This window comes from Desmodus rotundus, chromosome 4 (genome assembly GCF_022682495.2).
Source record: "Desmodus rotundus isolate HL8 chromosome 4, HLdesRot8A.1, whole genome shotgun sequence".
Classification (NCBI taxonomy): Eukaryota; Metazoa; Chordata; class Mammalia; order Chiroptera; family Phyllostomidae; genus Desmodus; species Desmodus rotundus.
This window is the reverse complement of record NC_071390.1, coordinates 426,901-702,513: the sequence shown is the minus strand read 5'-3', so window position 1 is coordinate 702,513 and position 275,613 is coordinate 426,901. Positions and strand designations below refer to the sequence as shown.

General features: G+C 60.2%; 3 protein-coding genes across 11 annotated transcripts; 1 reads left to right on the top strand and 2 right to left on the bottom strand.

Annotated features, from left to right (window-relative positions):
* The first annotated feature begins 41,084 nt into the window (after positions 1-41,084).
* On the top strand, positions 41,085-190,656 carry INPP5A (inositol polyphosphate-5-phosphatase A). 3 transcript variants are annotated; one of them, XM_053922288.2, is made up of 16 exons: positions 41,085-41,418; positions 84,352-84,393; positions 99,749-99,849; positions 102,694-102,781; positions 134,328-134,391; positions 144,676-144,779; positions 149,839-149,891; positions 151,494-151,613; positions 161,882-161,966; positions 171,896-171,991; positions 172,119-172,193; positions 177,240-177,313; positions 186,344-186,455; positions 188,267-188,335; positions 189,134-189,170; positions 189,309-190,656. In XM_053922288.2, the coding sequence occupies exons 1-16, from the start codon at positions 41,344-41,346 to the stop codon at positions 189,356-189,358; spliced, it is 1,245 nt and encodes a 414-aa protein (XP_053778263.1). In that variant the 5' UTR covers positions 41,085-41,343; the 3' UTR covers positions 189,359-190,656. The 3 variants fall into 3 exon arrangements, with proteins under 3 accessions (XP_053778263.1, XP_053778265.1, XP_053778264.1); XM_053922289.2 differs by having other exon boundaries at positions 41,086-41,418; positions 189,134-189,220; XM_053922290.2 differs by lacking the exon at positions 84,352-84,393.
* A 1,493-nt stretch (positions 190,657-192,149) lies between these two features.
* Positions 192,150-193,336, bottom strand: NKX6-2 (NK6 homeobox 2). Its single transcript, XM_053923236.2, has 3 exons — positions 192,902-193,336; positions 192,657-192,829; positions 192,150-192,438 (listed from the first exon to the last, which is right to left on the bottom strand). The coding sequence occupies exons 1-3, from the start codon at positions 193,305-193,307 to the stop codon at positions 192,184-192,186; spliced, it is 834 nt and encodes a 277-aa protein (XP_053779211.1). The 5' UTR covers positions 193,308-193,336; the 3' UTR covers positions 192,150-192,183.
* A 12,792-nt stretch (positions 193,337-206,128) lies between these two features.
* Positions 206,129-264,034, bottom strand: CFAP46 (cilia and flagella associated protein 46). 7 transcript variants are annotated; one of them, XM_053923195.1, is made up of 59 exons: positions 263,982-264,034; positions 263,600-263,724; positions 263,300-263,431; positions 262,844-262,908; positions 260,848-261,012; positions 260,398-260,521; positions 259,887-259,981; positions 259,261-259,371; positions 257,532-257,631; positions 255,616-255,714; positions 254,431-254,621; positions 251,998-252,226; positions 251,793-251,913; positions 250,269-250,392; positions 249,525-249,655; positions 248,642-248,769; positions 248,290-248,423; positions 247,136-247,348; positions 245,835-246,000; positions 244,974-245,123; positions 244,106-244,213; positions 243,650-243,816; positions 240,277-240,408; positions 239,825-239,987; positions 237,697-237,781; positions 236,453-236,591; positions 235,936-236,119; positions 234,359-234,518; positions 233,241-233,446; positions 232,351-232,533; positions 231,457-231,606; positions 229,762-229,910; positions 229,124-229,222; positions 228,346-228,478; positions 227,937-228,083; positions 226,218-226,418; positions 226,030-226,136; positions 225,187-225,363; positions 224,124-224,259; positions 219,581-219,769; positions 218,707-218,895; positions 217,889-218,029; positions 217,634-217,813; positions 217,333-217,503; positions 216,753-216,850; positions 216,328-216,404; positions 215,425-215,555; positions 214,986-215,122; positions 214,375-214,457; positions 213,043-213,204; positions 210,536-210,606; positions 210,382-210,442; positions 210,272-210,307; positions 209,917-210,019; positions 209,250-209,362; positions 208,109-208,190; positions 207,485-207,621; positions 207,316-207,396; positions 206,129-206,634 (listed from the first exon to the last, which is right to left on the bottom strand). In XM_053923195.1, the coding sequence occupies exons 1-59, from the start codon at positions 264,028-264,030 to the stop codon at positions 206,513-206,515; spliced, it is 7,842 nt and encodes a 2,613-aa protein (XP_053779170.1). In that variant the 5' UTR covers positions 264,031-264,034; the 3' UTR covers positions 206,129-206,512. The 7 variants fall into 7 exon arrangements, with proteins under 7 accessions (XP_053779170.1, XP_053779168.1, XP_053779169.1 ...); XM_053923193.1 differs by having other exon boundaries at positions 226,030-226,418; XM_053923194.1 differs by having other exon boundaries at positions 214,992-215,122; positions 226,030-226,418.
* Positions 264,035-275,613: the final 11,579 nt, after the last annotated feature.

The window sequence follows — 275,613 nt, the reverse complement described above, 5'->3', positions numbered from 1 at the left end:
CTGGTCTCCAAGGGGGTTGGGTGCAGCTCCCATGCAGCCCTCGCCCACCTGCAGCTGCCCAGCCAGTTCCGGAGCACTACGGCCGCCCCCACCCCCCAGCCTGCAACCTCTGGTCCGCCTCCGGCCCCCAGGGAGCTGCTAGCCTGCACTTTTCGATGGGGCCACAGTGTGTGGACCGGGCCTGGCCCTGCTGCTCAGCAGGGCATGCGCGATGTTGGTCCCCAACCTCCGCTCCTGTCGTGGCCCAGCCGCGTCCCATGGCACGGGCAGGGCACACTCGTTTCTCCACTCCTCTGCCTGGAGGCATGGCGGTGTCCCCTTTGGGCTGCTGCAAACAGTGCCGCTGTGAATGCCCAGTGCCATGGGCTGTGCTGACTCAGCCTCTCGCGAAGGTGCCACTGATGACTTGACGTGACCCCGGGCCCAGCTGGGGTCTGAAGAACAGGACACGGGCTTCTGGCCATGGGTCCTGCTGCTGCCCCTGGCCCCCCACCTCGAGGACTCCGGCATCCCCCCTTCCTGGAGCTGCTGACAGGGCTGTGGGTAGGGCTGGGACTGAGGAGGTCCCAGAGGTTCTCCCCATCACTCAGGTAGAAAGGCCTGAGCCAGGGCCGCTGTCCCCAAACCTGTAGTCCTCCCAGGAGCCCCTTTGGCAGTCTGGGGATATTTTTTATAATTAACAAACTTTTAAACATTAACAGACATTCTGTTTTGGAGCAGGAGAGTAGCCCCGCCCCCTGCACTGGTGTGGGACCTGTGCTTCCCACCTGAGCGGGCTCAGATACATTGGTACTCATTAGCACAGATACCCTGTTGCTCATTGGCATGGATACCTTGTTGCTCATTAGCATGGATACATTGTTACTCATTAGTTTGCTCCCATTCCTTGGGTGGTATGTTCAGTGGGTTTTGACAAATGTGAAGCGATGTCTCCATCACCTCAGTTTCACAGGCTTCATTGCCCTGGATCCCTGGACACCTGCTCACTGATGTCCTCAAAGAGCAGAGATATGGGGGACTTCGAAAGAACCCAGCTGTTTTGGAGGAGGTATCAAATATCGTGAGGCAGATGTGTACTGGGGTGTAGGTCAGAGCCTGCCTCCCGGTGCCTGTGGCTGGAGGCGGGGCGTGTGGCCGACGGGGAAGTCCCCAACAGCCCCCGTGAGGTACACCCCGCCAGCCATGGGAGGAAATGCCACGTTCCCCTGTGGGTCCCTTTCTCCCTGAAAGGGGTCACTGTTTCCTGTCCAGGTTCCCAGACCCCCAAGGAAGGGCCCCAGTTCTAGAAAACACGCTGGCGGCAGCAGCGTCAGGAGAGCCGACAGGAATGAAAAAGTATGTTTCCCAGGCGGAGGCTGCCCTCGCTGGAACCCCGCCCTCCCTTAGCCAGCTCCCTGACTTCACTCCTCCCGTTGAAGAAAACGGGTTAATTAGGAGTTGATTAGGCTTTGCTGGAGGGAGCGTGATTAATTAGCACCATCCGCACAGGAGCAGGAGGCCTGCATGTCAATGGCTGGTGGTATCCCTGAGAGGTGGGGGGGCTGCAGGGTGGCCACGGGCAGGTCCGGTGGGCGTGGGCCCAGGGCCCGCCCACATGTCCCTCATCACCAGCAGCACCCACGGCAACAGCTCACGATTCCTCATGTGCCCTGTTGGGGGGCACAGTGCCAGGCAAACTGCTGTGCCTGTGAGTGTGCGGAGCAGGCTTGGCTGCCTCAGGCCAGGGCCCTCGAGCTCAGCCTCCAGCTCCCCTCCCCCGCCGCTGCGCTCCTCCCATTTTCTGCCCCCCTGGTCCTGACCTCCTTCCCACGCCCTGAACCCCAGAGCTCACAGCAGGCACCATCTCCAGTCAGTCCCCCCCTCTGACCCCTGGAGTTCCAGGTTGTTCCCTAGTCCCCTCCAAGAGGGGCACACAGGGTATCCAGTCTCCCTGCCAGCCCATCACAGGGGGCTGGGGAGGCTCAGGGGGTCACACAGATTCTGGGCAGAAGCCCCAGCATTTGAACTCCGGGCTCCCAGTTCTGCAGCCCCGCACTCGCCCTGGGCTGCCTGCCTGGACCGCATGGTCCAGCGCAGGGTCTGGCTGCAGAGGCGGCTTGCGGAGGAATGTGCTGCAGGCATCAGTACAGTGCTGGTCTCCAGGCTTCCAGATGGGCAGTGATGAGAGCACACCGGCTCCAACCTGACCTCCGGGCCCCGCCGACCCCGGCGCCCCCGCTGGTCCTGGCGCCAGAAGTATGGAGCAGGGAGCCAGGGCTGGCCGCCTCCGGGCCCGGCCACCCCATGGAGCGCTCCGGGGTCCCGCACTGGCCTTCTCCTGTGCCGCCAGGGCCTGGGGACGGCGCCAGTGCCTCCCTCCGCACCTTCAGGGCGTGGCTGGGACTCTCGCCCCCAAGCCCTGCCTGGCTTCCACTAGCCCGTGACACCTGGATCCACTCCCAAGGGTGCTTGAAGGTGGGGGGCACTGACTGCCTGCGCAGGGTCTTAGACGCGATCCCTTGTCTGGCCCAAGCAGGGTTGAGCCTGGCAGGGGGCGTGAGGCCTCTGGTCTTGACCTTGCACTGGGCAGGCACGCAGGACTCCAGCCTGCCCCTCCACCCCGTGCCCCTGCCCCTGCTCTGAGTGCAGGACAGCAGGTGTGGCACAGGGGGTGCTGCGCAGGGGCACTGCTGCCGTGGGCCGCAGCTCATGGCTGGAGAACGCAGGGTGGGGCCTCCTCCCCCCACGTCGGGATCGGGGACAGCAGAGCCTGAGCTCAGGGGAACTCTGGTGTGGGTGGTCTGCGTCTGCCCCCGCGGTTCTCTCAGGGCTGGCCCCCAGCCCCGGCCCCCTTGGCCCACCAGGCATCGCCCCGCATCCAGCCATGCCCGCCTGCACCCAAGTCCCAGGCAGGCTCCGGGGGCTTGTCCAGCACATGCTGCAGGCCTCTGAGACTCGACAATGCCAGGATGGTGACAGCGTTTCCTAGGAAACCACAGCCAGCTGCCAGCAGCCTGTCTGTGTGGGGGTGGGGCCTGGGCTGGCAGGCAGGGGCACGGGGGATGGGGTGTGTCTCTGTGCCTGGGGCGGATGTGCCCACTGTGTGGTCCATGAAGGGTCCCCCTGCGGGTATGTGGCCTTCGTGCCTGCAGGTTCAGTACAGGCGGTCACCTCCCAGAGACCCTCTTGCAGTGTCTGTAGGCGGGGCTGGCTCAGCACGCCTGGCCCGGCCCTGGCAAAGGCCCAGAGCCTCTGGCCAAGTCCCGAAGGCAAGCGGCAGTGGGCCAGCCTGCCCTGGGCACTGGGCTGGGCCAGGCCTGGACCAGGGGGTGCGGCCACGGGGGGCTTGCAGCAGGAAGTGGGTACTGCCTCCGGTCCTCAGAGTGGTCCTTGAAGCCCACCACCCTCTGCTCCCTGCCATCCTCCCTATCCCTGCCCAGCTGCCCCCCACTGTCCAAACATCTCCTGGGCTCCTGTCCTGCAGACTTGGGGGACTGGAAATGCTCTGGGTCACTCTGCAGGACGGGGCCAGGTCACCCTGGAGCCCCCTTGGCCCCTCCTCCACCTCCCCTCCATCCATGTAAATGACTGGGTGGGTGGCAGGAAGCTGCCCCTCGCAGTACCCGCTGGGGACCCAGCAGGGTGGAGAGAAGAGTGACCTGCCCCGGGCAACTGAGGTGGTGGGACCAGCCTGCTCTGTGCCCTGTGGTGTGTGGGTGTGCAGGGTTCAGCTGGGAGACCCAGGAGCTTTGGGAGCCCCCACCTGGCGCTGCTTCTCCTGAGGCCACAGGCTCAGCAGGGACTGGGGTGCCTGGCTTCTGTGAGGCACCAAGGACTGACTCATCCTCAGCGCAGGCCAGCTGGGGCGCACCTGTGCCCTGCGGCCCTTTCCAGCCCTGGCACCATCCACAGAGGCTCGGTGACTCCCAGCAGAGGGTCTGGTGTCCCTTGTGAGGAGACCGTTACCCCTCGTGGGGGCTGTGCCGCCTAAGGGAGGGCACAGTCTCGGGTTGCCCGGGCACCTGGGAGGCAAGGAGTCTGCCCGCTCCCGTCAGCCCCTGTGGAGCCGTGCAGACAGTCGGCCCTCAAGAGGGGTTCACACCGGGTGCTGCCCGTAGACTTTCGTCTTTGCTTATTGGACTGTGTCTGCCCAAGAGGCAAGTAAAAGAATGAAAACCCGCAGAATTTACAGTTAGCATTTTAAGCAAGCATGTTTTCCCTCTAGGCCCATGGTGGATGGAGAGGGGCAAGCCAGATGGCACCCTGGCGCTGACGAGAAGGAACGAGGAAGGGGGTGGGCTTCACTCGTGGGGCCTCCACCTGGGGCAGAGAGGGGGCGGGGTCTGGGCCTGGTGGCCGCCTCGGTGTGGTCAGGGGAGGGGTGTCCCCCTTCTGCAGGTGGGGGTCAGAGAGGCTGTGCCGCTGGACAGGAGCTGGCTGAGCCCCATGGAAGTGAGGGGCGGAGGCATGGCACCCCCCAGGATGGGCTCCCCTGACCTGCGGCAGGGTGAAGTGCGGCAGCAGGGTTCAGAGGCCTCCCCGTACCGGTCCCAGGTGGAGTGTCTAGCTGAGCTGCTGTGACTGGTCCTGGGCAAGGTGGCCTCAAGGGGACAGACAGCGGGGTGCCTCCTGCCCCAGACAGCCAAGCTGCTCCCTGGGATTCACAGGGCTGGCGTGGATCCTCCTGTCTCATCCTCTCTCTCCTACCCCTTCCTGCTTCCCAGCCCCCCAGCCCCACCTGAATGGGCTCACAGGTGGGGGTGGGGACATGGCCCTGGCCCTGGTCAGCCTGGAAGCCCAGGTGACAGAGTGAAGGTGGGCACCAGGGCCAGGCAGGCGGGGTGGGGGTGGGCCCAGAGTCAGCTCTTTGGCTTCTCTGTGCTGCCCCCTCCCCAGGAAGGAGACACCTGGGTCAGATGCTAAGGAGGCCTCAGGTGCAAAGCATTCTGGAGACCAGGAGGCCTTGGCAGGGCCTCTAGCCGGCCAGCTGGGTTGGCCTCGCAGCTCCCTGCTGCCTCAGGCAGGAGAGAAGAGACAGACTCCAGAGCTGGGAGAGGGAGGACGGGGGAAGGGGGAGGGGGCCTGTGGCCTTGGGGAGGGCCCAGGCTGGGCGCCGAGAGCACCCCTGAGCTCTAGCCCTGAATGCTGGCCGGTCCTCATCCCCCAAGTCAGCAGGAAGGGAAGCACCCGTAGGGGATAGAGGGGCACCTGGGGAGGGGCAAATGGGTGGGGGTACCCCACGGCTCTGTGCTCTGCCCGAGGGGAGGGGTGGGAATCCTCTTCCTTCTGGGGACTTGGAGTGGTGAGCTGGGTCAGCAGGTGCTGGGTCTTGGGGTTTGCCAGCCAGCCTGGGGCCTGAGGTGCTGCAGCCCCAGCAGTGCTGTGGGAGAGAGGCCCTCAGAGGCCCAGAGCCAGCCCCCGACCCCCTGGGGTGGCAGGGGTATGGGAGGGGAGAGAGTGTGTGAGTGTGTGTGCACACACCTGCAGGCACGCGCACGCTGGGTCAGGTAGTGAGCGTGAGTGCCTGGTGTGAGCTCTGAGCCTGGGGCAGACGGCCCAGGGTCCCCCTGCCCCTCCCTTCTCCCTCATGCTCCCTCTCTGGTCCCTCCCCTCAGCCTTTCACCAAAAGTTGGCTCCTCTGGGCCTCTGGGCCTCTGGGCCTCTGGGCGCCAGGGTGGCGGTCCAGAGGGTCCTGCTCTGACACAGGCCTCAGGCAAGAGCCACGTTCCTGAGCCCTCAGCAAGGCCGAGCACAGGCCAGGAGGAACCTTCTCTTCTCCTTGGCGGCCCCACCTTCTTCCCCCTCCTCCCCCACCTGCACCCCTGGGCGAGGCCAGGCCGGGGATGTGGGGCGGCTGGAAAAGCCGGTTCCATGGGGCTCCTGCCCCTGGCCGGCCTGTGCTGACAGGTGCCTCTTAGGGTTCAGGAATGCGGAGATGAGAGGCTGCCCTTGGGGAAGGCCCAGGGTGCTGCGGGCTGGAGGGGCAGCTGGGAGCTTGGGGATGCGGGTACCCTGATAGCAGGCAAGACGTCCCCACCCTGACTCCTCCTCAGCGACAGCCAGGGGACTCTGGCTTCCTGGCAGGACTCCAGCTGCTGCAGGTCAGGGCCGTGCAGGGCAGGAGGCCAGAGCTGGGGACCCTGGGGAGGAGAGGAGCCAGGGAGCCTGGGATCCAGGGGCTGGCAGCCCACCTGTAGCAAACTGCCTGTCAAGTTCCTTAATTAAAATACAACATGAGTGACGGTTCTCTGCTCAGACACAGGGAGGGCCTGCTGACACCAGCCACACAGCCAGCCCAGCACGGGACAGGGCTGTTCACCGGACAGGGACAGTCCCAAAGTCAAGTGCCATGTGCTTGGCAGTGGGAGTTATTTGGCCACGGGAAGGAAGGAGACCCCCTGAGGAGCAGGATGAGACCCGAGTCTCCAGCGCAGTGCCTCAGGGCCTGCCCTCTGCCCTCCCAGCCCCACCCCAGGCAGCCCTGGGCCCCAGAATTCCTCTGGGGAGACTCCCGGCTTTGGTTCACGCTGCCTATTTTAAAGAGAAATGATACATTTTAATGAAATAAAGCTGCTCACTACAGAAAAAGTGAAAATACAAAGCGAAGTTTCCACTTGGGGAGAAATGGAGACAGTGGGGAGAGAGAGGGACAGGGTGGGCAGCTGTGGAACGTCCCGTCTGTCCTCCAGGAAGCCTGTCACCCACAGAGCACGGGCGGGGCCTCCGAGGGCAGCGGGTGGGCACCCTGAGTGGGGGCTGCCTGTGCTGTCCTAAGGCCCTGTCTCCATACAGGGCAGGTCAGCACTGAAAGGCCCCAAATCCCGTGAAGACCCAGGTGTGGGGTGAAATGGGTGCAGGTGAGGACAGGTGGGGTCAGCCAGGGTGCAGGGGAGGGTGCTGCGGCTGCACCACGGGACACAGCCCGGCTCGAGTAGCATGTGGGCCAGGAGGGCTGTCAGCCCCCCGTGGGAGCCCTCTTGAACCTGGGCTGCACTCAGCCCGAAAAATAGTCGGTCTTCCTAAACCAGAGCGTGGTGCTGGGCACTGCCAGAGAAACGCTCCTATGTGAGCTTCTCCAGGCCCCAGGCTGGCCTTTCCCAGGTGCCAGGGAGACACTGGGGCTGGGACTGGTGTGCTCGGGAGGCCAGGAGGAGAGGCCCACCCAAAGCAGGCACCCTTGCCACAGGCTGCCCCTCAGCTGGGCCACCCAGCCAACATCCCCCTTAGGGCCTGAAGGCTGTGTGAGGGCAAAAGAGGCCCAGCCCCTCCCCACACCCTGGCTGAGGTCTCTGGGGAAGGGCAGGGTTGTACCTTCCTCAGGCCCCTCCCTGAGCCTGGAGGACCCCCCACCACCCAGGGTTCTGGCCAGTCAAGCCTCCCCCTCTGGACCCTGGGCAGAGGGAAGGCCCAGTCCTCTGCTGGGCAGGAACAGTGGGGACCAGTCACTCTGATGCCACTGAGCTGGTCACCCCACGGCACCCTGGACCAGGAGTCCAGACCAGCTTCTCTTCCGCCCCCCAGCCCTTTCCCATGTACCCCTCCCCAGAGAGTGGCCGTGAAACAGATTGGCCGCCAGGTCCCAGGAGGCTGGGCTGAGCATGCCCAGCTGAGCCCTGCTTGTTGGCCGCTGTGCCTGGACCTGGGCCCACCCCTCATCTGGGCCCTCTCGCCTGCCTGCTGGCCCCACAAGGCCTGGGGAGCGGGGCTCACAGTGGCTTCAGAAGGAGCGTTGTCTTGGGAGACCACCAGTGCCCAGGGGAGGGCTGGACTCTTGTTTTGCTCAGAGCCCAGAAAGGGTGAGAGGGGCAGGGGCATGCGGAAGGGGTCAGGATGCTGAGCTGCTGAGGAGGGGGTGCGGGGAAGGCAGGCCTGGGAGAATAAGGCACTGGTCTTGCCCCAGGGTGTTCTGGGGCGCGGGGACCCAATGGAGTTGGTATCACAGTGGGAGGGGAGTGGTGAGTCAAGGCCATTGGCAGAAAACCACGGACCCCAAAGGCCAGCATTCGGAGGGGGCCTGAGGCCCCGTGCCCTCTGGAGAGCAACAGGTGTTCCTGGTAGTCTAGTCCCTGGAGGCAGTGACGCACAGCCGTCCAAGCCCGACTGCACGTGCGCAAGATGGGCCAGCGCACCCCGGGGCCCTGCGCAGTTGGCTCGCCAGGGAGGTGCGCGGGCGCCCTCTGCTGGCTGCACTGCAGAAGACAGTCACTGGCGAGCTCGCCACCAGCAGCCTCTCAGGCCCAGGTGCAAGCCTGCCCCCTGGAACACGTTGAGCCCGGTGGGTGCTGCCCTGACACCCATGTGGCACCCAGGCCTGTGCTGTCCCCAGGGGACCCACACTGACCTCAGGCCCACCTCTTTCACATTCCCCTGCAGGCATGGTACTGGCTCCCTGGTCCCCTCAGGGTTTGTCCTCACTGGGGGGCCTGACCCCCATCCTTGGGGAATTGGCTTAGGCCTGTCAGAGCCTCCGTTCTGGGGGCTGTGCCCAACCTAAGACCCTTCCCTTTCCAGCAGCCCCAGGACTGGGGCCCCCCGCAGAGCTTCCCAGAGCTCAGGTACCACCTGTGGGCTGGGGCTCAGGAGCCTGCGGGGTCCTGGGAAGGTGGGGCTGAGACGCCAGATCCCACTTGGCCACCTCTGAGCAGGCATCCCTGGGCCGAGCAACGATGGACGCTTCGTCCCTCAGTTTTCCCTTCTGAATGCAAGGACTGTATCCCCCCTCCTGGGGTGTGGGGGTCAGTCAGCTGCACGGAGGTCCTGCAAAGGCCGTGTCAGTCCCCCCTCTTACACTGTACCCCTTTGGGGACCATTAAGCGAGACCCGGTCACAAACCCTGCATTGGGAAGGGTGGTCCTTGGGCCAGCCCTGTACCAGTCCACAGGCCACTCCCCAAAATGGGCCGGCCCTGGAGATGGGGCCAGAGGACCCCAGACTGTGGCCACCTCAAGGCAGGGCACAGCTTGGGTCACCAGCCATCACCCTGGCTTCCAGACAGTGAGGACCCTGTCACAGCAAGGACAGGAGCGGAACCTGTCCCGGGGCGTCCCCGAGGCTGACGGCTGGGTCTGATTCACCATCAGACAGCAGGTCCTATTCAGCCCAGGGCTGGGAAGAAACCAGGGACAGGAGGGAGGAGCCAAGGTGAAGCGAGAATGGCATCATGGCCTCCTGCCTGGGTCCCTCTGTGCTGTCCCTATGACAACCTGTTTCCATAGTGACCATGATGTTCCTGGGGTGATGGCAATGTGATGGTCCAAGAGCAGGAGGATGCACATGGATGCTCCACACCAAGAGCCTGTGCTGGGGAAGCTGCCCAGGCTCTGGAACCTTCCAGCCCCTTTGTACCTGGCTGCTGGGCTCCTGACCTACTTTCCTGGGGGGCCAGTGGGTGGTAGAGACCAGCCCTGAGACCCATACCAGCCCAGTTCTTGGGGCCCTCGTTCTCTGGCCCCAGCCATGGACTGGCCGGGCTGGCTCAGCCTCCCTGACCCTGGTGGAAGAGTCGGGTGATTCAGCTTCCTCATTGCGTTCTGGCCTCAGAGCTCTGACATTGTGGCCTGTCCAGGGGCAGCCTGCCCGGGGACCCCCTCTCGTCTGCAGTTTTTTAGAGCTTTCTCCCCACACAGATGTTAGAGGCTCATGGTGAAAGGCAAGGAGCCTCTTCCCTGTAACAGAAGGGGAAACTGAGGCAGAGCAGCTTGTCCAAGGTGACACCTGAATCCTCCAGCCAGGGCTTGTCTCCCTGTGGAGCACGCTTCCCTGCTGCAGCCTGAGCCACCCCACCCCCAGCACACATGGCACCCCCAACACGGCCTTCCCAAAGCTGACAGCGGTGTGGGCCAGGGAGGCCCAAGGCGGGGAGCTGCCGCCCCCAGCCAGCTGTACAGCAGAGTGGGCATGCAGGACCTCAGGGAGGAGAGGTAAAGAGAGGGCCTGTATTTGCAGCCATACTGCATGTGGTGTCTGGGGAGCCATGGGGAACCCTGCACCCCCAGGCCACCTGTGCGTGCCCTCCTCCTGCCCGCCACTGGGGGCACCGCGGGGCCCAGGAGCAGTTCCGGGTAGAGCCCCACCCCAGCCTTGGCCAGCAGGAAATGCCCCTGGGCCACAGGTAGGCATTTTCAACCCCTCCTGAGGCCTGGCAGCTCACATCGGGGCCTCCGGGGGAGCCACACTCAGGTGTCAGCGTGCGTCCAAAATACCGGGTCTGCTGCTGCCCTGGCTGGGGGAGGGCGGGGTGGGTGGCAGCGGGAGGCCTCTCCGGCGCGTGGGGTGGGCCCATGTGTTATTAGGAGAGCTGAGAACTCCCTGACCCCACAGAGCACAGAGACAGACTCTGTCCACCCAAAAGTGACAGCCACCTGAACCTTAGCCCCAGGGACCCGCAGACACAGTGACTCAAAAGGGCCGTGTGGTGGCCTCAGTGCCTGTGGGTGGACAGGAATGTGGCCTCCACCCTGTTCACTTCCTGGGAATGGACAGGCTGGGGGGTGCACCCTGCTAGACTGCACCCCCTGTTCCCTGCCCTGTCCCCGTTGGTCACCTGGTGCAGCCCAGGGAAGAGGGGTCTGTCCCACCAAGCCTGCTGCAGTGCCCATATCCGCCAGCAGAGGGCGCCCTGCATGCGCAAGAAGACACCCTGCAAACCTCTCCAGGCAAACTATGAGCGCCACCCCCCCACCCCGCCTTCCTCCCATGCCCCTAAATGCCCCAGAACCCACAGTGCCACGCCCCGAGGGTGTTGCTGCTGAAGGCGTGGGAGTTTAAAGAAGAAAGCCAGTGTCCCACCCCAAGACAGCCTGCTGAGGCACTTCCTCTCGGGTGTCCTTGCCAACGGGCAGTTCGTCTGTCCTCAGGCTGTGCCTCCGGCTCACTGGGCCGGTCCCGAGCCCTCGGGGCACCCGGGCCATGCTGTCTGCAAGGCCACGTTGGCATCTTGGCCCGTGGCCCGTCCAGGGGCGCCGCCTTCGCCCTCATCCCCACCATCAGTGCCCCGCCCGGACTCTGGAAGCTGAGCGGCAGCCATGGGGGCCCAGTCCTCCTGACCTGGACCCTCAGCTCCGGGACAGGACAGCGTGACCACAGGGCCACAGCTCAGGGCCGGGGGGAGGGGGCGTCTGTTGCCATTATCTCGGGGAGCCTTGCAGGCTGACCATCTCAGTTTCTTGGGCCAGGACGGCAGGGCTCCCAGGACAGGGGCTGACTTGGCTGCACCGTGGGCCAGGCACCTGCCCAGTGGTCCTCACGCCGGGGCTGTGTTTACACCCAGACTTGCTATCCAGACAGTGCCAGGGGCTGACCACAGATGCAGCAGCCGTGGGCACAGCAACCGGGACTATGCTCCAGGGAGGAGGTGTCTAGGGTTTCCTGTGGCCACTGCAACAAATGACCACAGCTCAGTGACTCCAAAAATGCAGTTTGGCCTCGCGCAGTCCTGGAGGTCAGAGGTCTAGCGGGGTCTTCCCGGCTGACCCAGGAGTGCTCGGGCTGGCTCCTTCCGGAGGCTCAGGGGCGAGTCCTGCCTGTCTGGGCTCCCTGGGCTGCTGCCTCCCTTGGCCTGTGGCCCTTTCTCTTCCAGCCAGTGGGAGCCTCTCTCAGAACCTGCCTCTGTGGTCACACTGAGCTTCCTCGCCTACCCCCTCCCCTGTAAATGCCCTTGCGACGACCTTGGGCCCATCTGACCATCTAGGGCACCCTTGCCGCCTGGAAATCGGCCGACTTTCAACCTCACTGCCTCTGCAACCTTAGCTTACTTTGCCACATACCGTGATAGGCTTTTGGGTCCTGGAGTCTAGGACGTGGGCACCTTAGGGGCCTTATTTCACCACCATGAGGGGTCTCTGCCCTACTCACCAAATAAGTATTGGGTGTCAGCCACGCCCCAGGTGTCCTGCCAGAACTGAGACTCAGAGCGGCCCTGCTTCCCCCGTGTGGCCCTTCGGTCCCTGTGTGGCCCTAGGAAGGCCAACAGTACCTCCGGAGGGTTGGGAGCGTGGGGGCAGGGGCACCAGGCTTGGGCCAGACCTGCTTGCAGGTGGGAAACTCCTCAGGGTAGTTCCATGAGTTCCCAGCAGGGCCCGACTCAGCCTTCAGCGGCCTCCCTGCCTCCTTCCCTCCCCTGGCCAGCCAGGCCAGCCCAGGCCGCCCCTGCTGAGGTCTGGGTGTCCACAGGCCGGCTGTCTCCTAGGACCCTCCTTCTTAACCCTCCCCCCACAGTGGCAGGGCCTTCCCTGAGGAGTGATGCCTGCCCAGGAGGGACCAGGGACAGGGCACCACGGCGCCAAAGGTCCTGGCTCAGGGGCCCTGGCTCAGTGGGGGTTTGGATCCGGTTCAAAGGCTCAGCAGATGCATCGTGAGGGACAGAGCAGGAGGGCTGTGCGGGCAGGAAAACCATCACGGCTCAGGTTGCCCAGCCATGGCCGTCTGCTGAGCCACATCTGCCAGGGGACCCGTGTCAGGAGAGGATGGCCTGGGCCTGACGGGGCCTGGCTGGCCAGCAGAGGGGACAGAGCATGTGAAGTGACTCCAAGGCACCCCCACTGGAGGTGGGGGGAACGCCACACTGTCTCTCCGCGTGGTCGGGCCCTGGTCCCCAGGGTTGGCGGTGCCTTCTTGCCTTCCTTCCTGCCTGCACCTAGCCAGTGTTGGTGGCTGGGCCTGGCTGGGACAGGTCGGGACCCCCCACATCTGTGGAACATGGGGGCACACTGGGAGCGGGCTGTGGCCGGGGGAGAGGGCACAACCAGCCAGGCCCTGCCAGGACCCTTGTCCACCAAGTCTACCCTGGCCCTGCCCCCAGGCACCCCAGCTCAGCCGCACTTTCTCCTGCATCCCTGCCCCCTCCCCTCCCCACGGGCCCTCAGCTTTGCTCACTGCCCTGAGGGGACTGCGGTGCTGGTGGGGGAAGCAGTGTGGGAGGTCACTGGATCTTCAGACCTCGCAGGGCCACCATCTTTGTCCTGGGAGGGAGCCGGTATGTCCTCCCCTCTGCGACAGGGCCTGCAGCTGGGGGCGGCCTGCCCCATCCCCTGCTGGGCCCCCAGCTGCTGGCTGCTGCTACCTGCCCTGCTTGCCCTGGGCTGGGCCACCCTCGCTGGCGGTGGGAGGTGGGTAAACCAGGTCACTGTGGCTTCTCCTTGAGGGACACAAGGCAGCCGGCGAAACCGGGACAGGTGGCAGAGCTTCTCTGGGGGAGCTGGCTCATTAGCCATTCCTAAATTAGACGCAGGACCGGGACTTCACAGGGCCCTGGGCACCAGAGTCGTGCTCCAGTCAGCTCTGGAGCAGCTTCTCCTCCACTGGCTGCCCTGCGAAATGGGGGTGGGGCTTTGTGAGGCAGACTGAGGGGGGAGGCTGGCCTGAAGTCAGGAAAGGCGGGCTCTGTGGGGGGTGTGGGGAGGGAAGGCAGGGCGGGGCTTCAGGAGAGGCTGCCCTCTGGGCCTGGTCCCCTGGTCCCCCACCTTGTGAAATGCTCTCTAGGCCTGCACCCTCCCACAAGGCCTTGGGAGGGAAGGCTGTCTGCCAGGAGGGCCCCCACAGGAAGCAGCCTGAGAGCCCCTCTGAGTCCCCTCCTGGGACCTGGTTCCAGAACGCTGTTGAAGGGAGGCGCTCCGTCACTGAAAACCCGACGAGCCTGCCATTCCTGATGCCTCGACTGCCACCAGACGCTGGTCCACATGGGGGTCCCGGGCTCTCACCGTCTGCTGTCTTCTCCCCCTCCTCCCCTCCACTCTCTTCCCCACAGACCTTAGCAGCATCCAGAACCATCTGGGGGAGGGAGCCTGCCTACAGGGGGTGGGAGGGCAGTGGCAGAGGGGTGGGGAGCCATCACGCTACTCTGAGGCTCCCCTAGAGTGCCCCGCTGGAGTTGAGTGGGGGCAGCACCCCAGATAGGCGTGGGGGCCCCTCTCTCTCATGGCTCAGGGCTGCTCCAAGCATCCTCTTAAGGGCAGAGCTGCAGCTGGACCAGGCCAGGGCAGGCAGAGGGGCAGCTGGGATGAGCACATGGCCAGGAGACCGGTGGGCCCAGCAACCAGGTGGGGCCAGGCCAGGATGGGCATGGCACCCTGGAGCTGACGGGGGCACTCAGACCTCAGGGGCCTGGCCAGCCCTCACAAGATAGCAGCGTGGCCCAGGCAGACGCACCTCCTCAGGGACCACCTTCCCTGTACCCTGATAGAGACCACCCCACACCCCTTGATTTGTCTCTGGGTCTCTCTTCTCTGCTGGGCTCCATGCTCCCCGAGGGCAGGGTCCTCCTTGACCCCCAGGCTCTTCCCAGACACCAACAGGTGGTCAGGGAGCAGCTATGGAAGGAGGGAGGTGGCTGGTGGCCAGGGAGCAGGCCCGGGCCAGGCAGGAAATGCAGCTGTCGCCTGGAGAAGTGGGCAGGGGTGCTGAGCTGATGCAGAGGGTCACCAGCACCCCCACCCCCACCCCCCATCCCCAGGAGGCTGCATCTGGGCAGCTGAGCTCCTGGCAGCTGGCTCACACTGCATCTCAGGGCTTTGTACTGTGCCCATGTCATAGATGGGGACAGGGAGGCAGAGGGCTGAGCCACCCGCCCCAGTTGACAGCCCCAAGTGGCAGTGCTGGCCCAAACTGCACCGTTCATCAGGGTCTTGACCTGAGCCGCCTGCAGCTCCCAGGCCAGAGCCAAGCTCCCACGCCTGCTCCTGTCCAGGTCCCTCAGCCCCTGTGGCTTGGGCCGGCCAGCAGACTTCTCACTGGGCGCTGTCACCACGAATGCTCCTTGACACGTGCGCTCCCAGGCTGGGCGACGGGGAGCTGCCTGGAGGCTGCCCAGGCCGCCCACGCGCCTGGAAGTGCTGCTGTGTGCGCCGCCAGCTCCTCATGTTTTCCGGCTGTGGAGAAAACCGGCTTGTTCTGTCTGAGCCTGGGACCCAGCCCAGGTTTCGGGAGGGCCCCCCCCCGGCCCCTGCCACCACCAGGAGAACCTGAGCCTCCCACTGGGCCCAGGGAAGGCCCCTCCACCCCCGTGTGGCTGAGATCTTCCCGGCAGACAGCTCTCCACGAAGGCCCACCCTGGGCTGGGAAGGGAAACCAAGGCCAGCAGTGGGCCTCCTGCCTGGGCACTCAGGCTGGCCCCAGGCCCGCTGGCCTTGCTGCTGCAGACAAGTCCCGAAGTGTCTGTGTCCCTGTCTGGGAGCTGAGGGTTTGTCCCCAGAGCGGGAGAGACAGGACAGGGGTGTGGCCTGCAGTGGGGCCCGCCCGTGCCACCCAGGGCGCCAGGCCTCTTCCCCCTCTGAAAGCTGTGCCCACACTGGCCCCAGTGCCGGAAAGGCAGAGTGGGCCTGGCTCTGAGCAAGCCCGTCTGGTTTTCTCCTCTGGCGAGATTCCTGGAGCCGGCTGCCCAAACCCGAAGCTCCCAGAACACCCGGCAGGCCGAGCCAGTCCTACAGAGGCCCGGCTGGAGGAGGGCTCTGACTCAGGCCTGCGACTCTGCCGCTTGCTGGCCAGGAGCTGGGGGCTCGGGACTGACCTCTGGGCCTCCGTTCTTTCCTGTGAAACGGTGACAATAGCCAGGGAACACCACGCCGGGCCAGGGGCAGGGGCAGTGTGGGCATCATGTCCAGCTGCCGCAGGCCGAGCGGGGCCAGGGGCCACCCTGCTGGGCCGGACGTTGTGCTCCGTGCTGGGCTTCTGGCCAGCCAGCCCTGCCCTGCTTGGGCCTGCCATGCTTTCTGCTCCGTGTGCCCGGTTTGAAGCTCGCCAACCCCTGTCTGGGGCCTCGTCCCTCGTGGTCTCCGTGCAAGAACGTACCGACCCCCTGAAGCGCCCAGCACTGAAGATTAGGGTGCTCCCCAAGAGTGACTCGCAGTGACCCCCAAGGCAGATGCGTAAGTGGAGGTCAGGGCTCTGGTCTTTCCACAGTGCTGCTTGGGTGCCTGTTTTGAAATGATAAATATCAGATCCTTTCTGAAGAAGTCGCTGGTGCTGCCCTGCAGGTGCAGAAGAGTGTGCCGGCCGGGTGATGGGCAACCCCGAAAATCCGCCCTCCCGCCCCTGCTGCAGGCTGCGCAACCCGCCTCTGAATCTGCCAAGAAGGAAAGCCTGTGGCCATGAGCTCAAGTCCCCCTGCTCTCTGGGAGCCCGCGGGTGCTGAGGCCCAGCAGCCAGGGCTCAGCCCCACTCTAGGATCCGCCCCTGGCGGTGGAGATAGCCCCAAAAGGTCCCACCCTGTCCTGGCTGGAGATCCAGGAGGAAGAGGCCTCCCCAAACGCCCAACTTGGCCACATCCCTCCTTGTGACAGGGAGAGCTGAGGGGGCGAGTCCACTTGGAGCGGGTGCCCCAGGAAAGAGGGCCACCCTCTCTACCAGGAGGGAAGCCTGCAGGAGCACCACCTGAGTTCCTGAGGAAGCCATCAGCCTCGAGGGCAGGGCCGCCAGTCCCCCACGCTCTGGCTGGTCCTAGAGGTGGCAGGAGGCTTCACCGTGTGGCTGGCCAGCCCCCAGTCCTCCATACAACGTGGACAGCCAGCCCTGGGCAGTTCTTGGCCCTGTTGGGTCAGCCCTTTGTGGCAGTTGAGGACATCACGGGGCTCTGTGACACCCCGGACGTGGGCACACGGAAGGGCCTCCTCCATGGAGCCACCACCAGCCCATGTCTCATCCTGTCAGCCTCTGAGTGGGGCTCCTGAAGACAATGGCAGGGCATGCGGCCGGTGACACCTGGGGGCCAGCCCCACAGGGAGGCCTGGAAGAGCGGGCCAGACTGTCCCCACGGTGCCCAGCCATTTGCCTGATGAAGGAACAATCCAGAAGAAAGAGGGCTGATGGGAGGGGAGGAGAGGCAGTTGCCTCCTAGGTTTGGGAGGTGCTACAAAAGGTGGGCTTCCTGCACAGGGGTCTGCGCCTTTGCCCACCCCCCAACCCGGCCAGCTCCAGAGCACCCTGACCTCTGCTCCTCGCAGGCGGCCGGCCTAGGAGCCCCTCCCCACAGCCCAGCTTCCCTGAACACCCGCCGTCCTCACAGTGCCCCAGATTCTGCTTCTGGAAATACACTTGCAATTAAATCCGAAGGCCCAGAGTGCTGCCCGGGGGGAAGGCGGCCGCTGCAACCTCATTACCGCAGCTCCCAGCGGCAGCCACGCCACCCGGCCTGGTCCCAGCCCCCACCCCACATGGGGCAGCTGGGGGAAGTGGGGCTCCCTCCCAAGCAGTATCCTGGCTGGGAGGTGGGAGGAGGGGCATGGAGGGCGGGGTGGCCTGTAGGCCCCTCCGGTCTTCATAGGGGGTGACAGCCCCTCCTGGAGCACAGGTGACCTGGCAAGATGCCACCCTGTCCCAGTGGTCGTCCTGGGCAGCTTGCCCGAGTGTGCCCCAGCTCTGAGGGGCAGCTGGGCTGCGAGGCTGGGATTCGGGGCTGGAAAGAAGAGAGATTGCTCCTGGACGTGCCACGGCTTCTGGGGGGGGGGGGCGGGCAGGGGTGTCTGGCAGAGACTAAGGCCAAGGCCAAGGCCCAGACCCAGGAGTAGCTGCAGGGTCAGCGCCTCCCTGGCAGGAGGTGGGAGCTGGCCAGCCCTGCAGGGGGTCATGGGCACCTTCTGCCCCATGCAGACAGGTTAGGGCTCTGAGGTTCTTTGTGGCCCAGGCTGAGCTAGAAAAGGGGAAGGGAGGGGGGAAAGAAGGGGGTGGGGGAAGGCGGGCACCTGCAGAGCTGCACTCTGGGCAGCAGCTCCCTGCACAGGGGCAGGGCCCTGTGGGTCTGCCCCTCACACTGCCCCCACCCCCTGCCGCCAACCCCCGCCCTGGCGACAGCTGGGTGTGGCTGGGCAGGTGGGGCTGTCAGCTGACCACACCATGGCCTGGGAAGCTCTGGCTGAGCCGATCACTTGGCCGCCTGCCCTGGGCAACCAGACACTTCCGGCAGGCATGTGTGGCCCACAGTTCAGGAGGGGCCATGCCAGGTCCTGTCCTGGCCAGTGTCAGCCCCGCGTCCCCGCGTCCCGGCGCCCTACCCTGCACACAGCTACCAGGGCTGCAGCCTCGTGCTAAGCATCCTTCCTTCACTCAGTGTCCTCTGCACAGAAACTTGGTGGGCTCACTGATGTCTGCTTCCCCTCTTTAGTGACAGCTGCTCATCAGCCTGGCAGAGTGTCTGTGAGACAGATGGCACGTCCCCCAGAGGCTCAGAGCAGGGGGCACGGCGGCCACACCAGCCGTGTCCGGTCAGCCCGGCCCCAGGACTGCTGGTGGCTCTGCGCGTGCCGCCGCTGGGGGCAGACAGTGTCCCCACCACCCTGAGGCTCCTGCCCTGCACACAGGCAAGAGCAAGCAGGGCTGGTGGAAGCACGTGAGGCTGAGGGTGCGGGGGGTGGGGGGGAGTTGTTCCTGCAGACCCCAGAGGCCAGGGCAATGTGGGGCCAGCAGGTGGGGGGTGGGACCAGCAGGGGCTGCGGGTGGGGTGTGTGCTGTGGTTTAACTCTCAGCCCTACCCTGCTGCCAAGTCGGCCTCCAGGGGAAGCTGCCAGTTGGTTTAGGAAAATACCTTAAGGGTCCTTTCGGTTCTGAAAAGAACACCCCAGGGCAGCAAGAGTCAGAACGGCCCTGGGGGAGGCTCCCGGGGGGCCAGAGGGGTGGAAGGTCGAGCGGTGGATGCCCACTGAGGCCTGGGGTGGGGAAGGGTGGGGAGGAGGCCGGCAGCCTGGTCTGAGAGGAGCGACAGTCCCGCGCTCCTGGAACCTCTCTGACGACGGAGAGGTGGAGCACCTCACTCAGACAGTTCCTCGGTTTTACCGACGTTGTTTTGTCCCGTCTTTGACCATTTTCCTTCGGGACCTTTGTGTTTTTAGTAGTTTTGGATCTCTTTGTCTGCTGCAAATGTGTTTTCCTGTTTGTCACTTGGCTTTTAATTTGCTAAAGATATTTTTATGTATAAAGTGATCTCTTCTCCAAGTAATTAACCAATGGCCCCAAGGTGTTTATTACTTATTCATTAGGGAACAGAGTGGTCTGTCACCCGCAGTTGAACAACAGTGGGGGGGGGGGGCTGGACTTCAGGTGGGGGGGCTGAAAGGAAGCCCAGAGGACTGTGGGTCCCCAGGAGGCATGCAGCTGGGACCACCCTGGCCTGAAGGAGCCGAGAGTTCTGGGGATCCCTCAGTGAGCTATTGGTGGAGATTCCTGCCTGACACAGCAGGTCAGGAAGTCGGTCCCCAGGCCCTTTCCTCCTGTCCCCAACTCCACCAGTGCCCTCTTTAGGAGCCAACCTGAAGGCGGAGCTCGGAGCTGACTGAGGCTGCAGGGGGACACAGGGAGCCTGCTCCAGCTGACGGAGGCTGCAGGGGGACACAGGGAGCCTGCTCCGAGGAGATAGTGCGCTTAGAATTCCAGGGAGGCGACGGAGGACGGGGCTGCAGCAAATGTGGGAAGAAACAGTGGCCTCGGATTTTCCAGATCAAGAGATAGCGACCCGTGAATGCAGCAAGTGCCAGGCACCTCAAGCAGAAAAACCAAGCCGAGGGGAAAGTGAGGCAACGACTGACCCCCCGGAAAACACAAGGTGACGAGACAAAGGCAATCTCATTGCGCTTCATGGCCCAGAACCGAATGACAGGCGCCAGCCCAACAGCACCAGCGCCGACTCTGACGGGACGGAAAGCTGCGGTTCGGCCCAAAACCAAGGGGGGTGGGGGTGGGACGAGAAGGCCCCGGACCTGTGTAGCAGCAGAGGCAGCCGACGCGGCTCCGTCTTCCGTAATAGGAGTCCACAGGCCGCGTCCAAGGCTCAGAAACTGAGCAACAACAGGGGTGATTCAGGCGGAGGGTGCTGGGCGGCACCCGAAGACATTTCTGAAAAGATCTGAGAGCACTGGCCTCCGGGGAGCAGGAGTTTTCTAGAAGGAAGAGGAGTTAAGCGAGGGATTACAGCAGCACTTTGTTAGAGGGCTAACTGGTCAAGCGTTTTCCCTTTTCCAATTAAACGTGTGTTATTCCTTTGATTAAAATTAAGGGTAATGGACAGTACGTAGCATCACATGGCTTCTGTGGAGTCTACTGATAAATTACCATATTTCTCATTTAACTTCTTGATGTGATGAAATTATTGATGTGATTTAGATTTTGTAATTTTAACTCACTCTTGCCTTCCAGACCCATGTACGTGGTCGAGTGTTGTTAATTTAAGATAGTGACTACGTTTAGTTTGCAAAGAACTTACTTGGAATTCTCATATATGTTTTCATAATTGAGATTGTATTATAGTTTTTTTAAAGATTTTATTTATTTATTTTTAGAGAGCAGGAGAGAAACACTGATGTGAGAAATGTGGATGGGTTGCCTCTCGCATGCATCCCGACTGGGGACTGAGCCCGCAACCCAGGCCTGTGCCCTGACCGGGAATCGAACCCGCGGCCTTCCGGTCTGCAGGATGAGGCCTAACCCGCTGAGGCACACAGGTCAGGGCTGTATTATAATATTTTGTATTGCTATTTTCCCAAGTTTTGGAGAAGCTCTCCATATTTTAAAAAATCAATTATCAACTTATATGGCTTTGGAACTCCTTGTTCCTTAATAGTCCGAAATAACCCATGAAATTGTGCTGATCTGGTGCCGTTTCTGGGAACAATTCTTTGGCCACCCTTTCAGTTCTTTCCACAGTTACTCAGATATTAGCGTTTTCAACTTTCCTGTTGAGACAGTTCTGGAAAAGTACATTGTTCTAGAAAATCTCCTCTTTCTTGGAGACGCACAAATTTATCTTACTTGTGCTTTGCATTGTGCCACTGATAGCTCGTGCTGTTATGCTATTTTTAAGAATTGTTTTTGAGATTTAATTCTGTTTTGTAACAAACGCAGTTGTTTAGCCTATTTCCATGTGTAATTGATTCTGAAACTCACTACAAATATTGGGAACCGCCCCCCGCGTTGCCGGGCCTGTGTCACCTCCGGCTTCTGAATCCTTCCTCTGCTTCCTTTCCGCCTGACGTTTAGGCGGCTTCTCTCCTTTCCGAAATCTTACCTTCCCCACGAAGACCCCATGTCCGTCGCCTTGCTTCCTCTGCACGCTTAGTCTTGACTTTTAATAGAAGCATGAAGCGTTTTTCATCTTGCCTGGCTGCGATGTTCTCCACCGTGTGTGATGGAGGGTTTTTTCAGGACCCAAGTGGGTTTTCTTTTGTGTGTGCAGACGTGTGCATGCGTGTGCGTGTGCAGATGCATATGGGCTGTGTGCACACGTGTGTAGGGTGTGGGTGTGCTGGTGTGTATTCGTGCACATCTGTGAGTGTACAAGCCTGAGTGTGTTTCAGTTTGTCATCTTGGAGCAGCAAGCGGCCCCACATGCCTGGGGGAAGATTTAGGGTGCGTGGAAGCTTCTGGATTCCCCTCAGGCCGGTTTGCTCTCCCATGTGGCTGAAGGTGACTGGTGCACCCGGCCCCTGGCTGCCCCTGACGCCTGCCAGCCCTTTGCCTCCTGTGGGTGCGCCTGGCCCTTGTCCCCGTGAGGACTGGGGGCTGCTCTCTTCCTGCAGAGAGTGATGGACAGCCATGGCCTTGGGATGACCGGCCCTGATTGTCATGCAGCGTCTACTACAGGCTGAGGGACCGTCCCCAGCTGCACTGTGACCTGAGAACCTGAGGCCCAGACAGACATAGAGCGGGCGGAGCCCTTGGGGTACAACCTCGGGTGTGTCCGGTCCAGGCAGGGGTGCTGGGACACACCTCGGGTGTGTCCGGTCCAGGCAGGGGTGCTGGGACACGCCGGGGTCTGCTGGCCAGCAGTCTGGCCCTCTGGAGCAAGGGGTCTCTGCAATCTGTAGGTCCCCGGAGTGCCTGCCACGATCAATAAGCCATTTACAGCTGCAGGAGGGGCTTGCTGACGGCCGTGTGGCATTTCGGCGGAGAGGCATAATCAGCGGCAACCTTTGTGCCTGTCAGCCGCCGGGCGTGCCTGCGAGCTAGAAACCAGGCCTCCCACGACCTTTGGCATTCATCACAGCAGCTCAGGGGCCTGTCCACCGGGAAGGGCTTGGGGCTGCTGTTGCAGCCCGCCCCTGACCCAGCCCCGCGCAGAGCCACGAGAGCGGATGAGCGGTGGCTGTGCTGGGGGCCCCTCAGCACCAGGCCTCAGCCCCCGAGCCCCCAGCGCAGTGCCCATGCTCAGGCTGGCAGCTGGCTCCCGTGCCGCTCTGTCCCTTGTCCCCTCTCTCCATCTCGGCCTCTATGGCCTGGCACCCGGGGGGGGCCTCACACCCTCTGCCCTCATCTCCAACAGGCTCCCACCCAGTCCCACCACTGACCATCCTCATCATAACACAAGTGTCTGACCAGGTGTCCCCAGTGCCCTCGTGGCCTGTGAGCAGGACTCCCACAGGCAGTGGGGGGTCGGGGACAGGCCCTGAAGCAGGGTCCCATCAGGCTGGTGTGGCCTCTATGGTAGATTCGGAAGGGTTTAAAAACCAAAGCCCTGGGAAGCTGGGTGTGTCCAGGACAGAGGGCTGAGACCGGGGCTGACCATCAGGCATGCAAGCAGGAGGCTGCACCCGTCTGGGGCCCGTGTCCTGTAGGATAGGTGGCCAGAGGCGAGTGGCTCGGGGGTTAGGACACTGAGTGTGGTGGTCACTGAGCTGAGCACCGAGGTTAGGACCTGGTGTGGTCACTGAGCTGAGCACCGAGCCAGGACCAGCGCGGGCTCCAGTTCCTACGCCGCGGTCACTGCCAGGGAGATGGAAAATGGGTGGGCGGTCCTGGGGGTGGGAGAGGAGCCAACAGGGAGGGTGAACTAGGGTTTCGGGTGCTGAAGCTCTTCCAAAGCTGCCTGTGGAGAGGGTCACCCATATCTGTGCACAAGCCGCTGAATTTTGTGCACTTTAAATGGGTGAATTGTAGAGCATGTGTACAAGGTCTCCAGAAAGCTGCTTTTTACAAAAGAGGATGTCTCAACCCGAAGGGCGTCTTTCTTGAGGCCGGCAGCGGCGAGCGCAGGATCCAGTGGCAGGACCACATCTTCACCCTGCAGCCCGCCCCCTCCCCTTGCGCCCTCAAAGGCTGCCCCGGCCTGACCTTGCCTTCGAGCAAGGCCGCTCGGCACGTGGAGGCAGGCTGAGCTGCAGCCTTGCGGGCGGCGCTGGCCCTCCGGCCTCCCTCCCTGCGAGGTCCAGCCTCGCGCCTGCGCGCACGCCTGCGGACGCCCGGTGTGTCGACTGAACAGAGTCATGGAAACTTCCCACGATATTTAGGCCAAGATGAGTCAGCGACAAAGGGAGTCTTTTTTTAGATTTCTCCCTTGTCACTGACTTAAAAGGTCAATTATTAAGAATAACGTTTCCAGAAGCCTTTCCATCTGAGGGAGCTGGTGCCCAGGGTCGACGTGGGGGGTGGGGGCGGGGATCAGCCGGGTTATTCCTGTTCTGTTAGAAGCTAAAAAGGCGTCAATAATAACTCTGAGGCTTCCAATTTTTCTGCCAGGAATGTCACTGGCCCTGCACTCCTGAGTCATGGGGAAGTTTCCAGAAGGCCGCCTCACCAACAGCAGTGCTTTCTGGTACTCAGGGCTGCCTACCTGTCAGCTGGACTCCGGGGTGGAGGGTGTGAGGCTCCGGGACCCTGGCATCGTGCAGAGTGGGCTCCTGTAGCGTTGGCGTTTCCGCCAACTCTGGGAAGGGCCCTTGCCGTGATCTTGGAGACCAGCCCTGCACTGCTCGGCCCAGGCTCAGGTCTGCGCCTTCGGGACTAGGAAATTGTTCTTGGTGAATGTTCTCTGAATCTCGGATAGAGATCGAATGTTCCAATTTTTCCAGGACTTGGCCTCCCAACTGCCAGAGTGGCCCCTGCCTGGAGGCCATGAATCCAGGGGGTGGAACAGAGGGGTCCAGCTGGGAGGCTGCTGGGGGCTGAGAGCCCCTGCAGAGGGCAAGGTTCCACCTGGTCCACCATGCTTGCTCCCTCCTGAACCCTCTGGGCCCACAGATTGTGGGGCACCCCTGGGGAAGTGCGGGTCTGCAGGAGGCAGCCCCAGCTGGGAGCAAGTGTGGAGGCCTAAGCGGAAGGTGGGTGCTGGGGACACAGACTGGGCCTCCCCCAGAGACAACCATCGCATCCTGCCCAGGGGAAGCCGGCTGTCGGCCGTCCTGGCCACCACACAGCCATTGCTGCTCAGAAATGAGCTCCGGTCTTTCCAGGCACTTTTGGAAGGCAGACCACCCTCCCCCCGCATCCCCGGCCCCGAACCCAGGTCCCACAGTGTGGCCTCCTGTGCCAGCCATACAGCCGGGGCAGGAGCTGTCCCAGCAATCGGACACTGGAGTAGGCTTGGGCCTCCAACGAGGACACTCTGGCTGTGGCCCCTAGAGCCGCTGGCCCTGTCTGGGTGCAGAGAGGGCTGTGGTTCCACGTGCAGGGAGATGTGGGTGGTGGGGAACTGCTTTCCCTGGGTGGGACACACACTGCAGGGCAGGGTGTCCTGACAGCGAGCAGGTGACACATCTCCATCTGCGAGGACACGAAAGAGCACCCGGGGGCGGCCTGGGACAGCGGGCCTAGGAAACCCTCCAAAAGAGGGCGTTTACAGAACCACTGCCGCTGGTGCCTGTCCCCAGGGCTGGGCACAGGGGCCCTGCCATGAGGGGACAGGGAGCTGTGAGCCTGTGCCGCAGCACAGACCTCCCGGTGCTCCAGGGGTAGAGCAGCTGTCTCCCCCACCTGCCTGTCACACCTCTACCATGCCCACCTGCCCTGGCCATGCTCCCTTCCCCGCCCCCACGCACCTGCCCGAGGAAGTGCTGGCCTCCCCAGAGGTTGTGGCCCACCCATTGTGGATGGCGGCCACACACCTGGACACCCATGGACCCTTCAGGGTCAGGCTCATCCCCAGGTCAGCTCTCCTGGGACCCCGTGAAATGAGGGGCTGGACCTGCCCCTGGGTGACATGCTGGCTGGAGCTTCAGCCCAGGAACTCAGTCTGCACGTCACTCCCTGACGACCCTGGGTGAACCGAGCTGGTCGCGCTGAGAGTTGAAGTGATACAAGGAGGGACAGGGGGACCGGGGGCACTGGCTAGACGGGGGCCTCCCTCCTCATGGCAAGAGCCAGCCCTGGCCTCCTGGGGCCTCAGTGTCCTTGACTGTCCACAGGGTACAGGTGAGGCTCCCCAGGCAGGTGTCAGTGGAGGTCTCAGCCTGGCCACGGAGGCCGGTTCCTGGAGGAGAGTGAAAGGTCCTGAAGTCTAGGGCACACCCCAGCCCTCAGGGCGGCTCCCATGCCTAAGATCCCTGGGAAGCCGCAGACACAGGAGCTGCCAGAGGCCTGTGAGGACCCACTGAGGAGCCCCTTCCCGGCCATGGTAGGCACACCGCGGCTCCGCAAATTGGAGGCAGCCTTGCAGGTCCTGTGGCTGAGCCAGGCCGGGAGTATCGGGGTTTCTGGGCACCACTCAGCTCATCTGCGGCTCAGGCCCTGTCAGCATCAGACTCAAGAATGCTGAGCTCCTGGCCCAGCAGGAACAGATGGAACCCCGAGGGGGGCGGGGTGGGGGGTTCTCGGAACAGCACTGCTGCCTTGGAAAGTGTCCTCCGGCCGGGACGGCCACTGGGTTTCCAGTGGGCATAGCCTGGTGTCCTGCATGGGAAGCAGGGGAAGAGCTGGCAGGTGGCCACCCTCCGTCCCGGGCTGCAGGCCCTGCTGTGGCCAAGGGCACTTTCCAGCCACGCCTGCCAGCAGGCAGCTGGTGGACGCTCCTGCCCGTCCTGGCGGCGGAGCGGGAGCCCCGCTTCCCCAGGTGTTGTGGGTTCCATGTTTCTCTCCGCCTCCAAGTGTGCTTTTGTGGGAGGTTGAAGAGGAAGCCTGCCACAGAGGCAGCCAGCCAGTTATTTTAAATGGAAAGCTTTCTCCAAGTGATTTTGGAGTTAATGAAAAACAGCATAATGCTTTCCATGCCAGAGGATGGCTTTTGTGCATCACTTCATTTCCCCATTTCATTAAACACAGTCTTAAGAATAAAAGAAGATGCAGGATCAACGAGGTATAATTTACTGTTATTATCCATCTCAGGAAGCCATTCTTCCCTAAATATAACAGCATCCTAACACTTGAAGCCACAAAACAAGCAGGGATGCCCCAGGGGCCATGGACGCAGGTTTCCTGCCAAGCTGTCTGGCCAGCCTCGTCCTGGGAGGCGACCCTCTGTGCAGACCCAGGGCTGGGGCAAGCGCACGCCTGACAGGCATTTGGGAGGAGGGAGGGGACAGACTGAGGGGTCCTCCAGGCAGCTCCCCTCTCCTGCATCTGCTTCCCGTGTTTGCTGGGGCTGTGGCCGGCCCAGGGGACTGCGGGGAAGGGAGACTAGGGCTTGTGAGAACTGCCCTTTCCAGCAGTGTCCTGGGGTCTTGGACCTGCTCCCCAAGTCCACCCACACCCCCAGCTGCTGGTATGCACCTCAGTCTCTGCCCACTGCTGGGTCTCCTGGATTCTGGAGGACACCCAGTGCCCCTCCCCACTGCAGACACCAGCGTCCCCACAGGGCTTCCCTGCCTGCTGGGGGCCGGCCTGGTTGACTGTCTCCCTCCTGCCCTCTCAGCCCCAACCACACAGAGAGCTGGGGACATTCAGGCCACGGGGTGGAGGCCCATCCAAACTTCCCCCTGGGTGGGAAGGCCCCTGGCAGGGAGAGGGGACGTCGCTGAGGGTGTTTCCACTTGAGAAAACTCTGAAGCCACAGCAGTTTCCTCCCAAGGGCACATGCCTGAATACTTGTGTTCCTGCACTCCACATCACACGAGTGTGCACATCCATGTGTGCCCATATGCACATCCATGTGTGCCCATATACACATGTACGCACACATGTGTATACACAGCGCCCCACGAGCACACACGCCTGTGCACACCTCTCTTGCCGGTCCCTCTGCCCGCCCCCCTTCCTGGAGGAGTGAGGGGGGATCGGGGCCTCCACACAGCCCAGGCGGCCCAGGGCCGGGAGCTGGGACAGGGATCCACCCCCCGCCCCGCCCGCCCCTGTGACCTGCTCCAGAAACTCCTCTAGGAACTAATGGAAATGCTGGAGGCCTCACAGATGCCCTGGGTTGAGGGGCAGGACTAGTCTGGGTATTGCTGGGTGGCACCATTGGCTGCAGAGAGCCACTGGGGCCAGGGCTGCACTGGGGGCTGGGGGGGGGAGAAGGGAGGTGGCCCTCAGGGGGCCTGGAAGCCTGCAGGGAGGGGAAGACCTGGGCGGCCCCTCTGGACCTTGGCAACTCGGGAAGGTGAAGGTCAGGCCACATTCTTTGTGGACGCTGGAATTCTGACATCAGATTTTCCATGTTCCGCTTGGGGGCGGGGCCTGGCCAACTGGAGGGAGCAGCGGAGCTGGGCAGGCAGAGGGCCAGAGCCGGCCCTGTCCTGGGATGTCAGCGGCCAGAGGCCCAAGGCAGGCGAGCTCTTTCCCTGTCCCTGGGCCTGGGCTGCCGGAGGTCAGCCATCCATTGTGCAACTTTCTCATCCCGGCTCGGCCCTGAGAGAGTCACGTGGGGGCTGGTTACAGACTCTAAAAATAGCCAGCACTAGGGCCGGCATCCGAGTTATTATTAGCCTGGGACAGAGCCCTTCCTTCAGGCCCCGCCCCTCTCCGAGAGCCCCGGAGCAGTGGGGCTGCCGGGGGCAGCTGGCACCCCAACTCTCATCAGTTAAGCTGATCCTTCTCTCTTTGGGACCAGGGACTGAAATCCCTTTGCCTGGCTTCCTCTCCTGCTCCCCACGGGGTCTGGGGGCCTTGGGGCCTCCTACCAGAGAGCCCCAGAGAGCCAGCAGATGTGAGTGCGGAATGGAAACGTGGCCCCTTGTTGGCACACGACTGAGAATTTCAAGACAAGCCCGGAGCACTTCTGAGTGTGGTGTCCGGCCCACTGCCCAAGCCACACCCCGAGAAGCCAGCCCTGCACCCTGTCCCCGATGCTCATTTTTGTTACCCAGGGAGACCAAGCACATCCACAGGCCTATGGGGGCTGGAGCTACATCAAGGTGCCTGGGTTTGTTTCCAGGGGGAAACAGGGGCCAGGCTAGCAGCTCTCCAGGTGAATGCGAGCCAGTCTCATGATGTCAGGGACCTCAGGATGGTCACCTCTGCTCAGCGGAGAAGCTGGTGGCCCATAGGCAGCTTCTCGAGAGCCAGGCCCCAGTCAAAGCCAGTGCTCTGAGGCCCCAGGAAGGGACTGACTGGGGCCTGCTTGCTGGGCACGCCTCCACGGCAGTCACCTCCCGGGGGGCCTGGCCCTGACCCACCCACGTGGGTCTGCTCTGCTGTTAAAGCTTCATCCACGGGTTGGTGCCAGAACGTGTCTGCGTCAGAGCCGACTTCTGGGCTCAGAAGTGTGCCGGACACCCTGGCACGCCTGAAAAGAAACAATGAGGCCCAGGGCAGCTGGCTGGCAGAGCCCATCCAGCCCCCATGGTCAGCCGGCCCCTCAGGCGGCCCCAGGGAGACAGCGCTCCCCCAGGACTGTCCCCAGGCCAGGTGGAGGCTGCTGTGACTCACAGACTCAAGCAAGATGGCCCTTAAGTCGAAAGCCCCAGAGCTATCTAGGCCCTGGGTGCCCTGCACCCAGGAGGCAGTGTCTAGGAAGCATTGACATAGCACCCTCACGGCTGTGCCCATGGGCTCTGTCCCCAAGCCCAGGTGGCCGTCCCGGGTCCTGGCGACGCATGGCGGGGCTGCAGCTCCTCCCCAACCGCAGGGGCCTGTCGTTCCCCATTTTCAGACGAGGCGAAGGTCCACGTGCCCAACCCCTATCCCCCTGAGGGACCTTCCTGGTGCCACTGCCACTCTAAGAGAAGAGACCATGGCCACACCTGCCTCCCAGAACCTGTGGCCCAAGGAGGCTTCTTCTTGTGATGATGTAATTTGTGGGCTGGAAGGAGCTGCACCTGGCCCTCTCCGCTCTGCCTGGACGTCTTCACACCGGCTGTGAGCCCGAGCCCCCAGGTCACAGAGCTGTGCGCACGTGGACTGGCTGTCCACTTGGTCCCCTTGGCGAGCAGGTGTCGCTCTGCGGGGAAGGCCGGTGGTGTGCACTTGAGCTGACACGTGACACTGAAGACAGCAGTGACAGCCTACAACACCTGGACACGCAGGCCTGCAGACACGTTGTAGCAGATCGGAGTGGCTGGGGCACCAGTCGTCATTGTCAGGCACCAGCCCATCCAGGGGCTGGGAGCTGCGATGATGCAGTGAGCTGCTGATGTCACGTGCTGGTGGCAGCTGCTCTGTGTCCCTCCCCGGGCCAGGGCCTGGGTCCCTGGAGCAGATGACGTTTAGGCTCCTATGGGGGCTCTGGGCGGGACTCTGACTCCTCCACCGGCCAAGAATCAGGCCAAAAATGGGGGGCCCCGGCACCCAAGGCGAGAAGCTCCTGGCTGGGGAGCTAGTGGCCAGCTGGAGGTGGAGCTGTTGAGGGCCCCATGGTGCTGGCCCTGTGGGTGCTGCCTGCTGAGCGTCCCCTTTGGGAGCCCAGCCAGGAGGGATTGTTTGGGTCTGCTCCTGCCGGGGCTCTCGGGAAACCGGAGGTGGGCCCTTGGCCCTATGCACACCCTCCCCCGCTGATCAACACAAACTTAATGAGTCTCTATCTTCCTGTGGGGCTGTCATCAGGGGTGGCGTTCTGGGGCACCTTGTTCATTGTTCAGGCATACAACCCCGGGTGACCCTATGACTCTGGGCCCCAGGGCTCAGTGACCTGGGTGGGGGGCTGTTGAGAGCCGGGGTAGGCTCTGCCCTACAGTGGGGCAGTTTCACCTCGTCCCCACCACAGTTGTCTATTCAGGTCCAGCCAGACACCTCCGATTTGGTGGTGGAGGAGTGTCGGCGGTTGTCCGGCCCCAGCGAGGACTGGCCTTGGCCCTAGAGGCGGTTGTGGGGGCAGAGGAGGCACATGGGCAGACTCGGGAGGGTCGGGACAAGGCCATCCTCTCCTCTCTGAGTCCTGGCCCATAGTGGGGCCCTGCTGGACGTGCCTGCCTTGGCCTGTGCCCAGTGCCCCCCCGGGATGAATCGCTGACACTTGGCACTCACATGGCCGGCCAGAGGCCCGGGTGCCTGGCTCTGCCAGGGGAGGATTCCGGCTGCCTGGCCCGATGGCCAGCTTCTCTGTTCTGTCACTCCAAGAGATGGCGTGTTCCTGAAACCTTTCACTTTACAGCTGCTTTTACTTTTTTAAGCCAGTGCTTAAAATAGCCTGGAGCAGGGCCCTCTGGTGTGCTTGTCCCAGGCTGGGGCGGTTGGCTCTGCACCCTCACCCAGACGCTGGGAGGAGGCCCCCTGTGCCAGAGAGCGCGTCCTCCCGTGTAACGGGTGGCAGAGCTAATGGTCTGAAAGTCAAGTAAAGACTGGGCTGCTTCCCCAAAGTCCCTTTCTTTTCCACGTGCACGGGGAGGGTGCGGTGTGACGGAGCTGAGGCCTCCTGCACCGCGACCGTTTCTCTCCCCGCCGTTTCGCCACAGCGGCAGCATGAATGCAGCTGGGATGGCACCCAGCACACACTGGTGCCCCGCCAGGACCTGGCCGTCCTCAGAACGGTCCCGGGCGCCAGGCCACTGTGGCACGCCACTCTACTGAGGCTGAGAGGCACAGTGGTTTACCCAAAGTCACCCCGGAGCCGAGGGGAAAGGCCTGGGGCCCCCACACTCAGCCCATCCTGCCCAGACTGCCTCCCTGGTGGAAAGGCCCAGAAGCCACCCAGCCTCTTAGCGGGGGGACACATCTGCAGAACCCCAAAGGGGAGGGAAGCAGGTCTTCCCATCAGTCCAGAGAGCCAGGCCACCCCCAGCGTGCCCCCCCATGACCCCTCCACACCCCACTCATGGAGAGAAGGCTGTGGCCCCACTGTCTGGGACCCAGGACCCTGTGGAGGCAGCCTGGCCTTGGAACAAGTTTCTTGTCACATGCCCAGGGCTAGGTGCCGGCGGGGCTGCTGGAAGCTGAGTTCCACGGGCCAGGCCCCCACACCCCAAACCCTGGGCTCGCTCCTGGGCCGATCCCATGGCAGCAGCCCAGCCTGTTGGCTTCCTGGTGGGAGAATCTTCAGGAAAACAAAGGCACAGAAGCCAGTTCTTGGGGTTTAATCCTTCGTCTCATGAGGGCACCTTGCAGGCGGGGATATGCTCATTCCCCACTCGTCCCTCCCACCGCCCTGCCCCACTGCTCCAGCTGGAGGCTGAGCCAGGGCCCAGGGAGAGAAGGGCCGGGCCTCCCTTCCCTCCGCTCTGCCCTGGTCTATGTGATCCTGGCCCTCGCAGGCAGTCCCTGGACTCTGGTCCGGCCACTCCCTCCTGTCTCCTGGCAGGACTGGTGATAGTCCTCTGTCCCTGATGCCACCCCCTGCCCAGACAGGGAGGGGGACTCCTTGAAGGACCTGAGCTGACAGCCACTGTGCACCCCCCACCGGGTCGGCACCAGTGTGCTCACTGCCTGAGCTGGTTTCCTCCCTCGCCCCCGCTCCTCCCCATTCTCCCTCAGGTTTTATTTCTGGCCTCACGGATCTCTCGTGTCCTCCTTAGTGAACACTGGGCCCGGCTTCTAGCTGCGAGAGTCGCAGAGCTCCTGCTTGGACAGCTGCCGCCCTCTCCACCCCTCCCCCGCCACCCCTCATTTTGGTCACCACAAGAAACTTCAAGGTCCTGTTGTCACTCCAGTGAGGGGTCGAGGGCTTCGACCCCAGCCCCTGAGTTGCACAGGAGCCCAGGGAGCTGAGAGCCACCCATCAAGAGCAGGGGTCGAGGCTGGCCTTTGGGGCACCTGGCCCGACAGCCTCTCCTGCTGGGTGCCGACGTCGGGGGCTATGAGTGAGGGGCGAATGGCAGATCCGCAGTCAGGACCCTGGGCCGGGCTCCAGGCAGGGCCCAGCAACCTTGCCAGGTCCCGTGGGTCCCGGTCTATCTCTGTTTTAGAGACTCCAGCTTTCTTGGGCTCTGTTGGCCTGTCTGTCTCTCGGACTTCTGCTCTCCTATCTTTGCAGGTGGTCTTCTTTCCCTCTGCAGCCAGCTTGCCACCGGCCTCCTTCTCCCTGAGACGCACCTGGGGAGTAAAGGCCCCGGATCCTGCCCAGCCCTTTGGAAGGGTAAGCTCAGTCCTAGCGGAACCCTCAGAGCAGGGGAGAAGGGCCCCCGAGGAGAGGGACCCAGAAGAGTCTGAGCCCCATGTCTTGGGGGGAAGCACCAGTGAATCCTCCTCTCTCCTGAGTAGGCAGGTGCCCAGAGGCTCCAAGACCTTGGAGGGAGCCCTCGGGCAGGGACGGGGGCTGGGGGCATGAGGGTACAGTCCTGCCTGGCTCTGTCTGTCCTCAGAAACTAGCCGGGAAAGGGAGGTGGGCGCACTTGGCCGGGTCCCTGGGAGGGGCCCAGTGCACTATGATGGGTGAGGGCAGATGCGTCACACGGCCCTGTCCCCCTGTCTCCAGGGTCAGCAGGACTGCAGAGCCCTGTGCGCATGGTGTCGTCCAGGTGGGAGGACCCGGGCTCACTGTGCCCTGGGGAGCAGGGAGCAGCCACAGGAGCCCCCATCTGTGCCTGCGGCTTGGGTGGGGTGCTGGGCCTGAGAGTCCTGCCAGAGGGCACTGTGGTTGTGTGGGGCTGGCGCCACGGGCTTTGGCCACATTGTGTGAGTGTGCGGCGGTGGGGCGACTGCTTGTGCCCGAGGGGCCTGTCTCTGGGGAGACCCCATCCGCCCACAGCCAGCTCTTTGCTCCCCCTTCTGGCTAGCCCCTCTCGGGTGTCCTTGCCCAGCAAGTACTGGACGGGAGTGGGCCCGAGTTCGTGTCCCTGGAAACGCCAGGGACGCCGTCTGGTTTGTGGTCTGGGCTTCAGCTGGAAAAGGCAGAATCCACAGTCTCTAAGCTCTGAGTTTTGAGAGGATCTTTCAACGAACACAACTGTTCCATGAGTCGACCCTAGACCCATTTCAAGGTGGAAAGGTGAGGGTGCCAGCTGCTGAGTGAGCAATTGTGCTGTCTGTAATTCCACGGCCAAAAACGGGGCAGCTTATGCTGGCCAGCCTAGGTTAGCGTCGGTGGTAGGCAACCAAGTGACCCAAGCAAAGCAAAAAAAAGGGGGGGCATGAGAGCTGGCAGGTGGCTTTGTTCCTTAAATAATTGCTTGAAATGGTTTATTCCTGAAGCTATATCACTTAAAGAATTATGATAGGTCATGTGGTAAATACTTTACTTGACTCATACTTCAAAAGTAGTTTAATTAAATCTATTTGTGGTTTGAAAAAAGTCTGTCATTACTTTCCATTCTCAGGTGTATCTTAATTTAGCTTTTAATTAGCATTGAAACCGTCATTGGAGACCGGTTAACGTGACTGACCACCTGAAAAATCCGAAAGAGTGTGTCGAATGAGTCACTAGACAGAGAGAAGCAGGAGCAACGGTTCCCGAATGCTGAACGTGTGTGTCGATCGGTAGCATTTCTGTCTGCAGACCGTGCTGGTTTGCGGAATGTGGTCGCAGAGTTGCATTCCTAATGACAATGCGGAAAGCTGAAACACCCAGGAATAATTTAGGAAGGCTGTGTGACATTTTAAAAAAAAATTCAATTGCACTGATATTGCATTCATAAAAAGGCCTGTTTTTGATATTAACACATTTTAACTTTAAAATTAAAAGGATAATAAAAACTACCAAAGAAAAGAACGTATCATATAATATCAGAATACTCTGCATAAGGTGAACATATTTCTGTTTCACTGAAGAGACAAAAAGCCATGAATATGTATAAGAAGACAATGTACTATTTGGTTTTCTCTGATTTCCCTTCGTAGACCTCACTTCCCTGAGGCTGTGAGCCAAGGACGGGCGAGAGGGGCTGGCGTGCGTGAGGGATGCGGTGCTCCTGCCGGGCACAGTCGGAGCCACGCCGAGGCGCTCCTGTTTTCAGGAGTGAACCTGTTTCAGTAGGGTGTTCACCAGCTAGAAGTGAATATTTTAAACAGAAAGATACTTGAGAACACTTTGTAATAAAGGTGAGGCCTAGTGTCTCCATTTTCCCTAAAAGGATGACCGGCATGTGGGACAAAGCTGGCATCACCTGCGGCCACAAGTATGTGGGGCCTGAGTAGTAATTTTATAGTCACCCTCAAACAAGCACGCATCCCCCACCAGTTTGTCTTTCCGTCCTTTCTCCCTGCTCGCTTTCCTTCTTCCTTCCTTTCTTCTTCCTTCCTTCCTTTCTCCTTCCTTCCCTCCTTCCTTCCTTCTTTCCTTTCTTTCTTTCTCTCTCCTTTCCTTCTTTCTCTTTCATTTTTTCCTCTTCTTTCTTTTTCTTTCTCTCCTTCCTTCCTTTCTTCCTTTCGACTCAGAAAAGCTAGTTCCAAAGTATTGTCCCAGGGGCTGTGGCCCACGCACAGCACCCCTGGTGGGCACCGTGCTCCAGTAAACGGGATGAGATGAGTAGGGTGGGACGAGCCGGGGTCCTGCAGGGAGGGACTCCCCCACGGGCCTGAACTGCTCAGGCAGTGAGTCATCAGCTGGAATCCCTCTGGGTCTGCTAAGCCCTGCTGAGCCGGTGGGCTGACCAGTCCTCCCCCAGGTCAAATTGTTCTTCTTGTGGACGTGAATGACTGACGTGAGAGACCCTTGCTCCCTATCACCAGACTGAGTGCTGCTGCCGCTTTGTGACCTGGGCCACCAGCTCCCTGCGGCTCTCACACCCTCCCTGCTCCCTAGCACTTGTCAGCTGATGCTGACATCCCTACTTTTGGGGGAAGGCCTGGCATGCCTCCACTACTTGGGTCTGCGCAGCCACTACTGCCCCAGCCGGCCAGACGGTGCCTCTCCCACCCTATGACACAGTGCCTCCTGCTCCTCTCTGGTGACTTCCTGCCACCCTCCTCGCAGTTCCTGAGTGGAAAGTCTCAGGGAGCCATCTAACCTCAGGGCTTGCTTCCCCTCCCCCGAGCTGTGGCTGAAACTGAAAAAACAACCCTCAACTGTCAAAGCCAAGTCTGAAAGGCAGCTCAGTGCCACCGAGTCCTTCCCAGCCCTTGGAGCTACTGACCATCGGTGTCCAGTGACTGCAACTCAGCGCCATTTCCACCACTTTCCTTGAAACCGAGGAAGCCACGTGCTGGCAGCACGCCACTGGCGAGTACTGTGGCTGGTGGTCCGAGACCAACCCCTGAGAAACTGGTTCTAATAGAGAGAAACGCGTGACATAAGTTGTGAGATTTAACATGGAGCAGGGCCCTACTCAAATGCGTGTACACATTTAATAGAATGGTATCTTCTCATTGACCATGTCAACCCAATGAGATCATGTATTCTGGGTCCACTGGTTACTCACCATCCGCTCACGGCCACCAAGTCCCCATGTGGGCCATGCCGCTTTGTGTTCGGGACAAGCTGACCCGCAAAGCCACTGCACCCCGGCTCTGGAGCAAAGGAGTCATGCGTCACACGCTGCCGTGGACGAAGGGCCTAGATACTTGTGGGCTTTCGTTGTTTGTTTCTTTCAAAAGAAAGCGAGGATATGTTTGACGTCTTAAAGGTTCGAACAGTGGACAATGAAGATGAATCTTTACAGGGCTGATTCCACTAATACGGAGCTGCAAAACAGAAACTGCAGCTGAGTTGAGAATCCTCGAAAGACGTGGGCTGTTGATTGCCGACACAGCACCGCCGATCGCAGCAAACGCTGGCACAGCTTCAGGCTTGGGCATCAGGAGAAAAAGGCGGCACTCCTGTTCTCGTTCTCCCCTCAGACTGAGCTCTCATGGTGCTGGAGCTTTGACAACTGGAAAAGCACGTCGCCCACTTGGAGCCAGATTTTCCTCGTATGACTGTCCTGGCTTTGTTATCATTTGGGACTCAGTGACTCTAGGGCCTGCTTGTCCCTTTGGACACAAAGCATTTGTCCCTGAGCAGGGGTGCCGCCCAGGCGGGCCTCCTGGGGACAGCCCCCACTCCCCTGAATCCCAGGATGCACACCGGTTTCTGCCTGCCTGATTGTGTGTAAACAGGCTGCCAGTGGCCTGTTTCTGCCAAAGGAGGGGAGCTCGCTGCCTCGTCCCAAAGAGCAGGCCTCGCGCACTACCCCCAGTGTCTGATGGCAGCGGCACCCAGGAATCCCCAAATCACTCTGATTTCCTGCACCGTCCAGCGGGTGGCAGGACGGGGACGCTGACAGTGCCAGTGGCCAAGGGGTCCAGGTTGCAAGGCCCTGGCCTGACGGGGGCCTCAAACCTGTCGGGGACAGTTATGGGCTCTTGTAACTCCATGGAGCTGATTAAGGACAAGCCAATAGGAGGGGCTCTGAGGGCCCACGAGAGCAGACTGGGGAGCCTTGTGGGCCGAGCACCCACGTGAGGTCCCTCTCGGTTTCTTCAGCTCTAATTCCAGTCCACCTTGTTTTGTTGTCTTCACATATGTGTTACCTGTATTCCCACACACTTCAGTTTCTATGCTCTAGTAAATGGAAATGGTTTAATTTTTTGCCCAGTATTCATTTCTGACATATAGCTATACAATTAATTTTTGAACATGGACTTGAATTCCCTGACCCTGTTAAATTCACTTATTTAGTGGCATTTTTGGTAGCTTCCTTAGGATTTTCTCTGCAGATGATAAAGTTGCCTGCAACCAAAGGTAGTTTTACTTCTTCCTTTCCAATCTGTGTGCCTTTTATTTCCTTTTCTTCCTTTTTTTGCTCAGACAGACCTTCAGGTCAGCACTGACTAGAGGGGCGAAGAGGACACCCTGTCCTGTGCTAGCCTTGTGAGCAGGCATTTGATCTGTCAGCACCGAGTGTGGTACGAGCCAGAAAGTTTTTGTAGTGCACTTTATCAGATTTAGGAAGTTCCCTTTTAGTTTGTGGACAGTTTGGGGTTTTTTGGTCATAAAAAGGACGTTAAATTTTTGTCAAATGCCTTTTCTGCATCCACTGACCTAGCCATGCAAAGTTGGCAACAACCTGAACTTACAACACCAGGTGTCTTCCCTGGAGTGAATCAGAAGGCACCTGTCAGGTGACGTCTGCACAGGCATTGGAGCACGTAGGGAGAGTTTTCCGTTGTAGCAGATAGCACTTACAGCCCTGGCTGGTGGGGCTCAGTGGACTGAGTGCCGGCCTGCAAACTAAAGGGGCGCCAGTTTGATTCCCAGCCAGGGCACACGCCTGGGTTGTGGGATGGGTTCCCAGTAGGGGCATGTGAGAGGCAACCAATGGATGTTATCTCTCACAAGTGGATGTTTTTCTCCCTCTCTTTCTGCGTCCCTTCCCCTCTCTCTGAAAGTTAATAAAATGAAATCTTTTTTAAAAAAAAATTTTATTGTTATTCAATTACAGTTGTGTGCCTTTTCTCCCCATCCCTCCACCCCACCACATCCAAACCCCTCTCCCTCCCCTACCTCCACCCTCCCCCTTGATTTTGTCCATGTGTCCTTTATAGTAGTTCCTGTAATAAAATAAAATCTTTAAAAAAAAAGAAAACATTTGCACAATAATGCTGGGTTTACGAAAAGGAGTCAGAGCCACGGGCCAAGCCTGACAGATGCACCATCAAAACAGCAACAGCACGGTCTGTGTGGAGTGACCTTGGCAGTGACTGCGCCTCCTCGTCCTGCTCTGCGGACTGCTCTCTCATTCTCCAGTGCTCTCTGATGAGCGTGTGACTTCTACAAGGGCCCTTCCAGGAAGTTGGCCCAGTGCTACCCAATCGGAGTGACCCTCACGCATCTCTTGCAGGAAACTCAGCTTCCTGAGGACACTCACCTTCTACCGGGGTGCACAGCGTAGCACAGCATAGGGAGGGTGCTCCGCAGACACTGGCAGATGAGAAAAGACATTGATGAGAAAAGCTTCCAAAGAACTCAGAGGGAAAGAAACCTCCCTGTCCCAGATGAGTCTGAGGTCAGGTCATGAGCTGCCCATTAACTTCCCAATGGCAGCCTACCTCTGGCTAAAGCCACCGTGTCCAGCCTGTCACAGTGAGGACAGAGCCCTGTGTGTCCAGCCAGGCTTCCCGCAGCAGAAAAGTAACTCGAATGACTTACTTTTATACACAGTGGGATACGGTTGACCCACCGGATAGGAGTATTGAAAATTGATTGTTAAAGGATTGAAACACACTTTGCAAGTGCCATCTGTCTGTCCGTCCATCCATCCATCTACCTGCTGAAGTGTAACTTCTTAGCATGCTTGGGGATGAGGATTCCCAGCTGTAAATCTTTCAACTGTCTGATATCTGAATCCATACATAAATTGGTTACTGCCCTAAACTAAGCAATGATGTGATATTCCATGGCCAAAAAAGGCTTACAGCAGGTTGTTGTTTTAACAAAAGACTTGGGCTCGTCTCCCCGCTGGGAGCCCAGAGAGTGTCCGGCTAAGCAGGCTGGGGCGGAGCAGGCTGGCCCCTTCCGCGGAACCCACATCCCAGCTCTGACTGCCTTCGCCTCCCCTCCTCTGCCCTCTCACACTGATACTTGGGTCCAGATGCCAGGGTTGGGGGGTGGCCAGCAAGGCTTTGCAAAACTTATAATTGTTATTATTTTGGGAAAGGTAGCACACCAACATGGGACAACATTCCAAAGGTGAAGAAGGGCCTACAGGAAAAGCAAGCCACCTTCTCAGCCATGACTGTGTGGATGTGGCTTTTCACGTGGGTGATGTCAGTGGTCGAGACCTCTCTGAAGGTCGGGCCGCGCATGGCGATGCTCGCAGGTGCCTTTGAGTCACGTGGCGCAGGTTGACTGAGTGCTCCATCAGACCGTGGAGGCCCAGCTCTCAGGCTGCCTGGGCTTCCATAGTGCGATGGGGGAGGTGCGGTGGGCTCACAGGGTGCAGTGAGCAGGGAGGCCCAATGGAGGAGGGGAACTTGAGAGGCGTATGGCCCTGAGCTGGCCACGGGTCCCACAGGCAGCAAGAAGGTGCAGTGGAGGAGGAGGGCAGAGCTGGAACCTGATGCTGGGTTTGAGATGCCCTTCCCAGGGCAACGGCTGGCCGGGCGCATGGAAGCAGTCTCAGGTGTGGGTCTGGCAAAGTCAGCCAGCTGTGAGTTCCCACAGGGAAGGAGGGACTGGGACGACCCAGAAACTCAGGACTGGGGGCATGGCACCGGGAGGAGCCAGGACAGAAGGCTGGGGGCACTGGGCAGTGAGGGGAGGACCGAGGGCACAGGTGTTACGGTCTCCAGGGAAGGCCCCACTTCCTGCAGGGCGTCAGGTGTGTCAGTCGTATGGACTGTCAGGGGAGGCCGAGAGCGAGGACTGGCTGCTGACTCAACGGCCTGTGGCGGCTGTGAGGGCGGCCCTGGTGGGGAGTGGGCTAGAGGGCCTGGAGGCCGCACGCTGGGCGGAGACTGGCCAAGTTTCAGGAGACGGTCTGCTGCAAGGGGAGTGACAAGAGGGGATACGAATCAAGGGGTGCAAGGCAAAGGGGGACTTTCTAGGCCCTGAAACACCGTGGCCTGCGTGTGAGCTGATAACAGATCCAGGAGGTGGAGGCCAGATAGAGGCGTGGTGGCCGTCCCATGCCAGCGGGCCTGCCGACGCGGCAGGAAGAGGTCCGACTGCAGTCTTCCCTGGTGAAGGGCAGGGGCATCTGCCAGGTGGGGACAGCCTTTTGGTGACATGGAGAGGGGAAGGGGTGAAATGACAACGTAGGATAATGAGGGCACCTGTGTAGAGAAGCCTGGAGGCTCAGCACTGGTGAGGACGCCCCCCAAATCTGAGGGACACCAGTGGCCCGGGGCTAGGCATGCTCTCGTTTAATTTTGCTAATTTAGGCACAGCCTCCCAGGAAGCGAGTTTGTGCCTGTGCAGGCACCTGTGAGCAGGCGTGCAAGTTTCTGGCCAGGGAGTGCTAGGGTGTGAGGGAGAAAGCAGCCCGAGGGGAGGGGAGGGGAGGCGGCAACACTGCTACTTCAGAAACAGGTCCCAAGCCTCCCCGATGCCCCCACCGCTGGTTTCCACCCAGGGTGCCCTGGGCATGTGCCGACTTTGTAGAAAGTAAAACAGAAGATGCTGCATCAGCCCCGGTGGCCATAAGAGCCCAGACTGGTGGCCTAAACAACAGAATCATGTCTCTCAGTGTTCTGGAGGCCAGAAGTCCAAGGTCAAGCCTCCGCAGGGTTTGGTTCAGGTGAGAGCTCTCTCTTCTTCCCACAGAGCCAGCGGCGTCCCCAGCCCTGGTAGGTGGGTGGTGTCTGTCCATCTGTTTTCGTAGAACAGCACTCCTGTCTCCTGATGCCATGGGGCATGGCCATTTACTCGGGAGCCGAAAGCTGGCCTGGCTGGAGCCCTGTGCCAGGGGCTCCGTCTCTTCTCCGGGATGCTCTCCATCCCTAAATTGTGCCCACATAGCTCTGGGAGCCACCCTGTCCAGCTGGGTGGCCGCCCGCACGTGGCCGCGAGCCCTGGAATCATGTCCCGTGGAATCCCACACGGATTCAGCGTCTCAGTTTGGAAAGCGCACTTAGGATGTGTAGGATCGGTTACGTACGACTGATACTTGCACCTCACGGTTGAGTCAAGTGTGCCGCTAACGCTACTTGGGGCAGTTCTTTGTCACATTTGGTAAGTATAGTTGTCAGGACACTCAGCTTTACAAATGTGGGGCCCACTCGTTTCCAGGGGGCGGCGCCCCAGCACCAGGCCTCACCCACCTCGCCAGCTGGGCCTGATCTGGCCCCTCTGCCCTCCTAGCCCCACCTGGGTTAGCCGCACCCAGGCCCGGCCTTTACCGCCTCCCCCACCCCACCCCCGTCCCAGCCTGGCCTCTTCTTCCTTCCACTTCTGAGGGTCCGGACGGGATTCCGGGGGCGCCGCAGAGTGGGTCCCACCCTGCCCACGGTAACCACCTGGAGAGAGGGCTCGAGGCCCATCCGAGACACGGGGCCCCGCGCAGCCCCTTTAAGAGGCACTGTCCCAGCCGGGGGCCGTGACGTCACAGCAGTGCGGGGGGCGGAGTAGCGCGCAGCGACGGCGCGAGGGGGAGGGGGCCAGGATGGGGCGGGGCGGCCTCTGACTGACAGGAGCGTCAGCCGACGCAGCCAAAGCGAACTTAGGATCACCCCTTGTAGGCCCCGCCCCCCGGAGGTCTCCCCCAACAGCCCCGCCCCTCCACAGACCCCGCCCTCGGCGCACGCCCCGTCTCCGCCCCGGAGCGGGCCTCGCCTCAGAGCTCGGCCGCCGCGGCGCTGCGGGACTCTGGCGGCGGCGCTCCTAATGGCTGCGCGCGGGCCGCGCTGAGGCGCCGGCGGAGAGCGACGGGCGCGGGCCGCGGAGCAGCCAGAGCGAGCGAGCGCGCGGCCGGACCCCGGCCAGGCCCGGCCCGACCCGCCGAGCCCGCGATGCGCCCCGGGGCCGCCCTCCGGCGCAGCTGACGCGCGGCCCGCGGACACCGGCCGGCTGGCCAGGCCACGATGGCGGGGAAGGCGGCCGCTCCGGGCACCGCGGTGCTGCTGGTCACGGCTAACGTGGGCTCACTCTTCGACGACGTAAGTGTCGCGGCGGCGCCGGACCCGGCCCTGAGCCCGGGACCCCGGACCCTGAGCCCCGGCCCGGAACCTCGGGACCGCGGGACGCCAGGACCCGGATCTGAGCCCTGGGATCTAGACCCTGAACCCCGGCCCTGAGCCCCGAGCCCTGGGACCCTGGGACCCGGACACTGAATCCTGGGACGCCGGGTCCTGCACCCTGAGCCCAGAGTCCTGCTCCCGGAGTGCGGGCTTCAAAACGCGGCACCCAGTACCCTGCGAGCCTGAACCCCCGGCCCCGCAGCCCTGAGCTCTACCTGGACGCCGGGCCCCAGCCTGCACACTGCCCAGGCTGAGCCCCAGCCCCGGCCTGAACCCCAGTCGGCATCCTCGTCCGAGGACTCCCAACCCTGACCCGGAGCCCTCGCCCAGGAGCCCCAAACCTGACCCTGTGCCAGCCCTGGCCCCAGAACCTTGACCCCAGACCTCAGCTCTGCACTGGGGTCCCCAAAGCCCAGCCCCTGACTTCTGGCCTCTGACGGCTGCCCTGGCCCCGCTGTCCGTCCCTGCCAGCCGGCCTGGGCCTCTGTGACTCAGGGTCGCCCTGGCTCCCGTGGAGGGGCTCCCGTGGAAACCCCTGGATGGCCTGGCTGCTGCTTTAGGGAGAAGGCTGCTGAGAAGCTGGCCATGGCCACAAAGGGATGCTGCCCGCGTGGGGCCTTGGCCTCTTGGAGCCACCCTGGGGGCGCAGGGCCAGGCGCAGGCCGCCGGCCCCAGTTCCCGGCCCGTCCCCAGCCCCGCCGTGCTTGTGTCCCTCTGACGGTGCTGACACTGGGGCCCCAGGAGAGCAGCACGCAGCTCCGGGCTGCTTGTTGAGGGCAGAGGTGGCGGCACCCTGGGGCCCAGGCAGCCGTGGGGACGTGGAGCCCGGACGCCCAGCGCCTCGGGCTCGGGTGGGGGGCCGGGTGGGTAAGGCCCTTGCTCTTTGCCCGGCTGCGGGGCGAGGTGTCTCTGAGCGAAGCCCGCCCGTCCGGGTCTGGTTTAACTCGTGCCAGGGAGGCGCTGCTTCTGTGTTTGTCCTATTTTAACTTCAGGAGCCCGGCATCCGCTTCCCTGCTGGAGACCTGCCGCTTTCCCTCTGACTCTGCCCCCGACGGCCCCATCTCGCTCCCTGCCTGCGAGCTTCCTTCAGAAGTGCCCGGGATGGGTGTGCGTCTGTATATTTAGCATTCTATTCTCGGCTTTCCAGTAACAGGCCTGCGGAGCAGGGCTGCTCGCGTGATTCAGACCCTTCGCCGCCGCGGCCTCCGAGCCTCTGGAGCGTCCGGGCCCAGCGGGCAGAGGCTGTCGGGGAAAGCGTTGCGCTGGCTCTGACTGCCAGCCTCTCCGTTGTCCCCCAGCTGCACACACACCTTGTGGACCCTGAGGTGGTGACTTAACTCTCTTCTGTTTAGTGACTGCTTGTCTTTGGATTGTCATTTTTTCAAAGGCTGTGTGGAGCTTTGCATCAGGTTTGCCTCCGGAAGGGACATTTGTTTTGAAAGCCGGGCGCAGGTTAATTCCGCAGGACGTCGCTGGTGTGAGGGCTGGTACAGCGATGCCGTCCGCACCCGCCCGGTGCTTGCTGCGTGGCACAGGGCAGCAGGGTGGGCACGAAGCTGGCGCGTCCCAGTGGAGACTCGGTGTGGCGCGTGTGGGGCGGCAGCCTGGGCGTGGATGCGGTGGTGTCAGCAAAGGGGACTGTGGCATCTGGGCTCCTAGTTGGTGGAGGCGATCTGCTGACGCCCCTGTCCCTGCAGGACTTAGCTCCGTGCTGAGGCCTGGGAAGGGCCCGGTCTTCACGGGGTCGGCTCCTGGGAGACCCAGCTGCGGGCTGTGGCCGGGGCATGGGTGGCGGATCCAGGAGGAAGGGCCCTGCTGGGAAGGACCGTTTTCCTATGTGCACAAGGGATGGCTGGTGTTTCTGCCTTTGAGGGTTTGTCATCCTCCCTTGTCACCTCCTCCCTCCCGGAGGGACCTCCGTTCACACGCTGGGTGAGGACTTTAACTGGGGCTTGGCCCCCACGTCCCGCCCTCACCTTGCGAGCACTTCAGGCTCTGTTGTGTCCCCCAGAATGGCCAGGCCATGTGACTGCCCACAGAGGGCCCCTCTGGTGGCAACTCAGCCTGTGATGACAGTCGAGGGTGTCATAAATACCCACAATGCATTAGTTCTCCAACTTTTGCCTCTTACTGTCTTAAAAATCATGGAGGGCCCCAAAGAGTTGGTGCTGTGTGGGTTGCAGCTACCAGCGTTTAATGTCTCGGTGGGTGGACACAGAGAGGCCGAAGCCGAGAACGTTCCATCAGCTGGGAGAACGGTGCCGTCACCACTCCTCAGACACCCTGGGGAGAGCTTCCCTGTTCACTCAGCAGACACTGGGATGGAGAGGAGATTGGCGCGTCGGGTGGTTGTGAATGTAGCTGTGACCAGGGGACACTCGCCCGGTCTCCTGGGCCCCCACTGCGGGGACCTCTGTCCCAGATGTAGCCCTTCCCGAGCCTGCGTGGCCATCCCCCTGGCTGGGGTGTCCGGCACTTCTCCAGGTTGCCCTTGGGGGGCCCTGTGGCTGTTCGGTAGCCCCAGGGGAGCTCCCCTTGCCTGAGAGGGGTGGCCAGCGCTGCACACCTCGTTGTTCTACGTGACATGGCTGGGTTTTGACAAGTGAGGTTTCTAGCTCTAGGCTCTGTGAATTGCTGCTGGGAGTGAGCTGACGGGGGAAGCTCTCACAGGCCCAGGTTTCGGAGCTGGGCCACCCTTACATGGTAAGGCTGTTTCTCGGGAAGGAGACCTAGCCAGGCGGCAGGGCTCTGGGAGCACAGCTCGCTCTTGGGCGGCTGCCTGAAAGGCCCCGTCTGCTCCTTACTCAGAGCTCAGTGTCAGCCTTGGGCCGGTTTCCCTTTTTGCTCGGGCAGCCCCATGCAGCCCTCTACCCTGGGATTACAGCCCTGTTGTGCAACTGGGCTCTGCTGAGCCTCAAGCAATCCTGCAGGCTGCCTAGGGCCTTGCAGACTACAGGTGTCCGTCCATGAGCCGCGCCCCTGGGCCAAGCAGGGTGGGCGGCACCTGGGGCCCTTGTCCCTCTTTTCCCTGTCCCATCCATTTTGCCCTCCTTGACCTAGTTCCAGCCTCACCCTGAAAGCTCCCTAAACTCCACAGCCCCTCCTGCTGCTCTCTCTGCTCCCTGCAGGCAGCGTGGGCCCTGCTGGCTGCCCTCTGCCTCTGCTCCCAGCTCTGCCTGGCACTCCACCTCTCGGCCTGGTGGGACCACCGGGGCCTCGTGCCAGAGAGCCACCGGTGACTGAGTCCTCTGCTTCCTCAAGGACTTTGTCTGGTGATGGCTTCACTGGTCACGTAAGTGTCTACACCAGTGGTTTAGTGTGTCCCCAGAGTTGTGCAACTGTCACCAGCCACTTTTAGGACGTATTTGTACCTGAGAAAGAGACTCGGCATGCCTTGTCTGTCGCCCCCTGTGCTCCCTGCCTCCCCTGGCCCCTGCTCCGGGCAGTCACCGGTCTCCCGTCTGTCGCTGGGTGTTGGCCTGTTGTGCATGTGGCGCACAAATGGAGCCACTCAGGCTTTTTGCGTCTGGCTCCTGTCACCCGTCTGCTTTCAGCCTGGGCACATGTCAGAGCTGCCCTCCTGCTCGGGGCTGAGCACCATCCCCTCATGGACACACCGGCATCACTGTCCCCCCGCCTGAGAGGGGCACCTGGCCGGCCCCACCTGGGCCGCTAGGAGCAGTGCTGCTGTGAGCACATGCGCCAGTGTTTGCAGGGACTGTGTTTTCTGTCCCCGGGCACAGGCCGGGAGGGGCGTGCAGCGGTGCTGTGGCTTCTCCTTGGCCCTGTTGAGGAACCGCTGACTGTGCCTGGGGGGCCGCTCCGCTCCACAAACCCTAACCCTGGTTACCTCTTTCTCCCCAAAGACCCCCTCCGTGGCTCCCCGGACACCTGCGTTTGGCCTTCTTCCTCACTCCCACCTCCCAGCCTTGCCGCCTTCTCCAGCCACACTGACCTCCTGGGTAGCAGCCAGACTCAGGCCTCCTAGGGCCTCCGAGGTGCACATGTCTAGGAGGCAGGGAGGGGACCCGGACCCCAAGCCCAGCATGCAGTGCTGTTGCCTGGGAAAGCCCAGCACACAGGCTGGTGCCCAGTCTTCCAAGAGTTGGGGACGCAGCGGTTCCTGCTGTCCACACAGCCCCAAAGCAGGCTCTGGTGTGCCGGGCAGGGTGGGCGCTGGCCGGCTGGCCTCTGCACGGGCTCCCTCACTGCTCTCCTGGGCCCCTGGGCCCGTGGGGGTGGCCTGTGGCATTTCTGCCTCTGACTAGAGACCTGAGCATAGTCTCTCTGTGGGAGTTTGGTCTGTTTGCCCGAGTGTGGGATTCTGGGTTGTGGATGGGGCCCCACCCACTGCCATGGAGGTCCAAGTCCGCTACGGTTATGGTTACGGGGCAGCTTTCTCCGGGTCAGGAAACCGCGCCTACACCCTGCCCACCTCTCACCCTCCCCAGTGCCGTGCCTGCCTGTGCCATGACTCGGATCAGAGGCCACCACAGCGCCGGTCTGTGTGCGCTACATTTGCCCCAGCCTCCCACCCGGTATCCTGGCCCTCACAGGCTGTGCTTGGTCGCTGTCGGCCAGTCTCCGAGAGCCCACTCTGTGTCAGCTCTGGGGTTTCCTGTTTTTATCGGCTCTCTAGTTGCTGAGGGAGGGTTTAGCTCACTGGTGGGGGAGACACTTCTTTGATGTAAAGTATGTTGCTTGTATGTATCCAGTGAAGTGGGTACTGCAGGTCAGCCTGTCGGTTAGCCCTGGAGAACAGGGCCGTGTCCACTGCCTCTCAGCCTGGGTGACTCTGGCAAGCTGCATTCTGGCGGGACATCCCCATGGCGTGCGTGTCAGCACAGGGTCTGCGTACCCTCCCTGGAGCGGGGAGGGGGGCCGTGCTGCCCCTGGGGCCCATCTTCTGTGGGCAATGGCCAGGTTTTGGGGAGAGAGGCCTGTGCCAGAAGTACAGGAGTGGGACCAGGTCAGCCTCCAGCAGACTGCCCCTGTAGAGTCCACTGATGGAAAGGGGACATGACAGGGGGAGGGGCTGACGGCGGGGCAGCGGCAGTGCTCCTTAAGGCTGTGGAGTGATGATGGCTTTTTAAATGTTGACCACCTCAGCCTTTGCTTGGGTGGGTGGGCGGGGGTTTCCTGTTAGGAGGTAGGCTTGGTCCACGAATGGGGTCCAGTAGGTGGGAGGCCAGCACAAGGCCAGCGGCTGGTCGGAAAGGCAGTGGAGGGTCTCAGCAGAGTCTCTGTCTCCCGTTTGTTATCACTCCTCCAGACTCAGCCCAGCCCTCCCTGTGTCTGTGCGTGGGCCTTTTAGACCAGGGGAGTGATCTCAGGGAGAAGGACCGTGGGCCTGGGGAAGAGAGAAGGTGGTGTTTCCCTAGGCGAACGGAAAGGAGACTTTCGAGTGCTACCTTCTGCTGTTGCTCCCTGGAATTAGGGCATGTGAGACTCTCCTGCCCTGACCTGCTCCCCCCGGGTGGTGGCATGAGGAGCTGGGCTAGAGGCTAGAGGCTCAGTTTTCACCCACCAGGCCCCTGGGGGGGTCCCCGCAGTGCGCTTCCTTCTCTGGGGTGTCAGCCTCTACTCTGAGGGCCCACCCCAGCCTGACTCACAGGGTCCCCCACCCTGTTCAGCGAGCACAGAGGACTCGGGAGTCTTGGGCTTCTCCAGGGCTGCCTCCTTTCAGGGTAGCCTGTGAGATTTCAGGGTGTGTGAACCTGGTAAGGGTCCAGACTCCAGACACTTCAGCAGGGCAGGGGCTGAGCCACTGTGCTTCTAGAGTGGCCTGGAGCTGGTTGGTGGGAGAGGTCCAAGCACCCCACACACGTCCTGGGGGCGGGTACACAGCCGCAGCTCAGCCAGCTCATCTTGGATGGGGACCAGCACGAGGGCCCCTGGCTGCTGCAGGGGATGTACAGCTTGAGGTGCCACCCTGTGAGGGTCCACATCAGCCCGCAGTTAGAGGGCAGGGGTAGCCCGAGTTCCTCCCTCCCCTGCCCCCACTGTCTGCAGGGTCCCTGGTCAGTCCAGGGGAGGCCAGCTGCACATGCAGGTCTTGCCGAGGCCTCTGGGGAGTGCAGCTCAGTGGCAACTCCCGCAACCCCCCAGGCTTTTCCCTCACGGTCCTGCCTCTGCTTGGCCCCCGGCGATGCCTGCCTAGAGTGCGCCTGCACCCCTGTCTAAAATTCAAAATTCGCATTTGCAAGGGTTGTTTGGGGAGATGGACATGGCACTGGAGCAGAGTGCCCCTCGGAGGAGGGGACAGGTGGGGGTCCCAGGGCTCCGTGCATGGCAGGGTAGAGGGAGCAGGAGCTGTGGGCGGAGCAGTGCTGTCTGCGGGGGACCAAGCTGCGCAGCGGGGTGGTGTGCACACACACCTGGGATGACATGGAGCGGGCACGGGTTGTGGGTGGCGGTCAGGAGGAGATGACCCAGAGCAGGCTGGACTTGGGGTTGCCAACAGAACAGGGGTTCCTGGGCTGACAGGGGAGCACGTTGGTCCGCCCACGCTCGGGGAGACATTGCCTCTGGTTTTGATTTTTTCTTTAGTGAATAAGAGAAAGTTCTCATCTCCAGGAGCATAGCCTTGGGCCCAGTCTCTTACTGGTGGGTCACTGTGACCTTGGGCTTGTCTTCTTGTGCCATCCCGGTCATGACAAGGGGTTGGGAGTGCTGCAAGGGCTGGGGGCTGGAGGCTGCAGCGCCTGAGGAGAGTGCCCTTGTGGTTGGGGTGACTGTCCCAGAGTTTCTGCCCGTCTGCACTGCCCTGTCACCACAAAGCCCATGTTGAACCTGCCCCTCCTCCATCTGCACCCTGCCTTGTTACTTCCTTTCCACCAGGCCTTCCTGGCTCATCTTGCTCTGGCCCGAGAGCTTCGGAACTGGTGTTTGGGCCTGTGTCCTGGAGGTCTGGGGCGCCATTTCTCCTGGCGGAGTCTGGCCCCAGCTCACTGGCCTGTGCTCGGCCAGCCCTCCTTCCAGCCCCACCTCTTGGGGCTTCTGAATGACCAGCAATTATTTTAGGAAACAGGTCTCGGTGGAGGAAGGTCGTCCTGTAATGCCCTGTGTGAGGCCACACTCCAGTGCCTGGGCACATGCAGTGACACAGGAAGGTGGGGATGCAGGGACCACTCTGCCTTCTATCTGATGCGGCGGCGGGCACGTGGTGTGCCCCCTGCAGCCCGTGTGCCTATCAGGAAGGCAGGGACGACACCTGGCACGGTGGCTGCAGTGGGCACGGTAGGGAACGGAGGCCTGGGCAGATGTCTCTGGTGCCTGCCCCTGCAGGTCTCTGTCCTCTCCTCCCTGGCCAGGGCCTCCTTGTGGTGGCAGCCTTGTCACAACTTGTGTCCAGGGCTGAGCAGTGCTCGGGCTGCCTGGTCGGTCCACCAGCTGTCCCCTGAGCATGGCCGAGGGGACGGCCTTGTTGTGCCCACCCTGTACCTGAAGCAAAGCCAGGCCTGGACCAGACATGCTCCCATTGCTGGGCTCTGCACAGCTATTCTGTCCCGAGGACCCCTCTGCCTTCATCACCAGTGCTGTGCAGCACTCACCTGCCCCACCCTGAACTGGTTTGGGCTTGGTGCTTCTGCCCCTCAGCCTTCCCTGTTGATAGAGATCTCATCACATGACATTCCATTCAGGTGTGCTGGCCTCTGACCTGCGTCGCGGGGGCGGGTTTGGGGTTCCCTGTGGCTAGATGTGAGGGCAGAGTGGACACAGCCATTGGGAATCAAAAGAGCTATGAGGCTGCTGGGTTCTGGACCCTGCGTGTTCAGGCCCAGAGACACCCCTGTCAGAGCGTGGGTGGGACTGAGGGTGGTCAGTCCTCTGGGCAATCGGGAAAGGCATGGGTCCTTCTGGCGGTACTAGTCCTTAGGTGCGGGCAGAGGCAGGAGGGACTCCCTGGAAGGAGTCCTGGAAAGAGTGTGTGTCTGTAGCCCCCTCCCACTGCCCTCGGACAAGGTGGACACCGACACAGATTGGGGTGCAGAGGGCTTCTTGCAGGTGATTCTCTGCTCCCAGCCTTTGAGTGTGATGGCCCATTCTGAGGGCCGTCCCCACCCTCCCCCATTGCCCTGCAACCATCGGGTGATCCTGCTGCCTGTGGGGCTGTTGCTCTGTGGTCCACTCACCTGGCCACCAAAGACCCTCTCGAGTGGAGACTTTCTGTGGACGGGCAGCTGGGTTCCTGATTTTGTGGGGGAGGAGGGCTTCAGCCTTGCAGGGCCAGAGGGTCTGTCACCTTCCTGGTAGGCATGTGGCTGCTCTGGTCTGGGCTCATCATCCAGTGAGTGCAGTAACGTCGCAGGGTGATGGGGCAGGTGTCAGCTCTGATGCTCCCAGCTGCGTCACATTGGAGGAACAGGAGGAGACACTGCTGGGGCCCTCTGTCTCCATACAGGGGAGATGTTTCACCTCTTGTGACTGTGGAATGATGGGCATTCAGGTTTGGAGGCCGTGCCTTCTGGCCTCGCCTCCTGCTGTCCTTGTCAGACTTGCTGGCCCCCATGTGGTTGGCCTTTGGGGAGACCTTGGGGTGTGCAGCCCTCCCCTTTGAGCTTGGCCCTTGTTGGGTGAGGGAATGTGCCCAGGGCTCTGTGGCCCCCTGGAAGGGCCTGCATTGGGTCCTTTTAGGCCAGCAGCCTCGTTAGCCACACTGTCCATTAGTCCCGGAGTCCACAGAGCAGATGAAGGAGGTTGGGGTTCTGAGAACAAGCATGGGGGCAGCTGCCCCTACCCCAGCACGGACCTTGGCTCTGAGCACCCTACCTTGCCTGCTTAGCCTTTCGGGCAACCGTTGGTGGGTCCCTGCTGGCTCTGTAAGAGATGAGAGTGTAGAATCAGGTCAGGGAATTCTGGCCACGTGGGCGAGCCTGTGGGTGTGGACTGATAGCTGGGTTGAGTGGTCAGTGCTTTCAAAACCCTCCTGAAGCCTCCTCTGCAGTGCCCTTGGGAGCACAAGAGGCAGGCACGGAAGGGTCAGGGTGTGGACAGACCCCTCGTCCTAGTTTGCACAAAGATGCCCTTTGGGTGCACTCAGAGCTCTGTGCCAGTTCCGGGTCCCAGGCTTGCTTGGGGGCCTCATTGGGCCCCGGCTTTGCCCAGGCCAGCTGAGGTCTGCCCAGCACCCGAGTGCAGGGCCCTCTGTGCGCACTGCACTGTGTCTTGGGTGCTTTGGGACTCACTATCAGGCACTCATTCTGTTAAGAATGACATGTGTCCAACTCACAGTCAAATTTGTGGGGACATATGTTTTGCTTTGCTTTTCTCCTTCATCACTGTTACGGTTTTCAGATCTGTTGCAACTTCCTGTTTTCGCCGTGCCGCCGTCTACCCTCACCCTGCATCTAGGCAGCTATATGCAGTCCAGGTGGGGGGTGGAGCACGGGGGGTAGGGCTTTGTGCCCTGGCCAGGGAGGTCGTGGTTGTTGACTCTGCAGACGGAATCTGGGTGAGCAGTGGAGACTGCCCAACTGGGGAAGCAAAGGGGTACCCGGTGGCCGGTGGGCTGACTGGCCAAGACTGTCATCAGGACCGGGTAGGGTGTCACCTAACTTTCTAAGCCCTCCAGGGCTCTGTCATTACATACATGGCCCAGGGGACCCCTGACGTTTTTAGAGGGGAAATTCTTAGGGTGGAAGGTGCGGGGTTCATGCAGGCCTGCCAGGGGTACCCCCATCCCAGCCTTCAGGTCTCAGTGGCTCTGTTGTGCTGCCCAGATGCAGCCTTGGCTGAGTCTGCAGGCACATGGGCAGCCAGGGGTCCTGGAGAGCTGGTTTTGAGGGACTGTTGATAGCTGGTCCCAGCGGCCTTGGGCTTCCCATTAAGTCATATTTAGTGAGCACCTCCTGGGAACTGGGCTTCATCCAGAGGCTGGAGATGGAGCAGGTAGCACCCCAGCACCCCCAGGGGCGGTGCCACCACCAGCACACTGCCTCTGCAGGCATCCTCTGGCCAGGCAGAGCAGCTGAGTGCTGGGAGCTGCCCGTGGGCCCCTGGGCGGAGGCCCCTGAAGTCTCTTATGTGCTGCCTTCCCTGTTTCTGCCCCCCCCCCTCTATTTGCCACACCTCCCCCATCAGACCTAAGACAGAGGGGTCTCTAGGGTGAAGCCTGTAGAGTAGGTGAGGTCGCAGGGCATGAGGGGACAGAGAAGGGAGGGTCCTCAGGCTGAGGCCAGGAGAGGTGAGGACAGGACAGGGCCTGAGAGGGACATCCTGGGAGTCCGGGGAGGGGTGTTTCAAGAAGGGCTTGCTGGGGGTACAAGGAGTGGGGCCCTGGGCATACCCAGGAGCCAGCAGGCAGAGCCATGGCTCGACTTTGTATAGAGTCGACGTGCCTTGCACACTCTCGGGGTTCCCTCTCCTTGTCTTACAGGGATGGGGCACAGCCCACCCTCAGGGCAGGGGCCCTAGCCCCAGAGCCTGGCCCAGGCCTTGTGCCCTGGTCCCTGAGCTGTCCCCGGCTGCTGAGTGCAGCAGGAGATAGACATGAGGATGACTTAGGACACAAGACCTGCTCGGGGTGTGGAGACCACAGATGACTTCCTAGAGCAAGTGGCCAGGGCCAGGGGGAAGGCTCTGGAGCATGGAAGCTGACCTGGGAAAGTGAGAAAGGGGGGTGCATTGGGGCCACTTTGGGGCAGGAACAGAGGCAGGAAGTAGGGAGTGGGCCTGCTTGGGAAGCTGCAGGGCTGGCATGGGCAGTGAGTGGCGGAAGCTTCAGACTGAGAGGCTGTGTGTTCAAGCTCCTCTCTCTTTTGTGCACAGGGGACAGCAGCTAATGACGCACTTCTGCAGCCTTTGGGAAGCTGTGGTGAGGTGCAGGGTGCCCCTGCCCTGGCCCCGCTGTTGTCCTCCCCCAGGACGTGGGCCTGCAGTGTGGACAGTCAGCCCCTCCTGCGTGCCCACTTGGGCCAGCGGAGCTGTCTGTGCTCTGTTGGTGTGTTTTAAACTACTGACAAGTGAGTCAGTCAGAAGGGGAAGGAGGGGGCTCAGGGCTGCTGGAGGCTGAGGAGCTCAGAGCACTCAGGGAAGTGCAGCTGGAGAGGGTCGGTGTCCACAGAGGTACCCTGAGTATGTGGAACGGCCCCGAGGCGGAGTCCGCTGTGGACCGATGCCTCCCGGTGCACAAAGATGAGAAACAGGAAAGCACCCCACCCCCACCCCCACCCGGGGTACTTCCAGCTCTGTTTGTTTGGTCCGCGGCTGAGGCGGAGTGGGGAGAGAATGTGAGAGAGAGATGCCCATCCTTGCCTCCCTTAGGTGCCCCAACTGGGGATCGAACCCGCACCTTTTGGTGTACGAGACAACACTCCAACCAACTGAACCACCCGGCCCGGGCCAGCTCTATTGTTTTATGTAACAAAATGTCACTTGGGGAGGAAGTTAACAATTTATCCCAGTTTCCAGGAGAAAATTGGTGTCTCTGACCCTAACCTTGCTAATTTTGGTTTTCTATAATGAGGAACTCGTGTAGAGTGACTCCCGGAGGCCTGAAACGCCCCTTCCGCACTCTGCACGGCATTCAGGCTGCTTTCCATACAGACAGACCTTGTCTGGCTTCAGTGCTTGTTGCTGCCGCATCAGGAATCTGTCCTGTGGGGGAAGGGCCGAGTTTTATTTCGTGAGAGAGTAGACACTCACTTCCCTATGGAGTTTAACTTCATTCCAGCAGGCTGTTGCTTTTCATGGAGAAAGTGTGGATCCCAAGTCCCTGGTGTCCCATGGGGCTGCTGGCCTGGGTACATGGGCTGGGTCTGCTCCCTTCCGAATGGGAAGCAGCACCCTGTGCCCCAACATCTGTCACAGTGTCTGGTGTCCTGGAGTGCAGAGCATGGAGCAGAGGGACCCCCCAAGCTGGCCCTTCCTTGTCACAGATGGGCCACAAGTCCCCTGTACTGAAGTCACTACATACATAGGCCCCCTCAGCAGCATGCTTGTGGGTCAGGCACCCTGCTCCTGTCCTGTGCCTGGCATGTCTGAGCTCCCCGAGGTTTACCAGGCCTGTTAGCTGCTGTGAGTGGAAATGACGGAACGTCCTCACGCAACGCCGAGGGGTGGTGAGAGGGCCTCCTTTTTCTTGCTCTCACAGTGCTGAACAACAGCAAGCCCTGCACAGGCCTTCTTGGGTATGTGGGCGAATCCCTGGGTGCCGGCCCAGTGTGTGCAGACAGGCTTAGGTACATGTGTGTGTTTACATTCCACATGTAATGTGTGCGCTCCTCATATGAGGTCTGCCCAGAAAAAGTTCAGCCATTGTTAATATAACAAGAACAGTTTGGACAACGTCAATAGAACCTGGCAGCCACGGAGCGTGGGCTGGAACGCACATGTGTGCACAAGGACGACTTCACTGTACTGGTCAGTGGGGGGGGCAGACACCATTGAGTGAGCATGTGTCCTGTGTGGCCATCACATTCAAAACCACTGAGCGAGAAGAGCAACGAATCTGCGTCAGGTTTTGCATTAAGCTTGAACATTCCTCTGCGGAAACTATTCGGATGATGCAGAAGGCTGCAGCCGCGGGCAGCTGGTGACTGGCAGCTTCGTCATGACAACGTGCCTGCTCATGCATCACGCCTCATGAAGTTTTTTGTGAAACATCAAATCACCCAGGTGACTCAGCCCCCCATAGCCCAGATTTGGTGCCCTGTGACTTCTGGCTTTTCCCAAAACTAAAATCACCTTCAAGAGGAAAGAGATTTCAGACCATCAGTGAGATTCAGGAAAATACGACAGGGCAGCTGGTGGAGAACTGCGTGAGGTCCCAAGGTGCCTCCTCTGAAGGGGACTGAGGCGTCGTTGTCCTGTGTACAATGTTTCTTATATCTTGTGTCGTCTTCAATGGACATCTGTTTTTCATAGTGCGTGGCTGGACACCTTCTGGGCAGACCTTGTACAGTGTCCACACATGCACAGCACAGACATGTGTGTCCCCTCCTGCTGGTCTGTAGCTCGACGACCTTTGCTGTTGTCAGTCTGTGAAGCAGGCCCAGTCAGGTGGCTGTGACGGCATCTGTTACCACTGGATCTGCATTTCCCTGGTTACCAGCAGCGTCGTGTTTGAGACTTTTTTCCTTGGATAGGCTTTTTATTTTAGAAATGTGCCGCCCTCCAGGTCTCTTACCCAACTTGTTGGTGGAGTTCTTTTGATGAGGAGGTGACCGTAGGGTCTGTAGAACAGCTTCGCCTTTTGGTCACCGACACTGAGTATCAGGATCATCTACTTTCTCAGGGCTGCATTCACATGTGCAGACAGGTCTGTGAGCAGGACCTTGACGGGAATGCCTCTCCTGTGTCTCAGGCTGTGTGCACCCCATGGCTTTGTCATGGTTTTCCTTCCACGAGCCCTGATAACCCATGTGGAAGTCCCTGACCAGAGGTTTGGTCAGTCTTCCTGCCGAAAGCAGTCAGACATCCCGTGTGGTCCCCCTTGCGTGGTCTGCACGGTTTCTCTGCCATGCTGACCTCCTTAGCTGAGAGTGGGGCCCTTGGCCAGGGCCGTTGTCACGGCCAGCTGATGAAGTATGGCATCTGTCTCTGGCGAGGTGGCAGGTGAATGTGCCGGGGCCCGTGGCCCCCGCTGGAACAAGCCCTCCTCAGTGGAGAGCCTTTCCTGGCCACCCCACAGCACCGGCTGTGCAGCAAGGGTGCCTTAGTTGCTGTGACTGAGGGCTTGGTCTGTGACAGGTCACAAGGTTGTTGTTGTGGCTCAGATCACACCTCACTTACAAGGTGAGTGAGAGTGAGGGCGGCCGCCAGGTAGGTGTGTGCAGGGCCACAGCCTACAATGGGCCTTTGCCTCTGGGCCTCCGTTTTGAGTGCATTCTTGTACGTGGTAGGAGGTGGGGTGCTCCCTGATTTTTCTGCATGCAAGCGCCTCGTAGTCCCGGCACTGTTTGTTGAAAAGGCCCGTCTTTGCCCATTGAGTGGCTGTGGCGCCCTGCTGAAAGAGTACAGGGTGCTTCTGCACTCTCCATTCTGACCCCGGATCCGTATGTGCTGTGAAATCGGGAAGTGAGAGTCCTCCAACTCCATTGTCTTTTTCCAAGGTTGTTTGGCTGCTCTGGTCTCTTGCCCGTCCTCATGGAATCTAGGGTCTGCTTGTTGCTCTCCTCAGAAGGGGGGACCGCTGGGACCACATTGGTCTCCAGGTGGCTTTGGGAGGGCTGTCGGCTCAATATTATGTCTTCCCCTCCAGGAGCATTAGGTCCTTTTTAATCGCTTTCGATGACGTTTGTAGCTTTCAGTACAAGTCTTGGGCTGCTTCTGTTGAATTTATTCCTAACATTTTTTATTGCTGTAAGCCTATTCAGACCTCCCATTTCTTCTGAGCTAGTTTTGAAAGTCTGTGTTTCTGGGAGTTTGTCTTTCATCTAGGGTTTCCAGTTGGCCCCACTGTTGATGGGATTCTCTCAGAACCCTTCTTGTTTCTGAGGTTGGCAGTCATTCTCTCTCTTTTACTCCCAGTTATGGTGATGTGCCTCTTCTGTTTTTAGTTAGTCCAGCTAGGGGTTTGTCAGTTTTGGTAATCTCAAAGGACCGACTTCAGTCCCATTGGCTTTTCTCTGCTGTCCTGAGTCTTCATAGTGGCTGCGTCTGCAGTGTCATCCGACAGGAGGCTCTGCTGGCAGGCACGTTGCCGCTGCAACTGCCGGTGCGACAACTTTGCTCTCCGCCTTCTGCCTGGTTTTTCCTTGCTTTTTGGTTGGCACTGAGCTGTTCTCACTCATTTCCCAGGGGAGCCTGCATTTCTGTGGCAGGCTGATGTGGCCACCCTTCTCTGTCACTGAGGTGGGTACAGGGCATGGGGCGCTGATTTTGGGTCCCCTCCCCTGTACGATTAAGCTTCAGGCAGTCTGCACGGGGCACCGGCTGAGGTCCCCTCACTGCAGATTGGTCGGTCGACTTTGCTGCGGAAATAAATGCAAAGCTAGCAGGAGCCAGCTCCCAGCCAGACACTCCTCTGAGTGCTCCGCCGTCTCCGAGCACCTGCAGGGGCCTGGCCAGCAGCACCTGGAGCCCGTGGTGCCTGCCCCAGACTTAACAGGCGGCCGCAGCTGCCTCCTCCCTGACCTGTGACTGACCACAGAAGAGCCGCAAACACCTGGACTGGCCTCAGGAGTGGAGCTGAGAAGGAGGGCCCTGTAACAACACCCCAATGAGCCACCTCCTGAGGGCCGCCCCGGTAGTCTCCTTCACAGGGGTACCCGGTCGGCCTGGGACCACCCTACACAGCCGAGCTCAGTTCACCTGTCGGATTCCAGACACAGCCCTGCAGTGGGCCCTGGTCCTCAGGGCGTGTGGACACTTCCTGCCTTCAGGGCACTTTGCCTAAAGCCCTGTAGGACCAGAGGTGGCCATGAGCCCTGGTGCCCTTTCCCCGAGTGTCCGCAGTTGCCCCCTGCTGCCCGCGCTGGCCCTCCGCCTTCATGACTCACCAAGGAGGGAAAGTGCTTCTAGCAACGAGCAGGTTTTGCAAGTGCTTTTCTTAACCAGGGTGAGTAAGACATGGACTTGAACTTGGCAAAAATGGCATGTCTTGTAGCTAGCACTGACCTAATAGTGTCCCCCACGTTTTTCTTTCCCAGTAAGGCTATGGCAGTGCCTCCCTCCACTGCCTCTGCACAGGTGTCAGGAGCCTCTGAAGGTCAAGGTTGTGGCTCCCAGCATGAATTTCGGAGATGACCCAAGGTGGTCTCCCCACTGACCTGAAAGCTATAGTGACACGGCACCAGGCTGTGCCTGGAGCTCAGCCGGAGTGGTGGGCTTGTCCTCTGACCACTGCAGCCCTGGACCCTTCCCGGTGGTACGCTGGGTGCAGGCCCGCACCTGGAATAAGTTTGGGAGGAACCATATCTTGGCTGGTGTGGTGAGCCTGATGTCCGTGTCCAGGACTTGGGGTGCTCACTGGTGCCACAGGGGCTTTCTCTGCCTCTCAAAGACTGAGCTCTGCCCTGTGCACACGAGGTGTGCACCATGGTGCTGCCCTCCTCGGGGTGGGGGTGGGTGGCGCATGATCCCAGGGACAGCTGTGGGGGCTCCCTGCCCCCATGAGCTTTCGGTTGGGTGAGGAAGATAGTGGCAGGATTATTTTATAGCTGTATCCTAGCTCTTTGACTGCAGGGCCCTAGTGTAGCAGACAGAACAACTCTTGCTAGTTTAACCAGAGAAGGGAGTGTTAAAAACAGGTGGCTCCTAGCCACTCCTAGGAAGGGCCAAGAGTGAGGCTTGGGGGCCCAGGAAGGGGCGGCTGAGTCAGCTGGCCTCTGGGGTCCCTGCCGCTGCTGCTGCTGGGCAGAGGGCCCGCCTGGTGGCTGCTGACAACCACCACCCCTGCCCACCCCCTGCCCTGGCCGAGATGGGTGCCAGGCGGGGCTTCTTCCCGTCACTGGCTTCCAGGGTCAGGGCTGGAGCTCAGGGAACTCGCAGCAACAGAATGATGGTGACATGGCCCTGCTCTCGAGAGAAGCAGTGCTGGGAGCACCGAGACACCTGCCACCAGACCACCGCCAGGCCCCCTCAGCGGGCTGGCTGCACCTCCACCCCCGAGCTTTCCGTTGTAGGTCTTTGAAGCACCCATTTTAAATTCCAGTTACTAAACACAACAGTGATACTTTGGCCTGAAATATTCTTTGCCAACAGCTTATATTGGCAGTCTGAAAACAGACGTTTGAGGCCAAAACATAAGAAAGAGAATCAGAGCGTGAAACTCTCACGTCCATGGCTCCGTCTGGTTAGGTGTTCCCTGCCGCCCTCTGTCCTGGTGCTGGGCGCAGTCGGTGACTGCGGCCCACTGCCCCCTCGCCACCCGTGGTCTGGAGTCAGTTTGCAAAGGAACACAGCGTGTTCGTATGTCCTTGAGGTTTTTTAAAATGGCATTTGCTGGAATTTTTATAGCAGCCAAGGAGACTGATTGCGTGTGTGTGCATGTCTGTGTGCATGTAGGTTTATAGAGTTAACGTGTTTGTGTGTAAATAGGCATTGTGATACAAAGTGCCTACTTCCTGTCTATCGCTCTTTAGTGTAATAGATGTGTGGGTTTTTAAAGCACGTAAAGTCACAGTCTGTGGGTTGTGTTTCAGGTAATGAGGGACCAGAGTGCAGTGTGGATTTAGAAGAGGGGTGCGGTCTTAGGGGTGGAGAGGGACTGGTCTCCTCTGCCTGCAGCCCAGAAAGGACCAGGTGGGGCTGGTGCCTCGCAGGGATTGATGCTTCTGGGTCAGATGCGGTGTGGGGACTGGCGCTGAGAGTCAGGGTCTAGACTTTGTGCCCAGCCTTTGCCCCAAAGAGGGAAGGATGCAGGTCACTGGATCCTGGGTCGCAGTGCAGAGGTCTGCAGGCTTTGCCACTCAGTGTCTCGAGGAGTAGGGGGTACTCCAACAGCGGCCATGGCCACTCCTTGGGGCCCCACTCTTTTCCTCTATTTCTGGGCTCCTCCCAGAGGCTGCGACAGGGCGAGGCAGCCCCAGGTGGTGCCTTCTGTGCCCTCCTGCTTGCACGTCAGGAGACCTCTCCCAGATGGCCCACCGGACTCTTCCCAGCCCATGCAGAGCAAGGGGACCTGGGTGATTCTAACTGGCGTGGGTGCTGCGGAAGCCTCAGTCAGCCTGTTGGGGATCCTGTGCCCATCCTAGAATCAGATGTGGAGCACAGAGGAGGTGCATGAAGTAGCCAGCCTGGCCGGTCCACTCCCCACCCTGTAGGAAAAGGGCAGTGACACCCACTGGCAAGGAGGGTATGAGGGACAGTGTCCTGGAGGGAAAAGGGTGTTCCTGCGGCCAGTGCACTGTCTCCTCTGAGGCACGACGAGGCTGCCCCTGCTGCCCCTCACCACAGGCCATTCTTCCCACACCACGCCCAGCTGTGAGTGCACCCACCTGAGGGCCAGGCCTCGCGGGCTGGGGCCGTCACGTCCGCACATGTGCTCCACACCTGGGTAGCCCTCCCACATTTGCCAGAGGACCCTCCAACGGTGCAGGGCTGGCTTTGCCCGGGACTTTGAGGAGGGAAGCTTTGGCTTTTGAGCTGGATGTACAACGTGATATCAGGAAGTGGCAGCAATGGATGAACTTGCACTTGTGTGTGTGGCCAGCTCTCACGTCTGTGAACCGGCTCTGACATCCATGGTCAGCCGTGGACCAACTGGCACGTTCCTGGTGGCCAGATGCACAGAGTATTGGGGAGGCGCTGGGACTTGGAGCACCTCGGGACTGGGCAGGAGGGCAGGGGTGCCCTCGGGCCTCTGTGCCACCTTCTTGTCAGGACCACTGATGTCACAGGGGCAGGTGTCCAGTTTTTCTATCTGTAGGATCTTGAGAGTTTCTCCTGGCCCTCTTGTCTGGCCGTACTCCTTTTCCCCTCTCTTTTTTTTTAAGAGACCAAACTGCAGACTTGAACGCCTCGTGACTCAGTTTCTAAGTTCAGTTGGCAGAATGCACTGTTTCCTGTGGAAGCCCCACTCACTCAGCCAGTGGACAGTCCCCTCACCAGTCCACCCCCCATCCCCTCTGTCCCCGAGCATGACTTCAGAGTGGTGGCCAGTCTGCCTCTTCTTTCCCCATGTGACCCTCCCTACCCTGACCCCAGCTTCTGCCCCTCAGTCTCTTCTGAAGGGGGAACAGCCTCAGGCAGGCTCCTGGAGTGGGAGGCCAGACAGACCGAGCAGTAGCTGTGGCAGCTGTCCTGCAGGCTGTACCACCCCTTACCTGAAGCATCATAGCCAGTTCACCCCTGAGCTGTTGGTCCAGACAGCACCTGCTGCACCATGCCTGCGACTCCTGGGCACCAGCCAACTGTGACTCCTGCTCACCCCAAATCCAGTTCAGTACCACAGCACTTCAAAGCCTGTGTGGGGGCTGTGTCTGGGGGCTATCCTCACGGGGCTGTCATTGCAGGCTGGTGTCCATGCCTGGGACCCTGGGCCACCAGGGCTCGCAGGGCCTCAGTAGCCATCTGAGGGGTCAGATATGTCGCCTTCCCCTGGCGCTCACTGAGACGCAGCCTGTGGCCTCTGGCCCCTTGTGCTGCCTCTTCGTAGCTCTCCTCCTAGGGACAGTGCGTGGCCTGGTGTCTGCATCTCGTGTGGCCCGGTCTGTCCCGTGCAGAATGGGAGCTATGCGTATGCCTGCCTCACACTTCTCTGGCACCAGGAGGCTCACAGGCAAACCACAAGCCCAGGCCTTGGGAACACATTTTGGAATTCACCTGAGACGTCCAAAGGCCATAGGCGATGGCCGTGTCACCCCATCTTGTTCTCTGTCTTTTAAAGGACAACCTAAGGCAGGCGACGGCCACAGTTCTTTCTCAGGCTGATCAGTGGCAGAACTGGGGCAGTGCTGTGCGTGCAGGCGGGGGCAGCAGTTGGCCACACTCAGCAGAACCTGTCTGTGGGAGTCTCTCTCCAGGAGTCTGAGCGGAGGAAGGTGGCAGCAGAGAGCCGGGTAGTGACACCTGTTGGCCCGCTCAACACCCTGCTCTGTTCTCCACCACCCAGTCCTCGGCTTGCGAGCCCCTCCATGGTCTGGCTGGTGGTGTGTCCTCAGGGGAGTGGCTTTCCTGGGGTTCCCACACAGTGGCCCCGAGCAGGAGACCCTAAGGCTTCTCATTTCTATCTGGCACTCCCAGGTCCCCTGCCCTGCTCCCCTGTTCAGCCTGGGCTCACCTCGTCCTCACACACATGCTGCCCTCTGCTCACTGAGAGCAAAGTAGAACCTTCTGGAAAGTGTTTAAGGGCGCAGTCGTCAGACTTGAATAACTTGCAGTACTGCGGTTGTACTGTGTTGTAGGTGTGTCGTGCTGGCCACACCAAGCTGGACCCTTCAGGTGGGGATCCCCAGAGCCCCAGTCTCCTGAGTGGACATTGGGGACATAGTAAACACAGGACTGATTCCAGCGTCACAGCAAGTGGCCCCTGTGCCATGCCGGGGGGCTGCTGGGAGGTGGTGCCAGGTGACGACCTAGGGAGCCCCCCCCCCCCGACCAGGCAGGGGGGCTGAGGGCGCAGAGAGTGGGTCAGGGTGATAGTGTCTGGCCTGCAGGGCAGGGACGGCTTTCGGTTTCTTCTGGGTCTGAGGGCAGCTCCTCCAGGTGGTCCTGAGGGGGAGATGCCTGCCCTGTACACAGCCTGGTGTGGGGAAGGGCTTCTGGAAGGCGGACTCTCTGTGGCCCTGCTGGGACCAAGGTGTCCTTGTGCTTGAGGCTGGTGTTCTCGCCAGGTCTGGAGGGCATGGTGCTTCTAGGACACCAGGCCACGAGAGGGGGTGAAAGGGCCAGCAGGGTCTTGTTCCTGATTTATATATACTCTTTCTCTCTAAAACATTTGCTGACCCCCCACTTGGGGGTCAAAGCACAGACGGCTAATGGATGGTGATTTAATGACTTTGGGAGTCGGCAGGCCTGGGAGGCAACTTGATGCTTTGTTCAGAATCTGGGCTGTGAGGCCACAGGGCCCGGAAGCAGCCACACCTGGCTCCCAGGTCTCCTCACCCTGCACCCCACCACACCCTGCACAGCCTGCAGCCCGGGCGAGATGGCGTGGCCGGAGCCTGCCTGGGACAGCCCCAGTGGGGTGGCAGTCCTGCATCTGCCAGGGCTGCCCTTCTCCACGGCGACCAGGCGTCTCAGAGCTGAGTGTGGGCCGTGTATCTAGATCATGCCATTGGACAGGAGCATGTTCCCGTTCCCGAGTTTAACAAAGGTGCCCAGACCTGGCGTTTCAGTGAGTGCGTGCAGAGCCGGAGCAGGGCAGGGAACGCTGCAGGAGCTAGTGCGTGCGCGAGAGGCCATAGCTGCTGGCGCGGTGCTGAGTGACTGTAAAGTCCAGAGGACCTGCTTCTCAGGACTGCTATGAGAAGGAGGAGTGGGGGCGTCTCACAGAAAGCCTACGCCTGACCCAGAGAAGAAGGAACACACAGCCCTGACTGTCCCCTGCCGTGTGGCTGTGCTGGTTTTCCCTGGGCTGGCTGGCTGGGCTGAGTGGGAGCGACTTAGTACCTGGTGTGCAGCTCTCTGCGGTCCATGGCAGTTGTCAAGGAGGGGCATTCTCTGGAAGGTGGCTGCGTCTCATTGCACCCAGGTTCCAAGGTGGAGCAATGAGGGAGGGAACTCACCTTTGCTTTGTCAGCTAGGATCCCAGTGAATGGCAGGTTGTCAGGTTCTGGGAACCAGCCTGGGAGCTGGCAGCCACCAGGGCACTGCCTTTGGGCTCTGCCAGACCCTCCCCGGCACCTGCTGCCCGGCCTCCCCTCCTGGCTTGCTGACTTCTTGTTGCCACCTTCTCCATGTGGATGAGGAGGCGGGAGGCCCCTGGCAATGGGGCTGTCCTTCCCGGGAAGGTGGCCATTGGCCCTGGAGGCAGCAGATGAAGCGGGATGGCAGTTTGTCCCAGGGCCCCTGACTGACCCAGGAGGCCCCAGCTCCTAGTCCCGCCACTGTGTGTAGTGAAGAGCGCCTAGAATGTGCTTGAGAAGCTTTGGCCCTGGTCTGTGGGCATGTGGCACGGGGTTTTCTGTGGTGGCCCAGGGCTCCTGGGCGGTCCCTCATCCGTGTCCTGTTTAGTCCTCGTGCGCATCCTTGGTAGAACGAGGGCGGCACTGCTGTAACTGAGAGTCAGCTCCAAGCGCTTGGCGTCTGGAATAGAACGTGTATATCAGGACTTCTTCATAAGTGGCTGGAAGCCTCTGATGAGAAGTAAGTAGTGGTTTGGGAGGCGAGAAGACGGGACGTGTGATGTCTGGGTGCCCAGCACTGACCTCTGCAGAGTGTGGCTCCAGGGCTCTGGATGTTTTTGTCTTTGAGCTGCTGCGTTCGGGGTGCATGTGTGCACACACCGAGTGTTTGCTGAGTGTCTGTTGCATGCCGTCCCCACGCTGCGTGAGGGACAGCACCCTGGGCTTAGAGCTGTGCTGGCCCAGGACACTTGGGTTAGTCTACACCCACCTCATGGAGGCAGAACAGCTGTGTCAACCCAGAGTCAGGGGCTGGCTCAGCCATGGTGCCCCTCTGCCGGGTGACCCCTCTCTGCCGGGTGACCCCTGTGCCAGCAGCAGATGGACACCAGCTAGTCGCTTCCACAGCGTTGTTTTACGTCTTCTGTGCTGAGCAGAGTTCAAAAGGTCACTGCATGTTACAGAGAACATTTTAAGTGGTGCATATTTGAAAACTTCTTTTAACTCCAAACCTAAGAAATCTTAAGGAATAAGCCAAAGACTTCCCTAAAGTACTTTTCATTCCCTCACCCATCAGCATGGGGCAGCACACCCTCCGATGCGGACAGTCCACCAGGTGTCCGGGGTACAGCCGGTCTGAACGCAAACTTCCCGGAAGGCTGGATTCGGTGCCGGTGCGCGAGGTCGGGACGGCACTCCAGCTGCACAGCAACCTCCGGCCCCCTCCCAGTGGCTGTTCCCTCCTTCCCAGTTCAGGGCCTGGGTGCGGGCTTCTGTGGTGGAGATGGCTTCTGTGGGGCCTGAGGAAAAAAGGCCCGTTGCTCCCTCTCATCACCTGGACCAGCAGCAGGTCAGGGGGCTGTGTCAGGAACCTGATGGGGCCTGGGTGGCCTGGTGGTGGCCTCGGGCAGGCGTGCAGTGCTGGCAGCTGAGAGTGATCTTGGGCGACTGTCACCTGGCCACCTGCATTGCTCTCCTCAGTTCTTCAAGGAAACCTATGAAAATTCAGTTTAAAGACACTAATTTGTTCAACTATGATCAGATAATTTTGAAAAAATTAACAAAATGGGTAATTTTCTAGTAGACTGTACATGGTCACACTGACCCTAGAAGAGACAAGAAAAGCTGAATCGGCCCATTATTAGAGAAGGAGGATTGACGGACCTAAAGCCACTGCCCCTGAAAAGCTCCAGGTGTAGCTTTTCAACAGTGGGCGCTGCCCAGCTGTGAGGAACACCCACCTCCGCCTGCTTTTGCTGCCCCAGCTCAAGAGAGACTAAGGACACTCAGAGACACCAGGGCCAGAGGGCAGTGCCCAGTGACAGCTGCTGAGAGGTCCCGCTCTGCCGGTGGGCAGAGCCACCCCAGGGAACCTCCAGTAGCAGAGGACGGGGAGGGGCAGTGTCCGTGTTAGCCCTGGGGCAGGGCCTCGTGTGGGAGTGGCGGGGGAGGTAAGTCAGCATACTCACAGGCCACACTTGCTCAGTGGGAAAAGCCCCTTATGGCTTATCTCCAGATGCCGAAGATACATTCGATGGGATTCAGCATCTCTTCAATGATTGTTACTCTTAATAAAGTTGAAACAGGTAGATTTTCCCTTAACGTGATTTTAAAATGTGGAAGTGAAACATACCCATTAGAGTCAAGGTTAAGACAAGACACTTGACATAACCAGGGCTGTTTAATGTAGTTCTAGGAGCTCTAGCTAGTGCACCTCATAATTAAACAAGAGAAAGCAGAGTGAACTATCGGAATGTTAGAATGGAGAGATAAAAGCTGTTTTTAACATTTACAAATCACGTTACATAGTCACACATGTACATATGTGCAAATCATATTACAGGTACAGTTATGAATCTGGAAAACTCAAGAGAACCTACTAGGCACCTAAAAGAAGTTAGTAATGAGATAAATGTACCTCGCAGGCAGTAACACTTACCTGTCTAAACAGAAGAGACCCCATTGTGAGGATCAGATGCGTGGGCGTGAACTTGGGGATAAGGTCTGTCTGAGGGCCCCCTGAATGCGAGGAGAGGCTGAGCCGAGGACTGGTGATGAAGGCAGGGATGGCTCATGCAGAACTAGTAACTTTTGGGGGGGTAGGTGCTCAATAAATGGTATTTATTTTTAGTTCAGGCAGTTTACTGTCCAAATTATCCAGATTGTCACTCATATTTCTGCCTTGTCACTTTACTGAGATCTCCGAGTGTGTGCATGTTGGTTTGGGTTTGAAGTTTCTCGAAGGCAGATTCTATCATGGCTTCTAACTACTGCGTGGCTCGAGTCACATGTGAGTGCGTGGCGTAGTTAGGGTGATGTGAGCAGCCCTCTGAATCAAAAACATGTGTTTAACCTGATTACATCTTTCAAAATCCATCCATTTCTTCACGCTCTCACTCACTCACTCACTCGCCAGATTGAGTGTGAACGTCACTCATTTTAATGAGACACAAAGAGAGGGATTCAGCTTGGCTGTCAGCGGAACTAGTCCCAGGGACCATCACCTCTTCAGTGTGAGGACAGTCACTGTCCTGTTCGCCTGCAGCCACCAAAACAGGAAGTGTGCACAGAGTGATGAGCAGTTTTGTCTCTAGGTGTAAACACCTGTTTTGGTTGGGAGCGATCATGAAAAACCTTTATGGTGTAAATGTCTAGCTGAAGCTTTATGGACCGGGCACCAGAACTTTGGCTAATCTTTACACCTGACAAATCTCCCAGGACACACGGCACCCGTTAGGGTGCTGTGGGTTGCAAGTAACAGGATCTCTTACTGACATTGGCTTCAGTTGCTTTTAATCCTCTACACCGTGGATGGTTTGGAGGGGGAGGCTACTGGGTGGGCTGGTGGCTCAGCTTGTCACTGGGGCCTCCAGCTCTCTCCTCCCTCCCCCTGCCACTCCCCATGCCTGTGAAAGGCCCCCTGGGTAGAGGTTGGATACCCCATCAGATCCTTGCATTGTACTCTGAAAAAGCAGGAAGGAAATGCATGGGGCTGGGGTGAGGGGCATGCCCCTCAAAGACCAGAACAAAAAGTCCCACCTTTTTCCTGGGCAGCTTTTATAAAACTCAGCTTGGGAAAATTGTAGATTGGCAACTGGGTCGCAGACAGCCCACCGCCCCCGTGCTCCCCTCTCCACCCCCAAACGTGGCACCGACCTGGTCTGTTGGTCAGAGCTAAGGAGTTAACCTCAGTACCACCTGATGGACTACACTGCAGGCGTGATCAGGGACCAGGTTTTCCGCCCACATCCCTTCTCTGTCCCAGGGCCCCATCCAGGGACCTGCACTTAGTCACTGTGTCCCCTCAGCCTCGTTTCCACGTGGGCAGGGCACTTAGCAGGAATGGAGCCAGCAGGGAAGGACGGTGCTCTGGCTGAGTTGGGGCGAGTGACGTGAAGCCGGGACATGACTGCGCACGGCTGCAGTCTTCATAACAGTGCACGCTTGGACTACACGAAGTTTATGAGACCGCCGAGGTTAAATCGAGCAGGAGAGATGGTGATGCCATCAGGACACGCAGTCAACACAGGACATGAGGCTGCTGCCGGTGTAGCACGGCTGCTGGTTGTAGCAAACGTTGTTCCAAGTAAGAGTGCGTTCTCAAATCATGACAGTGAACGTGCCGACGTGTGCCACGGCTGTTCGTCGTCAGGGCCCAGTGCCACCTCCTGCGCACGGTTGCAGGGGCTGTACCCTGTACAGCGGGCAGCGTCACCACACACACACTCGACGGCTGTGTTGTGCTGGGGCCACACCTGGGGCCATGGCCTCGGTGTCACTGGGCGTCAGGAACCTTTCGGCGTCACGGTCATCTCACGGACCGCCATCGCGTGTGCAGGCCAGCGTGGTCCGGGTGTCGTTACGAAGCTGGGACTGGAGATGCACGTTACCGGATCATCACACCATGCACCGTGAACACAGACAAGGTGACATGTCAGTGGCATCTCAGTGACACTGGGAACAAAGAGAGAGGTCAGTGAGCCACTCGAGAACCTAGGAGATGGAAGCGCGTGGGGGAGCTCAGCATGTGACCGGGGGGGGGGGGGGGGGGAGCTCAGCATGTGATGGAGGAGCGTACCAGCTGGGGATGATGAGCTCTCCGGTGCGCCCTGACACAGTGAGGCGAAGGTCGCCGGGCCCCCATCCCAGTCCCTGCGCCAGACAACTCTGAGTGGGCAGAAACTTACCAATTTCATCAAGTCTGAGAGTCTCTGCCTTCCAGCCTCTTGCATTCCTGCCAGTCTCTAAGTGACATCCATTTTCAGAATGTTTGTTTCCACTGAAACTGGCCTATTTCTGCACCGAGGCCCTGCCCGCTGTCCCTCTGGTCCAAATAACCTTCCAACTTCATTGCTTTGGTACCTGGTTATTTGAAATGTATTAATTTTCTCTAAGCACAAAGGTTATTGAGAAAAACCAATGTGGCTTGTCCTCCCACTTTTTTGACTCATTGTGTGATAACTTAGTGCTCAAGTACAACGTCTAGAGAAAATTTTCACGTGTGAGCTGACACCTGAACTGAGCGCACAGTTCAGCTCTGGTAGCAGCTCCGTGAGATCAACAGAGCCGTGAACTCTCCTTAATTAAACACTTGAGTTTTCCATTTCAAGCAAATTATTAAAAATTTTTGTGAAAAAATCAGGATTGAAATGTTATTGCCTCGGATGTGTACATTTGCTGGATATATTTGTAAAAAGTGAGGCAATAAATCAAGATTGCACTGGTATGTTCTTATTTGTATTCTGGTTTTGAAATTGTAAAAATTGGACACCTGAGAACATCTGGTTAATTATGGCCACAGGAGATGGCGTTAAATTCAGAAACTTTCTACATCTTTTTCTCTTGGATTGTCCTTAATTCTCTCTGGTTACAGACAGTTTAGGTTTTATTGAAAAGGTTTTGTTCTGTGAGGCTGACTTGGGAAATTCTAACCACATCCACAATCGTTTAGAAACGAGAGAAAAGGGGGAAAGACCGGTGCGGTCCCACTTCCCCTGGCAGACCACAGGCATCTGAGTGCGTTCACCTCGAGTCTGTTCCCCACAGAAGTCGTTTATTTGAAAAGCTATGAGCAGTGTTTATGCTGGTGAGGAGGAGTTAAGTATGAATGAACCCAGACAGCTGGTCCGGGTGCTGCCCTCGGGCTGCCTTTCTGGCCAGCCTTGCTCCTGCGCAGGGGCCTAGGGCTTCCATGCAGTTGAGTGGCCAGAGTCCTGGGTGGTTAGGAGTGTTGGGGACCCCAAGTCTGCCTGCCTGGTTTCCTTCTTACTCGTACAATACCTCGCTTCCCACACTCACAGCTAAAGGGCCTGTCTGCCAACGTAATTAACAGGACTCCTGTCTGCACCCGTAACACACGCAGTATTTTGGGGAAAGCATTTCTCCAGGCCACCCACTACAGATCTCCCCACACCCAGCTGCCGCCTCACCCATGGTGGCTCCTGAGCCGCTGCCTGGCCCCTCTCCTCCCGCAGCCTGGTTTCTGCCCGTCTCTGACTGCCGTGGCACAGGCCAGGCTGCGTGCACAGCCCTAAAGACCAGCCAGAGTCAGGCCGCAGTGCTGAGATGGGGTGCCCTGCTCCAGTCCCCCCGCTTCCCAGAACCAGCGCCTCTCCTGTGCCGGTTCAGCATGCTTTCCCGGGGTCACAGGGCAGCTCTGGGCCTGTCGCATTCTGGCTGTCTTTGCAGGGCGAAGGGTGGGCCCAGCATGAGGCAGTGGGTTGGTGCTGGGCATGACCCTGGGTTCTAGGACCCAGTCCCAGGGAGTTGGGGTCCTGGCCCTGGATGGAAAGGGAGCAAAAACTCTTGCCTTGGTTCCTGTCTGTGGTGACTGCCCAATGCCTTGGTGCCTGCAGTGGCCCAGGCTGGGATGTCACCCTCCTGCCTGCCCCTCCATCCACCTCCCACCTGGCACTCTGCCTGCCCTGGGGCCTAACCTGCACATGGCGCAGACACCCCCTCCTACTGGTCGGCTAGTGGTGTGTGTGTTAGAATGTCCCAGTTGACATTGGCACACGAGCCTGTCTGCATCACTTCAAACATTAGGTGTTTCCCTTCTGTATTAAGCAGCTGTCTCATGTCTCCGCTGTGCTGGTTGAAGCTCCTGCTTTCTGAGAGTGGGGTCTGTGCCCAGAGGACACAGGGCAGCTGTCCTCCTGCTGCTGTGCCTGAGTTCAGGAAAAGACCTGTGTGTGCTGCTGGGCCGGGCGTTGCCGGGGTCTGCTATCTTCTGCCCGTTTCCCAGAAGTGCTGGTCACAACCGACCACGTGGGTGGGAGCACACTCAAGGGCCGAGAGCTGCAGCTAGAGAGTCCATTCTAGGATGCGTGGGTGCTCATGGGCTTGGGAAGCTGAGAGGGGGACCTTGGAAGGGGGATTCCAGCGGGGCAGGAGCACTGGGCAGGGAGGAGGGTGGAGGGTGGAGGGTGCTTCCAGTGGGGCCCCTGTGCCCGAAGACAAGTTTAAAGGACAAAGCCAGTGCCCCCCAGGCAACCACTGGCTGGTGATGAGCACCTGGCTCTGTCTCACATGGTGAATTTACGTAGCCATGTGAGGTCAGCGAGGCACCGGGAGGCCCACATTGTCAGTGTCACCTCTGGGCTTGTGACTTCTCAGGTTGCAGGTTTATCTGGGGCTGTGACACACCTGTCTTGAGTCCAGTGATGGGTGTGATGGGGAAGCATGTGGGTCCCTGCACGTGTAAGGCCCACGTGTGAGTGGTAAGGGAGTGTGTTTGTCCAAGGGGCCGAGTCAGGGCCCAGCCTGCTTGTGTACAGCTGCGGAGTGACATCTCTGGGAGACTTGAAGGAGGGGCCTTGGAGCCTTGGCAGAGATGCTAGGTGGGCAAGAGCAGGCATGGCCAGTGTCTGAGGGGCTGTGGCCGGGGTGGTGGGCCTGTCAGCTGCTTGGGCAGCCATTTCTGTCTTTGGAAGGCGGGGGTCTGTGGGCAGGGCTGGGTGTGGCCCCTGAGCACCTGTCAGGACTCTGGACGGCGCTCCCTGCTGTCCCGCAGCCCCTCGGTCTGGTTCCAGCACTTTTTTTCCCAGGCAGCCTCCAGCCCGATTTGAGAGAGGAGCCTCGGCAAGCTTAGGGGCTGCTGCTTTAGGGGTTCACTCTGAAAAGTGGGGCAGGGCAGCCCTGACACGGAGATTCCTGGGTGGTTTTAGTTGTGGGCTTATTTGTTAAATGTCCGCAATTTGGCCTCTCTCAAAATTTGTTTTGAGATTAGGCTCAATATTGAACTTATATTAAAACGCAAACCAGGATTCTAAAGTTAAAATATTCAGAAAAGAGTTGTTTAATCCTTGGGAGATTATTATGCCCCTGTAAAAGATGTTACCAAACTTCAATATCCATAAAAGCAGACCAGAGCCCTCACTTTCTGTGTTCGATTTAGACACTGTGGAGCGTGAGCCTGCTCGTGACCAGATCTCTGCGGCCGCAGCTTGTCCCTGCCACGTGGCTGTGGAGTGTGCTTTACTCAAGTGGTTTTTGTTGCGCAAACAATAGCCTTACAGCCTCCGCAGTTTGTGTGAGGAACATGTCAGCCAGCACTTGGTGACCACTTGCTGCTTGTCCCCTGCTGGCCTCTGGGAAGTCGAGCGTGTGCGCGACTCTCCTGTCCCAGAACGGAGTCAAAGGGTGCCACTGGCCCCTTAGCGTTGTGTGCTCCTGTTTGTGCCGGGACTGCACCACGAGCAGTTTGTGTTCCCCCCGGCTCCGGGGCGGGGAGGGCCCAGCAGCTGTGGGCAGACGTCTCAGGTGTGTGGCACCTGTTGGCAGGTGTGGCTCCTGCACACGCTGCTCCATCGTCTCCCTGGGTCCTGACTCTGGACCTGATGTTGGGTGTCTGGCCGTGGGGTGACTTCTGTAATCCTCCATGGGAATACGGTGCGGGTCAGACTGTGGTGGCCCTGGAGGAAGGGCACGTGGGGTCTGGGCGCCCTCTCTGACCGAGGGCAGGCCAGGTGCACAGTTGCCTCATGTATCTTCCCGTATGTCACGTCAGGGCCCCAGGAGGAAGATTTGAGGACCAGGGACAGGGCCTGGGGTGCACTTAGTGCCAAGTGTCACACAATGAGCTTCAGCTAGTGACAGGGCTGGTTGGGGCAGTGCCTGCCCTGTACCCTCTTTTCTCCACTTCTTCCCGGCCACACTGCCTCCTTGCTCCCTGCTCTGTTAGGCTTCTGACTCTCCCCCCTTCTTCTCGGTGACCACTGGGCCTGTGTAGGGAGGTTTGGAGTGGAGGGTTGGCATTTTTCTCAGCCGTAGACAGATCGGATGAGCTCTGTGTGGAGACCCGTGTTGGGTCCATCCCTCTGAGCTCATGCCAGCCAGCCCACTGGGAGGTCCTGGGCTCCAGACGTGGTGGGTGGGGGCCAAAGGGATAGGAGATATTTAGCAGGTGCCCAGGGGCACTGGCTCCCTGTGGGAGAAGGGGGAACCGAGAGGGAGTGCAAGGGCAGAGGGGAGGGCAGCAGCCCTTGACCTTGAGAAGTTGGCTGAGGGCCAGGGAGGATCTGTCGTCTCTACCAAACCTGGCTAGAGCACAGGGGTGCAGCCCTGGGCCCCACAGGAGATGAGCCGTGGGTGCCCAGCCCCCTTGAGTTGAAGATGAAGCGGGCCTGTGCTGGCCGTGTGCCCAGAGGCAGGGAAGGGCATGTTCCGTCTCCAGGGAAATGCTATCTGTGCCTCGCACTGCTGTGGCCAGACCCTCGGGAACGAACAAGCACTCCTCCTGGGCCTCACGCAGCCTGTGCTGCCCAGCTGGAGAGCCTGGGGCTCTGGAGGCAGTCCTGGTGAATCAGCCTGGCCTGCAGCTGGGGGCCCCCAGAGATCCCTGCCCTCAGGCCCATCCCTCTCCTGCTGCCTGGGGACCACCTAGAGGGGTGGGGGTGTGGCCCTCAGCCCTGCGCAGGGCATGGCTCCACCAGGATTCCAGGGAAAGGAAGACTCCTCCATATTTACCTGACAGGGGCCCGACTTTCAGACTCAAGTTAGGCTGGACTTGAATTCTAAGACTTTTTAAAAGTCTTCAGAGACTCAGATTGTGCAGAAGTGATACTTGGCCTTGACTGCTTCAACCTGTGGCTGTCTTTCTGTGGCTTTTGTCGGTCTACCTTGTGAGCCCCATGGCTGCCCAGGAGGACGGACTGTGAAGGGTCCCCTGCTTGGAAAGACCCCACACCATGTGGCACTGTCCTGCTGCTGGGGGCCATGGAGGTGCTGGGGCTGGTCCTCTTGGCTGGAGAGCAGACCGCTCTCGTGGGTTCCCTCAAGACCCCTAAGAGCACCGTCACCGTCTCCCGTGTGGCAGTGCCCTGTGCGAAAAACCACAGACCGTCAGCACCAGCCTCGTTGGCTCTTGTTTTCACATTCCCTCCCACATGCACTACAAAGGTGAAGTCCTTGAAAGGACATTGCATGTCGTTGACACCTGTACCCCCACCCCTCAACGGCCACGAGTGTCCCGCTGCCTGTGTTGTGTCACGCAGTGACCACCCTGCTCGTCCTCCAGTCGTCGTCGTGTCTGTGCGCTTCAGAGTGAGTCGCAGACAGCCGTGGGCTCCCCATCAGTAGGAACCCCGTCAGCTAGAGTTCGCATTGCTTTGGGCTCCTTTTGGTGTAAAGTTTACACACAGAGAAACGTGCGTGTGAGCACACCTTTGCTGAGTCCGACAGCTGCGCAGGTTGCACCCAGACCACCATTGGACTGTGCAAGGGGACGGTCTCTCCAGAAGGTGGCCTGGCCCTGTGCCCGTCAGCCTCCTCCCCTCAGGGAGCCAGGCTTCAGTGCCCCCGGGTCCCAGGGGTCAGACTGCCAGGCCTGGCTGGAGGCTCAGTGTCCAGCAGACAGTTTGTGGTTGGTCCGTGCTGTCGCCTGAGCTCCTTCCTTCGGTGGCCGAGGCGTGTGGTTTCTAACTGTACCAGGCACCTGGCTCTCCTCTGTGGACACACACCTGGGCTCGTCTCAGGTGCGGGCTGCTCCATGAGCGCTCCGTGCAGATCTTTCTGTGAACCTGCTTTCGTCTCTCCCAGGTGATTCCACCGGTGGGGGTGCGGGGGATGAGTCGTGGCCGGTGTGTGGAGTCTCCTCAGAAACTGCCAGAACTTTCCTGGAGTGACCATGCTGTTTTCCGTCACGCCGTATGTTGGCTGGGCGTTGGGCTGCTCCTCTGGTCTTGGTGATCTCCGTTGTCCTGGGGAGTGGGCCGTGCGTCTCAGGGGCTCTCACGTGCGCCTCCCCGGCGACTGCAGGTGTTCACTGGCCCTGCGTGTGTCTTGTCTGTCTGGCGAAGTGTTGACTCCTGAGATGGGCCCGTGGTTGTGGGCCCCCCGTGTGCGGCGGGCTGCAGGGGCCTGTGCACCCCGTGCCCCGCACCGTGAGCTGCCCCTCCCGTGTCTCCTGCACCTTCTCCAGTGGAGGTTTCAGTGACCACAAGCTTGCAGTTATGATTTCTTTTTTGAAAAAAATTTAAGTATTTTATTTATTGATTTTTAGAGAGGGGGGAGAGAGAGAGAGGGAGAGAAACATCGCCCCCCAACCAGGGACCGAAGCCACAAGCCAGGCCTGTGTCCTGACTGGGAATCTCACTGGCCACCTTTTGTTTGCAGGACAGTGCCCAGCCCACTGAGCACTGTCACGGTTTCCTAATGATTGTTGCTTTCTGTGCCTAAGAAGTCCCTGCCACCGCCATGGCACAGGTGTGCTCTGCCGTGAGCCCTCCGCGGCTCTACCTTTTCCGTTTAGCTTCACCTTTCAGCTCAGGTCAGCTTCGTGTGTGGCTTGAGGCCATGGCTGAGAGTGAGCTTTTCCACGTGGGCGTCAGCTAGTCTGTCACCGTCTGTTAAGATTTTGTTTCCCGAGTGGATTCTTGGGCACCTTTGTTGAAAAATCAAAGCACAGCTGTGCCTCTTCCTGGACTCGGCTCCGTCTGCTCTGGGCGTCTGTCTTGCTACTGTGGCTTCTCAGGAGGCAGGAGCCCTCTGGGTGCCCCACCGCCCGGGTGCTGTCTGCGGCTCTGTGCCTTCTCCCGGGCCTGCTGTGTTCCCAGGCCCGCTTTCTACCAGTTGGTCGGCCGCAGCCTGTGTCACCCTGAGCCTGGGCAGCGTGGGCAGAGTGGACACGGTGACGGCTCTGAGTCTCCTGCTAATGGAGCCACACACCACTTCATTTGTGCAGGCCCAGTTCTCAGTGGCGTTTTGGAATGTTCAGCCGAGAGTATATCCTTTGTTAAGTGTATTTCCACATAATTTATGTGTTTTGGATGCTGTTGTAAATGGTATTTTATTTTATTTTTTAAAAAAGATTCTATTTATTTATTTTTAGAAAGAGAGGAAGGGAGGGAAACACCAGTGTGCGAGAGAAATGATCAGTTGCTTCTCTCACGCCCCCCAGTCAGGGACCTGGCCCACAACCCAGGCATGTGCCCTGACTGGGAATGGAACCTGCACCCCCTTGGTTTGCAGGCCTGTGCTCAGTCCACTGAGCCGCACCAGCCAGGGCTGTCAGTCGTACTTTGAAACACTTATTTTCCAGTTGTTCACTGTTGTTATGTAGAAATGCAAATGAGTCTCTGTGTGTTAACCTTGACTCCTATGACCTTGCTAAACTGTCCCTTTTGGAGCCCTTCAGGCCATATGCGCCAGCCCTCAGCAGCCACCGGCAGCCAATGTGTAGCGTGCCCCCGGCTGCCTTCTCTCTCTCTGCCCTGCGCCGGGCAGGACCCGGCCCGCCGCGAACGTGGGCTGAGCCTGGGCCTCTGCCCAGCTCATCTTGGAGGGAAAGTATTCCGCAGCCCACCACTAAGCAGGGTGGTGGCTGGAGGTCATTTTTCTTATTTCAGATGTTCTTCTATTAAGCTGAGGGAGCTCTTCCATTTCTTAGGATGCTGTGAGTTTTTTAACAATGAAAAAAATGTTGAGTGCTGACAAATGCATTTTCTGCATCTGGTGAAAAGACCCTATAGTTCTTCTCCTTTACTCTGTGAATGTGGTGAATTACACTGGGTTTTCAATCAAAGCAGCGTTCCTGGGCTGACCCTACGAGGCCGCGTCAGAGTCTTTCTCCTCAGGCGCATCTCTGCGCGTGGTTGCTGTGCTCATGAGACACACTGGTCTGTCGTTCTCTTTCTTCCCCATGTCTTTGAATGTCTTTGTCTGGGTTTGCGTTAGGGTTATGCTGGCTTCATAAAACCCACCAGAAACTGTTCTCTCCTCTATTTTGAAAAACCACACAAGGTTGGTGGTGTTTCTTCCTGCAGTGGCTAATGGAGCTCCCCAGGGAGACCATCAGTGTTTAGTGGGATGGCTGCGATACAAATCCCGTTTCTCCAGCAGACAGAAGTTTACGCTTCGTTGTGCCATTTTCCTTAAGGACTTTGCACGTTTTCCTCCAGCAGCCACATTTGTGGCTGCTGCTCGCAGGCTCTCCTGTTGGCCTCTGCATCTGCATCGATAACCGCGGACTCCCGGTATCGGTCACGTGAGCCCTTTTTTCTTGACGCCTCTGCCTGGGGGTTTATCAGTTTTGCTGTTTAAGAGCCAGCCTTCAGGCTGGTTGGTTTTCTTTACTGTCTGCTGCCTGCACGATTGCTGCGCTTCTGCCTCCCACTCTGTCCCATCATGTGGTCGGGGTGGGCACTCGTTTGCTTGGGCACTTGGCTCTGACCCACCAGAGTGCGATCTCTCCTTTGTCACATTTTCACGGGCCTGGGGCTGCATTCACGCTCTTCAGACACGCATGCCGCTTCCAACTCTGTGCACTTGTGCGGTTTTTCTCCTTCCTGGGAATCATCGCCTTCCGTCGCTGGTCTTCCTCCCCCGAGACCTAGCTTGAGTTAGGCCCTTTCTTTGTGGACCCCTTTTCCACCTGTGAACCAGAGGCCACTGCAGGGTTTGGGGTGCCCTTTGGCTCACAGAGGAGCCGTTTACCTCCTCAGAGCCCCAGACTGCTTCATTCCACTGGAATCAGCAGAAAGTGGCCACATGTCCCTGAAACCCAGTGTCTGACTTTGTGGACAAGTGATGCTGTAGCAGTGTGGAAAAACCTGTCGCTTAAGGAGTTGAGTGTGTCATTTAAGAAAAGGGCAGAGGAAAGTGCATTTGGGCCTGGCCTGGCCTTGCTGCGTCTGTGGCTGGGCCTGTGTTCTCCATTCAGGGGGTGGATCTCCTAGAAGATGCAGAGTCTCTATTTTGGCCTCCCTCCCAGGCCTCCTCCATCTCCCACTCCAAGTTACACATTTGTTATCATTTCTGGCAGAAGGGAGATCTCTCCCACGAAGGGTGATGGGCATGGGGCTCTTAGGACACTGACAGCTGCTGGCAGCCACCTCCTCATGGGGACGTAGGGTGTGGTGGCAGCAGCCCCATGGTGAGTTGCACACCGGTCCCCAGGAACCCCACTGGGGCTTCGTCCTTGAGATGCAGTAGGCGGTGTGCCCCGCCGTTGTAACTTGTCTTATGGGGCTTTGGAAGCCTCCTAACTGACCGGCTGCGGTGGATGGCTAGGGGGGCCAGTGACGGGCGACTGCAGCGTTGGTGGGGTAGTGGCGGGGTTCTGGAGGACGCCAGGGTGATCGCATTGTAGGCAGCTGTAGTTTTGTGTTGTGCTCCCCCCTTGCTGAATGTCCCAAAATGTCGGATGTGAGCAGACTCACTTGTGAAAAGAAGCCCTGTCAGAAATGGGACCGAGGGGCCCCAGCTCTGGTCTGAGGAGAGCCCTGGCCCTGCTGCCCAGTCTCCGCTCAGCGGCAGCTCACCTCGTATGCCTCCCTCTCCTGCTGGTGTTCATTTTGGACCTGGAGTTCAACCTCCATCATCTGTGGGCTTCCGTGGACCACTGTGTCTTGGCCTCCTCCCTGCCCCCTGCTCCAGTTTGGGCCCGTTCAGGGTTCAGGGGGTCAGGTCCGCGTCCTCCGGCCGGGTGCGGGCTGTGTGCACACGAGCCACGCGGGAGCTCTGACTTGGCTTCTTTTCAGTCTTCCTCTTCCACAAACCCACTTGACAAGGAGAACCAAGAGCCGGTGTGAGGGCAGCCGCACCTGGACTGTGCGGGGGAAGTTTGGGGGGTGGGAAGGAGAGGGTGGGGGCTTGGTACCACTTCCCTGGGAGGCGAGGGGCTGGTGAGGAGCCCTCCGCCTTCTGCCTGCTGCCCCCACCTCAGGGGTCCTGCCACAGCTGGTCTCGTGTTCTGGCCCGACGTCATCACCGGGGAGAACGCAGTGGTATTGGGGGCACCTCCCAGGAGGAGAGTGCCCAGGGGACATGCGGCCCTGTTGGGGGTGGGCAGGTGTCCATGTGATGTGTAAAACTGCCTTGGCCCCACCTGTGTCCCACTCTGTGCCACATCTGGTGCAGGATTCCAGCTGGACACACTTCTGCTGGGAAACAGACTCCCAGTGTGGGCTGAGCCCGAGGGCTGGCCTGCACAGAAAATGCCCAGCGAGTGGGCAGTATCGGTTTTTAGAGGCTCTTTTTTCCGAGTTAAACTTGCTTCGTTTCTTAGAATTTGATCCTGTGTGATGATAAATTATTTTGAATATATTATGTTCTGGACACCCTTTTGGGAAAATGTTTGTTTGGTTTAAGTTCAGCATGCCCTTTTGCCCAGTGAATTCGGGTTTCAGAGGATGTGTCTTTGAGAGAAGTCTTGGCATAATTTGGAGAGACTTAAGTGGGCTTGCCCTTCTTTGATGAACGAGGAGGGTGTTTCTAGCTGGCCTTTGCAGGAGAACCTTGCTCTTTTCTCACTTTTCTTTCTCATTCTCTTGCTGTGCCCAGCGCAGCTAGAGGGGTGAAGGCCCACGTAGAGAGATGGACTTGGAGCTGCCTGCCAGGCTGCCGCCACCCCCTGCTCCGTGCTCACACTTGTCCTTTGGTGGAGAGCTGACCGTCACTTCCTTCTCCAGGGCTATTTTTAGCCTGCGTATTTCTGACTGCTCAGACAAGATTTCCCTTCACATGAGAGGAAACGGTTTTCCGTGGGGATAAGTGGGCGGCGGGGCCAGGATTTCCTGCGGGTTGCACAGCATGGACTGGGGGCCCCTGCTCAGAGGCCCAGAGTGCGCTCACTCTAGGTGGCCTGGGTTCGAAAGGGTTAAGGAGCTATTTGGGGAAATGGGGCGTGTCCCATGTGCGCAGTCCCCGTGGTCACTTTTCCTGGACACGGGTCCAGTGTCTCAGCACCGGTAACCTCGTGGGGCAGGGTGCTGCTGCCAGGACTGGGGGTGGCTCTGAGTCCAGTCTGCCCGCAGCCCAGACAGCAGTGCGGCTCCTGGGGCCACGCAGTCATCCCCCCTCCTGAAAGTGATCCTGTGCTGCCAGTGATGCCGCAGCTCCGCGTGGCCCGTCCCTCTCCTGCAGGGCCTGGGCACAAGGGGTCTCAGAAGGTGGGGGATGGAATGGGGGCTCCTGGTTCCCCAACACTGAGGCTCCAGGGGGAAGCGATGCCCACAAGGCAGCCCTGCTGGAGTGGGCTTTCCAGTGCCTTTGCCCACCAGGATGTCCTCCGACCCTGGGCAGGGACCCCTTCTGCACATCCGCCCTCGGCACCCAGCACCTTCCTCCCCCTGTATATACTCGCGCGGCCCGGCTCTCGGCTTCCTCAGGAACCTGCTCCTTCCAGATGGCCCTACAGGTTTAAACCACACACCTGTTGTCCAGGGGGGTGTGCCTGAGCATCTGCCATATTCCCTGCCTACACAGATGACAGAGATGGGGTCCTTTCCTTCACACACGGTCGTCTCCCGCCTGGCCCTGGCCTGCCCGGCCTGGGCGGACTGGGTGTGTGCACCGTGTGGGGCGGAGGGTGGTGCTCACTCACACGTCGCATGTCTGAGCGCCTGCAGGCGGCTCGGGGACGTGTTTGTGGGAGTCGGTGGGCCGTTCTCACCGTGCCCTCAGAACCCGATGGCACAGCCGCAGGTCCGACCTCCATGTGCACCGTGTGTCATTCGTGGGTTCGGAGATACACATTGTCTACATGTTTAACGTCTCTGCTTGGGAAGAGGCTCGGGGTGCCGAGACTCCTGGGCTGGCAGACGTGACATAGTGGCATTTTGGGTTCAGTGGCACGTGGTTGTCCTAACAGTGAAGGGCTGCTGTGGGTGAGAGAATGTCTCAGAGCTGGCTGCCCTCTCGTGTGGCCTGGATGTGCCCTGTGGGACCCTGATGGGGACCCTGGCTGGAGGAGCCGGTATCTTTCCTAGGACCCTGCAGGGAGACTTGGGATTGGATCCCTGGCCCTGTTGCTCTTGGAGCCAAATTCCTTTTCTGTAAAACAGGCTGCCGAGAAGGTGGTGTTGGGCAGAGGGTGGTGGCATGGGGTCCGCTAAGCGAGCTGCTGCTGGAGCTGGCACACCCACACAGCAATGGAGAAGCTGGGGTGTCTGGGCAGCGTGTGGGTTTCGTTCCAAGAGACACTAGGAGGGGCGGCCACTCAGAGTGTTGACTGGTGTGGGCAAGATGAGCCACCAAGACCAGTGGGTCCTCCCGCTGGCCAGGCTGTCACCTATAGGCAACCACTAAGGGTTCAGGTGAGGGCAATTCCTAGAGGTTGGCAAGAGGTGGGTGGAGGGGCTATTCAGTGAGAGCTGAGTTCTCTGCTGAGGGTCACGGGCCGCACACCTGGGCTGCACCCTCTGCCCGCTCATGTCCCACCAGGACCCGCCCTGGCCCCAGGCAGGTGGGGGCTGGCCAATACCCGCTGCACAGGCCCACCTCCTGGGGTGCAGAGGGGCTACAGAGGAGAGCAGGTAGGGTGGGGGGCCAGTTAGAAAGTAAGTTGCCAACATCGTGATACCCGGACACATCAGAGACACACCCACACATGGGTGTCATCCTGTCTGAACACGCGGGTCTTCTCTGGCCATTTGTCGCAGGCACAAAGGCGTCTGCATACACTTTACGGTCATGTCACCCCTGTTGTCTCTAGCAGTCCCAATGGCGTTTATTACCCCTTTTTTCTAGCGTGTGCTCAGGGCTCACACGCTGGTCTGGGGGTCACAGTTCTTTAGAATGGCTGCCGTTCTGCACCCCTCCCCCACTGCCACCTCTGGTCTTTCTGACCTTGACATTGTGCAGAGTCCAAACCACTTGTACTGTGGGGTGTCCCACTGTGGGGTCTTTGCTGGTTTCTTCCTGTTTATTTTGGGTTAAACATCATTTTAGCAAAACATCTAGGTGACTTGGGGTGTGCCCTGCCTCCACCTCCAGAGGCCCGCTGCCCTCTCTGACCTGGAGAAAAGGTGATGCCTTTTCACACAGAAACCCATGGGGAGACCCTTCTTGTGACTCCTCTGTTTGGGTCTTTTCCCATTTTGCTATCAGATTTTTTGTTGTTTTTTCTTGACTTTTAAGAGTTCATCACATATTATTAGGAAGAGTAACTATGTGTTATTTATGTTACAAACATTGTCCATCAGTTGACATTTGTCTTTTGATTTTGCTTCTGGTTTTGCTATGCAGAAGTTTCTTCTTTTTTCTTTCTTTCTTTTTTTTAATTGTAGTTGAAAGTATCATTCTTTGTAAAAATGGTGTTTGGATTTTGAGTCATAGTGTATTTTTCCGTGTGACCTTTAGCATCGGCCTATCTGGCTCGGGCTGGGTGGGGCGGGTCATGCACGGGTGGGGGGCAGTGTCGTTTCTGGGCCAACTTGGAGAGAGCAGGCAGCTTTCTGGAGCTGAGTCACCCTCCCTAGAACCAGAGCTTGTCGTGGACTCAGGGCTGCTCTCTGTCTCCGCCAGGAGTGACAGATTCTCACATTTTACAACTCATTCCCAACTTTTACCTTTCTTCGTGCTGCTGTTGTAAATGGGTTTCTTCCCTGAATTCTTTCAGTGTTTTGTCAGTCGTACCGTTGAGTCCTTGGGTTTCCCGGATGCTCTGTCCGGCTGTGTGCAGATGTGGGTAGTCAGCCCTCCTCCTGGGCACTGACTGTGCCTCCATGGGCTTCTCTTTCCGACCTCTTTCCCTATGGCCTTGGTGATGCGCTCAAACTGTGGTGGGAGTCAGAGCATCTCTGCCTGGGTCCTGGAGGGTCCTGGCCACAGTGGTGGCCGAGTTTCTCCACGAGGAAGCGACCTGCTTGGGGGAGGCACAGACCTCTGTGTGGCGGGTGACATTTCTAATAACAGATGAGGCAATATTCGAAGTTGTAGTTGTTACACAAGAAATAATAAAAAACAAAGGAAACATTTCACTAAAAAAGCTAAATTACAGAACTATGCCATAACTGAAGGAACATAGAAAGGATGAATACAAACCCAAATTTTATTGAATTAAAAAAAAAAAAAGGAAAAAGCCCATAAAAACAATAAATTAAGAAAATGTAAAGGTTGTTTGTTTGAATACATAAATGAAGTCATTATCTGATGAGGCTAATTACTTGAGGCAAGGAGGGAGGGACAGGCAGACAGATGGACCGACCACACGGCAGCACTCAGGGACAAGGGTCTCCCGGTGTAATGGCCTGTCGCCGACAGTGAGCTGACTGTTAGGACACAGTGACGAGTGAGACCCTGAATGTGCACCTTGTGTCAGAAAGAAGTTGGAGCGGGGCAAGAGTGTTCCAGCAGCCACTGGTGCCCTGTATTGGGCACCAGCACGTGGGCTTGTTCTCCTGCCGTGTGACCAATCAGCACAAACCCAGGGCGCTGGGCACAGCCTGGCTGAGCCCTTCGCTCAGGGTTCTAAGGGTTGTGCTCTGCTCTGGAGACCGGCTTGGGGCGGGTCCGTCCATGCTCCCTCGGGCTGGGAGCTGGAAGAGCTCTCCCCACAGGACTGGCGGGAAAGTGTCCTGTCCCCAGAATCCAGCCCCTGGAGCCTCTTCTGGATGAGTTGCCTGGTGCCTGACAAGGGCAGACCCACCCAGGACACGCCCTTTTGATGAACTGGGGGTGAACTGACTGGAAATCAGCTACATCGGTAAAGTGACTTCACCTTTGCCATGCAGTGTTACCTCGTCTTGGGAGTGACATCTCCGTTTCCAAGGTCCCACCCCCGTGGGGGAAGGGCACCCTCGGGTTGGGCAGAGAAGTCAGCGCCCTGCCTGCTGCAGGATGTCCTGGCAGTTCCTGGCCCATCACATTTTATCATAAATGGCTGTGACTCTTACTGAAGAACTTCTCTGGTTTTTTTACTTTTATTTATTTCTTCTGTAATGTTCTTCCTTCTTTATGCAAATCCAAAATTTTGACTTATATAATTTTCCTTCTCCCTGAAGAAAATGATAAAACATTACTTTAGGGCAGAGCCCAGCGCAGCCTCCACTTTGGGCTAAAATGAGAGTATTTCTCTAAGATCTAGTTTGTGTTTATCTTTTATTCTTATTTTAGTGGCTTTAAAAATAACTCCGTGTTAACCAAACATGGGCTGGAGCTCTGAGGAGGCTGGCGTCCGCGTGGCCTCCAGGCCTGGCCCGGAGCTGCTCCCGGACAGAGCCGCCACGTAGCCATGTGGACACAGAGCCCGTGCACTGGCAGCAGGGCCGGTGAGCCCTAGGAGGTGGGGCCTCGACAACAGGGTGCCGTGGTGGGCAGGGCTGATTCTATAGAAAGTGGGAGGTGTGCGTGCTAGCAATCGTTGTGGGCTTGGTCTTGGCAGGAGAACATGCCTAAGTGCATGTACACGTCTGTGCATGTGAGTACATGTGCATTCACACAGGCGTGTTTGTGCCTGGTTGTTTAAGGGTCGGTGTGTTAGAAGTTTGGAGCAGTAACTGACAAAGCCTTTCGGTGTTTCCAGTTGTTCCTACTGTGGCCTGTGCCCTTTTTCCTGACAGCGTCCTGAGGGACGGTCAGGCATGCTCCCCACGGTTCTGTTGGTGCCGGCTGGTCTGGAACAGGGACCGGAGGACATGAGCCGCAGTTTACCTCACTGAGGACGTGGTGCTTTGTTGTTGAACTGCTTACCTTTGGTGGGATGAGATTTGAGGGTAGCACACTGTAATTCAGTTGTGATTTCAAGAAGTTAGGGTTTTCCTGCGTCTTCAGTAAAGCGTTAGGGAAGTTAAACTGGCGGAGGGTTCCATGCCAGGCAGGAAGAGCGTATATGCAGAGTGTAAGGAGTCACACTGAGACTGCTGGTGTGCGGTCCTGCAGCCCGTGTTCTCGGCCCTGATTCGTCACCTGGTGTCGTCCCTTCAGCGGGCGTAGAGTTGTAGTGTGAGCAGTGGCGCTGGGCTGTGCGCTGCCTGGCATTCTGCCTCAGTCGGGTTGAGCCTGTGGGACTGCCCCTTTTTATCACTGGGCTCCAGCCTCGTGCTCTCCTGTTTTAATAAAATGAGAGTGCAGTGCCGTGCAGGGCACGAGTCCACCCCCGGATGAGCTGCAGCCGGGCACTGTCCCTGCAGTCTGGTGTCCTGGTTTGGGGTCGAGATGGCGGGATTGGCCAGGGTGGGGCACCCAGGGCAGTGGTTTCAGTGTGTCCACAGGGTGGGGCAGCAGCCACCGCAGCCAAGTCTAGTAACCTCGCTGCTGTCCCTGTGGATTCATCTGTTCCACGCGTCCCACAACGCAGAACCACATGTGATTGGCCCTCGCATCCAGCTTGGCCCTCGCGTCCGGCTTCTTCCCCTCACATAGTGTCTGTGAGGCACCTCCATGCCGTAATGGTCAGTGCTTCCTCCCTCCCTTGGCCGAGTGGTATTCTCTTCTGTCTCAGGCCATGGTGGCTGCTGTGACTAACTCTGGGGACGCCGTGGCCATGTCCCTGTGTGGGCACGGGCTTCACCTCCTGTTGGGCGTGGACCTAGGAGTGGGGTTTCTGCGCCATATGGTGACTCTGTGCTCGGCGTTTTGAGGCCCTGCCAGGTGTCCCACCAGCAGGGTCTGAGGTCTCATCTCCGGCTTCTGCGCCCCAGGGGGCAGGTGCTGCAGCTCCTGTGGTTTGCATCTGTACTTCCCAGCGGCATCTTTCCATGTGCTTGTTGGTCATTCTGTTCAAACCCTGTTTGTGGCACTGTCTTCTCTGCTCACCTGGGAGGGTGACGATGGAGGTGGCAGTGCCCTCCTCATGTGCAGAGCGGGTCCCCCATGTGGAGTGGATTCCCTGCCCCATGCAGAGACCCCTGCCCCCACCCTAAGGCCGACAAGTAGGTCCTCATCACAGCAGCTTCTGCTCGTGGCTGTTTGGGGCAGTGTCAGTGGTCTGACAGTTTTTTCTTTGTTCTTCTTGTTGCAGCCAGAGCACCTACAGAAGAACTGGCTTCGGGAGTTCTATCAGGTGAGAAGTGCCGCGGCAGCGGCTCCGCCCGACGGACTGCTCGTGCGATGAGCTCCGTGTTTCCACAGAAGGCGCATGTGTCCGCGTGGCACTCAGGCGTGGCCTTCCTGCACCTATGAGGGCAGGCGTCACCATTTCTGCCTCACTGTCCAGTTCCTCCACAGAGGCCCCTTTCCTGCCCCTCCTTCTGGCCAGGATTCAGGGCTAGGCAGGGTCTCCTCATTATTGGAGGGGGAGGCTGCTGAAAGCTTGTGGGGATATTAGGGTGCCTTTTGGAGGGGTCTTGGCATCGCAGCGTAATGAGACCATGCAGAGGAGCCGCTGTGGGGTCTGGGCAGAGAGTGCGGGTGGCTCTCTGGAGAGGTACTATGAGGACCAGGCCGGTTTCCAGCACCCTCTGCTGAGCAGCTGTTGGCTGAGACCCTGTCTTTAGGGAGCTGTGCTCTGGAGGCTGGGGGGCTTCTGTGATGTGGCAGATAGGGGCTCTGGTCCTGGGGACACCGATAATTGGCACGAGCTGGGACAGCTCAGGCCCTTCCACAACAGGAAGGACAAGCAAGGCAGCCACGTGGTCCTCAGTGGAGCATGTGCCAGGCATGAGTGCTAGATACCGGGTAGGGCATTCAAGAGGCCCCTCTGGGTGGGAAGGGCGTCCAGCTCGGCTGGGGCGGCAGGCAGGTGAGTGTGGCTGCAGCCCAGAGGGCTGTCCCACACCAGGCTCTGGGTTAGGTGGCCCACACGCAGCCGGTGAGAGCGGCCAGTGGCTCCAGCTCCTGCAGTAAACGTTGGGCATTGTGGGGCCACCAGTGTTGACGCCTCCACATCCCTCCCGGTGCTCAGGACCCAGGGGCAGCGCAGCGAGGGTCCTGCTCCCCTTCTGGAGGGGACAGTGGGGACCCAAGGGAAGAGGCTCGGGGCAGGCCTTGCCATCCCTTGCTGTCCAGCGAGGTGTGTCCCCTGATGGTGTGTGGAGGCGGCGTCCCTCCCTCACCCATCGACGTGCTCTGTCTGCCAGGGGCTGTGCTGGGTGTCAGGGGACAGAAGGCAGATCCCTGGGGAAGAGCTGAGGCCCAGGGACAGGGGCATCAGGAGGGAATGCCCTTGGGGATGGGGCAGTGAGAGGACACCCAAGGGAAGGTCTCAGGAAGTGAGGGGGAACAGGTGCTCTATCGCCTGGGGGATCCTGGGCCCTTCCTTCCCTGTGCTCTGCTCTTCCCAGGTGGATGCCTCGCGTCAGGGACCCTGGCCGAGGCTAGGTGGGCAGTCTGTGGCCTTTGACAGCTCCATTGGGAAGCTGTGCTGGGGCGGGCAGGCCCCCTCTGGTTAGGGTTGCACAGGGTCCACATCCCACCTCTGTCCCAGCCATGGGGTGAGAGTCCCCGGGGGTGGCCCGAGCCCTCCAGTCCGGCTCTTGCCTCCCTTGGCCTGTCAGTTTTGGCAAAAACGTCTGTCACATTAAGCTGTAGCTTTTGCTCCTTCGTTTTTCTGTCTGTGCAATTTTTACAGGTGGGCCTCGGGAGGTCCATGTGCAGCAGAGTCTGAGGTTGTGAGGGCACATTCAGGAAGGGTGAGCGGGCCTCCGGCCTGGCTCCAGGCTGGGAGGGTCCTGGAAGTGCCGACCCCAAGGGACCCTGCAGGAAGCCTGTTTAGGCATGTGGGGCTGTCTAGGGGAGGGGCCCTGGGAGGCAGTCCCAGGAGTTGTGGGGCATGGTGGCTGTCCCACACTGTGACTGTGTCCCGTGCAGGTGCAGGCTCCACTCTGCCATGGACTGCATGCGTGTGCCCTCCGATTCCTGCTGAAGCCTGATGCCAGGGGGGTGGTATCTGACAGGGCCTTGGGGGTGATCAGGGTGAGATGTGGCCATGAGGGCGGGGCTCTAGGATGGGTCCATGCCCTTGTAAGGAGAGGCAGCGACTGCTACTCCGGAGGTGCCAGGTGCTGTGGGGCCAGACCCCCTGCCCTTGGGCATGTCCTGGCCCTGCAGAGAGGTGTTTAGACACCCCTCAGGGTGACCCAGGGGTGGCATGGGAAGGAAACGGGCCACCTGGGGGCTGGGGTTGCAGGTCTATGGGTGTCAGAAGGGCTCTTGAGGAGGCTGCGTGGAGACGTGCAGCTTGGGCAGGAGCAGCCTTCCTGCCTCGGTTGGGCAGGTCTGACTGTAGTTCTCCAAACCATAGGCAAGGCTGCTCGGTTTAACCCTCTCTGTTTCTGAGATGATGACTTGCAAGTGAGCTCTCGGGGGCAGGCACCTGTCTTGCTCGGAGCCGAGTCCTGAGCACCTAGGAGTGTGTCTGACGCACCATTCATGCTCAGCAGTTCCTTGTTGAGTAGCACTCAGGAGGCTGCACAGCACAGGAGAGTGTACATCAGTGTCCCCCCAACCCTCCTGCTTTGACGTCCAACCTCGAGTCTAACCGTCTGTGTGGCTGGTGCTCGGCAACCTTCCTCAGCTGGTCGTAAATAAATGTGTTTTTACAGCTTAAGCTTTTGGGGGATAAACTAGGAAGTATTTCCAGGTAAATTAGTATGTACTACCCATTTTAATGGCTTTGGAGTATTTTATCATATGAATAGGTCATCACTGAAATTAAAGTTTTTCTATTGACGAACGTTAAGTTGTTCAAGTTTATAGTAATACTACAGATCAGTTTTAAAATTGATATAATTTGGGCTTGCATACAAATACAAAATGAGCAAGTATTGAAGATTTTGTATTGCGATGGTAAATATTTATTATTTGTCAATGGGAAGAGCAGGCGGGTGTTCTAAGTGTCTCAGATACAGTCTCTGGTCAGTGGTGCTGGAAGGAGTCTGTAGAATGGATGCGAAGCTGGCCTGTGATTACTGCCCCCCTCCCCCGGACACTCCATGTCCCTGCGGTCGGCGGTGTTTGCGTCATCGTCAGCTTGTAGAATTCACAGAATCGTCACACTGGAGACACCCCAGTAGGTGAGCTAAACAGGTCCCTGACACTTTCTGCCCATTTGAAAGTCACAATTTTTTGTGACAATTTAAAAAATACTGTGATGAGCAAATCTGCCTCCACTAGTGTGGAGGAACAGGTTACCCACCCTCCTGCTTAAAGAAATTAAAAGCAGAAAACATCTGAAATAGTGGTTTTCAAACCTCAGACATCAGGCATGACGGGGCAGCAGCGGCTGAGAGAGGGGTGGGCCAGCCGCTGGTGGCCAGGAGGGGGTTCCTGGCAGGTCCCCAGCAAGGTAAGAGTGACAGTTGTGTTGTTCACCTGTGATCACACTTTCTAGGCTGACAGAGAGGCAGGAGAACAGGGCTAGGCAGCAGAGGAGCAGCCGTGGCACGGCCGTGGCTGCGGAGAGCTGTGCCTGGCTCCGGGCCCACTCCCTGCCCTTCCTCACAGATCTCAGCTGTGAGTGCCCTTCCCTCTGCTCGCTTCGGGTTTCATTCACCCTCCGGTATCGGTTTCTGAGGGCAGAAGAAAAAAAATACAGCCAATTTCAGAAATGTGGCACAGGGCAACATTAAAATGAGAATAAGGTAAATACCGTGAACAATTCTGGGTTTGAAAGCCTCTGTGAAAGGAACATGTTTTTGGAAAAACCAAGCACCAGAGAAGACACAAATGGCCTCCCTCAGTGGCCGTCTCTCTGTAAAGTTCAAATCTTGCCCAACTTTCCCACAGAACACTTTCCAGGACCAGAGAAATGACGACAATTCTGTGAAGCTCTTCAAGAAGAGAGCCCTGTGTGACACTTCCTCACTCACCTGTGACACGCCCCCACTCGGTGCCCAAGGAGAGACAAGATCCTCTGTGCAAGAAGTACAGAAATTCTGGCAAATCAAATATATGTCAGTGCATCTGTGTCACAGGTCAATACATGTGACACATGAGCATATAAGTGACACTGTGTCAGAAGAGGTCATTGCCAGTCCCTAGGCCAGAAGCGAGGAGCAGAAGCTGTCTCACTCGAGAGAGGACTCCGAAGAGCAGAGGACTCAACTGTCCCTAGAAAGGCCTGGGGAGTCCGCACCTTTCCAAGACGAACACTAGTGAGTTTACTTAGTTTGCAACATCTGAGGTCACTTTGAAAACATCTTTTTTGTGTTAGCTATGAACAGCTGAAACTTACGCAATAACATCTCTAGAAGCACCGACACAGTTGGATATGAGTCTGATGGAATACGCTAATACCCGCACACTGAAAACGGTGAGACGCCGATGAAAGAAATGAGAGAACACGGAGACACCGTGTGCCTGGGTGGGAAGGCTCGCTGTGTTCCCTCGCGAACTCCACTGGCCCGCCCGCGGTCCGACGCAGTTCCCACCGGAATCTCTGCAGGGCGTCTGGGGAGGAGACTGCAGGGTGCTTCCGTTTGTGGGGGCAGCAGCAGAACGAGGATGAGCAGGACGGGTTTGAAAAGACTCACACGCTCTGATTTCACATCTTAGTGTAAATCGACTGCATTCAAGACACTGTCCTCTTGGCAGAAGGACGGAGCTACGGGTCACGGAGCAGAAAGGGACGCACACAGACAGCCAAGTGACAGGCAGAGGGAGAGGCACTTCACTGGGGAGAGGGCAATGTTTTCAACCATTGGCGCTGGAACAACTGGGCATCTGCATGCGAAAAAAGGTTTTTTCTATATTTTGCAGCATATACAAACAAAACAGGTTGTAGACCTAAATGTTAAAATTACAGAAGTTCTAGGAGAAAATCTAAAACAAAAACCTTTGTGACTTTACATTAGGCAAATATTTCTTAGATACAACACCAAAAGCACAATTCATAGAAGCAAAATGTTGATGATAAATTAGAACTTAAAATCCGGAACTTCTCTCTGTGAGACACTGTTAGCAAGTGAAAAGACCTGTCCCAGGTGGGGGAGGCGACATGTGCAGGTCACATGTGATGAGGAGCTGCAGTGGACAAAGAACTCTCAAGAGCCAATAATAAGAAAGCCAAAAACCCAAGTTAAAAATGTGTGAAAGATTTGAGCAGACACATTACCAAAGAAGACACAATAGTAAATGGGCACATGGAAAGATACACACTCAGCGACGTCACTGCCTTCAGGGAAACGCCAGGGCAGAGCACGGTGAGATATTGGCCTGTGTCTCTCAACTGGGGCAGCTGAAATGAATCAGACAGAAGAGGGGAACCTCAAGAACCCTCAAGCTGATGAAACCTCACACCTACCCGTGGGAAAGCAAAATGGTGCCTCGCTTGTGAAGCTACCTACCCTGCCCTGCCCCACATGTTTGCCCACTCAAAGTGCAAATGTTTGTTGACACAGGGACCTGGATCAGATATTTGCAGCTGCTTTATTTGTGAGCCCCTGCGAGAGGCGCCAGACTCAGGCCTGCATGCCACTGGAGTCCGTTTATCCAGCATGTGGGGTGGCCAAGCTGTGGGTACTGGAGGGCCTGCCGCTGCAGGAACATGGGGAGGAGGGGAGCAGCAGGCCCTGGCATTTGTGGCGCCGTGCCACTGCTCCTGAAGCCCCGCCATCCCTGCCTGTGGCTCTGGTGCACGGGCCGCTGTGTGTGCGTCTCTGCTCCTCTCTAGTCCCCACACCCCCACACCCCATGCCACATAGCCCTGGCTGCCGCCCCGCCTGGATGCCTTCTGGGCCCTGCACATGGAGTGGCTCCGCCCTTTGCTCCCAGCACAGCTAACCTCTTCCAGTTGGTCCCCATGCCCCAGATTCTCTCTCTGTCTCTGCCATCTCCCACCCTGCCTGTCAGTGCCCCTGCCCTCCCCCAGTTGGCTGCAGTGGCCTCCTCCAGCCTCCAGACTCCTGCCTCTCTCCCCCCAGCAGCCCCAGCAGGGCCAGGTGCCCTCGGGCCTTCAGGGTCCTGTGTAGCTTACTGCCCTGTACCCGGTGGTCTGGACTTTTAAGGGAAAAATCACGTTCATTGTAATATCGCGGGCAGTTATGTTAAGTCCACACGCATGGAAACGCCTGGCCGCAGGAGTCCAGGTGATCGTGTGTTTGTGTTTTCTGTCCTGTCCCTTCCGTTGTGGTTCTTGCTGCTGTGCAGGGAAGGCCGCTGCCTGCTGCACCCAGCCCTTCTCACTCTGTCGGAGCAGCCCGTGGTATGGCCACACTTGGCACCCCATTCTACAGATGAGGAAATTGAGGTTTGAAGAGGTTCCAAGAGGTGCCCACACAGCTAAGTAGTCTGTCACAAGACCAAGCCCGCAATTCCTAAGGCCATCCTAGTGGCCAAGCAAGGCACATGGGGCTGGAGACAGGGCCCGCTGGGGGTGTCTGTTGGGAGCTGCTGAGCAGACTAGACTGCATGCCTGTCGGTGGAGGGGAGGAAAGTAGAGTCAGCAGGGCTGGCAGGGCTGAGTGCTCCTCCTCGGCCAGGCAGGGTGGAGGAAGGCAGCGAAGACACAGCGACTTCAAGATGGGGAGGCGGCTCCTGCTGTGACAGAGGGCCGGCCATCTGCTACGGGGCAGTAGGGAGGGCAGATCTGGACATTTGGGCAAGGAGGAGGACTTTGGTTGGACCAGCAGGCGGGGTGGGACCCCAGGACCCTAGAGGGGAGGAGCACTCAGGGTCATGGCTCCGGGGTGGCCATGGCTCCAGGGCTCTTGGGACTCACTTGGGATTCTCGGGCCCAGGGCACAGACAAGACAGAATGTTTGCTGGTGCCTGAGTGGGTGTGGCTGGGGTGCCAGAGCAGGCACTTTGGGGTGGGGGTACTGGGGCGGGTGTGAGGGTCCATGATGGGGAAGAGAGGTCACTAGGGGCTGGGAGGGGCAGGGAGTGCAACTGAAGGTTGGGGGCCATGGGGACATCGCTGTGATGAGGCAGTGAGCAACCGGTTTTTCTGGCCCCTGAGTGGTCACAGTCCCCTGCAAGCTTGAAATGGCCCAGTGGACACAGAGCTGGATGGAAGGTGACTTGGTGGGCTGGCTCCAGGGAGGAGGTTCCCAGAGGTGGTGCTGAGGCATCTTGTGCTGGACCTTGAGGCTGTGGTCACCGCTGACCCCTGCGGTCAGTACAGGACAGGCAAGCATCTGAGATGCAACGGGAAACCCATGTGCCCCGGCTCCCACCTCAGAGGGCTGAACGCTTCGGATTAAGAACCGTCAGCTCCCGTAGAGCTTGGATGTCCCAGAGCTGCAGATCTGGTGAAGCGTGCCTGTGTCCACGCTTCTGCCTCTGTAAAAACGCAGTCTCTTGTCCAGCTTCCCAGACCCATGTGAGCAGCGGCTGCTCTGCCCACAGGCCTGTCACTCGGCTTTTTCAGTCAGCCCACCAACACAGCCAGTGCGCACCAAGGAAACCCCAACCCCGTCTCAGAGGGCCCACCAGGACGCACATCCCAAGTGTGGGGGCAGGGAGACCCTCTCACTGGTGGGCGGCCATGCGACCCCTTGGGGAGGTCACAGAGATGGGCAGTGTCCCGTGTGAACACAGCGAGGAGGTGCCATTGGCTGCCGCTGCCCTGATTGGTGGCCGTGTGCAGGTGTGGACTCTGGGAGCTGCAATCACACAGTGCAGTCCTGGAAAGAGGAGGGGCAGCCTGGGTGTGCTTGGCAAGCGCCCATCAGCCCAGGCCACGGGTGGGCAGATGGTCTTCCGAGCAGGGTGTCTGCAAAGCACGCTTGGTAAACAGTCGTCTTTTCCCTCCTGAAACCCTTCGTGCCTTTGCTGCCCCCTGTCTTGGGTACCAGGCTCCCACTGGGCTGTTTGGAGGATGTGACTCCTTTTTAGGTCACTTAAACACTCCTCTCGGGAGAAAGCCTAACAAGGCCTGGCTGTTTCTATTTTTAGCACTGACTCCCAGCCAGTGAGGGGCCAGGGAACTGCCCCTTGCTCGGCCGGCCACCTGTGCCAACCAGGAAGGGGGACACTGGTTTTTGTTTGACTAGTTGCTGCGGATTTTTTTTAATTCCCTATGCTCTTTCCTGCCAAAATTTGTCATTCACTCTTTTCCAGAATATTTTTCTTCAGCCTTCCTATGAAAGAACACATGTATTTTTATCAGTTGCCTATTTTTTCCCTTGAAGTTAGAAGCAGCTGCTTTTTTGTAGAATTTTGATCAAGGCAGATGTGCAGCTTTGGGCAGTGACTTGCCTGTGGTCCCAAGTCATGCAAGGAGCACTGTCAGGCGGGACATCAGTGGCTGAGCCAGAGCTGGGGTGGGGCGGGCACGACCTGCCTGGGGCCCAGGCTGAGTTCTTGCTTTACCGAGATGCATGTCCCAGCTGAGATGGGACCCCTGTCCTGAGCCGTCCTCAAGATGCCTGTGCCGTCAGCCCTGCAGGGATCTTTGTCCGGGACCACCGGGTTCCAGAGCCCCTTCCTAGACGCGGAAGGCCAGCAGCTCTGTCCCGGCTGAACCACAGCCCATCTCCTGGCACGTGTGCTCGCGTGGACTCGTACCAGCACAGGAAGCACAGGGGCTTCCTGTGTCCAGCCCTCGCACAGTGACCATCCAGGGCAGGATTGTTGGGGGGTGGATGCCCAGAGAGCCCAGGGCACCAGGCACGAGGTCCCCGCCTGGAAGTGACAGAGCAGGAATCCAAGCAGTGGGCTTCCTGTACCGCCCTGACTGTAGGGGCCCTGGGCCAGCTTGTGGGAGCTGGTGGGGGTCAGAGACTGGGAGCCAGGTGTGCAGTGTGGCAGTATTAAGTCTAATTCTGTGACCCTACAGCTGAACGAATCCTGCTAAAGCTCACGATGGCGAGTGTGGGACACTTAGCACTTCTGATGACTCTCCTGCCGGGGTCCTCATGTCTCAGCAGGGAGCTCTGGCACTGTCGCTGAGTGCCACCCCAACTCCTGATCCAGGACATCACATCAGGACTTGGACACGGGTCTCAGGGGGTGTTTGCATAGTGGGGTCTGGTTTTGCCCTGAGCACTGCCTAGGGAGCAGGCTGAGCAGGGCCGTCTCACTGACCACTGAGGACGCACTATTCCCGGGCCATGAAAGCCCTGCCTGTTCCTGGGAAGCGGTTGGTAGGAGTGCCCAGTGGGGGGCTGTTGGGGACTGCCAGCCCCGGGAGCCCAGCCTGGTCCCCGTCCACCTTGCTGCTCGAGCCAGCGTGGCTCACAGCGCCATCAGGGAATACCCCGCAGCTTTACTCACTGCAAAGAGAGTATCTTTCACCGTCAGCAAAGATGCCCTTCGGCACGTCACTAAAATGACCGCCTTCTAGTGAGCGGTTTTGGAAGTTTCTCACTTTGTGCTGTAGTCACCCCTCTTTGAAAACGAAGTCTCAGCGGTGTGTCTCTGTGCCCTGGAGCACTGTGGTTGCAGATGCCCCTGTGCTGGGGGTTCACTGCCTGGTCGGGGTACCTGCCCTCCAAGAGCTGGAGGCAGAGGGGAGTTCAGAAGACACCTAAGGAGGTCCTTCCCGTGTGCCTCCCCCTGAGGAGCCAGGGCAGATCCGGGATGAGTGGAACCTCGCACATGCCCTCACAGGCATGTGCACAGGGGGACGCCCAGCAGTGTCCCGGCCCGGCTCGAGCTCCGATGGGCCTTATGGCACTGCCCTGCGTGACCAGACGCCGGGGGGTCCTGCGGGCCCTTGCTTTCGCTCCCACTGTGGTAAACGAGGACCACGTGCAGCAAACTTCTGTTGTCATGAACGGCAAACACGCGGGGAGAGCACAGTGAACCCCATGGCCACCACCCCATCTGACGGTTCTTGCTTTGCGGCCAGTTTCCATTCTGCCACCACCCACACCTCCCGCCCCCAAGCCAACCTCGCAAGGCAGCCAGCCACCGGTCAGCATCATTTGCTGGCGAGGACCCCACTCAGTCTCTGTACAAGAATTTAAAACCACCCCTCGCCATGTCACCACTGCGTCTGAGGCTGCCAGTCCCGCGTGTCACCACACACTCGGTCAGCATTGGGGTCTTAAGGGCTGTCCTGGTTCTCTGTAGCCTGTGCATTGACGGGGCCGGTGCGGTGGGGGCAGTCAACCTCCTCACAGCTTCAGGGAGGCACAGCTGGCACACAGCAGATTTCGCATGCATAAGGTGCGCGGTGGGGTGCGCCTGTGGTACATCTCCACCTGGGAAGCCATCCGGTTCAGAGGATGAGCGGCATGCCCATCGGCTCACAAGCTTCCTGGTGCCTGTCACTGCCTCCCTCCCTGACTCTGTCTGCACTGTCTAGAGTCCCATGGAAGAGGAGTCGGATGGCGCACGCTTCCTGGTGTGGTTGCCTTCCCGTGGCGGGATCCTGCTTCTGTGTGGTCGGAAAAGAGTCCTCCCAGTGCCCAGCTCTCAAAGTTGGTGGCCCAGCATAGGGCCTCTCTGGGAGGGAAGGCCCCGGGAGAGCGATGATCTGCAGTTGTGCCTCGGCTTCAGATCAGAGGTGTGGGCCATGTTCTGTGTTCAGCCGACTGCGTGTGGGTTCGTGTACACGCTGTGTGCCTGTATGTGCGTGCGCTTCTGGTTCCAGCCATGTGCACATGTACGGTGGTGCTGTCTTCCCAGTGAGCTGTCACGGCAGTTAGGAAATACCCTCTTTGTCCTGGAGTCCTTCGTGTCTCACTACCGCAGTCACGCCCACCTCCTCGGCCTACTGTGTGCATGTGCGTCTTCTCTGTCACTGCTTTGCGTCTGTCCGTGCCTTTCTGCTGTGCGTTGGTCTCGGGTGGGCAGCATGTGCCTCAGGCGTGTGCTTCACTGGGGAGTCTGGCAGCATGGGGGTGGTCTCGCAGAGCCTTCTCAGGTGGGGGTGCAGTGTCTGTGCTGTCCAGCACTGAGCCGCTGGCCACGTGTGGCTGTTCACCACTTGAAACGCAGCCAGTGCCAGATGTTAAACGTATCCAGCTTCAGCTAATTTGAGCAGCCACCCAGGCCCGAGGCTGCCTCCCTACAGGGCGTGCCCCTGACCCCTGCCGTTGGAGTGGGCTGACCGCTCTATGGTCACTCTCCGTTTGCGCCCCAGGTTTTTGTTCTTTTGTCTCTCTGTTCCTGTTTCCTTTTGGATTATTTCATTGTTGTGCATCCATTTTAATTTTTCTGTTGGCTTTTTGCTTTTTAAAAATATTTTTAAATGGTTGCTCTAGGTTTATGGTTTGTGGGTCTAAATGTTTTACCATCTACTTCAGATTAGTACTTTACCACGTCAGGTCCGATGTGGAAACCTGGAACCCGAATAGGTTTCCATGTGGCATATGTGCGGTGTCTGCGTACACGGAAAACCCCAGTAGGCAGTGTGAGGGGTCGACAAACTCCCCGCACCCCAAGCTGCACCCTGCCTGCGGCCTGGCACACGGCCACGCCCACTCCTGTGGCTTCCTCTGCAGCTGCCATGTCCACGCTGGCAGAGTGGAGCTGTTGCCACGGAGATGCCGTGGCCACAAATCTGAAAATACTGATCTGGACGTTAATGGAAAATGTTTGCTCAGTCCTTCCCTCTTAGATTTCTCACAAGGGGCTGACAGATGTAGAATTCCCCAGATTTTTGTGTGCTGGAAATGTTTTCTGTGGCTTTGGTATTTGAAGGACACTTGGCAGAATAGATAACCCTTGGTTTACACTTTATTTCATCGGATTTTAAAAAAAGGTTCGTCCATCGCTACCTTGATTTATATGTTGGTTTTAACAAGTCTGGTGCCAGTCTCTATATTTTTCAAAATTTTAATGTTAACTGATCTTTGTCCCTGGAGATCTTGAGGATTATCTCCTTATCTCTGAAGCTTCGTGGTCTGACCGTGTGCTGGGCTACATCTCTCAGGTGCCCCGTGAGCCCTCTCACCGTGCCCTCCAGGTTCCCCTGGTTGGGAAGTGTCCTTGGGCTGTAGTTTGAGATACTGGCCCTGGGCCCCCTTGTGCTTCTCCCCGGGACTGTGAGGGGGCCGGCGCCCTGTGCCCCTGCTGCTCTCGAGTCTCTCTCCCACCTTCTCGTGGCCATCTGTGCTTTCTCGGTCTGTTTCCCTGGCGTCAGGGCCTGCGTGACTGTCCCCGCCAGCAGACCCCCGTGAGCATGCCGTGATTTTTATTCTTTCTCTGCGATGATTGAGTCTGTCCAGCGTTCTGCCCTTGGGTGAACCAGCACTCGCCCTCCATCCCACCCGCCCCCGCTTCTGTTTTAGTTTTGCTTTTCGTAGTCTCAGAGGCTCGTTTGAGTGCCTTTACCTTAATTCTGTTTGCTAGGTAGGCTTGTAACTCCATTCTCTTTGTGACTCTTTTTCTGGGTGTGGCTTCATCCTCAGTTTGTATGTGTGTTTTTTTTACTTTTTGCCACGGCTCTGCAGGGACTTGTTGAACTTCCCTTTGTTCACCCGAATGGTATTGGAACGTTTCACGGGGTTCCTAGTGTAACAGCACCCTCTTCTGTCCATCTAGCCAAGTCCAGGTACGTGAGGAGCTCACCAGTGTGTGTCTGTCTGTCTCAACGGGTTTGTCTCCCCCTTCCCTTCTTTTCTCCTCTGTCCCCACTGCCCACGGCTGCCCCTCCCTCCTCTTGTCTCCTTCCTTCCCCAGAGTGGAGTCTCACACAGTGCCCATGCCCTGCAGCCTCTTACTTGTAGACGTGCTGATGAGCTGGGGCTCTCCTGTGTTTCCAGGTCCTGGGCTTCCTGACCCCAGGCCTCTGAGCCTCAGGCCTGCCACGTGTTCCCCAGGAGCCAGGGCTGCGCGTCTGCAGTGCAGCACAGCGTGCCCTCACAGCGTGCCCTCCCAGCATGCCCTCACAGCGTGCCCTCCCAGCGTGCTCTCACAGCGTAGGGCCATCTGCAGGGTCTTTGTAACATTTCCTGTTGGTGGCTGGGGTTCTGCTCTTTGTGGTCTAGCAGAGCCGACCAGCAGAGGTCCGGTCCCAGACCCCCTTTGGCTGCTCCCCGCTCTTCGGGTTCTCTTCTTTTGCTGTCTGGGGATTTATTTGCTGTGTCTGTCTGGTCATCGTGCCAGCCAGTTGCAGTCTCTGGAGAGAGTGGGACTTCCCGGCGGGGTGTGGCGCGTGCGTGTGGCCCCTCTGAGTGTGGCTGGATGTGCTGCCTCACCTACCTGTGCCCGCCTGCTGTCCCCAAGGCCGGTGCTCGCTGTGAGACCCCAGGGAACCGACCCTGTTCCCCACACAGGACGAAGGGTGGTGGCCCCTAACCCGCACGCTCAGCAGCTGGGCCCTGGGTGCCCCAAGCCTCCCTAGGCCCCTAGCCACGGGCCCAGCCTGCTCATGTCCTCAGCACCTCCCGCTAGGCTCCTGGGGTCTGTCTCCCAGTTCCTTTGCATGCTTCCTCCCTCCTGCCACCCTCGGCACCATTCCTCAGGCCATGTTCCTAGGGTTCTGCCTCCTTGGTCCTTGGCTGTGGGGCGCTGGGTGCCACGGGGCCGTCTCGGTGCAGCCTGGGTCTGGGTCCCTGTGTCCAGCAGCCTGGGCACTGGGGGTGGCGTTCAGGACGGCATGCAGTCCGTGCATGGGTCCAGTGGGATGTGGGAAAAGCCCAAGGGAACTTCCGTCCACACCCAGCTTTACAAGAAGAGTGAAGGGCCAGGCAGGAGTAACTGGCTTCCCCATGTGGCTTAAACACATTTTCTGGTCTGAATTCTCTCCCTTTTATTGTTTTTTTTTTTTTTTAAGGTTTTATTTATTTTTAGAGAGAGGGGAAGGGAAGGAGTAAGAGAGGGAGAGAAACATGAGTGTGAGAGAGAAACATGGATTGGTTGCCTCTCGTGCGCCCCCCCAAACCAGAGATCTGGCCTGCAGCCCATGCCTGTGCCCCGACTGGGGATGAACTGGTGACCTTTCGGTTTGTGGGATGATGCCCAACCCACTGAGCCCCACTGGTCAGGGCAGAACTCCCCCTTTTGAAAGAACACATGCTGTGTTGTGGATCTCATTTCCCTGTCACCACTGACAACAAGGCAAGGGCTGATCACTCTCCTGGTGCTGGACCAGCCCCATGGTCTGCCCTCAAGAGGGGCGGCTGCTGCCCTGGGGGCTTCCTGACCGCACTGCAGGTCACGTGCCCCACCGATACCCATGCAGCATGGCCCTCACAGAGCACACACAGGGCCTGGCACCTGCGTGCTCCATCCCTGCGGTCAGTTCTCTGGCTCGGCCTGGCTGAGTCCTGGGCACAGCCGCCTTCCGTCCAGGACAGCACAGCCGTCGTTTCCAGACAGCCCATCGTCCTAGGGCCAGTGTGATGTAGCCACACTGACCGCTGGGCGCTGGCAGCAGCAGGAAGCAGTGGTCCAGGCCAGGTCCCTGGGGCTGCCGTCGGGGCGCTAGGTGTTGGTCTCCTTGTGCAAGGGCCACCTCTGGAACAGTGTGCTAGAGAGGGAAAGTGAGTTTACAGGGTTTTGGTAAGTTCTTCAGAGCCACCCAATGCTGCTCTGTGTCAGGACGTGCCCAGGAGGCAGATGAGAAGGACAGAGCCAAGTGCACGCAGCTGGCAGATGCAGACAAGTGCAGTTAGCACGACAGAGGTTGGCCGAGGACATGGAGAACAGCACCTCTTGGCCAATAGGAGCCCCAGGGCCCCGTGTGTCTCTACCGCCGCCCTCAGCCTTCTGCCCCCCATGGCCCCCACTCCCTGGTTCCTCCCAGCTCACAGGAGCCCTTCTCCCGACTGCTCCCTGGGGCTGGGCGAAGCCCCTCAGTGGCTCTTGTGGCACAGCTACCGCATCACCCCAGTAGTGGCTCCATTGGTGACACACTGTCCCCTCTGTGAGTACATGCTGGTCAACACCTACTCAAGTGACCTGTGGGTCATTAGGCTGTGGAGCGAGCCCTTTTGGGGGTCACCCCGGCCGCCCCATGTGCTTGCCGCAGGGGGTCAGACACGGGTTTGTACTGTGACCCAGCATTGTCAGAACTCCCATGGCAGACGTGGGCCTTCTGTCCTGCCAGCCCCCTTCTGCACAGGTGTGACGGTGCCCCTGTAGCCCCACGCAGCCCCTAGCGATGGTACAGGGCAGAGAGTCTGTCCACCCAGCATCGGCAGAGCCAAACACTAGACGCCAAGAACAGCGGCGGAGAAAGACTGACTCTGCCCATAAGCAATGCTGTCCGGGAGAGTGGGACGCTGGTGGTGACACAGGATACAGGGCAAAGTCACAGGACACCGGGGGCCCGGGGCTCAGGGTCGTTCTGGGAGCTGTCAGAGATCTGGCAAAGGTGACGAATCATCTCTCAGGTTTTGAGGACAGCTCTGAGGTCTGCCTGTGACCCTCTGTCCGGTCCCGTGGGGAGGCAGCCAGGAGTGCGTCCACCTCCTGGCTCAGTAGCTGACACAGAATTTAGGTCGAGAGGCTCTCTGGAACCTGTGGAGGCCCAGACCCTGTGACCACCAGTGGGAGCCTGGGGTCGCTGAGTGTCTGGGGAAAGATGAGGGCTGCGAGGGGACTCGCGGTCTCACCGTCCCTGTCCTATGCTTCCTCCCCAGGTGGTCCACACGCACAAGCCGCACTTCATGGCCCTGCACTGCCAGGAGTTCGGGGGGAAGAACTATGAGGCCTCCATGTCACACGTGGACAAGTTTGTCAAGTAAGTCCAGGGGCATGTGTGGTGCCCCCTGCTTTCCGTGGAAACGTGGGTGCAGCCTCACCTGGTGAAGCCCCGTGGGTGAGCTGCAGCATTTCAAAGAGAAAAGGTGTGACCCACGTGGGCAACAGCGCGCCTCCTAGGGACACTACAGGTGACAGCGCCTCCTGGAAGGGGGACTGCAGAGTGACAGTGATGCCTTGGGCTCAGAGACTTCAGCCCTGGGTCCCAGGTGGGGGCTCCCACCTGTGTGTGCCAGAGGTCACGCCTCATGTGGTCTGATGGCTTCCAGCCTGCTGCTGCTGAGGATGGATGGACAGATGGACAGACAGGACTGGTTTCATCTAGCAGCTCACAGCTGTGTTTGTCACAGCAAGAGGGGGACAGAGCTCCTGTGTCTTTGGGAAGGGGAACTCTGTTGTTTGGGAGGAAGGAGCCAGAAGCTGCTGTGCCCACGCCCAAGCCCCATGGCTCCACAGCGGAAGCAGGGGCCCCGGGGCTTGGCGTAGACCTGGAAGTGGACCAGTGGGCCATGAGCAGGAGCAAGTCGGAGGGGCAAGCTCTCAGTCTGTGAGTTCCCGTGCTGAAAGGCTGCATCCCTGTCCAGCTGCCAGTGCTGGCAGCTGCCGGAGCCCCGTCCTCTCTTCCGTTCTGCCTCTGGCCCAGGTGCCCTCCCTGCCTTCATGTATCACTGCATCCACCCCCTGTGTCCCTACAACATGGCCTTGCCTGCCTGTCCCCTGTCCCCAGGCTCTGGGCACAGTGACTGCTCTCCCCGCAGAGTGTGGGGAGGTGATGCTTCCTGACTCCTGAGGCTGGTCACCACAGGCCTCCATGCCAGGGGGCACTGGGGCAGGTGCCGGGCTACGGGAGGGTCCAGGTCTGTGGACTTGCACCCTCTTGGCCTGGTGCAAGTCCTGGAGCCGGGGTGCCTCCAGCCCCTGTTACCAGCCTCAGGCTTCCTGCTGGGGTCCTCAGCATCTGTCCGTGTTTTCAGTTGTTGAAATGCGGGGAAATTTGTTAAGGGCAGATTTTTAACTGCCAAGTTTTCCCTAAACTATAATTTTAGGGAATTCCAATCATTCCAAATGTTTTCCTAACATCCGACAGACTCACACTGAAGTGACCATGGAGAAGCAGAGGGTCAAGCCCGGCTGCAGGAATGGTGACTACCCAGGTTTCCTCCTGGGGAGGTGGGGAGCTGGGGCTGCGGGGGGTGGTGCGGCCCTGACTCCAGTGAGTGTGGCCCACGTGCTTCCCCAGGCTGGTGTGGGAGTGCGTCACTGTGTCCCCTACCTGGAAGCACGGAGTTGCATCCGGCTTGCCATCACAGTTCTCTGTCTGCTCCCAAGGGTGGAATGCAGGGACTGTGAGCTCGAAATGCAGGAGAGAAGCTCCACAGTGCTGGGGTGGGCAGGGAGTTCTTTAAAAAGGTGCAGATGAGGCTTACGAAAGATTGATACATTTCACCATGTTCAAATTTAAAACTTTATCTATCAAAAGGCTCTATAAAAAAAGTAAAGCTTTGGCCATATGTGGGGAAAGATAGCTGCAACATACCTTACGAAAATTAGTATTCAATATATGAAACCTTCTGTGTGTCAATAAGAAAAACAGCCATCGGGAAACTGGGGGCTTTCATGGCAGAGGGAGTGCAGGAGAGCCACAGGTGTCAGCTTGTCCCTGGGCTCCAGTGACCCAGTCCCAGGGGTGCCTTTTGTCCCCACAGTCCTGCCCTGCCCTGCCCTGTGAGCAGAGGTGCACACACAACACATACTGGTGTGGCTTTGCTTTAAACAGCTGCTCATGTTCCCTGCTCCACCTGCGCTCCGGGGGGCTCCACGTCTACACCTGGTACCACCTTCCTTCGGCTGGGCACCTCTCTGCCACTCTAGCTCGAGACCCCATGAATTCTCTCAGCTTCTGTTTTCGGAGAGAAAGCCTTTGTCTTCCTGTTTGAGCGACATTTCTGTTGCAGACAGAATCTCAGCCTCTCAGTGTTCATTCAGCCCTGCGAGGCTGCTGTCCTCTCGTCCTGGCCTCGCGCTGGTCTGAGCGAGCGAAGCCTCACGCCCGCTTCCATCCCCGTACGTGACACGTCCTCTCCCTGCTCTGGAAGCTTCTTTGGTGGTTTTCATATTCATGTCTGTCTTCGCGTTCACGGTTTCCTTCAAGCCCGTGATCGCGTCCACAACAGCTGCATCGGGGCTGAAAAGTGAGGCCCGCCACCTGTGTTCTTTGCAGGGCTCCTCCTGGTGGCACCTTTTCTGTAGCTCATGGGCCATATTCTGCTGCTGCTTCACAGGCCAGTGGTTTCCGAGGTGACGCGGGCAGGAGTGTTCTGTGCCCTCTGTGTCTGAGGCTCGTTTCTTCCTTCAGAGACTTGGGGGTTTGCTCTTGCCCGGAGTCAGGACCTGAGGATCCGTTGGGTGCTTTGCAGGCTCGTCCTCTCCCTCCCCTGCGCCACACGCTGGCTGTCACATGGCACCTTTTCCTCCTCCACGCCCCCAGCTATTGTGGAGCAGGAGGTGGGGGACAGACCAGTGAGCAGGCAGGCCCCTTGCTTCCTGCCCCTGCTCTGGTGCATGCAGGGGGCCTCTAGGGTGCTGGGGGCTCTTGTGCCACCTTGTTTACAGAGATAACAGGGAGGGTGCCTGCGATAGGCTTTCCTGGGTCTTCGCTCCTGCTACCTCTCCCTCTCTGTCTCCTTCCTTCCCTCTTTCTTCCCCTTTTTTCTGCCTGTCCCCCTTCCGACCCTGGTTGGTGGTGTGTCCAGGGTGGTGTCCAGGCCATCATCTGGGTGAGGTGTCTGTGTGACTTGTGACTAAAGGACTCTTCTCCTTCCAGAGAGCTGCTGTCGAGTGATGCGATGAAGGAGTATAACCGGGCACGCGTCTACCTGGACGAGAACTACAGGTCCCAGGAGCACTTCACGGTGAGTGCCTGTGCCCCGAGGGAGTGCTGCCAAAGCGCCGTCTTCTTGTGCCGAGGAGAACGGGTAGCCTGCATTGCAGGCTCTCTCTGGGCCCAGCCAGGCTCTTGGTGCCTCAGATGTTCTCAGTGTGGGGGTCTCCCTCCACACAGCTGCCTCCCGAGGGGCTGGCCCCAGGGGAGAGAAACAGAACCTTCCATGGGTCTGGGAGAGTCTTGTCCCTCTTCTCTGAGAGTCCTTGGTCTGGGGCACAGGGGACACCTGGAAGGCAGCCCCAGCGAGGCGCACAGCTGCAGGTGCACAGGTGCGGGGGAGGCTCTTTGGAGGAGCAGACCCCGGCCAGGTTGCTGGTCTGGAGGACAAACGTCCCAAGTGCCCTGACTGTAGAGAAGTCCTGGAGCCACCGTGCAAGCTTAGCTTCCTCTGCTTTCTGCTCCCACGGCGTGTGCTGCCTCACCTCTGTCCCGTCACGCCGCATGCGCAGGTGCCTGTTTGTGGGCCTCCTCCACAAAGTGGTGTCGGCAAGTGTGTCTCATTCCTCAGCTCGTCCTTTGCCTGGGAGCCTGGCGTGGAGCAGGTGCTGTGTGCTGGCTGCTGCAAGTGTGGGCGCCGTGGTCCGGGTGTAGGGAGGGGCGTCCTGTGCACGGAGCAGCAGGAGCAGGGATGCCCATGTTCCCAGGCTGAGACGGTAATTTTGTCCTTTGGGTTCAAGAGGCTTCTGTCAGTTTTTAGTCTTGAAATTTGGGGCTTTAGTGCCACTTAGGTGGTGTCCTTCCATCGCTGAGACACTCACTGTCTCCAGAGTCGTGTCTGCACCTTTAGCTGTGCCTGCAGTGTCCCATATCCCTGGTGTCTCCTTGGCAACGCCTGCACTACACTCCCAGCTGGCCTTTCCTCCAGGCTGATCAGATATACCGAGACCGCAGGCCCACCATCCGGGCTTCTCCAGCCCCATGGGCGCCCCTGAGGTCAGGACACAGCCCCAGCCTTTCTCCTCTGCCTTTTACCTTTTCCCTCCTGGCTGCTTCCTCTAAGTAAACCCTCCCCTGGGCACACTTTCCCCTGCTGTAACCCAGCCTCCTGCCTCCTCCAAGGGGGACTGCTCAGATGAAAACTGCAACAGCTGGGAGAAAACACACTGGTCGGGGCTAACAGCAGGTTGGACACTGCAGAGGAAAAGATGATGAACTTGAAGATGTAGCAATAGAAACTATTCAAAATAAAAACACGTAGACGGAAAGAAGAGTGCAGAGTCATAGGACGCCACTGCCCTGTGATAGATGTCTGTGTGGGCATGTGCCTGGAGTCCCCGAGGGAGGGAGGAGGAGACAGACAAGCACGTGGGGAAATAATGCATGAATCTTTTCAAACTTTGATAAAAGCATATGGGCCGTAGAGCCAACCATAGTAAGCTTCGAGCAGAATGAGCATCACGTGCCACGGCACACCTCAATCTGATCGCCGCCGGCAAGCTGTGCAGAAGGCTCCCCTTCCACCATCGTGCTCCAGGCGTCGGTCTCTGCCCGCTGTCTCAGCTCTGCCATTAACATCACTGACTCCCATGGCAGTCATTGGTCCCCTTGTCCTCCTGGAAACTGTCCTTGGGTCTTCGCAGCCTCCTTTACATGGAAGACACATGTCCTTTAAAGTACGAGGATGAGGACAGCGTGCCTTGCAGACACGAGGCAAACAGAAGCAGGAGAGGCTGTATTAATGCCAAAGTGGACTTCAGGTTGAGGAATGCTTCCGGGGCAGAGGGGGTTTCACAGGGGTGGGGGACCAGCTCCTTAAGAGTGTGTGCACACAGCGTGGGAACTCACACCCGTGCGAGCTGAGAGCTAAAAGGACACACGGACCTTGGTCCAGGCAGTTGGCACTCTCATTGATCGGCGCTGCACGTGGACAGAAAGACATCCTGGCCGATGTGACGCCGTGGGCCTCATGGCCTGTGGGGCCCCGGTGAGAAGACCACACGTGCAGCCGCAGAGGTGGGCACAGCACCCACAAGGGCGGGGACAAGAGGGCGCAGACTGGGGGAGGGTGGCTGTCGGCTCCCGCTGCCCCTCGGAAATGTCTGTCACTTGAAGACTGGAGAGTTTCGAGAAGACTTTGCCAGGACAAGGCTCGCTGTGGGGCTTTTCTGAGTAGGAGCCGAGCAGCCTGTGGTCAGAGTGTGAGGCTGTGTCGGGGACTTGTGCCCCAGGCCTTTCCACCTGGCTGCTGCAATACAAGCCATTCCCACGCCTGGACGGGACAGGCCTTTGTGTCCACATGGACCATTCGCCAGGACACACCGAGATCTGGGCTATAAATAACCCTCAGCGTGTCTGAGAGACTGAAATCATCCACATTGTGTTCTCTGACCACAGAGGAGTTAAGTTAGGTGTGAATAAAGAGGATAATGAAATTTTCCAAACACTTGGGAATAACTGGTCAAGAACCTAAGTCAAAGAGAAAGTCAAGGGAAATGAAAAAATATCTCCAATTACATAAAAAATAAACTGAAATCTTCAAAATGTATGAGATGCACCTCGAAGAATTTTTAGCATTAACTGCTCACGCTGGCAAATCTTCAGTGCAGAGCAAACTAGCTGGAAACAACTGGAGGGAGGAAGTGGTGAAGCCGCAGCGGGAAAAGAACTGTAGAGAGTTCAGTGAACTGGCTCCTTGGGAAGGTCATCAGCTTGAGCCACCGCACCCAGACCAGGAAGGTGTATCGGGGACACAGAACGAGGCTGCGGGGCCCCGGGCTGGGGCATGTCGTGCTGAGTCTGGTGTTGCTTACTGCTCAGGCGCCACCTCCGTCCACGTGTCAGCGGACAATGGCGAGGCTCTGTGAGCGCTCAGAAGCCTCAGAAATAGGGAGGGAGGGACCCCGACACCTGTGCCCAGAAACTGTAGCCTCATGGGAGCCGGCGCCTGGATCTCCCCCACACTGCCACGTACGGAAGTGTTCCCAAAGCCTCTCATGCTCGTTCCTCATGGTCTGCCTGTGCCTCGTGGTGCAGGTTCATCTCTTCCAGCCAGAGTGTCTAGTCGGCGGAGAAGAGAAACGGCTGAGCACTGGAGGCGCACCAGGGCCAACAGCTCTGTTTGTTCCCCCCTCGTTCCTTGAAATTTATCTCAAAACGTCATTTGTCCATTTGTAGTGGAGAACAAAAGACTGGAAAGCTGGTGTTTCCATAACTCAGCCATTTCACCGAGGAAATAACTTCTCACCAGCAGTTGTGTGTCAGGATGGCCCTCAAAATGATTTGAGAGCAAAAATTCTGGCACCCTGAATGTGAGGTTTTCACACAGCGGGATAGCTGTCTGATGGAACCGCCGACCACATGACAACTTCTGTGATGCGGGGTTTTATGAAGGAGGGCCCCTCCAGGGCTCCCGGGGAGCAGGCAGGCTGCGTCCCATGCTGCACCCCTACAAGGTCTCGCTGCCCGGTTGTGTGTGGAAGCATTGTGCTTGGTGATAACATGACTTCTAGTCTGTTCTTCAGTGCAAGGGTTTTCAGATGTCAGACCACTGAAACCACAGTGCACCCAGTTAGAACTGGCTTCTAACTGTGTCTTCCTTGTAGGCATAGCAACGGCACCTTAGCTGGGGACACGGCCAGCTCTGCAGTTGGGGCCTGAGACGAGGCAGCGTGTGGAGCCGCCCTGGGCAGATGGGCCCGGCACAGGCACGAGGCCCTGAGGCTGTGTTTCCTGCTGTCCGCAGGACGGGACAGCTGTAGGAGGGGGGAGAAAGGCTTGCCCATCCTCCAAGGATGTGGGGCATCACTTGCACCCCTCTAGTCCAGCGGTGCCTATGGCCTGGCTTCCTCTCCAGGGTGGCATCCAGTGGGACAGCGGGGACAGCTGCGTGTGGAGGGTGAAAAGGGGCCGGCCATGTGGCAGCCATGGCTGGCTCAGGGAGAGGAGCATGTTTGTCATCCACCTCCTGACCGGGAGGTGACAGTTCGCAATGAAGTTCTGCTAGACCCTATGCCTCTCTGTGATGCTGTCACCTGCATGCCCGTCCGTCACCCCTCAGTGTGTCATGCGTGGGACCGACTCTGCCAGGGGCCTCTGGGCATCCCGCTGGAGGGCCCTGCTCCCCTGGGGTCCTGGACAGGGCTGAGCAGTACTGGCTGGCCAAGAAGCCACCCTCCTGCCCCAGCCTGGTGGCCTTGGGCTGTCAGAGGGAGGAAAATTTAATTTTTACAAGATTAATGGTATTGGAGTGATATTTTTAGCTGAGTGTGGTTCAAATAATAGGCCATTAATTGAAAAAGGAAATTGAAATGAATTTGTCTTGTACATAAATGCTGTCACGGGTATTAATAGGGATCAGAAAATAGTGGCCTGTTCCCAGAAAGACGTTGAACCTGATGCTGCATCTGGTGCATGGACGTGATAGGGGATTTGCTGCAGCTCAGGATTGTGGGCGGGGGGCTCTGGGCCAGAGGGTGGGCTTCAGGCCTGGGGGGTTGTACGGCCTGGAGAGGCTGTGGCTTGGAGGGAATTGGTCCTGGAGGGGCCTCAGGCCTGGGGGAGTGTCTTGGGCCTGGAGGAGACCTATGCCTGGAAGTGCTTGGGCCCTGGGGAGGGGAGTGCTGCGAATGGAAGCGGTAAGGGGGACTGTGGGCAGGGAAGGACCCCAGAGAGGCAGGAGGCAGCAGATGTCCATCTTCACCAGCAGATGGCGTCAAAGCAGCGTTTCCTGTCCTGAGCTTTTGGTACAGGTGCTCAGCCAGTAGTTTGTAGACCTCAAAGTGATTACGTTTAATTTTGTTTGCTCCTAAGAACCATGCTTAGTGGCCATTTATGGGCAGGAGGCTTGTCTGGTCCACCTGGGGCTGAGAAGACAGGCAGCATCCCTGCCCCAGGCCTCTGCTGCCTGTTGCCTGGCGGCGCTCTCCCCTGGAACCTGAGGGCTGTGCCCCTGTTCCTTCCCAGGAACTGCCGGTCTGGCATGGTGACATTGGCCCAGGGCCCTGTCCTGTTCTTGGGAGTTTGTTTAAATGACCATCACAGGGTAGACTGAGGCCCCTTTGAGCTGGACGGGACGTCCAGGAACTATGTGCTGCGGCTAGGTCCCCCAAGCGCCCCACCCTTTCCTTTTGGCAGGGACTCAGATTTGTCTTCCTTCCTGAATGAGACCCCAGAGCAGCAGCTTCGGGCGTCCCTGCTCTGCCCAGAGCCTGTGGTCTTGCCAGCATGTGCTTGGAGCGCAGTGCCCGCGTCCAAGTCAGTAAGGGAGCAGGGTCCTCAGAGTGGATCAGACGCAGGTGTCCTGGGCCCTTCTGCAAGGGCCCAGGGGCCACGATGCCCCCACACCAGCTCAGCGGAGAGTGCCATCCTGGAGACAGAATTTGAGTCCATCGGTGCACAGAGGTGTTTGAGACCACGGATTGTGCTGCAGGGGGGTCTGTGTCTGAGGCCCCCACATGTGGAGATTGGGAAGATGAGTGGGTACATTAAGGGACATGAGAGAAGGCAGGAACAGGGGTGTGCTGGAAGCCAGGAGGCAGTGATGAAGGGGCTGCACCCCTGTGGCCATGGACTGCCTCCCAGGCCCCGCCCCCTGCCTGGTGCTTCTTGAGGGGGGTTCCCCAGGAGCCTGGAGAAGAGGGAGCTGGCCCCGAGGGGGCCGTGTCAGTGCCCTGGGTGAGCATGCAGCAGGCACCCTGGGTGGCCTCTCCCTGAGAAAGTGACTGCATCTGTTCCACGACCCAGAGTCGAATGCACTTGACCCTCACCCCCCACCCCCATGTGTCTGTGCCGGCCCATAGGGAAGCAGAGGTTCCAGGCTTACCACCAGCAGGTGCTCAAACTCTGGTCCGTCCCATGGTAAATAAATGTTAGGGGACTAGTGTCCGCTGTGCCAGAGTCCGAGCAGGTCTGTGCCCGCCTGTCGTTGGAGACCCCTGAGGCCCCACTGTCCTTCCTGGGCACCACGTGGTGGGGCACCACGTGCCAGGAGCTCCCACTCTAGGGACAAGAATGGCTGTTGTGGATGATACCAAACCAGGTGGAGGTCAGCGGCCACTGTGGAGCAGAGGCATCGCCATTGCTCATTTGTCTCTCCTGGGCTGTGGGCCCCACTTGTCTGGGAGGAGGCGGCTGCTACCTCCAACACACCCTCTGTTCTCAGCCCTCCGCGCCTTCCCTCTTCATTCCCATCCTTTCCATCTCTGTGTTTGCCCTTCCCACCTGGTCCCCACCTCCTGCCAAGACTCTGGCCCCTTTTACTGAAGGGCTGTGCCTCTTTGTGTGTATGTCCTGCCTCCCAGGGAGGACAGTGTCATCACCCTGTAAGTCACTGGACTTGGTGATCAAGTCCCCGGGGAACTGTGTTGACAGTCAGGCATGCGACAGGACTCCAGGGCTGCTGGAGAGAGATTTGTACAAAGACGCTGGAGAGAGACCTTCGCGGTTACAAGGACGGGCTCCAGGGTGGGGTAGGACTTCTCAGACGGTGCCAGCTTCCTGGGACCAGAGGCTCACGTCCCCCATCCCCCGTAAGTGCCTACCCAGAGTGCAAGGAGGAGTTGGGGGACCCGCCCAAGGGCACTCAGGGCTGCCATGTGGCCTGGCCAGGAGAGTTAGGTGGAACTCAGGAAGGAGGCTCCAGAGGGGACACCCAGCTCCCTGCGGCATCGGGGACCCTAAGACTGCCTGGGTTACCTTGGCATCCACAGAGGCCCCGAAATGCTCTCCCAGAACCCCCTGCCTCCTGGCATCTGCCTGTGGTCAGGCTCCTGGAAAATGCCTCCCACCCAGAGCCTGCTAGGCCCTGCCTCCTGGGAAGCGAGCCCCCCGGCAGGCCTCAGGTGGCTGCCCATGTCACGGATGTTGCTCGGTGAGCTCCACAGCACCCTGGCAGCCCACGGGTGTTGATGTCGAGGAGGCCCTGTGTAATCTCGAAGGCTTCCAACTGAGCAGAGGCCGGGGCACAGGGGCGGGTGTCTCACTTCACAAGCACGTCGAGGAGCAAGGAGGGGCACGGATGGCTTCCCCTGCTCTGGCTTCAAAGACGGCCAATGAGGAAGAAAGAGCAAGTCTGTTTCCGTGTAATTTCCTTGTCGTCTTTTCTCACTGCAGGAGTAAAGCATCCAGCTTGAGGAGGCTGCTGCTATTCCCATCGGTCATTTGTCTGACCTGCGAGGCCACAGAAGGGAGTGGGCTGTATTTATGGGTAAATTTACAGGTTTCTGGGGACTGCTGAAGGCCCCAAGCAAGCACCACCAGAGGCTGCCCCCTGAGGCTGCCCTCTTCACCTGGTGACCTGTGGGGCGGGGGAGGGGGAAGGGAAGAGTCTCCCGGCAAGATGTGCAAGCTGTCATGGGGACCCCAACACGCTGTATCAGAGGAGCCCCCTGAGGAGCAGGGCTGATGCAAGTACCCCAGGGGAGGACAGTGGTGCCGCTGTAGGACTGTGGTGAGCGTGCTCCTGTGTCCAGCCTGGAGCCCGTGCTGGTCTCACACAGCAGGGTGGGGCTGCTGGGCACAGGACCCCACAGAGCCTCTTGAGCTCCACTGCTGGGCAGGGAAGAGCTCGGGGCAGTCGCTCGTCTCAGAGGGCAGGTGGCACTGCAGGTCTCCGGGAGACACGGACACGGCCACCTGCTGCTGTGGCCTCGTACCTCCCACGGCCATGTCTGTTGTGGGACCGGCCTGTCCGGCGGTGCCTTTGCCAGTCCTTGCTCATTTCACCATCCACCTCAGAAGTGTCTGTGTGGCAGATGGAACCGTGCGCTGCAGTTCATCGAGCCAGCGCAGTGGCCTGTTGGGGCAGTGCGTGCCGGTGGGGATGGCTGGCAGAGTCTGTCCTCTCTGTTGGCGCTTGGCCGGTACCTTCACAGCTGCAGTGCGAGGAGGAGCCTCTGGTGGAGCACTGCTAGGTTAGAGGGTGTGACAGCTCTTGAGTAAGCAGGCAGCGGCCGCAGGCTGGGCACTCGGCACCTGGGAGAAGGAAATGGCCAGTGGAGCGGCCAACCACACCTCCCTGTTGACTGAGGACTGTGGTAACACGTGGCCATTCAGACCGCCCCTCAGAGCTCTAGAAGCAGGGTTCCATCTGGGCAGAGGGGCCTGGAGCCAGAGACATGTCAGGCCCCTCAGCACCCGGGAAGCGGCATCACCCCAGGGACGGGGGAAGGCTACTGGGAGTCGATGCTTCTGGTGCCCCAGGGGTCCCAGGCTCCGTTCTCTGCCTCCCAGCACCCCAGCCAACACCTCTACTTCCTCAGTCACATGGTCCCTGGAGAGAGGCACACAGGCGCACACAGGTTTGGCTGCCCCTGAAGCCCATAGACACACGCCTGCATGGGTCTGTCCTTCCTGGGAGCACAGCCCACCTGCTTGCCCGCTCCTCAGGGTGAGGTGGATGCAGGGAGGAGGGGCAGGCTGTCTCAGTGGGAGGACACCTGCAGGTGCTGCCTCGAGGCCTCCCCGGGCGGCACCGCCCCTGCCCTGGCCCAGAGTTTCGCTTTGCAAGCACCCCAGTCCCGCAGGGTCGCATTCCCAGCAAAGTAGGGGGTGGTGTTCCCAGTGGTCAGATCCTGCTACTCCCCGGGCCCACACCCCCAGTGTTGGCCCTCCCCCAGGGAGCCACGCTCCTGCACCTCCCCCATCCAGGCTGGTGGCTCCTGGACCCAGGGTGCCTTGACTGCTGGTCCCTAGTAACCCAGGCCCTCCGCCCACCCTGTTTTGCCTTTTGCATTGCCCTGAGGAGGGTTCCCACCTTGGCCCTGGCAGTCTACTTCCCAGGGGGCCGGGCTTCCCTCTAAGAGTGGGTGTCTGCTGCGGGGGACCATGGGGTGGCCCATCATCCTGCCCCCTTGTGCCTGCCATGGACGTGCAGCCTGGAGGCAATACTCCTTCCAGGGAGAAGCCCTCCCTGCTGCCCTGTCCTCCCTCCATGACTGCCCGTCCCTGTCTCTGCGCTCCCAAACCAGACTTTAGGGGGAATGTATGGAATATTAATGGGGTTTACTGATGTTCTTTGATCCAAGGAGGGGAGGAAGGCAGATGCATTTCGGATGCGGGAACTAATCTGCTCCAGCAGCCCCACCACAGCCTGTGTGCTGCCCGCACCCTGCCCGCGGTCCAGACAGGCCTGATGGAGTGAGAGGAGCAAGATTGGTTTTCTGAGGGCGCCGGGCCCCGTGTGCAGCTAAATCACAGTCGGCTGGCGGGGTAACGCCGCGCCCCCTCGGCGGCGCCCGCAGCCCCGCGGGACACGGTGATGTGCGCCGGGCAGCGTCGAGCTGCAGTGAAGGTGAAGCTGTCATATCGATCTTTTTAGCACTAAAATATGAGCCACTTTGCTCTGCTCCCCGCTGCTGTGATGTGAAAAATAATAACTCGGATCCAAATTAAAAATATTGATCTCGGGAAGGTGCTGAAAGTAAATAAACACCTTCCGAAGTTTTCGGGTCAGCGAGGAATGGGATTCAGCAATAAATGTGTCCGCACGTCACGGTGCAGGGTGCTTGATCTGTTTTTCCTGCGAATTGATTTTTCATTATTTACTTCCTAAAAGTGTTGGAATTCGGTCCTCCACTGTTAAACCCCAGCGTTTGGGCATATTATTTCTTTGGGGCTCACGAGGCGTTCCTAATCCACTCGCTCATTGATTGATTGATTTTTGACTCAATAAGCTCACAGTTTCCGCCTTATTTAGCGCTTCCATCATAATTTTTTATACATTGAGGCCTGACTTTTTTATTTTCCTCTAACAGATGAGCTGACGTCAGGCCATCAAATGGGGAGGACAGTAGGCACAAGGTTAATTGTATCCGCTCCTGGCGTCCCCAGTGACATCGGGTGTGTTGTGGCTGCAGGTTGGGTGGTGGAACACAGCCCTCCTGGACCCCTGCAAGCCCCTTTACCAGCGAGGCCATGACCTCAGGCTCCACGAGCTGCCCATGGCCGGGCCCAGTGGGGTGGGCGGCTTGAGTCTTGGATGCCGTGGTTCTTTGTGGGCATGAGGGGACACTGAACCGTGTTCTTCTGGGGAGCTTGTCCTTCAGGAAGCCCCTGAAAGTCTGGGCACGTCCCCACCCCTGCACAGCAGGTGCCAGGGATGGCTTGGGAAGGCAGAGGGAATGGTGTGGTAGCCATGTCTGTGGTTGGCTGTGCAGTGGAGATGTGCCTGGGGAATGCAGGACTTAGAGCACGCACGTCCCTCTGCTCCACAGGGTCAGGGCTCCTTGCGACCACTTCCTGTCACTGGTGCACAGGCTCCCTAGGCTGGCCCTGGGCGGGATGGAGGAGTGGGGGCCTGTGCCCAGGACTCTGGGGGCATCCGTACTCGCTGCCCCGCTCTGTGCTGTATATTTTCCATGTCAGAGGGCCACTGCACGCTTGCTGGTGGCCTGTTGTTGAGCTGGGATGCCCCTACGCGTCCCTCCCGCCATGGGTGCTGCGAGTGATGGCAGAGAGAGGCATGTGGTGCTCCACGTGCCATCCCCCGGCGCAGCACTTCCCCAAAGGCCTGTCAAGGACCTTTGACGCCTGTGGTTCATGGTCCCCACACTGGGTGAAGGCAGAGGTCAGGGCAGATGGAGGCTTCTCTGCCGTCCCTCTGTCTTGGACCCAAGACAGGGAGGCTGCTTCAGTGACCCCACGAGAGCCTGGGGTCCTGGCCAGAGGAAAGAACGGGGCGGGGCGGGGGGGCTGGGGTCCTGGCCAAAGGGAAGGACAGGGTGGGAGGGGCTGGGGTTCTGGCCGGAGAGAAGGAGGGCCTCTGGCTGGGCCCTCAGTGGGCCGTCAGCGGTCCTTTGACAGAGGCCGGACCCCTGGGGCTCAGCTGGTCTGTCTGGGAGGGACTGGCTCGTGGAGGAGGGCGCTGCTCCTCCCCAGGGTAAGAGCAAGAGGATGGGGGGTGGCGGACCACACCGGCATGATGGCCCTGTCGGGAACGTTGCCCTGCTCCAGGGTTTGGGTGGGAGGGGAGGGACCCCATCTTCCTGGACGTGTGACCACTCTCCTGGTGCCAAGGTGACTGCTCTCCAGCAGAGAGCCCGTATCTGAGCACCAGGATCCACGCTTGTCCAGTCCTGTGGTCGTGTTTCTAGCTGGAATGCCCTTTTCTGGAGCACTGGACCCACCTCTTTGCTTTGGGCTCCATTCCTGCCTTGAGAAGCAATGTTTCAGACGAGAGCACGTGTCTGGGAAGGATGCCTCCCAGCCCCAGTGCACACGGATGCCTTGCTGACCGACCGCACAAGAAGTTCTAGGACGCTGCCATGTGCTTTCTCACCAAAGATGTGGAGAGGGCAGGTGGAGGAGCCGCTGCAGAATGCTCCAGGCTCCCACGGGTGGTCTGCTGTTCTGGGCGGTGGGGAGAGGCATCGAGGGTGTGGAGAGAGTAAAAGGTGTGTCCCTTTGGCTGTGGGAACCCAGGTGGTGTGTGCGCTGCCACGCAGAGACAGGCGGGCACCCGCCACCGCTCTGCCAGGACGAGGAGGCGCTGAGAGAGCGCCTTAGATCACGAGGCCTGACTTTAAGGACATACAACCACGTAAAGAGTTTCCTTAGAAGAATCCAGGACTGGAAAGGCCAGGGCTATCGTTTTTTTCCCCCGGACTTCCGTAAAGATTCAGTACGATGTCAGCCCGAACCTGAGCAGACCGTTTTTGTGGCAGGTGACAGGCTGGTTCTAAAGTTTACACGGCAACGCAAAGATGTAGGTTAGTGCAGATAACACTGAAAACAAGCGCAGATGGAGGACTCCCCCGCCCGACGAAGGGTCACTGCAGGTCTACAGTGACCAGGACCGTGTAGAACTGGTGTGAAACCAGACAGACCAGAGGCCAGAACGAGGAGTCTGGACACAGGCTGGCCGTGTTGTGGCAGAGGCATCAGGCGGCTTGGGAGGAGACTCTGACAGGTGGTGCGGTGACAGTTAGGTGACCCTGAGCAGGAAGAACCTCAGCCCTGAGGCCGAGACTCCTGAGAAGTGGACTCGAAGGAGATCCCTGCACTAACAGAAGAGCAAAAACTATACAGCTTCTCCAGGGACATGGGCAGAAAATCTTACCACTAACCTTCTTCTTACAAAAGAAAAAATGTATCCATCCCACTTTGCCAAAGTGAAAAACATTTGTTCTTCCAAGACACAAAAACAGTCAGTCCACAGCCCGGGAGAAAGCATTTGCACACACACCTGACAAAGGACTTTGTCCCGGACTCTGACAGCCAGCACGAACCAAACACACCTTCCTGAAGATCTGAACAGACACTGCACCGAATAAGGTGGAAATGGCACGTGAGCACATGAAGACATGCCACACGACCAGCCACTGGGAGAGGATGTGTGCAGAGCACACTGTGCCAAAGACCACAGTTTGGCCACCGCTGGGTGAGATGAAAACAGCTGGCCGAGCCACGCGTTGCTGAGGGTGTGGAGACCGCACTTCTCGGACATTGCTCCAGAGGAAGCGTCGGGTCTCGCTGCTCCGGAAACACTGGCGGCTTTTTAAAACAGAAAGCACACCAACCGTGTGAGCCGGCCATTCCTCCCCTGAGCATCGACCTAAGAGAAAGGCAAGCCCCTGTCCACCCAAGAGCTGGGGCACAAACGCCCACGGCACCTTTACTAATAATACCCCACCCTGCTAACAGCCCAAAGTCCACCAGCAGGCGAGCAGGTGCGGGGCCAGCTGCAGAGCCACTCAGCAGTAAGAAGCCCTGGCACTGCAGCCACACTGCCTCTGCGCCTCCGGAAGGTGCTTGTCGGGTGGGAGGAGCCAGACAGTGAGAGAGTACATTCTGAGTGACGTCAGTCACGTCACATTCCGGAAAGCAGAGCTGCCCTGTAACGACAGCAGATTGGTGGTTCCTGGGCCAGGGGCAGGCCTTGGGGATTCTACCAGGACCACAGGACAGGGGGCAGCTCGGGGGGCAAGAGTGGTGCTTGCACATGGGTGTGACTATGGCGGCACGGTAGCTGCCAGGCCTACCCGGCTGCGCGTTTTTCTTTTCGTTCAAGCAGTTTCGGGAGTGTCAACCGGGCGTCAATAACTGAAAAATCTCAGCAGCAGCCAGGTTAGCAGTCCAAGTGTAAGTGATTTCATTGAAGCGGGAAATGTTTCCGTTACAATCTGATGCCACGTAAAAGCTCTACAAATCGCTCTGTGTGCCTTACAACTCAGGAAGCTTAACATTGCACAAGAAGTAATAGCAGAGCTTGAGTGATTTTTTGACGTCGCGTACACACTCTGCAGCTACTATCAATATAAAAGTGAGAAGACGTTCTTCAGATGAAATAAGGCTTCATGGGTTTTTGAGTGTAACAATATTCCAACTCAGTAGAAGTGGCTTTGGTGACGTTGGCCCATGTTCTGCCTGTACTTGGGCAGGCAGGTGCAGTCTTTGGTTTCAAGTTGGCTGGTCGATTTACACGTGAGTCTGTGCCCATAGTGGGGCCTTTCCTGTCACGAGGAGTCACAGCACTTTCCACCCATCACTCTCTGTTCTGAAGGGTCTAGAAGGGCAGATTTCTGATGCCCTGGGGCCCTTCCTCCTTTGCTCCGTCCACACCTCACACGTTGTCATCTGGTTCTGTGTCTGTGACCTCTCTTACCTGCAAGCTCCTGGGCCCAGAGGGGTGCGATGACCTGCCCGTGTTCCCAGGCCCAGCAGTGGGCAGCCTGCACCTGCATCCTGGCCTGGGCGTGCGGTCCGGCTGGCGTGCCAGGGGCCCACCCTCTCAGCCAGCAGCCTTGCCTGGTGGATTGCTGAGGAGCCGTACCCAGGCCCCCACTTAGGGGTGTAAGGCGGTGGGCCCGGCGTCACACATGGCCGGGACGCCAGCAAGCAGGACACCCCTCACCTCTAGGGTCTGGGCCCCTGCCTGGGCTTGGTGCGCGGAGGGGCGGCGCGCCCCACGTGATGGGAGGCAGTCACACGTGCCCTGCTGAGTCCCCACCCGCTGTCCCTGCGCCCGTCTGCTTGCACTGCTGCCTGTGTTGGCCCCTCTGAGGGTGTGGTACCTCAGTGATGGTGTGGTCGTCTGGTCCTTGCTTCGTCTCTGCTCCCACAGGCCCTCGCTGCAAGGTCCAGGCGGGAGGCAGCCAGCTGTGAGCTGGCGTCCCTGCCCCAGTGGGGCGTGGGGGACTGCTGTGGCCTTCAGGGCCCTCCCTGGTCTCAGTGTCTGCTCCCAAGGAAGTCCAAGATGGGCGCTGGCAACAGAGAGGTGGAAGAGCTCGGTGGCTGGCTGATCTGTCGGGCAGACAGTCGTGATGGAGTGCCATGTCACCGCAGCCGGGAAACAAGCACACCACGGGATGTATTGGTGAACAAACTGAAAAATTGTGAAGCTCTTAAGGACTTTCATGCTTGTTAGCGTTTTTTGACAGAAAATCACTGAAGCAGTGAACATAAAAAACAGTCATGGTTGATTCCCAGCGCAGCTGGTTGTTCTGTTCATTTGGCCGCAAGTGACATTTCACTCCCAGAGTTCGGCTCTGAGCCACCCGCTCACCAGCATTTCCTTCTGCGACATTTTCCGTCCAGGATCCTCAGGTGCCCCGGTTCCGCTTGCCTCCCAGTGCTCTGGAGGGAGAGCGAGGAGCCTTTTGCAGCGGAGACTTTCTAGAAGCCCAGCCAGGACTGACTTCAGACTCCAAGGGTCGGCGTGGGCCTGGTGCGTGGCTGGGCAACCATGACCTCAGGCCCAGCCATGGGAGCCAGTCTTCTGGACATGGTCACAGAAGTGTCTCAAGGGTACGGATAGAGGCTGAGCCGTGACTGCTCAGGCCTGCATGTTGTCCCAGAAGTCTGCGGTCTCTGCAAAAGGCCTCCCCAGGGGGTCATCGGTTATTTCTTCTCAGGCACATGATGTCCTCGCAAGCCTTCAGTTTGGCCGACCCATGCATTTCTTGTCGTGGGTCAGGGTGGGGGTGGAGCCGCTCCTCCTCGAAGACGCCCACGTGAGGAGAGCTGTGCGCTTCCCAGGAGAGGAGGATGCCATGTGGCCCATCCAGCTGCGCCCAGTGACTTGCACAAACCGTGTCCTGCCCACCGGGCCCCTTGAACTGGTGGCTGATGGTAGGCTCCGTGGGCCCGTCTCCGGCCGTCCTGTCAGTTAGTCCCCATTGCCCATGTGTGCAGACTGTTTTGCATGGCGCCACTGGGATGCACCAGGCCTGTCCCACTGGTTGGAGGCTTTGTCTCTTCCACACGGCACCTGGGACCATGGGTCCTGATGCAGGGGCGGGGGGGGGGCGGGGGCAGGCAATACCCTTTTGGGTTTATGTCTATGAGACATTCCCCTGTCCGCCTGGGCCGCTCCCTGCTCCGCTGCACTCAGCAGTCATGCTGGCCTGACGGGGAGGCCCTGGCTCACAGGACCGCAGTGGCGCTGGCCGTGCAGGGCTTCCGGCCCTGATCCAGGCTCCCTCTGTCGTCAGGCTACAGGAGGCTGGCAGTGGCCACAGTGGGTGGTGGCCGTGGTGTCGGTCCCCCCTCAGCGGTGGTGGCTCAGGGCCAGTCCCCCAGCCGGGCCAACCGTTGCTGCTCAGGTGGGATGGAATGGCAGTAGGGTCTGGAGACTGCATTTACGCGTACGTGACGCATTTTCAGAAAAGGCTGATGTCATGGACCCGTCCGCTGTCACCTGAAACACGTCCTCCCAAACACCTCACGGCTTGAGGTGACACTTGGACATACCCTTTCAGAAGTCACCTGTTCCACATTTCCCCTCGATTTTGTATCCATTGCTTTTCAGGAGAAGACCTAGGTTTTAATTATGATAAAGATGATGTTGAGATTTGGGGTCTCCCTCACATGCAGGCGATTTCCTGGTTAAAGGGGAGGACACCTGGGCATGCCTGTCCCCAGTCAGGCCCTCGTGTGCCTGGCTCTTACTGTTTTCCTCTGCGTTGTGATGAACTTTTAATGCCTCATTAAAAACTCCTTCCTGTCTAGTTGCTCATCTGGGAAATGTGGGAAGTGATTTATACTCAGGGTATTTATGCCTCCAATGCCAAAAAAGAGAGTGGCCCGGAGGAGACAGGCTGCCACGCACAGGCCCCGAGGACAGGGAATTGTTACACGTGATAAGCAGGTAACAGATGAGGCCTCTCTAGCCTGCAAGTGACATGACGCAGAGCGCCAGCCACAGGCCTCCATCCACTCCTGAAAACTTGAGGTTCAGACAACAGCATACCAACAACCCTGGCAGATCCCCCCCAAATAACCTGTAAAAGGTGCATCCGCCGAGGCCCTGCCCTTCACCGAGGCTCTCTGCCCCTGGCCGCCTGCCAAGTGCGAGTGCCCGTGACTGTCGGAGAAACCCGAATCTTTCAAAGGGGAGTTGTTACACTTCGCTCTTCATCTTGAGATTAATGGTGGGCTGTCAATTTTTATTGCTCATCTGACGGATGAGGCCCAGGGATGGCAGCTGCTCCTTAGACAGTCCCGTGGCTGCTGTGCGGCCTCTCCAGTGCCCCCAGTCCCCGATTGTGGGCGACTCAGGTAGAGAAACACCTGTGCAGAGGACAGTCTGACCTGCACTGTGTGCTTGGTGCCCTGCGGTCATGGAGGGGGTTAATTTTCTTTCATCGCCCCTCAGGCCTGCCACTCAGGAGGAAAAAAGAATAACAAGGCTGGATGCAGCTTTCCAGGCTGGGGGGCAAGCGGCCCACCCTGGGTGTGGTGGACACGCCGTCCATGGCTGGCTGGGTTCTGTGTGTCTACTGGTGAGGCCGGGACGTGGCGATGGGGTCATCTTGTCTGGCAAACGTGGTCGGGCCGGCTCAGGACAGCAGATGTCTCCACTGTGCCCAGAGCCAGCTTCTCGGCAGCCCCCTCCGGTTAGAGCTAAGCTATTTAATCAATGTTGGCTGTTCTTCCAGCTGTCGTAATTATTTAAAGGGTTTTCAAAAGAGAGAGGACAAATCAAATCAAACCATAACTGTTGTATCTCATTCAGAGCTAAGTATATTTTTTAAAATGTGGGCCTGTTTAGAATCCCCTCCCAGTTTTCATCTATTATCACAATAATTGAGTTTGTAACTAGAATTAAATTTATCAAATTGCGTTATCCTCTTCAGAAATTGGATAGGGCCCCGGGCAGGGAGGCAGAAGTTAATCCGCTTTGCCGAAGCCCCGGTGGCACCGCACAGCCGAATGAGGGCTCAGACATCTTCCTGTCACCCCGACAGGATGTAATTTCTTCTCAATCCCTTGTGCAAATAATGACATTTGAATCGAGCATTAACAGGCTTAATTACTTTAAAATTGTCATTTTAATTTACACTGATATAGTATTGATCATACAAGCAGAGATTAAGCTGTTCAGTGGAGCGGATGATGGGGAATTAAACATTAAAGGGTCCTCCAGGGGCCGCGGCTGCCCAGCGCGAGCCGGGAGAGGGATGATCTTTCTCGGTAATGAACTGGCGGCATGCGGGGACATGAATCTCGGGCTCCTGGAAAAGGGGAAATAATGGGGTTTGGGCGGCATTTGCAGGTTACTCATTCGCTGCCATGCACCGATTCTCCAGTGATCTGGCGAATTTATTTATCCAGCAAATTCCACGCCTCGACCTTTTGCTAAGTACATTGAACGTAAGTTCGAGTAGAGATTTTTCAGGTGTAACTTTTATAAGTATTTGTTATTTTTTCTTATTTCTAGGTAACATCAAACAAAATTATTCAGTTTTCCTAACGTCCTCATGACCACAGGCCCCTGCGGCTGTCGGCCATGTGCTGAGAGCAGGCAGCGGCCCGGCTCAGGGCGCTGCATGCTAGTGGGGGCCCCGCTCCTGCAGCCGTGCCTCCCACTTTGCTTCGGAAAAACGCCAGCAGCAGGCCCCGTGTTGAAGTGTTGTTGCACCCTGTTTTCAACAAAATGACGTGAGAGCCTCACATTTTGCCCTGGAAATAACGGCCCTCTGCCACTGAGCAGTTCATTGCTGAGCTTCCTTGTGACCCTCCTGTGAAGCTGCGCCCTGTGTCTACAGGGGCTGCTTCCAGCCCCTGTCAGACACCTCGGGGTCTCTCGGCTGCTTCCCTCTTTAGAGGTTGCGTAGTGACAATGTGGGCGACTGAGTTTACGGCTCCGAAGGGGTGATGAAATTCTTGATCCCAGTCCATGATGGCTTTACTCTGAACAGGGGGCTGGAGATTTAATTACAGGGAGGTCAGGGAGGCGGGGAAGCTGCAGCTTCTCCCCAGGTGAGACGTGGGCTTGCACGGGAGTGTGAGGTAGAGGACTTGTCCTTTCTCCTCTGTGTGATTCAGAACTGCTTGTCCACGTCACGTACTCCCAGAGCAGCTCGGTCACCGTCTTCCCCAACGACAGCCCTTCTGGGTTTGCTGTGTCTGTGGCCTCCTCCTGGAAGAGGCGCTGTGCTCTGACATGCCACCACGGCTCAGTTCACTGGGCGCCTGCTGTCTGCTGGGACGGTCCTGTCATAGAGCTGGGGACCCGAGACTGGCTGTGAACTGCAGGGAGTGGAGCCTCGGTGACTCATTTCATGGACTGGAAATCACCATCCCAGGAGGATACCTGGGACGCTCCTGCTGGGCCTGGCCCAGCCTCTCCCATGGGGGCCGTGGGCTGGCCCCCCTCCTGTGCTCGCAGACCCGTGAGTGCTCTTCACTAGGTTGACGTGGGTACCATACTGGGCATGAGAGTGGCGGAGGGGCCTGGCCTCAGGAGGGCTCCCTGACCAGGGTGTGGGCCCACCCCTCCAGGCTTTGGAGATACGCGCATATGGGGAAATTTGTGCGCTCTCTCCGCTGTAGCCACGCAGTTTTTTGCACGTTGGCAACTCACTGTTCCACATGGACCCCCACCGTCTCCTCCCTGCCCTGTCCCTCACCAGCTGTGGCCCCCAATGTGGCACACTGCCCGGCGCAGACTGGCTTAGGGCTGCCTCGCACCGAGTCCCACAGGGATGTGACAGGCCCTTGAGTGGGAGGGCCTGCCCCCGCATCTGGGTATGCCCTGTCGCCTGCCTAGCCCTAGCACTCGTGTCCTTGGTCCCTGTCAGAGTGGTCCCCATCATTGCTCCAGTCTCACCAAGTGGCTCTGCCTGTCTCCTTCCAGCCTTTCTTAGCCCCCCCTCCCCCTCCCAAAGCCCTGGCCCTGCTGATCCTCGGGACCTCGGGCCTCTGTCCCACTGCATACCTCTTCCCCAAGTGCATTCTCCCCTCCTGAAGCCCATCTGATCTGGCCCTGGTGCCCTATGTCCCCTAGCTGCGTCCAGCCCCATCCCCCTCCTGCCAGCATCTACCTGAGACTCAGCCCCTTCTGCTGCATCTTGGCTGGCCATTCCCACCAGCACGCTCTGTGACAGCAGGAGGCGTGATGCCTGGGTCCCTGGCCCCACCAGGAAACATAGGTGCCGCCATTCCCCTCTTCTGATGCACCTCTCGACCTCCTGCCCCCCCTGCTCCTTGGTCCTGCAGAAACACTGGTCTGTCCCCTTTTCTTCCATGTGGTCAGGGCAGAGGCGTCAAAGTGAGTGGCTGATGGGTGCCACTCCTCTGTGGCCTTGTCAGAGGCTCTGATTTATGTCAAGGCCATAAGAGGGAGGTGGCTGTTCCCGGAAGGGCTCTCTATGATTTGGCCCCAGAAGCAAGGTGGAGACCAAGGTGCCGAGACTCTGGCACTATGGAGCCTCCTCCTGGACCTGCCCCCTTCTGGCTAGGGCCGCAGGCCGTACAGGCACTGGTGGCCGAGCCCAGCTCTCAAGGCAGCAGCCTCCCCCTGGCGGGTGGTCAGAGGTGGGTGGACATAGGGTCTCTTTCTGCTGTGCCTTGTGGTTCTGGTGTCTGTCTTTCTCATGTGGGAAGGGCACCAGGGTGGCAGGAGAGATTGCAGAGCATTGTCCACACTGAGCTGTCACAGCACTGTCCTGTGTGCTTTTTACATCCCCCCGCCCGAGGGCACAGACAGCTCTGTAGAGCAGGCACTGTGTATTCCTGAGTTGCAGATGGAGAAACTGAGGCACACAGAGGTCAGTAACTTAGCTGAGGTCCTCAGACTGGGGGGCAGATGCAGGGCTTGAGCTTGGCTCTATGCACTGGTCACTCAGAAAAGCAGGGGTCTGGGGTGATGGGTGGGGAGGGTGTGGAGCCTCTGTGTCCCCACTGACCTCCTCATGTCCCTGCTGACTGTCCTATGACTCCACTGATCTGCTTGTGTCCCTGCTGAGACAAGGAGCTCCCGCCCTCCCCCTTCAAGGCTGATCAAGGGGCACTGGGTTTTAAAGCCGGAGGACAGGGTTTTGGAGTCTGGGACTCGACAGCCCCTGATTCAGGGACCAGGGAGAGAGCTGCACTCCGGGCAGCTTCTTCAACAGGCACTGCGCTCGGTGTGTGCTGCCTCTGGCAGACCTTCCTGCAGAAAGAATTGGATAACGGGGCCCCCTGTACAGTGGGGAGCTGGGGCTCTGTGGGAATGTGCATTTGCCCAGATCACCTGGCTGGACACTGCAAGGTTGACATCAGATAAGCGCTGCTGCTGGGCCAGGAGCACAAAGGAAACCAGGCACGAGAAGCAGGACGGTGGGGAGGGAGATGGTGGGGTGCTGGCTGACACTCTGTGATTAGAGCCTGGGAAGAAAGCAGGGGGCAGGTCAGGAGTTATTTTGGAAGAGATAATACATTTTCCGGCAGGGTCAGTGGGACTGTGCGTAAGGCTCTGCTCCCCGGAGCAGATGCAGTAAGGACTGTGGGACCGGCCGTCGGGGAAGGGGAAGAGCGCTGCGGTACGAGCACACCTGTGGGAGGGACTGAGCTCCGCTGGTTGAAACTGAAGTCGATGGCAGACTCCCAACGTAATTGAAATTTAAAAATCAATTAAGTTTTTTGGTAGCGTTTTATGCGCCCTGCACTCGGTCCCAATGGCAGGAGGCGTTCTGTAGACAGCGTGTGCTCAGCGCTGCCGTCTCCTAAAGTGCACCCTGCTTCACTTACCTCTCTGCCCATAATGCACACGGCATGCTTCCCAGGGGCGTTTGCAAGAATGAAATCATAATTGGAAAGCTAATGATTTTTGGAAGACAAAAGATGAAAGTCAGAGCTGTTTTAATTATGATACAAACTCTCCACATAATTTAATTGGCATAAAAGTTTATTGATTTACTTTTGTAATCATTTAGACATGGAAAATATGACTTAATACATTTCATAATTCAAACTAGTTGTTATTTTAAGGCTGATATATTTCTTTGCTTACTACTAAAACGTTCTTTTTGCAAAGTCTGTATTATCGAAGAGAACACCCATATTGCAAACACATCCCATTTTGAGAGGCAAACCCCTGGGTGATGCACACTGAAGACAGTCTGGGTGCTTACAGAGGGAGTCCAGGCCTGCGTCACTTCTGGTCACACGGGGTGAGTCCAGCACACTCGATTCCTCCCCACGTGGAACAGGGACTCCTCTCCCCGTTGTCAGGTGGCAGCTGGTGAGTCTACTGAATCAGGTGAAAGTCAGCAGGATCTCCCTGTCGGAAAGGAAGGTCCGGGACAGCATGCTGGACACTAGCCGGGGAGCAGGCACATGGAGAAGGAGCCGGAGGTCCCAGTCGAAGTGACCAGCTCCGTCTCCACACTGTTCCCCCTGGACGGCCATGCCTGGGTGCTGCCTCCCCGTCAGCCCATTTGGCCCAGGAGGAGAGGTAGACTAGCTAGGGGCCTGGTACTCCCTGCCCCTGCTTCTCACTCTTTGCAGATGGCACCTGCCACCCGCTCTCTGGCACTTTTGTCCTTGCATGTAGGCAGGTTTCCAAGGGGCAGGGGTTTGGACATGGCTGCTCCCATCACCACTGGCCTCAGTGTTGTAGACTCCAAGGTCACCTGTCCCCATGTCCTTGATGTGCCCCATGATCCCACTGTCCACCCTGTGTCCCCACTGACTGCCCTGGCATCTCTTTGTTAGCCCTTCGCCTGCTGGTCCCCAGCCCTTCTACACCGGTGGTTCCAGCCCAGTCCTTGGCAGTGCCTTTTCTCTGGCTCTAGTCAGCTCTCAGAGAGCTCAGCATCATTGGAATGAAACCCCATGCACCCCATTTACATCTGCACCCAGATTCTGCCCTGGGCCCCAGCCCCAGATGTCCCTGTGCCTTTGACATCTCCCTGCAGAGCCTTGTGGTCATTTCAACCTCAGTGAGTCCAAAGCTGGATGCGTCCTTCCACTGCCCCATATCCCGTGCAATGGCAGCACCCACTTCCCTCTGGCCTGGAGGAAACCCTGGTGGCCCTGGGGCACCTCCCACGTTCACATCTTTTGGTCAAGGCGTCCTGTGGTTATTGCCCATGTTCAGGAGCTGACCTTTTGTATCACTGTCCCATGCGTCACACCATGTCACTCTTGGGCCATTTACCCAAGACAATTCTGGACGCCTGCCAGTATGGCCCGGAGCAGGTGCCGAAAATCATTTGTGAACAACTGAGTGAGTTCTCAGCGGGGCTGTGCCTGAGCCAGTTGGTGACCTCACCCCCGGACAAGGGGCGATGTGAATGTCCCCTGTAGTTTACAGGTCTGGTACTGCCCATTGGGTGGCTATCAGCACCCACAGGTACCCCTTCCCAGCAGCCCGTCGGTGGGGCCCATTACTGGCCGCCTCGCTCCCCCACCACTGGCCTTCACTGTGGCGGTATGAAATGTTAACAGGCACATTCATCTGCTGGATTTATTGTGGGCTGTGCGACATTAAGTGGCTGTTGCTCAGAGTATGTACCCTCCCTGTCACAATGGCTGTGCTCTGCCCGGCCCTCTGCTGGGCTGCCTGACTGGGGACACTACAACCAGGGCCGCGACAGGGTTCAGCACCCGGTGCACGCATGCCAGCTCCCATGGTGCGCGCTTATGAAATGCTCTTTAATTCAGGAGCAGAATATCATTAACTTTGTAAGTAGATGAACACAATGGACAGCCAATTTAATTAACTTCGGATGTCAGCCGTTGGATGGGGCACGGAATGAAATTACACGTGCATCTCTGCAGCAGGCAGCCAGCCAGGGCGGGGCCTGGCGGCGAGGGTCAGACAGGGGGACCCCGCTGAGCCGGCATTGGCGTTTCGTGTTCGGCCCAGAGGCTGACATTGCAAAGTCAGTACTTTGTGAAGAAGTCAGCGCTCATTTTCAATGGTTACAAAGCGTCTCAGAGAGGTGGGCGCCCTCGTGGCAGTGACATGCTCAACAAGCCCTCTCCCTCCGCTTCCCTGTGGGTGAGGCTGGGTGAGTCGGTGGTGCACGCCTCGTCCAATCAGCATGGCCGTCTGTTGAGTTCATTACGCAGGGAAGATCAATGAAGCGCTGCGTTGATCTAAACAAAAGCTTTGTTTCATTTGTTATTGGTTATAATCCAATGAATGTTATTGTAACTTAGCTTTGATTTATTACTCAATCTATTAAATTTTATTAAAACCAGGGGTCTCAGGGCTTACTCTTGTGAAATACGTGTTTCTCCTTATGGTAAAAAGTGGGTTATTTTTGCAGTCCTGTTCAGCTTCTTGGAAGGAGACGATGCGTTAGATTGCCCTTTGAACCCTGAGTGACCAGTTCTGCATGTCACCACCTGAGCCACTTAGCTAGTGTTTCCTGTGGGTGCCCCGTGTCTCCACATCTCTGTCATTGAACCAGAACCCAAAAAACTGCCATGTCCCAAGCATTGTACCGGGGGCTTGGGGTGACCAGACCTTCACGGGGCTTCCCTCCCTCCCAGTAGAGAAGCCAGGTGACAGGAGGAGGGAAGCTTGCAGCCAGAGTGGGCAGCACTGCCAAAGGATGGGGCTGTGTGGGGCTGGTGAGGCTCTGCACAGAGCAGTCTGGGAGGGCTGCTGGAAGGAGGCAGTATTTCCATGGAGACCTACAGTGGCAGAGGGGTCATCAGAGGAGAAGCTGCAAGTGGGGAAGGCAAAGCAGGGGAGTACCCTAATAATGGTAGACCTTGGCCTTCTCCAGGGTCAGGGCCAGTGTGGCTGGAGCTGTGTGGGCTGGATTGGGCCTGAGAGACCTGGGAAGCAGGCCTGGCAGGAGATCACTGGAGAGCAGAAGAACAACAGGGTCAGATTTCTGTTTTTAAAAAGGTCACCTTGGTGTCTGGTGGACAAGAGGCTGAGGGGCGTTAGCTGTGGAGGAAGTGGGGGTCCACGAAGGAGTCCACTGGCTAGATGGTGGGGATGCAGAAAAGTGGCAGGTCAGAGACAGGTGGCACTGGAGACTCTGCAGATGTCTGGGGAGGGATTGGTGGGGATGCAGTGGGAAGTGTCCAGGGAGAGTGGCCGTTTGCAAGGGGAACAGGAGGGTGAGAGAGGCAGGGATGTCCGGAGTCAGGGGCAGGGGACAGGACTCCTTGTGAGAGAGGTGTCCACATGAGGACTGCTGCCCCTGGAGCTGTGAGGTGGCCTTCAGGGGCCAGTGCTCTGTGTGTGGAGCCGTCACCCAGAGGACAGGAGGGAGGGGTCCACCACAGTGGAGGAGGTGTCCTCGGGGACCCCAAGCAGATCCAGCATGTCGTCGTCCCACGGAGGAGGAGATTCTAGAAAGGCAGCATGACATTCAGAAACCCAGAAATGAAGTGGCGGGAGGGCAGGGCCCCCGTGCTGCCGAGAAGCCGAGTGTCATGAAGAGTCCTTTGGATCTGCAGCTGGAATGTCACTGTAGACTTGGCACAGAACCACCTCACTGGGGTGGCGAGGAGGCAGACAGGTTGGGGAACGAGGCAGAGCTCTCCTGCACACGGTGCTGGCGAGCAGCGCCCAGGAGCGCCTGTGACATGCACCACCGTCAGGGAGGTCAAGGCCAGCCACGCGAGGCTGGCCTCCCACTGTCATGTCTCCAAAGCACTTCACTATGTCACCCCAGTGAGAGCAGACAGGCCTGTGACCACCTGTCTCCTTGTCCTGGCCAGCTCAGCTCTCTTTGTTGGTGCTCTGATGGGCCTCACTGCCCGACCTCTCCCCCAGCAATGCCCCAAGCTCAGGTGTGAGAAGGAAGCATCTCTGCACATTGGCACAGCTTCAAATATCAACCTTCAACGACAAATCAAAAATGGCCCTTCTCGCTCAGGCATGACGCTGACCTTCAGACTCATGGATCCAAGTAGCTGCGTGGTGTCCCCACGTGGGTGTCCAGCAGGCACCTGAGGCAATGGGTCTACCCCAGCTTCCTTGCTTCCCTCTGATCCCACACCTCCCTTCGTCTCCTCTGCCTCAGGACTCGGCAGTTCCCTCCCCCAGCTCCTCCCTCCAAGCCCTCCTTTCCTCACTTGCCTGCTTTCAGTTCATCAGCATGTGCCAAGTTCAGGCATTCACCCCTCGCCTCAGTGCTCTGCCCCTGCCGCCCGGCACACAGTCTCTTCTCAGCACAGGCCAGCGTTTTCGGTTCAGCACAGAGCTGGGCCATCTGGCCGTGCAACAAGATGGGAAAAAAAGGAAAGAAATGGTGCAAGAATTGTGGACAAGAAGAAACAACCAAAACAAGAGTCCTTACAAATTATTTAAGAGAACCTATCATTACTAGAACTAAGTGTAAGCTGAGCAAGGTTACTGAATATAAGATTAATATATTTTAAAAAAAGATTAATATATAAAATCATCAGCATTTTTACAGGAGAGGAACAAATAGTTCTAAACCAATGGCAGTTTGAAAATTGTATTTTCTAGAAGCAACAGAAACTAAAAGGTACCTAAAAATAAATCTAACAGAAGATCTTCAGGACCTTTGTGGAGAAAATCATGAGCCATTGTAAGACGTTAGTAAGACCTCAGTGTGTGGTTGAAGGTGTGTTGGTGGGAAGGAAGATTGAATAGCATAAAGATGTCAGCTCGCCCCCAACCCAGCAGGATGTTCTGAGTATAAGTTCTATATGGAAATACAAAGGCCCAAAATAGCAAAGCAGTTATGAAGAGAAACAACATGGGCACTTGCGCTACTAAAGATCAAGACTTTCTGTAGAGCTGAAACAGGAAAAAGTGGTATTGGAAATGGGACAGCGGAACCGAATCGAGAGCTCAAAGAACAGAGCCCCGACTAGACGGAAGTGTGGCGCATGAGGGGGTGACATCAACGATGATGAGACCAGGCCTGTGCAGTCCCACGTGGAATGGAACAACAAATACGCCCGTTACTGCAAACACCTACAGCCCCATGATATTTGCGTGGGAATGTAGAGTCCCATCGTGGAGTCAGGTTAGGGATCTGTTTTCAAGTAAGATGTGAAGATACAACCCATAAAGAAATGCATTAATTAATTTGACTACTTTAAAGCTAAAAACATTTTGCCCTGGCTGGTGTAGCTCAGTGGACTGAGTGCTGCGAACCAAAGGGTCGCCAGTTCAATTCCTAGTCAGGGCACATGTCTGGGTCGCAGGCCAGGTCCCGGCAGGGGCCACGTGAGAATCAACCACATATTGATATTTCTCTCCCTCTCTTTCTCCCTCCCTTCCCCTCACTAAAAATAAATAAATAAAATCTTTAGAAAAAAATAAAAACTTTTAATTAATGAAAGGTGTCATAAAAAGATTGGTGAGATAAGCCAAAAAGTGGGAGAAATTCTTTGTAGTGCAAGTAATAGAGAAATAATTCCAGATTATATTGAAAAATTAAAAAATGAAGGAAATGAGGAAAAAATCAATAGAAAATAGAAAAAAGATATGAACAAGAAGTTTACAGGAGAAAATGAAATTGCCAAACTTTTTAAAAAATCTCCACCTGAAGACATTTTTCCCTTTGCTTCTAGAGAGATGAATGGAGAGAGAGACAGAAACATCGATTGGTTGCCTTCTCATACACACCGTGATAGGGGATCGAACCTGCAACCTGGCTACGTACTCTGACCAGGAATCCACCCTTGACCTTTTGGTCTAGAGGGTGATGCTCCAACCAACTGAGCCACACCAACCAGGGCCTAAATTGCCAATACTCTTAAAAACAGATGCTCAACTAATCTAATGAAAACTCAAGTTAAAACAACAGGGATGTGTAATTTCGTGCTCATCCAACTGGCAAAGCTCAAAGTGGCAGCAGGCCGTGGCAAGGAGGTGGCATGTCAGGCAGTACTCCATGCTGCTGGTGGCAGGATGGGTTGTCACAGCAACCTGGCGACGCCTGGGGGGGAGAGTAGATTCAGGGCGTTGGTAAAGTCCTGGGCTCTGCATTCTGTGGGTGTGGCCTTTGGCCTTGATCATGGCCGTGGAGGATGGCAGCCCCCTCTGGGGAGCGAGTACAGTGGCTGTGGGGTGCGGTGCACTGCAGGTGACCTCCTGAAGTCCCCACGCAGCCTCTGGGCTTCGGGAGTCATGCCTCACCTCTGCCCATGTGCACCTGCACCGGACCTCTGCCTGGTCAGCACCCTGGTCCCCAGAGAGCCCTTCATCCTTGCATTTATCATTTTACTCCTTCTAGCGTGTGACCTTAGCATCGCAGTTTTGTTTCATTTCAGCCCCTCTGACAATACTTTGTCTTGGCACCGTGGCATACAGCGTTTGAGGGCCGCTCCTTTGCCTCGGCGTTGTTCCCGCAGCCCGTCTGTGGTTTGGGTGCAGTCTGTCTGTCGTCCGTGCTTACGGTTCCCATCGCAGGGCCACTTCACATTTTGTTCACCCATCTTCACGGTCTTGAGAATTTGGGTTGTTTCTAGTTGCTAGTGTTTCCGGAGGTGCTGCCCTGCGTTTTTGTGCACATATCCCTGAGAGTGAGCTCCGTGTGCACACACGTGTGTGTGTTTACGTGAGCACCTCCCTGGTGTGAACTAGCTGTGAAAGTGCGTGCTGGGGGTCCATGAGATGCACTGCATCTCCCTGTGCTTGGGTCCTCAGAGCCCTTAGGTCACGTGAGCCTGAGTGTGTTAGCACTTCTCGCGTGTCGCGGGGGAGACGGCCAGTGTGCTGGCACGTGCACAGCCTCGGGCGCAGCGCCAAGGCAGCCTCTGATGGGCTCACCGTTGTCCTCCGAGAGCGGACACATCTGCAGCCAGTCCTGAGCACACGTGCAGACGCACCTGCACGTGGTGGCACCTCTCCCAGCTGATCCTCCCGTCCCCCACACTGCCACGTGTTTGTGGGCAAGGGCTCGTCCCTCACTGGGGGCCCGTGTCCTCGGAGCACTGTGCGCTGGAGCCTCACACTGTCCAGCTCAGGGGGGCTTCCCAGCCCTGATTCATCCCACTTGGTTGATTCTAAGTTAGATCAACCAGTGTTTGTGGTCTGTCGCAGACTTGAAGGGTAGTTACCGACAATATCTTGCAAAGCTTTTTTCTTGTTCATTGATCCACTTATTTGTTTACTAATGAATTGAAAACCCTTTAACATGGAAACAACATCCTGTGGTGCCATCTTGGAGCAGCTGAGAGTCACCGAGTTCTGTGCTGCACGCAGCCCACGCAGCCCACTGTCCTGGTGGCAGGACTTCCCACTCTCACCTGTCCCAGGAGCAGGGGCAGCAGCTGACTGCACGTGGAACCCCAGCCCCGGGTCCCTTGGGATGGACAGAGGTGGTCTGCTCCTGCGACTTCAGGAGGAAAGCCCCTCCTGCAGTCCTGTGGAGGCTGTGGGGTCTCAGGCCTGGCCGTCACCATGGTGCTCCTGGGAATGCACAGCCGGGACACTTTCCCACGGATGTTGTTGGCACGGGTGAAAGCAGCCGTTCCCACCTGGGGCTCATCCGTGAGAAGCGCTTGTATGCTTTCTGCTTCCATAGTATCTGGAGAAGAAAAATGTGTTCCCATATGCCCTTACTGCGAGTCGGCTTGATCTGAGTGTTAGGAATTCTCTGCCTCGTGAAAAAGCGAGCCAGAGGCTGCAGGCCGGCGGGTTAATGGTGTGTACTTTGGCTGCTGACCCAATTGCGGAAATGATCAATCACTGGGCATTTGATCTGTTTGCAAATAGAGAGTGATGGAGGCATTTCTAACGAGGAGCTGTGTTCCTTCCTGGCCCCATGCCTCTGTGCGGTGGCCTCATCAGGGAGGTGGGAACCCCAACAGCCGGCGTTTTGCCGCCGCACGTCGCTTTCTGCCCGGTGTGCGGGATCGCTCTGCACTGTGGTCTTCCAAGTCAGCTGTGTTTGAGAGCTGGCTGCCGCTATCAGTGCTCCGTTCTGAAAGCAAACCAGGGTCGGGGTGCAGCAAACTCAGCACAGGAGTGGGCTGCGACCGAAGCCCCACACTCCAGGCACCTGGCTCACCTGCTGAGCCAACTGAGGAGCGGGCTCCATCCGCTGTGGGCACTGATTCCTGCTGATGCCCAGGGGGGTGGGGACCTCAGGTAGGCCACAGCCGTCTCAGAGACAGTCCCCTACCATGTTCCGTGTTCGTGTGGAGCTGGCACCTCCTGTGCGGCCACTCTGCTCTGCTTCTGGTCCTCGCCCAGCCCCCTCGGAGGGCTCAGCTCTGTGGGTGACCGCTGACCTCCTGCTGTCGACGAGGCTGTCCTGCCGCAGGAGGTGGAGAGCTCCTGCTGGTGTCTGCGTTTCTGGCAGAAATGCTGCAGTGATGGGACTGTGTTGCGCTGATGGAGAATTCATAAGCACTCTTGACGGTGAGGTTTATAAATATGTAAAAAGTGCTTTAATTGTTTTTAGCAAAACGGGCAAGGAATCAATATTCTCAGACGCGTCAAACACACTGTTGACAGGTGCTGTGGCCAGAGGACCGGAGAGCCGGCCCGGGCGCTGTTCTGTGCAGATGTCGTCGCGGCCGTGATAGATGAGGGCCCTGAACCGTATTGATAGAGTAGGTTAAACATTGGGAAAGTTAGCTGAACTTTGACTTTAAATATTCATTAGAGCTAATTATGGATTTTCTGACTCTATGAATCACAGTTTCTATACCTGCATTGGCAATGTATTTTCCACTTATTTGTTGTAAACTTCATAATTTTAGATTAGTTGTATCGTGTTCAGCGAGGCCACAGTCTCAGTGTTGGAAGCGACATCTGTTTACCTACACTGCTGCCGAGTGCCTTCTGCCCAGCACGGACTAAGCTTTCCTGTGAAAGCTGATGGCGGGGGGCAGCTGAGGGTTGCAGAGGCAGCCCGTCCACCGTTCCTGGCCCCCAGGCTGCCTGTGCCCCACTGCTGGTCTTACGTGGCAGGGCTGCAGCCACGCGGAGCCAGAGAGAGGCCGTGCCCGGGCGCACCCTGGTTACTTAGGGCCTGATGGTGCCGTGAAGTCAGTCCTGGGATGACACGTGCAGCATGCTGACTATTGCTGAGAGTGCTGTGCTGCGTTTAAAAGTTCTTACTAGAGAAAGCAAAATTGTGACTATGTGGATGGTGGATGTTCACTTGACTACTTTGCAATACATACAACCACCAAATTATTACATCGTCCATCTTAAACTTATACGCTGTTATATGTCAGCTCTTTCAATAATGCTTGGAGGAGAGAAATACTGTAACAATATTTCTGTGTTGAAAAAAATAGACCCCCCCCCCCAAGGCAGCTCCCGCCTTGGTGTGTGGCCTCGGGCCAGGCCTGGCAAAGGCCTGAGGATGGATGGGGTCTGAGCCCAGGGTCAGGTGCTCCTGCATCCCTTGCAAGAGGCAGAGGTGCTTGTGGGCTGCAGAATCACCAGCAGGCTACACTGTGTCTCTCCGGGGCTCCTCCTATCCCCCCAGAAGGCCATGCCACGTGTCGGCTGGCCTGAGCAGCTTGCATTTAGGTGGTCCGGAACAGGGCAGGGAGGTCCAGCAAGCTAATCTGTGGCTTTGGCACTCTCCCACCTTCATCAGGCACTCACATGTGTGCACACATGTGCGGTGTGTGTGCACGTGTAAAGTGTGTGGGGCCTGGTCGGGATGGAAGGTATGTTGCTGCTCAGCTGCACCACTCCAGCGTCCCTGCCAAGTGCTACACAGACAGCAGAGCTGAAGCCGTGCCCTGGCAGGACCCGGTCCAGGGCCGTTACACACACACACACACACAAACACCGGTACACATACCCATGTACACACACATATCCATGCACCCACAATCATATACACCCACATGCATGTGTGTGCATGTGTACACACATACACACTATATACAGGCGCATGCACACACCTACACACATTAAAAAACACCAAGTCAAGTTTGAATTTCACATAAACAACCAGTAACTTTCAGTGACAGACATTTCATGCCACCGTCCCTTGGTGGCCAGCCCTGCCTCCAGCCTGGCCCCTGTAGCTGTGCCTTTTCCTGAATGGAGGGAGCAGGGCTTAAGCCCTGGTGGTCACCCTACCGCGTGTTCACGACGAGGTGGGAAAGAGGGAGGACAGCGTGTGGCCGTGACGGAGCCATGTCCAATCACTCCCACCGGGCTGAGCCCTTGCCTGCTGGGCCTGCAGCCCTCACAGCGGAAGGGAACTGCCCTAGACAGCCCCTCTGTGGGAGGATGTGCCTCCAGCAGCTGCCTGCGGGCGGCACCTCCTGGCGTTCAGAGGCCGGTGGTCGTCCGTGCAGAACGTCTCAGGTCTCCGTGCCCGTGGCTGAGTGACAGCAAGCTCACCTCTCGCACCCATCCAGAGAGCGCTCTGTTCACGGCTCAGGACTGCAGCGGAAATGTCCATGTGCCACTCTCTCACCTGGTCTCTCTTTTTGCTCCGCAGGCTCTGGGAAGCTTTTATTTTCTTCATGAATCCTTAAAAAACATCTACCAGTTTGACTTCAAAGGTAAGACTCCATGCCACCAATTGCCCAGAATCCTTCTGGGGTTCCTGCCTCACGATGTCCGCCCCCTGCCCATGGGCCTGGCTTCTTCTGGTCCCTTCTGCCCCGCATCCCTTTGAGGGGCTGGCGTGGTCTGGGTCTGAGTCACTTATTGGCAGCTACCAACCGGGGACCCCGTATGAAAACCTGGCTTTCCAGCTACGCAGAAATCGAGACAGCTGGCCTGCCTCCCCACAGCCCATCCACCTCACGCCATTGCCGCCCCTGCCACCCTTCTGCTGCCAGGGCGAGGCCCAGGCAGGTGCCTCGGGCTCTCCTGTAACAGAGTTACAAGGAGAAGGGAAGGGCTCAGTGTCTGCTTCCCATCGAGTGGAGAATAAAAACAGAGTGAGAGGGTGGCGCATTCCAAAGCCGTGAGCGAGAGCCCGTGTTGGTGGCCAAGTGCAGACACTGCCCCATGTTTGCTGGGCCAGCCCACGAGTCTGTGTCGGGAAGATTTGCCCAGAGCTGCCTCTGACGTCACAGCCCTTGTCACAGTGTCTGGGGGTACGTGAGGCCACTGACCCCAGACCTGACACATTGCAGTGTCACCCTGTTCCGTCAGTCACATTGGTGCTTTCATCTCCCCCCAGTATCGCATCTTCAGGTTCATGCAGATTCTCCAGAGCTCCACTGGGGCTGTTGGAGATCACACCCATTTGAAATGCCGTTTCAGCTGTGACAGCTGCGGGAGCTGCTGGCTGTGTCAGCACGTTCAGGTCCGTCATCTTTGCTCACTTGCGGGGCAGACCACCCCTAAGGGACTGCGGACACAGGTGGTTCAGTCCAGGATGAGAGCAGGGTTCCCGCCGGTGGGCGCTTGTCACTGGCCCTGTCACCTGAGGATTTTTTACATGCTTTCAGACACAAGTGTCTGACTTTCCCACCAACGAATGTAGCAAGAGACGGGCCGTGGCCGCTCTTACCGTGATCTTAGTAGACAGGGACACAAGTGCAGCACGCTCCCACTCGGGAGCAGTGAGGACGTCGCTGGGGCTGGCGGCGGAGGGGGGTGATGCTGCTGCTCCGCTTGCACCGCAGGCTTGAACACGGACCGATCTGTTGAACTTGTCCTTTCTTTACGTAACCGTGTGCCTACAATTTTACTGCTGAATCAGGTTGGTTGGGAAGGAACTGCTGGCCTGCAGAATGTGTGGAACTTTGTTGGAGGGATATCATGTGACTCCAGCACAGCTTACCCGGGGCCTCCACATGTCAGTGACAAGACCTGTGATAGTGGCGGGCAGTGAACATGCTCGGAGAACTAGGGTGTGTGAGGAGTACGTGTCACTCTGAAAACTCAGAGTCCCGGCATGGTGGGTGCGTGTGCGGGGCATGGAGTGTGTGCAGGAGTGCAAGTGCAGGGCGCCGGTGTTGGGTGAGGGTGCAGATGCAGGACACGGGGTGTGGGGCACAGCCAACATCTCAGGCAGGGGACGCTGCCTGCCCCCTACTCTGCAGCCCGTGCATTTAAAAAAGTACCTCGGTAGAAATTTCAGGACCCCTGAAAGGTACAGATGAAAAGAGATAAAAGTGACTTACAGTGTCAGGTTCAACATGTGAAGAGCTTGGAAGCCATCACCCCTGCCCTTGCAGCAAGGAAAAGCTAGACAGCTCTTCTCAGAGCCTCTGGCAATGCGAGGTCACAGGGCACACCCCGTCACAGAGATGGGAGCAGACCCGTGCCCAGCGCTCATCGGGCAGAGACCAATGCTGCGGCCACCCGGGGATGCACGCGAGAGGCGCTGGCACAGGCTGGAGCCGCGTGCAGGAGATGCCTGGGGACCCAGCCTGGGGCCTGCACACTTCTGTGGGTTTCTCCAAGAGCCCCACCACATTCTCAGGGCGGAGATGAGAGAAAACTCCCCTGAGCCTCTGGCAGGGGAAGGGAAGCCGCTGCTTTGAAATGGCGGAGGGGGGGGGCACTGAGAAGCACACGTGGGGACACATGCTGACTGTGAGACTGAGCCCCACTCCTGGGACACAGAGCAGTCCCCCACCCAAACCACAGCACCACAGCGCCCAGCCGGGGCTACTGGTGGCGGGTTCTGCTGGCTCAGACCCTGTGTAGGCCTGAGCATCACAGGAGCCCTGTGACGGCAGAGGAGACAGGAGCAGGGCCCCTCGGGGATGCTTTAGTCTCTGACCATGCAGTAAACATGGCCTGGCCCCCCACCAGATCAACACAAAACCTTACACGAAAGGCCTGTCTACCTCAGTTTCTCCTGCCCAATTATTTACGTGCTGCTTTCAACAGAAAACTACAATGCACTTGAAAATGTAAAAATACAATGCGAAGAGAAAAGTATGCATAGACTCAGCTACCACATAGATTTAGAGCTTTCAGAATGGGAATTAAAAATAACGGATTAATTTGCTGAGGGATCCAATGGAAAAGTGGACGTGCAAGAACAGACGGTAACACTCGAGGAAAGGTGGGAATGCTGAGAAAGACACAAAGGGGAGGCTGGGACGGAAATGAAGAGTGCCCTAGACAGGCTTACCGTTCTGGACACTGCTGAGGAGAGAGCCAGTGACCTGGAAGCTACCATGGTCTTAATGACCATGTCATTGAGAACTTTCCAAACTGAGAAGACAAAGAGAAAAAAAAAGAACAAGTGTCTCAGAACCGTGGGACAGCTACGAAAGGTGTAGTGTATACGTAACAGGAATACCAACAGGAAGAGTAAAGACAGGAAGTAACAGAAGAAATACTTCTTCTTGAATGGCGAAGAATTTTCCAAAAGTAATAATGGACACGAAGCCACAGATCCTGAAAGCTCAGAAAGCCTCAAGTAGTATAAATACCAGGAAATCTATACCTAAGCACATCCTATCCAAAGCACAGCAGGCCAAAGACGAACAGGGCGGGGTGGGCTGGAACACCTGGCTTGAAGGAACAAAGGTAAGGATTATACTCAACTTCTCTTGAGATGCTATGCAAGCAAGGAGAGTGGTGTGAAATATTTGGATTGTTGGGGGAAAAAACAACCTAGAATTCTAAATAAAACAAGCAAAATTGTCCTTCGAAGGTGAGGGAGAAATAAGGACTTTCTCAGACAAACCAGAATGGAGGGCATCTGTTTCCAGTTGTCCTGCCTTTTGAGACACGTGAGACGGGGGCTGCTGGGGAGAAGGGAAGGGACGCGCGTGAGAAACTGCCAGAGAGTGCCCGAGTGGGGACAAACGGAGGCGGAACACAGTGCTTTATCCTCTGTTCTTCATTGACCGGGCAGGTAACTTGTGTTCAGAGCACTAGTAGCGAGAATATATGGGGGGACGGTAGCTGGTGGGTGAGTGACATGAACGAGACGGATGTTCTGCAGGCGGGAGCGAGGAATTGGGGTGACTTGCTGCAAAGAGCATGCACCGTCTGTGAAATGTGTAGTGTTGTTTGACAAAAGACTTGGATTAATTGTAAGCGTGCATTGCAAACTCTTTGGCAACACTGGAATGTTTTTGATGAAGTATACCTGCTTGTGTTAAAAGAAGAGAGAAAATGGAATCGTGTAAAATGCTCAGTTTAACCAGAGAAGGCAGAAAAAGAGTGGAAGACAAAGAGCAAAGGCAATGAACAGAAGAGTTACACATGTGGGAGGTGTGACTCTAACCACTGCAACACTGCTTTAGGTGTAAATGGTCGAAATTCACCCATCAACAGACAGGCAGTCAGAGTGGTTACAAAAGACCCCAGATCCAGCCGTGTACCGCCTGCTGCAGACCCCCTTGGAGGCGCACAGACGCAGGAAGACGAAGAGTGAAGGGAGGGAGCAAGAAATGCCCGGCCCACACCAATGTAAAGGAAGCGGGGCTGGCTCTGTGGACCTCAGACAGAGCAGACTCGGAGCGAGGGGAGCTACCCGGGACAGAGGGGCGTCCACGGTGGTGAGGGGCCGGTTCTCAGAGAACACATGGCGGCCCTGCACGTGTGTGCAGCTAACAGCAGAGCATCAGCGCACATGGGCAGGAACGGGTAGAACGGCAGTGAGAAGCAGATGGAGGCACTGTTGCAGCTGCAGACTTACACACCCTGCCACAGGAACAGGGGGCCCGGCGGGCAGAGCGAGGACCGAGCGGAACCCAGCCACACCACCTGGTCTAGTTGACATTTCTAGGGACAGTCCATTCAACAACAGCAGAACGCTTCTCAAGTCACAGGGAACAGCCACCAAGACAGACCACATGCTGGTCTGCAGAACACTCCTCACCGAACTTGAAAGGATAGAGACCATACAAAGTATACTTTCAGACCACAGTGGAATTGCGAGGGAAGTCAGTGATAGAAAGATAAGGGGAAAACCCTCAGATACTTGGGATATTAAACAACTCACTTCCAAATAACACCTGGGTCAGAGGAGAAGTCTTGAGAGAAATCTGAAAAATATTTTGGATTAAATGAAAATGAAAACACAACTTACCACAAATCTTAGGGTGTGGTGCAAGCAGTGCATTGTAACAGCAAATGCACGTATTAGGAAAAGTAGATGCATGGTCAGTGATCTCAGCTTCTGCCTTAGGAAACAAGAAGAGAGTGAATGACGTCCAAAATAGGCATAAGAAAAGAAACGATAAAAAATGGAGCTTAAATCAATGAAACTGAAAACAGGAGCTCAATAAAGAAAATTAACAAAACCAGAAGTTGGTTCTTTGAGAAGATCAACAAAATTGATACCCTCTAGCCAGGCTGACTGAGGGAAACAAGAAGACAAGTGGCGAACACTGGAAAGGAGAAGGAGCCATCAGTATGGCGCTGCGGGCGTGAAAGGGCAATAACGGCATCTGTGAGCTCTGTGCTCATGAATTCGAGAGGTCAGACGGGCCGGTTCCTTTAAAGAAACAGTCTACCAAAGCTCACACAAAGAGGACTAGATCATCTGAATAGGCCTTTGTGTATTAAAGAAATGGAATCAGTAAGTAATAACCCTCTAAAAAAGAAAACATGAGGCCCAGATGATTTCACTGGTGAATTCAACCAAACATTTAAGAGATTGTACCCATTCTCTATAATCTCTTCCAGATGATAAAAGCAGAGGAAATACTTCCAAACTAATTTTATTAGGCCACATTACTTTAATACCAAAACCAGACAATGACCTTACAACAAAAGGAAAACTACAGGCAAATAAAACACCTGTCATGAAGATACAATGTAGATATTCTCAAGATGAATTAGCAACTAGAATTCAACCATGTGTAAGAGGAATTGTACAGCATGACCAATGGAGATTTGTTCCTGGTATGCAAGGCTGGTTTGACATTCAAAAATAAATTAATGTAATCTATCACATCAACAGGCTAACAAATAAAAGTCACATGATCACATTGATGAAGAAAAGCATTTCTTCATCACATAGATGAAGAAAAGCATTTAACAAAATTCAACACCCATGTATAATAAAAACTCAGCAAATGAAAAGCAGAGCACTTCCTCAACTTGATAAAGAAAGCTACAGCTGACATAAGACTTAATAGTGAGGAACTAGATGCTTTCCCCCTAAGATTAGCAACAAGGCAGGGAGGGCCCCTCTTCCCGGATGTCTTCAGCACAGTACCGGAGTCCTGGCTAATGCAGTAAGATGAGAAAGTGAAATAAAAGGCTCATAATTCGGGGCAAAACAGTTGTCTTAGTCTGAGATGCCATGGTTTTCTCTGCAGAAACCCCCACGGAACCAACGACAGAACCAGCACTAATAAGCAAGGCTGCAGGCACGAGGTTAACCGCAGTGGTCAACCGCGTTCCTGCTGGAGATTACAAACGCAGTGCCGAATGCATTAACATACACAGAAGAGGAGGACTTAGGAATAAATGTAACAAAATGTGTGCAAGAGCCACTCGAGGAAAACTGCCGAACTCCGATGAGTGAGATCAAAGATCTGACTAAATGGAGACGCGTTCCACGTTCACGGACGGGAAGACTCGACACGGTCGAGAGGTCAGTCCTTCCCAGCTGGGTCTGCAGGGTCAGTGCAATCCCAGCAAGTAATTTAGTGTATTTCAACAAACCTACCTAAATCTGATATGGAAGCAAAGAATAGCCAACACAGTATTAAAGGAGAAGACACTGCCCGACTTCCAGACTGACTGTGAGGCCACAGTCATCGAGCCAATGTGGTGTTGGTGGAGGGAGAGACAGACAGGTCAATGGAACAGAGCAGAGAGCCCAGAAGTAGACGCCTGTAGGTACAGCCCCCTGTGAACTCTGACAAGGGAGCAGAGACAGCACAGTGGAGCAAAGACAGTCTCTGTAACAAATGGTCCTGGGACAACGGGACAGCCATGGGCAAAAAAAATGGGTCTAGACTCAGACCTTACACCTTACAAGTTACCTCAAAGTGAATTATAGACCTAAATGTAAAACAAAACTGTAAAACTCCTACAAGGTAAGAGGGGAACATAGGTGACCTGGGTCTACGGATCAGTTTTTAGGCACAATAGCAAAAGCGCGGCGCATGAAAGAAAACATTGGTGAGTGGGCCGAGCCAAAATGGAAGACTTCTGCTCTGCAACAGACACTGAAGAAAATGCAAAGATAAGCCACAGACTGGGACACAATGTCTGCAAAAGACACAGCTGATGACAGACTGTTATTCAAAATTAACAAAGAGCTCCTAAACCTCCCTAAGAAAACCACCTGATTGGTAACAGACATCTCACCTAAGAAGATACACAGATGACAAAGGAACACGTGAAGAATGGTGAATGTTGCGTGTCCGGGAAATGCAAACTGAAGCAGCGTGAGGCCGGACACACCTGCGAGAATGGCCAAACCCCGGAACGCTGACCACGCCGAACATGGGCGGGCGTGTGGGGCTATGGGAACACATTCACGCTGAGGGCGGGGTGGTGCAGCCACCTTGGGGGGCAGTTTGGCGATTTCTTACAGAAGTAAAGACGTTCATACCATGGGGCCCAGCAGTCACATCTCTTGGTATTATCCAAATGAGTTGACAACTTATGTCCACATAAAAACCTGTGCAGAAATACTTGTAGCATTGTTACTCGTTATTACCAAAAACCGGAAGCAACCAGAGTATCTCCTCCACAGCGAATGGGTGCATAACCAGCAGCCCTCCATTCGGTGCGGTGCTGCTCACCAGTGAGACGAGGGGAGCTGTGGAGCCACAAAAAGACACGGAGGAAGCTCAGTATATACGCTTGACCCTTGGCCAACATGGGTTTGAACTGCACGGCTCCACTTGTGTGGATTTTTTCAGGGAAGACCAGGACTATTTTGGATCCGCTTGAGAGTTAGTGGGTGCAGAGGGCCAACTGCAGGCCTGGATCCCCACTGTTTTACTTAAGGGACTTGAGCACACTGGCATCTGTGTGTCCATGGGGCTGCGGGGGAGGGTGCCGGGGGAGCACAGAGGCTGCTTTGGGCAGTAAAGTCACTCTGTGTTAAAGTCACCAGTGTGTGCTATGACAGTGGTGGATGCGTGGCATCGTGCACATGGGAAACCTGCGTACAACCTATGACAGAGCCAGTGCCCCGCCCCCCCATGACAAGTGTGGACCTGAGAGAGGGATGGTGTGTCCCCCACGAATGCAAGACATTAATAACAGAAGCGGTGAGGGGCAAGGATGTGGGAGCTCTACTTCTGCTCAGTCTTTAGTAATCATAGAGCTCTAAAAATAAAGTATGTTTTCAAACACAGAATGAAGGCCTCCTCTCCCACCTCACACCTTCCAATCTTTCTCTTTCCTCAAAGCTAACGAGCTTCCAGCTCAAGCACCAGCGCCCTGTGCAGCAGCCCCCTGCCTGCATTTACATAAAACACTGTGGACTGATGCACACTCTGCTGCCTGGGAGCGGCGCCCGGCGGGCTGTCTGCGCAGCACACACCTGGCACACGGGGCGTCTGCCCAGCACTCTGCTGCGGAGCCGCGCGCCCCTGTGCAGTACGAGCTGGTGGCCACTGTGACTACTCAGTCTCTGCCAGAAGGAGCCCTGTGCCTGAACAGGCTCTCAGAAGAATGTTCCCTCATCCTCAGGTGCGGGAGACCCGCACCCCAGCTGTGAGCTGCAGGGCCCTCCAGGAGAGAGCAAGGTGTAGATGGGCCTTCCCCAGGGGTGAGGGGTGAGCCCACACATGTTCATAGTGCCGGGTGATCGGTGCCACTGGGAGGTCCATGAGGTCCCAGAGCCCGCAGCCACCCTCTCAACCAGGACACTGTGCAGGGGACCTTCTGGGAGGGGCAGGGACACCCTTCACCTGTACATTTGCCTCATGGACCTGGGCAGCCCTTGGCTCTCCAGATAGGCCACAGCTCAGCCCTGCCCAGGCCAGGCTCCCCTTTCCCATTCTTGCTGCTATGCTGTCTCCCGGCAGCCCCCGTCCCTGCACTGGCAGTCGCCGCCTCCTTCCCTGCTACCCCGGCCCCTCCATCAGCCCCACACTCAGGCCTCTCCCTGTGGCCACACACGTGAAGTGTGTCCCCTATGCCATAGGTGAGGCTGTCCCCAGCCCTGTGCCCCAGGATCCAGACCACGTCCTGTGTTTGTGTCCCGTGCCCTTGTCCACGTCCTTCCCTGTCCCATGTGTGGGTCCACTCTGTGTCCCATCTCCATGTGACATGTCCGGGACCCTGTCCTCTGTGCTCCCAGGGGGCAAAACCATAGAAAGGGACTGGGGGAGGCACAGCGGGGGACCCAGAGTGCATGAGAACCACACATCGCCAGGGGGATGCCAGCCCTCCCCAGGGCATCTGCCCCCACCCCGTGTCCAGTCACCTGGGCCGGTCTGCCTTCAACCTCCGAAGCGTGACACCGCTGTGTGGGGCGGGTATTTGTAAGTGCTGCCCAAGTGCTGAGATGGATGGCGGTCCTGGAGGCGCTCCTGTGATTAAACGCACTTATGCGCCATTGCCTGTGCAAACGGGTGTTACGTTGTTTGCTGTGCCCACCTGCCCCCATACCAGCCTCCTGACTAACCAGTCTGTCTCCCTTGATAGGTGTTCAGAGGGGACAGTGATGAGCTGGGAGGCATCAAGGGACCAGCTTTAAAACGAGACACACTGAGGTCACGCCCATGGTTGGGGAAATGGATCAGAGAGCAGCAGCGCAGCAGGCACAGCCCTGTGCTTGGGGAACAGCTCCCTCTGTCCTGACTGCGCTGCCTGTGTTCCCTGAGCCACTGAGCATCTGTCTTGTGCAGGTGATGCCTGGCCCTGCTTCACCCTTGCAAGTCCCCTCCCTTAGTGGTGTGCTTTTGCCTGGGGCTCTCTCTCCACCAAATGCTGCCCAAGACACTGCATCCTATCTCCTTCCTGCTGATTGCCCCGTTGGTGGGCCCATGGGTGGGTGATGCACCAGAAACGGCAGGTGCAAGCTGCTCATGGGGCAGGGAGCACGACCCTCAGGACCTGGGACAGCACCTCTAGTCCTTTGTAGGTCTCCAAGAACATGCTCAGAGCCCAGGGATGCCACCTTGTGCCAGGCACTCCCAGCCCAGGAGCAGGGGCACACGTGACATGGGCTGGCAGTCAGGGGGTCTCCCTGCGGCGGTCACAGCAGCCCTGTGCAGCCTGGGATAGTAACACAGCATCCTGGGAAGACACCGGCAGCCCTCTGCAGATACAGGCCCCAGAGAGCATAAGGAACAGATTCATACGTTTCTTCCCCAGACCCCGCCATGGCTGGGAGAGACTGTTCCTCTAAAGAAACCACCACAGACCGGCCTGTGAGAACACCAGGCTGAGCCCTCTCTGCAAGGGGGTGGCCCAGGGTGTGGGGGGTAGGGGTGGCCCAGCAGGGCACCTCGTCTGGGGAGGTGAGGAGGTGCTGGGCAGGCGGCCAGGAGCTCAGCCCAAGGTGCTCCCCCTCCCCATTTCACATAAAACCCCCTCGTCCTTGGACATGAGTGATGTCGGCTGGATGCGGGGAGGAAATCGATGTTATTAAATAAATTTGTATTAAGGTATGAGCAAACGGTAATTCCACTGCCCTGTTAAACATATTCACGGTTTTAACAGAGGATGCCAATTAGCCCCTGTAAATCTGCAGGCTGGGAGCTGTTAGCGGATAATGAAGTGGAGTGTCAGATTCCGGGTGGTGGACCGCAATTTATGAGCCACGATCATCACCGAGAGCAGCCGGCCTGCCGGGTCGGCACCCCTCATCAGGTCCCCTGGGAGCTACCTTGTTCCTCACAGGGCCACAAGGGTGGGACACAGGACCCTGCAGCATGGGACTAGTTGGATGGGGCACAGTGCCTGGCTGTTCACACCATTCTTCTGCTCTTTTCCAGCTAAGAAGTATAAAAAAGTCACTGGCAAAGAGATCTACTCAGACACGCTGGAGAGCACGCCCATGCTGGAGAAGGAGAAGTTTCCACAGGACTACTTCCCTGAGGTGCGTCCCGGGGGTCCCTCTGGCCACCGCCTTCCGGAGCATCTCCTTTTCAGGGTGGTCACGTGGGAAGGGGACCTCAGGGCATGTTTGTGGGTGGACTCCCCATCTGCTGCCGCCCCACTCTACTGCTCTCTTCCTGGGAGGGTTGGAGATGCGCGTGGGCTTCTCTGGGTTGTCTTAGCTGAGCGCAGAGAGGGTGCGCAGTGTTTGTGGTTAGAGCAACTGGCCAATTTTCTGATTGCTGTTTCCTGGCAAAGGAACCATCCCCGAAGATGTAGGCAAATAATTATCGGTTCACTTGGGGCCTGGAGTGTGAGCGGGTCAGTCTGGCCAGTGACCTGCCCAGCACAGGGACACATGGGGCATGTTCCTTTCCCGAGTGCTGGGCGCAGCCAGCGAGAGGTGCAGCCAAAAACCTGGAGCCTGGTGCCGTCCACAGGTCCCAGGCGGCGGTGGCTGCGCACAGATCAGACACGGTCAGGAGGCGTTTTCCTGGGCCCGGTGCACTTCGAGCGGGCTTGTCACTTCCATGTAGCCGCTGCACTGCACACATGGCTTTGGGTCCTGTGGGTGTCGGGAGCCTCAGAACCAGCACTTCCAGTGTTACCTCATCCTGGTAGTCGCGTGTGGGTCCCGAGTTGGTCACCATGTCCTTTACCGTCTGTTCAACTGTGGTTGGGTGTGATTCTGTGACGGAATCCCTTGGGGCTGAGATGGAAGGCCTGCGTCTCCGCCCCCCTGTGACAGAGGGGGGCTGCTCAGACCCAAGAAGGATGGCTCCCCAGCCCCTTATGCACAAGGACTGCCCACCGATCGCTCAGCAGATGCCCCGCCTGCGCTGGGAGCAGACCTTCAGCAAGGCCACAGCTTTATTAACTTGCTTTATGACCCGAGCCTGGGGGAACAGGTTGTGGCTGTCCTCATGAAGGACGGGCCCTCTTGTCACGCCAGGACATAGCTTCCTCATCCACTGTCCCAAGCCAAGGACGCTGTGTCAGAGGGCTGGCCTCCTGCGCCTGCTGCCCTCAGCCCCCTGCTGTCTCTTGCTCACTGTGAGGCTGGAGGAAGACATACCCAGAAAGCTCTGGGGGCTTCAGTGCTTGGCCTTCCACGATTAGAGCCGCCTCTGTGTCTCCTGGGGTCCTCCCTGAATGTTGGCCACGGTGGCATCCAGTCTGGATGGTACGACTGCATGTCCTTGGGAGACACTGAGGGACACGAAGTCAGTTTCAGAGTCCAGTCACGGCTGAGCTCCTGACCCCTGTCCCGATCTAGGCCCACCCTTTCTTATTTGAGGTCCGCACGGGAGTCTCCCCGGCTGTGGCCCTCACCTGAGGGTGACCGGAGGCCTAGATGAACAGTGGGACCTGGAGGTCGCTGGGGATAGGACTGCAGTAGCACTGGGAGTCTCGGCCTCTTCCCAGCAGGGGGAGAACCGGGGTGGTGGGGGCACAGCCCTGAGGTGGCCAAGGAAGAGGCTCACATCGTCCCACAATACCCTTGGCAACATCCAGGGTCCCGACCCTTCTTGGGCGATGGCACAACACCCACTGGCTGAGAAGCCCCTAGGGCCCCTCTTTCTTGGTCATGCACCACTGGCCACTTGAGGCTGGGCTGGGGATCTGGGTTGTCCTAGCTCTTCGTTCTCATCCTGGGGTACATCCCTAACCCAGAGGGGGACTCACCACCCCTCTCCCAGGGCAGCTGAAGTTCCCCAGCAGTGGCAGCGATGGCCACGGGCACCTGGGAGGGAAGGCAGGGCCAATGGGGGTGGCCGGGAGGCTGGCCATGCCCGGGTCCCAGCAGCAGGGCTGGGCGGAGCGGTCCCATGGTGGCAGCGGACAGTGCTGGACAAAGGGCCCACATCTGGAAACCTGGGGCCACCCTACCACCAAGCATTTTGGTGTCTTTGCAACTTTCTTCTTTCATTGCCACTTTAAAGTGTTGAACTGTTGCAAATGCTGAGGAAAGGTAGGGAGCAATGCACAGGGGCCCTGCCTCCAGACTGAGGCATTTGGGCTTGGCTCTGTAGGCTGCCCTTCAAGACCAGCCCTCCCTGCCCCCAGACCTCCCTCCGTCCCAGTGTGGGCGCTCCTTCCCCCTTGGCAGGAGCTTCTCCAGGCAGCTCCCTGCACAGCAGAAGGGCCTGTCTGCTTCTCTCTCCCCTGCCCTGGGAGGGACTGAAGGGAACTCTCACTGAGAGCACGGGGCCTCCCAGGTTCTGTCAGCGATGTGGTATTTGCAGCTGCAAATACCTAGGCTCCTGGTGTCTCCCGTGGAAGGTGGCCCATCGTGTTCAGGCACCTGTGCCCCCTGGTCAGGGACCAGTGTCTGGAGGCATGCACTGTGGCCACAGCTGGTCACCTGCTCTCCCTCTTCTGCATCTTCAAACCAGGCGTTCAGCTTTACTTGAACACATTTGGGGGGAGGGAATTAGTTTAAGACGGATTTCCCTTTCTTTTATTGCCATCACTTAAGGGTAATCTCAATGCAATTACCACGGTGGAGGCAACTCCAAATCACTGCAGCCCTGCATCTTTAAACTAACAGAGCCCCCGCTGATTTATGGCGGCTCTGGCTCGCCTGGCTTGCGGACGCTGCCTCTAAGCAGCACTCCAGACACCGCAAGGCCGTTGTTGGAGAGCAGGTCCGTGCAGTCCATCAGGCCAAGGCGTCTGTCCTCTGCCCGTGGTGAGAAATTGGTTGTTGCCATAGATCACAGCACTGCGCCGGGCTCTTATGAAAGATGAATTAATTTCACTAATGTTCCAGAGCGGGCCCTTCACGGGGAAGGCTGTGTGGTGATAACCTTCCCGCAGCCTCCCTTTCTCGGGCTGATTTATGCCGTCTTTTAGTAGATGAAACCGCTGGTGTTCCCATCCATCTGCTGCCTAAAGGAATCCTATTAACAAGGGATCTGAGCAGAGACTTAATATTGTGAGGTGGGAGGCGCAGCCGCCCCCACTCCCCACCCAGGTGTGACGTGGCTTTCACTGCACGCTGACAGCCTCTCTGAGAGCTGGGTGGCCACCCCAGCCACTGCTGTCCACGTCCACCACTGCCCAGAGCCCTTGGTGGGATTTCAGAAGGTGGCCAATGGCCAGAAAGCTCAGCACAGAGACTGGAAGGGAGCCCCTGTCCCACCCACATGTGCTCTGCCCCGGGGGGTGAGCTCTGCACCTCGAGCGCCTACAGGTCCCGCTGTGGGCTGTGGGCTGTGGGCTGAGGGCGCCCTGTCCCTGAGCTGAGGGAGAGCAAGGGGGAGCTGGTCAGGTGGTGAAGGAGAGGGGTAGGGGGAATGGGAAGCAGCCACAGGGGTCCTGGAAGTCTTTGTTTCTGAGGCTAAGGAGTAAGCGAACCCTCCAGAACCCTCCAGAGGCTGGTGTGCTGAAGGGAGGGGTCGTGCTGGTGAGCAGCGGCTTCAGGACCAGCTCTTCTTCCCAGAAGTGTTGGAGCTTGGAGGTTATATCCTGAGGTGTCCCCACATTCCAGTTAGGTCCAGAGTCTGAGGAGGAGGGAGAGGTGATGTGGGGGAGGGGGCAGGAAGGAGGGGGAGCAGCCCTCGGGGGGGCCCCCCCCCCCCCCCCCCCCCCCGGCGCAGGGCCTTTCCTGGGGGGTTGGGAGCCTGCATTTGGGAAAAACCTCACAGGGTCCCCGGGGAGGGGCATCCTCTGCTGCCTGGGGCCTGCCTCCCACACCGGGACAGGGGAAGTGCCCAGGGTGGGGAGAGGGTGCTGGCTGTCCAGGAGGGGCCAGCCGACAACAGGTGCACGTCAAGACCCTTCTCCCTACTGAGCAAGGGGTCTGTTCTGTACTGTTTTGGACAGATGTCCCTGCCTCCTCCCATGACACGAAAAGATGCAGGCCTCACCAGGTGAGGGCGGGTCTGTCCCCATCCAAGTCCGGTCTGAGAGCACCAGCCACCTGAGTCCCCGGATCTGGCTCCTCCCACCCCCTTGCACAGTTCTTAACCTCCAAGCCTCAGTTTCCTGGTCAGTAAAATGGGCACTGGTGGCCCTCGCCTGTGGCTGAGGGGAGGATTGAACATGCTCATGAGCATCGGGGGCACCACCTGTTGACCCCTGGGTGTGGCCCCGTCAGGCATGTAGGTGGGGAGCAGGGCTCACAGGCCCGGTGGACACTGCATCAGCTGGCCAGGATACCATGCAGCTGGCCCGGGGCTCCTGCAGGGGACAGGAGGGAACAGGACGTAGCATCTAGCTTGTACACATTTGCCAACACGGAGTTTGTGGGCTATGTGTCGGCAAGGCTTCCCTGTGTCTCCTGGGTCTTTGTAAAGGGTGCTGGGGAGTAGCCCCGCTCAACCAACTGCTTAGGTTGTGAAGTGACCCTGTTCAGTGTTGCTATTTAAACTAATACTAATTAAGATAGAGTGGCAACATTTCCAGTGCTCAGTGGCCCCGGGGGGCCAGTGGTTCCCTCCCAGTGGGTCTCTGACCCATGGATGTGGAGGGCAGTGAGGGTCCCTCCCCATGCACCCCATTCCCCACTCCAGGCCTCTCAGGTCAGGAACCAAGGGAGGACTGTGGGGAGCTGGTGGCCTCGTCACAGCTCCTCTAATAGAGGCCCCCTAGGGAGGTGGGAATGAGGAAGCGGCAGTTAGCACTGCGGTTCTGTGGCTCACTGCCCACCCGTGTGGACTGGCTCTCCTGCGGCAGACCCAGGCCCTGCGCTCCTGAGGTGCCACACGTGGAAAGCTCTCTCGGGGGCCTTCATGCCAGCCGCGTACCCGCTGCCTGGGACATCTCTGTGCAACACAGCTCAAGGTTCCCGTGGCTCAGCCAGAGTGCCCTCCTTGGAGCCCAGGCCAACCGGCTGTGGCTCCTCGTAGCTTCTCTTCCATGTGGGGAAGGGGCTGCAGCGATGGTGGTGGCCATGCGTGTTTGTGCTGGTCCCTGCGCTACACTGCGGGCAGGGGCGTGGTGTCTTAGCTCCCCTGAACTGGAAGACTGCGTGTCCTCTGAGAAGCCTCCACTGTCAGGTGGGAGGCAGAGGCTTCTCCTTCCCTGCTCACCTGAGTGGACTGTTTATTTTTCAGTGCAAGTGGTCGCGAAAGGGCTTCGTCCGGACAAGGTGGTGCGTCGCGGACTGGTAGGTATCTCTGCTAACCTCTCGTCCCTGCTGTGAGAGGTTCCGGATGCCCCCCTGCCATGCTGGGCACTGGTCCTGGGTGTCACCGCCCCACCTACCGCTGTGCCGCCCAGGGGCCAAGGCTGCCCCTCCAGAGCCCCTGCCCTGTGGCCCTTTGTGCTGCCGGTGACTCCGTGGGACACAGACTCTTGCCTACCTGTCCCCGAGTCCCTGAAGGACTTGCATGACATGGCATTGGAGTACAGCCCCTGACCACAACCCAGGCTCCTCCTGGCAGCCCCACGCTCTGTGGCCCCACTGCAGCCACATGCCACTGTGGGAAGGTGGCCCAGCACCGTGTCCTTTGGGACTTGGGGCACAGCAGCAGTAGACCCTCACCCAGTGACCCCAGCTGGGCCTTCCTGTGGGCAGCAGCTCTCAATGGCACAATAGGAAACCTCAGAGCCCTGTCCTGCGTTCCTGCCTGACCGAGAAAGCCAGTGCTGCCCACCCTAACATGCGCTGTCCGCGGTGCCGGGCCCGAGGGCCATGGTCTGCACTGAGCGCTTGGAGGGCACATGTCCCTGTAAATGCTGCTGACGGGCTTGTGCAGGCCAAGCAGGCCAAGGGCGCACACCCCACTGGTGTGGGGGGACATGGGGCAAGGCACAGCCAGGGTCAGCAGCTGGCTCCACAGCCAGTTCCCCCCACCTGAACCTGAGGTGCCCATCAGGCTGCCAGAGTTGGCCAGTGGCCCCAGCTGGCAGAGGTCAGGTGGAGCAGCGGGCCCTCAGCCCCCAACTGTTTGCACATGGGCTCCTCCCTGGGGCTGTTCAGGTCAGGGGTCCCTGGAGTAGGGGGCCCAGAGAGAAAGGGAACCTCAGAACTGCCATCCTTGTGACCTCGTCTGGGGAGGGCAGGCCAGCACTGCACCCTTTGCTGCAGGTCACACAGGCCACAGGTGGGGGAGGGATGGGCAGGTGAGGGCCAGGAGCCTGGGAGGGGCCCTCCTGCATCTCCATGGTCAGTCCTATCTCACTGGGTTTGGGGTCTGGTGGCCTCGGCTCTGCAGGTGACTGTGGGGTGGACACAGCAGGGCTGGGGGTGCCTGCACCCTTGCCTCACCACAGCCCTGCAGCAGCGGAGGCTGCAGGGCTTCCCCTGGGCTGGGGCTGGGGGGTTCTCATTGGAAGTGAAACGAAGCACTTAGTGGCCCCCAGTCACAGGACCCCAGCAGTGAGCACTGCTGCAACTGTTGGCTGAGGGAGCCAAGGCCCCTCCCCTCCCTCTCCTCACCCCCTTCACACCCTCCTCCCCCTCTGACTCCTCCAGGCTCACTGGCTGCTTGAGAAAAGCTGTGTCATCTGCACTCACACAGTTGTTTGAAGAGGGCACTTCAGGCCTCACCTGCCCTCTGGGCAGACATGTCCCGCTCTGGGAGCAGCTGAGGAGGACAGGAGCATGGGGCACAGGTGGCTCCACCCCCAGCCAGCCCTGGGGCCCTGGCCAGGCCTGGCCCCACACCCCCCAGGAGTTTGGGCAGGGACAGCGTCCGAGGGGCCGCACCCAGCGACCTGAAGCTCTGACCCTTTGTCACCGAGTCTCCTTTCTCTGTGTCTGCAGCACCTTTGACTTGGTGAACATCCACCTTTTCCATGACGCTTCCAACCTGGTGGCGTGGGAGACGAGCCCCTCTGTGTACGCCGGGGTCCGGCACAAGGCCCTGGGCTACGTGCTTGACAGGTAGGTGCGCCTCCCAGGGGGACGAGTAAGCCACACGCGTTCCCCTTCCGTTTTCCTGTTTACCAAAAGTGTGAGACTTACTGATGTTGACCCGTTGACACCACACGCAAGTCTCGACCCGTCCCAAGGCTCGAGCAGTCCCTCCCAGCTGGACTTAGGGTGGGTGACCTCGTCATGCCTTCTCTTCAGCTTTGTGGGAGAGAAAAGAAAACAGCCAGAGCTGTGGCAGGAGTAGACGACAGCTGGGGCATCTTGCAATCTGACGTTGGTGGCTCGGCCATGAGTGGTGCTTTCCCATGGCTGCAGCCCAAGCGCTGCTGCTGGAGTGGCCGGGCTGGTGTCTGGGTCCCTTAAGTGTCCCCAGCTGTGCACAGTCAAACCAGTGAGGCCCAGCCTGCCCCTCACGGTCCAGCTGCCCCGCCTTGCTGCTCGGGTCTTGGGGCCCGGGCCCGGGGCCGTGTACCTCTAGTGAGGGGTGGGGAGCAGCCTCAGGGGTCTTCAAAGCGGGGGAGCTGCTTCTGCCTCCTGCCCAGTCTGCCAGCAGCCTCTCCCCACTCTCCTCTCACAGCTGGCTTTTCAGGGCCCTCTTACCCTGAACCCCGTGAGGTCCTCCAACTATCTGTGGTGGTCCGTTACCTTTCACAGGGTCAGAGCTGAAAAGCTGTCCCTGGAAAGAAAGGCAGCACCTCGAACTCGATGTACAAGTGGGTTTGGTCTGCAGGCCAGGGTCCCTCTGGATTTGAAGGTGGGCCTCTTGCTGGAGTTCATTCTAGATGCCAAGTCCCAGGGCTGCTCACCTGCTGCCGAGCCCTCTCCACCAGCGTCCCGTGACCTAAGTGACAGTCAGCCATCCACTTGGGGCTTGGGACAGCTGCCCCCACAGCCCAGCAGTATCCCCGTTTCTGCCTCGTGATCTCAGACTTCCCCAGGACCCAGTCCGTCCCCACCCCTGCCTGGGAACACAGCCCGTGCCCATGTGCTGAGTGAGACCTGTGGCTGTCCTGCTCTTTGGCCCATGTCACCAACCAGCCCCTTTCTGGCACCGTATTCAGGTAACCTCCTGCCTGGCCCCAGCCTCCCCTGTGGTGCGCAGGCCCCTCCCTGCAGGCTCCTTCCTTCTGGATTCCTCTCAACAGGGGGCGCCCTACACAGGGTCAGAGGATGGGGTCTACCACCCATGCTGCCATTAGCTGGGCGTGTAGCTGTAGTGCTGGCTGCTTAACCCGGGGAGCCCTGAGTGAGAGCCTGTACCCTGTCCCAGCACCCAGGTCCCTGCTGCCACCTGCCAGGACCACCCAGAGGTGACAGGAGTGGGGGTTGCAGGGTCTGGGTGTCCTGCCCACCTAGGGCCCAGCCCTCAGCCCCTAATGCAGCCTCCAGGGTGTGGGCTGGGCTGGGATCAGAGGTGCTGATCTGAGGCAATGGAGAGGCAGAGCAGACCTGAGCCCAAGCCTGAGCTCTCCACCTGCCTGGATAGCTGGGACCCCGGCCACAGGAAGCCATCCCACTGCTTGGTCTCAACATGCTGACCCATGACCACCCGTGATGGGGGCTTCCATGTCCCTCTGTTGCCCATTCTCACCCAGTGGGCTCTGAGCCTCCAGCAGGCAGGCCCCAGCATCACTGCGTCTGTGCCGAGGTCCTGGGAACTCGAAAACGCAAGCACCGCCCCAAGCAGGCTCACGCTGTGGGCAGCAACCCAACAGTGCTGCTGTGCGGCCTGGTGTCTCCACCGGGGGCAGTGGAGCCAGCAGGTGTGCGCTGGCACCAGGCTCAGGGAGGCCACCATTCCTGGGCAGGCGGCCCTTGCATCAGCCATGGCTGGCCTCCCCGGGAGCTGCCAGAGCCACCATCTCTGGACTGGCCGGCCCGTGGCCAGGACAAGGACTTGGTTAGGGCACAGCTGTGTGCGGTCTTCTGGAAGGCTGTACGACTCTCCCCGGGACCTCCCACGGAGCCAGGGCCGAGTGTGAGCCCTGAGCAGGCTGGTCAGGGGACCATGATCCAGCTGTCAGTGGGTGTGGCATTAGTGTCGATGCCCCAGACTGCTGTTCCTCTGCAGCCTCTGGGACTGCAGCCCTCGGGTTCCGGCCCTTTCCCGTGGCTCTGCATTCCCACGCACCGCCTCTGTGGGGGCTCGGCCAGCCGCAGATCCGGCTGCGTGCAGCACAAAGAGCGGCTCTGTGGGAGTGTGAATACCGGGCAGCCCTTTCATCAGGGCCGCTAACCTTTTGGCAGCCACCAGCAGGCTGCATTCTGTTCTGCCGAGTGCAGGACAATGCCCGGCCGGCCTTTTGAATGGACGCTGCCACCAACAGCGCCCCAGACACTCTGGGAACCTCAGGGCGCATTGTCTGTAGGCGGTGGACACAGGGACCGGCCTGCCTTGCTTACTCCATCTCCCCTGGAAGCTCTGTGGGTCCTTGCTTCCGCCCGCTGGTGGCATCAGACCCGTCAGACCCAGAGGAGGTGGCCCGCCAGCCTGAGGTTCCCCCCAGGGCAGCTGCTGGAACCCAGTGCCGACGCTGAGCGGCGCCCACGGCTACGTTTATAACTGCCCTGCAAATCCAACGTTGCTCCGAAACAGAAAGCTTGTTTAAAAAATGGAGAGAAACTTTTTCTCTAAAGTCTGTCAACTCTTTGGAAGTGTTTAATTGCCCAGCAGCTCCAGGTGTGCACACCCCAAGCCCTGGGCCCGCAGCCTCATGACCAGTCTGGCCCAGAGTGCCCCTTTCCCCAGCCTGGGTCGTGGGGACAACTTCTTGCCGGAGGTGCGGGAAGACGGGTTTTCAGTGTTACAAGAGCAGCCTAGGGACCCTCTGGGGGGTTATTACAAGTAATCTTTATGTTCTTTGTGCAACTTAATTTTTTTAATATTTTTACTTTTAATCTGGTTATGAAACTTTTAAAAAGAAAACAAGCCCCTCACAGTCAGGTTGAGGCTCAGGTGAGCGGGCTCCCGGGTGGTGGGGTCGCTGTGGGCCCTCTGCTCCAATGGTGGGGGCCTGCAGGTGTGCTCCGGACATGGCCCAGCTCGCAGGAGCATCCAGGGCATTACAGCGGCAGCAGGGGCCTCGGCTCTCCACACCCTTCCTGAGGCTGCGACTTCCCGACACCTCCTGGAGCTGCGGGCCGTGAAATGAGACTTTTCTCCACAAGTGACAGGGCTCTTCTGTCTTCCCTTTGAGAGGGGCCTGGCCTAGTTCAACAGAAACGTTTTTACATCACAACTGTGAAATCTCAGCACAAAGCACCCCTTTGTCCCCCCATTATTTTCTCACAAATACAGTCCATTGTCACAGTGCCGAAGTTAATTTGATCAACATTGGGACATTTAACTTTTATGTCCAGTCAAAAGAGTTGTTTCATGCTCATTTTGGGCATTCAGAGGAGATGATGGCCAGAAAAATAATGGTGCAGCGGACAATTCAGGGCAATTAGTTTCCCAGGGAGCGGTGATGTGATGCCGGCCGCCCACAGGCTGCCCACGGCCCCCTTTGTCACCCCGGCCGGTCATCAGTCAGCTGTCAGCTTGCTCAAAGGCCCCCGACCTGAATGTGTCTCTTCAGCCTGTTCCCAGAACTTGCTGGCCATCGGCGAGCAGAAGAAAGGCAGCAGGTCCTAGGCAGAGGCCGGCTCTGCAGACAAGATGCTAGTCACTCTCTCTGCCACCTGACTTCCCGGGTCGTACCCCCAGGGGCCTCAGCCCAGAAGCCCAGGTGTCCATCGCCACGTCTGTTTGGAGCCCAGCTCAGAAGGACATGCGGTCCAGGCCAACAGGCCCGTGCCCATCCCCACCCCTCGCCCCCACATTCTCAGGGTGTCGGGCAGGGTCGCACCCCAGGAGGACCTGTGAAGTCCAGTTGCAGCTCCAGCAGATGAGCTCATTGCTGTGTACGCATCAGAGGGTGACAATGTCCAAGCTGTGTCCTTTATTTAAGAAGAGCTGGTCCACGTGCCCAGAATAGTGCAGGAGGCTCGATGGCAGCCACAGCCCCTCCCCTCAGCTCTGTCTGGTCCACGTCTATCCATGTCTATCTTGTGGGCCCTTTGCTGAGACATGAGTCGTGGACGCCACGATGCCCTGTCGTCCCCACCCTAGACCCTTGTCCTGCCCTTCCCGTGCACACAAACCACTTTTGCAGCCTGCTGGCCTGCGTGGACGCCCATGCTCCGTCTGCGTGCTTTGTCGTCAGCACTGACCCATGCTCTCTGGCACACGCTGAGTGCCTGCACCACAGCGTCCCCTGCTGCAGTGCCGCCCCTCCACGGGCCCTGCTTTGGGCCATCCACAGGGCTCTGCTGCCGTTCCGGACGGTGTCGGGAGCAGTGCTTCTGGCTGTCGGCTCTGCCTGCTGCCCGGCACTGTGACCAGCTGCACACATGGCCCCACCAGGCTGGGAACAGGGTGGTCAGCATTTCCCCAGAAACTGTGTGGTGGTATGTTGGCTCCTGCATTTGCTGGGGCTGAAGGGTCAGGGGCCCAGAGTCAGGCCTCGCTTCTGGGCCAGCTGCCGGACTGGGGTGGCGGCTGAGCGGGGTGTAAGGCATGGTTCTCACTGGAAAAGCGTATTTGATGCTGTAACGCTATTTAAAGAACTGGTGAAAGTGAGGCTGCTGACAAAGCCCAGTGGGCCCCCAGCTAGGTGCACCAGGTGGTCTTCTGTTCCTACTTTCCCCGAGACTGTTCTTGTGGGGACAGTTGTCACAGGAGAGTGGTGTGAGAGGGTGGGCAGTGACTTAGTGACTGAGGAGTACTGACGAGAAGTACCCACCGGACCACGGCTCCCGCACCTGAACAAGCAGCTGCGCGGGCTAGAGACCATCGCAGTGAAAAGCCAGGAGCAGCCTGTCTGCTCAGCTGCCACACCAGGAGCATGGAGCCAGTGGCTGGAACAGCACACAGTCCTTCCTCACAGCTCTGTGGCCATGGGTGTGTGGCCCTGGAGAGCCTGCTGATGGCCACTTTCACCCATGTCTTCGCAGGCCTACGGGGAGCTTCTGTTGTCTCTTGTTCTCAGGCTGCTGCTCTGTCAGATCAGGGCCCCACCCTGTGGCCCATCTACCGTTCACCACCTGCTGACAGGTGTCCCGCACAGACCGGGGGGGGGGGGGGGGGGGGGCGGGGGGCAGACCTTAAGCAGCCAGGACAGGAGGCGACCTTTTGGAAACGTGAGCAGTTCTGTGGAATGCCTGTGGCAAAGAGTGGGTTTTGGCGACCAAGGCCTCAGCAGTGAGAACCCAACCTGGTCCAACTCTCTCGGTGCTGCTCGTTCAGGGTTGCGGCTGTGCTCAAAATGTGTTGACTTCTCAGAGTCCAGGCGTTGCCTGTGATTGGGGAGCCCACAGCAGACAAGGTGGGTGCTACTCGGCCCACCCAGCTGCAGGAAGTGTGTGCTGGGGCCTTGGAGGGTCAGCCCCAAGTGCGCTCTGCTGGCCGGTCAGTGGCCAGGCCCGGGAGGTGCCCAGGGCAGTGCTTGTTGGAACTGCACATGGTGCCCCTGGGGCCAGCACAGGGACGCTCTGGCTCCTCGTGCTGACGCTGATGCCGGCTTGGGTTCTGTGGGCAGGTCTGTCCTGTTTGCCTCTGCACGTGGTCCGCTGTCCTCGTCCCTGCCTCAGGAAAGACCGCCCTCCACAGGCACCCTCGTGCTGGCTGGCGTCAGCAGAGGACTGTCCACGGGGCCCTGCACCCCGCCGGGCCAGGGCCCACGCGGCGTCAGGCAGCATGGCACCAGCCCACGCTTCCCAGGACGGCGAGGCAGAGCACGCAGTTCCTTTACAGCAGGTTCGATGAGACGTTCAGGGTTAAGGGAAGCTTCTAAGGAACTGTGAAATGTTCTGCCCTATTTTACTAATTTATATTGTTGACGTTTTTGCTGATAAAAATTGTCAGAGAATGTGGTCTCTACCAGATCTGAGAGACAAATGCAGTGTTCTTTGATTCCTAATTATACGGAAATGCCATGACATCCCGTGGGTAGAACACAAGAGCAGAAAGAAACAAAAGGAGCAGCCCCCGTTGGTGCGTCTCACCACAGGGGCCCTACGGCGGCAGCACGGCTCCAAACCGTAGCCGCTTCCGGGTGAGAGCCGCGGTGGTGGCAAGTCTGTGCAGGGACGCCAGCTCCGTCGCTTGAGGCAACAGGTCAGGGTCAGAGATGCCGTTGTCACGGAGCAGTTAAGCTGGGGCTCCTTGGGGGTGTCGTCTCCGCTACTGGGGCATCGCTGGGCGGGCCTTGGTGACGCAGGCAGTGTCACTGTGGTTTGTCTCATGATGGAATCACCTGTCAGAGCAGAGAGACACTCCGTTTCCAAGGCCCCCAAAATTGATTTTTATGGCTATTCTTGTAATTCCCTTTTTGAATTAGGCACACGATATTGATGTGGGCCTACTTTTTAATCATAATAGCTCCTGACAAGGTAATTAATTTTAAAACAACGCTTTTTTTCTCCAGGTCCAAAAGGCACTCTGTTGAAATTAAAAGTGAGGCACAGCCCGGCACTCAGGCGATTGCCTGGCCAGTGGCAGCCCTCCCCCGCCACCAGCGCGCCGCCTCTCAGACCCGCTCGTTATTGATGGGCTCAGGCCGTCACCCCGAGGAGAGCGGGGCCCTGGAACGATGATCAAGTTTAGGTCTCTGATGACAGAGTGACAGTTCTAGACATGCCGACGGGCTCCCCCCCTGCCACCGCACGGCCCTGTGGGCGGGGGAGCCCTGGCCGTGGGAAGATGGCGTGTTCTTTCTCCAGACACGTAGAGGTGTTTAAAGTTTGTTGAGTCAGATAGTAAACTTGAAATTTGTTAGCTTTTACAAAAGGAATTTGCCTCAAAATGGGCTCCACTGCCCACTTAGCCAAATGGGAGCTGGCTTTCTAATTCGCAGGCAGAGTGTCAGCTGCTTCCAGCTCCTCGTAGTGTCTGACTTGCTCCCCGTCAGCAGGGTCGACCTCCATCGAGGCGGCAGTTTCGCCCTGTCATCAGCCGGCACCCAGCTCCAGCTCCAGCTCCCGCCCCGGAGCAGCAGTGCCTCACGGGCGGGAGGCCCCCCTGGTGTCCTGTAAATGCGCCCCAGGCTGTATGGTCCTTTGGGCCTCGCTCCAGGCCAGGCCGTGGCCTTGCTCTGCACCTCTGCCCCTGCAGCTTCCGTGTGGCCCCCAGGGCCTCGTGCCCGTCCCTCCGCTGGACCATGAGGGATTCTCAGCTGTCCTGACCAAGTACCACAAATTCCTCAGAGCCTCCTGCTGGTGACCCTTGGGTATCCTAGGGTTGCCAGGCTCCTGGGACTCTGCTGTGGACAGATGCTGGGGCAAGGGGACAGCAGGCTTCTCTGTGGGCTCAGCCAACAGTTGGAAATCAGTCAGCATAACAAGCGGAGATGATACCTGTTTCGGTTCCTCAGAGAAGAACAGTGTGATTGAAGCCTGATGAGTGGCCCCCGACGTCCCGTGGTCCAGACGGCCGGCACCCAGTGTCGTGGGAGTCAGGGCTTCGGCGGGTGTGCCCCGAGCCCGCAGGGACAGGGCTCCCTTGAGGGGGCAGAGCCATCACTGTCTTCTCACTCCCAGTCACGGTTTCTGCACCAGGATCCGGACCCCCGACGTCCTTGCAGTTGGGGGCCAGCAAGCCCGTGACCTCTCCTGGTGGGAGGACGTGCCTCTTGACCTTTATAGGAGCCTACGCAGGTTCTCTGAAGTGTGTGTTTCTTCTAAAGATGTTTAACACCAGAAGAAAAGTTTATTTTTTCAAGATGGCTGTGATAGCTGGGTTCCCGTGGACAGACACTGAGACGCAGGCCTCTGTCCCCTCACCTGTGAGTGTGGGGCAGGCAGTAGGCGAGGCTGGGTCCGTAGCAGGCCTGGATGCAATGCTGGTCCCTGGGGCTGAGAGAGGCTGGGTGTCTGCCCTCACCGCTGATGTCTTCATTCTCGAGCAGCATCTCCTCCACAGAAAGACTTAACTTCGAAACAAGCCAGTGACATTGCTGGTCACCTGCACCGTTAGCAGCAATCTGTGAGAGTATGTCCTTTCCCTTCCAGTTAACGGGGTCATTCCGTGTTATCTCAAACTCCTTACTAAAAAGGAAGACAAGTCTTCTCGTGGGATTCATATGGACTGTAGAGCAGTTAATGTGCAACAGAAGTACGAGAGCAGCCGAAGGGATTTTTAGAGGGATTGTGACAAGAACGGTTTCCCTATAAAGGCAGGTTAATTACAAGTGCCCAGGATGGGTAAAGGATCCACAGAAAAGAATAAGGGAGTCTCAAAAAGACCCAGGTCACTTGGGGAACTTCGTGCTTTGTGAACTCAGGGGGAGGAGCATTGAACGTCTACTGGCTGGTGCGGCTCCACCGACGGCTGCGCAATCGCACCGGGACCCCTGCTCCCCCCAGGACTCCAGGCTGGTGAGCAGCTGCTGTGAGGGCCACGGGCGGGGAGCTGCTTGTGACCCCAGCAGGGAAGGCCTGTGGAGAGTCGGCCGGTTTCCCTGCAGAGAAACTAAAGCTTCTGCATAGATGGAGTGCAAGACCAGCAAAAGTCGGAGGGTTCACCTGACGACTTACAGGGAAAGTCCTGGAATTCAAAATGAAGAAAGCAAGGAACTAAAAACAGGCTCTGAACGATAAGAGCAGAGAAAAATGCAGACTCTAACAGGTGTATGAGAGGACAGCCAAGCCCCTGCAGTCACACAGATTGAAACAAAAACGGTGTTTTCCCCTCAGATCAGACAGGTTACAGAGAATGGGGCAAGTTCACCCTCAGGCATGTGCGGCTGGGCGGTCAGCTGCAGGGCCGCTTGGGAGCACCTGGGAGCCAGACCCTGCAGGAGGCGCAGACCCGTCCCCCCTGTCGCTTACCTCTTGTTTCTCAAGTTGATGGATCAAGTTAGAAAAGGCCGAGCCAGTGACTCCCAGCCTGCCATGCCCGTGCGCCATACAGCCACACCGACCGGCTGTGCAGAGGGGCTGGGATGGGAGGCGTTCCCTGGGAGATGATTAGAAGTTTCCGAGTGACTCTGGTGAAGACATTCTCCCTGGCTTTTGCCTGCCAGGTCCATTTAACTTTCAAATCCATCTCAGGCGGCCCACCCGCAGCTCTGCCTCAGCCAGCATATCAGTGAAGCCAGCAGTGGGGTCGCGACCTTGGAAGCGGGGTGGGGGTGGGGGCCAGGTCGCCTCTCCTGCTGCAGCGCAGACTCCCTGTTACGCTGGTTGACTTGTTAGCAGAGGTGCTCGCTCCACTTTGCAACCAGATGCCCTCAGAGCAGCAGTCACTGGTGGTGGGGGCAGGGAGGGCGGGGCGAGCAGTCCTCCGCTTCCATGCCTGAGGGCAGGGGCGATGCTTGTTGCATGCATGCTTTCCTTGGAGAGCCCATTCAGGAACATGCTGGGGTGGGTTCAACATACAGAGAAGAATGTTTTCAAGCCAGGCCTAGAAAGACGAAAGTACCGTTACCTTAGAACTTGGAAACGTCCAAATGTGGATAACTCGTAAACACCTTCAGAGCAAGTCCAGGCATCCCTCCCCACCTGGGAGGGACTGTCCACAGGCAGGTGAAGGTGCCTGGGGTTGCTGGGCGCCGTCTCTCCCACATGCTCCCTCTGGCCCGCCAGCCCATCCCCCACTGTAATCCCATGGGTCACTGCACATGGCATAGGTGCCAGCGCTATGGTACCAGCTTCTGAGGAAGGAAAGGGCTTTGATGTGCGAGTCCGGCCCCTGTGCTTGGGCAGGTCTCAGGGGTTTCAGCACTGGGTCTTCCTGGACAGGACACCTGCCTTCTGAAGGGCCCAGGTGCTGTGTCCTGGCCTGTGGGGGCAGTTAGGACTCACAGTGTCACCCACAGTGAGTGGGATGAACTGGCGCCAGGTCTTGTTGGAAATAGGACAGGACTGCTTTGAGCTGGTTCTGCCCTTACAGGCCTTTGTACGTGCCAGCACATCAGCTTCCCGCTGCTCCCCTAAGCCTGGGCGCCCAGTGCAAGCCTTCATTCACGGTGCAGGCTGTGGTTTCCACCAACTGTGGCTTCCATGCCGCCCTGGCCCAGTCGACAAGGACGTGTGGGCAGCACACACGTGTGCTGGAGAGAACCCTGCACTGTGGGTGGACATGTGTGTCCATGGTTGCTGTGCTGAGGGTAGGGGTGCATGTCAGCTGCCACAGGAGATGGTAGAAAATGCACTGGTGGAGCCAAGATGCTGACGCCCGGCTGCAGTGGCCAGTCGGCACAAACGCACCATATAACTTGTCTCCTTTCTCCTCCCAGGATCATTGACCAGCGATTCGAGAAAGTATCCTACTTTGTCTTCGGTGACTTCAACTTCCGACTGGATTCCAAGTCCGTGGTGGAGGTAGGCCCCCAGCCCCGGCTCATCTGGAGCCCACGCATATTTAGCAGCGTAGAAAGGCAGCGAAGACATGCCGTCCTTTCAGGGCATGTCCAGCGTTGTCACTCCCACTGGGCGTGTTTACGGCAAAAAGTCCCGATAAAGAAACATCTTCCTGTCAGCAAGGGGGCCGTCCTTGGGGTCAGGTGTGTGAGGCCCCTTGGGTTCTACAGGCACAGGCACTCAGCTGATCCTCTGACCTTTCAAGTCGACAGTGGCCAAAAGTACCAGGGAAGCAGCTCTGAGGGCCAGCTCTCCGCAGCTGTGTCTCTGCTGTCCCTCCTCCTCACACGTCTGCACAGTGGTCAGGCTGTCTCCTTTAATAGACTGTCACTCCAGCACTGGGGACTTGGAGGCCATGAGTGTCTCGTGGACATACACGCAGGGCCAGGTGGGATCCCCGTGGCCCCTGGCAGTGTGTCCTCACTAAGGAACAGTGCAGGTGGAAACCGTCAGCCTAGCAGCCAGTGCATGGTGGCGAGGTTAGAAGGCTGGGCTTGGCACAGCCCTGCTGCATCCTAGGAGTGTGTTGGCCTTGGCTGGGAAGCAAGGCCAGTGGCCAGCTTCTCCATGATGGCATCGGCTGCAGGGGTGTGGGGACAGCAGGATGGGGACTCTTGTGGCTATTGGGTTGCAGGTCTGATGCCAGCTCTCCAGCAGCAGCCCAGGGGAGCCCCCACGTGGAGCCTGCATCAGGAGGCAGGGAGGCCGGCAACCATGTGCCAGGCAAGCTTCCCAAGGGCTCAGCCCCACACCTGGTACAGACCGCGGAGTGTGTGTGTGGCAACCGTGGTGGTGACAACAGCGTGAAAATGCGGTCATCCCTCCGAGTTACTACCTTCCCATTAGCAGCCTCGTCACAAACACCGCTGCACACTAACCCTCCACTCTCAGTATAAAGTGACCTCGAAGACACGCTGGGCAGGCTTCCATCGCCCTTGTCCCTCTTGGTGGACAGAGATGAAGAATACGGTATTGAAACCCTCTTGTGACTGAATTAAGTGGTGGCCCCTCACGAAGCCGTCCTCACGCAGACGTGTGTGAGTATTCGCCAACCACTAGAGTGCACAGTCCCCCGACATTGGGGGGCCGTGGCTGGGCCCGGGGCAGCGGCTCCAGCCCACAGGGAATATCCTCGGTAGACCAGTGAGTTCCACTGGGGACCACGGAACTCTTTCTCTGGGGCTGTTGAGCTTTCTTTCCTAATTATGAAAGTGAAGAGCGCATCAGTCAGGTATCAGGGACCCCATCAAAGGCCCTGCTCCCCTGTAGAGAACCAGGGGCAGCCCCTGTCCTGTTGAAACCACCCAGCGTCTGACACCAGCAGACCCTAGAGCTGCTGCAGAGGCCAGTGCCCTCAAACAAGGCCACCTCCACCAGGAGGGAGGTGCTGCATTGCTGGGCCATTGCTGACGGGTCCATGGAACCAGGGCAGCTGCTGTGCTGAGGACGGCCCTCTGCTCAGTGGCAGGGTCTCCTCTCAGAAGAATGGAGAGGGGCCTCAGGTGACCGAGGAGGACCCGTCGGTGCCACCCTGTAAGCTGTGTGTCGGGGAGGCCAGGAGTCTCCCAGTGGCCCTTGCGTCCTAACAGAGCCGATGTTGCAGGAGAGGGCAGCGCTCTGGACTGAGGGCAAACCATCCGGGGCCTGTAGGGCACCCTGTGGGCCCCTGTGCAGGCTGTGGAGCTAGGTGCCAGTGGGGGGCATGTGGTGTGAGATTCGTGGTCAGTGGGGCCTGGTGCCTTTGGGGCACTTGTCTGTACAGTTGGGGTTTCCTTTTTCTCACTTGGGGGGTGCGTGGGCGTGACAGTGGAGGCCCTGTGCTCTCAGGGGGGCACTCCTGTGGGGTGGCAGCCCACTAACAAAATCGCTTCTGTCGGCCGCCTGGCTTGCCACCCCCACACGTGTACCCAGCACCCTTTCTCCCAGGAAGTGCAGCCACGGGCGGGGATCCAGCCTCAGTGACCGCGGACTCAGAGCCTGGCAGGTGGCCAGCCCCCACCCCAGGACTGTGCGCTCAGCTGGGCCCCAGACACTCTTCACTTTCCATCTCCTTCCAAGTGAAATGCCTGCTGAGTATGGGACAGGGCGGGAGCGCGGCAGAGAAGCAGGCCCTTGGGCCCAGGTGCAGGGCAGGAAGGAAGCCGGGTCTGGAGCTCCATGCAGCCCCGAGCGTCCGCACGTGGTGCGCCCCTGTGGGGTCTCACACCGCCATGTGGACGGGGGAGGGGCAGCCCTGGGCGGGCACTGGGGTGTGGGCAGTGCGCCTCCATCTGACCCGCCTCAAGTGCTTGGCTCCTTGACACTGCCACCAGCCTGGGCCTGCCCTGGCACTGTCCCCTCTTCTCCTGCTGGATGGGTAGGCAGAGGGCCTGCAGTGGTGACCCCTCTTAGGACACACTCCTTGGACACCCACGTTAGTGCCCGCAGCGCAGGTCCTAGGGACTGGAGAAGGCTGCACGTCCCCCACCCATGCATTCTTGAAGAAGTCTGTGCCCTCAGCTTGGCGGGTTGCCCCTGGTTGTGTTCGGGTGACCCAGGGCAGCATGACAGGCGCCCGCGCACGTCCTGGCCAGTGCTGGCATTGGGTGTGGGGAGAAGGCCTCCCTCTGAAGAAGAACATCAAGGTGACATTTTGGGTCAACTAGAAGCCACAGCTTGGCTTGGTTTCCTTGCCGATCCCACCAGGAGTGGCAAGGTCAGCTGCCCTGGTTCGGGCACTGGCTGTGGCTGGCTGGCACAGACGGAGGGTAATACAGTCCATCCCAGGAGCGAGAGGCCAGTGAGCTGGATGCCGGCGGCAGTGAGTCAAAGGTGGTGATTGTCCCCCTGCGGCTGGAACAGCAGCGGCCCCAGGAGGGGGACAGGCAGGCCGGGCCCTACAGCTCCCGTGGCCCCGGGGAGGACACCTGCTGCAATTTGTGGTGAGGGCAGGTGACGACGGGGTCGCCCCAGTCTTGGCTGCACCCGCCAGGGAAAGAGGCGCTGTGTGCCCAGGGAAGACTGGCCCCGCAGATTTGCGTTTCTGATGCAAATTAATGCAAAGTTGCCCGCGGAGCAGAGCTGTGAGGCCGGTGCTGTGATCCATTTGGCACCGCCTAAGCCATAATTAAAACATACACAGATTAAACACGAACGTCATATGCTGCCCGAGGGGCCGTGCATCAGGGGACTAATTAATAATGTGGCTTCCATCAGCCCGGCTGGCGGGATCTCTCAGAGGGTATGTTTCATGCCTGCGCTGTGGCAACTGGCAGCTGGGGCGCTCAGCTGGCCGCAGTGACAGAGAGTGACAGCAGTGCCAGGCACTCCCGTCTCCGCGCAGCCCGGCCGAGAGCGCCCACCTGCTGTCCCTCACCGCCCGACAGTGATGGTGAGAGATGTGTTTTTGGAGGCTGGCAGCCGTTTTCAGAAACCAGTTGCCAGTCACTGACAGGTACACGTTTGGTCAGGTGCGCGGTGGACCTGGTGAGAAGCGGGTCCTGGGAGGAGCTGGCTCAGAAGCAGCAGTCGCCCAGGGGCTCATGGGGCTGCGGTTTGTTGGCCTGGTTTTTGTTAAGAGTCTTGGTTTAAGACAATAGAATTATTAGTTTACATCATTTATTTTTTTAATTTTGTTCTAAAGAGACCTTTCTTTGATCTGTTTTGATATAGGTCCTGTGACAGTTAAGCAAAAATGAGGCATGATTCTATCCTTACCTGTGATGGCTCTCCTGGGTTTTTCTTAGAGGGTTTTCTTCCAGAAAGTTTGCTTTATAAACATGCACCAACGCTCCCAGCCAATAGATTGATGTCAGAATAATTATCCCCATAATTACAGAAAAGGAAGAAAAAAGACAAAGCGTGTGTACCCCCGCCCCCCCCCCCCCCCCCCCGCCCGGCTGTTCTAGGAACTCGATTTTCTGTGTCATAAGCAGTTCTGTGCTCAGGGGTCTTTAGTCCCCTGTTCTGGGTGTTTTGCCGGGAGCAGTGCAGCCCCACCCAGATGGTAGGGGGGCTAGGTCTCTGCCAGGCCTGGTGGCGGCTCCCTAGGCCACCATCCGTCGCTGCCAGCACAGGTCTGTGCCTCCTCGCACACACCCTCCCCACCGGCTCTCAGCCCAGGTGTGTCTGTGGAAGTGCAGGGACGTTCTCAAGAGGCCAAGCCAGAGCACAGCAGGTCCCGCTGGCACCTCTCTGTGGGCAGAGTTTCCCCTCCCAGCACCCGCAGGACGCCAGTCTTGAGGAAGCCACCCTGCTTCCTGGAGCGAGAGCTCTGCACTGGGTGCCGGTGCGGGCGTCGCTGTCTTCGGGGGAGATGAAAGGGCCTTTATGGTGCATTGTTGTTCTGGACGGACAGTGGACAATGTAAAACCAAAGGGAGGAGGCGCCACTGCTGCCGGCAGGGCCCTCAGAACAGCGCCACTCCAGGATTGCCGCCAGCTCTGGGCCCTTGGCTGCCCGCCTCCCAGCCCAGTCAGTGCCCTGGAGACTCAGCAGAGACCTCCCTGGGTGTGTCCTGCAAGGTCCTGTCCTGGGGGGGCCAGGGTGAGACCCGCAGGACCAGGTCTCCTGCTTCCCCGCCCCTGCTCCTCGGAAGCTGTGGTGCGTGTGCCCCAGTGTCTGTCTGTCTGTGGGAGGGAGAGGGCTGCACCTGGGCCAGAGTTCACCTGGGGTCCTGTGCACGGACAGGCCATTGAGTCACGCCGTGCTCTGCACGCGGGCAGAGGTGTCCTGGGGGTGCCTCGCCCCAGGCCACTGGGCTCACCGCAGATGCCCGTCTGTCTGATGAGCACTGACTTGTCGGGGAGCAGCCTGTGTCCACCCCAAAAAGGTCAGTCAGAGAACTCACCAGGTTCTCAGCGCTTCCCTCAGACCCACGGCTCAGCGGTGACGAGGGCCGCTGCTTCCTGACTTCCGTCTCAGGGCCTTCTGCCGAGCAGTATGACAATTGCTCGCCTGCCTCCTGTTCAGGACCTAAAATAACGTCTGAGGACATCAGTTCCCTAGGAATCAGTCACCAGGGCTGCTAATGCTTGTCTTAGTGTTCCTCAGACTCAGACAGGGGTCTGGGAGACGAGGGCATCTGTCCGCTTCCACGCTGAGCCCACTCCGCAGTGCCAGCATTCACTCTGAGAACCTCTGCAGACTGCTGCTGCGGGGCCTGGCCCATCTGCGGCGAAGCTTTTAGTCCTGGATTTGGAGAGGAGGTCAGCGGCCTGGCTTGGGACTGACACATGTGGGCCTCAGGCCGCAGCGTGACCCCTGACCCAACCGCAGACACAACACGGCAAGACACACATGTGCGGCTGATGTTCAGCACTCCTGGGAGACGTGCTTGAGCATCCAAGACCATGTTTCTCCCCTCGAGCCAGCTCTGTCTCCCAGGGCTGTTTGAAAACGTCACACTCAAAAGGTAGTGATTTCCCACAGACTCGACTCGGGGAGGCACCCACGCACAGACTGTGTTCTTCCCCCTTTAGCGCCTCTGGGATGTCAGCCGAAACGTTCTGGGGGGCCCTTTCTATTTGTAGACATGTTTATGGCTGGAAGGTAACCAAAACTGGCAGGATGATGAGAGCTGGGGACAGTGGCTAGTGACTGATGTGCCATCGCCAGGCTGGTGTTCCAGAGAAGTGCTGCCCCTAAAGTCTGCAGGGCTCCCCTCCCAGTGGACTCGGGATCGAACCGGCGACCTTGAGGTTTCTGGGACCACCGACACCCAACCCACAGAGCCACACCAGCCTGGGCAAGACTTTGTTTGCAAGACCTGTCTCTTTTACACGCTTCTCCTTTCAGCTTTTCCTGAGTCAGGCCCTGCGGACATCTGTTTGTGACTGAAATTAGCACCAGGCTGGCTGGGCCGCTCACCCGCCTTTGTCCCCTCGCCTTTGTGTCTGATTTCATGCTATCAGAGGGCCTGCATGTTCTTCAGCGTGACACTGTCAGAGGGATGAAAGCTCAGGCAGGGTCTTGTGGGAGGGATGGGCGTGAAGGGTGGGGCAATGTGTCTTCGAGCCCACCCACCCGCCCCGCACGGCCAGCCTACAGATGCCCTGGGAGCGCTGGGCTCGACGCCCTCCAGGAAGGGCCGCTGCCCAGGGCCGGTCCTCGTGCTCCTGCGTCCTGTGGGCCAGCCCACAACGCGCGGTTGGCGTGGGCGTGTCCAGGCAGAACCATGTTGCAGTGTTACTTAGTTCAGGTCTCAGTTTGAAAAGGAGACAAGTCCGATCTCCTGGAGGTAGTCTAGCTGCTAAAGAAGATGCAAGGGCTGCCCTCAGCAGTGGCCTGTCGTGTGTGCAGAGCTCGGGGAGCAGAGGCCAAGAGCACAGCAGGCGTCGGGGTTCCAGGCCGAGACGCAGGGCGACACTCACAGGGCCTGAAACAGCCTGCTGACACCTGGCCTGACTGGTCCTCTGACTCGTCTGTACCCAGGACGACAGGCTCAGAGCTCATTTGCCAGCAGGGGTGACCAGGGACTTGGCAGAAAGGGCGCTTTCCATGCAGGCTGTTTCTGGGGTTTCCCGGTGGCGCTGCAGCACCCCGCACCCCAGCTGCCCCTCGGCAGCCCGCAGCCGTGGGCCTGCCCTGCCCGCCCTAGTTGTCTTTCACAGCCGGGGCTGAGAGTGGGGTGTCACTGCCCTGGCCAGAAGCATGGGGAGGACAGTGAGCGTGCCCCAGTGCCCCCAACTCAGCCCCCTGGGTCCCGACTCCTCTCTGTGCCGTGCCCTTGGTGGTCTCGAGAACCTGCACCAGGGCCTGAGGGAGCCCGGAGACCTGTGAAGGCTCACAGGCCGCAGCTTCCTGACTGCGGAGAGAGGAAACCTAGAGGCGTGTCCCCCGTCCACATGCGGCTCTGTGGACAGAGGCAAGATGAGCCATTCCTATTCAGCCAAACAGCGTTTTTAATCCACAATGTGCTCGTGTCGTGTGCATCCTGCTCTGTGTTTTCTCGGGCAGAGGAGGAAGGTGAACAGAAACGCGCTCTTGTTCTCTTTCTGCCCTGAGGAGGGAAGGGGCCCCTTGGGAACATGCTGCCCTGGGCACTGGAGCTGCCCTGGGGTGGCCATGTCCTGCATGGCCCGCCCCGCCCCCTGTGCACACCACGGCTCCACTCACACTCCCCAGCTCACGCACTGCCCATCAGGCCTTGGCCCAGGCCGGCCCTCCTCCTGGGGGTCCCCACACGGCTGCCATCTCCTCACTAGTTACCCTCCCTGGCCCTGGCATGGGTGGCTTGTCGGTTGGGTGACCTCTGGAGCCATAGTTAAAACTGGACCCAGAGCTCAGCAGCTCCTGGGAACTGCAGGCTGAGCTGCCACCCTGGAGGTGGACGTGGGGGCCCCACCGTCACAGCTGTTTACCACTGGGAAATCTGGTGACTAGATGAGGACACTGGCCTGTCCCAGGCTCAGGGTCGGGCACTGTCCCGTGCACCAAGAGGTCGCTGGCTGGACTCCCAGTCAGGGCGGGTGCCTGCAGGCTTGGTCCCCAGTCAGGGTCAGCAGAGGAGGCAGCCAACCCACATTTCTCTCTCCCCCTTGCTCCCTCTCCACCTCTCTCTAAAATCAATCAACACTTTTTGAAATGTTTTTAAACAAAAAATAAAATGGGGAAACTGCCAAGCCCTGTGCCTTTCTCTGTGTTTGAAGCTGCCTTACCTAGCTTCTGTTCCTGGTAGGAAGTGTTTACATCCGTGGCTGTAGGTTTGTTTTGATGATTTTTACAAACACAAAGCAAACCTCACAGCACTGAATCTGCACATGCACTTTCCAAAAGAGGCACCTTGTCCTAAGCTCTGAAGCCCCTGCAGCCCCCACGCCAGGCTCTGCGTGGAAGGGCCTGGAAGGAGGAGTGGGCGCAGAGGGGTGTGCCTCTGGGAGGCTGAGTCTGGGTCCCCTGGGGCCGGTCACGCAGGTGCACAGGTGCTGCTCTAAAGTTCCGTCTGCCCACATCCCCATCCCGCCCTGGAGCAGAGGGTGGACTTTGTGGGAGTGTTTGTGACAGCTGAGTGGGGGGTGACTGAGCTCCTGGGGCAAGTGGAGCCAACTGCACATGGCGCCCCTGGCGCGGTGGCTTTGTGCAAATCGATGGGCTGCCGAGGTGCATGGCCGCGGAAAGCACCAGCTGCTGTCCTGCCGGTGGCATGGGCCCTGAAGCATACCTCTCTGGTCATGCAGACCAAGAGGAAGCGCAGGAACTTTGTCATAACGCAGCAGGTGGACATCCTCAGCGACCACCATCCTTTCAATTCCCAGAGAGAAAGGCACTTTTGAGTGCCCGTGGGACAGGCGCTGGTGGCCCCGGCCTGTGCCCCGTGTGTGGCTGCTAATAATGAAGTAAATCGTAGGCAGCCCTTTGAGAACAGCCTTTGGGTACTTTTTCTTCTTGCAAAAGAGGAAAATCCCTTCCGTCGGTGGTGAGCCGGAAAGGCTGGTCTCTGCATGATCGGGCACGCCGAAGACGGCAGGCAGGGAGCTAGCCTTGGCCACAGGCCTGGTCAGTCTCCACCCCGTGACCAAGGAACCGAGACCAAGGAGCCGGGAGGGTGTGGGAGACCAGGTGTTTGTCCTTGGGAGCCTGCCTGGGGGGCCAGATATGGCAACTTTTTCAACACTTCCAGCAGATGCCTTTGGGAGGAGACCTCTGCATTTCTTGAATCAGCCTGCAGCAGCTACAATGGCCGTCTGCTGGCCCAGCCCTGCCCCTTTCACGGAGGTGCTTAAGCCACTTAAGTTCATTAGCATCTGGATGGAGAGGCACCTCCGTGGGGGCAGGGCTGGGCCGGGTTGTGCCAGGCTTGTTCTAATCCGAGCTGTTTGAAGGCGCCAGACTGATTTGTGACACATGAGTCCAAAAGCCACTCTGGGGGGCTTGACCCGCTTAGCTGCCTGCGCTCAGAATGTCAATGCCCATCCCCGAGTGCACTGGGGGCCGAGGGCCTCCCCTCTCCCAGGGGCAGGCTGCTCTGCCCAGGACCTCGCCTTGCCCCCACCCTCCAGAGGGACGTGTTTGTACAAAGTGAACATCAGCTGTTTCCTTGCAGTGCTCTTTTTAAAATAAGCATTATCTCGCCTTTTTTAAGAACAGCTTTATTGAGGTATAGTTCACATGCAGCTACCGCCCAGCGGCAGCCTGCTCATCAGGCCGAGCCCGGCCCTGGGCTCCCCCCGCTGTCTCTGATACTGCTGGACACAGTCTGCTACCCATGCTGCCCACGTGTGAGCGTGGGGTGTCAGCCCCTTCAGAGCCCCGCTCTGTCCACAGCACATGGTCGCTTCCCCTGTTTCATGTGTCCCAAGTACCCCTTCCCTTAGAGCCACATGTGGGTGAGGGGCTCCGTGGTCTGTGCACCTGCGTGTATACACACAGGTGAGAAGAATGTTCTAAACAGCCCAGATCTAATTTAATTTATATCCAATCAGGTGGTAGTATGGGGGGTGACAGTGCCAGCCCTTCCCTCTCCCCCTAGCTGCCTAGCCACTGTCCCTTCCTCAGGGCACCCCCGGCCCCTGTGTCCCTGTCCGGGCCCTGTCCAGCGCCCAGGCCTCTCTGGGGCTGATGTCACGGTTGTGTGCCTCCAGCTACCATAGGTGCTTATGACTTCACCTCCCTTCTGTTCCTCTACTCAGGCTGTGCTCGGGAAAGCCTGCTCGGCCCTTCCTGGGCCACAGCCCAAGGGGGCTGGGGCGGGAGGGCAGCACAGGCCTGCCTTCGGATTCTGCCAGTCAGTTCATGGCCCCACAGCGTCCTGGGGGCCCACCCGCTCTGGAGGCCCTTGACATGGTGGTGTGAAATGGATGAGGGTGGGACAGAGGCCAGAAGAGCTGCTTGCTCTACAGTGATGTGGCCACCAGGTGGGCAGAAGGACCCTCTCTTGGGACTGAGTCTCCCCCAACCCATGTCCTCCCCAGACTCTCTGCACAAAGGCCACAATGCAGACGGTCCGAGCCGCCGACACCAATGAAGTCGTGAAGCTGATATTCCGCGAGTCGGACAACGACCGGAAGGTAAGAGCCTGTCACTTCGGGTGGGTGACGTGCAGCAGCCCCCCCCCCCCCCAGCTGGGAGAGTGTGGGGACTGCCTGAGCCGTGCGGGCTCCGCCCCTCCTGCACTCACGGCCCCATCCTTGGCAGGTGATGCTGCAGCTAGAAAAGAAACTGTTCGACTACTTCAACCAGGAGGTTTTCCGCGAGGACAATGGCACCGCGGTGAGTTCCATGGATGGACACACGACCCTTTCCCTGGGCTGGCGCCTCCCGTGGCCTCAGAGTCACCAGGAACACGCTTCCTGGTGTTGTCACAGCCCAGGGTGGCTCCTGAACCCTCACTCTCCTGTCAGTTCTCTGCTGGGCCAGTTCTGCTGTGACCCCCTCAGCTGTAGGCCTTTGGGACCGTGCCTGTGAGAGGCAGACACAGACCTCCTGGCTCGGGGCTCACAGGCCTGCGCTTCATTCAGAGCAGGGAGAAACCACACGTGCGTGTGACTGAGGTAGCCTGTCGCCACGCTTGCGTGTGTGTGCGTGCACGTGCCTGTGAGCAGCTCAGACCCCTCCGGGGTGGTCCCCATGGCACCACCACGCTGTCTGCTCGTCCTGAGGCAGGGTCTGGGCCTATGGCAGGTGTCTGCCTCTTCTGTGCAGAAACCATTTACCTGGTAGTGAGCAAGGGACACGTGGCCTTTGCATGTCTCCCTGGCGAAGATGCCTCGCTGGTGCTGCTCCTGAGCTGATGTACCACCAGCTCCGAGATTCCTGAGAATATACACTTGGGGACCTTTCAAGCTAGTCCCGGCCAGCCACCCCCTGGGGCATCGGTGCTGCGGGGTCCCGGCTGTGCGGGAACTGCCCTGGGGACAGGTTGGCACCCTGTAGGTACATCCCTGTCCTAGCTGCCCCCGGGATTGCTGAGCCCTTCCAGCAGTGCTGGAGGTTCCCTCTGAAGCCACCTGCCTCACCCCATCTGCACTTCCCACCCTCCTTGGGCTGTGCTGCTGTCCCTGTTCTCAGCCTCCTGTCCCCCACCCCTGCAGTCTGGCCTGTGCCACCAAGACCCTCGGCAGCCCTTCCGAGGGCATCTTTGCCTCACAATGCAGGGAGGTGCTTGGACATCAGTCTGTGCCTTGGGCAGCCTCCCACCGGGACCGTGCCCCTCATGGCCCCCCCGCCGCCCCTCGTGCACTCACACACCAGGCCATGCTGGGCCCTTGGGGTTCTGCACTCAGCTTCAGCTTCCCTGGGGTGCGGGAGGCTTCCGCAGTTCTGCACATGACAGGTGGTCGGAAAAGGGCTGGCACCTCCAAGTGCGGGGCTACAGTGGCTCTTGACCTTCCAGCAGACTCTGCAAGGCCCTTGTCCCTCCTTCAGAAGCCCAGCGCTGCCTCAGCCCAGGGGTCCCCTCCTGGAGGTCACAGCAGTGTCAAGCGGCTCCCTCACCTCTGAGTCCAGGCAGCTTCTGAGTCTATCCCTCCCCTCCCAGCCCCCTCAGCTCCCCAGCCTGGTGCCTGGCCGGGGCCTTGTCGAGGGCGCAGCCTGGAACCCCCGACAGGCCTCAGCGCTGGCCAGTGTGTCTCTCGCCTCCTCAAGGAGCCTCAGGCCCTGGTGAGATGCCTGCACTCAGCACACAGGTACTTTCAGCTCAGCCGTGTTCCGCCAGACAGGAGGCTCTGTGGGGCAGGGACTATGCTGGGCTGTAGTCTACACCACCCAGGGCACTGTCCCAGGGACCTCAGCAGGGCCTGGGGCACTTGGCAGAGGCGAGAGCTCGAGGAGCACGGTGGGGACAGGATGTGGTCAGGTGTGCTGCGTGGAGGGGAGGTGCTGCCCTGTCCCTTGGTAGCTAGGTGGCCGTCTGAGCTGGAGAAGGCCACACAGGGCGGGCTTCGTGGGCCCCCAGCCCAGAGATAGCTCCCCAGAGCCAGGAGTCCTGAGACCACCAGAGGGAGAAGAGAGCAGAGGTTCCCTAGGAGAACAGTGAACCTGGGGGCATGGCACTGGGGCAGCTGAGGGGCCAGAATGTTCCGGATGGAACAAGGAGATTGGTGAGAGGAGGCTCCGTCAGCCAAGGGGAAAGCCGGGCCTGCGGCTGGGTGGTGCGGTGGTCAGGAGACAAGGTTGCGTTCTAGAAATGGGAGTGAAGTCACACACGGAGGCCAAGTCACGGGTCCCCGCCCTCAGCATTCAGACAGACCCCGCAGCGGCCCGTGGACGTAACCAGCATCGTCGTTGGAAGTCACAAGACATTGTTTCCGCAGGTGGAGGAAAGTTAGTTTGAATGTTCAGGGGAGCTTCTGAGTTTGATTCTAAGATGCAGATGTGCAGTGGAGTTGGGGTCAATCCCACACGGTCCCTTGTGTCACAGCGAGAGCCTCACGTGGCCTCGCCGGCTGTGAGCTGCAGCCCCGGGACCTCGGAGGCCCTCGCGGGCGAGTGTGCCTGGGCCACTCGGCACGTCAAGGGGTCAGCCTCGCGTCAGTCACACACAGGAAATGGGGTCACTCTGTCCTCCCCCCCCCCGGGGACAAGATAGATGGCGTGACGAGCCATCAGAGAGCCTGTCCCCTCCACGGTGAGACACGCGGCAGCCCGGCCACTGGGACGAGCTACCGTCCGCAGGATGGATGTGCCCATGCCGGACGCAGCCCCAAAATCCATCGCATCCTTCATCAACCACCGGTCTTGTTCCCGCCTGACAGAAATTTAATTCAAGCTGGCTCCTGAAAATAATTATTGTATTTTAAGAGTAGTAATCATTGGCTGGGACATGATTGAATGTGTCCATGCCTATTGACTTTTTCTATGATTTATGGCTTTGTTTAGTCGATATTCCCGTCGAAATTGTATAATTAATTACACATGTGCTGTCAGGCTGCAGGATGGAGCGCCCTGGCGAGGATTTGGAGAGATTAAATTTCGCTGGCTGTCCTGGCCGGCCGGGGTTTCCACGGGCCGGCAGTGTCTGCTGCGTGTTCAGCAGCCACTGCAGCCCCAGGCGCATCGATTCTCCAGCTCTTCCCTTTATCAGCGCGGCGTCCCTGCAGCAACGGTGGAGTATGTGCGGCTGGGAGAGCTCCTGACAGACGCATGCGACCGCCAGCTGCTTTATCATTGTCCACACGCCCTGCGCTTCCACTTTGTAATCGAGGAGAGTGTTTAAGATACAGGCAGAATTGGTTATCGTATTTATGAAAAACCTCAGCGACACAAACGATCACTTCCACAGACACGCAGCGTAATTTCCGATCAGAAACACTCACGTCGGTGTTTGGTGCTGGCCACAGGGCCCAGACCATCGTGTTGGGTGGGCACAGGGTGTGAGCAGGCCCCAGGCCCTGGCACTTGAGCACCGTGTCCATGCTGGTTCCCTAGGGGAGGGTCCCGCCAGCCTGTCAGAGCAGGGCAGCAGGCCACGCCAGCCCATGCCCACCTGCCAGGGCAGCCAAGCTTGGGGTCTGATGGCCCAGATTGGGGTCTAATGTGGGGTTATAAATACTGCAGTACCCCTGCCGCCCCCACTCGGAAGTCCTGGAGGGCGAAGAGCCATCTGTTGCTGCCCACGTCCTTGGGCAGCGTGTTTGGCACAGTCCCTGACACAGCAGAGGCTGAGCCCATCCACATGGAACTGGAAGGGATGAGTGTTTCAGAGCAATTCTGTGTCCTGTGGCATGGGTGGGCGGGGATGGCCGTGCCGTGGAGCAGGACAGGCAGGGATCCGTGGTGACGGAGCAGTTTGGCTCTGCTCCTGTTTCAACAGCTGGAAGAGTCCAGTTCATGCCAAACCAGATGCGTATCTGTTGTGTTTTTTACTTCACACCCTTAACAATCAGAAGGGTGGCGAGACTCAAGTAGCCCCGTCATTGAATGCTGCCACCTAGACCAGACATCAGGGCTGGCGGGCTGGGGGCCGTGTCCAGCAGAGCTGGGGACAGGAATCTGCCTCGCACCCAGGGCCTTGCCAGCGGCCTCCCCCGGGGCTTCCCAGCTTCCCTGACAAGCTGCTGTGTGGGGCTGTGCTTGCTGAAGGATGTGCATACATGAGCTGGGTCTTGGGCACTCACATGCATGTAAACACATGTTTGTAAACAGACACACACATTCTGGACTGGTCCTCACCCCACAGGCACACCTCCCCTTGAAGGTACATTCAATCCCCAAGATGTCCCCTCACCCTGAGCCCAACTGAGGAGCTGACTCAGGAACTTCCCAGAGTCCTCCCCAGAGGTGGAGTGAGTGTTTCAGGGAAGCCAGTCTGCACCCCTCTCCTGTACCCACCTTTGCCCCAAGGCCCCGCTCCAGCCCTGCACCCTTCCCCAGGTGCCCCAGTCTCCTGGCTGCTAGACTTGGCAACACTGAGCCAGTGGGGGCTCTGCCAGCGTGCCTCACTGGCAGGTGTGCACTCTTGTGTCCCTGTGGGGTCCATGCCCCATCCCTGGGCTCCGAGCCTCGCCAGGCAGGGCAGGGGTCTCTCTGTGTTGGGGCTCTCTGCAGGGAGGGGCAAGAGACTGAAGGCCGGCGGCTGTGTCAGAAACACCCCCTTTGTGCATGAGTAGCTCTGGGCCACCCCTCCCCAAGCATGAGCACTCCCCACCAGTGCCTTCCCACAAGTTTCTGCTCCACTTCCCTTCCTCCCACCCTGGGGCCGGCGGGCGGCGGGGCGGCCTGCTGCCTCAGGTAGCGGCCCGGCACATGGTGCTGCGATCGCACGCTTCGGGGGTGATGGATGAGGCAGCTTTGAGGGGAGCCCCTGTGCACGGCCGCGCCCACCCAGCTGTGAGGGAGGGGGCTTGATTAATGAACTTGTCCCGAGGGTGTATGCGGTGACAGCTCCTCACCGCCCAGTGTGGCCAGAGGCCGCATGGCGCCCCTTCCTTCCTGGGTGCAATGCGTCCTGTGGGGTGTGCAGACTTGGGCCTTTTACCAGCTCCCTGTGTGAGGTGGACACTGCCTGCCTCTGACTCAGCTTGAGCCTGGCAGGAGTGGTGTCCCCTCCTTGGGACAGTGCCGGCTCTGCCCCTTGCACCACATGGCTCCCGCACAGGGAGGTGGCTGCCAGGCCACGGGCATGCGGGTTCCAGCACCGGCAGCAGCCAGGCTGCAGCCCGAGCAGGGCCTCGTCAGCAGGGGCTGAGGGGCCTACCACTCAAGTGCGGGATGTGGTCCTAGAAGTTGCAGGCCCCTACGGTTCCTACCACCATGCCCGCAGGACCACACACTGCTCCCAGACACACCAGTGACTTGATTTTCTTTTTCTCTCTTCAGCTCCTAGAATTTGACAAGGAGCTGTCTGTCTTCAAGGACAGACTGTATGAACTGGACATCTCGTTCCCTCCCAGGTAAGGAGCCCCGCCTCCTGGGTGAACAGGTAACTGCCCTCCTCTCGGGGCAGCTGGTGCACCTGTGCAAACCAGCCTGTGGCCCTTCCTGTGGCCCAAAGAAGCAGCCAGCCGAGAGCAATGAGGGACACGTTCTTTATGAAAGACAGTTCTCCAGCATGGCTTGCTGGCTGTGTGTCCCGGAGCCTGCAGAGGCGGCTGGTGCTGCGGGTCCCTCAGCTGGGTCTGTGTGGGTTCGGATGCGCCTGCCAGCCTCTGCTGTGTTTCTCTCTGATGCTTTTAGAATGCAGGCCTCTACATCATTAGCCTCCTGTTCATTTCTTCTGACCCAGCGCCCACCTATGGCCTCCCACGGCCTGGACGCAGCAGAAAGAAACAACAGACAGGAAGCCACCAGGCCCTGGGCCTGTGCCCCTCTGACCTCTGGGTGCTGGCTCCGGCTGACAGGGCAGGCACTCAGAGCTCAGGGTCAGCACCCAGACCGATGGTGTGGGTGTCAGGGAAGCAGGGACAGTGGGCTCCACTCAGCCCTTGGGCCACCAGGCTGGTACGCCCGCATGTGAGTGGGTCCGCAGTCACCACTGTCCAGGGCCCTGGCTGAGCTCAGGGGCTGCTTTCTGGGTGTGCCAAGCGCTTCAGGTGTGTTTGGGATCTGCTGACAGCATTCTCGGGGGTTTGTCCAGACGTCCTCTTCCAGATACCCTGAATGTCCCCTCCTCTTTGAACAGACCCATGGATCCCTTCCCCAGGGCTTTGCTGAGCCGGTAGAGGACAGAGGAGGCCTGGGAGGCCCTGTGAGCCAGGGCATGGCCCTGTGGACACTTGTGCCCATGCTGGCCTCTGCCCCTCAAGTTTCTCTCAAATCCTGCAGCCTTGAAGGTCTCCCGCACAGGGACAGAAATATGGCAGATCCCAAGCCAGGTGCAGGGCTGCTGGATCCCTGGCTTCCTTGGGCAGGCAGCTGTGACCTTGTGCCCCCGAAGATCCCCCCTGTTCATCTGGGGTCTTTTCTGTCCCTGGAATACAGGAGGGTTTGCTTTGTGGCAAGTGGGAGGCGCTTCGGTGCTTCCTGGGTATTGATCTTTGGGTGTCCCTGCCCAGCCCTCAGGACAGGAGGCCTGGGCGGCTTTGTGCATGCCCCCCGCCCTGCCCTCAGAGAGGTCCTGTGACAGACCTGCCAAGCAGAATCTCCACAGGGTCTTATCGGATCTTGGGTAGGAGAACGGCCCCCAGAAATATCTCTACCCTCTTCCCAGAACCTGTGAATGTCCCCTACTTGTGACAAAAGGAACTTGGCCATGCATGAGTGCCTTAAAGCAGGGAGCATCCAGCCCTCAGGGCAGAGTTTCAGGGCTGGGGGCAGCCTGCAGGCACTGCGTGATCAGCTGATTTAGTTTTCAGGTAGTTCCCCCGTGATTGGGAAATCCCAGTTAAAAGTCGCGGAGATGGACGTGTGGGGAGAAGAAAGGGAGAGGCATCCCAGCTGCGGCCCCTCAGGTGCACAGAGCTGTTTCGAGCAGAAGCACAGCTGGGGCGGCAGGGCGGTGGCAGAGTGGCGGTTGTGGGGTTGGCACCTGCCCAGGTGTGCTCTCTGACTGCCGAGAAGTCCATGGTCTCGGGTGGGGTGTGAGTGCAGGAGTCTGTGCACACAGAGAGGTGTGCCCTGCATGGGTGTGTGTGCTGTGTGTGGGGGGGGAGGGCAAAGGGTGGTGTACATGTGTGTCATGGGCCGTGTGTGCACACGTGTCAGTGTATGTGTACATGCACAGGTGCAGTATGTGTGCAGGATGCGTGTGAGTGGCTATGATGGGGGGGTGTACAGTGTATGTGCACGGACGTGTATACGTGGGCGTGTGCTCGGTCGTTTTGAATGCAACGGCCACACAGGACATGTGCTCACTCAACAGTGTCTGCCACCCCTACTGACTAGTGCAGTGAAGTCGTCCATGTTCATGCATGCACATTCCAGTCCACGCTCCTTGGCTGCCAGGTGACATCGACGTCCCGCAAACCATTCTCGTTATGGTAATAATGGCTGGACTTCTGGACAGATCTCGTCATATGTATCTGAGTGTGTGCAGGTATGCACCGCACAGTAGTGGGGGTGTGCATGAGGTGTGCCTGTGTGTGCAGCTATGTGCATGCACATGATGTACACATGTACGATCTGTGTGTAGGTGTCTCCATGGTGTGTGTGGGTGTGGAGGTGGGTGGGTTGTATACGACATGGGTATGTGTGGGTTGTGTGGGGGGGTGTTCATGGGTGTGGGTGTTGTGTGGATATGTGGTTCTGGGTGTGTATGTAGTATATGTGTGGGTGTGTGGGTTGTGTGGGTGCCATGTTGCGTGGGTGTCGTTGGTGCACAGCTTCTAGCATGGACCTGTCTGTGGCTGATGGGAGTGGTTGGGGACCCTGTCTCGGAGTAGAGGGTTCCCAGGCCCCAAGGACTCTGCCTTAGGGAGCTCAGGGACACTGCCCCGGGCTGTCCTGGCCCCACGTGGGGAGAGGTGGCCATGAGTGAGTCGTGGGAGCGAAGAAGCGATTGGTCCGGGAGGGTGCCCTCAGGAAGATTGGCACCCTGCCCTCTTTACTCTTTACAGGCTCCGTCCTGTCCCGCACCAGGGCACCAGGGCACCCTATGGGAATGGGGTTGGAACGCCATCCCTCACACCAGGCCCCCTGCAGGGAACCCCAGGGTCTCAGGTCGGCCTGCGAGACAGAGACCCTGTCTCACTGGATTTGTCATCCCCACGGTGCTCGGGGCAGTGGGGAAGCCTGTGGTGCCCCCAGGCTGCCACTCACCAACCCCAGGGCCACTGCTGCCCGTGTGGAGGACTCTCAGCTCCCGGTGCGCCTGGGGCAGCAGGGCCTGTCTGCTCCCCACAGTGCCATGCGTGTCCGGGCCGTGTTGATGCAGCTCTTCAGGTTGCGGTTCCGCGACTTGTGGGCGTCTGCTCCCCAGCCGTGGCTCCTGTCTGCAGAGCCTTTCCGTACTTTTTGCCTTTGTCATTCACATGTGAACATATTGCAACCTGGCCGAGCCATCTCGGTCTCTGTCCTAGAGGAGGCGAGCTCACCAAGGGCCTCCCGCAGAGTGAGACGTTGTCCCCGCGTGGGGCATGTCACTCCCCGACATACAGAGGGTGGGAATGTCCCTCCCTGCTGAGCTCCCCATGGCCAGACGCTTGGTCAGTCACCCGCCCGTGACAGTCCCCAGAGACATTTCATTAGCGGTGGGGCTCATGAGGAGAGGGACCGAGGTTTTCTCCAGCAAAGCCGTCAGTCAGTGTCCACCACAGATGCGCTGAGCGGCACTCCTGGCGGACCCCAACCCAGTGCTGCCCCTCGTTCTGCTAGAAGAGTGTCAGTGTTTCTGGCATGTGTAGAGCCATCAGCATTCCTTCTTCTCGGCTCCAGGCCCAGCCACGTGTAGCCCCTTCCTCAGGGACCCACACCAGAGGCCTGCTGGGGGTCCAGAGGCAGCATCGCGGTAGGGCCGGGCTGGACTCAGAGCCGCAGGAATGTTGCCAGACAGGCTGCCCCTGCCTGTCCCTCTGCTGGAGACGCTGGCAGCCCCACCAGGGCCGAGCCAAAGGAGGCCTCCCCATGCCGCATGGTTCCCATGGGCTCCGTCTGCCAAGAACCCGGCGCACTTGGAGTGCTCAGTGGGCGGACACAGCGTTGTTCTGAGCTCTCCGGCTGCTGCCGAAAGTGCCACCAGAGCTGGCACAGAAGTTGCTATGACGTTAGGTGTCTGAGGTGGATGTTTGTGAGCAGACACTTCCTCACACTGTGCCCGAGTCCTGCTGAGGGACAGCTGGCCCATCGCCTCCCCTCTGGCCCAGTATCCACTCACAGCTCCCACCTCTGAGCCCAGGTTTGGGCCGCTCAGAGCCCATGGCAGGAGCCGCACCTCCCCAGGAGAGCCCAGCATGGGCAGCCGCGGCAGGCGGGGTGAAGCCTCTGTCTTCCTACGCATCTGAGCCTGGGGGACACAGTTTACTATTTAACTCTGAGAGTGTTGCTGCCATCAGCCTCAAATAGACTGAAGGAGAAAGGGGAGGTGGCGAAGCCCCCAGCAGCCCTGGCTGTTCTCACCACCCTGCTCAGCAGAGAGTGCACTGTGGGTCCTGGCACCCAGTCCGAGGGGTCTGCTGTCCAGGGGCCAAGCCTTCAGGGCCAGGCCCTGCCCCTGCCGACGGAAACAGCCCGCCTGCTCCCCACGGGCCCCTCCAGGACCTCCCTTCCCTGGAGCCGAAGAACTCAGAACCCCAAGGAGTGTCCCCACCACAGGGCAGCACCCCAGCCTGATGTCACTGGACTGTGTCAGCGGCAGAGGCTGATGGCCCCACCTTGGCCCACAGCCTCCGTCCCCTGTCTGTGTTGAAGATGACAGCTGGCTGCCCTGTCACCAGGCCTGGGCTCACTTTCAACACAACCAGGTGACTGTGCAAGCCCTTCGCCAGAGAAGGGGCTGGCTCTTCCCACGTACTAGGAAGAAACACCGTGTCCCACCACCGTGTTGGCTGGTGTTGGCTTTGGGGACAAATCCCCTGTGGCCCCAGGACCCTTCCCACTGTCACAGTAAGGGGCCCCAGAGAGCTCCGCCCCGTGGCTCACACCTGCTAAGAATTACCGTGATTTTAAAATATTTATTACTTTACTGTTAAATGACAACAATAAACTATTGCATGTTAACATTTTTATGAAAAAATATTTCCTGATCAAAAACTAATTTGCAGAAGAATGGAATAGTTTCATATTCAAAAGAATTTTCATAAAGTTCAGCTTAACAGAGGACAGAAGGGATCTCGTATCTGCTACAGCTCAGCCCCAACAGCTGCTCTGGGTGGCCTGAGGGGCGTGTCCCGCAGGAGGGCCAGTCCTCGGCCTGAGACCACGTCTGCCCACAGAGTCCCGAAACCCCATGTCCGAGGCCTGAGGGCTGACGACAGAGCCATGGTGCTGCTGGTTAAGGGTGTTCTGAGGAGGATCCGGCTCTGTGTGTGGACGGGTGACACAGCGTCTTAGTGTGACTGTGAGGGAGCATTGCCTCCAGGCCCCATAAGGACTTCGGGGACCCCAGCAGTCCACACACTGCCCCAAAAAACAAGCAAGAGCCAGGGACCGCCAAAACGCCAGCAACGGGATGGAGAGCTGCTGCCGGGTGCCACAACAGGTGTGCCTCACACACCCCGGAGCAAGCCACTGTGCACGAGGGAGGCTGCTCAGCTCCATTGTGTGCGGGTCGCTGCAGGCCAGGCTGGCTGGCAGCACTGGGTCTCGGCCCTTGACCTCCAGGCAGTGGCAGGAGGGCCTGGCGCCGCTTGTCTTATGAGGCAGGTAGGTGAGCGCTGCCGTGCCGAGGGCTGTTCCTGGGGTTATTACGCTTGAGCTGCCTGAAGGGACAGGAGGTGCCCAGGTCCCTGCTTTGCCCGCCCACACCCTGGAAGGGTCTCCCCGGGCAGGATCACAGCCTCTCCACAGAGGCTGTCGCTGCGCAGCAGACACACTGGTGCAGGACCAGGCCAGGCTCTGGCTTCGGAAGAAAACAAGGCTGCACATCCCATGGGGACAAGCTGCACCTTGCCAGGCTGGCTGGGCGGGCCATCGGCCTCAGCAGACATGGTCACCTGTAGGCTGAGGACCAGCGGCTCTGCTCGGACTTTCTGTGGCCGGGATGCAGAGTGCGAGCACTGCAGACGTGTGCCGACATGTACCTGAGTGTAATCTCCGTGCACGAAGAATGAGCCTGCTGTTTGCCTGGCCTGGTGCTCAGGAGGGAGCTGGGACATCTGTCTGTCCGGCTGGTCCTCAAGGCTCCCAGGACCAAGTGCTGAGGAGTAAGGGGCCAGAGACCCAGTTGTAGGAGAAGCGGGCGACGCCAGGGCCCCTGGGTGCGGGTGTGCTGTGCCCAGGCGCAGAGCCCGAATGCCAGCCTCCCTAACCTGGACTCTCCCGCAGGGATGTGACATTGTTGCACTTCGTGGTTTCTGTGTGGCCGCAGCTCTGCTTCAGCCTTTTTCTTCGATTCTAGTGTTGTTGCCTTTCTTCTCTGGAATTTCAAAAACGCCAGGTCTGAGGGCCTCCTTGGTGGTGTTGGGAGAAGCTCAGACACGCAGCTCACCACTCTCTCTGTGACTGAGTTGACCTCCGTGCTGGGTGTCTGCTGTCCCTGTGCAGGGCTGTGACTTGGGGACAGCTGCTACCTCACCTGGAGAGATCTGAGGGCCCTGGCCCCCCCCTTCCTGAGGAGCACAGCAGCACCCCCTTCCCTGTCTGCTCTGGGGGTGCTGGTTCCAGAAGGGCCCTGGCCAGCACAGCGGGGCTTTGTGTTGTTGGCCTCAGAGCCTCAGGGGCACCCCAGCCGGTCACGTGGGGACCTGGGCCGTGTTGGCAAGGCTGGTCCCCCAGCAAAGGGGCCACTGCCCACATCCTGAGGTGCAGGGAGGTGGGGGTTGCAGGGCCTCGAGGACAGGTGGGCAATTGTTAGCTTTATCACCTGGCCATTCATTACAGCGACTCTCCCTCTCGGGGCCCCGAGGCCCCACCCTGAGTGGGGGTTGCTTTCAGATAAGTCAACGGGGACGGCCAGCACCATGGTAATCCACGTCAGCGCCCGATCCGCTGCTGGGCCATCCTGGGCGGCGGGAGGCAGGCCGTGGGGCGAGGCCCTGCCCTCGGACAGGGAGGCGATGGGCCCTGCACCATGTCGTGTGGCCCTGCGGTGCTCCCAGGACCATCAATCACAGAGCTGATTGACGGCTGCCTTTGGTGTGCGGTGCAGACCAGCAGCCCCTGGATTTACCCTGCGCTGGGGTGCATCCCCCTCGGGGGTGGGCATGGTGGTGCAGCTGTGGGCAGGGCCTGGCCACAGGTGCTTTGTGGGATGGGTGGTTCCTGTCGTTGAGACGACTTCACCAGACCACTGAGCAGAGACGGCAGCTTCTGGAGCAGGTGGATGTCACTCTGCCTCTGTCCTGACCGCGTCTGCCAGTGGCACTGTGCAGCCGGCGCCTTCTACACCTGCCCCTCGGCTGCAGCCTGGGAGCCATGTGGCTAGACGCCCTCACAGCACCACTCGAGGTGATGCAGTGCTCTAGAGGTGGCAGGAAGCCCCTGAGTCACAACATCTGGCGCAGAGGCCACCAGACAGCGCTGGGTTGCTAGGGAGAGGGTGGCAGTGGGTCGTCATTGAGACGACCAGGTACCACAGATCCCCCTCTGGGTGAACTTGTCTTGCAGCCACTTTGTGGCAGAGGCCCCCCTACTCCCTGACAGCCTGCAGGACCTTCTCACCCTAGCCCCTGACCTTTGCCGCAGCAGTGGGGGTTGCTTAGTGACTTAGCATGTTGTCCTTTGGAAAGGGAAGGCCCGCGGGGGTCCCACTGCCTGCGCCCAGATTGGACAGCATGTCCCGGGCAGGCATGGCCCCATCAGGTTAAACTGGGGAACCCTGGGCCAGGTGCTCGCTGCCATTTGTCCTGAGAAGACACTTGTAAGATAGCTGGCATTCCGTCCACTCTCGAGGTCAGTGGTGCCGGCAGTGGGAACTGTGTGTGCGGTCAACACGTTTGCTGCTTTGGGTCTCCGATCACGTGACGCGGGGTCTCCTGCCCAGGCCGGGGCCACAGTCAGGCTCTGCTGGGGGCCTGCAGCCACAGCCGACAGCTCCAGCAGAAATGCCGTCGAGAAGCCCAAGGCCTTAGCCCCCTGGTGGGCAGGTGACCCAGCGCCCACGACAGGAGCAGCCCAGAGACCAGAAGTAGCCTTTTCCTGAAGCAGGAAAACTTAACAGAATAAGGTGCCTTTTACAGCAAATACCATAAAATATTTTAGAATTAGCCTACAAAAACACTTTGGATTCTCACAAGGAAAAGGTGCTGTCTTTGGCAAAGACCATACAAGGCGCGCCCCAAGTAAGGGGCACACGGCCCTGCAGGACGCACCGCACTCGGCAGAGCCGCTCTGCAGCTGCGTCCTGCTAAGTGCGTCTGCTGCGCCTTCACTGCAGCCCCCTCCCAGCGCCTGCGTGGGTGGGGTGAGTAGTTCCACGTGCGCCTGGGAAGGCGCGCTGGGCAGAGCAGAGGCCAGGGCTGTCCCTTGAGCCCTGGGACAGCAGGAAGCCGCCCTCAGGGAGGAACATGAGGGGCCTTGGACAGGCACCTGCGGGACACTATGGACAGGTGGCCAGTGTCTGAGGACAATGTGACCCTGCTCAGCCGGTGGCCACAGACACCCCCTCCTACTCCTCGCCCCTGGTGCGTCATTCCCAGGTCAGCTGGTTGGCTGCGGTGCCTCCATTCCTGAGGGGCCAGCAGGCCTCTGCTGGTGGACGAGCGGGTCAGTGGAGTGGGGCCCGTATGGCCAGAGCAGGGACAGTGCTCACCATAGTGATGACCCCACAGCCGTGGCCTAGGTGCCTGCATGCTTCCTCAGAGGAGGACTGAGGTGGGAGCAGGTTGTGGGGACCCAGGCATGTGGTCAAGCTGGGCCCCAGCTTCCCTCAGGCTCCTGCTGGGCATGTGTGTGACCAGGCCCGTGAGGTCCTGACACCATGTTTTCCCGCACAGGTTTTATTGTACTTTAGGCCACATCCAAAAATAAAGCAAAGTACTCTGGCTGGTGTGGCTCAGTGGATTGAGTGCTGGCCTGCAAACCAACGGGTCGCCAGTTCAATTCCCAGTCAGGGCATATGCTTGGGTTGCAGGCCAGGTCCCCAGTAGGGGGCGTGTGAGAGGCAACCACAAATAGATGTTTCTCTCCCTCTCTTTCTACCTCCCTTCCCCTCTCTTTAAAAATAAATAAAATCTTTTTTTTTAAGTTAAAAAAAATAAAGTTTAATAGAGGATCTCATTTCTTTAAAGGAACTGTGAGTTTGACTCTGTACTCTAGAAACTTGTGTACAGGAATTCTTTCTGAGAGTGCTGGCAGCACCAACAGGCTTCGGAGAACCCCCGCAGCCGTCGGCGGGACGTGGAGGAGGGGCCAGTGCCGTGTGCTGACCTGCCCATGTCCTGTCTCCCCAGCTACCCGTACAGCGAGGACTCCAGCCAAGGCAAGCAGTACATGAACACCCGGTGCCCCGCCTGGTGTGACCGCGTGCTCATGTCCCCGTCCGCCAAGGAGCTGATTCTGAGGGTGAGTGGCGGACCAGCCCTGGCCCATCCTGTGACAGGCCTTGGGTCACAAGGGAGCTGGTCCCTGGCCTGCAGGGCCTGTGGGCAGAGCCAGGCATCTGGACCCTGCGAGATCTGAGACTGGGAAGTTTTCAGGTTTCCTGGAGCCTCTTGATTTGCCAGGGCTTTTCAATTCCCACATTTTAACACAAAAAGAATGTTTTCAAAAGAATCAATTTCTGAATTGGTTTTGTCAACCCCGTTAATACAATAGTGAAAAAACCTAAGAATGACCAGTGTTGATTCACCCAGGGCAGCGGCCTGATGCTCAGTGTGCCCTGGGCAGCTATTGGGAGGGGCGGGGGCATGGCAACCCCACCGCCCCGTGCCACCCCCAGACCTCAGCTCCATCTGCTTCAGGTTCCGGTCCATCTCCCCACCAAGCACCCAGGGCTGCACCAACGGGTCCTGTCTGTGCTCCTGGGCCAGACCCTGGGCCTTGCCCACTGGGCCAGAGGGGCTGCCGGCAGGAGGGCAGAGCCCCACGTGCTGCACTAAGCACACAGCCCACGCCCTGCCACCCGTCACCCACCCACCACCCACATGTCCCATGACCCCACTAAGTGGGCCCCACCAAAACTGGGCTGGAGGCCGGGACTCGCACGGTCTACCTGCTTGCTCTACTGGGGGTGAGGGTGGGGCGCGGAGCTGCCTCGGCCCCACCCCTGCCAGCTCTGAGCACAGGCATCTCCAGGGATGAGACAGGTGTCGCCTACCTGGGAAGACATCAAAAACCAAGAGAGGTGCATTCTGCACTAAGACAGCCCCTGCGCTTGACCCCCGCAGCCCCTCCACGCCAGGGCCAGGGCCCAAGGCCGTGCGGTGGAAGGCGGTGTTTCAGACTTTTATATTCACTCACTACTTCTCTGGTTTGGGGGGATGAGATTTGACGCTGCAGACGCAGTGGGGGCCAGGACGGGCATCCCTCTCTGGGCGGAGGTCCCCCGCAGGCCCTCCCCTGGGGGACGCTGGGCAGCGGGTGTTATGGGCCACAGATGCGCCAGGCTGCTTCCTCGGGCTCATCCATCATGCCACGCTCGGCTTCCTCGTCATCGTGTTCCGTCTATTTCCTGCCTGGAAACGCCCAAGGTGGCGGCGGGGCAGGGCTGCCTGGAGGCTGGTGATGGATGCTCAGTGAGGTGTGCCGCACCCGAGGTCATTTGTTTATGTGTCTCAGGATTATGCAGTGGAAAACCCACAATTTTATGCTGCCTTTGTGAACTGCTGCGCCGCCTGTGATGAACGGCCCCTTTGGTGGGCGGTGGTGAGGCCCTGCCAGGTGCGGGTGCGGGGTGCTTGGTGCTCACGCGGCCGCTGCAGAGGCCGAGTTCACTCTCACCTCCTCCGGGTGGTGAGCATTCTGCACAGTAAACCCAACCGGCAGCTTCCTGCTGCATTGAGGGTAATTCAGCCTCAGCTTCATACTCTCGGGTGCTTCCACTGTGGACAGGAAGTCCCGGCCAGGCAGATGGCCGGGCACAAGCCCTTCAGCCTCACACCCAAAATAAGGTGTCTGCCAGACCTGGTGGTAGGCAGGCGCAGTGGGCACCGCGGTTTGTGACTGTGGGGGTCGTGCCAATCACGGTGGGCTTAGGGCACCGAGCCTACTCGCCATCCAGGCCCAGAGGCCCAGGTGCTGCTGCATCTGCCTGAAGCTTCCACCCACCGGCCCTGCGACTCCCTTGAGAGCCCAGTGACGCAGGGGAAGTGTGTGCTCGCAGGGATTGCCGATGTCCCTCCCCCCACACCGGTCCCTCTGTTTGCTTTTCCCAGTCGGAGTGCGAGGAGAAGGTTGTCACCTACGACCACATCGGGCCCAACGTCTGCATGGGAGACCACAAGGTGATGGGCCTGGGCTGGGCCTGAGGGGTGGGCGCCTGCTTCTCTGCCTCCTCTCCCTGTCTGCCCCGCAAGCTGGCTGCTCAGCATAGACTGCACTGTCTGCTTTTACTTAATTTTAATGAAACACCAGAAGGCAGGTAGGTAGGTGGGCAGACAGGTAGGTAGAGAAGAGGCAGAAGTGACTAACCACAGTAGAATAAAATACAGTTTTACTATTTGTAATAAAAATACCATGTCCCCACAGATTATTTCTGAAGCCATTTCCCAAGGGTGCATTTGAGATGTTTTATTGTCCTTGTGCCTAGCCAGTCTCAGCAGGTGGGTAGAGAGTGAGGGTCACAGGTCAGAGCTTCAGGGACTCATTTGCACAGGGGACTGTCCCTGCACTGGAGCCTGAGCTGTCCTTGCTGAGGGGCATGCCGGCAACAGGTGGTGCCCCCCTACCCCGGTCAGCTGGAGGCCTCCACCCTTTCCCTTTTCGAGGCTTGTGGGGCCGAGACTGCCGGGTGTCGCCCCAAGTGCAGCCCCCACACGGGCGCCAGGCAGGAGCTCTGTCCCACCCCCGTTATCTGGGGCACGCTCAGCAGCCCCTGGCCCGTTCCTACATCAGGTGTCGTCTAGAAAGAACGCCTCTCTGCAAAACCGAAAGGCGGGTGCTGGGAGCCCCTGGTGGCCCGGCCTAGCTTCTGTTCGCGCCAGCCGGGCTCCGTGGCAACAAGAGCGGGGCCTTGGCCTTCGAGGGTGTGAGGGCAAGGGGGGCGGGCCAGGGTGCTGACGCCTCCTCTTGTCCCGCTGCAGCCCGTGTTCCTGGCCTTCCGCGTGGCGCCCGGGGCAGGTAAAGCTCACGCACACGTGCACAAGTGTTGTGTCGTGCAGTGACGTGTGGTAAATATGGCTCCTTCCCTTGAGTTCACCTTTTCTGAGCTTTTCCCGATGCGTCTGTCCCTTTAACAAACCACTGATTCCGCGGCAGGGAGGCGATGCCAGCCACAGGGGCGGACCCTCCGCGAGCCCTGCCTGTAGCACAAGGAGCAGATGGAGTTCGCGTCCACTGAAGTCCACACTCAGCAGCTGCATCGAGTAACTCGCCCGAGCGCCACCCGCCAGCCGGCGGCCTGCACTTCGCTTCAGCCTCCGGCCATCCTGGGGGCTCACATACCTCACTGTCTTGTCTGTTCGTGTGACATTAAGTAGAAATATTGGGTTTTTTAATAAGTCACAGTCCTGTTGCCAAAACTCTAATAGACAGCAGCGATTCTGTATTTTAGACTCCACGGTTTTCGGTTTGTAACAGTCGTCAGCGTGGGAATCCACGGGCATCGGCGCCCGCCGCCAGCTGGAGGCGTGCCCAGGCAGGCGGGCTCTGCGGGGACGCTGGCGGCGAGGCCCCGTTCCAGCCACAGCCCCGGGCGGTCCCCTCTGCTGCCGGGTACATGGTTCTGAATCACACTGCAGCTGCTTCCCTGTTTTATATATGAATACATATAAATATATACTTTTTAAAGTAATTTATAAATCTTACCAGACTTATGCTGAATATACTTTCCAGTATGAATGCTCGAGAGTGCCACGTCAGCGAGGAGGACCGGAGCCTAGGGGCTGAGCTCTGGGCACGTCCCGCACACCTGCGGAGCGGGCAGGGGACCTGGCGGGGCGCGCTGTGGGCGGCCGTCGCTCATGCCCGGCTACACTCACAGCTGCTGCTCCTCGGCCGTCCTCTGTGGCAGTGAGACCTGAATGTGAAGTCTGCAGCCGGCTCGGGTGTACACCTTTTAAGAATTTTGTAAACTGTTTTGTCTGTCTTTTGTTACTGTTCTATGGTGCCAAGTATTATACATGAGACAATAATATGGGGGAATAAAAGTAGCCTAGTCCGCTTCCAGTAGAAACCGCTTTTAACATGAACTGCATATAAAAACGTGAAGAAAAACAGAACTGTCCCGGGCCCAGCCGCAAACACCCCATGTGGAACCGGGCTGCCCCCCCTCCCCCGGTGCCGCACCAGCCCCGCGCGCCTCGCGGGGCCTGCGGGGGAGCAGCGCGGGTCTGTTCCTCTGCTCCAGAACACTAAGAGGCCCTGGGCCGGGGCGGCAGCGGGCAGGCGCCTGCGTGCAGGTCAGTCACTACCAGTGCGAGCGATGCGGGCGCCGGCCCAGTCTGTTCGGGACAGCAGGACGCGGCGGGGTGGGGCTGCGGTCCCTGTGCTGTCCTCGGCCGAGCCGCAGTTCTCTCCAGCGGGGTTTCAGCTGCTGGTCACTGTGGAGGCCTTTAGAAATGACCGCTCCGGTTCCTAAGCAATAAAATTGATCGTGGTGAACACAGCTCTGCCTGGCTTTGTCTCTCTCCCTTCTGCGCGCACCCCCTTCCAAGTGCTGTGTGGCAGGGCCGTGCCCTCCGCCGCCGCCAGAGTCCCCTCCACCAGACGCGGTGGCGCAGAAGACGCTGAGTCGAGAACGGAAACACGGGCCTCAGGCCGTTTTGCTGTAGCGGGAAGGGATGGGGTCCCCCCTCGGCATTTTTAATGAGATTATGTAAATGCAGGGCTGTCCTCAGACCCAAGACTGGAACCCCCCTCGCTCTTCACTTGAGCTGTGAGAACACTCCACTCGCAGAAATAAAATAAATTTCCGTACTGCTCCCTTAGAAAGAAAACAAAACCCACCAGTGTGTCCTTAGGAACGGTGCTTCTGCCCTTGGTGGCAACAAAAACTTCGGCCGTTTACCTTTCTCTTTGGCATCCCAAAAAATCATGGAGTACTACAATCGTTTATACTTAATTTTTAGGATTAATACTCAATACCTGTGCCCGTTAGGATGCAACATGAAGAGCCGCGGCCACAGAGTCCAGCGGACTCCAGTCTGTTAACGGGACAGAACCGGGGTGGTGGTCCTGGGTCCCGCCCTCGCGCCGCGGGACAGCCGGCCGATGGGAGGGCGTCCCGGGGCGCGGGCGGGCGGCCAGTCGGTCCCGCTGAAGCACCGAGCGCGCCGCGCGGCCGGGCAGAGCTCCCGACAGCCCCCCCGCGCAGGAGGCACCGGCCGCTGACGGGGTTTCGCTGTCCCCGCGGGCAGTCTCCGGGGTTTCCCTTCTCGGCCCCAGTTTGGATTGAACGGCGCTTTCTCCAACGGGAGCTGAAGAACCGTGACGCCGAGGCATTTAAAGCCCCACTTATTCCACCCGTTGTGCGCTCCGCGCCAACTTGTAAATATCCGGCACCGGGGCGAACGCACTTCGTACACCAGGCAATCGAGCTGACCGCGCCCGCAGGAGCCGGGGCCTGGAGGGAGCGGGACCGGGCCCCCAAACCTGTTTCGGTCCGCCCCAGACCTCACCTGCCTGAGCCGACGCGACGCGAGCCCGCAGCCCCGGGGAGGGGGTGGCGTCCCCGCCGCCGCCGTCTCACCTGCCGGCGCCGCGCGCCCCGCTCCGTCCAGCTCCTCGCGGCTCTTCCTGCGCAGGCCCCGCGGCTCCTTCCCGCCGAGGGTTTGCGGGGCCGGGACCGCCTTCCCGCGCGCCCGGCCTTGTGGGTTCCCTGGCTCCGGCCGCCCGATCAGCCGCAACCTCCGCTCTGGGGCGCGGGGACCCGGCTGGCCCCGCCGCGCACGACCCTCGCAGGACCCTGGCGGCCGGGAGAGGGGACGGGAAGGAAGAAACAACGCGGTGCAGCCGGGAGCCGCGGCTCCAACGGGACGTGTTAAATAATTTATTGATGATACAAAGTAATTCCGCCGAGCCCGAGCCGGCCGCTTTATAACTTATTCTGTAAAAATATATGTACAACTCCGGCTGGGGGGGGGGGGGCGGGCGCCTGCCGCGCCCTACCCTGGCCCTCCGGCCTCACGCGGCCTCACAAGGCGTCCCCCGCGCCGCCGCCACAAGGGCTGACCAGCGCCAAGTTCGAGGGTTTGTGCTTCTTGAGCAGCCGCGTGATCTTCTCGTCGTCCGAGTTGGGATCCAGGGGCCGGTTGTACTCGTCGTCGTCCTCCGCGTCCGACGCACCCACCTTCAGCTTCTCGGCGTCCGAGTCCTGCTTCTTCTTGGCCGACGCCATCTCCGCCGCGTGCCGCTTGCGCCACTTGGTCCGGCGGTTCTGGAACCACACCTGCGGGCGCAGGAGGACGTCAGGCGGCGCCTCCCGAGGCGCCCGGCCAGCCGCCCGCGTCCAGCACCTCGGCCCCCACCCCGGTCGCAGGGTAGCGGCGCCTCCGGGGCTGGGCCAAGGCCGGCGGCCGCTCGCGGACCGTTCGCAGGACGCGGGCGGGAGGGTCTACCTGGTGCCGCAGGACCTGCCAGAGGCCGACCGGCCGCGCACACCCTCACCTTGACTTGGCTCTCGGTCATGCCCAAGGAGTAGGCGAGGCGCGCGCGCTCCGGGCCCGCCAGGTACTTGGTCTGCTCGAAAGTCTTCTCCAGAGCGAAGATCTGCTGGCCAGAGAAGGTCGGCCGCGAGTGCTTCTTCTTGCCGTCCTTGTCCAGGACCCCGCCGGCCTGGGCTGCACAGGAGAGCGGGTGAGCGCGGCCGCCGCCCCCCGCCCCGCGCCGACTCTCGCGCGCGCGCCACTCACCCGGGCCGGCCAGGCGCGGGTCCCTCCAAGGCGAGCCCTGCACCACGCCGGGCCAGAAGATGGGCGCGCGCCCGGGCAGTTCGGCAAGCGGCTTGGGGTAGCCGCGCGCCACAGCGGCCGCGGGCCCAAAGTAGACGCCGGCCGACGAGGCGAGCCCGTTGAGACGGGGCAGGCCTCCCAGGAGGCCGCCGCCCGCCGCGCCCACGGGCCGCCCCAGAATGTCGCTGATGCCGTGCGGGGTGCCGAGCGGCAGCTGCGCGCCCAGGCCGCCCAGCGCGGGCGCCTTGAAGCCGGCCGGGCCCTGCAGCGCGTACGGGAACAGCGACGTCTTCATCTCGGCCATGTTGTGCAGCGCGGCCAGCGGCGCGCTGCTCAGCACGAACGCTCCCGGGCGGTTAGCGTCCATGGGCGCCGCCGCCGCCGGCCCGGGCGCCCATCCGGCCCGGGAAGTTCGCGCGTGGCCCAGGAGGGCGCCGCTTCGCGGAGCGCGGGGCGCGGATGGGCGCCGACGGCCCCGGAGGGCGGGCGCGGGGTTCGAGCCGGGCGGCGGCGGGGGACGGCAGGCGCAGGCGGCGGCTCCGGGACTGGTCGGAGCGGCGCCGCGCGGGCCGGAGGCGCTGATAACCGCGGGGCCCCGGCGCGGCGCGCGCGCTGATTGGCTGCGGGCGCCCGCGGCCCGGCCATTGGCCAGTGCCCCGCCCGCCGCGCGCCCCCGCCGGCCGCGCACTCCATGAAGGGCCCATTAACGCGGCAGGTGCCTTCCGGGCTGTAAATTTGCCCGATTTATCTCCCCCGGGACGAAATAAATCCCGTTGGATGGGAGTTTAGTTAGGCACAGGTTTTAATGGGAAATCAGGAAAAAAATACGAGAGCATATTTTATCGCCCGAAAGAATGCAGATTTGAGGATCCACTCGGCAGCTCCCACGCGCCCCATTAGGCCAAGCGCCCCCGGAGAGCGGGCGCCGTCGGGGGACATGGCCAGCGCCCCGCCTCGCCCCGCGGTTCCCCGGGCATCCCCGCTCAAGTCGAGGGGGAGCCGCCACCATTTTCGGGGACGCAAACGGGCAACGGAGGAAGCCGGAGCTCAGAGTACGGGGCCCGAGTGGCCGGACTGGGCCCTCGCGAGTCTGCTGTCTTCACTGGCGAACAGCTGGCGCGGTGGCGGGGCCAGTCCCGTGGCCACGTGCGCACACGCTGCCGGGCGGCTCCCGGTTCGCTCCCAGCCCGCAGGCCGGTCTTCTGCCAGGTTGGAGCACCCTGACGGTCCCGGCCTCCGGAGCGGGCGTTTCGGGCCTAAGTTGCAGCCGGGCTCTCGGGAGGTAACCTGAGCACCGAGCTTCCATCCGGGCCCCGCAGGCCAGCCCAGGGCCGTTCCCCGCTGCGCGCAGCCTGAGCCGGGGTAACGGGGAGCCTCGCAGCTTCAGCACCCTGAAGCCTACGGCCTGTCGGCTACGTCCAGGGCTTCCCCGTGGGTTCGCCCGAAGCGCATGGCAGAGTCGCGGCCTTTAGACAGGCAGATGGGGCCCACGGTGTCCTCTGGGCACAAAAAGCCCCCGCCCCAGATGAGACCGCGGTGGGCTCCGAGCGCCGGTGGAGAGGCACTGAGTAAATAAATGCTGCGCGGCGGCATTTTCGTCCTTTTGGGCGGCGTCACGTATTAATAAGTGGAGGATATAATACTGTCCGCTGCCCGTTTGAAGCTGTGACCCAAACGTCCGCGAACCGACTGCCCTTTCCTGGCGGCAGGGAGGGGCTGCGCCCGGTGGCCTTCGGAGCCTCGTGGGGTCCGTCCGCAACGACTTTCCCGGTTCCCTCCGGCCTCCCGGATCTCGGTGGCGCGCACGAAGGCGACCCCCGCGGCTCTGCGCGAGGACCCAAAGTTCGTTCGCACCGCGACCCTTGGGGATCTATTTTCGTTGTGTTGTGTTCAGTTGGCGTTGGGGCCTGAGTCCCTACACTGGACCGCGGCTCGGAAAGTCGCTGGCCCCGTGCTGCGCTGGCGTGAGATGGTTGCCCCCACCTCGCGTGCGCGCACTCGCGGTCCCGGCTTCGGGTGCGTGCAGCGCCGCACAGGGGGTGGGGGGGGTCTCTCTCCCGGCCTCCTCAGCCGGCGCCGCACTTACGGGATGCAGGCGTGGCTGCCCCCGCGAAGGATCGGCCCCAGCGGAGCCAGGCCCGCCACACCCACAGCGCCGTTCCCGGGATTCCCGCGCTGCGAACGGCGTGGGGTCCGCCGGACCCAGAGACCCGCCCCGGCCTCGCTCTCGCCCCACTTTCTCAGAGGAAACAACAGCGTGTGTGCGTCCCCAGACCCCGGCTGCCGGGAGGACCCTCCCCGCAGAGTTTGGGCCCCTCTGGGCTCCCTGGAGGCGGCGCCAAGGGTGGCCAGGTTCCCGCTCCAGTGAGGTCGGGATGGGAGGGCTCAGGGGCGGGGCCGAGGGGGCTGGACTAGTCCTCCGCACGACTCCGCGCACCCGGGGTCGCAGCGGCCGGAAGGCTCTTTGGGGTAGGCCAGGTGGGACGCGCCTGGGCCGCATGATAGAGGCGGCTACCTTCCCGAGGGGTCCCCGCGACCCCCACTCATGGCAGGAAGGACGCCCAACTCCGGGCGCCGCGCTTTGGCTCTTTGCACACCCGCGCGGGGGCCTCCCAGCCCCTTTTTACCGCTGAGGAGAGAGACCCTGACTCGCTGCCCTGCGCCCCAGCGGCCCCAGGCCTATCTGCGTGGCCGGACTCTCCCTGGCTGTGCCTGGAACGCTTGGAGTGGCGAGTGGGACTGCCGCCCCCACCGGCCGCGGCGTGCGTGGCTCAACAGGGCACCTGTGCCAGGGGTACGGGATGGGGGGCCGGGGCACGGTTTTGGAGGAACTAGGTGAGGTGGGGCGCCCGAGTGCCGGGGTGAGGGCGGTCTTTTTTCCACGTTCTTCTGGCCCTAGGTGTCTTGGTGCGCACCCGTGGCGCCCGAGCCCCGACCCTGCCCCACACTCCTGGATGCCGCCGCCTAGGGCACCCGCTTCCGGGCCCCAATCCGGATATAAAGACTTGTTAACTTCGTCTTGCAGGCCCGCCGTCTCTGGCCGCTTCGCTGCGTGCGCGCCCGCCCCACCACCTGGGCTCTCACCGCACTCCCTCCTCCTGCGCCCCAGGTGCCGCCCCCTCCTCGGGGGAAGTTCTAGTGGCCGCCCGCGGGAAGGCGCGCCTCCCTGCTCTCCCTGCCGGCGGCGGGGCTCCCCCGAGCCGCGGAGAGGTCCGAGAATGCCCTCTCCTGGTCTCCGCGTAAACGTCCCGCAAACGAGGAGGGCCGGCGGCGCTTGTCGTCGCACCCAGCGCCGTCCGGGATGGAGAGAACTGCTGTTTGGCAGACACTTTATTCATTCAACGTTTATTTACTGGGCGCCTGCAGGTCGGGCCAGGACCGTGATTCTTTGGGGTGGAGGGGGTCGGGGACCGTGTCCCTGGGGAAGGCCGACCAGGACAGCAGGTGTCCAAGCCCTGGGCGGGTCGGTGTGAGACCTGGAGGCGGGAGGACAGGCCAGGCGGAGGTTCCCGGGAAAGGAGCCTGGGCTCACCGCCAGGCAGCCACTGAGTCCCCAAAAGTCTTACCAGTGAAGTGGAGATTTGTCCCTGTGGCACCCCGGCCGCCCACACCCTGAGCTGAGGCCTCACGGCAGCCCTCCCCTCCCAAAGGCCCTGGCCTCCCCAACCCACATGTGAGCCATTCTCGGAGTTGGATTCAGGGGTCGGTTGGCCACTGAGGTGACCCGGTGTAATCCTGTGGCCCAGACCCGGGTGGAGTGGGGTGTGCCTGCTGCCCTGGGGTCTCAGAGAACCAAGATGAAGAGCTGGTTCTGGACTCGCTGAGGGTGGCGGGCTGGGGCAGATCGCTCCCGGTCCTGAGCGAAGGCTGCAAGAAGACCCTGCGAGGAAGGCGGCGCTCAAAGGCTTGTCACTCCCCGCCCTGTGCCTGAGTGTGCCTATCGGTGACCCCCAGCCCCCAGTCTTGCCGAGGAGTGAGGGGGACTGTGTGAAAGGCAGTGACCCAGGGACCCCTGGGATGGGAGGGGCCAAGATAGTTGGGCAGAGGGGACCCAGGCACCGACCCCTCTCCTGACTGCGTCATTGCGGGGTCCAGCCCCAATGCTCCAACTCCGCCTATTCCCCCTGAGGACCAGGGCACATCGGGCTGAGGCCACGGGTTGGGGGCGTGGCCACCCCCTTCCTCCACCACCACCCCTGACCCGCCCCCGGGCCCCTTGCTGCACCTTCTGCGAGGACCTCGCTCCTGCCGCCTGCCATGGCTCGCCCTGCCTCCATCCTGCAGCGGCTGGCCCTCACCCGCTGCCCTGCTGGGGCCCCTGCTGAACGTCCCACGGCAGGCCCACCCCGCTCGGTGCCTCGGTGACTGAATGAGTGCTTCGAGGGAGGGAATGAACACACACCCCCGTCCCTGGTTCAGGGGTCTTCCCAGGGCCTGGCGTCAGTGTGGGCACAGGGGGTCTGTGCCTCCCCCCCAGGGAGCAGGCTCCGCTGAGGGGCCTCCAGATGCCCTGAGTCCAGAGCGTGTGGCCCCCAAAAGGGACTTTGTGAGCTGGGCACCTTCCCCAGGATTCCGGCCAGGCCCTGGGAGGCTGGGTCCCCAGCAGCCGGGGTGAGACCGGAAGGTGCACTAAGGGAGAGGGGGCGCTGCAGAGCCCACCGCCCACCCCTCCGCAGCAGGACGCAGCTGGGACAGCTGTCAGGCCCCACGGCAGGGCGGCTGACTGGTGGCCCCTCGCCCCAGCCCCTCCTCTTTGGACCCCTTGGCTTCCCTGGTTGGCCGGCACCTCCTGCCTTGCAGGACCCTCCACTCTCCAGCTCCTTTATTCCTTTCAAAGGTGTTTATTTTCATAAATGCCACATCCAAAGAAAAGCGGACAGAATTGCACCTTTCTTCTCTCAGGGAGCCCCCCGGCACGGAGGCCTGACAGGAGGTCCTTCCTCGTGGGCGCCTGCACACTGGCTCCCAGACCACGTGGCTGTGCATGGTCCCCATGGGCCCACACAGCTCTCCAGCCACCAGCAAGTCACCAGGTCGTCCTCTGCTTGAGGACAGCCACACCCAGGGCTGGTGTGGCTACTGTGAGGTGTGCACACCTCGGTCACCCTGCTGGGCTGCTGGTCAGCGCCTTGGAAAGGGCGGGAGTCCGCCCTCCTGGGCTCACCTGGCAGCCCCACACCCAGCCTCCCTCCCCCAGGGCGCCCCAGACTGCGAAACGCCCTGCAGGGTTGGGGCTGTGAGGAGCCGGAATGGACGAAGGAATGTTGGAGGGAAGGACTCGGTGGCAGAGGCAGCTCGGGGCTGGTGGGGGGCTCCACCTGGTGGGGCCCAGGGCTTCGGCCCCACCCCCACCCTGCCTCAGGCCCACCTGCCCTCCTGCTCTGGGAGGAGACCTGTGCCCACCCTCAGCCTGTGGCCACACCCACGCTGGGCTGGACGCGGCTCTCAGACCTACACACCCAGCAAGCAGGGCCAGCAACCCCATCCGCTGCGGTCCCTGCTAAAGTCACCCCCACCCTGTGTACACGGGGCCAGGCAAGGGGGACGTGGCAGTTACCTAAATCAGGAGGGGCTCCAGGGAGGAGGCATCCGGCACCACCAAGGCCAAGGCCCTCAGGGCGAACGTCCCAGGGGAGGCTCCTCTCGCCTCAGAAGCGACGTCTGAGGTCCGGAGAAGCTTGTCTCCTTCAGGGAAGGACAAAGGAGGCGCCGTAAATCACGGCTGCGAGCTAATTCCCTGGGGCCTGGCGGGCACCAGGTGCGCGGTGGCGGGTAACGAGCTCTCTCCCTGGGCTGCTCTCCGGGGGGCGCCTGACCGCCTGCCAAGTGTGCTAATTGAGCGCCCGGTAAAAGATTTGTGTCAGGGCGCCTGCCCCGCGCTGCTGCGGATGGACGGGAGCGGCACTGGCCACGTGGGCGCTTCCGGAAGGATTCCTGGCTGCTGTCCAGGCTGGTCTCTGTCCCGTATGGAGGCCTCCCGGTGGCTGAGGGTCCGTCTGTGCCACTGGGTGGGCAGCCTCCCCAGGCTGACTGGTGGCCCCTCGCCCCAGCCCCTCCTCTTTGGACCCCTTGGCTTCCCTGGTTGGCCGGCACCTCCATCCGCTGTGGTCCGCTTCCGCAGTCACCTGCTGCGGGCATGTGGGGGCCAGCGTGGGTGCCCCTTCCTGATGATGTCTGGGCACCCCATCTGGCTGTGTGGGAAGGGGCCGCCCACTGGGTGCCGGGCCTGAGCTCACTGACTGGGACATCTCTGTCCCCTTGTTCCCAGTCCTGGTCAGGAGGGAACTTCCCTGAGGTTGGGGCGGCAGGGGGAGGAGTGAGGCCACATTGATGACTGAGTGTGACATCTGAGTCCTTAGTTGAGTCGACTAGGGAGGGACCCATGTCCCAGGAGACCAAAGGCTGGGGGGACATGAGGTGATTTTGACCCACCCGTGGGGCCCACAGAGAACGCCAGGCGCCCACTGGGGTGGCAGGTCCCTCCACGCTGGCCCCCACATGCCCTCAAGAGGGCGCTGTCTCCCCCTCCCCACAAGCCTTCTTGAAAACACGTAAGTCCCCGAAGTAAGACAAGCAGGACCCAGGGGAAGGGCCGCAGCGCGGGCAGGCACTCTGAAGGAGGGATGGGGTGCCGGCACATCCCACCTGCTCCTGACCGCACTCCCTGGTGCCTGGCACCGGGTTCCAAGTCTCCCCGAGGGAGGTCCCACCCGAGGATGGGGGCAGCTGGGGGTGGGCATAGGCCCGCCCCAGATCCTGCCCTGGGCAGTCACTGGAATTTTCCTCTGCAGCCACCTCTCCCAGCCCCCACAGGACTGGGGTCCCCACCCTACAGGGTCTGGGCCCACAGCTGCATCCTGAACTTGCAGGATCATGGGAGGGGATGCTCCAAGGGTGCGGCGGGGCAGAGGCTGGCTGACCACAGGGGGCCAAGGAGGAGATGACAGTAGGGGGACCCTGGAGGGGGCCCCTAAAGGAGGAGGGACGGAGGGGCACCAGCCTCCACTTCATAGGGAGCTGCAGACCAGCTGTCAGCTCCGGCTGTAGGGGCAGCAAGCTCCAGCCACCTGGGAAGAGACTGCAATGGGGTGGGGCTGAGAGTTAGGTGTCCCACGCCCCCATCCCCCATGGCCGGAGCTCCCTGTGTCTGCCCGGGGAAGCACAGACTGCCCCAGAGGAGTGGGGGTGGGGGGACAGCATCTAGCCTCAGTGGGGGCCCCACGCAGGGGTCTCAACCCACCAGGGCAGCAGGTGACTGGGGCCCTGCCGCTGCAGGTGGGCATGGGGGCAGTCTTGCCCTCTCAGCCGCCCCTGGCTCCGCCCTGTGCGCTCAGCCTGGGGCAGGGGGGGGGAGGGGCAGGGAAAGCTGGCAGGCAGGCTGGGAGGAGGGTGCTGGGCACAGGTCCTGCTGACAGAGACCGCGTCGGAACCACCACACCCAACACCGAACCCGTGGCTCATCAGCAAACCCTGCCTGGACCCCTTCCTGGTGAGGGGGCCAATGCCACAACCAGAGACCCCGACATCCTGCCTGCGCTCCATCAGCGGCACTCCGTCCTGAGGCCTGGACACCCACGTCACTGCGGGGCGCTGGCAGCTTCTGTCTACCAGGTGTCCAGACAAGGGTCCTGTCCCTGTGACACAGGGGACGGAGACACTGCCTCAAAACCGGCCACCTGCCCCAGCCAGCCCCTCGCTCAGCCTGCACCTGGGGGTGGCAGGTCTCTCACCCCGGGAATGCTGAGTGTGTCCCTGGGAAATGGGGACTTGCCCCCCTGCCTGGTCACCCCGCGCCGGGGGCCTCGCTCTGGCTCTTCCTCCCCAGCCCCCAGCTCTGCCTGCTTGGGGCTCTGCCCAGCCTCTAGGGTCCCATGTCCCCAACCTCTGCCTGGAGCCTCTGCAGAGCCCGGGGCCGTGCAGCCACAGGGGCCCTCCTGGAAGGGCCCCGTCTCTTCCACCTGACTACGGGCACAGAAGGGCTTCTGGGGGCCTCAGTCTAAACGTGACTATAGTCGGAAAACGCCCGCGGCGGGCGGCTCCAGAGCAGGGCGGGTGGGGTGGGGGCAGTGCGCCCTGGACGGCAGGGCCTCACAGCTCCAGCACGGGACACGGAAACAGTCACGTGGCTGCCAGGAAAACATGTGAACGAATTTCAGGGTGAGGGAGCCCACCATGAATAAGAGCTGGCAGGGCCGGGAGACTGGGGGCAAGCTTTCAATGCCTGTGACAGAAAAAAACCCCGTGTTCCTGTTACAGAACTAGAATTAATAACGAAAAGGGACGGAAAGGGCAGGTCACGAGTAAGAAGCACACAGGCAGGGGACATGCATGGCCACCGGACGGTGACCGGACACCCAACTCAGGAGCCGATGAAAATGGCACAGGAATGCACCCGGGATGCCCCAGCAGCCACCTCAGGGCACACCGCTGGCTTCATGGGGGGGCGGCTCAGCAGCCCATCTTCGGGGTGGAAGTCCTGAGCTCAGGTCTTCACTTCAAAGGGGGCGTTTCCCGGGTGAGGTCACAGGCAGAATGGTCCTGAGTCCTTCTGATGCCCCCAGACCCCAGCCCGGTTGCAGGGGGTACCCAGAAAACCGGGGAGGGCATGGGGAGGACACCCCAATCCCTGGGCACCCAGCGGAGAACAGCCACCTCTACCTCATTATCTTAACGCCCCCCCCCCCGCGTCTCCTGTCACAAAGAATTAACATCTGTAACAGGAAAATTGAAGAGCCCCCTGTAATTTGGCCCGTCAGCTCCCTGCCGGCCGACAGCCAAGCAGGGGTATTAATCTAGTCACCTCCCTCTGGTCCCTCCGAGTTGAGATAAAAATGTCAAACAATTAGATTGCCCTGGACGAAGGCACCCACCAAGTGACGGAGTGGCAGGCAGGGCCCATCCCGAGAATCACCCTAACAAAGGCCAGGGGCTGCGTGAAGACCCCCAGGACCCCTTGCTTTCCCAGTCGAATTTGCTAAACAGCCCATGTCCCTTCGGGTCCAGTGAGCCAGGCCGGCCTCAGGGACCCGCCACAGGGCGGGGAACAAGAGCCTGGAGTGGGCTGGTCCCTGCGGGTCACCCCCATAAACCCTCAATGCAGGAGCCGCCCAGAGTCCCCATTAGGACCCCCGTGCTGCCCTGTGCTTGCAGGGGGCGGGGCTGACCAGCCAGCGGGGACTGGAAGGCCCCCTCTCCCTGCACCAGCCCCTCTTGAGCCCGCCTGCCCCTCCCAGGAACCGCAGCCCAGGGCTCCATCCCATCCGGTTTTTAAGGGTGGAGACGTGTTGCAAATTGATTTCACTGTTGGAAACGGGACAATTAAGCAGGTTGTTTCCATCTTCGTCATCGTCACGACAGAACGAGAGGGCGGCCGGGGCGTGAGGAGCCCCTCCGTGCCCAGCGCGAGGAGTGTTCATCGAATACAGATGGCCTTCCGTGGAGCCGCTGGGCCATATTTCAGGGATATGGGATAATGAGGCCAGTAAATCACTTTTACAAGATATAAAATTACTGGCTCCTCTAGAAAGATCATTAAGGAAAACAATTGCTCACAGCAACTGAAAATAGAGCTTTAATTATTTAATGCAGAAGTTAAACTATTAGAGACCAGTGTTGGACGAGGGAACCTAATAGAAATTTATATACAAGGGGCTGTGAACATTTTAGTTTATTAACCCACCTAATTTCTTAATCCAAATCGATCTGAAGCCTGTTTTAGCTGTGACTGTGAATTAAGTCAGGACACGTGGGAGGCCCAGGTGCTGGGGCGCCAGGTGGATGGGCTCCCAGGTGAGCAGGGACTTTGGTGGGGTTGCCAGGCAGGGGCCCCGCAGCCTGCACAGCCCGTGCCAGCCTGGCAGAGGCAGCCAGGGGCTGGCAAAGGACAGGGTGTGCGGTGGCCCCATCAGGAGGATGGACCTCGGTCCAGGCCCGGGGGGGGGGGGGGGGGGCCTGGGGGCGGGATACCTGGTGCCCCCAGGCCCAGCCCACTCACCCTCGGGCTCCACCTCCCCTAGGACGAGCAGCCCATCAGGCAGGCCCTCCTCCAGCGCACAGGGCCCGGTGTGTGCGGGCGGCAGGGGTCCTTTACACGAGGGTCCTTGCTTCAAAATCCTGAAATGGGAAATCTAGCGCGTTCAGTGGAGACGCCGGCACTCGTCCAGATGCCGGTGGAGCTCGCGGGTCAGGACGGTAGACGGCAGAACGCAGGCAGGGCGGCGAGACCCGCCGAACGCTGGCCGCTGCCATTGGCCGAGAGGGCTTTATTTTCCGAACTTTCTTTTTTTTCTTAAAGATATTATTTCTTTATTTTTAGAGAGTGGGTAAGGGAGGGAGAGAAACATCAGTTTGAGGTTGCCTCTTGCACGGCCCAACCCAGGCCTGCGCCCTGACCGGGAATGAACCGGCAACCCTTCGGTCCGCGGGCCGGCGCTCAGTCCGGTGAGCCACACCAGCCGGGGTTATTTTCCAAATTTTCTACAAATAAAACATATTGTTAAAAACACTATTTTTCAAGTATGGAAATCACTGTTTGCAAGACAGTTAAGAAAACAAGTCAAACTTTTAAAGGCAAGCAAGACACTCAGTAGCTGGGCGGGGCCCCCGTGGACAGGGCGCCTCCTAGGCTGGGACTGAGTGTCTGGGCGTGGGTGGGGTCAGGCCCCAGCACCGGGCAGTCGAGTGTCAGAGAGGATGAGGCTCAAGGTCACGAAGCCCACCCAGAGCTCAGCGAGGACCAGAGGGACAGCCCTCCCTCCCACACCGACCCGCTCCCAGCGGCCATCTGTCACTGGCCTCTGTCCTTCCTGGGACGAGTCCCGCGTCACCCTGCCTCCAAGTGCTGTCCGCTGTGCGAACCACCGCCGTCCCCGCTACGACCAATAAATCCACAGTGATCTTTCTTCTCCTTACAGTTTTTAGGGTTACATAAATTTCACCCATGTAATTTTTTCACGCTTGGATCTATTACAGAAAGCCACTTCTGTTGTAGAAGTTAATTGATAATGTGATTTGTTATGTTGCTGGGACATAATTCAGAAAGTTATTTTAGCGCCGCCGAGACATGGAACCGCACTCACGCGAGCAGGCGCGGGGGGCCGGGGCGGGGGGCGAGTGGAGAGCACCCGATGAAATATCTCCCAAAGCTTTTACCCCTGGGGTCTGGGCGCCTGCCAGCACCGCGCCCCAGGGAAGCCCGTATTTCCAGCGCCGCTCTGATCTAAATTTATTCCTAGCCATTAGTTAACTTAAAAAAAAAAAAGGGAAAAACTATGTGTATGCGTTTGGAAAAAGGAAAAAAAAAACAACAAAAACGGGAGAATCCCCACCTTTCAATGTTATCAAAGAGGAGCTTTAAAAGCTTTTAACTGAGTTAATCGCAGACTCACAGGAACTTGCAGGGAGCCCTTCCCACGGCCTTCCGGGGATGGCCAGGCGGCACTCGGGGGCCCAGCGGCCACATACTGTGCCCCGTTTCCCCCACGGTGCAGCGGCCGTGAGTACGTGTGTATGCATGTGGGCATGCGTGTGCAGGCAGCTCCGTGACCTGCTATCTCATGTATAGACCTGTGTCACTGCCACAGCCAGCAGACGGAACCGGCCAGTCACCCCAGGCTTCCTCGTCCCTGTCCGCAGCCCCGACGACACAGACCCGCCCTCTGCCCACAGCGTCTGCAGGCTGGCCTTCTGCGCACACGGTAGCCGTGGGCCACACAGCACGTGGCTCGAGATGCTGCGTCTCCGCTGGGCACAGCGCCCCCAAGTCCGCAGGGGTCAGTGGCTCGTCCTCTCGTCCGGACCACCAGTGGGATGTGACTCGCTGGGGCATGTCCGGGTTTCTGCTATGACGGGTGAAGCTGCCACACACTCAGGCAGGTGACTACATGAACACGTTTGCCCACTTGGGGTCCACTACAGCCTCCCAGAGGGCCCCTGCCGGCCTCACCCCCCGCAGCACGGCCCAGGGCCATTTCTCCCTGTCCACGCCGCCGGCGCTTTCCGGTTTGGATGTCTGAGCAGGTATGGTGGCGCTCTCTCCTGCTCATCCTCACTGGGACCGCCCGCTGCCCCCGACCGGACACATCCCTCTGCATCTAAGAGCAGGGCGGCCGTGGTGCTGGGACTCGGCCTCACCACCGGCATCAGGCCATGAGGGCGTGCTTGCCGGGGGTGTCCCTGATCCTCCTGCCACCTCCCATCCACTCAGCTCCCAGCCCATAGACACGAGGGGACCGGGGTCACTTGGCTGGGCATCATCTGGCCCTTGGGTGGCTGCCAGGTGCTCAGAGGCCAGTAGGACAGTGCTGGGCAGGACCCGGCACCTCCTCCAAGAGCTCAGCATTCAGTCCTCGGTGACGACCCCACCATAAAGGACAGGACAGGGGTCAGCGGGCAGGACCGACCGCCTACCGGGGTCCCCAGTGCTGTCGACGATGCGTGTTTGTCACTTCCTGTCCCCCCTCCACTTGCTGGCTCTTCCATGTGTCCCAGCCCGCACCCCCAGCTCCTCCCCTGCATAGGCCCCCTTGGCACCCGTGGGACCTGCCACAGGGGGACACAGGGTGGCAAGCCCAGAGCTGGCCATGCGGCCCGGAGGCGTTTGGAGAGAATGGGAACCTGACCGAGTCCTGCCAGGCCCCACGGACAGCAGGTCCCCACAGTGGGACCCACGTGCCAAGGTCAGGGGCCAGTGAGGGGGCCAGAGGGTGGACACCAGCCTGGCCTTCCTCTGAGTCACCGTTCTACCCATCTCGTCCTCCCACGCTGGGGAAAGCAAGTGGACGGAGCCACAGAGCCAGGTGTCCACGTCGCCTGCAGCACACACCCCGCCCCCCGGCTCTGCTGCCCTGGGCGTCTCATCTCCAGTCCCGGTGAAGACACAGCCCCACCTGGATACCCACCAGCCCTCAGGGACCAGCACTACTCCCACGACCGGTGGAAGCAGTGGCACTCACATCTCATGGCTGGCCTGTCCCCTTCTTGGCCCAAGTGTGACCCCCTCCCCCAAAGCGGGAGGCCCTGGGGGAGGCGGGGAATCATCTCCCATGGCTGGGCCCCGCCCCTGAGCCCGGGGGTGGGAGAAGGTGCCAGTACCATGGCTCCCAGGCCCCAGAGGCTGCGCCCAGGCCCCTCCTCCCCAGCATCTTGGACCCAGAAACCACTCGCAGAGGTCAGAGGTCGGGACACATCTTTACTGAAGTGCTCACACAGGACGCAAAGGAGCCCAGCGGGGCTTCCTGGCTGGGACCCGGCACGCCCCCCTTCAGGGGCAAGACGGAGACGGGCTTCAGTCTTCTCTTCGGAGGCACAGCTGCCACTGGAGGCTGGTAGGAGGTGGCGACCACCCCTCATCCCGCCCGGGGAAAAGCACACCCAGCGGATCAGGCAGCAGAGATCCGCCCCCCGTCGGTGGGGCCCATTCCCCGAGGGTCCCATGTGTGTGGGGGCTGCAGAGCAGGCAGCCGCCCGAGAAGGTCCTGGGTGATGGAGGGGAGGCAAGGGCACCCAGCCCAGGGGGAGGTCCCTGGAGAAGGGTGCCCCAGGGGTGCACGGCGGGGGGAGGGGGTGGGAGGGTCACACGACAGCCTGGTTCGGCAGCCCGTACAGCACCAGGTTGAGGCTGACGGAGAGCCAGTCGGAGCCGCGCCGTGCAGGTCGGAACAGCGCCCTGCCCTTGCCAGTCTGCGGAGCCTCATCTAAGGGGTTGGGGGTGCGGCAGGCTCACCGGGGGCTGCACGGGCTACCTGTCTGGGTGGATGGGAGGTGGGTGCCCCTGGCTCTGCCTCCAGTGCAGCCGCCATGTGAACGCTGCTGTGGGTCCCTCACAGATGGGGACACGAAGGCCAGAGGCCTCTGTGAGCTCAGGGCCTCCTCCTGCCACCAGCCTCCTGCCGCCCCATCCGGTGGGTCCCTTCCTCTGTGACAGCGTCCACACTGCACCACAGTGGGGCACAGGCGCCCCGCAGCCCTCCTCTGCCCGCAGACTCGCCACCTGCTGGCTGCTCTTCCCCAGCAAGGCCCCAGGTTTCTGCGTCCACCCATCCATTGTTTCAGGTCCTGGGACCCTGGAACCCGGGCACTGTGGCTGTGCACCCAGTTCACTCACCACTCAGTCACGTGTTCACTCATTCACTCACTCATTCACTCACTCATCACTCATTCATTCACCCAGTTATTCACTCAGTCATTCACTCATTCATCATTCATTCACTCATTCAGTCATTCATCACTCATTCACTCATTCATTCACCCACTTATTCACTCACTCATTCATCACTCACTCATTCATTCATTCATTCACTCACTCAGTAACTCATTCACTCACTCACCCTATCACTCATTCCTTCTGCACAGGGGCTTGGGCAGTCTCTGCCTACCGTCTCCGACCATTTCCTCAGCTTCCATCCTCTGAAGGAGATGGACGGCTTTCCCAGTTGGCTTTCCGGCGGTCAGCAGATCTGGGGGAGAAAATCCACCTCAGATGAGCATGGACCCTAGTGGGCTTCAGGGGGGCCCAAGGGTGTAAGACAGGCAGGTGCCACTCACTCTCCCACAGGACGCTGGCCCGCAGCGCATTGTCCTGCAGGGGTGTCCACCACTGGTTTGCCAGGATGCTCCTGACCCCCACCAGGCTTAGCAGGATGGCGGTCTCAATGGGTTCCTCCAAGGACATCTCCAGGGTGCTGCCGGAGACGGAGCTCCGTGTGACAGAGCCCGCACTGTGCCCAGCCCAGGTGGCACCAGGGGCTGGGACGGGCGACTGGGCTGAGAGCCCTTAAAACATCCCCCCCCGGATGTCAGGCGCTTCCCCAGCAAGGGCATTTCAGGGCGCCTGCCCCACCACGAAGGGGGGCCCTGCTTGGCTGCCAGAGCCGTCCACCAAGGCCCTGGGTGCGTGTGCCCCATACCCACCCCGCTGCTGGCCCGACTCCCAGTCAGTCCTCAGGGCCCCGAGGCTGTGCAGCGCTGTGTGGGCCGCCATAGCCCAAGACCACAGGGTGGGTTGGGGGCAGGTTGTGGAGGTCTGGCTCCTCTTAGTGCCCTGCCCACAGGGAGCAGGCACCTCTGCCCCGCACACTGCCCAGGGGGCCTACCCATCACTCCTACGCCCCAACCCCCATCAGCCCTGCACAGGCCGGCCAGGCCGAGCCGCGCCTGGACGCCAGGCACCTCTTGCACTCCGAGGATTCTATGGTCCGCCGCAGGCTCTCGTGGGACCGGCTCAGGTCCAGCAGGACCATCAGCTGGCAGTCTGCGGGACACAGCAGGGGGGTGTTCAGGCTGGTGTCATGGGGCACCGTGGACCAGAGATGCAGTCCAGTCCGCCCGCAGCTCGGGCTTCAGCCACCCGCCCTTTCCTGGGACCAGCCGGCCACGGGCACTCAGGGATGTCTGTTGTATCAGGAGCTCCACACCCGCCCAGCCACCCTGTGCGACAGGGCCACAGCAGGGCCACCCCGGGGGGGGGGGTGTCTCACGCCCAGCATGCCATCCGGGGAGTCTCAGGCATGAGGCAATGAGTGAGTCCCCTTGGCCCCCAGCAACCACCGACATAGGGGCCGGTGTGCAAGATGCAAGCCCTGGTGGTGTGCAGGCCGCTGCGCTCCCCACAGGGGCTTGGCCGGCTGGGCTTTGGTGCCCCTCCAGCTATTCGCAGATGGGCCTGGGGGTGCCCAGCAGTACTTCCGCCCCGCAGGGCCCGTGACCTGCCACCTTTCTTGGGCTTTGCTGGCCATCCTACCTGAGAGGCTTGGAGTCAGTTCCAAAGAGGCCCTGCTTCCACCTCCCAGGGGACATGCTCAGGGGCGGGGTGGGGTCCTGACCTGCTTGGCTTCACACGTGTGGGTGGGGGACTGGAAAGCAGACCCACAGCAGCGGCCACAAGACAAGAGTCCACTGCGGTAAACGGGGACACGTACCGCAAAGGGGAGGGTGTCCTTGAGGGGCCCCTGAAGATGCCACCAGCCACCTGCATGGTGTCCTGGTCGGGGGGGCACCTGGCAGCCTCCTCTATGCCCAGAAATTCAGATGGAGGGACTGGTGGGGAGGGGTGGCGACCAGCACCTTGCCGATACAACCCCGCCTCCCTGGCCTCTGCTGACCGAGTGGGGGAGCCGCCCCGACTGGTTCACCGGGTCCGGAATTCTGCACTGGGGCGTCTGGGAGGTGGGGGGGCAGTGAGGGGCTGCCCACAGCCCTGCTGTGCCCGTGTCAGGTGTCCGACTCCTGAGGGAGACGCCTGCTCTGGCCACTGTGAGGCCACCAGGCACCTGTGGCCCCTGGGGCCGGGGCACTGAAAGGACCCACTCACCTTGTAAGTTCATGGCGGCCAGCCGCTCCACCGACAGGTGTGACAGGAAGCGCTCCATCCCGTAGAAGAGGAAGCCAGAACAGCTGCCCAGGATCTGCTCCCACTGGGCCTGGCTGCAGGGGTCGGGGGGCGGGAGGAGGCTCGGTGGGCGGGGCCAGCCAGGGCAGGCAGGTGCGAGTGCGGGTGGAGGATCAAGTCTGCCCTGACACACGCCCAGCACTCGCTCTCAGAGGGAACACGTCCTACGCGGTCCACCCCTCCCCCCTCCCCGTCCACTCTCCCTGGAAGGGACCCTGCCTCCCTGGGCTCTGGCTCTGGGAAGTAGGAACTGCTAGGGGACACCTGACCCCAGCACACACGGTCCCCATGGGCACCCACAGGACAGGCCCGCTGGGCTGGCCGTAGGACCCTGTGCCGTGGAGCCTTAGGCGCCCGGGTCCTCGTCTGTGATTCACGACAACACCCTGACGACGACAACACCCTGACCCAGGCACCTCGGAGGCCGAGGAGGCCGGTGTGTGAGGAAGACAGGCCAGGGGTCACAGGGCAGAACGGGGGGTCAGGCAGGAGGGCTGGTGGAGACCGAGGACAGCAGCCCCAAGTGGGGAGTACCCGCCGCCGCCACACGTGACCCCGCCCGCAGGACGACGCCGGGGTCCAGGCGCACCTGGGGAAGGGCCTTTTGCCCAGGTGCCCTGCCCACCGCGCAGTGAAGGTGTCTCTGAACTTCTCCAAAATGTCCCGGGTCACGGAGACAGGAGTCAGCATCTCTGCAAGGGTAGCGGGGGCAGGGCAGACACGGGAGCTGTGTCCCACGCGGGCACACGGGAGGTGGCAGCAGTCATTGCTGGGGACGCTGGTCTCCCTCCCACCCCTGTGGGGAGATTTACCGACCATGGAGTTGAACTCCAGGAGCACGGGGTTGGGGGGCCACCTGTGCCCTTGGAGGCCCCCACTGTCACTGGGCTCCCGCAGGAGGGGAGAGGAGGGCAAAACTCAGCACCTGAGCTGGACGCACTCACCTGGGCCCTGGGCCTCCTCGTAGGGGTCCGCGATGACTGGGCCTGAGCTAAGGAGAACCAGGACCGCGGGCTTAGGTCAGGGGGCGGTGGGCGGGGCCAGCAAAGGATACACTTGAAATTATCTGAGTCCACGGTGATGCAGCTGGAGGGGATGGTCCGGGGCGGGATACCCTGCAGCAACAGACAACGGACGGTCGGGGGGGGGGCTCCCTCTCACAGCCCCCCGACCCTCAGCCCACGGCCGGCGGGGCCTCACCCACCTACCTTCTGGCCCCTCTTCGCTGGGCCTCGCTTCCTGAACTCTTTGCTTTTGGTGTCCTTTGTCCCAGGGGCATCTGTTGGAGACAATGACAGAAGGGGTGCCACCGTGGAAGGAGGGAGGCGGGTGCAGGGCACCACAGCGTACCCAGCACACGCCGTTCCCTTTGCGAGGGCAGGTCTGACGCTCTGTGGGCTTCACCTCAGTGAGGAGCCAGGAGTGGGGAGGACCGTTCGCGTTGAGTTCTCTGAAGTTGAAAGGACAGGAACATGCCAAATGTAAAGGCTCCCGGGGTGGGGAGGGGCCTGGGCCAGGCGACCTCAAGAAAGAAGTCACCAGAGGCTCCAGGGCCCACCCAGCAACCCCGCACACGCTGCGCTGGGCGCCCGCCGGGGTGCTGGCCCCCCTGCCTGGCCCCGGCTGCCCCAGGGCTGCTGGGCTCGCACGTGGTGCCGTCTGTCCCCCGTGTTGGAAGCGCTGAGGAGCCATTCGCCACCACGTCACGGCTGTTTTTTCAAACAACTATTCTGTCTCTGTTTTCTTTTTCGTGATGGCTCAGGTAATTACGGTAGCCTGTCCCCTGCTTGCTTTGGGGCTTTCTGAGTTCTTCCTCTAACTTCTTAAATTCGATGCTCACTGACAACCCCTTCTGGCCAGCGTCCCCTTCCAATGTCAACGTTTCAAGCGGGAGATCCTTCGCTGGGGACACGCACGGAGGCAGCCCCTCTGGGGACCAGACGCGTGTCTTTTCCACCCTTGACCGAACCCCGTCACTGTCCCCTGGTTTAAACGGGTCTCCGTACGGCGCTGTCCTGGGGTCTCATGTGGCGTCCATGCAGCGGGTCTCCGCCAGTGACTGGGGGTCCCCCGGCTGACGTACTGCGGTGGCCTTGAAATCTCCACGTGCCGTTTTATCCGTTTGTCCGTCCGACCTTTGTCCTGTTCCCCTTTTCCTGCTTGTGTTGGGTTGACGGGGCCCTTTCCACAGCTCGCGCCACCTTCCGAGGTGTCTGCTGCAGCTCTGCCCCACAGTAGCCTCGGTCCCCACCCTCGGGGGTGTGGCACCAGGCGGCACAGTCTGAGAACTCCCGTCCCCGCGGCCCCCGACCGGTCACGCCGTCTGCCGGTTCCATCCATGCGGGTTATAAACCCCACACGCACTGCTATTCTTTTTTGCCCTGAACTGTGAGCCTTCTAAGATTTCTACATGTGTTGAATGCTTGCCCGCCCTCCCCTGCTTGGCTCCCTTGTGCGGGTTTTTCAGCCTGGAGGACAGCCTTGCGGGCAGGCCTCCCAGCGGGCTCTCCCGTCTCTGAGTCTTCACTCCGCTACTGGGGCAAAACCCCCCAGAGTGACAGGCCCATCCTTCCAGGACAGACAGACCTCGGGCCCTGTCCGCGCTGCTTCTGCTTGTCCTGAGGCCAGGACAAGTCCTGTGGCTGCCACCGGCATCTTTCCCGTTAAAACCCCCGTCGCTCACGGAGGAACCAGCCGCCACTGGTTCTCAGCTGGCTGGGCGGTCCCTGGGGCTGTTCTCTCCATTTCGCGTGTTCGGGCTCCTTCCGTCTCCCGGGCTGGTGGGGCGAGCTTCACCAAAGGTGGGGAACTGGCTGCTGCCACTCTGGCTGCCCTGCCCAGGCCGCTCGCCGGGGCCGCTCCAGGGGCTGCAGCTCTCTGCTCCTTCTTGTGCCTGGTCGCTTTGCACGGAATGTCCGCTGCTTTGAATTCCACCCTGTTGGGAGCTGAGGCTGCCATTTCCATGTGTCTTCTCGAGCCATGTGTCATTTCCATGTGTCTTCTCCATGTGTCTTTGGGACGCAGTTTAGTCACCTGGGAACGGGCAGGTCCTCGCAGGTCGGTCTCTCTAGCACGGGGCAGTGCCTCTGACTGCCGCACCCGGGACCTGTGGGTTCTCACACTCTCCCCTCCGGCCGGAGCCCTGAATGGGCGCTCAGGCCTGTGTCCGCTGCCCTGGGCGGCTCTGTCCTTGGCTGTGGGGGTTTCCTCACACCCTGTACTGACCAGCTCCCAGCTGAAGATGCAGGGGACCCCCAGGGCCTGCCCTGCAGACTCTCACTGCTGTGGGTCCCCAGGCCCCCACCTGAGGGACCGTGAGGCTCTGCCTGGCCCCTCCCCCAGGGATCACCGGCCGCACTGCCTGGTCCCCAACATCTGAAAACGATTAGTTCACGCACCCTGCTTGGGCTTCCTGTTTCAGTCAGAAGGGCAAGCTTACTTTCTTTGACGCAGTGCAGACTGACGGGAAGGGTTCGCATGGAAACCTGTGCTGTGCCCAGCGCGGGGAACTCCCAGCCGCGCAGCCTCGCCGCCCCGGCCCGGGTCACAGGTTTGTGAGGCCAGGACATTCCTGACGGAGCGGAGCGTGGGGCGCACACCCTGCTCTGCGGGCGCCTTTCTCGTCACTACTCTCAACAGCGGCCCGGTCTCATGCAACAGAACAAGTGGTTCCGTTTCACGGCGCACTGTCGGCCGGCGGGCGGGCTGCTCTCACCTGCCTCGTCCTGGTGCAGACGGTTGCACAGCATCTGGAGGGAGAAGTCCCGCGACACAGAGGAGACGGGGCCTTCCCTGAGCGCCGACAGGCCCTCCAGGGGCAGCTCCAGGAGGGGTCTGTCCACAAGGAGGACCACGCTGTCTGCGGCCTCGGGCTGGACTGTGGGTGGGAGAACGGCAGCTGCAGGCCAGGGACAGACACTGGGGCCCCGCTCTGCCGCCACGTGCCATCGGCTGTCTGGCCCCAGGACACGCCGGGCTGGGGGGACGGAAGAAGCTGGTTTGGGGATGTCTCCAGGCCCAGTCCCGGGACTGGGGTCCTGCACGGCTCTAAGGACCGGTCCCAGTGTGGGCAGCCCCTCCCTGAGGCCGGTCCTGCAGTGACCTGCCTCCTTCTAATGAGAGAGCCGCCTTTCCGAGGACCACCGTTCTCACAAGCCCCTCCTCCCCAAGGGGGCCTTGGAGCAGTCACGGCCTCTGGGGATGGCCCTGAGAGAACTTTTCAGAAGAAGGGCTTCGCCGGGTGACCAGGGGTCCTCGGAGGACCCATCAGTTCTGCTTCCTGTTAAGGGACACCTGCTCCTCCCAGCACGCACCGCACGGTGGCAACCAGGCGACCGCGGCCCAACCAGCCCCGTGCGCAGCTGCGCCCATCTGGGTCCCAGGAACCTTCAGGGCGGGACCTCTGCACAAAAGCGGCCTCGGGGAGTCACAGCCTGGCCTCTGCGCAGGCGTGGGAGGCGTGACATGTCTTCTGGGACCGCCGCCCTCTGTCTGGGGCACGGGCACCTGCGGGCGCCCAGGGCCTCAGCTCTGAGAGCGCAGCCCCCCGAGGAGGGCACCACCAACGCTGGCAGAGGTCGCAGCTCTCTGACAGCGCGACTGCGGGTTTCCCTCCACTCACTGAGCCCTTGCAGGGAAGAAAAGCGGGCGGATGGAATGCCTTTAAAAAGTGCCATTTGTGAAGTCAGGCCCCAGGGGAGGGGTCAGGCCACTGCCCAGCCCTCGCACCACTTCCCGTCTGTGACAGCCAGGGCGCTGCCCTCGGAGCCACCAGGCCATGGCACTGGGCTGCCCTGGAGCTGACCTCTGCACATGGGCTATGACCGGAGGTGGCAGGGACACCCCCTTCTGGGACCTTCCCAGGCACCCGTGGCACTCAGCGCCCTGGAAAAGCTCAGAGGGAGGCCGGCCCACAGGTCCCAGAGCTGCTCCTGATGCCCTCGGCAACTGGGTCAGGTGAGTCCCGGCTTCTTCTCCGTCAGCCACCGGGGAGGCTCCTGCAATCACAGGGCTCAGGCCCAGATGCCTCCCCACAGCGGCCACTCACCCTGGGGCGACAGGGACAGCTTCCGATCCTTGTCTTTGCCCTTTGGTTTCCCCAGATCCATGGTGGCCGTGGGAATCTGTATTCTGAATGTCAAAGGTACACACTCAGGTTTTAAAAATACACGAAAATCACACGCACCAGCAACCTCACGCACATTGCTTTGGACCGTTTCTCATTAACGCAGTGAGCACTGCGGGCCCTCCCCTCTGCTCCATTCAGAGACCGTCCTCCGGCACAGGCGCAAGCAAATGGGCTCAGGACCCTCACTGACCTATCGGCCACTCCAGGAGGTCCCAGGCCCAACCCCTCTGCCCGCTTTGCTTCCAGAAATACATCAAAGGGCCGGCCCCTCACCCTGCTGCGTCCCCACCCCCCACAGCCCACCAGAGGGGCCTGACAGGTGGGGGTTCAGAAAGATTTTAGGCAGAAGCAGGACTTCCTGATGGCAGACGGCAAGCCCGGCGTTGGGAGGTGCAGGGAGCAATAGGCAGCGTGGGCACGGACAAGGCCGGGGGGTGACAGCTGGGGCCTCCCACCCGCCCCCCACCGGTCACCCTGCTCCCTGGGGTGTGCAGAGCTCAGGCCCTTAAATGGGAGAAACATCCCCGTACAGGGACCTGGCCTCGGAGCCGCTGAGCAGCGGGAGCAGTGGGCGCAGGTACTCCTCCGTGGCTGCCAGCACGTCGCTGAGTCCCGGGACAAGGTGCCCCTGCATCTTGGGCTGCGCGCCTCCTGTTTCCTGTCCGACCTAGACAGCCCACAATCAGACGGGGCCAGGGGCCCTCATGGGGTGCACCTGGTTAGAGCAGAGGGGCACAACCCCGCCGCGTGGGGACCCGGCAGGGAAAGGCCACTCCCAGAAACAGCCTGGTGGTCAGGGCCCAGCTCGGCAGCACACCCTCCTGCCTCGTCCAGTAGGGAGGCCGGCCTGGGTGTCCAGCATGGCCTAGGGTCCTGAGGGCCGGTGCCCCTCACCCACTGCGGGGTGCCCTTGCCCAGCTTTCCCCGCCCCGCCTTCCGGACAGCAGGGCTGTGGGCCTGGAGCCTCACCGGGCCGGGGTTCAGGGCCATGGCCTCGCTGCCCACTTCCACCTGGGCATGCTCCCGGAACTGCTGGGCACTGGCCAACAGGCCAGAGAAGGAGTCTGGGCTCACAGCCACCCGGGCCACCTTGCAGAAGCCTGTGGAGCCAGACACCACCACTGTCTCATGTGTGGCCCCTAGTGCGTGAACCTTGGGACTCACGAGCAGACTGTGGGCACAGGGCTTCCCCACCAGGTTTGCCTGCCTGGGGAGGCCGACCCTGCAGACAGCCTGGGAGCCTGGCCAGGTCCAGGGTGGGGGGACCAGCCCCATCAGGCGGGAGGGTGGGCCAGGAGGGCAGGGGTCCTGACGGTTGGGGAAAGAGGGGAAAACAGAAGCTCAGCATTTGAAATGGGCCGAGGCTGCAGATGCCGTGAGAGGTCAGCTCAGCGCAGCGGGGCCAGTCCTCTGGGACCGGGGGTGGGGGCGGGGGAGGGGGGAGGCTGCACCAAGGCTCTGGTCCTGGTCATGGACAGAACACAAGGTCACCGAGGATGAGTTTCAGGGTGGTGCACACAGGCGAAGGTCCTGACAAGACAGCAGTTCTGGAGTTCCGGAGCCTTCGGCAGCGCTGAGCGAAACTCAGACAGAACTAGGGGCCTGAGCAGGAGTGGGGAGCAGGGTGTCTGCTGCAGAAGGGCAGAGGGCTCTGCCACCAGTGTGACGGGCTCTGGAGTAGCCAGGGTGCTGGCGTACCAGTGTGGCTGTGGCTGGAGCTGGTGTGGCTGTCACCGTGCCTGGGGCCGGCGCTCACCTACTCTGAGCCGTCTGTCCCAAGCCAGACTTCGGGGCGGGACTTGTGTCTCTAGGTCAGGGGGTGCACCCTGCATCCAGGATGCTGCTGGATAAAGACCTGCTGCAGGAACTCACCCCCCACTGGAGCCACCTTCCCTTTGGCCCCAGGGATGGGCCTGGGCGTCTCGTAGACAGCGCCGTACAGGTGGGTCCTGTGGACGGGATGCAGGGTGAGGCCAAGGTCCCGCTCCTGGGGCCCCAGGGTGGCCTCAAAGATGAAGATACTGTGAACCTTGTACACCCCCCACCCCACCGCGCCGTGGCCAGGGCAAGCCAGAGTTAAACCAGGCCTGTGCACAAACCACCCCACACCGCCCAGCACAACCAACCATCCGAGGGTCGGTGACAGCTGCCTCCTCTCCAGACAAGCGGGCCGTCTGCCTCACAGGGCTAGAGACCTTCTGCCCAGACACCCAGGGCCCCTGCGGACAGGAGGCGGCCCGTGGCCCCGCCCCCATCCTGCTGTGCGGAGAACAGGCGCACTGACCGGCAGGCCTCACCTGTCAGGGGAGTGGTGCAGAAAGAGGATCCGAAAAGCGGGAGGAACCTCATTCAAGAGGTTAAAGTGTTGTTCCGTGACCTGGAGGTTCTGCCAAGCCTGGATGACAAACAGGGATCCACGGACACTCGAAGGGCGAGGCGGGGGAGGGGGTCGCGGGGGGCTACAGCGGCGCCCCGGCCGCGGGGCGGAGCCTGCGGGACTCGCGGCCGCCACACGGGGGCAGCAGAGCGCACGGAGTGCCGGGGCTGGGAGTTGCGCCCGGCCCGGCCCAAAGCGGCGCGCTGCCCGCCTCTCCACGCTACCCACGCCGGCCCGCAAGCACACACAGCCTTGTGCGCACACACCAGCCTGCCCCTCTCCCTAGGCCCGCGGCCTCCAGGGGCTGGGGGTCGACCCCACGGCCCCGGGCATGGAACGGTCTGAGGAACCAGGGCGTCCCGCCACCCGCCCTCCCTGTGCGCCCCGCTGTCCCCAGTGAGCTGACTGCTCAGACGCACGGCTCCAGCTTTCTCATCAGAGGAGCTTCGAGGTGGCTACTCTGGCCGGCTCGCCCTTTGGAGGGCTCCCCAGCCGCTCACCTTGGAAACGGCGGCCAGCCGCTGCTCCACGCCCGCGAGCAGGCGGGCGGAGGCGCGCTCCTGGAGCCTCAGCCCGCGCTGGAGCTGCAGCAGGGCCGCGGGCTGCGAGCCGCTGGTGTCAGCCGTGGCAGCGAGTAGCACGCCCCGCATCGTCTCCGAGGCGGAGCAGCTCTGGAACAGGCGTGAGAGGGGCCCCCGGGGCATGGTTGAGCGGGCCGGGGCTCAGGGGGGCCCCAGACGACGCTCCGCCTTCTTCGAGGGTCCCCGCCCATCCCCGGGCGCCCGTGGTGCAGAGCCTCACCTGGGACAGCGCCAGGAACTGGCAGGCGGCCTCGTGGTCCAGCGCGCCCACACACTCCAAGGTCTGCAGGCTGGCCTCTGCCGCCACCTCCAGGAGCCCGTTGCTCAGGGCAACCTGCAAGCCCTGCAGCAGCACCTCCGACGCCTGGGCCAGGTACCGCCGGGCCAGCTCCTTCCTCTTCTGAGGGCAGGTGCGGGCAAAAGCTCAGGCTGGCTCCAGGGCGGGTCGGGGCGGGTCGGGAGGGCGCAGCGGTACCTTCAAGTCAGAGCCTTTCCGGCGCTCCTGCTCGCGAGGGGCCTTCCTGCGGGCCAGCTGGCTGCTGGTGCGCTGCCGCCGCCAGTCCCCGTTCTCCGGGGACATCTCCACACACTTGAGGCTGCTCGTCCCTGCGCCCACCTAGGGAACACACTACCTGTCAGTGGCACTTGGGGCGGACAGCACCCGGCCCAGCATTGCCACGAGGGCCTGGCGGGCATGTGCAGCCAGAGGGGAGCTGCTGGGGGTGCAAGCCAGGGCTAAGGCGTCCCTCCCTGGCACACTGTGCCCACTTCAGTACTGCAAACTCAGCACCCCCACCCCCACCCCGCCTCAGCACTCTGTAGCGCTGGGCGGCCTGAGTGAGTGAGCCAGGTGCCCGCCTGCCCTGGGGACTTGGAGCTGAGGTGGGAGCACTGGACTGTGGGATCACGGCAGGGAGGAACAGGAGGAGGCTGGGCTGGGCAAGAGCTGGTCAAGAGCTGGGCCTGGCCACCTGGGATTAGAGCGCACATTTCCCGGACAGCCCCTCTCAGGAGGGCAATGTTGGTGCCACTTCGTCGACAAGGCCCCGACTTGGACAGCAGGGGCCTCCGTCCACCTGGACCGGCCTCAGGCCCTTCTCTCTGTCCGCCGTCTGTCCTCAGAGACGCTGGCAAGACTGCTTCTTGCCATTTCACCCTGCTGCGGCCACATCACCCTCCCCAACTGGGGACAGGCTGAGGCCGACTTGCAGGCTTGTTCTGAGACCAGGTGCGTGCAGAATGCCTTGTCGCTGAAACTCAGGCGGCGGCTCTGTGAGAAGCAGGGGCACCTACCAGGAGGCCCGCCTGCCAGTAGGAGGTGGGGGGCACAGGGTCCGTCCACAGGGCCAGCAGGTGCAGGGCTTTCCCTGCCAGGCCCAGCAGCTGCGCTCGGATCTCCACGCAGCCGGCGCTCAGCGGCTGCAGGCTTCCCAGCTGGGCCAGCACGACGTGGGCCAGGGTGCGCTGCAGCTCGAGCCACTTCTGCAATGGAAGCCGAGTCAGGGACTCGCCCTGACCAGAAGACACAGCAGGCCCTGCCTCTCCCTCCAGTGCCCCCAGACCCACCCCTCATGTCCCTGGGAGTGGGGACAGGGGACCCGTCTGAGAAATGCCCCTCCACGTTGGGAACAGTCTCCTGGGCTTAGGCTAGGGGAGGGTCGCTGACGTTTGCTTGCATGACCTCAGCTTAGGGCTCAGTGACGTGAGGGAGCTCGTGCACAGCTCCATGTTAGGGCCGTCTGATCCACTCACGGTTCTGTCCAGTTAAGTTGATTCGTGATGCAGGAAACCTAAAAATGTCTAAAATGGCAGAACGTGTCCTTTGGAACAAGCATTTTGCAAGTTCAAACTGTTTTCTTAAATAAAACACGATTCTCATCGTGGACTTTTTCACGTGCCGACCCCGTTGTCAGAGCACCCGTGGGACCTGGGGGAAGAGCTGTGTGCGCTCGGGAGCCGTCCCGCCGGGGCCGGGTTTCGTCAGCCAGGCAGCCTCACACCGTCAGAGGAGGCCCTTCCTCAGCAAGGCCTAGAGACCCCCAAGCTGGGGGGCCGTGGGGGTTCCAGGGGCAGAGACCTCGGGGGCATGCTTGTGAACTCGGCTCTGGGGCTCCCCCTGGCTGGCAGAGCCCCCTGGCTGAGCTCAGGCCGTGCCACAGTCGGTTACCAGGCCCGTGGAGGTGTAGCCGCCCGAGCTGTGCAGGTAGTCAGCCAGCAGCTTGTCCAGGGAGCCCTGCCCCAGCTGCCGCTCCAGGGGCTGCTCTCTTGCCAGCTGCAGTGTGTCCAGGGCCACCTCCACCAGGGTCAGCTTGAGGCGTGCCAGCTTCCGCATCAGAGGTGTGTTCACACTCTGCACCTGGGGACGTGTGGGGACGCAGTCAGAGCCCCAGAAGCTTCTGTCCAGGCTCAGCGCCCCCTCGGAATCAGCTCGGATGGGGTGCCCCTGACACCTTGCTGTGTTCTCTTGTAGGGGGCACCACAAAGCACCGCCCCAGGGAAAAGAGCAGCCCCTCACTCCCGCGCCTTCACTCCCCCTCCCGCCCTCCCGCCACCTCCTCGGGGCCCTCCTTCTGGCGTGGTGCTTGAGTCTGCACTTCCAGGAGGTTCTGGAAATGGGCCCGCGTGGTGTGGACTCCCTGCATCTGGTTCGTCTCGCTCGGCTGTCACGCGGCTGTTTGTTCTTCTCACCGCCGAGCAGATGGGCCTGCTGAGCATCCACTCGGCTCGGGCGTTGCGACCACAGGTCTTTGTGGGGACGCATGCGTCCCCCTCTCTGGGGCAAACTCCAGGGAGCGGGTGGCTGGGTGGCGTGGCAGGCCACTTGGTGTTGCGAAGTAGCGGACGGCCCGGCTTCCAGGTCCTCCGTCCGCACAGGTGAGCGGCGGTTTCCGTCACACTTAGAATTCGCGTTTCTCTGACTCGCCAACAAAGCCTGTCATCTTTTGACGCAATTGTTTACCGTCCACGTTTTGGTTTCTGTTTTGTTAGAGAAATGTCAGTTCAGACGTGCCCGTTTTTTCCTGGGCTGTTTGTTCTTTATGAGGTTTTTAGAGGTTTTCTGTGTATGAGACCTTTGTCGGAGAGACGGTTTGCAAACGTCTTCTCCCCGACTGTGGCTCGTTTTCACCCTCGTAGTAGTGTTTCCAAGAGCAGAAGTCCGGTTCATCCGTTAATTCTCCTATGGACTTGCTTTCGGTGTCGTAGGTAAGAAATCTTTGCTAACCCTAAAGTTGCAAAAGTGTTTTCCTACGTTTTCCTCTGGAAGTTTTATAGTCCTAGCTCTTCCATCTGCGTCCGCGGCTCACTTGGAGTTGATCTTTGCATGGGGTGCGGGGCAGGAACTCCCGTTTAGTTGTTGGACGCTCGGCTGCTCCAGCGCCACAGGTTCAAGACCCGGCTTCCCTCACTGAACTGCCTGGTGCCTTCGTTGAAGATCCGCCTTCTGCCTCTGGGGGGGTCTGGTCCTGGGTTCTCTGCTGCGTTCCGTTGGTCTGTGTGTCTGACTCTGCACCAAAATCACACCCTCGTGGTCCCTGGCTTCACGATAAATCTTAAAGTCAGGCAGTGTACTGGCGTCATACTTGGTCTTCCCCTCTCAGAGTCGCGCTGGCCGCTGCGGGGTTTCCACTCGCCCCTCGCAGTGGCCGCGTGGGTTTCTGGGGAGGAGCCTGCAGTTATTTGGGGAAGGACTGCAGGTAATTAGGGGGGAGTGACGTCTTAATAATATCAAGCCATGTGACCCGTGAACTCGATACAGCTTTCTGTTTACTCAGGTCCCTGTAATTTTTCTCCACAAGGTCTCGTGGGCCCTGACCAGCGCGGCCTCAGGGAGTTGGGGGTCGTCCTGCAAAGCGAAAGGTCTCCAGTTCGAATCCCGGTCAGGGCACAGGCCTGGGCTGCGGCTTCGGTTCCTGGTTGGGGCGTGCGTGAGAGGCAACCAGTCGAAGTTCTTACACATGGATGTTTTGCTCCGTCTCTTTCTCCCTCCCTTTCCCTCTCTGAAAATCATATATTAAACAAACAATTGTTTTGTGGCTCTCAGGGTACAAGTTTTTAAATTTTTGTCAGATTTCATTTTTATGCTCTCATAAATGATACTGTTTTTAAATATTTAATGTCTCATCATTCGTAGTATATAGGTACATAAAATTGACACTTGTGTGTTGTTCTTATGCCCTGTGAGCTCACTAAAGTCACTTGTTAGGACTAGTAGCTTTATTATGCTCTTTTGTAGATGGTGTAGGATTTTCTTTTCTTTTTCTTTTTTCTTAAGAGTTTATATGTTTACTTTCAGAGAGAGAAGGGAGGGAGAAGAGAGGCAGGGAAACATTGATCGGCCACCTCCTCCCCGCCCCCTACTGAAGCCCCAGCCGGAAACCATGCACCCTGACAGGGAATTGAACCGGCGACCCCTCGGCTCGCAGGCTGGCACTCAACCCACTGAACCACAGCAGCCAGGGTGGCTTTTCTACATTGAAGGTCACATTATCTGCGAGAGAAGACATTTTCATATCTTCCTTTCCAAACTGGGTGCTGTTGACTTCCTCTCCAGCCTCGCTGGGTTGGCTGGATTGCGCTGCTGCACTTCCGAGTGCAGGTGGTGTGCGGTCCCGCCCTGCCCAGGCCTGGGCCGCCGTGCCGTGCCGGGCGGGGTCAGCTCCAGCTCTCCTCTCAGGCGCCCTTGATCGGGTTGAGGAAGTTTCCTTCTGGTAATAGTTTGCTAAGAGTCAGCCCTTATTATATGAAATGTTAAAGGGACTTATCTAAGGAATAGAAGATCAAAAACTACGAACAGTAAAATGGCAACAAACTCACAATTATCAACAACTGAACCTAAAAAAAACGAAAACAAAAACTAAGCAAACTAGAACAGGCACAGAATCACAGAAATGGGGATCACAGGGAGGGTGATCAGCAGGGAGGGGGAGGGAGAGAATGGGGAAAGGTACAGGGAATAAGAAGCATAATTGGTAGGTACAGAATAGACGGGGGGAGGGTAAGAATAGTGTAGGCAATGGAGAAGCCAAAGAACTTACATGTATGACCCATGGACATGAACTAAGGGGGGCATATTGGTGGGAGGTGGGGTGCAGGGCAGAGGGGGATAAAGGGAGAAAAAATTGGGAAAACTGTAATAGCATAGCCAACAAAATATACTTAAAAAATAGTTTGCTAAGAGCCTTCTTTTTAAAATCAGGAATTGGCGTTGGAGTGGATCAGACGCTTTTTCTGACCCACTCAGATGACGCGCAAACGTGTTGAAACGCGGGAACCAAACTGGGCGCCGTGTGAAGGTTAAACTCCTCCTGCGACAACCCCACCTTGGTGTGGCCGCATTATACGTCTTGCATACGACTAGACCTAGTTTGCTGACACGCCGTTTGGAGTCTTTGCGTCTGTGTTCGGGAAGAAAGTGGCCTGTAGGGTCCGCGCTGGTGCCGGGGTGCCGAGAGCCGCGTGGGGCCGGAAGGAGCTCTCTGCATTCAGGTTCCCCTGATGGGCCGGCAGCGCCGGTCTCGCTCTTTCTCCGAGTAGCAGACCCACCAGCAAAGCCGTCGGGATTGGGCCCTTTCTTCGAGGAAAGGCTTGCTGCTACAAACTCAGCTTCTTCACGGACAGGGGATGCTCGGGTCCCTGGGTCCTGCGGGAGCCTCATTAGTTCTGCCTTCTGCTGATTTGTTCCCCGGCACCGGAGCTGCCGGCTGTGCCAGCACCAGGCGGTCGGGACGCTCCCTCGCTGATCCCGGGTGGGGAGAGGTGGGCTCAGAGTTTATTCTTGGACGGCCATTTATTCATTATTGTATTTTCCATACAAGCAGCTGTAAGCCTACTTTGGCCCCACAGCTTGCTCATATTTTGTAGATTTTTAAATTATTCTCTTTCCTGTTTAGTTTTCTAGAGTTCTGTTGCTGCCTCTCCTATTTCTGACCCTTTCTTCCGCGACCTCTAGCCTGCTGCTGACCCAGCCGTCGCATCTCCAACTTGGACGCTGTAGTTCTGTCCCCGGAAGGTGGACGTGGGTCTTCGAAAACAGCCCCACACCCCACACGGCTGCCTGAACAGGTAGAAAACAGTGGCAACAACTGTGTGATCGTCTTTCAGTTGCCCTTCAGCGCTGGGCTGGTTTTGGTGGACAGGTCACCCTCCTTATGATGGGTTACATTTTCCCGCCTTCCGCATGATTAACAAGCTCCTACAGACAAAACTGCGGGGCCGGTAACTTTTGATTGGCTGCGAGGCCTTGCTCATTCTATTCTGCTGGGTGCGGGGCCTCCTACATCCCTCTGAGCTTCCGAGCTTTGGTCGGGGACAGTCGTTTGGGAACAGTAGGTCCTTTCGGGTCTTCCTCACAGGACTTTCTGGGCGGACCTGGAGCACTAGCCCCTGGGGCTGGTCCTGCCCTGCCCAAGGGGGGCCCTGCGTCTGCCTGCCCAGCATCCTCCCAGTGATGTCTGCCCATCCTCAGCGTCCCTGCAGGCCTCCCTCTCTGCTCCTCTGTCTGCAAATTCCGCCACCTGCTCTCCCTGGACCCTCAGCTGCACCCCCAACTCAGGCAGTGGCCAGCCTCGCTGGGTGCCCCCGAGACCCCCTCCCCCGGTCCCCCACCGGCGGCCGCAGGGAGTGTGCAGGGCCGTTCAGCTCCGGGGGGGGGGGGGGGGTACGTGCCGCGGCCGACCCCGCGGAGCCACACGTCCAGGGCCCACACTCACCTCGTGCAGGGACAGGAGGCTCTGGACACCGTGAAGCAGCTGCTCCGCCGCAGCCACGGCACCCTGGGCCAGGTCGTAGGCCTCCAGCTGGCGCGCCACCCGCTGCTCCTCGTCCGGCTCGCTCCGGGCCCACAGCCTGCAGGAGACAGAGGGCCATCGCAACTGCGTCAGAGCGGCTCGGCGCTGCAGTGACAGAGGGCGCAGTCTCTGCGTGACCGACCCGTGTCTCATCGGCACTGGCGGTGCTGAGGCCCGAGGTGTCACACGCACAGATGTTCTCAGCACATCCGACCATGACCCCGAGGCCATCGCCCTCCCGTCTCAGCCAGACAGACAGACACTGGGCCCCAGGGACCCAGAGCCGCACCGTCCCGGGACTGCCGTCTGCATTTCTGAGCCCCTGCAGGGACCGCCCACATCTGTCACGGTGACAAGACTAAGTGACATCTCGCCTGTGTCCAGGTGGCTTTCCCTGAGAAGAGCCAGTTTTACACGTGACCTGTGACCTGCGTGTTGCGCTCCCAGATGCTGTGTGTCACCAAGCATGTGGGTGTCCCAGGGTGGGGGTGGGGCTGTGCCCATCCCTCTGCAGGGCCGTGTGCACACGTGTGTGAGAGCAGGGAGGTGTGTGCACACATGTGTGACACATGTATGCATGTGTGAGATGTGGCTGGACGTGTGTGTGGCCTGTGTGGGAGCGCTGGGTGGCGGGAAGTGCTGTGTTCCAGGCAGGCTGATGGGGCGGGGGGGCGGGGGGGGTGAGATGCGTCTGTTTGCAGAGACTGAGCAGGGGGGGCACGGAGGTGGCGGGACAGGCACAGGGGCACCTGCGCAGAGCTGCAGTTGAGGGGCGTCCCGTGTGGCTGCAGACCCCCAGTGTGGGTGTCCCCAGGGTTGGGGCCAATGACAGTGTGACGGAGGACAGTGGCCGCGTGGAGGGGCTTCCAGGACTGGCAACGGGCCTGTGTTTGGGGGCTCAGCCAGGCTAGCGGCTGTCACGGAGCACCTGGCATGGGCCTCCAGGAGCCTCCCGAGGGGCCGCCCCCCGCCCCAGGATGCTCGCCTCTTTATCTGCGCTCGCTCCAGCTTCACATCCACACAGCTCTCTCTGTAGCCGCAGCTGACAAACTTCTCCTCGACCTCCGACAAGCGGTCACCCAGCTCGTCCAACAAAGACAGGAGCTCCGAGGGCTGCCTGCCGGCCGACTCCCGGGCAGCCTGGGCCCGGAGGCTCAGGCACCTGCAGGGGACAGGGGCTCCGCTTTAGGTTCCTCCGTGAAACGAATGGCCAAACCTGGAGGGACCACCAGGAAGGTGGCTCAGAAACAAGCCGAGGCCCCGAAACACTAGCAGCCCCGGGGGAAACAGGGATGCTACTCAACATTCTGTCCCCAGAACGTCAGCCGCCGGCCCAGGCAGGTGGAGGCACCCTGGCGCTGCTGTCTCCTGTGCAGACATGCAGCTCCACAAACCAGCCAGGGCAGGGGTGGGGGAGGCGGCCAAGCACCTGGCCTGGCTGAGTCATGCAGTGGACAGACATCCCCCGGCCTGGTGGCACCTGGCCCTCAGCCCAGGAGGGACACCTGCCGTGCCTGGTAGGAGGTAAGGGGCATTCCCTGAGAATTTAGGAATGTGACCAGGCCACTGGCCTCTCTGGAAAGGAACACACGTGTCCCCAGGGGCCCACAGCCCAAGGGGAGGCCCCTCCAACCACTGAAGCTCCTTCCCTGGCGCAACAGATGCTCGGCCCCTCAGAGGTCGGGGGCAGGGGCAGGGCCCAGGGAAGGCGTGGCTACGTGGCCCCTGCTGGGAGATCCTCTGAACTTCACAGGTTTGAAATTCGGAGCAGAAATGAGCAGGTGGAGAAGAGAGGCCACGGCGCTGACAGTTTTTCTTACAAGACTACCTGGCTTCCAGGTCCGTGTTCATGAACTCCAGGATGGGTGCTCGGTTGGGTCTTTCCTTCTGCAGCTCCCTGAAGGTCTCGCTGAGCCCCTGGAAGAGCTGGCAGACCTGGGGCAGCACAGTGCCGGTGTGAGCCCAGGACCCCAGCCCAGGGCCACCCTCTGAGCCCGGCGCCTGGCCTCCCCTCACTGCCACTCTCCGGGCCTCCTCCTCCGTGGACAGGAGCGAGTCTGCCAGGGTCAGCGTGGAGCGGTACCAGAACTCCTCACCGCCGCCCAGGCGCTGGGCGAGCTTGACCATCTTCTTGGCCTGGCCGTAGTTTCTCTCCTTGTTGGCCAACTGTGCCAGAAGGTGCAGGCACTTGGCTTCTGCGCAAGAATCGTCCAGCTCCTGAAAAAGACAGACGTACGTGGAGGTAGGAAGGGGGTGGGGGAGAGTGAGCGGGACGGAGAGGGACAGACAGCAGGCCTTTCCACGCCGGGCCCGCCTGCTGGACCCCTCGAAGCCCTGAAGGCACTTCTGTGCTGGCCCCGGGCCTGGGGTGGGCTTAGGGCCTGTGGGTGTTAAAAGCCACTTGCAGGGCTCTGGATGGTGGTCAGAGCCCTGGGAAGCCCCTCCGTTCGGCAGAGGCCCCAGCACCCTCTGCCCTCCTGGGACACAGCCAGGGGCCGCTGAGGACACAGCCCCAGGCTGGGAACCTCAGTCCAGGTGCTGTTCCAGGGCCGCCCCATCTTCCGTTCACTGCACAGGGTGCTCAGAGGGGCTCTGGGCGGGCCTTGCCGGCCGCAGGCTGAGCCAGGCAGGAGACCACACGGCTGTGAGGCCGGCACATGTCCAGGCTGGCTGGGCCCAAGGAGAGCAGCCAGCGTGTAGCCTGGAGAGGATGGAGTAGGGAGGCCTGGGGAGCTCGTGCCTCTCACCCAAGAGCCAGGGACCCCAGGGACCAGCACATGGGGGCTTGGGTGTGAGTGCGGTGGACGGTGGCTGGCGTGGGGAGAGTGGAGGTGGGCATGGGGCTGGACGTCCGCACAGAGAGTGGAGGGTGCCTCTGAGGGACAGGCGACGGCTGGCCGCTGTGGGGACAGGTGCACTTCCCAGGAGACAGGGCCAGTCCCTGCAGATGCCCAGCCAAGTGGCCATGGTCTAAGTACTGAGTCCCAGGGAGGAGCCAAGAAGGGGCAGAGCCCCCGACTCCCACACATGGGGTGGCTGAGGGGAAGAGGCTGAGACAGAGCAGCTGAGAGGCACCTGCGCACACCTGTCCCCGCTGCCCACGACGGAGACGGAGACCTCCCAAGGCTTTCACGGCCCCGTGGAGGCTCTACGCCCTTAACAGGGGCCTTGCTCCATCAGGGGTGCTTTGGAACAGTGGGCATCCCGAGGGCACACTTCTCAATGCCTGGCGGAGACGGGCCACCCACGGCGGCACGGAAGGCAGCTGACGTTGGCGGAGGGACACACTAGTGGGACTCCACTCTGTGCCCCGGGGCACCCATCCTCAGGGGAGCCGAGGCCCAGATGGAGAGTGAGACCCCAGAGAGGTCACAGACACCCGCAAGGAAGACCTCTGAGCAGTGAGGACAAGTTCACTGGGGTGGGGGGCCTGGCGCACCACCTGCCTGGGGTGTCTCCAGGGCCTCGTGCTCCCCCACCCCTACCGAGGAAACAGAGCAGGGCCCCGTCACACAGGGAAGCAGCCCACGGCAGCCGTGGGGAGGGCTGTGAGCAGAGTTGGGTGGATGAGCTCAAGGCAACGGAGGCAAAGCAGACAAAGGACGTGGGGGCCCCTCCGCAGGGAACACAGGGTTTCCACAGGAGAATGGTGCGCGTGTCCTTGATCTGGAAGGTTCCAGACTCGGCTCAGAACGGACAGGCCCATCCCAGCCGCGCGGCCGAGCGGCACCCTACCTGGAAGGCCTGGCGGGCCTCGGACAAGAGCAGCCTCGCCGGCTGGCACAGGTCCATCTCCAGCAGAACTTCGGCTTTGAGGGCCCACAGCTGCGGGAGGGACGTGCCGTCCAGGCCTCTCCCCGTCTCTCCATTTGTCCTCAAAATCTGCAACACACGGAGCCACACCACCTCGGAGGGCGTGTCTGTGCTGACGCCCACGCCCCACTTCCCTCCTGGGCTCGCGTCTCTTCCCGCCGCGCCAGAAGCAGTCTGGGCCGCCCTCCCCCCACCTGCGCTCCGCACCCCTCCCCTGAACAGGCAGCACACCAGCCGGCGAGGGACAAGTCCCTGAGCTCTTGCAAGTCAGCCAGACCACGAGGGACCTGGTGACGGGGCGGGACACAGGGGCTCTGACGGAGCACAGTACCTGTTCCTCTGCTGTGAGCGGCTTTGTCTCCGCGAGCGCCCCGGTGCTCGGGCACTCGCTCGGTGCCCCCAGACTCTCTTCTTGCAGCGGCTCCCTGCTCTTCTCCTTTCTCAGGGCAATTTCTTTCCTGTAGCTAATGTTATTAAAATAGTCAACATGCTAAAGAAGAAACACAGTGGCCAAGAAATACCTGGAAAGTAACATGACTACGAGAGGCCACTGTACGCGCCTGTGTTTCCAAAGATTAAAAAGGCTGCGGGATATGGCAGCACGCAGGACTGCCAGGTTCACGCCTCGTGCCCTCTCCATCTCTCGGGGCTTCAGGCCCACACGCCCCCACGGACCCGCCACTCCGGCCTGGGCACGCACTGCCAACTCGAACTCCGGTCCAGACGCAGCTCCGCCCACCATCAGGCTGCCTCCCCCTCCACCACCCGCACCGTTGCTGCTCCCTTTTGTCCTGGATGTTCTCGGTCCTCGGAGAGCCCTCCCCCGCATGGCCCCCGCCGGGGACATGCCTCTCACAGGCGGGTCAGTAAATGATAAACTGCATCCCCAACAGCCCCCCCAGCCCCTGGCTCCCCGGGGCACTGGACCCCGGGACCCTCCCAACATCCCGCTGCCCAGCAGTGCTGAGCAAGGGGACACGGGGCTGGCGGGGGACGCAGCCCAGAGCAGGGCCACATGGCTCCTCCTTTGCTCTGAGCCCCAACTGCCACACCACCGAGTCGCGCTGGGCTCGGCAGTGGCAGGAAGCCCGCGCTAGTGGCACGAGCACCTGGCCTGCTCCGCCTCTGTGATGTAAGCCTGCCCGACCACGTCCTCATGGGAAGCAGCTGCGTCTCTCAACTTCAGATCCGAACAGACCAGGGCGAGCCTGGAGGGGGAGGGGGAGTGACAAGGGGCACAGGCTGTCACACGGGGCACCCCAGGCCATCAGGCCACACTGCACCCAGGGCACCGGGTAAACGTTGGTGAGCGGGGAAACAAACACGTGCTTGGGTGACCTTTTCAATGACCTTTCAAGCTAAGCAACATCACTAGGGAAAAACACCAAGTGGCTCCACCAAATTTCAGGCAAAAAACCCTAGTCACGTCCACTCGTGGAGCCGACTCGTACGACCCCCGACTTCCAAGGGCGGCGCCCCGGCCACCGTCTCCTCCATTTAATCCTTGTGAAAAATGATTTTGTAAAAAACTTCACCAGAGCGCCGCTGACCCGCGGTGCTGCGTTAGCGTCCGGTGCACACCACGGTGAGGTGGCATGGGTGATGTGCCTCCCCACGCAGTCACAGAACTAGCCGCCTGTCTCCACGAGAAGCTGCTGTTCAGTTTGGAAGGATGTGAAGCCCGCAGAAAGCCACACAAGCCCTCCGAGGAACTTATTTTCCCTGGAAATAAGGAAGGCGCACTGACCGGAGGTGGTAGAGGTCTTTGAGGCTCTTGCTGTCCACCACGCAGGCCGAAATCAGGGCCCCCAGCTGCAGGACGGGGACCGTGAGCTCGTGAAGGGACAACTTCTGCAGGGCCGTGACCAGCTGGTCCAGGTAATACAGCGTGTACGTCTGCGCAAATACAGGACAGACAGGAGGCCCGGGGTGGGGGGGGCTGGACCACCAGCCCTCAGGGCCTTCCTCCAGAGAGCTCTGCCCCCTACGGGGCCTGGCTCACTGAGGGCGGCCCCCCATGTCTGTGAGTGAGGGACGCGCCCCTCTGTCAACGGTAGCTGTCCCTTGTCTCTGGTAGTCGCCTCTCACCCCCAGGGCTCCAGGACAGTCACGGATTCTCAGAAGAAACAATCCGTTTACAAATTTATGCAACTGAATGCTTTTGTTTCATTTTTCCACTAAAAACTACCACTCCATTAAAAGTAGAATTTGCCCTGGCTGGTGTGGCTCAGTGGACTGAGTGACAGTCTATGAACCATAGGGTTCGATTCCCAGTCGGGGCACAGGCCCAGGTTGCCAGCCAGGTCCCCAGTAGGGGGCGCACGAGAGGCCGCCACACGTTGATGTTTCTCTCCCTCTCTTCCTCCTTCCCTTCCTCTCTGTCTAAATATAAATAAGTAAAATCTTTTAAAAATAAAAAAATTCAGGAACAACAATAAAGGACACAGAGATAAAACCAAGGGGAGGGGTGGAAGCAAGGGAGGGAGGTGGGTTTGGCTGGGGTAGGGGGAGTGGTGGTGGGGGAAATGCAGACGACTGTAATTGAACAACACTACAATAATTTTTAAAAATAAATAAAAGTAGAATTTATTTGTGGACACCTGCAACTAATATTTCTTGTAATGTTCTTGATTTTAAAAAATTACTCCTCAGTGGAAAATTGGAAAAGTTGGATGAACTGTTTTAAAATCTGCTTAAAAGCACCGAAGGGTGAACAACACTGAGGGAGGGTCCTGGGCCAGGACCTGGAAGTGACCCTGGCGCGCGGGGGCGTGCCTGCCACGGGCTGTCGGCCCAGGAAAGAGGTGGCTGAGAGGCTGGAGGGTGCTTCTGGCTGTCTTCAGGGGGAGGCCCCAAAAGCTGAGTGCCTGGCTGGGTCCCCGCAGGGCTGTGCTCAGGCAGGGCTCTCGGGAGGCACAGCCCCACCCCTCGGCGTTGGGGTGGCCTGGAGGGACTAATAACGGGGGACTCCTGGTGAGGCTGCTCAAGAAAGGGGTGGGAGAGAGGCAGAGATCTCTGCAGACCCCCCCACACACACTAAAAATTCGTAAGGGGGCATTAAGAACAACATTGTGCCACAATTTTTAAAATTTGTGTTAGATGGAAACACCCCGGAAAAACACAACCCACCGAGACCGTGAAGAGAACAGGAACGGGGAAGAGCTCCGAAACTGTTCCATTCATGGGATCTGTGATTCGAAACCTTCCCAAATGAAAGAAGATCCAGGCCCACAAGGCCTACCCAGAAATGCACCCAAACCCCCAAGGACGAAATAACGAATCCGAGGCAAGTCCCCCGCCCCGCCCCGGTAGGAGAGAGGGGCACTGCCTGGCAGACTAAAAGCTCAGGGCAATGCCACGACCAATGGTGGCCAGGACTCCGGGAGCGCAGCGGGCAGCGTGCCGCCGCACCTGGGACAGTCGGTCCCCTTAGTCGACTCACCGGCCTCTGGATGCTGGAGGCGTTGACGGTGAAGTCGCTCCTGTCCTGCTTGAACATGGCTGCCACCTCTTCTGGGCAGAAGTAGGAAGCCCACGCCTCCACGCTCGCTGGGACTTCTCCCGGCTCTCTGCTGGGAACTGGCGGTTGAGGCTGTGGAGCAGGAACACGGCGTTTGGGTTGAAGGGCGCGGGTGGCGAGCTGGAGCAGAGGGGTTGGGGCCCTGGGAGGCCGCGCCTGTGCCCCCCACGCCCCAGGCCCTGAGCCTGCTGTCCCAGAGCCACACCCGATGGCGCATCCGAAACTTGCTGAGACGTCACCGAGGGAGAGTGCACACTGTGCTTTCTGCCCCTGCACCAGAGCCCCCCGGGCCCCAAGCCACGGCCCCCACACCACTGCACAGCCCGGAGCAATGATGGCCAGGCGCCTGAGCACAGGTGAGAGCCCAGCTCTAGGGGCTGCGCAGCCGGGACAGCAGGCAGACGGGTCGCAGGAGCGCGGCCTTGAGGACTTCCTGGTGCCCAGTGAGAGGTCCGCATGGCGAGGCTGGGGCTGCCCCTCCCGCCCCCACGCACCCACGACCCAGGTGTGCCTGTGGGGCACCCTGCAGGGCCTTTGACCTGTGGCTTGCTCTGGTGGGACAACCTCCTGGGAGAAGCCAGGCATCTCCCCATCCCCCGGGCCCCTCCCAGCACCCCTGGGGGCGTGTGTGAGAGGGAGAGCAGGAGGGCGGGAGAAATCACAGCCCCCATTTTACGGAAGAAGAAACTGAGACACAGACAAGCCCATCAGGCCCCGGGCCTCGGGGTGCTGAGCAGTGGCCGCACCCACCGGTGTGGCTCATCCGGGCCCTCACCCTCCACTGTCCCGCCTACACCTCCCGGAGGGACACGTTACCTGCTTCAGGTCTTTGCCCTTCTCTCTGTCCTTGTCCTTGACCTTCTCCTTCTCCTTGACCTTCTCCTTCTCTCTGTCCTTGTCCTTGACCTTCTCCTCTTTTTTAGGCAACAGCAAATGGGAACTAGCTGCTGCTGGAAGTTTACTTTCTGAAATGGATTTTCCTGCTGTCGTTAAAGAAACCTGGGAGACAAGTGAACATCTGCAGCCTCAGGAGCAGGTGCGCGCCCCCACCACCCGCCCAGGCACCCAGAGCCCAGGGGCGGGTCAGTGACCCTACGGCTTCGAGCGGCAAGCCTCTGTCCATTCATCTGCTGTGGCCACACCCGGGACCTGGCCAGGCCGAGGTGGCAGCAGCGTCCCGGGGGTGGGATACTCAGACTGGGGCCTGGCAGGGACATGGGGTGAGGGTGACCCTTCAGGAGGGCTTTACAGGGAGTGGGTGTCCTGAAGGGTCTTCCAGAATCCTGGGGTAGGGGGTGGTCCTTCCCACTCTTCCTGCTGCCAGGGGGGCTGGGGGCACTGCCCGCAGGAGGTACCCGGAACAAGAAGCCACCAGGAGCTGCCAGGAAGGGGGCCGTGAGGAGGTGGTGGGAAGGGGCAGAGGGAGCCAGGCAGGGGGCAGGGGGAGAAGATTCCAGAAGCCCAGCAGCAGGGCTGCTGGTGGTCAGAAAGACACTGGCTTCAGCTACTGTCCATGCCACATGCAGGGGCGAGGGTGACCCTGGCAGGGTGGGTCTCAGGGAAGGGGGGCCAACTGGAGGCGGCAGCGCTACCGGGAACGGCGTGGACAGGGCCACGTGGCTGCCCCGCAGATGCTGCGCACACCTCCAGTCTCTAGCGGACCTGGGGAAGCGCCAGACAGAGCCACAGCCTCGGGAGAAGCGCACCTGCCAGAGGCGCTGGAGGACCGCGTACGCCAGGAGGCAGTGGTCCTGGTAGCCGGCGGCACTGGGGGATGCGGTCAGGGCCAGCAGGATGTGGGCACGGGCCAGCGCCTCCAGCTGCCTCACGCTGCGCAGCTTCTCCAAGGAGACCGTCCCCCTGTCCACAGACCCCGGCCGCTCCAGGGTGGCCTGTGCTGGCGAGTGCTCCCCTGCAACGGGGCGGGGGTGGCTGCTGGCGTCTGCAGCTCTGGGGTTGCTGTTGGGGCTGGGAGCAACGGAAAACAGAACCCCCTCCCTGTGCCACCCAGACGGGGGCTGGACGTCCATTGAGGGGGCGTGTCATGTGCCTACACTCCACACAGACAGGGGTCACCCCCCCAGGACCCCTGCACCTGCAGGCCAGGTCGAGGCCACCTCCGTGCTGGAGCCAGGCTGGGGCCCCCATCACGTGGCCTGTCTGCGGCCACAGCACAGACCCTGGGGGGCTGTCCCCGCTTCAGGTGGTAGAGCTCTCTCACTGGAGTCAGGACCCAGGACAGGAGCCCCGCAGTGGCCACACTTCCCCCTCGGCCGCTCCGCAGGGAGTGGCGTCCGTGTCTGGATCGCTGGCCCTCACACCTGCCCGTTTGCAGGTAGCTTATGGGGCCGGGTACCCACTCCTCACCTGCCCAAGGCCCTGGGGTCCTAGGAAGGCTCTAAGCCCCGCTGAGCCTCCCAGAGCCACCTGTCCTCCCTCCTTCTGCCCAGTGGCCTCCTGGCGGACGTGCAGAGCCCCCTCCACCCCCAGCCCACAGAAGCCCACCCTTCCCACAGAGGGCTGGCTGGTTTCCCCCGAAAGGCTGGTCAGGACCTCCACAGGCCCTCGCCTCCCCGACCGGCTGAGCTAAGCACCTGTGGTCTTTAAACTCCCCCAAACCGTGGCGACAGTGAGGCCCCCCAGGCCCGCCGTGACCAGCACCTGTTCGGCCTCGCCCCGCTTGAGCCCAAACCAAGCCCTTCTGCGGCCTGCACACACAGCCCGCGCCTTCGAGAACCACCTGCCGGCACCGAAACCACTCCCTGAACCAGGGCAGGCCACCGAGGGGGCACCGTGCCCAGAGCCCCTCCCGGCCACCGCTCACCTGCCGGCTCCGGGGCCTCCCTGGCAGGCGTCATCGCCAGCAGGATGTCGACCGCCCAGTTTAGGTGGAAGGCCACGTCTTCGATGGAGAACTGCCTGTGATACAGCCACTCGCCGAACTCCATGATGTAGTCCACCTTCTGCCACTCGCTCCCAGGCTTCTTTGGGACCGAACAGAACAGGGTGGGGAGGACGCCGCCGCGCGTCCCGCCCAGCACCCTGAGGTCTGCCGCGCACGGCCATTCCACCGCTTCGCTTCCCACAGCACACACTCTCGCCTCTCCTCGCCCTAGCGAGCCCCCTGCACTGGGCTCCTCGTGCCCTGGCCCTGTTGCTGCCGCCCGGCACAGCTTCTGCAGGCCTCCTGCTCCGTGACCATACCCGCCAGCCCGGCCCTGCCCTCCCAGTCCCCGAGAGACCCGCCCGCCATGCCGGGCAGGCTCCAACGCCTCGCCAGCCTCCATGGGCTCCGTGGTCACCCTCTCAGCTCCGGTCCCAGCTCCGGTCCCTGGCACGGGGACAAGTGGGCCTGTGAGGCCCTGCCCAGGGGCTCTGTGCGGCCAGCAGCCACAGGGCCAGGCTAGGCCTGGCTGAGCACAGATGGTCCTGGAATGGATGGAGCTGCCTGCCCTTCTCTGGCCCTAACCCCGCCCTTCACCCCACAGCTCACAAGTGGAGAGGGCCAGGAAGGAGGGGCAGGGGCATGACTGGGCAGTGCTGGGCTGATGCAGGGGAGACAGAAGGCCGGGTGGGGGCAGCGGGACAGGCGGAGTCGGAGTCTGAGCGGGAGACATGGCCTCGAGGAGGAAGGGCGCGAGGTAGCCATAGCCCAGGACCTGCAGCCCTGAGGCTTCACTGCAGCACGGGCTGGGCCCGCAGAGGGAAGGACAGCAGAAGACAGGGACTGGGGGCCCGCAGGCCCCTGCAAACAACCCTGACGTCGGCCTCCTCCAGCGAAGACCCTGCAGCTCCCCCTGGTGGAGGCCAGTCCGCACTGCCTGCTCCCAGAGAACTCGGCAAGGCCCTGCCCATGGGAGGACTTGGCCTCTGGAGCCGGGAGCAAAGGGTCCCAGGCCTCTGCACTGACCCTGAGGCGTGAACCACAGAGAAATGACAGAGGCCGAGTGGGACCCACAGCGTCCTGACCGGCCTGTGGAGGCACCTGCTCCGGAAGGACAGCGCTCTGCTGAGCAGAGAACCTTCCGGGCCCCCGTGCGGGACCTGTCTTTGGGCAACTTCTTTGTCCTGAGGCAAGCCCCACCTCCCCTTGCCTCACTCAAGGTGCTCACCCTTCCCCCTGCTGCCCCACCTCCCCCAAGTGCATCCAAGGGAACCTCTGTCGGCTTCTTGGGGGGACATCGTCCTCAGGTCCCAGAACCCAGAGGCTGTAGGGTGTTCGTCCCCCATAGCCCCCAGGGGCTCAGCACCCCCCGCCCACCCCCGCAGGCCCCCGGGCACAGGCTCTGACACACACACACACCACCCCTCAGGCTGGAAAGGGCGCCTCCTGCTGCCTTGGACCAGGGAGCAAAGAAGCACGTTCCCCGCCCCCCCATCGCCTCTGGGGCGGCCAGGCACCTGCAAGGCTTGGATTGCGTTCTGGTAGCAGGTCAGCTCTCCGTAGACACTCTTCGAGTTCAAGGCCAGGCGGTGCCACATGTGGGCCAAGTAGTCTTCGCTCTCGTCCTTGAACTTCTGCATCTCCATCGTGAAGTTCAGGCCCAGCTTGGCCTTCACAAGGACCATATGCTTGAAAATCAGGCTAAAGAAAAGCAAAAGGCAACTTGCTTCTTGAGCCGATGACAAAGTTTAAACTTGTGTGATTGGCCCGAACTGAAGCATCTGTCCCTTTTCCTACTTACAAAGACACGACAACGTGGAGCCTGACTCACGTGGCATTGTGTATGGTGGCCTACTTTGACCTTTTGTTTTTTAACTGGTACTTGTGTGTGAGTTGTGCTGTAACCCCTCAGGCCACGTGTGCTGGATTCTGCGGGGGCAAGTCACCAGCGAAGGGACGGTGCGGGCAGCCCAGGACGCGAGCCCAGAGGAGACCCGGGGGCGGCCTGCGGCCCGAGGGGCCCGGCGCACTCACAGGCGGTGAGCCGTGCGCGGCAGCACCTGCACAGCCTCCTCCAGCACCTTCAGGCCGCCCTCCCAGTCGCCCTGGTCGGCGTGGCAGTGGAACAGCACCCCGTAGAGCGCGGCCCGCAGCGGCAGGTCGTCCTCGGCCCCTGCGGGGACAGGGCGGGGGTGGGCGCGGGGGTCTCCACCAGCCCTCGGGCCGGCCCCGGTGCCAGCAGAGCCTCAGGAGGAAGGAGGGAGAAAGCCGCGTGGAGCCGGCGCCGCAGGCCCCAGGAGCCTGGGCGGGCTCCGGACGCACCTCGCCACCAGGGCCGAGGGGCATTCCCCGCCGTCTACATTCACGTCGGCGCGTTTCCCGCCATTCTCACCGTTTGAACTTTGATGGGTCTGAATTGTGCTGCTTGGGTCGCGTGAATGTTTAGGAAATAATCTTCCCACAAACTCTCCGCCTGGCTCTATTCCACTTTCTGGTTTTTCCCTGGAATCTGAACGTTAAAACTACGACACTGTTTAGCCTGTGACTGTTTTCCAGCACACGGAGCAATGTGGGTGGGCTGTGGCTCTGTCCCACGGGGGCCACGCGGGCTGGGGGCCACCGCAGCCCCTACGTGACCAGATGCTCGCTGCGTCCCTGGAGGCTGCTGCCTACGCCTCTCTCTGCAGTGCGCCACCGACGGGACCCCTGGCGTTCAGGGCTCACCTGAGTGTTCGCCTGCACCTGTCACGAGCTGCTCCCTCTAACTCGGGTTCACGTCTCCAAATGAGACTGCCGTCCCGGGGGACCGCGGCTCCCACCCCAGCGCTCACCCCAGCGCTCACCCCGAGCACACACGGGGCTCTTACGTCAACAGCATGCTGAATTTCTAGCAGATAATCATTGGTTTTCCTTTAAACATGGATTCTAAAAGTGGCCTGAGACCAGTATTTTTTAGGAGCATGTCTCCACCTTCTCACGGAAGTGGAATACGGCTCACCCATCAGAATAACCCCGAGGCCAGTTTCAGGGCAGCCGGGAGGCCAGGGAGGACCCGAGTGGCCCTGGACAAGGCAGCCATCGGGCCTTGGCTCCTTGCACACAGTGGGGACCTCACGAGGTCCCCTGAAAGGCACTCATGGTGCCCGCCACATCCTGGAGGCTGAGCAGCCGCCCCCTGGGGTTTTTGTTGAGATCTCGCTGGGCTGGCACAGGGGGCGGGGCTGCAAGCACAGCGCCCCCACCCCCAACATGCTGCGCTCCGCCCCCGGTCTACACACCTGGGAGGAAAGAGCCTTCCCAGGCACCGCCGCCCTGGAAGTCCGAGGTCGGCCACTGGTGCAGGAGCAGCATGCTTCCTGGGTCCTGCAGTGGAGACAGGCGGGACACGGCCTTGAAGGCTGCCGTGTTTCCTTCCACCCTCTGTGTTTCGCTTGGCTCAGCGTCTAATTACAGTGACTGCCTCCAGATTTCTGAAATATTGAGTCCCATTCCATCCGTAAGAAAAGGCCGTCCAGTGGGAGTCAGCTCCATGAGAGCACACCAGGCCACCCACTGGCCACAGCGTCTTCGGTGACCGGAGCACCGAGGGACATCCATCACTTTATATCAGCGGGACCAAGCACATGAGGAAAAAACGCACGGACGCAGCGAAGGCCGTGGTCCGAGGGAAGTCTCCCCTGTGAGTGCCTCCACCGCTTCCTTCCACCTTCGGGGGCTAGAAAAAGAACAAACTAACCCCAGACGACAGAAAGAAGGGAACAATAAAGATTAGAGAAAGGATAAAGAAAATACGAAGAAAATCAAAGAAACCAAAAGTTGGCTCTTTGAAAAAGATCAACAAAACGGACACGTTTTCAGCTAGATTGACCAGGAGAGAAAGAAAACACGGAACAACTAAAACCAGAAAGAAGGTGGGGACTCTCCTACCCAGCCCGAGAGACTAAAAGGGCCGAGTGCCACACGTTCGACAGCCTGGGAGAGATGGGAAAACCCCGAAACACAAGTCGCCCAGGCCGGCTGGAGGAGGAACAGAAAACCTTCAGAAACCTCCGAAGTGCCTGGACCGAGGCACTGGCAGAAACCCGCCCACAAAGGAGAGCCCTGGAGCCGACGGCTAGACGGGTGAACCCCACCCAACACTCACGTGCTTGGCACCAACCCCCCGCCAGTCTCGAGATCACTGACATGGAAGAAGCACTCCGACTCCTTCTACGAGACTGGAATGACTTTGACGGCAAATCCAGATGAAGACACCACAAGAAAAGTATAAACCCAACATTCTTTACACATGCAGGTGCAAAAAACCCTCAGTAAAATGCCAGCAAATGAAATCCCACGGCATAACGAAAACACTACGCACCAGGACCCCGTGGGAGACGCCCCGGGAGCACAAGCCGTGTAACAGAGAACAGGCATCCGACCAAATCCAGCCCTCCACCCTAAAACCTCTCGGAAAACCAGGAGGAGTGGGAGACTCCCCGACACAGCAGAGGGCGGGAAAGGCAGACCCACAGCGAACACCGGACGGAGAAAGGCCGAGGCTTTCCCTCGGGGTCCGGAGAGAGGCAGGGCCCCTAGTCTCGCCGCAGCGGCTCATCGCCGACAGGAGTTCTGACGAGAACCGTGAGAAAGGAGCCCGAAGGAATGAAAATCAAAACCCCAGTGAGGCGCCACCTCGCAGCCTCTGGATCGGCTGCAGCTTCAAAGGTGGAAGACAACAGGTGCTGGAGGGGAGGAGGAGAAGCGGGGCCCCCGCACCGCTGGTGGGAACGGACGTGGGGCAGCTGCCAGGGGGACAGCCTGGCAGTTCCCGCCGAGGCCGGACTCAGAGCCCACAGAGCCCGGAGGCTCCGACCCCGGGCAGGGCCCCAAAGCCCCCTCCAGCAGGCAACGCAGCAAGGTGCCCCCCGGGTGGGCAGGTCCCATGGCGTCTGCACACCCTGGAATGCCACCGTCCCGCCCTGAGGAGGAGGGCAACACCGGCCCAGGCTCCGATGGAGAGGGAACCTGGGGGCACTGTACTCAGTGAGTGAGGGTGAGGGTTTGGGGACAGGGTGGGGGCGGGGAGGGTGTCAGGTAGGTGAGACCGGCCCAGCACAGAGGGGGCCTTGCCCGGCAGCTTTGGTGGTTTTTTCCTGAGCTGATTCTGCAGTCCTGTCCCCCACCCTCCCCTCTCCTCTCCCCTCCTTCTGGAGCTTTCCGGGCAGGAGAAGGGTTCTCTTAGAGGGGAGGGCCAGGAGAGAAGGCGGGGGGTAGGAGAGGGGAGATCAGAGCTCAGCCAGGAGCCGCCCCGCCCTGCCAGCCCCGGTCCCCGTCCCTCATCTGAGTGGTTCCCAGGGGTCAGTCTTTCCCTGGGGACCTCGCCTGCCCTTTCTGAGGAAGAGCCGAGGGGCAGCCCTGCAGCACCTGCTTTTTGGCCTCCACCTTGTTGATGATGGCGACGATCCTCTGAATGGTGCCCTTGGCTTTCTTCCTGCTGGCCGCGGAGGACAGCAGCGGGAGCTGACTGTTCCAGTAGTGCCGGGCGGCCAGCATCACCAGGGCGCTGTTCTGCGCGATGCCCCCGAACCTGGAAGGGGCCCGACCTAGCAAGCTGCAGACACTGGGGCACCCGCACCTCCTGGGCCCTCAAAGGGGGGGCGAGGTTGGCGCCCAGCTCCACAGGACGTGCTCCTGGGCGTCCCTGCTGTGAGCCCCGGGCCACGGCCACCCGCCTGGGCCCCACCCTCGTCACGGACCCCTGAGGGGCCGGCCTCCGCCACAGGCCCCACCGTGCCACAGGCTCTTCGTTCCAGGGCCCTGCCGCTGCCGAGTCCCCACACGACAGATGGCCCAGACACACGCCACACGCAACTCACCTCACACTCTCCATGAAGGCCTTGGCGGCCACCAGGCGCAGCTGCTTCCGCCCCTTCAGGTTCTCCACAATGCTCCGGCCCTGGATGCAGGCAGCGGCACTCAGCGCTTCTGCAGCCAGCTGCTCCTGGACCCTGTGGGCAGAGCGCCCTCAGCAGGCAGCCAGGTCGGGGTGGGGGGTGTGGTGCAGGAGGGTGAACAAGCCTGGGGCGCCCGGAGCGGCCTCCTGAAAGCCCCCAACTGGCTGGGTACAGCCAGCCCACAGAGCCACCAGGCAGCAGCATCTGGTATCTTTTACTTTATTTTATTTTTGTTCTGAGAGGACGCTTATTAAAGCAGAGGACAGTGGAACAAAGGAAGGGCTGAGGACAGAAGAAGCAATAGGAGAGAGCTCAGGCGGGCTGCTTTGGCTTACTGGACAGTCAGAGAAAAGAGGCCTTGGAGGCAGACAAGTTTAGGGGTGCAGCCTGGGGCGAGCTGCCGCTGCCCGCCGTGCCCCTGGTGGCAGGTGTCATAGGCCCCCTAGAGCCTAGGACCCCTGTGGGGGAAGGAGGGGGGAGGGCGAGGGCGAGCGCGCCAACGTCTCCTGACGTCTTCAGTGACTGACTTGGGTGCTGCGCCCGGCGCTCGCCGAGGCTCAGTCCTGGGCCTTCCCCCCTCTGCACCATATCAAGGACAGCAGGCAGTTCCCGATCCCTAGTGCTGGCTAGGCCGGCCGGCCGGCCAGGCTGAGACACACCGGGCACTGCGCACATGGAGGCATCACCCCCAGTCCAGCGCTGGACGAGTCGCAGGCCTGCAACACAGCTCCAGGGCCACCCACCTGATTCTAAGACAAACACACCTGGGGACCCAGCTGCCTGGTTCTGGGGCCCTGAAGCCAGGGAGCCCCTGGCCTGCTCGGTCTGCTGGGACTCGAACTTGCTCCTTCCTCTTGCTCACCGTGCTCTTTCAGTCGCCGAGAGAGGGAGCGGAGCCCGCAGCTCCAGCTGCACAAGTGCTTAGTTTTCGCTTCCTGAATCGCTGTTAAGGGTGCAGATGTGTAGGATGCTTGTGCTCCTGCTGACTGACCCGCTGCCCCCCTGAGAGGCCCCTCTGTGTCTCCGACCAGACGCCTCGCGTGCTGGGACCTCGCCACAGCAGCTGTGAGAGATTGCAGGGCTGGCCACTCCCACCTTTGTTTGGCCTTTCGCTGGAGTCTTTGTATCGGAAGAGAGTCCGCTGGGTCCTGGTTTTGTGTCCAGCGGGTCACAAATAAGCCTCCGCCCCTCGCCTTCCTCCTGTCCCGTGAGCCCCTCGTCTCCTGCCCGGGGCACTTGCAGCGTCTGCGTAGCGCGAGGGGCTGCGGCACGGATCACCTTCACTCGGTTCACTTGGACCCGCGGGCGACGTGAGAACCAACGACGGGCCTCGCACCCCCCGCATTGCTGTGCTCACACCCCGTCCTTCTGCGTTCGCTTGTGACCCGCAAGAGCATGGAGTTCTTGTGCGAACAGGCCACGTCTTCGTCAGCCTTTGCGTGCAGAGGAGCCGGCCACGCTCTCCTCGCTGGTCGAGCCACACGTCCCCGGCATCGCCTCCCTCGGCGCCTCCTGTGGTCCCGTGGAGAGGGCCCCTCTCAGCGCCAGCGCACCGAAGACGTCTTGGTCTGGCCTTCGTTTCGGAAGGCCGTGTTCGGTGGGCAGAGGGTCCAGGTTGACGAGGTTTCTCTTGTTGCGACGTTTCTGTGGGCAGGTCCGCAACCCTGCACTTTTGTCCTGCGTTGTATGCGTCCTTGTCCCTTTCCTGTCCTCCTCCCGCGCGTGGCCCTCAGCAATTCCGCCACGGAGGAAACAGGCCGGGTTTTCTTGGAGTTGCTCCCACCGGTCCTTCCTTGAAAATGCTGGATCTCGGGTTACTTTTGATTCCGTTGAAAAGCATTTCAGCTGCTGCATTTCCGAGTGTGTGCGTCGCTGCCTCCCTCTCCTGCCTCTGTCCCCCAGCGCGCTGGCTGTCTGTTCTTCAGGCGTCCGCTTCGGCGGCCTGCGGGCCTGAGCTCAAAGCGAGCTGCGCTCCCCCGGTGTCATTTCCAGGACAGAGACGTCGGACTTTTCGGTCCTGGAATCCCCACTCAGCCCTTTTCTTTAGTAGGGTCTTTGCTCCATTGTTGGAATTCCTGCCTGCACGTTGATTTGTCCTTTAAAACAAGCCACTCTGCGTTCAGGGCGGCGGTCTCAACGGCACTGTGTTACGTCGGGGTCTGCCAGCTGGATTTCTCCTGACACGGGCCGGCTCCCACCCCTGCTCTGCCACCTGCCAGCTGGGTGACTCGGCCGCTGCCTCAGTTTGCCCAGCTGCCGTGTGGAAACAGCCGTTTGGAAGAATAAATGAGGTGATGTGTGCGCCTGTCTGTGCCCCAAGCACGTCCGAGGCCCCAGCCACAAGGATTGGTAAGGTCAACCTTCAGGAAATAGGTCCAGGCCCTGGCTGGTGTAGCTCAATGGACTGAGCAGGGGCTGCGAACCAAAGGGTTGCCAGTTCGATTCCCAGTCAGGGCACATGCCTGGGTTGTGGGCCAGGTCCCCAGTAGGGGGCGCATGAGAGGCAACCACACATTGGTGTTTCTCTCCCTCTCTTTCTCCCTCCCTTCCCTTCTCTCTAAAAATAAATAAATAAAATCTTTCTTAACACAAAGGAAATAGGTTCAGGAAGTTAGCTGAAGAGGAGAACCTCAAGGAAAACAACGTCTACTGCAGAAATATTTCTATTAGCAACAAGTTTTTAAAAGCCTCACCTTCGGAAATAGAGGAAAATCTCAGTACAAAATTACCCATCAGCTGAATGGCATCTGTGAGCCATGAGCAAACTGTCAGCAAAATGAAGCGCCCCCTGGCTGCCCTGGGCCGTCCGGGGGCCTCTGCCGCCTTCAGGCCGAGAAGGGCGGGGAGAGGACATAATTAAACCACCCTTTAATTACATTCTAATGTATTTAGGGCGCTTTGCTGCCTTCCCAAAATCACGCAGCTGTTGGCAAGGGCAGGGGATCCGTGAGCCCTCACCGCCTCTGTGCCCACCACGCTCACTGCTCGTGAGGTTCCGGTGGCCTCAGAACCCTGCTGAGCGCAGGTCTCCGGGGCCTGCGGGCGGTGCTGACCTGGCTGGCGGAGCTGGCAGGCAGAGGCTGCCTGGCACCCAGACGGGGCTGGGGGGGATGCACAGAGCTGAGTGGGGGCCTGGCCAGGGGCTGGTGCTCCCTCCCTGTAACCTCTGCTCGGGCCGCCTCTGTTCATGGCACGTGCCCCGCACACCGACCCGTGACTACGAGCGTTGTTGAGGGAGACAGGGAGGCAGGGACATCACCCGACGCAGAAGTCAGGAGCAGGGGAGGTGACTTACGGGCTGAACTGCCTCAGGCACCGAACGCCCATCACCATGGCCTTCTTCGAGCACGCCATGGTGGTCTCGTGGTCGCGGGCAGCGTAGGCGAAGTGGCTCAGGCGGGCCAGGGTCTGCAGCTCCACCAGGGGCTCCGCCCAGCTGCACGCAGAGGCCATCTTTACCAGCTGCACAAGGCGGAGGCAGGAGCTCAGTGCGGGGTGCCCGGTCCCCCTCCCCCAGCCCGCAGTGTTGGGCGCCGTCCGCTGGCGGCCATGGGCCAGCGAGTTACATCACCCCAGACAGACCTGGCTGGGAAAGGCCCTCCCCTTGGCGAACGCAGGAAGGCTGAGTGACCATGTCTCCACTCACAAACCTAGGCCCAGGCTCAGGGCGGGCTGCTGGGGGACAGGTGCCCTGGGCCCACACTGCCTCACCGCCCCCCACATGCTGAGCGGGATGTGTGGCTGCGCCCACCTGAGCCAGGGGCGGCACAGTGAAGTCCATGAGGCCCAGCCCATTGCAGGAGTACATCTCCAGGGCAACAAGGACTCTGGTCACGGAGCTGATGTCCTCGTTGGGGCTCTGGGGGACGGGGAGCAGAGAGTGTCCGTGAACCCGAGGGTCCCGGCGAGGGTCTGGGACACGGGGACTTGACTCCTGTGAAATGCCGGTGCCGTGGTGGTAGCCAGAGCCCTTTGCATAAACGTCTGTCTCCTGGTGACCTCGTGCCATCCAGCGGCAGGGGGCACAGCGGCCAGACCACTGGGCTGACCCAGCTACCGGCAGAGGGCAGGCACCAGCACGGCGGGACGGGCTCCACTGGGTCCGAGATCGGGCCCACTCAGACGTCCACCCCCGCTGCCTCTGGGGTCTCCCTTTCTGCCTGTCCTGGCAAGTCCTGGCTCCAGCCAGTGCCCATGGGGCTCTCCCGGTGTCTCCCTCTGTGGCCACACAGCCCTCTCCTCTCCCCACCAGGCCCCCACTTGCTCCCCCAGACAGCCCCCTCCCGAAGCCTTGTGGCCACAGCTCAGGGCCCGCTGGGACCCCTCTCTGGCCTGAGTGCCCCTTCACATAAGGCCACAGTGAGTGTCACTGAGGGTGGAGAGCAACCCCCCCCAGGGCCCAGCGGCTTGGTGGGTATTTAGAAGAGCATCCAGGGAGCTGGAGGAGGAGGGGACGCTGTGGCCTGGGCAGGGGGAGAGGCCGGCGCAGGGCCCTCCACGGGAACCCTTCATGGAGGGCGGCACCAGGCACAGGAGTGGCTTGGCCCCGCTGGGAGTTGCCCTGCTGGCTGACGGGCCCCAGGGGCGGGGACAGGCAGAGGCCGGTCCGCCAGCCGCACCTGCTCGTCCACGCCCAGCCGGGGCCCAATCTGCTGCTGCAGCAGCTGCTTGGCCTTCACCCAGGTGGCGATGAGCTGCTGCCGGGCCTCGGTGGGCACCGTGTCCTCGGGCACCGTCCCGTCGGTCAGGCTGAGGGCGTACTCGCAGACCTGGAACGGAGGAGTGCTCGTCCCGAAAACCAGATTCTGAACGGAGGGACCTGAGCCTGACCCAAGTCGCAGACCATAGCGGCCGGGCTCCTGACCAGACCACGGTGGCTGAACCGTGCACCAAGCCTGGGTCCGTCCTGGCGTGGGCCGGCACACCGATGGCGGAGATCTCGGCGTGTGGCCTGCCCCCCCCCATCCCGCACCCTCAGCCCTCAGCCTTGTGGCCCGGCAGCGCCCCCCCCGCGCTTCCTCTCTGAGGGCGCCGGCCCACCCTCCTTGCACGCAGGTCAGCTGCAGGGTCCGGCCAGCCCCTAAGCCACCAAGGGACTTGCTTTCTTCCACGTCCACTCCGAACTAGACACGGGCGGTGGGTCGTCAAACGCTTCCCAGCCTCCCCGAGACCACGGCTTCCCCCCTCTTCACGGATGCCCACAGCGAAGTCCGCATCCGCTGGGAAGCGCCCCTCGCGGGCTCACAGCCCCCCACACACACACCACCGGTGTGAGGTCGTGTCTGTGAGGGCTGCCCTCCCCTCGCCCTGCGGGATGCCCACTCCCCGACACGGCTTTCGGATGGATACGCATCCGCCTCCTCGCCCAGCGCCCTCTTCCCAGAGGTTGGACCCGCTGCCCGTTTCACCCCCGCTGCCATCCGCACCCCGAGGCCATGACTGTGGCGAGGGGCCCCCCTCACACACCCGGCAGGCTGTACCTCCACGGCGCTTCTGACTTCAGAGGTGGCTCCAGGGTCCAGGGGGCTGTGAAACGCGTTTGACCGTATGGGTCTTTTGGATTTCTCGGGCGTCTGGGTTGGGATCCAGCTGCTGATGAGGCCTCGAGCCAGAGCGTTGCAGAGTGCTACCAGCATGACGGGGTCGCTGGAACACGGGGCATCAGCGGGTGAGGTGCAGGCGTCCTCTGGGATCGAGTGGACGGGCGGCCAGCCACCACTCCGCACCGTCTGCGGGCGCCCCTCCCAGGTGTTGGGGGCGGGCCCTGGCTGAGACGAGCCTGCTGGGCTGAGGCTCTGTCCCCGCCCCAGGGGACTTCACACTGAGAGGGCAAAGCTGGCCACACGGGCTGGACAGAAAGGCCCACCTGGCCACGGTGCCCTGCCAGGGCGTCCAGTGGGCCCTGGGCCATGGCCTGAGGATTTCCATCCGTTACCCGAGCGAAGGCAACAGCCAGAAGCTTCCTGTTTCTCACCAGCAACGTTGTGGCGCTAGAGCCTTTGAAAGGGTCACCAATGGCCCCCATGTGCGGAGGCTCAGGGACTAGCTGGCCCTTTACAGCAGCACCAGGCAGGGCGGCGGCCGTGAGGAGGGCCCGTGTCCCTGCAGCCCCTCCAGGCACGACGTCAGAGGCCGAGGCGCCAGCCCCGTGCCCACAGCAGAGGGGACGGCCACCCTCTTTGTTATCCCTGACTTGAAAAATTGCCCCGTCACATGTCGCTACACTCCAAGTCATTCTTGAATTTCTGCTTTAGCATCTCATGAAAATATTTAAATCTAACCGTTCAGACTAAAGGCCAAACTCAGAAAACACGGGGAGAGTTTTAAGGTCCCGTCCTACTTAGATGACACTGTGAGCAACCTGACGTTGTCACATTCCCAGTGTCAGCGGGTGGGGGCGCTGGTCTCTCACAAGGTCCCATCTGGGTGAGAAGACACACGGACGGGTTTCCGACACCCACCCCAAACCCCAGTGACAGCGTCACTTCCCTCCCCCGAGCCCCTCCCACCATCGTCCCGTCCGCAACAGGGCCGGGCCAGGCTCAGCTCCCACACTGGGCTCATCGGCCCCCACACGCTGCCCGAGGCTCAGAGCGGGGGGTGCCTGGCTCAGGGTGAGCCGCTGGTGAGCCGCCCTCCCTGTGTCCCCCAGGCTCCTCCTCCACCCATCACCTCCAGGCACAGGTGACGGCAGTCCCACCCCTCCCTGGAGGGACAGCACCACAGACGGGGACCCAGTGGGGACCCAGTGCAACCCCACCACTCCAGCGCCGGGACCCACCCGTTGTGGCCGGTGGCCTGGACGATGCTCAGCAGGCGGTACAAGGTGTCCACCAGCTCCTTCTGACGCCCGGCTGTGATGAGATGGTGGTTGTGGTTCAGGACGTAGGCCACCGCATTCTGCACGATCCAGGCCTCCTGCACCTCCTGCCCGATCTCGGCCGAGCGCAGCCAGTTGCTCATAGCGTACTGTGACAGGCTCTCCACCCAGGTCCTGCGGGGCGTACCGGCCAGCTCTCCCCGGACTCCAGGCCTTTCCCAGCCGGCAACACCGGCCTGGAGTCTGCCTGGGGCTGGGCACTACTGTCCCTCCTCAAGGACCCAGGCCTGCCCAGCTCCCCTGTCTTCCCTGGGGACATCCTCCGTCACAGGTGCAGACCAGAGCCTCTTGCTCTGTCCCTGGTCTGCAACCCTCCCAGGCCCCCGGGTTTGAGGACACAGTCCTGACCAGAAGCCAGCCTGGCTGCCCGTCCCCTCTGTGGCCACCCGCACACACAGGCCACTCCGCAGGGGGTGATCGGGTCCCACTCTGCCACACACAGGCCACTCCGCAGAGGGCGATCGGGTCCCACTCTGCCCTGTGCGTGAGGGACAGCTGTCTGTCTGGGCACGGGACATGGAAGAGCTCTTCTGTGAAGCTCCAGGCAGCACCCCGGCGTGGCAGCCCCGCGTGGCGAGGCTGGCCAGAGCCCTCCACGCTCCAGGGCCTGGGGCAGGGAGAGGCCGCAGACTGAGAGAAAGGGACGGACGGAAAAGTGGGCCCTCCCCATGTTCGGTGGGTGAGGACAGCTCCGGTGGGCTCAGCTCCCAGCAGGCGACAATGCAGACACTCAGCCCCTGACTCTCGAAAACGCTGAACGTCAGGTTTAGAAAGGACGCGGCCCTTGTGACTGACACATGCGTCCAGTCTCCTGGACGGTCCGCAGGAGACACCTCGCCACTCTCTCAGGGAGCTGTCCAGGCGTGCCCCCCACACACCTGGACAGGGTGGCCTTTCCTCCGAGCGAACTGAAGAGCTGCCCCTTCCTGCGTTCCCACCAGACACAGCCCCCTAACACCTCACGTTTCCCGGTGACGAAGGAGGTCGGAATGAGCAAGCCAGTCCTCGAGAGGGACACCAGCCACCTCCCACGGACAAGCAGAGCCACCGCATACCTGTACGTGACCCACTCTGAGTTGTCCTCGGGAGACTCGAGCGTGTAGCCGGCCGCGTGCTGGCTCAGGTCCTCGGGGGGGTTGGGACGGTCATTGAGCTCCACACCTTCCGACCGCAGGAAGTGAACGGTGGCCTGCACAGCCAGGGCCGGCGCAGAGGTCACGAGGGCAGGCCCCAGCGCCAGGCACGGCTCAGAGACTATTTCTAAGGCAAATTTCTATTGGCACACATCACATTTTGATTTCTCCTTTTCCCCCAGAAAACCTCCCGGGCACCCACAGCCCCCGCGGAGGACTGAGGGGCTGCTCGAGGGGACCCGTGCCCGCGAGCCCACCTACACCCTGGACGCACCTCGGCGTTGATGAAGCCCACCTCCGCGAACTTCCGCAGCAGGGTGGGCGACCCCGGCGCCCGCAGCAGACCCTGAGACTGGACCCTGGAGTCGTACCCCGAGCTGTCCCCGCCCCGCCTCCTCCTTCCTGGGGACAGCGGTGCTTCAGACTCAGGCACAGATGACAAGGCAGGGCTGGGCCCCCCTCCCACCCCCCGCCGGAGCCCCGCCCCTGCCCCAGGACCTCGGGAGTCTCTGAGGGGTGGGCGCTGTGCCCGGGGGCGTGGGCAGGTGTCCCTGTCCCAAGCTGATGTTCCCGACAGTGTGCTCCCAGTGCCACACTGACTTCTCACACCTCTCACTAGTCCCTGTGTCCCCACTGCTGACAGGCCAGGGCTCCTCCAGGGGCCTGCGCCCTGGACGGCCCCCAGACCGGGTGCTGACCTGCAGAGCCAGCCCCTGCCCCTCTTGAGAGCCACACCTGCACGCAGGCTGCTCCACACTCAACAACCCTCACCCGCACCTCGGCCTCTGCCCTCTGCCTTCTGCCTGCAGGCTCCCACCACCATGGCCCCAGTACTCTCATTCAAAACAGATCCTTTCCCTTTTCTCAGCCCCCTGACGACCCCCAAGGGCCTGGGAAGGCCAAACAAGATAACGGCACGGGGTGCCAGACACAGGGGACAGCCTTGGTCGGCAGTGATGGCAGCCAGGGGTGGCCCTGTGGTCACCGTCGGCCACCACGATAGGTCTCAGCAGCCAGCAGCCAGCGTCTGTAAAACGCTGTGTGCTCGAAGGCCCACCGGACCCACTTCCCCACACAGGGACCCCCCACTCCCTCCCGGACCAAACGCCAGGCCCCCCTGGCCCTGGCGGCCCCCACGGGAAGGGCCTCACACAGACCTCTCTTCAGCCGCGACAGCCTCTTCGCCTTGCTGCTGTCGTACAGGAGGCAGAATCGGCAGGCTGCCCGGCAGACATCCCACACGCCTTGCTTCCGGGCGACTTTGGCAAGCTCAGCCCAGATCTGCACTCTGCTCACCAAGGACCCAGACGGGAGCCCGTGAACTTGGACGTGGCCGGTAGAGCCAGGACCCAATCAAACAGCAGCTCGTGAGAAACAGGACATGGCGGGTCTGCCACTTGGGGGTCGCAAAGAGTGGCCACGAGACAACCGATGCATGCTTGCAGCCAGGGACTGGAGGCAGCAGGGTGACCCTCACAGGGTGAGGCTGCCCCCAGGGTCAGGGGTGAGAGGGCAGGGCCAGCTGTCTGGTCCCTGTCACTGTGCCAGCCGAGAAGTGCCCACCTGCATTCTTCCCCTGGGACAGGCCTCCCTTCGTCCCAAAATGAGCAGCTTCAGCCGTTGTCCTGACCCCACACAGGGCCGGGCGCAGGGCGTCCGCAGAGCCCCCAACCCCCAGGCGGGGCTGCCTGTCCCAGGGGCAGTGGCAGAGGGCGCCTTCCAGGCCCCCACCTGAAGCTGTGTGCCTCCTGCCGCCGGCCTCCAGGACCCCACGTGGGACCCAGGGTGGGGGCACCTCGGCCACCGGAGGAGGTCCCTGTCTGGTCCCCCACCCCCACCACGCTCTTGGGTGTGGACTTGGCCACATGCGCTGGCCCCTGCTCCTCCAGGTCCCCGCTCACCTCTCCTTGTCATTCTCGCCCCCCAAACGCCGCAGGTGCCCAGCGGCTTTCTCCACACTGACGGCGTGGTGCCGGGCCCTGGCAAAGAGTGGGGTGAACCGGCTCCTGCTCTTCCCGGTGGAAACTGAGGACACGGGGGATGCAAACGAGGCCGACGTCACGCAAGGGGCCCGTGACGTGGAGGGGCCGCACCGCCCTCCATCCAGGGGCCGTCGGTGTCAAAGGGTGCAGCCACATGGCACGGCAACCCCAGGGCACGGGGCTCGCACAGGGCGGAGGGGGCTCCTCCCTGGGGCATGGGGGCTGTGGGTGGGACACTGCCAGGCCCCTGGCACGGCGTGGTGCAGGGTCAACCCGGTCACCCTGCTGCTCTGCCCCGTGGTGGCACTGCCCCATCTTCCACCCACTGAAGCCCCCAAGGTGGCTGGCCCTCAGGCTGGCCCCTGCCACCCCCATCGGGAGGCCAGGTGTTGATCGGCCTGGTGTTGGAGGCTGCTCCTCCTGGCACAGAAGAGAGAACTCTGAGTACTCAGTGTCTCCCCGGCTCCTGAGGGCCGCCCAGCACAGCAGCCCTGAGGACGCCGTCAGCCTGGGCCTGTGAGGCGCTCACTGTCCGTGGCAGCCGGTGGGCATGCTGCCACCAGGCTGGCCTCAGCACAGAGCACCCTTCGCCCTCAGGAACCAGCGCACCACACCCAGTGACGCCCCGCCTGCCAGGCTCTGACGCCGCCTCCCTGGGCTCCCAGCGGTGTGCACTGCACGAGAGGCCCCAAGAGGCGCCGAGAGGCGCCCAGGGGTGCCCTGCTGAGGCTGCAGAGGACACACGGGGGCACGAGGCGTCACACCCCAGAGCTGCCCCTCCGGCCGCTGGGTGTGGCCCCATCCCATCCTGCACCTCCCTCGCCAAGGATCCTGATGTGGGCAGCTGAGGACCCCAGGGCTCTTGCCTTAGTGGCAAACGGGGTCACATCGGCTGAGGGCCACTGGCCAGAGGCAGAGCAAAGCAGATGCCGGGGGCGGGGCCGGGGGAGGGGCCAAAGGGAGGGCAGAGCAGCCCAGCCGGTCCCATGCCATGGGTGCCCAAAGTCCTCATGAGGCCTCACCCCGGCCTCTGAGTGTGACCCGACTTTGAGATGGGGTCTTCACCAGGTGATGGAGAGACAGTGCGGGCATAAAGGTGGGCCCTGGCCGTCATGGCCGGTGCCTGTAAACTCGAACCCGGACACAGAGGCGGGCGTGGGGGGAGAGAGCAGTGTCAGCATGCAGCCAAGGGGAGAGGCCCCCCGGCCCCCAGACCAAGCCTGGAGCTTGTGTGCCAGCTGCCCTCGGGGCATCCTGTGGTGGCTGCCGAGTGGAGAGCCAGCCTCCAGGGGCCACAGACCATGTCAGGGCTGCTGGGCGGAGGTCAAGGGCAGCCGCATTGTGACCTTCCCAGGGGCCCAGCGCAGTCCCCGTGGAGGGCAGGACAGGGCTCTGCCCCACAGCAGCAGGGGACGCGGTGCCCAGGAGGGAGGCAGCACCCACCCCTGGCCTCGTTCTCGCTGTCCAGCACGATCTGGAAGGCGTCGGGGGCCAGTGCCAGCCCCGCATTCACCAGGAGGGCCCGCTTCTTCCTCACGCTGTCTCTGGGGATGGCTTTCTTGGCCTGCGAGAGGGAGAGAGGGTGTGGGCCCGGTCTTCTCAGGCGCTGAAGAGGCGCCGGGGGGCTCCGGGGGCTCCAAGGTGGCACCTGCTCGATGGCCATGGTGGCCTTGTCCTCAGCGCGCTCGGGGTTCTGGTACAGCATGGAGCAGAGGTGCAGCCGGTTGAAGGCCATGCGCAGCCGCTCCTGGTACAGGCCCTGGCTGTCCAGCCGCATGGCCTTCATCAGGTGCTCCATGGCGGGCTCCAGCCGGTCCTCGTCCTCCTCGACGTGTGCCAGCTCCATGTGCGCTTGGCAGCGGAGCAGGACCATGAGGCTGGGGGCGCCGCACAGCACAGCGTCACGGGCCGGGCGGGCCGGCTGCCTGGGAGACCGTCCGTGGCCCTGGCGCCCCACCCTGCCCCGCCTCGAGGACTCACACAAGGGATGGGGCAGGGGGTGCTGCAGGCCACAGGAGGCCTGGGCCCCACCGACTGAGAAGCAGCAGCTCAGCACCCTGGGGTCCCTGCCAGGGGAGCTGCCGGGGGTGGGGGGGAGCACGCTGGGGCCCTCCTCTCCGATCACTGGCGCCGTCACCCCACACTGCCTGGACAGCGGGGCTCAGCAATGCCAGCGAGCTGTCGTGTGCGGCTCCCTGCTCCCTGCTGTCTCCGCAAACACCTGAGGCCCCCACACCTGCCCTCCACCGCCATCCCGCCCCGAGGGCCTGTGCTTACCTGACGTTTGCTCCTTCCTCTGCAGCCTGTGCTGCAGCCACCCGCCTGAGGCCCCCCCCCTCAGTCTGGGCCCAGGTCCTGGGGCCCCGCCGCTGGCAGCCCACCCTCCTGGGCTACCCTCCATGCCTCCCCTTCTCTGCCCGCAGCCCAGGTGCCTGTTTCCCAGCCTCCCTCTCGTTTATTTCTCTCTGCAAGTGGAGCCCACACATCTGCTCCCCCCACAGGGCCGAGTCGCGTGTCTGCAGGGGTCGTCCTGCAGCACCCCATGCTGTGACACCCCCTGCAGGGGACAAAACAGACACCCGGGGACACCATCATGGGAGCCACTGCCCGGGGCCCCCAGCAGGACGGTGCTTCCTGGGCCATCCCCAGCCTGTCCCTGCTCTCTGACACCTGCTCTAACAGGCCCAGTGGCACCTGGCATCGCCCAGCCCGCCACAGCCCGGGAACCCTCCTGACGGAGCCCCTTCTCAGCTGGCGGGGACCCACGTCCTCCTCCCGAGGCCCTGCCTGCTTCTTCTCAGCTTCCTCCCTCCCTGAAGCCCTAGTGGCCCCCAGGCTCTCCCTGCAGGGCCCCCACCTCACAGCCTGCTGCCTCCCACAGGGCAGCTCCCAGCCTCTCCAGCCAGGGACACCAGGGAGCAGTATGAGTCCCCAACACTCTCAGCCCCCACCCACCCTCCCCAGCTTCCTCCTTCTGGCCCCCTGACGCTCAGCTTGCTCCTGCCCCTCCACTCTGTCACCTCTTGCCTTTGCCCACAGGCCGTTCTCAGTGGTAGCAGAGCCATCACTGGACACCTGAAGCCCCCTCCTCTGCCCCGGCTCTCGGATACCCATCCCTCACTCAGGAGCTCACGCGGCCCCGAGGCCCGGACAGGCTCTGGATCCAGCCATCTGCAGGGCTCTGCTCCTAGGCCTTCTCCCACCCCCGTGCCCCTTGCCCCGCGCCCCCCTGGCCACTGGTCTCTGATGAGGTCTCTCAGTAGCTCACACAGGGACTACCTACCACAAGCTGCATCCCCCAAGGTCCCATCCCCACCTCCTGCTATGAGGGGCTTCTTAGCACTTAGCTCAGCTGGCATATTAACATGTGGTGACCCTGGGTGCAGGAGTAGCTTGTAGGTGTAGGTGACCTAAGTGTAGGTAGAGATGTCGGTGTAGGTGTAGGTGCGTTTAGGTGTAGACGGAGTGTAGGTGCCGACACAGGTGCAGGTGCAGATGTGCAGGGATGTGAATTGTCCACCCCCCTGGACCATACAGCCCTGGGGCCCAGCGCCGGGCCTGGCCCGAGGCTGACCTTCCACCCCAAGGATAGAGGCACGTGGTCCTGAGCATCATGCTGCCTGGGGAGCCCAGTGCCCACCCTGACCGGTGAGTACGCTGGACCCCAAGTGAGAGCACGCTGGCTCACAGCCAACCCTGGGCCACATTGGGCCGTAGCAGGTCCCTCCTTTGGAGCTCGTGGGGCACAGGGGACGCTGTGCTGGACCGGACTTTCGAGGTCTGAGCTGAATCTGGTCATCTGTCTGTTCCCAGGGCTCGTGAGCCCAGTCTGGCCCTCGGTTGGCGTGAGCAGGTGGTGAGGGCAGCCTGGCCCTGGGCAGGGCCAACTGACGGCCTTGCCCCACCCCACCCCACCCCACCCCCGCAGCCACCCGCCTGAAGGCAGCACTCTGTCCTGCTCGAGCACTTCCAGGGGCAACGAGCTGGATCTCACCTCATCCCTGGTGTGAAGGCTTCTGCCCTCCCCGCCCACGTGTCCCCTTCCTGAGCGGACAGCCCAGGACACAGACGCACGAGCTACCTGTCCACCTTCTCCAGGGTCTCCACGATCCTGGTCAGCGGCTTCCGCAGGTGGAGCCGCAGGTTGTGCTGCAGGAGAGGGAGACACAGGTTCCACTGCGTGGTGCACACCACATGGATGACTTGAGGGTCGCCCAGGCCAATGGCTCGCTGCAGTGTGACGTCCAGTCTCTGTATGACACTCAGCTGTGTCTGCACAGGAGACAGTGACCAGTGTGGGAGCTTGGAAGGCGAGTGCCCGTCACCTGCCTCCGGTGGAGCCCGAGCCCGGGACGCTGGAGGGCCACGCCCCGGGACAGAGTGCCTGGAGTCTTGAAAGGGCTGCCCGCCTCAGAGGTGCTTCCGCCCACATTCATGGGTGGCCCTCCTGTGGCGGATTCCGGTCTGCTGGCCTCTTGGTCTCGCACATTTACTGGGGCTCACGCCCATGGCGTGTGTTACCCGAAGACCACGGCCTGCGGTCTGTGCCGCCCACGCCCTGCCCGGTAGACAGGACCGGCCGCAGCATTCCAGGACCTGGGGGACAGGCTTCCCCACCCCACCCTTCCCCCAGGCCCTCAGGGCTCCCCTCATGCTGCTCCTGAGCCAGAGGGGCCAGGCTGGCTCAGGATTTCGGACCCCACGCCCCCTGCCAGGGTGAGTCTTCAAAGCTCACAAGGCAAACAACCCCGCCCCTGCCCTTTGCGATGATCGAACCACATCCCTGGAACCATCGGGTCTCTAGGCCCAAGGAGGCTGATGGCCCCACTCTAGGGCAGGGGGTGACCTTTGTCTTCCTGGACAGGAGTCAGGATGGGGACGTGATGACCTTCACCAAGGGCAAGTGTTTCAGTGTGGGTGACAGGTAGGGCGGCAGCTCCACACGGGCCTCACTCAGGAGGGCCCAGCCCGGGGAGAGTCCTACCCCAGCCCCACAGCCACCAGGCCCAGGGGGCCCCAGGAGCCACAGGCGGCCGTGAGCACAGCTGTGGGGACAGGTGGCTAAGGTGCCGCTCTGGACCCCGCCCTTCCTGCCAGAGAAGCCGAGTTCACGACTGGCACACGGGGGCCAGCAGCAGAACCAGCAGGGGCCGGCAGGGAGCCCCGCCACGCACCCAGCGCCCGCAGACGTGGCCCAGACTCCGCTCTCCAGCCCGCAGGAGTACCGCAGGTGGCCGGTGTCCCACGAGTCCTGCTCAGGCTTTACCTCCACAGCCGCTCGGGTGTAGCTTTTAATTTTATTCTCCAGTCTCAGCGCTTCCAACTCGCACTCCAGGCACTCGATCTCAATGAGTTTCCCAGGGTCCTGCAGAGCCCAGACAGGGAGACTGGCACGGAGCCACCGCGCACGCGGCCACAGCAGAGGCCGTTCTACATGACAACCCAGCGCGCCAGGCGGAAATCCAGCAAATACCAGCCCTCACAGAAAACCACACTTAAAACTTCACGTTTCCAAAGCGAGCAGGTTTGAGAAATCTGAGAAGAGTGTTTCATCTCCGTAACGGAGAGGAAAGTACAGTTCATGTCACGGACACTGGATCTTACAGGAAACCATGTCCTGAGCGCTGGCCCTGGGCGACCTGCTCCCTTCAGGGCAGGGTGAGGGCCCGCGGGGCGGTGGGTAGGGGGCAGTCCGGGCAGCTTCACTGTGTGCAAGCCTGCGGCAGTGTTTTCCAGAGGGCACTGTGCACCCCCTCACCCCGCCCCGGGCACCTGAGTCCGTTTCCCCACCTGCCATAGTCCAGTAAGAGTGTCTCTGTCCGGTGCCTGGCACAGGGCCCTTGATACCCCGTGCATCCTGAGGCGACTCTGGCCGGGGTCCTGGCTAGCTCCCAGAGGGGCTGGTGCCCAGGAGGAGACGGCTGTGGTCAGAGGCTGGCGCCTTTCCGCCTGGACGGTGCTCCCCCAGAGGACGGTGGTCCCCCGGAGGGAGGGCGTCTCAGCAGAAATGCCAGCAGCAGGCACACGGGAGGGCAGCGCCCTGACGCCCCTGGACAGCGCCAAGCTCCGCGCCCTCCCAGACCCCAGCGGCAGACGGCCCCACCCGGCTCTCCGTCCACGTCCTTTGTGATGCAATGAACCAGCAAAGGGGCCTCTCCGAATGCTGGGCGCTGCTCTAGCGAGTGAACCGGACCTGAGGAGGGGTCGTGGGAACCCCCACTTGATGCCTCACCAGGCAGAAGCTGGGCAGCCTGGGGGTGGACGGTGTGGATGCGGCGTCTGAGTGGGGGCGGTCCTGTGGGGGCCCGGCCTGTCGGGGAGACAGCATCCACACCGAGTTAAGCTGTAAGACAGCAGCTGGGGCTGCAGGGTTCTGGGGTGGACCAGAAGTGGTGCGTTCTGTGTGAAAACAGAGGCGAAGATGCACTGGGGAGGCCCCTGGGCCGCCCGGGTCCAGCAGCGAACATCGCGACTCCCGCCGGCCAGCGCCTGGGCTCTTCTGCATCCATCTGTGAGTGTCCATTCAGCAGGGATCAGCTCAGACCTTCTGCGCTGATCAGGCTGTGGGGTTTCCGAGTGCTTGGAGGTCTCGGTGTGCTCGGGGTATAGGCCGTTAACCAGAGAGATTTGAAACAACCTCTCGGCATCGGGCTTGTGTTTCCACTCTCTTCCCAGTCCCGCTCGAAGGGCGGGCTCTTCACCTTGACGGGCTTGACGGGCCGAAGCCGCCTGCTGGGGCGAGCCCCTGCCCGTGGGCGAGCCCGTCCACGCCCCTCACAGGAACCGCACAGCCCCGACACAGGCGCCCAACTGACTGTTGGGGAACGTGAACTGCCTGTGGAGGGTGGCATTGTGACGAGCGTTCACAAATCCCTGAGTGAGAACTGCCTGGTGCTGTGACGTCATGGCCGTGAACTTGGGGGGAAACCCCACGCGCCATGAGAGCTGTGCTCGCCGCAGCCCTCCAGGTTGTGCGCAATGAACACCAGGGTTTAAACGCCCAGGGACGGGGTGGGGAGGGTGCTGCGACCGCGGACACCGTCAAGTCCCAGGTGGCCCCTGCGGGTGACACGGGCCAGCGCCTCTGACGACGAGAGAAGGGGGAGGGTGGCGTGCGCACTCACCACCGCCTGGAAGGTGCAGCGGGCAGCTGCCGCGCACCCGCGGTCCCTGGGCACTTACTTTGCTGTCCATGTTCTTCAAATCTGAGATGCAGCTGGAGGAGACACCCTCACATTTCAAGGTCAAAGAAAGATGAGCCAGTTCAAAGAGCAAAAGGATTCTGAAAACAAAAGCAAAGTAGCACCTCGTTGGTGGGGCGCCGGGGAAATGCCCACGTGGCCGGACGCGCACCCGCCCTGGCAGGAAGTGAGAAGAGAAGAGAGCCCTGGCTCAGTGGCTCAGCTGGTGAAAGCGCCGACTCCGGAGCGCCGACCCCGCAGCCGAGGTTTTGGGTTCGATCCCTGGTCAGGGCACATGCAAGAATCAACTAGTGAATGCAGGGAGAGGTGCGACAGTGAGCCGATGTCTCTCTCTCTCTCAAATCAATAAAGAAGCAGTGTCTTTAGGAAAGACAGAACACGGTGGCTTCTCCTGTGCTGGCCACTGTCCCTTCCTGGCTAGGATGCGCAGGCTGTCACATGGAGAGGCCCGCTGGGCCGCCCAGCAATGCTGGATGCTGCCAGCAGCCACCCGCTCTGGGAGCTACGCCTGCCCCAGCCCAGCCCGCACACGCAGCTAGGCGACCAACAAGGAAGGTCTGCACCGCTCCGTGGGCCCCGCCCTGTCCCACAGCGACAGACAACACGGCCCACCCGGGCTTTCAGCACTGCCGCCGTGACACACCCGTGAGCCGGATGGCCTGAAACCACAGGAGGTTCTAGAGGCCAGGAGGCTGAAGTCGAGGGGTCGCAGGGCCCCGACCCTCTGAAGGTGCTGGGAGGAAATGCAGACATGTGGCTAGAGACCCTGGTGCCTCCCTCCTCACCAGGCCTCCTTCCCTGAGCGAGTCCCTGTGTCCCCTCTTCTGAGAGCGGAAGTCACCAGATCAGGGCCCACGCCACTGCAGCCTGGCCTCCCCTGACCTCAGCCACATCCGCAAAGACCTACTTTCACAGGGGTAGCGAGCGCTGGGACTCAGCTCCATCTTTTGGGGAAACACAGTTCAGCCCACGACACCCCAAATTAACGATCAAATGACAAACTGAAAAGATATCCAGAACCGTTGCTACAGGCAAACGGCCAAAATGCTCCCCATGACAGGAGCCAACAATCACCGGGAACCTAGAGGCCCGGAGCCGGAGCGGACGCTCAGGAGTCCTGGCGGGCCAAGTGCTGCACCCCAGACGGCCAGAGACAGCCGCCAGCGACCAGGTGTCGGTGCCCCGCCCTGTTCCTGGACAAGGGGACAGGCGCTGGGCTGGGAAGCCAGCCTGTCGCCTCTGCAGGGGTGACCCCAGCGAGGGGGGACGCTCAGACAGCGGCCTCTGGCTCCACCTCCCGCTCCCAGGACGTCCAACCAGGGCCGCCCCTCACCCTGAGTGGGCTCGGGGGAGTCAGACACCAGGACAGAACTGAGCGTGCGGTGGGCGGGGACAGGGTGGGCACGGTCGTCTTCCACCCGCAGAAACGGCGCAGAGCCGGCCAGACACGGGGGAGATCCTGCGAGAACACGAAAAGCACCACTGCCAGAGCTAAGTGTGACTTCGGATCACACCTGGCGGGAAGTTACGTGCCCCAAGGGCTCCCCACACAGCACCGACCAGGGAGAAGAGGGAAGACTAGCCGGAACCCTAAACTTCCCCGCGGCAGGCCCGCGGGGCGGGGGAGTTTCGGTGCTCTTCCCGTTCTCCAGGCCGGCAGACTTCGGCCGTGCCCGGCACCTGCGAGACTGGGAAGCCCAGACACTCACTTCTCCTCGGTGATCGAAGGGAAGCTCTGGTGGTTGTAGTAGCCCAGCTGTTTGTAGGCCCCCTTCAGGATTTTGTTCACATCTTCAGGTAAATCATTTCTGTCCAATTTTCTAGAATTAATGCAAACACTAAGCAACCAAACTGCCGCCAGGCTTCTTCAAATTATCCTAAAAAACTGTCCACGAAAGCTCTGCTTCCCACTGGACAGAGGTCTAGAAAGAACCCCTAACCCTCCCGCTCCCCAGCTCTCCCGCACGGCTTCCCTGATGCCTGGGCCTGGCCTTCTGCCTATGTCCCAGAAAAGGGACACACCCAGGACCCTGTGCACCAGCCCCTCTCCCAGACCAGCCACGCACACAGGGGCCACCGGGCGGGGTGCCAGGCCCTGCCCCCTGGCTGCCCAGGACCCAGGCCCCCTTGCCCACCGCGGCAGGTCTCCGCTCCCCCCGCCCCTCCAGTCCCTCCTGCGGGGCTACACCCACAAGCGACTCCAGTCTGGCTCCATTTCCTGGCCAACTCTCAGACTTCCCCTGGGGCAGGAGCCCTGCACTGGGGGTCCTGCAGCACCCCCCTCGCGGACAGAGTGGGGCGCGGGGAGCCCCCCGCTCTCCCCTCAGGCACTCACCCTTGTAGCAGGTTGATGTGGAAAGTGACGGACAGGCTGATGGAAGATCTCTTCTCCTCTCTCAGCTGAGGCTCGCTCATCAGTCCATGTCGCACCTGTCGTGAGGGGGGACGGGACAGCCACTCAGGCCTGAAGGGAGGACTGGGCCGCCATCCAGATCCGTGCGTAGCTGCTGCTTTGCAAGTGCTCCTCCTCCAGCGTGACTCCTGCAGCTAACTAGTGGCTTTCCATTGGCCATGCCTAGTGTCCAGCTTCCCCTACGTAGCACGCTTTCCTGCACACAGAGGGGGATGCCCTACGATGGGCCCCCACACACGCTGTCGCGGTAACCGCCGTCCCTTTGCGAGCCCCCCACTGTCTCTGAGCCGGTGCGGTCACAAAGGCTCTCCTTCCTCGTGTCTGCAGGGTTAGACCCTCAGCAGGTGGGCCTGGCCTGCTTTCCTGCAGCTTTCCGAATGACGACGCGGAACAAGACCCCTTCCCGGTCCCCACAGTTCACCGGCCTACCTACCATCACAGCAAACACCTGCCGGTACTGGTGCGGCGCGTGGGCCTTTATGAAGGGCGCGGCGGTGGCACAGAACGTGGCGGCCTCCTCCTTTTTCCCAGCTTGTAGGTAGCACTCCAGGAGCTCCCTGGGTAACACAGAAGCACAGACAGCAACCCTGGTGGGCAACACCACTTTCCATTACGAATGTCTCCAGAGCAGGCCACTGCACTTCTCCCGGCTTCCCGTTCCACAGACTCCTGACCCCAGGCGCATGGGCGGGCTCGGGGGGGACGCAAAGAGGCGCTGCTTGCAGTCTCGCCGGGCACTCGAGAAGGCGACGTTCCAGCTGCGGACAACTCGCCCAGAACCACCCTCTGGCTGCGCCTGCTGTGTGGGCGACCGCCCCCCGCGGGGAGGGCACGGGCTGGGGGGCCAAGGCGGCACAGGGGCGGGCGGGCCACCTCCACTCACAGCATCAGCTCTGCCTGCCAGTCCTTGTCCTCCTCCCAGGTCTGATTCAACGCACTCACGACTTGGGAGAGGCTGGGGATCAGGTGGTGGTGGTACCCAGGCTTGAGGAAGGGCCTCGCCATTTGCCAGTAGAGGACCGATGCATTGTAGACCAGGAAGTAGTACCTGCGGCACCAGGGAGGAGGGGTCTGCCACGGGGCCAGAGCACAGCCTGGCCCCCGCCCTCCCCCGGGAGGCACCCTGGAGGCCTCCATCCCCATCGGATGGCCGCAGCCCCCTCTGAGACGTAGGCCCACACTGCGTGAACAGACATGCACAGGCCTCCCGGGGGGCCTGCTCAGACAATGCCGCGCCTCCTGCTCAGTCCCGGCCACGGACTCCCGATGCCAGACTGGAGGTCTCCTCAATCATTCAGTCGCTCCACACAGTGACCAGCTCCCCATGAAAACACACCACTAGCAAGGCCTCCTTTGGCTCCCAAGGAATAGACAACAAGAGGCAAGAGCAAGGGGAACCAAGAAAGGCTTCCTGGAGGAGGTAGAATCCTGCCAAGACCTGAAAAGTGACCAGGAATCCGCCAGGAGGGCAGTGTGGAAAGAGGCTTGGGCAGGTGGACAAGGGAGGGCAGGGCCTTCCGGAGTAGGCTCTGTGCTCACACAGGAAGTGCACAAAAGGGAAGCAGGGGCAGGGATGGGGGGGACAGACTGACAGAAAACCAAAGGGGAGGGGGGAGGGGGTACTGGTGGAAAGGAGGGGAGGGGACTAGTCAAAGAGCACGCATGAATGACCCAGGGACCTGGACAGCGGTGTGGGGACTGACTGTGGGAGCGGGGGAGAGCTGGGCTGAGGAGAACAAAGGGGGAAAATTGGGACAGCTGTAATAGAATAACAATTAAAAAAGAATTTTAAACAGGAAATGCGAAGTGTCAGGGGTCAGGGCACCCCTAGGAAGCCAGGCTTCTTCCTGTGGGCCTCAGGGAGGCCAGGCGGAGCCCCAGGGGTGGATTCGCTCTCTAGCTGCGGGCACCTCCGACGGGCCCTGCCCTGTAGGGGCCTAGGGGCCTGGTGGTCTTCTCCGCTGGCCTTAGGTGGACGAGCAATGCCGATCACTGACCTCACCCGGGGAGGAGAAGGGCCCCGGACGCTGGCAGTAAGACAAGGCTGCTGGTTCCTCTGTGGGTTCACTGACAGGCCCGTTCCTCCTCTACCTGGCTGTGCCCAGGTCTATTTTAAAGGTGGTCCTGACAGCTCCCAAGGCTCCTGGCCCCCCACCGGGCATTGTGCAGGTGCCCCCAGACCCTGGTGTGCAGCAGTGACCAGGGCCGCCCCCTGATGACAACACCCATGGCCCCCGCTTTATGGCTGCAGGGCGTGGTTCCCTGTCAGCAGGTCCCTGCTGAGGGGGGGCCAGGGGCTGCACCCCCCACCCGTTGCAGGGGCTGGCCGCAGGAGGCCACGAATGGCAGCTAGTGCGACAGCGTGCGAGCGAACCCAGGATTTACGCTGCAATCGCCTTTCACGGCTGGGTCCTGTCCAGAGAGGCTGTGTGCAAGCTCACACGTCTCGGTGACGTCTGGTTCGGGTGAAGCGAGCATTAATTAGGCAGAAAACTGTGCTGGAGTCTCAGCCGCATCACCTCCACAAACAGGAGGCCTTGGCCCAGGTGGAGGCTGGGGAAGGACGAGCCAGTGGGGGAAGCACAGGGGGGAAACCGAGACGCTGAACCCCCAGAGGCCAGGGGACTGATGAAAAGAGGACCATGGAGGAAACTGGCAAAAGTCACCTGCAGGTCCCGGAAACCACTGGTCAGAGCAGAGGGTACAGCTATGGGGACGGTCCCTGCCGCCCAGCTCCACCTTAGAGACCCGAGTGACAGTGAAGCACATTAAAAACAGAGCAGGAACGACCCCTGCCGTCCGAGCAGAGAACCACTCGGTGGACTCCGGCCTAACCCCTTCACACAGGCCCAGTCGGGAAGGCCAGACCCACCACCCACCTGGGTTCTCCCTTGGCGAAGCTGATGGCCTTCATGTACTGAGTCACACAATTTTCAAACTCCTCCTGGAACATAGAGCACGAACAAGGAAGTCCAGGCCTCCACTGACTCCCGCCCTGCAAGTTCCCCTCTGGCTCAGGGGTGGCTGGTGGGGCCACGGCCATGGCACCAGGGGGCACAACGGGATGCGAGTCAGACTCCAGCGCTCAGGGAGAAAACCAACCGGAATCGTCCTCTCCAGAAAAACACTCTAAGATGTGTGCAGCCAGACACGATTTGGGAAGGAGGGCAAAATACCAACGGTTGGAACTCTGAGGAGCATGGAGGCCTCAGGCGTAAGCACAGGAGGGCAGACGCCTTCCCTTGGGTGGGTGCTGAAAGGGTGCCGGGGACGCCCCGGGGTCCACAGGAAGTGGGACGAAACCGCAGGAGATGGCTCAGGGGCCCGGCTCTCACCAGCTTGTCCGTGGACTTGGGGGCACACAGCTGGGCCCTGCACAGGTGCGCTCGGCCCAGGAACTGGGTGACCGGCCCCTTCACCTTGAAGTACATCTGGATGCAGTCCTCGCTCACCTCCGGCTGCCCCATCTGCGGGAGAAGGCCGCCAGGTCGCTGCCCCCTTCCCGTAAACACACCTTGGCGCGCCCCCGGGACCCACGGAAGACAGCGGGGGCCCAGCACTGTCTCTCGCGGGCACCTCCCCGGCTCCCCCGTAGCTTCCGGCAAAGCCCCAGCCCGGGACCCCGGGACCACCACCTTCAGGGCCTGCTCCGCGCATAGAACGAACAGTTCGGGGCTGAAGCTCTCGCTGGGGTCGAACTCGGACTTGCCCAGGTTAGCGGACTTGATCAGCTCGTAAGCCCTCTTTAGGGCGGCGACATCTGTTGGGACAGCCGGTGAGGACGGCCGGTGAGCACCGAGCAGCGGGGGACCGGGCGGACAGTCCAACGGGGGACCCGAGTCAGGCTGGCGGCCCCTGGGCTGCGCCCTCCCGCGGCCGCACCGACGGGTCGCCTCCCGCGACCGGACGCTCCCGCCAAGCCCCCCGCCCCGGGGGCACGAAGGGCAGCCGCCGGCCTCCGCCCCGGCCCAACACGCCGCGGATCTGGCGGGGTCTCCGCGCCCCGGCCACGCCCACCCTGCTGGCTCTCGGCGCGGGTCAGCTCCTGCGTGATGACCAGGTCCATGGCGCCGCTGCCCAACCGCTGGTCCCTCCAGCTCCCGGGCGGTTGCCTAGCGACAAGGGACGCGGACCGGCCCTACGAGTCGGCAGCGGAGCCACACTTGCGCCAAAGCGAAGTCCCCCTAGCCCGCCCAGCGCCCGCGGTCTCTGCAAATCTGCGGAGGTGTCCCGGTCCCCCAGAGCCCTGGCAGGGGGCAGCCGGCGGCTCTGACGGGTGAAGGAACGAAGCGCTGACCTGGCATCGGCCTCACTCTTACACCGGGGTACAACAGGTTAAACAGAAAACAAAAGGAGACCAAGAAATCCCCAGAGAAGGCAGATAACCATAAAAATTCTTGGTCTGGGGATGGGCATGCGTGACACAAAGCCCAGAGGCTGTAAAAGAAAGATTGACGGCAACCCCTGAAAACTCTCTGGCTGGCTGGGGACCCAGGGCTGACCTCCGCCGCGCCCCGCAGACCTGCGGGGACGCCCCGCTCGCAGAGCGCGTGTCCGGGACAGAGGGCGCCAGCTGCACTCAGCGTGACAATCTCCTAATAAGGGAAGCGCGGGCACGATGCACTAGCCGGAGCCCTTCATCTGTCTGTGTGGGAAGAGACAAAGGTTTGACGGACACTGGTTTGGGGGGAGAAGGGGCGGGGTGAGGGGGGGACGGGAAGTCACGTGCTTTTGGGGGGAGAATAGCCTGGAGCCACCTGGAGGAGGAGCCACTTGGAAACACCTGGGGAGGAGCCGGGTGCACACTCCCTGCGGCCCAGAGTCCACCCCCCCAACCTCCGTGGGGGCTCAGTGCTGCTCCCACCTGCCCTCTGCCCGGCTGGGGACCCCCAGCAGCAGCTCCTGGGGCTGTGGTCAGGCAGGACGTCAAGGTGGGATCCAGGAACTGTGGGCAGAGGATGTGAGGGGAGACTGACCTCTCAGAGGACACCCCGACCCTGCTCCAGAACTGCAGGTTGCTAACGCAGTTCGGAGAGCCTGCGGCCAGCACCAGTGCACCTCCCTGTGATGGCTCAGCAGCAGACGTGTAGAGAAATGCGCGTGAGCTGTGAGAAGCGAAGGACAAAGGGACAGAGGAAGGGAGACCTGGCCAGCAGGGCTGGGGCCAGGCTGGGCCTGCCGGCTGGAGGGCACAGAACAGAGTGGGCGCCCACAGTGAAGGCCAGGACCTGGTCACTTGCTGCCGCCCCAGGAGGCCAGGCTGACTCCCTCCATCCACAGGGAGGGTGGAGTGCCACAGGGCCCTGCAGGGTCTGAGTCCTGCCGGTGAGCCCCAGTGTGCAGACAGGGCACCCCCCGGGCTCCTGGTCCCCAGAGTCCTGCACACCAGGCCCGTGGGTGCCCAGGAGCCCTGTCCTTTCTTGGGGCAATGCTGTGACTCCCGGGCTGTTCTGGGGATGCTGCCCTGGGTGTTGGACAGGGTGGGGCACCCCATGGGGCAGCCACACCAGGGGTGGGCATCGTGGGGGGTCCAGGCGGCAGCACTGACCTGCATGAGGAGGCCATGGGGGTCGAGAAGGGAGTAGACGGTCAAGCTAGCCAATGCCCTGGGCCAGGGCCCTGAGCCCCCAAATCCAGCCCCGTCCACATAACCGGGGGGAAGTCAGCCTCAGACGGAGCCTGCAGTGACGCCAAGCGTTGCTGCCTGGTGGTCTCCTCAGTGGTGATGTGGGTCCCAAGGCCGGGAAAGGCCAGGCTGAGGCTCCGCAGTGCCATCTGCCTCCAGACCTTAGGGTTGCACATTCCCGAACTCAGCCCACTGAGGAGTGAAAATGTATCTTTTTAAATCCAGAGTTGGTCCCTCAACAACACAGTGTAACAGCTACTCACGCTGCAGGAGGTGTCATCGCAGGGTTAGAGGGGATCTGTCGAAGGCGAGAGGGTGTGTGTAGGCTCCCTGCAAAGCCGACACCATGTATGTGAGGGACTTCGGCCTCCGTGGATTTGGGTGTCCTCGGGGGCTGGAGCCAGTCCCCCGTAGAGACTGAGGGACTGCCGTAATCCCAGCAGGCGGCCACTCGTGTGCTGATTAGTGACCATTGGTGAGGGTCCCGACTGGGAAAGTGAGTGGGGAGCGGCCCTGCGGCAGGGAGAGCGTCACTGCCCAAACAACTCAGGTGCATCCGGCCCAGCAGCCTGGTCCTTCGGTCCCACTGGACAGCTGGCCCACTCGGAGCAGGGACCCTGGCGGCCCTGGTGGCCCTGGTGGCACTCTGCTTTTCAGAGGCTGGGACTGGGGTCCCACAGGGCTCGATGAATGGAGCCCCCATTAATGAGCAGCACTGGCTCCAGCCTGACCATCCCCTCTGGGCCCCTGGAGGCCACTCACCGTCTCGAGAGAGCTGCCACTTCCACGAGGGAGGGAGCATTTTGGATTGTGCGACTACTGGCCGCGTCTGGCTTCCCCTGCTTCTGGGGGCCTGAGGCTCCCCCATGACCTTCCCGGCAGCTCAAACCCCCTCTCACCTCACCAGGCTGCTGTGGCTTGCCCCACCGTCCCTCGTCCCTCGAGGAGGCTACTGGGGGCTGGGGTGAGAGCTCTGCCTGCAGCTTTGCACCTGTCCTGGGTCCAAACAGCACGCAGCTCCAGGCATGTCCTGCGTCCCCCCTCCGTCTCCCATCCCCCGCCCCACGGTGCTCCCCGAGACACCCTCCCAGTTAACTCGAGTCGGACCCTCGTCTCGGCCTGCAGCCAGGGCAAGCCCACAACAAAGCCAAGCCCCCTCTGGAAGCAGGTGCTGACCTTGGGGCTGAGCCAGCCCAGCACTCAGGGACCTCAGTGCCAAGGTCCAGGTCTGCCTGGTGGGGACAGCCACACACCCCCACCCACCTGACGAGGCAGCCGAGCAGCTGAGCAGGGGAGGGGACAGAACGGGGCCTCTGGGGACTGGGCTGTGCACACACTCAGACAGGACGGGTCACCAGACTGGCTCCCAGAGTCCTTCGGAGAGAATGTGCCCCCACCTCACGCTGCCAGGACAGGGGCCCTCCTGCAGCCGAGCGAAAGCTACTGCCACGAGTCAGCCCGAGGTCCTGGGCCCAGGCACGAAGCACCGCAGGCTGTCCTTTGGAAGGAGGGGACCAGGGGCGAGGGGACGTGGGGTCGCAACGCTGGGGCAGCAGGAGGGAGCTGCCCGCGCTCCTGAGGCCAGCAGGTGTGCCGGAAGTCGGGGGTTGTTCTGACTGAGGTAGGTGTTGCAGCTGCTCCCACAGGCTGGAGCCAGAACCAGGGCGGAGGGTGCAGGAGGCAGGCGGAGCGTCAGCGATTCTGTGTCCGGGGAGCCCCAGGGAGAGCGCAGCCTGTGCTGGTGTGGGGGCCCTTTCTCCATCCCAGCCTCAGGCTGTGTGGGGGCGTGACTGCGTGTGAGTGTGAGCCTGAGCGTGTGTGAGGGTGTGAATGTGATAGCGTGTGCATGAGCATGTGTGACAGCATGCATATGTGGGTGTGGGTGTGAGTGTGAGTGACAAACTTCTCTGCACGCACCCCTCCTTTGCACGCCAGTCCCCTCCCAGAGGGACGCTCACCCCCGCCATCCTGCAGCGGCAGCCAGAACAGATTGCAGCTGAACCGACCAGCGTCTTCCGGGGGCAGAGCCCGGAGCCCTCGTCCTGGGAGGTGTCGTCCTGGGCTCGCACGTCTGTCTCCCTTCAATGAACAGGGACAGGAGACGAACCGCTGCCTCCTAGATTTCAAACCACCGGCGCCCAGCGGTCGGGGAGGAGGGCCGCCCACCATCGCGCGCCCCCTGGTGGCCTTGTTGGCGCAACGCAAGGAGCCTCCTATCACCTGCTGAAGTATTCACGGGCACCATGCGAAATTAAGCTGTAGTCGTTTGTTTGCGGTTTCATTATTTATTCGGCTTGCGACTTATTTTTATTTCGGCAAGGATCTTCCGATATTTCCCGAGGGGAAAAACGGGGACGAGAGTAACAGCCCTCGTTTGAGGTACTGAAATTAAAACTTAAATAACCTCCCACCCCCAGTGAAAACTGGATAAAGTCCTTTACGAACGCAGACTGACCGAAAATGAAGCACGGAGGAGCTTGTTCTGCGAATGTCCATCGTGTTCCAGTGACTCTCCTGAGCGGCCTCTGAGCCCCACCCCTTCCGAGGTCCCCTCTCCTCTTCCCAGCGGTGTTGCCCCAGGTCCTTCCTGTCCCACTGCCTCCGGCCTTGCCTGGCACCTTCCCTGGGTCAGCCGGGCGTCCTCGTCCTCGGGAGGGGCAGCCTGCAGGAGCCGGCCTGTGACTCCCAGGGAGCCAACTCCCCTGTGGGCATGGCCCCCCCAGACTGCTCCCGAGAGCCACATCCTCGGTGGGAGAGGTGACGGGACTGGGGACCCCGGGCATGGGTTTCCTAACGCCTCTCAGTCCTGGAGGCTGAAGTCCCAGCTGCAGGTCAGAGTCCCTCCAGGGCGTCGGGGGGTGGGGGTGGCTCCTTCCTGGCTCTTCCAGCTCCTGGTGGCTGCATGGCCCCCACCCCTGTGTGTCCGGCCCAAGCCCCCCTCTTCTCCGTCAGGACGCCAGTGACTGGCGTGAGGGCCCCGAGTCTGGGGTGACCTCATGGTGAGACCCTTACTCACATCTGCAGAGACCTCCTGTCCAGATACAGTCGCCCCCACAGGGGCTGGGGCATGGACCCTCTTTCTGAGGGACACTGATCCACCGTCCCCCCCAGGTCCCCTGCATGGAGGAGGCAGAGCAGCTGCGGGCTCCACCCAAGCTCCATCCGAGACTTTAGTAAAAGGGACACAGCACGAGGGTCCAAGGTGTGTGTTGGGGGGGCGGGGGGCCGCCACAAGCAAGCCTCCAGCAGCAGCTGCCTGTCCTACCATCCAACTCAACTCCACCTGGACTCAGCGTCAGGCCCCACGGGGTCAGGGCTCACGCCCCCAAGATGGCCCCCCAGACCCACCTCAGACTCCAGTCACAAGTCCAGGTTGTCACCTGGTCCCATGACGCCCTCCTCGGGTTCGACTAAGAGCGATCACAGAACTCAGAGGCACGTCTGCCCCGCTGGATCGCCGGGTCACTACACAAGGACACACAGGCAAACAGGTGGAAGAGACGTGGGGGACCTGGTCTGGGGAAGGGGCGGGGCTTCACGTCATCTTGGGGAGCGCCACCCCCCAAACCTCCATGCGCTAACCAGCTCTGCCAGCCCCGTCCCCTCGGGGGTTTGTGGAGGCTTCGTTCCACAGGCGAGATGGACGAACTCCTTGGCCACGGTGACTGATTCACCTCCAGCCCCCTCCCTCCCTGGGGGCCAGGAAGTGGGGATTGTCAGGTGGGGTCCCGGCACCAGCCCCATCCTGAGGGGCTTTCAGAAGTCGCCTCCTTAGCATGAAAGGCACTCTTATCTCTCTCATCACTTCAGAAATTCCAAAGGTTTTAGGAACTCTGGGCCAGGAGCGGGGACAGAGGCCAAAAATATATTTCTTATTATAAGTCACAATATCAACGGGGAAACACCAGAAATATTACAAGGCCACTGGGGGAGGCGGCGTAGACCCTTAGGTGCTGGGCTGCGGCCCCGGGCGCAGGCACCACAGGCGGCCAGCGGGGGGCACCCTTACCCTGCAGCCGGGCGGCAGCACTGAGCTGGTCACCCAGCAGGAAAGCGGAACCCAGTGGGGCGCCCTCTGCTTCCCCACCTCCCATGGGCAGGCAGGACACCAGGGCTCCGGGCCTTGGGGGTAAAGTGTCTCGGCACCCAGAGGGTGTGACACATGAAACGTATCGCCACACAGGGCATTGCTGATCGTCAGCCGAGAACACGCCCCCCTGAGGGGCCCTAGACCCCGATCTCGCCCTGCGAGTGGGGCGTGCACCCCTCTGCTGTGTGCAGACACCCCTCAGGCTGCCCCTCCCCATTGGGGAAGGGTCCCGGGTGGGCTCCAGCCCCTCAGGTTGCCTTTCCTGGGGGCAGCGTATGCGCGGGGTGCTTGGCGGAGCTCAAGGCCAGCTCCGCTCCCCATGCTGGACGATGGCGCAGCGGCCTTTCCCGTGACGAAAGCTCACTGTGCAGATCACAGAAACCCCAGCAGCCAGCTTCCGAGAAGAAAGGTATAAACATGTGATTCACTGAGTTTTATGGAGCCTTTTTCTTAGAGTTTTGAAGACAAACCTGACCTTGGGTGGCAGGAACCGTGGAGCAAGAAGAGAAGAATCCATCTCCGTCCTTCTATAAAAAGCTCAGGCGATTAGGTTGAAAAAGCCTGATGGCCCCCTCAGTGATCTGGACACCTCTGCGGGCACTTTCCTTTGTCAGGTGCAGGCTGCAAAGGAGGCCCCTGCCAGCGCTCGGACACCTGGCTCCTCCTGCTGGGGCCCTGGGGGGCTGGGCGGGCTCCCAGAGGGCCCCCAGGTGAGACGCCCGCCGCTGCTCCGAGTGCTGGTCTGTCTTCAGTTCAGTCACAAGGGACGCCACCTCCTGGTGTGACCTGTGTTTGTCCCGGGCTTAAACCTGCTTCTCCGCCCTGCCCGCCAGGTCACTTGGCCTCCCCCAAGGGAGCAACAGCGGCCATAAGGAGGCAGGAAGGTGCCCCCCCCCCCCGCCCCCTGTGCTGGCTTGAAGACCTCTCCACACTGAAGGGGCCTTCCCACTTCGTGGTTCATGAAGATACCAGGCACGCTGACACTGACCCCAAGAAGTCTTCGGAAGGTCACCGAGGACCACGGAAGGAGAGGAAGCCGGGTGTCCTCGGGGGGGAGTTCGGGCCAAGGGGTGAGCTGTGTGTTTCTGGGGACAGCCCAGCACGGTGGGGCTGCGTCACGTTTTGACGCTGCGTGAACAGGACGGTTTGAAAGATCTACATCCCTGAGGAGTGGACGGCCCAAGACACAGAGGCCAAAGCTGGCCAAGCTATGGGCGTGGCCTGGGGGTGCACACAGGGCGCAGGAGTGGCTAACTCACTGCTACTTCCTCCGCCCCAAACGGGGTGCCGGGGCTGCGCCTGGGGGTGGAGGTCCACATGACTCCCCCAGGTTGTGTTCTGGGGTGTCCCCAGCCCACTGCAGCCGCTGCTGGGGTCCTCAGGGGCCCTCGTCAGCGGGTGGGGGTGCATGAAGGAAATCCCCCATGAGACCCAGCAGCTCAGTCCCCTCCGGTTAGAGGCATTCGGCATCCACTCCTGTGTGCCGGGGTGGGGGACAGAGCTCCCCCCGACCCGGGGAGGGACTGAGCTCCATTCCCACTGCCCGCAGCTGGGAGGGCGCAAACGGCCCGTGGGAAACAAAACTCGGCACCTGAAGCCTCTGCAGGTGAGCAGAGAGCAGGGCCACGCAGCGCCAGGCCGATCTGGGAACCCGGGCGCCCCACGAGCACTGCGGTGCTCCTCTGGGTGGCCCCTGCCGGCTGGATCTCTCACAAACCTGGACATGTGGAGCTCTGGGCGGGGCCTGGACTGGGCAGTGGCCAGGTGTGGCCCCTCTCTCTCCTGTGGCAGCTGCAGCCCCTGAGGTACCTGGGGCGTCTCAGAGGGTCCTCCACCCCACGTCCACTCGAGTGGACAGAGCCACACACCAGTCCGAAACCACCACACCGGGACAGAGCCGGGCGGGCTGGCAGCAGGTCCGGAGCAGAGGCTGCAGCCTGGTCCCACTCACGGAGCCCTGCGTCCCCGACAGTAAACGGAGCAAGTGCCTCCTGAAAAGAGATGTTTGGTGTAGCAACTGTGTGAAAATGAAAGAAGTTTTGATTGTTTTCACTGTTAAAACGTGTTTTCATTCTGCAGGAGTTTGAGGAGAACCACAGAGGCCTGGAGCTGCATCGTCATTGCCACAAGGAGCCGGGTCTGGTTTCAAACCCGCCGGGGACCTGCCAGCCCTGGGGACCCGCCCTGGGGGGGGGGGGGAAGTGATTGTGGGCACTGTGGGCGCCACGGTGACTCGGTCAGGGACAGGGTGCCGGGATCAGTGATGCCTCAGGAGCCCGGGACGCGGGCTGACTGGACTCTCTGCAGAGAAGCCGGCCTTATGCACCCCACTGCAGAGAGGGAAGGCCGAGGGCCCAGGCTCCAGCGCCCTCTGGTGTGCCATCCCTGACGTACCTGAGGGCTGGTCCCCTGACGGATGAGGACAGAGGGCCCTCGGGATGGAGGGGGGCAGGGGCCTCGGCCAGCCAGGGGCTCTGATGTGACGTTGTCCGTCTGGGCCCCTTGTGAGCTTCTGTCCAGGAAAATACAAGTTCTTCTGCTTAAAAGGGGAGAAAAAGAGAAAAAATGTGAAAACCACCAGTTCAAGGCGTGGTGCTGCTGGGGCTCCGGGAAGACCAGGGAGGGCCAGACCCCCGCCCCGCGCCTCGTGCCCACCTCCCCGGTGATCACGCTGGCAGGCGCTGAGCTGGGGGACTGTCGCCCTGCTCTTCCTCCACAACACGAGTCGCCGTGTTCTACCGGGTTCTGCACCCAGCACTCCCCAGGTCACGGAGGTGTCCTCTGGGTTGTACAGCCTAGGAAGCCACCAGCTATGAATGACGACGGTGATGATGGTGGTGTTGGAGGAGGAGGAGGAGGTGGCCACAGCTGACACTTAGCGAGGACCTTCACATGCCCCGCTGGGTTACCACCCCACATCGGCCTGCGACACCCTGTGCGTCCCGTAGAAGGCCGACCGAGGCAGGTCTGCAGTTTCGCTCCGGAGCCCGTTTAGCCCACGCAAGTCAGCTTCTGGGCTCCTCCGTTCGGTAGCCATGTGGCCCTGGTGAGTTGTCCGTTCACTCAGCGACATGCGGCGTCAGCAAGTGTCAGCCACCAAAGGCACTGTCCCTCTCTCCACAGCAAGGACAAGGCAGGGGGGTGGCCAGCTGGAAGGAGGACTGGGCAGCGGGACTGAGTCTTGTCCAAGGGGCCCCTCCCACATTCGCATGTCAGGCTTCCCCCCACGTGGGTCAGTCTCTCCGTGTCCCGTCAGTTCCCACCGCCTGCCGCGGTCCAGCCACAGCAGAGTCCAGGGGGTCCCGAAGGTGCTATGAGGCATCTGGCACGTGGAGATCAGGCAACTACACAGCTCAGAGGCAGGTGAAGCACTGACTCGTTTATTGCAAGTACAAGTGGATTTTTATATTTTCCTTTTTGGCATAGATTAACATTTGCAAGTGTACAGCATGATCAGTTAAGCAGAAAAATCAAAACAAAGGTAACCAGGAAAAGTACGAAAGTTTCCATGGATTTAATTATATTAAACAAGGACTGTTTCGACCAAAGTTTGTATAGATTCAGTTATAGTGAACAAAGATTATTTTAACCAGGAGAGTTATAAATCAGATGATTACACATTTTCAGAAATTGTTCATAGGGCAAAAGTATACAGTAGATTGAGCAGAGGCAATAAGGCCTTTGTGATATCTAACTTAGCTATCTGTCTTTTCTGTCTGAAATGTTTCTCTGTGTACTATAAACTTTAACTTCACAGTAACTGTTTCTATATGCTCAATAGCTAACCAGCTCTTCTTATTTCTGTGGCTGTCTAATTGATATATATTCCTATTCAAGGTGAAGGAGGGGCTGTTACTCTAACGACTTTTAGACATTCAGGGACTTGTTGACCAGAGACACATTGGTCTGATTATATCCTGTTTGTGTCAGCTGCTGGTCAATTCTAAGAGTGGTGATCATTTCCAGGAGGTTCCAGATGATTAAGGCAGTAAAAATGAATATTCCATTAAAGAGAAAGAACAAAATCACACACAGATCCCAAGTAATGCCACGTCCTCCAGGCCAGGATACGCTTCCTTGAAGACATGTGCCCCATGTCTGGACCTTGTCAGACAGCATGGTTGACCGCACTGGAACTGGACGTGGCAACCGCCTTCCGAGCACATTTCCTGGGCGTCCCCCATCCCTTCTCCCGGTTCTCGAGGTTTCACACACTCTCCTCCCTGTAACCCACTGTGGTCGTCTGGCCGGGCTCAGCCGCGCTGAGAGATGAAGGCATGAGAGCGGCCGTGTTAGTGGGAAGTCTGGGCCGTTCCTGCTGGCGGGCAGCCTCCGCGAGGAGCCGCTCCTGGCGCAGCTCAGGCAGCGCTCGTGGACCTGCACAGTAATCCTGTGACCACTGCGTTAAGGAAGGAAAAAGGAAAGATTAGCTCATTGATTTCTAGTGCTACGTGAGTGATTTTCACGCGAAGTCTGGGCACGTCCACTCGTGAGCACCAGACAGCATGACAACTGAAACCGCTAAGGCTGGACAGCAGGGTGCCCAAACTCGCCAAGCCCTGAACCTCCCGGGCCCACGCCTGAGGTTCAGAGTCAGTCCGCGCAGGGGCCCGGGGACACGCGTATCCGCCCTGCTCCGTGGTGGCCGGGGCCCCACCGAGAGAAGCACTGGCGTGGAGACATTAGGATGGGTGTTAGGATGAGTACCTCCCGGGAGGCAGGCTGGCGGGTGCACTGCAGGGCACTGCCCTGGGCTCCGCAGCGCCCCCCAGTGCTATGTGGTGTTTGCCCCTGGTCCTGGGAGGCACAGCAGGCAGAGGTGACCTGGGGCCTGTGAATGTGGAACACGCGCCACACTTCAGCCATCCATTCTGCCTCCCAGAGGGGTGCTGGCCCCTCCTGGCCATCACCGGGATGCTGCCCTCAGGCCAGATGGCCCCACTGCCCAGCGGCCTGTCCAGGGGGAGTGAGGTTGGGTGAGTGGTCAGCACGGGCCAGGCACTTGCCTCCGCCAGGCGTGAGGGCTCCAGGCACAGGCAGTAACAGAAGGGAGGCTCAGGGCTCGGAGGTCCGGGCGTGTCTGCTGTGGCCAAGACCTCACCTCTGCGCCTGTCCTCACTGGGGCCCTGAGGTGAGGACCGAGGGGACCGGCCTGCAAGTGGTCCTTGGCAGACCTCCTTTCCTCTCTGTGGGCCTCCCACAGTCCTGCACCCGGCAGCAGCTGGGTGGGCCGAGAGCGAAGCGGGCAACGTGGTGGCACCCCCAGCGCCCCCCAGAGAAGGGGCCCTCACGCAAAGGCTGTCAATGTCACCGCCAATGAAGCATTTACTGACGAGCCAAACGGGGCATTTTCCTCGTTATTTAAAACGGTGCATTTTACTAGCAGGCGGCACAAGTTTACATAAACAGCCCCACCCCCAGGAGCAGGCCCAGTGGGCAGGTGACCGAGGGTCTCCACAGCCCTCGGGCGGGGAGGAAGGTACCCATGGTCTACACAAGTGTTTTTTGGAGCAAGCAGAGTAAGAGACTTTAAAAATTGGTCATACACCCTGACTGGTGTAGCTCAGTGGGTTGAGTGTGGGCCTGCCAACCAAAGAGTCGCTGGTTCGATTCCCAGTCAGGGCACAGGCCTGGGTTGTGGGCCAGGTCCCCAGTAGGGGGCGCGCAAGAGGCAATCACACATCCATGTTTCTTTCCCTCTCTTTCTCCTTCCCTTCCCCTCTCTCTAAAAACAGTCCTTTAAACAACAACAAAACAAACGTGTTCAACAACAAAACAAACGTGTTTCTGAACAAGTAACCAACAGCTGGAAGCCACCCAGCTGTTGCCTTTCCTGCCCAGCAGGGGAGGGGTCCAGGCTAGGCCCCACCCCCTGGGGACCTACTGCACATGAGGCCCCCTCCCCTACCCCGTGATTCAGGTCCACCCCCCCA

Coding starts and splice junctions, on each gene's coding strand:
- INPP5A (XM_053922288.2), top strand. CDS start 41,344: ATGGCGGGGAAGGCGGCCGCTCCGGGCACCGCGGTGCTGCTGGTCACG. Junction 84,394..99,748: donor GGCTTCGGGAGTTCTATCAG/GTGAGAAGTGCC, acceptor CTTCCTCCCCAG/GTGGTCCACACGCACAAGCC. Junction 172,194..177,239: donor GCGAGGACAATGGCACCGCG/GTGAGTTCCATG, acceptor TTCTCTCTTCAG/CTCCTAGAATTTGACAAGGA.
- NKX6-2 (XM_053923236.2), bottom strand. CDS start 193,307: ATGGACGCTAACCGCCCGGGAGCGTTCGTGCTGAGCAGCGCGCCGCTG. Junction 192,830..192,901: donor CCCGCGCCTGGCCGGCCCGG/GTGAGTGGCGCG, acceptor TCTCCTGTGCAG/CCCAGGCCGGCGGGGTCCTG. Junction 192,439..192,656: donor TGACCGAGAGCCAAGTCAAG/GTGAGGGTGTGC, acceptor CTGCGCCCGCAG/GTGTGGTTCCAGAACCGCCG.
- CFAP46 (XM_053923193.1), bottom strand. CDS start 264,030: ATGGACCTGGTCATCACGCAGGAGCTGACCCGCGCCGAGAGCCAGCAG. Junction 248,424..248,641: donor TGGGCTTCATCAACGCCGAG/GTGCGTCCAGGG, acceptor CTGGCTGTGCAG/GCCACCGTTCACTTCCTGCG. Junction 210,607..213,042: donor TCTGCACCAGGACGAGGCAG/GTGAGAGCAGCC, acceptor TGTCTCCAACAG/ATGCCCCTGGGACAAAGGAC.